The 288358-nt window shown below is 42.1% G+C and overlaps 4 protein-coding genes across 10 annotated transcripts; 3 read left to right on the top strand and 1 right to left on the bottom strand.

The window, feature by feature from the left end:
• Positions 1–22046: 22046 nt before the first annotated feature.
• Positions 22047–58363, top strand: akap1b (A kinase (PRKA) anchor protein 1b). Its single transcript, XM_070970167.1, has 11 exons — positions 22047–22211; positions 36679–38315; positions 41805–41929; positions 44093–44219; positions 44328–44455; positions 45746–45923; positions 46799–46949; positions 49523–49590; positions 53210–53283; positions 53370–53435; positions 54095–58363. The coding sequence occupies exons 2-11, from the start codon at positions 36704–36706 to the stop codon at positions 54155–54157; spliced, it is 2592 nt and encodes an 863-aa protein (XP_070826268.1). The 5' UTR covers positions 22047–22211; positions 36679–36703; the 3' UTR covers positions 54158–58363.
• Positions 58364–78556: 20193 nt separating this feature from the next.
• On the top strand, positions 78557–150455 carry cuedc1b (CUE domain containing 1b). 6 transcript variants are annotated; one of them, XM_070970177.1, is made up of 10 exons: positions 78557–79054; positions 79347–79474; positions 86996–87122; positions 88792–89047; positions 111623–111688; positions 111925–112005; positions 112104–112197; positions 112714–112772; positions 122363–122432; positions 148469–150455. In XM_070970177.1, coding segments are annotated over exons 1-10 (1185 nt in total). In that variant the 5' UTR covers positions 78557–78751; the 3' UTR covers positions 148470–150455. The 6 variants fall into 6 exon arrangements, with proteins under 6 accessions (XP_070826278.1, XP_070826277.1, XP_070826275.1 ...); XM_070970176.1 differs by lacking the exon at positions 148469–150455 and adding an exon at positions 148351–148381; XM_070970174.1 differs by lacking the exons at positions 122363–122432; positions 148469–150455 and adding an exon at positions 117098–117398 and having other exon boundaries at positions 111928–112005.
• Positions 150456–173974: 23519 nt separating this feature from the next.
• wsb1 (WD repeat and SOCS box containing 1) lies at positions 173975–218263 on the top strand. The gene is made up of 9 exons (XM_070970178.1): positions 173975–174401; positions 188378–188546; positions 197234–197502; positions 204280–204411; positions 205011–205111; positions 207423–207595; positions 208520–208633; positions 216466–216573; positions 216869–218263. The coding sequence occupies exons 1-9, from the start codon at positions 174362–174364 to the stop codon at positions 217029–217031; spliced, it is 1269 nt and encodes a 422-aa protein (XP_070826279.1). The 5' UTR covers positions 173975–174361; the 3' UTR covers positions 217032–218263.
• Positions 218264–250730: 32467 nt separating this feature from the next.
• On the bottom strand, positions 250731–286030 carry ngef (neuronal guanine nucleotide exchange factor). 2 transcript variants are annotated; one of them, XM_070970169.1, is made up of 15 exons: positions 285794–286030; positions 282500–282605; positions 274899–275240; positions 274490–274554; positions 272467–272717; positions 268401–268561; positions 268119–268271; positions 264320–264449; positions 264090–264164; positions 263656–263745; positions 255233–255396; positions 254745–254903; positions 252270–252349; positions 252069–252173; positions 250731–251873 (listed from the first exon to the last, which is right to left on the bottom strand). In XM_070970169.1, exons 1-15 carry the CDS (start codon positions 286008–286010, stop codon positions 251653–251655), a joined length of 2319 nt encoding a protein of 772 aa, XP_070826270.1. In that variant the 5' UTR covers positions 286011–286030; the 3' UTR covers positions 250731–251652. The 2 variants fall into 2 exon arrangements, with proteins under 2 accessions (XP_070826270.1, XP_070826271.1); XM_070970170.1 differs by having other exon boundaries at positions 274899–275207.
• Between the last annotated feature and the right edge of the window lie 2328 nt (positions 286031–288358).

The raw sequence follows: 288358 nt of genomic DNA, 5'->3' as shown, positions 1-288358 counted from the left end.
TTAAATCCTCATGAAAAAAAAAAATCTTTGTATTCTGTAGGCACAGAACACACACACACACACACACACACACACACACACACACACACACACACACACACACAAAATCCCAATTTGCATTTGTATAGCTTTGCAGCATTTACATTTGCATTTTAACACCTCATGGTCACAGTGGCTGAGAGAGAACTTCCACGGCAATTTACAGTGACGGAAATTGACGGAAATGTGACTTTTCATCCAGTGATTGGTGTACACTCTCGTGGGCTGGTAACAACTACAGCCGCCATTATCTCCTTAAGATAGGAGCTTGTTGCCAACAGAGTGTTACAGCCGAATTTGTCCGCTCACACAACATTCCAGCGGATCTAGCAAGGAGACCGGGTGCTCCGTGGACTACTCTCCCAGCAAGGAGGTCGCGGCGGCGGCGCAGAGAGAGGAAGCAGAAGCGGGGCTGTAGAGCCGGTGCGCTAGCCAGGCTACGGCGACAGCCACATCGACCACCGCTACCCAGTCTCTTCCTCTCAAATGCCAGAGCACTCGTGAATAAGATGGATGACCTGAGGCTACAGATTGCGACAAACACCTAAGGAATACCAGCATTCTGTCGATCATTGAGACCTGGCTGCATTCATCCATTCCAGACAGCGCCATCGAGCTAGCAGGCTACACCGTACAGCGCCGCGACAGGATGAGGGACTCCGGAAAGACCAGAGGAGGTGGGCTCTGCATGTACATTAATAACAGCTGGTGTACAAATACAGTGATCGTAGACAGCCACTGCTCCCCAGACCTGGAGTATGTGACTGTCAAATGTAGGCCCATCTACCTCCCCAGAGAGTTTACCGTTGTCATGGTAACAGCTGTATATATACCACCCGACGCCAATGCTAAACAGACACTTATATAGCAGTATTAGCAAGCAGCAGAACTTACATCCTGACGCTGTGCACCTCATAGTAGGGGACTTTAACCATGTGGACTTGAAAAAAGTGCTCCCTAAGTTCCACCAACACGTCAAGTGTGCCACTAGAGGAGCCAATACACTGGACAAGGCATACACAAACATCAAGCAGGGCTATAGGGCCACCCCACTTCCACATCTGGGCCAGTCTGACCACATGTCCCTGCTTTTAATTCCTGTGTATGCCCCCCTCAGGAAAACTGCTCCCACCATCACAAAAACTGTTAAAACATGGCCTGATGGTGCAACTCAGCAGCTGCAAGACTGTTTTGACAGGACAAATTGGGACATTTTCAAACATACAGACCTAGAGGTATTCACGGACAGTGTGCTGTGCTACATTAAGAACTGCATGGACACTGTCACAGTGGATAAATCCATCCGGATCTACCCCAACCAAAAGCCCTGGATGACCAAGGAGGTTCAGCAGCTGGTGAGGGAAAGGAGAGCTGCTTTCAGGTCAGGCGACAGGGCTCATTACAGCACAGCCCACGCTAACCTGAGAAGAGGCATCAGGAAGGCCAAGTCGGACTACAGGAGGAGGATAGAGGACCACCTGGACAGTAACAACAGCAGGCAGGTGTGGCAGGGGATTCAGCAACTCACCAACTTCAGAACCAACCTCGGTGCTGCTGAAGGGAACGCCTCACTGGCAGAGGAATTAAACACCTTCTTTGCTCGTTTTGAGGCGGAACCAGCAGAAGCAGCAACAACACATTCCACAGCTCTCAGCAGCCCGAGCCTCATAGTAGAGGAGCATGAGGTGAGGCGCGTGCTAAGGGCTGTCAACCCGAGGAAGGCTCCTGGACCTGACGGTGTCACCGGGCGTGTACTGAAGGACTGTGCAGATCAGCTGGCTGGAATCTTCACCAAGCTCTTCAACCAGTCCTTGTCCCAGTCCGTCGTCCCACTCTGCCTAAAATCCTCCACAATAGTTCCCCTTCCCAAAAAACGCCATATTTCCAGTCTGAATGACTACCAGCCGGTTGCTCTCACCCCAGTGGTGATGAAGTGTTTTGAGAAACTGGTACGAGGCCACATTACATCACTTCTCCCCCAAGGTTTGGACCCTCACCAGTTTGCTTACAGGGCAAACAGATCCACTGATGATGCAGTAGCCACAGCCCTCCATGTTGCACTGTCCCACCTGGAGCAACCGGGGAGCTACGTGCATATGCTCTTTGTGGATTATAGCTCTGCATTTAACACCATCCTTCGCAGCAAACTGGTGCACAAACTGGGGGATCTAGGGCTTCCACATTCCACCTGCACATGGATTAACAGCTTCCTGTCAGCCCGCAGCCAGAGGGTTAAAGTGGGACATCACACATCCACTGCCATCAGCCTCAGCACTGGCTCCCCACAGGGCTGCGTGCTAAGCCCCTCGCTGTACAGCCTCTACACCCATGACTGTACCCCCAAACACCAAAGCAACCACATAATTAAGTTTGCCGATGACACTACAGTCGTGGGGCTCATCTCTGGAGGGGATGAGACCTGCTACAGGGATGAGGTGCTGCGGCTAACAGGGTGGTGCAAAGATAACAACCTGCTCCTCAACATCACAAAGACAAAGGAGGTCATCATAGACTTTCAGAGAAAGAGCACGCACATATTACCACTGACCATCTACGGGGAGGGCGTGGAGAGGGTGGAGGGATTCCGGTTCCTGGGAGTCCACGTTGAGGAGGACCTGACCTGGAGTGTGAACACTTCGGCGCTGCTGAAAAAGGCCCAGCAGAGACTGCATTTTCTGAGGGTGCTCAGAGGAAACAACATCTGCCAGAGACTGCTGGTGTCCTTTTATCGGTGCTCTATTGAGAGCACTTTAACATACTGTATTTGCACATGGTTCAACAGCTGCACAGTGGCCCAGAGGAAAGCACTCCAGGGGGCCATCAAAACTGCAGAAAAGATCATCGGCTGTCCTCTCCTCCCATTGGAAGCACTGTACCGTGCCCACTGCCTCAAAAACAGTTTCTACGGTTTCTGTGTTTGAGGACAAAACAGTACCTGTTGATGGCAGGAGCCGATGAATTCTGTCTCTAATAGTTAGAATTTTATCATTAAAGAAGCTCATGAAGTCATTACTGTTCAGAGCTACTGTAAAGGAATACATGGTTCAACAGAATTATGGCTCTCTGTCAGCCTGGCTACAGTGCTGAAGAGAAACCTGGGATTGTTCTTATTTTCCTCTATTAGTGCAGAGTAATAGGCTGCCCTGGCACTGCGGAGGGCTTTCCTGTATATTTTAAGACTGTCTTGCCAGGCGGACCGAAATTCTTCCAAATTGGTAGAACGCCATTTCCTTTCTATTTTCCGTGAAGTTTGCTTTAATTTGCGGGTTTGAGGAGTATACCATGGACCTAACCTCCTCTGTTTAATTATCTTCTTTATTAGGGGAGCAACAGAGTCAAGTGTCATACGCAACATAGCATTGAACTAAATACTGATGGGATCATATCCTTAAATTTAGCTACAGCACTATAAGACAGGAGTCTGGTATAAGAATTTTTGCCTACTGGCTGGTAGTCTGTTAATATGAATTCAAAAGTTATTAAATGATGGTCCGATAAAAGAGGATTCTGTGAGGAGACTATTAAGTCTTCGATTTCAATGCCATATGTCAGAACAAGGTCGATATACAGTATCCATTTTTTTCCAAGTAAGTGTCAGGTGCATTCATAAAAAGCAAGTCTCCATAATCTAAAAAAGGAATGAAAGTGGTCAGGATCAAGTGTTTTCTAACTTGTAGGGAAAAACAGGACTTGTTTCTAAAGAAAAAGCCCAATTTGATTTTAAGTTTAGACACAAGTTTTTCTATGTGTGATTTAAAAGACAGTTCTCATCAATAACAATTCCCAAGTACTTATATGTCGTGACCATTTCAAGCTCAATCCCATGAGCAGTTGATATTTTTGGAATGTTCATTGGTAGTCGTTTACCATTTGAGAAAAACATTATCTTAGATTTATCTGCATTTAGCACTAGTTTAAACTGAGTCAGCTGGGACTGAACAACATTGAAAGCTGACTGCAAGAGCTCAAGGGTTTGCACTACAGCAGGGGATGAACAATATATGACCACATCATCTGCATAAAAATGGAAGGCAGCATCCAATACCTTATCACAGAGATTGTTTACAGAAATGGAAAACAATGGACCTAATATAGAACTCTGAACCACGCCCTTTAGTACAGGTAGGAAAGACGAGGAGGACCCAGCAAACTGGACACATTGAGTTCTATCAGACAGGTAATTTGAAAACCACTTTACAACATACTGAGATAGGCCAATCCTGTGCAGTCTATCTGCCAAAATGATATGATCGACCGTATCAAATTCTTTTGAAAGGTCAATAAATAGAGCTGCACAATATTTTTTGCAATCCAACGCCTCAATGATGTCATTCACAACTTAATAATAGCAGTGGTTATGGTGCTATGTCGTTTTCTAAAACCTGATTGATGTTGAGAAAGCAGACCATAGGTGTCTAAGAATTCTTTAAGTTGTTCACTGACAAACTTTTCGAGAACTTTAGCTAGGACACATAATTTGGAGATGGGTCTATAGCTATTAACCACTGTGGGATCACCTCCTTTCAACAAAGGTAAAACAAAGGTCGACTTCCATATGTTAGGAATTTCATTACTGGACAAGGAAAGATTAAAAATATGTGTAAGAGGTTCTGCAATAGGCTGCACGGTGGAGCAGCAGGTTGTGTGCGTGCCTCACAGCAAGAAGGTCGCAGGTTCGATTCCCGGGTCGGGCCTTTCTGTGTGAAGTTCTTCCTGTGCATGCGTGGGTTCTCTCCGGGCACTCCGACTTCCTCCCACAGACCAAAAACATGTGTTAGGATCCTGTCTCTCCCTGTGTTTGTGTCTGTCTGTCTACCCCTGGATCGACGGCTGGGCAGCCCCTCACCTGCTGCTAGCTCCTCCTACTGCAACTCACCTGTTGCCACTCTCCCTGATATGGGAGAGTATTTAAGACATGGACTTCCTGCTCCTCGTCGCCGGATTATTCCTCTTCTCCATGTCGAGTTTAATCAGTTGGTTCGTAAGTACAAGTCTTGTTGTTTGTTCCATCTTCAGAGAAAGTTTGTTTTGTAGTCCCTTTTCTCCAGCCATTTATTGTGCTGTGTTTTTCTTTGTTTCAGTGCCTGTCTGCCGCTTCCACGCGTGCCTCGATCCATACCCGCTTCGTCTGTGCTCCCTTAGTTCATCCACTCCGTTTGAGTGCGTCTTTTGTTTGCTTCGTCTCCCACTCCGTTTGAGTGCGCCTTTTGTTTATTTATCATTCCACACAGTGTGTTTTCTGTTCTTCATTTGTTAATAAATTACTCTCTTGTTTTACACAATTCCTGTCTCCTGGTTCTGCATCTCTGGGTCCTAATACTTGGCGGCTGCAAAGCCTTAACAACATGCTCATTAGGTTGATTGGTGACTCTAAATTGCCCCTAGGTGTGAGTGTGAGTGTGAATGGTGTGTGTATGTGCCCTGCGATCGGCTGGCGACCGGTCCAGGGTGTACCCCGCCTCTCGCCCGTTGACAGCCGAGATCCCCCCGCGACCCCGAAAGGGTTAAGTGGCATAGAAAATGGATGGATGGATGGGTTCTGCAATGAAATCAGTGGCTGATCTCAAAAAGAAGGGCTCAAGTTTGTCAGGACCAGGATCCACTTGTTTTAAGGCTCTCTTGACCTCAAAGTAATTGAATGTATAAGCCATGGGAGTATGAAGGGGTGGCAACGTGCAAACCTTCTGGTCATTCGGCTGATTTGGCTGTGGAGATAAGGAGTCAAATAAAGAACCTGAAGAAATAAAATGTTCATTAAAACAATTGAGTATGGCTGATTTATCAGTTAGTAGGGCTGGGCCGATAGAAGATAGCGATATGTCTCGCGATAGACACGTCATCAATATCAATATAAAATGCTTTCGATAAAGCATTCGATAATTGTTTTTTTTCTTCGTCGGAAGAAACCTGAAGTTGCAAAGCGAGGTTGGTTGCATGAACAAAGGCACTCGCTCTCAGGTAACCGAGCACTGTAGGGAGTAATCACTAATCAGTGGGAGTGACACGCTAACACGCCAAGTTCGTTTGCACCATGTCGTTGTCACGTGTTGGTTGCTCCGCGAGGAGTGAGATGAGAAATAGAAAGTGAGCACTGCAGCGAGCGAAGAAATAGTCGATAAAACAGAGAAAGTCAGCTCGCCAGTTTTTTGGATTTTATAAGTCGGACCGTAGTCAGACCAATGTGGTCTGTAACTTATGCAAGACTTTCGTCCCCACCAAGACCGGTAACACCACAAACTTGTTTAACCATCTTAGCCGCGCTCACTCTTTGGAGCGCAGCCGTATTCGCCTACGTCCGCCAACCGCAGCACCACCGCACAAGCAGCTGACCACCAGCAGAGGTATCTGCTTCAGTGCCTGATGACAAATCATCTAAAAGGCACGAAGACGTAACGGAGGCAGCGGCATATCGTGGGTCCTTTTCATTACGTTGAATTGTGCCTCCTCGTCTCCTCTCTCCTTCGTCGACCTGGAAGTCGTTTGCCCTCCGCCATGATGAAGGATCTTCCAATTGCTTAAATGCACCTGAAGGAGACGAGGAGCGAGAAGAGAGGAGGCTTCTGAAGGAGATCAGAGTGAGGATACACCGGTGTAGCCTACACGTCTTTTATTATTTAAGGGGCGTGTCGTATGTGGCACACGTTCGAATCATGGCGGGAGCAGGTCTTCACAAATGTAATCTTGATTCCTGTTTCAACTGTGTCCTTTTAACAATTGTATCTGTCACAAAGAAATTAATGAAAATTAACCGTATATTACGGTTTTTTAAAGCAAGGCTACAAGGCTGTTGGTTTAATTTACCACACACCCGTCCTCTGTTATGTCTCTAATGGCATATAATTGAAACCTCATCAATAGCAATCAGGAGTAGAACAGTCTGACTGCAGATCTGACCATAATATCACGTTTTACAGCTTTTACAGCTGTGCAAACGTCATCAGTAATTGACGTCGCTTCGGACTGACGCTGTGGAGCGAGGATTTTTCATTTCGGAGTTTCGTTTCCTCCGTCCTCACGTCCCTTCCTCGCATCCCTCTTTCATGTCCTCGCTGGGCGGAGCTAAGACGCGAGGAGAGGAAGCGAGTGAAGGAGACGAGAAGACCAATTTATGGAATGAAAAGCACCCCATATAGCTAAAGACATGCTTCACTGAGCACTGTGGAGAAGCCAGGTTATAAACATCTCTTACATGTACTTTTTTTTCTTAAACACACTTGCAATAAAAATGTAATTGAATAGTTCATGTATGTTCAGAGTAAGAAGAGTGATTAAAGTTGTTCAGTGTTACTGTACTGTCTATCATGTTTGTTTGTTTGTTTGTATGTTACAGATGTCAAGTTTCTGCTATGTTTCCAAAACACTGCACATATTTGAAAACATTTTGTTCACCAGAAGTTGAATCAGCTTGTGAACTTTCTGCACTAAACCTGCGGAAAAAAAGTTCTTAGGTTTCTCTCTGTTTACATTTTTACACTTTTTTTTACATTTATTGTTTGAGTGTTATCCATGGTTGTGTTGACATTTCCTTTCCTTTCTGCCTTGATAGCTGAGGGGATTATAATCAGAGGAAGGTTAAATTTAAAATAAAAATGTTTAAATTGAATGTATTTTTCTCCTGATCCTTATTTTAAATAGGTCATAAAAAATATCAATAATTATCGATATCGACCAATATAAAACACTTATATCGCAATAGAGTTTTCAGCCATATCGCCCAGCCCTATCAGTTAGACTACATGAGTCATTCACAATACAAGTCCATCCATCCATTATCTATACCGCCTATCCCTTTCGGGGTTGCGGGGGGCTGGAGCCTATCCCAGCTACAATGGGCGAGAGGCGGGGTACACCCTGAACCGGTCGCCAGCCGATTGCAGGGCCACATGCAATGACAAACAAACATTCACACTCACACTCACACCTACGGACAATTTAGAGTCATCAATCAACCTAATGAGCATGTTTTTGGTCTGCACGCGCACTACCTGCTGCGCCACCGTGCAGCCCACAATACAAGTCGGCAGCTCATTTATGATTTCATTCCCATAAGACGCTTTTATGACTTCCCAAAATTTCTTGGGATCGTTTAAACTACTGGTGGTTTTAGCAAGATAAAACTTTATAAGACTTTGCCTTCTTGACAAGAGAGGTAAAGCGATTTCGGAGCTGCATAAAAACCAGCCAGTCAGCCTGGGATTTGGTATTTCTGGCCTTAGCCCAGGCAGCATCCCTTTTAGTAGAATGGACAACTCTGGAGAAAACCAAGGATTATTTCTACCTTTCACTCTGAATTTACGGAAAGGAGCGTGTTCGTTTATAATGTTGGTAAACGCATCATGAAAATATTTCCAAGCCAGCTCCACATCAGTTATATGAGTGATCCTGGACCAATCAAAGAGCCATAAATCATGATGAAAAGCTTGCTCACAAAAATGTTTAAAATCACGTTTAAAAATGATTTGTGGCCTAACTTTTGGTAGTTTAGCTTGCCTGACAGTGGCAATAACACAGTGATCACTCAAATCATTTGCAAAAATACCAATATCAGAGAATTTATGAGGAGCGTTTATTAAGAACAGATCAAGAAGAGAAGATATCTCCGGGCATTTAAGATTCGGACGGGTTGGGCCGCTAATTAGCTGCGTGAGATTAAAAGAGTCACAGGTTGATTTAAAACCATCAGAGACAGATGACAACCAATCCCAGGCTCAGGCTGGTCCTGGACCAGCCCCTAGTTATGCTGCTATAGGATTAGACTGTTGGGGGACATCCAAAGATACACCGAGCTCCTCCGTCCTTCTGTCCCTCTCCATCCGCACGCTCTCATGTCCTACCACGGCGTCTTACTAACTTAGCTCCTTCCCCGGAGTCTCTGTGCTTTGTCGTCTTGCAGGTTCCCATGGACAGTGGCTGAATCTGGATTGTGGATTTCAGCTGCGTCTCCTGCCTTGGCCCTGCCTGACATCCACTGCAACTGCTACTGCTGTTATTACATCCACTGTCACTGTTACTGTGACTGCATGTCTGTCTCTCTGTCTCTGTCTCTGTCTCTGTCTCTGTCTCTCTCTCTCTGTCTGTCTGTCTGTCTGTCTGTCTGTCTGTCTGTCTGTCTCACTCTCTCTCTCTTGCTCTTCCTCTCTCACCCAACCGGTCGAGGCAGATGGCCGCCCACCCAGAGTCTGGTTCTGCTTGAGGTTTCTGCCTGTTAAAAGGAAGTTTTTCCTCGCCACTGTCGCCAAGTGCTTGCTCATGGGGGAATTGTTGGTTTCTTTGTAGATAAAAGAGCTTGGTCTGTACCAGCTCTATATGGAAAGTGTCCTGAGACAACTTCTGTTGTGATTTGGCGCTATACAAATAAAATTGAATTGAATTGAATTGAATTGAATCCCAATTCAAGTCCCCAATAAGAAGAATCTCAGTGAAATTCAAGGTTGATAATTGATTGTTCAATGACAATAAGGCCTCACTGCTTGCTGAGGGGGGTCTGTAGCAACCTACAATAGTAATAAAATGGTCCTTATGGAGTTCCAATTTAAGGGCAAGGAATTTAAATTGTTTGCTGCGAGATACAGATAATAGAGGAGCAGCATTAAATTTATGTTTTATATATATTGCAATTCCACCACCTTTTCTAAGATGGTCACAATGAAAAACGTTATAGCCCTTGATTGCAATATCTTTATCTGTGATGGATTTCTTAAGCCGGCTGCACGGTGGCGCAGCAGGTAGTGCGCGTGTCTCACAGCACGAAGGTTGCCGGTTCGATCCCCGGGTCAGGCGGGGCCTTTCTGTGTGAAGTTTGCATGTTCTTCCCGTGCATGCGTGGGTTCTCTCCGGGTACTCCGGCTTCCTCCCACAGACCAAAAACATGCTCATTAGGTTAATTGATGACTCTAAATTGTCCGTAGGTGTGAGTGTGAGTGTGAATGGTTGTTTGTCCTTGCATGTGGCCCTGCAATCGGCTGGCGACCGGTGGCCCGGTAAACGGCTGGCGAACCGGCTCAGGGTGTACCCCGCCTCTCGCCCATTGTAGCTGGGATAGGCCCCAGCCCCCCGCAACCCCGAAAGGATAGGCGGTATAGATAATGGATGGATGGATGGATGGATTTCTTAAGCCATGTTTCAGACAAGACAAGAATGTCAGTATCAGTAGATTTAGCCCAGATCTTTACTAGATCCAGTTTGGGAAGTAGACTTCTAACATTTAAGTGAATAATGCCAAGTCCAGACCTGGATTTAAAATCACTAGGGGTACTCAAGCACTTAAGATCTGGACCAGGGCTAGGTTGAACATTACCTGACAGTAAGAGCAAAAGAACAATAAAATATTTCTTTTTCACCAGCATTGATGAAAGTGCTGAATGGACATACCTAACCCATGGTCTACTTACTGGATAAGAACAGAAAGACAACAACCAATCATAATGACTAAAAAGATAAGTAAAATGAGGTACAGTTCGTTCTTCAGTTGGTAAGATCCAATTAGGAGAGTATCTGCGAGAATCAAGTTTATAGTTTGTGCCTTTTTGAGAGACTGAAATATGATGATGCACATTATAGTCTCCATAGCTCTGTAACGGGTGCAGCACAGCTAAAAAGTAAAGCAGGAGAGTTGCTGGAAGAAGCATGCTGATTCCCATGCAGCACAGAGGAGGAATATCCGAGTTTTTATTCGACCCTGAATCAGACAATGACGTTGCGTGACGTCATATGTAAACAGGAATTGAGACCCGGCGAAGCCGCACTGTGAATAAAATACATTACAATCAGGACCCGCCGCGGTCTTAAACAATCGGAAAGCAATTTCCAGCACCAGAATCAGAAGAAAGAACCACTTCCCTTTCTCATGTGAGGATTATGCTCATCAACATCTCTCAGAATGTCAGCATTCCAGGAGGCAAGCAGGCTTCCTGGTCCAGGCAGATGGATTGATGCGGCGGTCCTCCAAAGTCAGTGACGAAGTAAGCCACACGCTCATCCATAGCGTATTAAACGGGATCGTTAAAACTGGAAGTGTGGCATCGGGAGTCATGGCAACTTTAATTACTGCGACTAGCCAGACCCGGCTTGTAGCAATTTCTGAGGCTGTCAATCAAACGGATAAGATGATCAGCAATGTAAGCCGAAGTGCAGGGCGAAGGACTCGCAAAAGTTACCGGCGTTCTTTAGAACAATGGATATTTAACTATGTCACTCAGCTAAAACGCAGTTAGCACCCAATTCACACTAGTCAGTCATACAGACATACAGACAAACAAACACGTAGAGAGACGTGCTACCATCTGCCATCAAAAAAAGGATGTCTTAGAGCAGATGTTGCAGTTGTCTGTCCCAAAAGATGGCAAGTATGTGACCTATCATGATGGGCTGTTCTGTAAAAGCAATATGCTGCTGTCATCAGAGGATTTAAAACTTGCCATTCAACTTTATATTGATGATTTTGAGGTGGCCAATCCACTTGGCACATCAAGAAGGAAACACAAAATGTGTTGTGTTTATTGGACTCTCGCAAACATTCCACACAAACATCGCACAGCTCTGCACACCACACAGCTGGGTTTACTCTGCAATTCATTGACCTGAAGACTTTTGGCTACGAAAAGCTTTTTGAGCCACCTCTGAATGATTTGAGAGTCCTAGAAAGTGATGGCGTCTTTGTGGAGAGTGTCGGTGAAATGTTCACGGGACATTGTTGTGTATTGTGGCAGACAATTTAGTTGCACATGGACTTGCAAGGTTCAAAGAAAACTGGACCATACCCTTGCAGATTCTGTTATGCATCCAAGGATGACATTCAAAGACATGAGGCAACAACATTTGAGTTGAGGACAAAGGAAAGTCATGACCAGTTGTGCACTGACATTGAAAATGGCAATGTTATGGAGGATTATAGTGTAAAGACCACTTGTTGTTTTACACAGCATCTGGAGTACTTTGATACCACAAGTGGATTTCCTCCAGACATCCTCCATGACTTCTTAGAAGGTGTGGTGCCAGAGGAGTTAGCTCTGTGTTTGCAAGAGCTAATAAGAAAAAAGAATTTCTTCATGGATCCGCTATTTTGCAGTTTCCTTTTGAGAACGCTGACAAAGTTGATCGTGCTGAGCCTATTCCCAAAACCTTTTCCACAAGGCAAACCATTGGAGGCGATGGTCACAAAAATTTGACACTGATAAGGCTTCTTCCCACCATCATTGGCACTGTTGTCGCTGCAGAGGACAAAGCTTGGGAGATCTTGATGGATTTGAAAGACTTGGTGGAATTGGTTCTGTCCCCAGTTTTCACAGAGGATGTGATACAGTACTTGTCTATGAAAATTTCTGACTATTGACAGTTATTCCAGGAGGTGTTTCCAAATGTCAAATTGTGCCCAAAACACCATTACATTGAGCACTATCCACAGATTATTTGCTGTTTTGGCCCTCTTGTGCATTTTTGGACCATTAGATTTGAGGGAAAACACAAAGTGTTTAAGAAAATGGTACATGATGCGCAGAACTTCAAAAACGTCCCTAAACACTTGCTTACAAGCATCAGCAACTCATGGCCAATCATCTGTCATTCCCCAATTTCTTCAAACCCTCAGTGGAGATCTTTGCTGTGAAAAATGTGTTTGTAAACAAACTTAGACCAGAAGCCCAGAGTGTTATACATCAGAAAACAAACAGCACCACAGTGTATCACACTTCAAAAATTGCCATAGACAGCATTTACTATGTCAGTGGCATGTTTGTGTGCACTGGAGTGAAAGAGGGGTTACCCCAGTTCAAACGGCTTGTCAATATAATACTTTATTTGACTACCAGAATTACCAGTCCTGGTTCAGAGAACACCTTCGTGCCTATGAGGTGACTGCAGAAGAACCACATGACATGAAAAGGCCATCAGAGCTCCATAATGTTAACCCTCTAACTGCCTGCAAGAAAAGTGGACAACTCCTTATTACCAACAAGCACTTGCTAAATGCAGGTTGCACTTGATGAACATGAAATTACAAAATGTCATTAACAGGGGCGGCGCCAGAGAAATTTGATTGCAGGTGCTATGGGTGTGCTCCAACATTGACTGTGGGTGCTCCTAGAAATACAGTATGTGCACAAGCACACACATAAACAGTAGTAACTACACAATGTTAATATAGTTTTGCAAGTATTCCAGAACTGTATTAATATGCCACTGTCTGACATTCACTTAATTCAAAAGCCAAAGGTTATGCACAGATCGAGAAACAATGGGATTTCAATTACATTATTTTTTTAATTGAAGTGCAATCTCTCGTGTGTCTCCCCTGGTGTCTCCTTCCGGTGTCACACCTAAACAGGTCTGTGTGACACGATTACTATTGACACACTAATGAGGTAACTATCTCAAATCAGAACTGCATGAAAGTGGAAACATCCATATGTACTCATCAGATAATGTTTAAAACCATCGTGCCATGAGAGACAAAAACATCAAAATGCAAACACAATAGATAACATACTTGAAAAGAGCATATCAAAACAGCAACCCATCACCATGGGAAATTAAAAAAACACTTCCTATCTGACATACAGTATCACAGGAGGACTATGCGATGGTTGTTATGGCTGAGGGCAAATGCATCGATGATCTTGTCGATGTTCAGGGCTCACGCTTAATGGCATATTGAATTGAATTGAATTGAATTGAATTGAATTGAATTGAATTGAATTGAATATTGATAGCCAAAAGTCCAAGGTTACTGCTACAAGCATCTCTGCTACTGCTCCTCAGATAGGTTTTCAAACGGCGGACACAGGAGAAAGATCGTTTACAGGAAGAAGATATAATGTCAGGGATATACAGAGGAGTTTGTACAAGTCCATAAACACGTCCTTCTTTAGTGCCATGAGTGTTCAAAGTTCCAAAGTTGTGTTAACAGTGTGTCCCTGTTGTGACTTTCTTTCGAGAAGACGTCGGGCTTGATGCAACTCAGTATCCTTATCCTCAGTGATGTCATAATTCTGTGCCATAGTCAATAAGCACCTCTGATCTAAAAAAGATCTGTGCTTTGGGTTTAGAGCTGAGACCCCTGACAGCACATGATAAAAAAGCACATGAGATAAAATGTCATAAAAATATACTTTGTTTAATGATTTTTTATTGGATTTCATGGGGGTGCTATGGGGGTGCTATGTTACCACTAGGGGGAGCTGAAGCACCGGCAAGCCCCTCCTTGGTGCCGCCTATGGATGGACACACCAGATAATTACTGTTTTTCTGCCAACCCCCCTTAAAAGGCACTTTTAAATGAGGTGAGAGGCACCCAAGTGTCACGTCAGACCATTTGAAACCATTTACATCAGCGTGGTCTGCGTGCTAGACGACCTGCAAGGGTACCTGACCACACCACCAGGCACTGGGCATCATTGTCTTGCATGGGTCAGGGAGCATTTACGCTGGGTGGGGGACTAGTGGGCCTCAGTGCTGTTCTCTGAGGAAAGTTGATTCATGTTGAGCAAAAATGATTGTTGCCAACGATGTTGAAGACATGATGGAGAGCGCTATGCATCAGCAGTTGTTGTTACCAGATGAGCCTTTAGTGGTGGTGGTGTTATAGTGTGGGCAGGTGTGTCTAGTCAAGCCCATACAACCTGAATAACATCTAGTCATTGTGCCCCTGCATGAACAGCACAGGCCTAATTTCATCTTAATGGACGACAATGCTCCAGCTCATCAAGGTCGCATCATTAGGGAATGGCTGCTGGAGACTGGGGTACCTCAAATGGAGTCGCCTGCACTTTCTCCAGACCTGAATCCCATAGAAAACCTATGGGATCAGCTGAGTCGCTGTGTAGAGGCTCGTAACTCTGTACCCCAGAACCTCAATGACCTGAGGGCTGCCTGAAGATCATTTGTTTAAATGATTAGTCTTTTTTGTTTATCGTGAGCCACCGTACCTGTAGATCCATCAGCCAATCACAGTACTTTTTACCGCTGTCTGATGCTGCTAATGCAGATGTTACCATGTTATGTCGGCTCGCTGTCCCCGCTATATTTCATTCTTCAATAAACCAGTGTCTTCATCGAGTAAGTGTGATCCTTGACTCACACACAGAAACAGCCAAGTTTCTACATGGTGTCAGAAGATAGTACAGACTTCTCGCCCTTGAGTATTTTGTTGATATTTTGACACTCACTACTATTTTTCGAGGGCCACATGTTGGAGGGATTTCGCAGACCTGACCCCGTTGTTTTTGATGACAGTGTCGCCAAAAGTTGGTCAAATTTCGAGCGGGAGTATGACATTTTTATCGCTGTGGCACACTTTGACAAGCCTGCAAAGACAAGGGCTTATATTCTCCTCCTCCTCGCAGGACAGGAAGCCATTGAACGGGAATGTTCATTCGTCTATTCAGTTGAATTGCGCGGACCCGGAGAAGACGGAGCAATAATTACCCTGGCTGAGTCCAGGGAAGATCCGGACTGCCTAAAGAGGAAATTCCGTGAAATGTACAATCCTCAACGCAACAAGACGATGGAAAGACACAAGTTTCACTCAAGAAACCAAAAACAAGGTAAGAGCATGGAATCATTCATCAGTGATTTAAGGATCAAAACTAAAACTTGCCACTTTGGAGATTTGACTGACAAATTGATCTGTGTGGCTGATCTCAGGCTCATGTGTGGCATTGTCAGTGACTCTTTAAGAAAGTCTCTATTGAGAGATAGTGAGTTAAAACTTGCCAAAGCCATCTCAACCCGCCGCATTCACGAGATGACAGAGGAAAATAGCAAGACACTAGCCACACAAGCTATCAATGTCAATGCAATAAAGCCATTTGCAAGTAGAAAACAGCAGTCAAGACCCCAAGTAGTCTCTCAGACCATCACAAAGTGCAACAATTGTGGAGGTAGCCACGCAGCTAAACAGGACAAGTGTCCAGCCTTCGGAGAACAGTGCCATAATTGCAAAAAGCTAAACCACTTCAAGAGCTGCTGCAAGTCTAAACCACGCGGCCAAAACTGTGCAAACAGAAAGGTTTTCAGACAGCCTGTGCATGAAGTTGCAGTAGATCAGCCCACGACATGAGTGGATGAGACATTTTATGTCGATGGTGTCAAAGTTGACAGTGATGTTGACTGTGTATCCTCTCAAACTGACGAGAAGGATGAAGAATTCGTCACAATACACATAAACAGCAGGCCCACTGAAATGAAAGTCGACACAGGAGCAAAATGTAATGTGATGTCACAAGAGACTTTCAAATGTGTGGCTACTGGTGAGCAACTTGTGAAGCCAAACACAGCCACAAACCGTGTTGCTTATGGAGGCTCCAAAAATAAAACCACTGGCATAGTTACATTGTCATTCAGTTTAAAGGAGCAACAACACTCACTGCTTTTCTATATAGTACACATAGAAGTGCAGCCGCTGCTTGGATTTCGTGCATGCGTGAACATGGGAATTGTAAAAATGAGTCCATCAACTCATCACAGAGAGCAACACGGACTTCAGCACACAGATTCTCACACATTACAAAGAAATGTTCAGTGCGAGCTTGGAGAACTCCCAGGGACATACTCCATGATGGTTGACCCCAGCATACCTGTGGTGCGGCCACAAGGACGACTTAAAGCTGAACTCGAATGCATGGAAAACATGGGTGTCATAACACCTGTTACCGAGCCTACAGACTGGGTCTCCTCAATGGTAGCAGCACATAAGAAGGACAAGGCAGAAATAAGACTGTGCATCAATCCAAAACACCTCAACACAGCAGTGAAAAGGCCCCACTACCCCATGCACAGTATGAAGGAGGTGGCAGCGCAGATGTCAGGAGCAACAGTATTCTCTGTTCTGGATGCCAAGGACTCTTTCTGGCAGATACGCCTCGACAAGAAATCCTCAAAGTTGACCACATTCAGTACACCATTTGGGCGCTACAGATTTCTGCGGATGCCCTTTTGCATTATCTCTGCAAGTGAGGTGTTTCAGTGCACAATGGAACAGCTATTCGCAGGTTACCCATGCTCAGTCATCGTGGATCACTGCATGAAAAGTAGCATTTCCGTCAATTATCGTCAATGTAAATTGCAGTGGAAGTTCTCTCTTAGCCCCTGTGCCTGTGAGGTGTTAAAATGCAAATGTAAATGCTGCAAGTTATACAAATGCAACTTAGAATTGTGTGTGTGTGTGTGTGTGTGTGTGTGTTCTGTGCCTACAGAATACTGACAGAGATTTTTTTTCATGAGGATTTAAAAGTGTGTTTAAATAATTTTATAGGTTATATACAGGATGAGTATCCTGACTCTCAAAAGCCTTTCATTTTCCACTTAAATCCACTAAATCAAATTGTGAAAATTAAACCATCTACAGTTCTTGGACACGTCACAATTTTTCGCATTTTGCCACCACAACACCAGATGACAAATGGTTGTGTGATTAGCTTGCAAAATTCCAGCAGGGTCAGTCCACTGATGACTAAAGCCAGACTGCTCGTACTCTGGAGGAGCAGCCCCGACTGAACTGCAGTTGTGTAGACAAAGAGATGGGGGCATAAGTTGCAGTAAGTAACGTTAGCATTTAATACTACATTGTGCAGTTTTTAGGCCGCCAAACCTTTATTATTCTTATTGCACTACGTTCTGAACGTTTGGTAACCATTCACGTTACATTTAACATTACAATGTATTTTGTATTTTAAAGGAAAAGGTGCGACGTCTGCACAATAGTGACGGAAACGACAGGCGATATGACCGATATTACCCCTGAGCAGGAAATATTCTGCAGAATGTAAGTAAATGTAAACGTTGCATGACCTGTTTGTACTTTTTGTGTTTTACAGACTGAACTCTTCCCACAATGAAGCGGTGACATCACCCTTGATGGCTGGGAGTCCTTTTATGTAATTTTTTTTTTTTTAACCCCTTTCTGTTGTGTCTTGTTGTTGTTGTTATTGTTGTTGTTGTTTTTACTGAAGCCTGTCTTAATTATTTCAAACGAATATATATTTTCTTCCAGCGGCCTGTAAGACATATTATGAGATGGTGTGGAGGAGCTTCAGGTATGCCCAGTCAGCTCTTTCAGTTCAGGCAGCAGCTGTGAAGATTTCAGCTCGCAGCAGACAGAGAAGGAAGCGGGTAAGAGTAAGGAAACTGCATGGTGCTGGTATGAGCAACATCAAAGAGCATTTGACCGCCTGAAATCATGCCTGTCCAGCGCGCCAGTATTAGCATACTATGACGTCAAGGCCCCAGTCACACTCACCTGTGATGCATCATGCTATGGACCTGGAGCTGCATGCATGCAAAACGGCAGACCAGTGGCATATGCATCTCGAACTCTCACAGACACAGAGACATGATATGCCCAAATCGAAAGAGAAGTACATATATGGAATGCCTACAATTGTGAAAACCGATCACCAACCTCCAGTAACAATGCTAAGGAAGCCCATTCACACTGCCCCTGTCTGGCTTCAGAGAATGTTACTCCGACTGCACTGCTACGACATCAGCTTGGTGTACAAAAAAGGGTAAACACATGTATCTGGCCCCAAACACACAGATCTCCCAGAGTCCTGCTGACAACAATGTTTTTGAAGTCATGTCTGTAAGCTACCCCAGAAAGCAAAAATCCATTGAATCAACATTGAGATATGGTCATGGCTTAAAATTGAATCAACATTGATGTCAGACATTGAAAGTAACATTGAAAGCGCTCGTTATGATCAACATTGAAATAATGTTGAATTTTCAATCAGTCTAAACATTGATTCAATATTTATTCAACTACATCATTTTCAACATTGAAACAATGTAGAATTGTCAATTAATCTGAACATAGAATCAATATTGATTCATTTATAAATGCATTGAAATTACATTGATTCTACATTGCAACAATGTTATTAATTAAAGGAACATTACAGCACTTTTCAGCCTTCATCTGTAGGTTTTAAATATGCTTCATGCAAGGCAAATTGCATGAAGCTGACGTATGGACGTGGTCGACGAGAGAATGAAATGGCGGAAGAAATGTTGTTGTTGGGCGGGCTTGTCGCGCGACGCGATGACGCCGCAAGGGGTTTTTGTACCAGTGTCAAAACTGGAGCGTCTGGCGCGACGCGATTTCATTTGGAGCGCGACTAAATAATTTTCATCGCGTTTGGTGGGAACGTAGCGTTAGCCTGGCAGGGGGCAAGTCAAGCCTGGTGGCCCGCCAGGCTTATAATACACTGGGGGAAACCCTGAACCCTCAGCGTAGCCTCTGCACACGGACACACTAGCGTTAGCTAGCGTTATCTAGAATGCTAGCGCTAGCTAATACTAACGACGCTAATAAGCTACAACCTCACGGTAATAATTCACAAAGTTGACATGCTGGTGAAAATACATTGTGTTCTCATTAGGACTTACCAGTCTGTCTTCTTTTGTCACTCGAAGATAATAAAAGCCGCTAAAAGCTGCCAACCGCTGCCAACTGTTGACTGGTTTGAACTGGTTTGGTCTCAGGAGAGAGCAAGTCTCGTGGGCGGGGGCACAGGTGCACAGCCACAGCATGCCATACATTGAAACCATGTCTATTTAATGTTGACATTTCAACATTGAAAACCCAGCATCTATACAATGCTGATTCAACAACATTTTTTTTCAAATGTTGAAATGGTAGCTCTAATTCAATATTGAATAAACATAGATTTTTCAACTTCAACCAAAAATAACCAATTTCACCAAAATTCAACATTGAATCACTGTATTTTGCTATCTGGGACATCTCCACAGCACGCCTTGAAGAACTCAGAAAACACGCAGCAGAGGATGAGGTGCTTCAAGCCCTCAGTGCAGTCATCCAAAGAGGTTGGCCTACCAAAGAAAGCCAACTCTAACCGGTTGTAAAGCATTTGTTTCCTTATAGAGACGAACTCACAATGGAGGAAGGAATCATCATGAAAGGCCACAAAACGATCATCACTCAGTCTCTACAGAAAGAGTACATAAATATTGTGCACAAAGGTCACCCAGGTGCTGAAGCAACCAAGCGCAGAGCTAGAAGCATCATCTTTTGGCCAAATATGTCAAATGACACCAGCAGCCCTGAATTTCCCCAGTCAAATGGGCTTGCAGAGAGAGCGGTCTGCAGCGCCAAGGAGCTGATGGAGAAATCTCACCGAGATGGGACTGATGTGTTCCTAAATCTTCTGAACCTCAGGAACATCCCCCGGGATCCAACATTAGGCTCCCCCGCTGAATGCCTGATGTCACGTCAGACACGTGCAGCAATCCCGGTGAGCACCAAACTACTGGAACCACCCCTGAAAAACACCCAGCAAATCAATGCCCAGCTCCTAAACAAAAGGCTCACACTAAAGCGACACTATGACAAGTTGAGTCATCCATTACAGCCTTTGACAGAGGGACAAGTAGTCTGCATTCAGACCCCTAAAGGTCACAACCAACTTGGGACCGTGAAGGAGATAAGTGAGGAGCCACGTTCCTATGTCATCCAGACCAACGGGAAGACATACAGGAGAAACCACCGCCACATTCTTCCTGTTGCAGAGCCCCCACCACCACTGCTTCATGCAGAGGACCCAGACTCACAGAACTCTATTCCCCCCACAATGGACTGTTCAACCCCCAGACAAGTGCCACCCACACCACAAACACCAGAACCAAATGCTATGCAACCAAAACGCACATCCCCTCTCCAGCCACTGCCTGCACCACACTTTCCTACTGAGACAGCAACACACAATACATAACACGCTCAGGACGCACTTGTAGACCAAACCCAAAATATATGCAATGAAAAAAAGAAAGAAAGAAAAGGAAAGAGAGAATGGGCTGCATGGTGGTGCAGCAGGTAGTGTGCGTGCCTCACAGCAAGAAGGTCGCAGGTTCAATTCCCGGGTCGAGCCTTTCTGTGTGAAGTTTGCATGTTATTCCCGTGCATGCGTAGGTTCTCTCCGGGCACTCCGGCTTCTTCCCACAGACCAAAAACATGCTCATTAGGTTGATTGGTGACTCTAAATTGCCCCTATAGGTGTGAGTGTGAGTGTGAATGGTTGTGTGTATGTGCCCTGCGATCGGCTGGCGACCGGTCCAGGATGTACCCCGCCTCTCGCCCATCAACAGCCGAGATAGGCCCACCGCGACCCCGAAAGGGATAAGCAGCATAGAAAATGGATGGATGGAAAGAGAGAATTTTTTTCTTTGTCTCCCTGAATCTATTGTTGTTTAAGTAATTAATTACCAGTGTTATGAATATGCCGATATGTTGCAGCAAGTTAAAATCAGCCAATCACAGTACTTTTTACTGCTGTCTGATGCTGCTAATGTGGATGTTACTATGTTACGTCGGCTCGCTGTCCCTGCTATATTTCATTCTTCAATAAACCAGTGTGTTCATCGAGTAAGTGTGATCCTTGACTCACACACAGAAACAGGCAAGTTTCTACACTGCCCTTCAAGAAGAGTGGGATGCCATATCTCAGCAGACAATAAGCTGACTTGTGAACAGCATGAGATGTCGTCAAGCTGTAATTGATGTTTCAATAAATTCACTGAGATGAGGAAATCACCATTGCATGCTTTGACTTAAATGCCCTACTTTCATGATATTTTATCACTATAGTGATAGTGTGTATAAAAAGTAATGATTAAGAAAATAAATCTACAATGGTGATTTCTCAAGGAGCACATTCCCTGTGTGTGCGTGTGTCTGCATGTGTCTGTGTCCGTGTATGTCTCTGTGTGTGCCTGTTAAACCTTGTGGTGCTGCAGCAGCCTTTAAATCTAATGGCATTCAATTTAGAATTTGCCATGTTCAAAGTCATAGAGAAATGTTTTTGAGAGGGCAAACCTAATAGATACAGTATACAGTCGTAACTTTTACGAAAAAATGACAAGGGTGCTTATTCATAGAGTCCAGCCCGTTACATTGCAATCAGATTAACGCAAGAGGGCGCATGTCTGAAATAGGTACCTTAACTGGCATTCTCAATTGCCGCGAGACTACACATATTTCGAACGCCTGAACATCGCGAGATTTGACCAGCTGATTCGTCTGTGTTTTTTTTCAGCCTGGCGCTGGTCGGTGAACACGTGGGGACGAGAGACTGACTTTCCACAGGGACACGGTTGAAAATCTGACACAATAGATAGTATTGCTCTCATCGTGGCGGCACCGAGGACCCCAAAATATTGTAAGTAAACTACAAACTCTGGAGAGGAAAAAGCGCATTTTCCAACTAAAGGGAAAGATCAAGCCGATAGCCATCTACATCATGTTCACACGGGGTGATTTTGGTTCAAAGCACACGCACAATGTGTGTGTGTGTGTGTGTGTGCATGTGTGTGTATGTGTATGTGTGTATACATACGTGGAATTGTATATGTTGCATATATGTATATATCTATCCAGTTTACTGTGTCACTGCCCGAATGCACTAATCCCATGTCATTGAACTAGCCTACTCTTTCTCCAATTTCACAGCCAACACGTACGGCTAGCGTCTTTCCCTGTTCTCTAACTTAGATTGCCCAGATGCCTTCTTTTCTTAGACTTATTAACAACAGGGTCATGTGTCTTGCATAGTAATGTTAACAAATGCTTGTAGGTTGTGAGCAGTAAGAATGCACTTGGCCATCAATTTTCGCTTGGCCGGCTAGCAAGCTAACGTGAAGGTCTGAGGCCCAGGCAGTGGCACTCTTTAGCTTAAAATGTTCGTTAACGCTGCGTCAGTCTGGCATAAGCCCTCATTGGTGCACTGGTTTAGTTTAAAGGTGTACGACGCATTGCCTTTATATTTTGGTCTAATGCAATGGCTAACGTCAGTCGGTAAACTGAAACTTTGAAGTGGCCTTTAACATGAGGCTTAACGTTAGTGATATAACCAACCCACGGTCATGGGCCTTTGGATCAAAAATAATGCAGTACGTGGAATGTACAATTACATGCCTTGCTTTTAAAATGAGTATTTGTTAATAAACGTTTTTAACACTGTTAACCGGTGTGCAAGGCTAGCTTGCTAACTTCATACTTTTTGTTCTGCACTGCGGCCTCCTTACCAGCCATCCTGTACTCCCAGTAGTGTAACGCTACTGGTAGATGACAACCACCTCTGTTAACAGATTTCATTCTCGACAATGTTATGCCAAACTTCATGTATATGTTCTGTCAGTTAATGCTTCCTATCTTATTGGCAAAGCGTCTTGAATTTTATTGCTGGGCAGAAGTTCTTCTGCGGATGTTGAACGTTTTCTGACAAATTTGGCATTCGAACGAGGCACCTAGCGGCACATATTGGCGAAGTTTCAGTTTTTATATCTTGTTCTCATTGCTCATTTGCCACTCGCTAGGTCTTTTCTTTTTTTCATCATTCAAAGATGGGTTTTACTGTGTTAGCAAGAGCACACAATGTTGCAGCATTGATAGTGTGTTGAGATGTGCCACGATAAAGACATACGTGATTACTGGTAGCAGAACGATTTGAATCATATTATCATACTGTTCCCTAACTCACTGAAAGTAAACATTACGGCCAGAATCTTAAGTGCTGTTTTACGTTGTGTTCTTGCTAGCTAACTTGCTAATCTCATTTGTCAGTCAGTGGCCTGTGTTATGGTGAAATGAGTTTACACGATGTCTTTTTTTAATCATTATTGACCGCACAAAGTCATATCGTGGTATTTTATATAATTAGCACGGAGCTAGCTGAAGTGGTCTGGCATTACCCAAGTTGACGTTGTCTCGTGAACAGTAACGTTAGACAAAGTGCAACTTCTCATCGTGTCATGGCTTTGTAAACGAAAATAAATTAAGATTTTAGTTATGCTTTTGTCTGAATTGAAGGTTTAACCTGTTGTTGTAGCTAACTTCAATGGTAGTAAACTTAAAACTCAACAGTAGCAATGAAGCCCCTGTACTTTCCGTCCTGTCTTTTGGCCAGACTGCATGCAAAATGTACTGATGCGTTATCGCCAGAGACAGGCTCCATAAAGTTTTTAGTGAAAGGCTAGGATACTTGTGCTGGAACAATGGCCACTGTACAGTTTAGCTTGCTTGCAATTTCCACGTTGGTATGCTATAAAATGTCACCATGAAAAATCAAGTAACAGCATGTAACATTATTTATAATATATTATAGTGTGATAGGTTTTAATACAAGAGATACAAAGGCTGCTCTGTATCCATTGTGAAAGCTGCTTAGGTTGCTTGTGCTCACCATGTTGTATGGTATGTAAATTATAAATACAGTCTGGCCTCTCTCGTATCTGAATGCCAAGGTTGCAGTCTGAATCTTGACTTTAAGATCAAGAAAACACAAATCTGACTGGTAAGGAGGGCTCTAGATTTGTTTTAACTGCCTCCAACTTCTGCTGTAACCTTGTCCAAGGTGAATGTAGTGTAGGCCACCATTTCATAGACACATGTGTACAGGCTATCTGTAGGCCCCCCTTTCTGTTTTAGTTTAGGTGCCCAAATTGAAAGATTTAAGTTGTTGATTTCATATGAAATTTTATTGCACATGAAATATTACAGGTGACTGCTTTAATTACAGAAGTCATTTTTAACATCACAGAGATAATTTCTAATGGAGTTAGAGGACAGTCACACCCCCAGGTTGAGACCCCATTTATTTGTTGTTGAGCACTGAACTCCAAGATGTTTTTGATTCTTCATGTAATGCACAGAAGTTGAAAAATAAGCCCAGGTGTAGCTACTCTACATTAAAAAAAACAAAAACAGAAGAAAAACAAAAACATAAATCCATTTAAATTGTTAAACTATGTTTGCTTTTGGTGTCATATGTCAAAGAACACTTTATGCAATGCATAGCTTGACTTGAACCAAAAACTTCTCAAGGAGAGACTACTCATCTCTTCTCGTCACTAGATACATTGGAGACAGACAGCAGTTAACAGAAAGGGGAGCTATTACACAGGTGAATATCAGGTGTGTCTTGGTAGATAAATGTTAATGTTACTTATAAAAGCTGAAAAGAGGGTAGTGAGATTGCTGAGCTTGCAAATTTCATCAGGAACCATTAATAATACCACCAAGCACATCATGTTCAGAAAGTAATTTAAAATAACATTTATACAAAGTGCAGCCATTTAGGGCATACTGCCATCAGAAACTGAGTATAATTAGCTGATAATTAGTCTGATCAGCCGCTAGAGACGCGTTATTAGACTGTAAACCATTAATCAAACAAATAACTGTCTGACTTTTTATTTACTGCACCACGTGTAGTTTTAAATCAGGAAATCTGCAACGTTATTTTACGGGGACAATCACCAGTTCAAGACAGCGCATGCTAAACTGGCCGTGAGGTAGAATGGGGAAATTTGGTCACATCCTGGACATCCATGGCACGAGCTGTTTGGCTTTGATATAATCTGTGTCCCCCCAAAATTAACCTACCTATTTTAATTAGTTTCTGCTCTAGGTCTTCTGGTTGGTCTCCAGTCTCGTTAGTCTGGTGTACGAGCATAAACCAGGTTGATTTTTGCAATTAGACTGAGCTGCCATTTGTCATTATGAGATGTTCTGGCAAATTAAAAATGAGCCTACATCAGCAATCTGTGCCAACGGTGTTAAATCCAATTTATCTTGCATTACTAATAAGTAGTTTGACATGATGACCCTCCTCAGGTTGGCAGTGTTGTATACAACATCAAAATATGTTTATAATATCTCATCTCAAAATATGTCTATGTCATATAACATATCTCCGTTACACTACATGCTGGAGAGTTACTTTTTTTTGCCTTGAGGATGATGTTACTATGGTGCTGTTCCCATAAGGGCTCCAGCGCAATCATATCCCTTTCAGAAGCATTATGATCCAGTGTTGAACTGCATTGTATTTTTGGAGCTTTGTAAAATAAATCTATAATTATAAGTCCAACAATGATTGTCAAGTTGTACTAGGCCAAAGTATTTCTATTTATTATTTTGATGTTGAGTAAAAGTTTGAAGAAAAAGTTAGAAGAAAAGTTAAATTGAATTGTTGTGAGAAATAAAAACATGATGTGTTACTCTGGAGCCGCTACACTTATTCATGGGCTCTCCTGATGTTCCACTTGGGAGTGGCTGAGTCATGGTTGAAACCTAGTTGGAAAATTCAGTATTTTGATTCACCAAAACATTTTAGTGTTCACCGAAATACCTTCTTCTTTTGTAAAGTGACAGGAACCAATGTTGTTGGATGATGTTACATCATTGGTTGTGTGTGCCAACCACACTAGCAGTCAAGTTTGTATTTAAGAGACTTAGGCATAACATACATTGAGTGACAGAAAACAACGTAATCTGGAACATGTGTGCATGTGTTTTAAGGACAAGGGTGGATTGTACCAACAGAAACATAGCTGTGGGGTTAGGGGTTAGGTTGTCAGTGTCTCCTGTTGTGGCAAACATCTATAAGGAAGAAGTGGAGAGAATAGTGTTGGACACCTAAAAGAGTGATGCCCCAAACAGCTGTTACAGGTATGTGGATGACACCTTGGATGAGAGTCAGGAGCCAGCAAATAGGCTTTTTTATGGATCACATTAACTCAGTTCATAAGCGAGAAGATGAATGGGAACAAAGTACCATTTTTAGATTGTGCTGTAATGGTAGGGTAAGAGGGAAACACTCAAGTGGAGGTATACTGGAAGCACATCTGTTCTGACCAGTCTCAATTTTGACTCCCATAATCCACTGGAGCAGCAAGAACATAATCACATTAAACAAGTATGAAAACATTGTGGTTATCCAGAGTGGGCATTTATCAAAACACAAAATGATATCTTGACAAATGAGTAAAAGAGGGTCACCAAAGAAATCAAGTTGTCATGCCATTTGCAGCTGGAGCTTTCTAAAAGTTCTAAAGGATTTACTCAAAGGACATCCCGGTGTTTCTAAACCTGTGAACACAGTAAGACAGCAGTTGATCCATCCAAAGGACTGGATTCCCAAACATCTCAAGAGTAATGCTGTGTGTGCAGTCAAGTGCAGTGAGGACTATAAGGACAAATTGTATAGGGGAACTTGCAGTCACTTAGTAGACATTGTGTGTATTTCCTGTCATTTTACAACTGAGGATGGTGTTTGGACATAAATAATAAACTTCTAACTGCTGTAGTACTGCACATGCAAACCAATAATTTCCCACTGCTGCACTATTGCTGCTAGACCTTTTGACTAACCACTATTGATTAAAAATTCGTCTACGGAATTATACGAGCGTCGTTTTTTCGTTTTTTATTTCTTAGACAGCAGATCAGTTTGAAATATTGCAGGGAGTCATGGAACAAGTATGAGCAGCAACAGTGAGCTGTTACTGTAGATAAAGATAACAAGCTGCAAACTTCCTTCTCAGTAAAATAAACTCTTTTCAGTTTCATTGTGCCCTGCTTTTTGCAGACTTTTGTCATGTGCAGCATTATGGTTGCTCACAGAATGATCGAAAAAGGGTTATTATTTTGTGACCTCTGTATTAATACGACAGTAGTTTGTTTTACTGTGCTCACAACTATGCGACTTGTGTTAAACTGCATTTGCTGTTACCACCACGAACTACAAGTGTCTTCAAATCAACCAGGACTGAAATCTTTGACATTGCCACTGTACAAAAAGCAAAGTTTTAAGCCTTCTTTTAAATGTAGAGACACCGTCTCCCTCCCGGACAAAGACTGGAAGATGGTTCCACAGGAGAGGAGCTTGATAGCTAAATGCTCTGGCTCCTGTTCTGCTTTTGGAGACTTTAGGAACCATAAGTAAACCTGCATTCTGGGAATGCAGTGTTGTAGTGGGGTAATAAGGTACTATGAGCTCTTTAAGATAAGATGGTGCCTGACCATTTATGGCTTTGTAAGTTAGGAGGAGGATTTTTTAAAATCTATTCTAAACTTTTACAGGGAGCCAGTGCAGAGTGGCTAATATTGGAGAAATATGATCTCTCTTCCTCCTTTTAGTCAGAACACGTGCTGCAGTGTTCTGAAGCAACTGGAGGATATTCAGCAATGAATTTGGGCAGCCTGACCTGCATCATTTTTAAACAGGATGTGCCTGATTTTTGCAATGTTATGTAGGTGAAAAAAGGCAGTCCTTGAAATTTGTTTTACATGGGAGTGAAAGGACATGTCCTGATCAAAGATAACTCCCAGATTCTTTACAGTGGTGCTGGAAGCCAGCGCAATGCCACCCATAACTGCTATGTCATCAGAAAGTAGGTTCCTGAGGTGTTCAGGGCCTAGTAATATAACTTCAGTTTTGTCTGAGCTTAGCAGCAGAAAATTGCAGGTCATCCAGGTCTTTATGTCCTGAAGACACGCTTTATTAGACTTAATTTATTTAGAAAATTTATTGAGTGCTTCCTGATAATGTTGTAAAGGAAGCATATATAAGGTGAATAGAATTGGTCCAAGCACAGAACCCTGCGGAACTCTTTAATTATTTAAACCAGCTTAGTGCAGTTCCCTTAACGCCAATGAAGTGTTCCAGTCTCTGGAAGAGGATACCATGGTCAGTGATGTCAGATCTAATAAGACAACTACAGAGACAAGTCCTTTATCTGATGCAATTAGAAGGTCATTTGTAACTTTAACCAGTGCTGTCTCTGTGCAATGATGCACTCTAAATCCTGACTGGAAATCCTCAAATAAACTACTGTTGTGTAGAAAATCACACAGCTGATTAGCAACTGCTTTCCCGAGAATTTTTAAGAGAAAGGGAAGGTTGGATATTCATCTATAGTTGGCTAAAACCCCTGGATCAAGAATAGCCTTTTTAAGTAGAGGTTTTATTACAGCTACTTTAAAGGACTGTGGTACGCAGCGTGTTGATAAAGACAGATTGATTGTGTTTAAGGAAGAGTAAATTAAAGGTAAAACTTCTTTAAGCAGCTTAGTTGGGATGGGGTCTAGAATACAGGTTGATGATTTTGATGACGGCATTATTGAAATTAATTGGTGAAGGTCGACAGGTGAAAAACAGTCTAAAACTGTGACTGAGGACAAAACAGTACCTGTTGATGGCAGGAGATGGATTCTGTCTCTAATAATAAGAATTTTATCATTAAAGAAGCTCATGAAGTCATTACTGTTCAGAGCTAAAGGAATATGTGGTTCAACAGAATTATGGCTCTCTGTCAGATAGATAGATAGATAGATAGATAGATAGATAGATAGATAGATAGATAGATAGATAGATAGATAGATAGATACTTTATTCATCCCCAAGGGAAATTTCCAAGTTCCAGCATATTCCACAATTTTTAAATAAAAGACATGCAATAAATAATCTAAAAGCACAGCAAGCAAAGAATTAAAAGTAAAAAAATGTCCACATGTCCAGTGCAAACAGAATGCAAGTTTAAATGTCAAGTGTTTAAATGAGATGTCCAGAGTTAAAATGTCAAAATGCAAGTTAATAGGAGGTGTGTCGGGTGGGGAGAGTGGAGAGAACCTGTTAGAAACATGAAGTGGTTGGTTGTGACTCATGAGTTTCAGCTCAGGACTATGCTTCCTTCCAACAGTCACCCAGCCTTCCCAGCTGCTTGGGAGCTGTTGAGGGACAGCTAGCTGGAGCTGCAGTCCGCACCGGCTACAGGGGCCTGGCTAACTACAACTGATGGTTTGGTTTCCATGGTGCGGAGCTGTGCTTCCAATTCACTAAGCCTCGCCTCCACCAAGTAAACTACATCTACCAGGCAGAGGAGTCGCTATCTCCGTTCCTCTTTACCCTGTACACTGCTCACTTTGCCTACAAGTCTGCATCTTGTCACATTCAGAAATATTATGGTGATACAGCAGTTGTGGCATGTGAGAAAGGGGAGGATGAAGGGCAATACAGGGCAAAGGGCAAAAGGGCAAAACACTGATCACTGCATTCACTGACTGGAGTAAGAGGAATGGTTTAATTTTGATTACATCAAAGACCAAGGAGATGATTTGTGGACTTTGGCAGGAAGAAACTCCCCCATCTGCCTGTCACACTTGAGGTTGTTCAGTCCTATAGATATCTAGGAGTGTACCTTGACAGCAAACTGGACTGGTCCGTACACTTGAGTGCGCTGTACAAAAAAGGACAGAACAGACTTTTCTTTCTCAGGAAACTAAAGTCCTTTGATGTATGTAATGAAATGCTGCACATTTTTTACCAGTCTGTGGTTGCTAGTGTTCTCCTCTGTGGTGCTGTCTGTTGGGGGTGCAGTATGACTGTTTGAGACAGTTACAGGCTGGATAAGCTGATCAGTAGGTGAACCTCTATGGGGGTGGGAGGGTGGAATCAGTGGGGTCCATGGTGGAAAGGAGTATGGTGCACACCATCCTCAACAACAAAAGTCATCCCCTTCATGGGACTCTGGAAACTCAGAGTAGCACCCGCAGTAGCAGGCTCCTCCTTGCGCTGTCGAACATGTGAGGTTCAGGAGCTCATTCATTCCTGCTGACTGTATAACAGCTCTTGTTAAACTGTGAAACCGTGCATATCATTAATTCATTAATTTATCACCTTATTTACTACACTTATTGGTAATGTGTGTTTTTAATCTGTTTTTATCTGTTCATATGTGCTACTGGACACCCGAATTTCCCCTCATGGGGATGAATAAAGTATTTATCTATCGATCTATCTATGTAAACATCTGACACACCAAGCAGGAGAGAGCTGGAGAGGGACAGAGAGAAGCCATCACTAGCTGCTAGGCTAAACTGATGTAGCTACCAGAGCAGACAAGCATGTAGACGAGTGAAATTAGCGGTCGCTAAATAGACAGACTTATGGGTGCTTGGGCAGAACTAATGTTACTTTAAATGGTGGGGAATAAGCTGCTGTAACAAAAGACAGAGCAAATTATACTCAGACGAGCAAGAGCAACAGACGTACGCTACTACCAATGCAGCACCTGGAAACAGGAAGTGAGATGATACGCTTACCTCATTTCTTTGTGCTTCTTTAAAAGAGCTTGAACTACACATCTGGAAACCCCAGTCTGCTTTGGGATCTTTGTCTGGATGAGACCTTGCTGATGCAGTAGAACTGCCTTGTGTCTTGTGCTCAGTCTTGCCACGGTATATGACCTGTGACATCAAACTGTCCTCCACAACATCACCTTGGTAGCAGAGTTTGGCTGTTCCCAGTTCTAAGCATCCTCGTTAATGACTGTGTTTCAACCTACATGTGAAATTGATGAACATTAGTACCTGATTGGTATAATTGGTTGATCATGCACCAGACTATAGTCCTACAAAATCTCTAACTTTGTGCAAATGTACCTATAAGAATTGATGCTGATTTAAAGGCAACGGGTGGTAACACCAAATATTGATTTGATTTAGATTTTTCTTCTGTTTGCTCACTTTGTGTATGTGTGTGTTTGTATGTATATATGTATACATACGTATGTAAAGTAAAACATCAAAATTACTGCATTGATTTTAGTCGATAGTTGAACCACAGATTCAGCAGGAACAATGTGGATTTTGTCCTGGCTGTGGAACACTGGACCAGCTCTATACCCTCCACGAGGTGCTTAAGGGTTCATGGGAGTTTGCCCAACCAGTCCACATGTGTTTTGTGGACTTTGAGAAGGCATTCAACCTTGTTTGTCGCGTCATTCTGTGGTAGGTGCTCTGGGAGTATGGGGTAGGAGGCCCTCTGCTGAGGGCTGTGCAGTCCCTGTGCAACCGGAGCAGGAGCTTGGTCCACATTGCTGGCAGTAAGTTGGACCTGTTCCCGGTGCATGTTGGACTCTGGCAGGGCTGCCCTTTGTCACCGGTTCTGTTCATTATTTTTACGGACAGAATTTCTAAGCGCAGCCAGGGGCTAGAGGGGGTTTGGTTCGGGAGCTGGCAGATTTTGTCTCTGTTTTTTGCGGATGATGTTGTCTTGTTGGCTCCCTTGAGCCAGGTGATGGTAGAAGAGCTAGAGGAAGTGTCCGGGGAGAGGGAAGTTTGGGCATCCCTGCTCAGACTGCTGCCCCTGCGACCTGGCCCGGATGAAGCAGGAGAAGATGGATGGATGGATGGATGGATGGATGGATGGATGGATGGATTTTAGTGTGTGTAAGGCTGGGCCTATAGAACGATAGCGATATGTCTCACGATAGACATGTCATCAATATCAATATAAAATGCGTTCGATAAAGCATTCGATAATTTTTTTTTCTTTGTCGGAAGAAACCTGAAGTTGCGAAGCAAGGTTGGTTGCATGAACAAAGGCACTCGCTCTCAGGTAACTGAGCAACGTAGGGAGTAATCGCTAATCAGTGAGAGAGACACGCTAACACGTCAATCATGTAACATTATCAAGTTCGGTTGCGCCGTGTCGTTGTCACGTGTTTGCTGCTCCGCGAGGAGTGAGATGAGAAATAGAAAGTGAGCGCTGCAGTGAGCGAAGAAATCGTTGATAGAACAGGGAAAGTCAGCTCGCCAGTATTTTGGATTTTATAAGTCGGACCATAGTCAGACCAATGTGGTCTGTAACTTATGCAAGACTTTCGTCCCCACCAAGACCAGTAATACCACAAACTTGTTTAACCACCTTAGCCGCGCTCACTCTTTGGAGTGCAGCCGTATTCGCCAACGTCCGCCAACCGCAGCACCACCGCACAAGCAGCTGACCACCATGCGGAGGTATCTGCTTCAGTGCCTGATGACAAATCATCTAAAAGGCACGAAGACGTAACGGAGGCAGCGGCATATCATATAGCTAAAGACATGCTTCACTGAGTACTGAGAAGCCAGGTTATAAACATCTCTCACACATGCTTTTTTTTTCCTTAAACACACTTGCAATAAAAATATAATTGAATAGTTCATGTATGTTTAGAGTAAGAAGAGTGATTAAAGTTGTTCATATGTCTAGGCTGGTTTTATAGTTCAGTCATTGTTACTGTACTGTCTATCATGTTTGTTTTTTTTGTATGTTACAGATGTCAAGTCTACCTCAGTTTCTGCTATGTTTCTAAAACACTGCACATATTTGAAAACATTTTATTCACCAGAGGGTGAATCAGCTTGTGAACTTCCTGCACTAAACCTGCAGAAAAAAAGTTCTCAGGTTTCTGTCTGTTTACATTTTTACACTTTTTTTACATTTATTATTTGAGTGTTTTCCATGGTTGTGTTGACATTTCCTTTCCTTTCTGCCTTGATAGCGGAGGGGATTATAATCAGAGGAAGGTTCAATTTAAAATAAAAATGTTTAAATTGAATGTATTTTTCTCCTGATCCTTATTTTAAATAGGTCATAAAAAATATCAATAATTATCGATATCGACCAATATAAAACACTTATATCGCAATAGAGTTTTCAGCCATATCACCCAGCCCTGTGTGTCCACTGTAGGCAAATTGTATACTCTGTAGCTGTGTTATGTAGAGAACAAATCTGAAGGTTGCAGCTTGGACATGGTGTAGGCAAATCAGAATCAGATCAGATATCTGAATCAGATATATATTATTGATCCCGGGGGAAATTGTTTTTGTTACAGTGCTCCTTAAATGAATAGAAGAGATGAAGAAGAGATATAGAAGAGAAAGAAGAGAGAAACATGTAAGAAGAGATTTGTAAAAATGTTTTTGCAATTAAAGAGAAAAAAAAAAGTGTGTGTATGTATGTATATATATATATATATATATATATATATATATATATATATATATATATATACATACATACACACACACACACACACACACAAAATATACAGATAACTAAACAAATACTGAGACAAGGGCCAGTCAGAGGGAGTGGCCACAGGCAGGAAATATTTCCTGTGGCGTTCAGTTGTGCATTCTGGTGGGATGAGTCTCTCACTGAAAGCACTCTTGTGCCTGACCAGCACATCATGAATTAGTCCATAGTTTAGTCAGCATCCTCCTCTCTGACACCACCGTCAGAGAGTCGCACTCCATATCCACAACGTCACTGGCCTTGCGGATCAGTTTGTTGAGTCTTATGGTGTCCGCCATCCTCAGCCTGCTGCCCCAGTACGCGGCAGCATAGAGAAGAGCACTAGCCACCACAGACTCAGAAAATCCTGAGCATAGTCCAGCAGATGTTGAAGGACCTCAGTCGCCTCAGAAAATAGAGACAACTCTGGCCCTTCCTGTAGAGAGCATCAGTGTTCTTTGCCCAGTCCAGTTTATTGTCAATATGTACCCCCAGGTACTTGTAATCCTCCACAATGTCCACACTGACTCTGTCTGACACACAGTGTTGCAGGTGCACGTACTGCATCCACCTGCATCACTGTCAGCTTGTCACCCAGTAGAGCTGGATGAATGATGTTAAATGCACAGGAGAAGTCAAAAAACTTACCCCCTACAGTGGTCACTGGCTTGTCTAGGTGGGCGTAGACACAGGTGAGCAGGTAGATTATGGCGTCCTCAACTCCAAGTCGGGGCTGATAGGCGAACTGGAGGGGGTCCAAGAGTGGCTTGACCATGGGCCAGAGCTGCTCCAGGACAAGTCTCTCCAGGGTCTTCATGATGTGGGAGGTCAGTGCCACAGGTCTGTAGTCTATGGAGGCCCTGGGCCGTGGCGTTTTTGGCACGAAAATGAGGCAGGATGTCTTCCACAGCATGGGGACCCTCTGGAGACTTAGGCTCATGTTGGAGACATGGTGAAGAACTCCACACAACTGGGGGGCACAGGCTTCGAGTCACCCTGCAGCTGACACCATCAGGACCTGGAGGATGGGGGGGTGGTGTAAGAAGTAGAGGAGGGGGGGCAGTGTGGAGTGGTTTGTAGTGGTCGTTCAGGACAGGCAGCAGAGGAGTTGGAGGGGGGATGAGCCAGGCCTGAAGTGTCAAATCTATTAAAAAACAGATTCAGTTCATTGGCCCTGTCAACGGTGCCTTCAACTCCTCTGTTTTTGGTCGTTCTGAAGCCAGTGATGGTCCTCCTTCCACTCCAGACCTCTCTCAAGTTGTTCTGCTGGAGTTTCCACTCCAGCTTCCTCCTGTATTTCTCCTTAGCCTCCTTGATTTTCACTTTCAGTTCCCTCTGTATTGTTCTCACCTCCTCCCTGTTACCAGCTCTGAAAGCCCTCTTCTTCTCATTGAGGATGACTTTGATGTCCTTTGTCACCCACAGCTTGCTATTTGGATAACAATGGATAGTCCTGGCAGGGATAGTGGAGTCCATGCAGAAAGTGATATAGTAGATGATACACTCTGTGAGCCCATCAGCGTCCTCCCCATGCGTCTCACAGAGTGCCCCCTGTCTGTCACCTCACAACAGCCCTGCATTGTCTCATATGTCTCCTGACCATCTCCTCACTGTCCTTGTGGTCGTAGGCTGACTCTTCACCAGGGGCACATACCAGGGATTGTGGGGCACAAGGTTGTGGTCTGACCTGCCCAGAGGGGAGAGGGGGGAGCAGCTGTATGCATCCTTAGTGGTAGCATACAGCAAGTCCAGGGTTCTCTTCTCTGTTGTAGGGCAGCTCACATGCAGTGTTGTTGCCATGGTGATGTGGTTGAAGTCACCCGAGATAGCGATGAATGCACTCCGGTGTTGAGTTTGCAGACAGGCTATGGCGGAGTGAATGACGTCACATGCCGATGTCGGATAGAGGGGGGGATGTAAACAGCTACAATAATGGCATGTGAAAACTCCCTGGGCAAATAATATGGCCTGAGCCCAACAGCCAACAGTTCAAATTCTGGGCAACAGATACGTTCCTTGATGGTAATATGACCAGGATTACACCATTGGTTGTTGACTAGAACGGCGAGCCCCCCTCCTTTATGCTTACCACTCTCAGTGCAATCCCGGTCCGCCCAAACAGATGGAGACGTTGTCGTCAGGTATGTCCTGGTGCAACCATGTCTCCGAAAAACACATCAGACTGCACTCCCGGTACTCCCTCTGACTCCTGGCGAGTGCTGCTAACTCATCCGCCTTATTTGCCAGCGACCTCACGTTGCCCATGATGAGAGGGGGAGACACGGCTTATATCTCCTCTTTTCCATAAACCTCTGTTGTCTCAACCCAGCTCTTTTCCTCTGCTGTTTCTGTCCTCCCCTGCATCCTCTGTGTGTTTTCCTCCTGATTTTAGCAGGGATCTCTGATGTTCTGGCTGACAAGCTGGCTGACCAGCCTCAGCGCCATCAGCTGATCTCTGGAGTCAACAATGCGGCCATGAAGTCGCTGCGCATTGGTGCTGTGTCCCAGTGAGAGTAGCAATTCCAAAGCGAGAAAACAGACCAGAACTCTCTCGGTCAACATGTTTGGAGAGGGCACAGCTTCAAGATGGCGGTCATAAAAATACAAGGAGTAATAATAATGAATAGAGCAAAAAAAAAATTGTACTAAGAAAACAAACAGGAGCGACTGCAACAGGCTGCATGCACAGTCATACTCGATATGAAAGATTTTGAATTGGGAATGAGACAAAAAACCTGATCAGGGCATCCTTGATGTAAAGTGTACTATGTTTTTGAAGCCCATCAAAGACTTACCCCATTTTCTCACTATCCCACTTCTGGGTTCTAAAAAGTTCATCACCTCAGCAATTAGTTGGCCAGTTACCATGTGATCCTTAAATCAACCTGCAATCAACAGGCAGATCCTGACTTGTTTTTCCAGATTTGCAACAAAATTACATTCAGTATAGGGTGTCTTTCAACTAATACAAATCTGTGTGTGTGTCTTATGTAACTTTCAGGTGTAGCTGTTAGCGTCCTGAAGAAATGCCACTGAGGTTTCGTTCCGTTGTGCCCTACACGCTGCCTGGAGTCCTGGCACTTATCAGTTGGTGGTGGTATATCTCACGGAAGAAAGAGCGACTCATCATCCATGACAGCCCAGAGGGGGCACCAACTGCTATGGGCCTTAGGTCATCTCTAGCAGAGGGTAGCAACGGTTTGGTTGAGAAAGGCACAAAAGCCACAAATGACACAGAAAGCCCCACCCACATACCTCCAAAGGTCAGTAACCAGACAACAGAATGTGAAAATATTTCCCACGTCCATGTCCAGGACACTGAAGCAGAATTACTGTGTTCCAGTGAAGGTGTGAAGGTGCCTTCACTTGAACAAAGTTCTAATGAAGTTGCCCGTCACCTTGGCAGAATAAGACAAGAGGAAGTCCCTAAACCCTCTGTCTTGCCTCTACCATCACCTGGCAAAGAATACAGCCTACAAGTGTCAGTAAAAGACCATAAAGACCCAGAGAAAAGCTCATCACCTGCCTTGGTAAATGAGCCAGAGAAACACGCAGGGAAAGATCCAGCTACAGTAGAAAAGATTGTCTTGCCCCACCATTCTACCAAAGTTATGAGCTCCTCCCCCACAACAGCAGACCTGTCTGATGCAGAGAGGCCTGAGCCAGAGGGGGAAGTTGCTAGGCAGCATAGCACTGTTAATATACAAGATGAGATGGTTGTTTGTGTGGTCACCCCAGCCAAAGTGCAGAGAGCGATCCCATCAGAGACCATCTCTCTAGAGACACCCCCTTCAGTACAAGATTTCTGCCAACACATTCTAACCAGCACACCCACCTTCCCTGCCCTGTCCCCGGCCTCCACAGCCCTGACCACCATCCAAGACTCCGCCACCACATCGCTGTCCCCAGAGGACATGAAGTTACGTAGTTGTCGTGGAGAGGACCAGGATCTGGAGCTTCTGGCATCTGGACTCATAACTGAGGTCATCTCAGCAGCCACCAAGGAGATCCTTGGTGTCGCCAGCTGCCAGGTCACAGACAACAGCCAGCCCTGCTGTAGTAGCAGCACAACACTGGGTAGTGGAAGACTATGCTCCCCACAGGAGCCAAGCACAGCAACACAGCAGTGCCACAATCTACTGACAAGCCCCTCTCAGATAGGCTTTGAGTCTAGAGAGGCAGCAAACATAGAAGAGCAAGTGATGCCCAATGGATGCTCCCTGCTAAGTCACAGGGTTCATCAGACAAATAGTGCACAGAGAGGCCATTGGCCAACATCATCGCACCAAGCAGCACAAAGTGCCCGTTTGCTAAATGTGAAACTGAAAGGTGACGAACCAGCCGTGGTTACTGAAGACTCAGCCTGCAGCACATGCCACTCTGAGGATGGCATCACCAGTGAGGACCTCCAGAACAGCATGTTTGACAACCAAATGGATGTGATTCAGGTTACAGACTTGTCAGCAAGAGAAGCCACACAGCCTCAGTCATTGGTTCAGACTGTCACAGAGGTGATGGTTTTGAGTGAAACTGAAGAAAACTCAGTGGATGCTGTGTGTGAGATAAAGAGGGTCAATGGAATGGGAATGAGGAATGGAGCTCATGGGATATGTGAGATGGAAACAGACCAGTCTGGAGGTGAGACATCAATCTGTTCAATCTGGTTATTAGTAGCAGGATTTTCCCTGGATATTTTTTGAGACAAAGGTGACAAAGGCTGGAGAACATGCATGGCATGTGCAGCATACACAGTTTGTGCTCCACCTTTACAGTGTTCTGCACTTAAGTGAAAAACAAATCACGATTGACAGACTTAAGTGTCATAACGATTTGAATTTTACACCAAGATGGAACAAAATACGATTTGTGATTAATTTATTTAGGAAGCAGCATAAAAAAACACAGTTGTGTAGTAACTTGCACAAATTATCCTGCCTCTATTTTTTGATAAAATAAAAGGTCACTGTCGGATGGAAAAAGTGAAGACAAGAATGATCTAACAAGCTTTCCAATATCACCAGTCAACAGATGTTTCACATAACATGAAAACTATAGGAAAAAAAATGCTGAATTTTGATAAAAAAATATTAATACAGAATAGAAGCACTAAAATCCAATTAAAGACTTGTGTCCTAGTTGTTAAGTATAGTAATTGCTTTGGTGTCACTGGGTCACATGACATGGAAGCTATTGAAAAAAAGCTTATTTATGTAATTATGTAAAATAAATATATCTTAGCCATCAAAGATGTGTGCAACATGAGTCAGCACAAAAGCATTGGAAATAATGCTTTTGTGTCATTCAAATGGGAAATTATTGATGAAACAACAGGGGTTTCACTTAGGGACAATCAGTGAGGGCTTGGAGGTGAGCAAACTGTAAACTGGGTAAGAAAGGAAATTGCTGCTGGATCTGCATCGAGTGTTTGTCAAAACACCAAACAGTGCAACTTATTTCTTTCAGCTGCTCGATGCAATGTCATCTTATCCTCCTGTTTTACTTTTTCCATTTCACAGTGTCTTAATATTCTTTAGTCGGTGTTACTTTGTCTTGTTTTGTGAGCACTTTGTGAGGTTCTGTAATATCAATAAAGTTACTGCCTCTATTGCTGGACATTACAAATGAGTTCAGCCAGTCACCAACCTGGCACATGGCTTTATGTAGTAAGCAAAAAAGTGTAATCGAAGCAAAATTTTTAATATTTTGGATTCTTCAAAGTACCCACTGTTTGCCTTGATGACAGCTTTACACATTGCTGGCTTTACCTTAACCAGCTTCATGCAAGTTGATTAGTTAGTGTTGGTATACAGCAAATAGCTCTATTCAACTGCTATCATAATCCATATTATAGCAAGAACCACAGCTAAGTAAAGAGAAATGAGAGTCCATCATAACTTTGAAACATTCAAGCTGTAAAATTTCACGAACATTGTATATTCAAGTCCCGTCCCAAAAATCATCAAATGCTGATGAAATTTGCTCTCATGACAACTCAAGAAAGAAAAACCAAGACGTATCTCTACTGTAGTGGGTAAATTCATTACAGTTACCAGTCTCAGAAATCGCCAATGAACGGCACCTCAGATTAGATCCAACATAAATGCTTCAGAGTTCAAGAAGCAGACATATCTCAATATCAGCGGAGGAGAATCAGGCCTACACGGTCAAGTTGCTGCATGGCTACCACAGCACCTATCCCATCTGCTTTGTGTGACATGGAACCGTCATTTGTTTTAACAGGACAATGACAAAAAACACCTCCAAGCCTGTGTAACCACTATTTGAACAAGGAGAGTGATGGAGTGCTGCACGAGATGATGTTGTCTCTACAATCACGAAACCTAAACCCAATCGAGGGAGTTCTGATAAGTTGGACCACAGTGAAGGAAAACAAGACAAATACTCAGCATATTTGGGAATTGCTTCAAGATTGTTGGAAAAGTTTGGTAGTACACATAGCTGTCATCAAAGCAAAAGGTGGCTACTTTGAAGAATCTAAAATATAAAACATATTTTGCGTAGTTTACACATTTTATGCTTACCAGATAATCCCATGTGTTATTTCTAGTGCTGTCAAAAATATTGCGTTGACGCATTAACGCAAATCAATTTTAACAGCGTCATTTTTTTTATCGCGAGATTAACGTTCTTTGTGACCTAGTGCATTTGCTGTGGCCACCATAGACATATGTATTTTTTTTAGACATAAATGTCTCTTTATATGTCTATGGTGGCCACTGCTAGTAACATAAAAACTAAAGGATCCGGTTGTAAACCGGAAACAAAACAATGGGCATGCCCCATGCATGTGTTTGGTCTTGCCTGCTTGCTAGCTGTGAAAGAGTAGGCTACAGGTTTGTGTGGATGTCAAGTGTGAAACGCCAAAATTGATGTAAACAAGCTTCTGAATGGAAAGTTTAGTTTCAAAAAGTTGCCCAATGGGTCAACTGACAAGATCAAAGTTATCTGTTTGTATTGTCGGTGTGAACTGAATTATATACCACTTGATGGCCAAACACACGGCTGCGAATTCTCTACCTCGTCCTTGTCAAAACCAGGCGACAATGGATGGTTTTCGACAGAGACATATGGATGCTATTATGTTCAAAGGAAACTTAAGAAAGGAAAGTTTAAGCCATGGTAAATTCAAGGGACATTTAGAATAGATAAAAATGTGTGATTAATTTGCGATTAATAGCGAGTTAACTATGACATTCATGAGATTAATTGTGATTAAATATTTTAATCAATTGACAGCACTAGTTATTTCATAGTTTTGATATCTTCAGTATTGTACAATTCAGAAAATGCTAAAAATGAAACATTGAGTGTTGAGTTTGCATTAACAAGTTAAAGCAGTTGGGCAGATCAGAAAACATAAGGCCTCTTAACAGAATATGAGAAAATAATTGAAACTTCAGTCCTGACTGTAGGAACAGCAGTGTAACGACCACTTGCTGAGTTTTTCTGGAACTGACAATTTGCATCTTGTGGTTTTCATCAGAAATTGCTCAGTTACTCGGTTCTGTTATCATATGATCCAGGGATGAAAGTATTTTCACAAGAAAACGTGATCCTCTGTGGGTTAAGATTAGTTCTTAGTTTATAGTTTTAAACTCAGTGAAGAGCTGCAGGAAGCTAAAGGAGGACATTTATATTGAAGGCCAGAGACCATCTTTGCACAGAGCAGTTGGGTTACAAATTATTCAAACTTAGTAGTTTCAAATATTGAATGTCCATGTGACTATTGTTAAACAATGGCTAATGGTTGGAAAGTTTTGAGTTGTGAAGCAATAACAAGAATTGTAACATTTACAATTGAAAGTAACTGCAAGTAGAGAGTATATGAAAATGCAATTTGCTATCCATAATGTTAAATACTTGTCGAAGGACATGATTTGATACTGAAGATTATAGTGGGCAAAAAGTGATTTCCTGCCAAATGTGACTAAGTGGCATGTGACATAATATACAGTGTATGTACATGTTTTTTTTCATTTCCCAAACAAATTTCTCTGGATGAGCACTGGATCTGGAAACATCTGTATTGTTGTAAATATTACTGGTGAAGGTAATGAAGATTTTATCTATGTATGTATGCATATCCGTCCCTGTCCGTCCACCCAGGCTCTGATGTCAATAGTATGGACTCAGTGGACAGTGGCTGCACTATGGGTGCTGGGGAAAGCCAGAGCAACCACACTGCCTCCTCGAGCTCTGAACTCGTCATCTGGGAAATTGAGGTGCCAAAGGTGAGTCAGAACAACTGACACGAGAAGTAAAAATGTTCATCATTTCAGTGGGAAATGGAACCAGGCAGCTTCCTCTTTAGCAGTCTCAGTTGAGTATTTTAATGTCCTCTGTTCAAAAATAATATGAAAGGCTTTTACACCCTTACAAAATGTCAATGTTTTATATAACCAAGGTCATATTTGATATGAACTGGTATTGATCACATTCACTGAAATAGTATACAAGCGCAAAATTGTTGCTACTTGCAGGTTAAATAAAAATTGGCTATTGGTATCAGTCTTCGATTTCAGGGTATGATTGCATTGGAAGGGTGAGAAACTTTCTGACTTTGGCGACTCCTAATGGTAGTATTAGAAGAGACACTGGCAGACAGCAGTGCATACTGCTTAAGGCACTCCAGTTAAGTCAACAAATGTTTTTTCTCCCTTCAGCTTGTTGATAGTTTACAGTATAGGGTGGCTAGCAGGTCAGAGGATTGAGGACAAAGATCATTCTTTGACTTTGTCCTTGTGTTCTTTGTTGTTATTAATATCATGATCATTGTCCAAGGTGTCCTACTTTCAATTCTTAATCAAAAATTTATCAAAATGAATGTTCAATTTTGAAAAGCAAAAGCAGGATTGAAGATTCTTCCAGAAGGGGACCAAAAAATGCTTCAAAGACTACATGGTGTACCTTACTGGTAGCCTGCAGTTGCACTTTTCACTCCCAGAGCAGAAGATCTATCCATTTCTTATATTGACCCTTGCTGCCCATTGTCACTACTGTTATCTAATATTGAAATGTAATTGAATTTTAAATAAATTATAAAATTTGACAGTGTGGTATATGCCCCCCAAAAATACAGATAAATATATTTTGCTTAATTTATGAATTTTTGATATACCGCCACACCGGTGTATGTGATTACACAACGTCCGGAACGCTGTGTTGCGCAATAATTTTAGACAGGGCTGTTATCAATGTTGTGCTTCTAAGCAAGCATGGTGAGGGTAAACTGTAGTGCTCTGGTGTTTTGTTACGGTGAAGATGGATGGGACAGACATTGAAAGTTCTGAAATCGAAGCTGCAGAACTAGTAGAACATGATGACACAGAAGAACTTGTTCCAAAAAGGGGAGCCGTGTCTGTTGTTTTTTGTCGGGCTGTAGTCGTCGGCGGATCTGCAACACGAGCAATTTGTTCCAGTTCAGTTCATGTCAGATTGACAGGGGGAATCTCAGTTAAAAGCCTTTACCAAGCATAGGCACCCAAACAAAACATAATTCATACAGAAATAAATTACATGTGCATGTAACAAAAAGACAAAAATAGTGTATGTCCACTCTAGAGCGTTTGCTGATTTCACCACTTCATGCAAACCACACAAGCCTGGTATCATATGAAAGCAGAGAGTCTGCTGATCACAAAGATGTGTGCGCCATAAACTCGGCGAGCTAGCAGCCAAAAAGTAGCAGGAAAAAAAACCTTTGCTAAATCATAAAGTATGTCTTATCTTTGCTGTTTTGGGGTCAAAAGTTATATTCCAGCTCGAAAAAATGCTGCTAATGTCTCCTCCTATGACTCTGTGTTAGTTTGAGATCAATTATGAAGGTCCTGGTTGTTTACATAAAGAGGAGGGGGTTTCTAGAGTGGAGGGAGCGCTCTTCATGTGATGACCTATCTCTGGGCTTACTTCCTTCTGGATCGTCATAGAAGTGTCGATCATCGTTTCACCGCTCCGTCTCATTTACACATAAATAAGCAGAGCGCTAACAGAGGACACTGCTGACCAGCCCAACGTGTTATTTTACTGTTTTACTCACATTTCGTCCTTTTATGAGAGATAAGAACAATAGCAAGCAGAAAAAAGGATGAAATTGTGTTTTCAACAGAGGAGTTTCTCTGTATGCTTGGACGAGATAACGGTACTCTGCCCAAATCAGCGCCTGGATATATCTGTGTTAAAACATCTATCTTCCAGATGAAAGAAAAAAAGATACCGTCATATACCTTGAAACAGTTATATTTCTGAAAAATACCATGACATGCATTTTTGGTCATACCACCCAGCACTAAACCATGTGTTGTAAAATAGCAAATAGATGAACCTTATTACCATGTGTCTTGCATTAAATTGGCTGTTGAATATTGAATGTTGTTCTGTGTGTCTTACTTAACCAGCATCTTGTAGGGCGGTTAATAGGGAAACAAGGGAGATATGTGAGTTTCCTGAAGCAGAACTCTGGCGCGAAGATCTACATCTCCACCCTGCCTTATACACAGGAGTTTCAGATCTGTCACATAGAGGGTGAGTCAATATAACCAGGACCCTACATTTCCTAATGTCTTTTGAAGGGGGTTGGGCACAAAAAGAAACAAAACTATTGAACTTGACTTGTGGCTGATCTCTCTCCAGGTACGCAGCAGCAGGTTGACAAAGCCCTGTCTTTGATAGGGAAGAAGTTTAAAGACCTGGACTTGACCAACCTGTATGCACCTCCAGCACCCCCGCTCACATTGCCATCACTTCCCATGACCTCCTGGGTAAGGATGGGCTGTCTGGCTGCTTCGTGCCACTGTTTATGACTTGATTGACTTGAGACTTATACTACTGGCTACAATATGTTGCCAGACTGGCATGAGAGGCAAGCTTTGCCATTTTTGCATTATGTTTTTTTCAGTGCTGGTTGGAGTTTATTTATTGCATAATTGTGGCTATAGTGTCTGACAGTTGAGAATTCTCAGCCAGGAGGAAGTTTCAGTAGTTTGTTTTTTGCATCATTTGATTGGTCTTCTATAGAGTGAAATGGTTAACCCCTCAAGTGCGATGAAAACCTATATATGGTGAACAACAAGCTTGTTTCAATATTTATCTACCATCCTTTGTACCATCTACCATCCACCCATATTTGTCTACCTTCATGTTAAAGTAAGGTATTTTTGATAAGTTGAGACAGACAAGTATTGCGTATTGCATATTCTGTGACCCATCAGGTTGTGTGATCTTTAGCAGTGCAGTGATGAGAAGCACAATGGAGGATGTGTTACACACCTCTGAGCACAAGATGGCAGTGAACGACACTGAGACGCAACACTTAATTGTAGAAGGAATAATCAAATGCCATTTTTGGCCAGTTTTGACAGCCCTATAGAGCAGTGACAAAATCTGTGGTGAAAACCCTTACCCATAAGAACAGTAGAATCTATGTGCTTTAGGTATGATACTGAGTGAAATAAAGAGTATATATTTTTCCTCATTATTTGTCTTCATTCCCCACCCAACAAACAACAAAAAGGATTTGATAGAGGGTTATTTGAATGAAATGGATTCAGAGCTGTGTTCATATTCTATAAAATTATATCAAACTATAGAAATAGGGCAAAAAACAAGTATGTTCTGCAGCTTATTGGTGAGTAGAGGAAATATAAGCCACAATCAGATCATCCAGTTAGAAGGCTCATCAGCCAGAAACACATGCACAGTTTTATTCTTATTTTATATAGGACTGTACAACCCTGGAAAGTGAATACAACAGTAGTCATTTTCTTCTACGTCTCTCTGCTTTCAAGTTTAACAGTAAAATTGCCATATTACAAGCTACAACCTCTACAAGGTGTTCTGCCTTGTATGTTTATTGGTCAGTGCATTACATTGCATGACAGTGTTGCATTTAAATGTGACATTTTTTTACTGGTTTTCTGCGCTGTTATCATTAAAATAATTGATGTTGCTTTTGTACGAAGTGTGGTTTCAGGTTTGGGGTAGGAAGACTGGATCACGAAAGCCATTTACCAGAAGATTAAGAGTCACTTTTGTTTCATTTTTCCTCCCAGCTTCTTCTCCCTAGTGGAGTGACAGTTGAAGTGATAGTGGTGAACATTGTGTCAGCCGGTCACGTCTTCGTCCAGCAGCACACCCATCCTACCTACCATGCTCTAAGAAGCCTCGACCAGCAGATGTTCCTCTGTTATTCCCAGCCGGGCACCCCTGCTCTCCCCTCACCAGCTGAAGGTGGGTTAAAGTCAATGCACACTGATAAGTATTTCTACTCTTTAAGCCATTTTTGCCTTGTAAATAACGGACTTCTCCCCGTTTGTTGCCTTTTGCAATCAAAAACTCAGACCAACACCATAGTTTACCAAAAAGTCAAGTAATTCTTATCCACACTATAATAAATAGCAGTATTGTTAACTTTGAGCCAGGGCATGTAAAGTGTTATTTAAATTATTCATACATTTGTGTTGTTCACAAATAACAATCCTTACTTTAAACCAACTCAGTTTTTTTTTTTTTCACTTTGATGTAGACTTCAGCCTACTTTTTTCAGTGGAAGACACCAACAACTTGTCTGATGTTAAAGGGCTTCCCTTTTCCATATGAGACAGGCCTCATTGACACTCTCATCATACCTGGGAAAGAAATCCTGTGCAGTGCTTCAAAGGAACAATGAAAAAAAATATGACACTCTTCTAGGCCTGGAAGGCATCTAACAATTTTTGATACCAGAAGCTGGTGGCTGATGTGGAAAATTAGAGAAAGTAACACATCCCAGAAAATTCTAAAATATCAATAATTATTGATATTGACCAATATAAAACACTTATATCGTGATACAGTTTTCAGCCATATCGCCCAGCCCTAGTTTGAATGCAGGAGGGTTAAAGTATTGGTATTTTTGTCTTTTCTTGTCTTACAACCAACAAGGCATTTTAGCTGTGCAGTAACTTTATTAGAAGAAGCCAGAAAATGCTTTGTGCCTTTCAGAATTTTGAAAATGTACACTTGTATTAAATTTAGCACCATTTTTCCTTGCCGTGACTAAAGGGTAACAATGTTTTACTGCTAGTTGCAGTGTTGATGGTCTTTCTGTCCCTGTCTGTCTCCAGTTGGTGTGATCTGTGCAGCTCCAGCAGTGGAAGGAGCCTGGTGGCGAGCTCAGGTCATCACCTTCTATAAAGAAACAAATGAAGTGGAGATTAGATACGTTGATTATGGAGGCTATGACAGAGTTAAGACTGACTTACTACGGCAAATAAGGTGAGTGTCAGATCACGCCGCAGGGCTGGGCAATAAAACATTCAAACATTCACAGTCATAATGACATTTACGTTGATAAGAATGATTACCTTCTATGGATGGGTCTAATAGCCTATTGCAGAGCAGACATACGTGACAACAGTCTGCAGGTTTTGAATTGCTTGTAAAAGTAAACCCCACTTCCTACTGCACAGCATTGTTTGAGCTACCGTTGAAGCTCAAACAATCATTTTCATCCTGGAAAAGAGGAAAAATAACAAGTGTAACTGAGGGCCACAAAAGCCTACAACAACCAGGCTTTTGCCTCTCTGCCTCTGCACTCTTTCTCACTCCTGTTCACACAAGGGCAGGTCAACAGTGAAACTTCAGAGCAGAGCCACAGCAGAGGGATTGAAACAGGCTTCAGGATATACTTTACTGGAGTCAAAGACAACACTCATCCATAAAAGAGAGACAGAATGGTCAATTTATCAAACACCTATTGAACAAGCAGAACACAAAATTGCAGAGATTGTAAATCTTTGGCAGCTCTTCCTGCAGTAACTTTCTCCCCCATCTTTAATCCACACCCAGTCTGTTTTACACAACCATACTTTGTCAAAGTGCTGAAAGTGAACTTGACTTATCCAAAGCGGCGGACATTTGTTGACAGAAAAGGGCAACGTGACATCAGTCATGTTGAAGTGGTTTGGATATTTCAAAAGTGACAAAGCACAGATGAAGACACTCTGCAGTATGTGCCACTGGTCTGTGCTATCTAAGACAAGGAAACAGCAAATCTTTATCATCACTTGAAAATGTACTGTCCCAGTGACCAGATAATTTTAATTTGTCACAAGGAAAGCTAGCCTGTATTGTTTTGTTAAGACAGATAAAGAATGTTTGCAAAGGGAAATCTTTGCATTTAGATTTTTTTCCAGTATATTCTTTTATCAACAAATACGTTCTAAACAAAGCCACGTTTACACAGTTAAGTTATGCTATTCAATTATTTATGTTAATAAACTGCATTCTGAAGTTTAACTGCTCAACCCTCTGGCTTCTTCAGCCATTATCAGAATACTCCTTAAACTGGCAACATTACCAAGTCATATATCGTGGTAATTATTGATATTGATCAAAATGAAAAAAATATTGTGATATTTTTTATCCATATCGCTGCACTGTATGTCACTGTAGGAAAACAATGTAATCCAAAAGTACAAAACAATTTGGAGTACATCAAGTGAAGTGCTTTTCTGAATATAGTTTCCTTCCAATGCTGGTCAACACCAGCTTTGCAACACTTGCTGTGGAAAAGGTATGCCAAACTCTGCCATCTGGGGCAATTTTTTTTAAGTAGAATTAAGATTAGTCCGAGACTGAAGATTTTTTAAAATGTGTATGTGTATTGAATTTTGTTTCAGTGCAATCCCTATCCAGGTAACCAGTTATACTGTTTGTATATAATCACAAAAATGCTTTCTTAATTTTTATTTCCCATGTTTTTTTTCCTCATGTAAAAAGAATCCCTTTATCACAAATATTGTAATATTACTCACGTAAAACATTAAAGATTTAAGACACATTTCTCAACAAATGTAACAAAATACAATAATTGTAAAGAGATGAGATTACATCCCTGGGGTTGTTGCTTTCTACTAAATTTCTCCTCATGGTTTCCTCCTGAATTTTAGATTAGATTAAACTTTGTCATCGTCAGTGCAACACAGAGACAACGAAATGCAGTTCAGCATCTAACAAGAAGTCAAAATAGTCATAATATCCAACAATATAAATACATACAAGTCGTGCAAGTGGCATGAGGTGTAACCCATTATTGTTTTGACAGTCTTCTAGAAACGGAGAGCTGGACCCATTAAAAACTGAAGAGCATCACCTGATTTCTGGCTATGTGTTGCTCATTGGTCTCCATCCTCTCACAATATAGCTCCACTATGTCCCCATTCTGCATTGTCTTCCTTTTCCCTCTGGCAGCTGGCTGTGGAGCTCTTGTTGACCCTCTCGCCCCTCTCTGTCCTGCCTCAAGTTCCTGCTCCTCTGTACAATCTATACTATATGATCAGTCCAAGAAGCAGTGAAGGAGAAGGCGAGCAATATGGCACTTTTTCAGACTTGGTATATTGAAGTTTATTTCCACAAAATGAATAAAGATAATTGACATACTGACAGTTTACTGACGTACTTTAACACTAAAATATAGCATGTATTATGTGAAATGTAACTCATTTTAGAGTTAAAGCAAATTTCTGTACATCTCACATTTACAAAAATTCATTCTCCTCAGAGGTTGAATCAGCTTTTTTTTAGTGACACTCTGACTTTTCCTCTACTACCACCATCAGATTAAAAATTTCAGTTCTAATTCTAAGTCCTACCATCGTCCCATCAGACTGGCTTAAAAACAAAAGCTCCATACATTTCATAGCAGTAATTACTGCTATTTGGCGGTTCAACCAAAGGAAAAACAAACAAATACAATTGTATAGCTACAGTGTGTATATAAGTGTATACTGAATAAGGTAATATTTCTGTTAATTTTCTGTAACGTGTTGCTCCTTCTTATTTTCCAGGTCTGATTTTGTAACACTACCGTTTCAAGGTGCGGAGGTATTGCTTGATAACATCGCCCCACTTCCAGGTACAACATTGTGTTAAAACATCATTTTAAAACCTACAGCTAAGCATTCGATACAACTTTGACAGTGGCAGTGCTAGTTGGTCGTCTATTAACCACTTTCAGTATGTAAACAACAGTATATAGAATAGAGTATAATAGAATAGATCTTTATTGTCCACCGGGGGTGGAAATTTGTCTTCAGCTCACCAAACACAGTAATAATAATAATAATAATAATAATAATAATAATAATAGTAATAATGATAATAATAATAATAATAAAATGAAGAAGAAGAAGAATAAAGAAAATACAATGAAATAAAATGTACTGATACTTTATAAACATTAACTATTAAGTATTGAGAGCAGTTCATGTCATGGCTGTGGCCCACATCCCATCAGTCACTTTGCAGATTTAAGAATACTAATAGCACCAGGGACAAAAGATTTCATTTTTAGTTGCCAGAGGGATTCTGGCTCAAACTTCCTGGAGAGAGGATGAGAGTGATTTGACAGGATGCTCCTCGCCTTCGTCCTTGTCCACCCTCTAAAAAGTTGAATCAAAAGCTTCTGGGGTTTGCCAGTTATCTTTCTTGCCATTGACACAATCCTAGAAAGTTTATTCTTAAGTCTGCAATTTAGGTGACCGTACTGAGCAGAAAGATCAAAGGTTAAAGCACTTTCCACCATAGTTTTATAAACAAGCTCCATAATCTGCTGACTGACTTCAAAGCCACAAAGTTTTCTGAGAAGATAAAGTTGATGTGAGCATCTCTTAGAGATAAACTCTGTTTTCAGAGAAGCTCAGCTGGGAGTCTAAAAATGTGCCAAGGTATTTAAAGTTATCCACAGTTTCATCATGTTGACCATCAAGTTAAACTGGTTCTCTCTTCAGATCTTGTTTTGTACAAATAACTAGTCCTTTTGCTTTGGCCACGTTAATTTCTAGACAACTAATATGACACCACATCTTAAATTTCTGAGTATAAGCCATTTGGCTGCTTCACCTAAAACAGGCATGTCAAACCTATTCCACAAAGGGCCGTGTGACTGCAGGTTTTTCCTCCAACCAATCAAGAGCACACAGTCTGACCAGTCAGTTGTCTGAAGACTGAGATCAGCTGATGAAATGAGTCAAGTCTGGTGTGCTACTGCTTGGAAATAAAACCTTCAGTCTCTCAGCCCTTTTTTTGAATTGATTTTTGAAGAAGGCCAACTAAGAGCTAACCAAGAAGGCCATGTCATCCGCATACTTGATCAATTTAGAATGTGTGTCATTGACCATAAATTCATTTGTAAAAAGTCAGAATAGCACCGGGGAAAGAACACATCCTTGTGGGCAGCCAGTGCTCCCCGGAAGACAAACCCTCTGTGGGCGGCAAGAGAGAAAATTGCTGATCCACAGCACACAGCGTTAATATTAAGATCAGTGAGCCTTTTCAGAAGGATATGTGTCTTCATTGAATTAAAAGATAAAATCGACAAATAAAATCCTGGCATATCCTTTGGGGTGCATAAGGTGTTTTGTCACTGTATTAAGCAGTCAGCACAGCATCATCTGTGCCTCTGTCCCTCTTATATGCAAACTGTAGTCTAACATAAAGTCTAACATAGCAGCCAAAGTAGGTCAAATGACTGGCTAAAACCTACTCCATAGTTTTACACAGTATGAAGGTTAATGCAAAAGGACAAAAATCATTTGGTGTGTTTGCACCTGGCTTTTTAGGAATGGTCCTGATTACTGAGAATTTCCACAATTTTTGTAGCCTTGTGAGAACTCCTGTTAGTTGAGGAGCACAGTCTTTGAGAAGGCGGGTTTCAAGACCATCTGGGCCAGTGGTTTTATTGGGCTTCAGCTTAAAAAGGTTTGAGACATCATCCTCACTGATAACTATAGACCTCTCATCACATTCAGTTATGTCATCCACAGTATCAAATCTACAGTAAAATTTAAGTTCATAAAATTTGACTGTTACATACAGGAGAATCACCCTTTTTACTTGACCTTCCCATTAATGTATTTAGTCCATCCCATGCCTGTCTTATATTGCCGTTAAAAATTTTCCCTCTACCTTATTTTTAAAATCAATTTTTGCCTTACAGATTTCTCCCTTTAATTGCCTCCTTTTTTCACACAGAAACTCCATATTACCAGTGTAGAAAGCAATCTTCCTTTCATTATGGCAGCTTTTAGCTGCTTGGAAACCCAGGGTTTATTATTGGGGGAAATTTTCACGATTTTAGTTTAAGACACAACGTCTTCACAGAATTTAATATATGACGTAATAGCATTTGTGAGTTCATCAACATCCTGGCAGGACTGGAAGAAAATGTCCCAAATGGTGTCCTCAAAGCAGTCCCTACGTTGCTCTTTACATCGGTCAGACCACACCTGTATGTGTTTGGTAACAGGTTTCACCATAGCCTTATATTTAGGCAAGAGATGAATTATATTGTGGTCTGATTTCCTGATGGGGGGTCTACATACCACTTTGTAAGCATGAGGAATATTCCCATAGCAACAGTCAAAAGTCCGATTGAGACGAGTGGGGCAATCCACATATTGCTAAAGAGTGGGCAAGTGTTCAGATAAGTTACAGGAATTAAAATCCCCAAGAATCTAGATGGGTTGATCTGCAGAGCGAGTGAGTACATCATAACTCTCCGCTGTTCTCACACCTGCAACATCATCATCATCCAGCCCAGGCACACAAGTGAGTATGACAGTAATCTGGCTGAATTCTTCTGGAAGATCAAAAGGTCTAAAGGATACGATCAATATCTCATAGTCCGGTGTGTACACTTGCTCCCGTCTACAGTACTGTGTGGCCCATCTGTGATCAACAAACATACACAGGCCACCTCCGATGGATTTACATGAGCTGTGCTCATCTCTGTCTGCTCTTATTGTAGAGAACCCCATTAAGGTAGGAGTTGAGTGATGATCTTTAAGCCAGGTTTCCGTGAGGCAAACCAGGTTGCTCTGTCTGAATTCACAATCATGTTCAGCTCTAAGCATAAGTTCATCCAGTTTGTTGCTTACTGAACGTATGTTAGACAGGGTAATCACAGGCAGAGGAAATCTACTTCTGCGTTTCCAAAGTCGATGTCTCACTCCTCCACTTGAGCCCCACTTTTTCCTCTCTTTCCTTCGTTTCTTTCAGTCCGCTGGATTTCAGAACAGTCCTCGGGTAAGTTAAGAGATGAGGAGCCCACGGTTGAGTGTAATGACAGCAGGTGCTCTCGCGTGTAGGTCAGGGCGTCTTGTCGGCCCATCCAGCTATTCCCCGGCAGAAATGTCATGAGGCAAAAAAGTATCCATAATAGTACAAAATTCATAGTGGTAGAAAAGTGCAAAGTGCAGAAGCGTTTCCAGTGGATGTGGTCCTCATCAGACAAAAGAACTGCTCAAAATAGAATATAAAACAGATTTAAAATCTAGCAAAACCAAACATTGGTGAGCATAGTTTCAGTTCTTTCAATGGTAGCTTAATTTTAAATGATCTAATTGTATTTGTTTTTCTTTCAAAACTGATTGTGCAAACCAAGTCCAAATTTTGCTGTCTGAAAGTTGCAGATATTGTGTGGAACAGATGTTCATACTTTGTTGTTCTAACACGTGTAAAATGGCCTTCATCAGGAGAGGATCGTTTTTCAGCAGAGGCTACATCAGCATTGGAGGAGATGACCAGAGGAGTAGCATTGCTTGCACAGGTAGGTTCACTTTCTTCAGGAAACCACTCCACAGTGTCAGTGTCAGCTATAACTAACTGATTATATGTCTTTTTCTCTCTGCACAGGTCTCAAACTACGATAACAACACAGGCCTCCCACTCATTCACTTGTGGAACATGGTCGGAGATGAGGTACATTTCCTAGAAGTTACACTTGGTTTGCAAATTACCTTCAAAATACACTATTCAAAACTGTATGTGATGTATTTTTTTTTTTAGGATTCCAGCATTTTATTGGATACCTGTGCTGGTAGTTTCAAGGTTGAGGGTGTACCCATGTGGAATACTAATAAATGACTACTTTCATGCACAATTCTAGTTTCTTCCAATTAGTACAGACATGTTGATACTACCGCTTTGCCTTAAAAGCAGTAGTGTCAGTATATGGAAATCAGTATATACATTAAGGTGGAAATAAATGGATTTGACCATGTTACAGTCCCATTAAAGTTGCATACTACAAATTTCTCTGCTTTTATTTACATCAGCTGCACCTTTTTTAAACATGATTACAGTGAACGCAGTCCGTATTTGTAAAAATTTGTTAGTCACATCTGTATTGCTATCTAGCTCTGCTTTAATTTACTGTTTATGCTGTTCGCTGTGAATATAAACATCACTTCTTCCCTGTTTACTCTTTTTCTTCATATAGTACATTAATACAATGCATTAACATTTTGACAGCCCATTTCCATAATTTCTTTAGTACAACAACAGAGTAATGTAGAACAGAGCAGAACAGTCATCTAGCCACCATGTGAATCATCTGAATGTCTCTCTTTTTCTTCCAGATAATATCAGTGAACCGTACACTGGCAGAAAGGGGCCTGGGTGTCTGGGTAGATGGATTTTGAACTCCATGGCCTGACCACCTTCCCCCTACTCTCTTGTGATCAATCCCAGGACCCAGGTCCTCCTGGGGTCCTAGCTCCACCGCACACACCACTGGATCTAAGAAGATTGTTTTTTCCCCTCCGATTCTTTTCAAAATAAATAAAAAATTATTTGCAGGCATAATCAACGAGAACACAGCACTGCTTCAGAATAAAACACCATCTCCCTTTGTTCTTGTACACAAAATGAAATTCAAAGGAAAGGAAGAGCTACAAATTAAAAAAAGAGAGAAAAATTAATATCTATATTGTAACTAAATAAAGGTTTAGTATTTTTTTCCTCCATCCCACCATAATTTTTGCTCTGGGCCTTTGCTCACTGACTATGGATCATCATGCTGTGTGGAAGAACACACTTCTATCAGTCTGTGTAGACACTGGTTTTGAGTTTCATTGACACTGAGGCTTTACTCATCTGTACGTCTATACATTTCAAGTTGATTTTGCTGATTTGTGGGATTCTTGTGTGTATAGTACGTGGGTGGGGTGCTGGCACAACAAAGAGCAGAGGAGGTCAGAGGGTGGTCCGTGGAAGAGCAAAGAGCACCCAGTTGGTTTGCCCTAGCCGTGTGACCTCAAGAGACAAGAACTTATCTGGGGTCTCTCTCCAGAGCTGCTGCTGCACTTCTAAATAGAACAGAGGAGCATGGTGGTTGCCTTTGCTCTACTTTTTTCCACCAACCTACTAGGCAAAATGCAGTTGAGCAGTTTTTCCAAATTGAAAGTCAAAGGACTGACATGACTCCAAAGGTTTTGTTATTGCACCTCCAGATCCCCAAATTTAGTGTCCTCAAAGATTAATTAAAAAGATTAAGACAAAAAACATTGCACATAATATTATGATCTCGAGAAAAACAAATTCTGTTGTATTTGTCATTTTAACAACACTATAACCACCGGAGTTTATTTTGAGTCTGTCAAAACTCTTGTACAAAAACAAATGGTTAAACATCTAAATCTGAAGGGAAACAAAACTGCTAGAGGCCTGTGTTGACTAATCTTCACTTATGTACCATTAGCAATATTTCATGTTAGTCAAATAATTCTGTGTCATGGTTGTCCTGTGGGTTAATAAGAACTAGGATTTTTGTTTTGAGCTGGGATGCAACATGCGTATACTGTTAACCTGGAGCAGAGTGGCAGCTGTTGTTATCCTGAAACTGAACTCTACAAGCACTTTATGCAATGAGGGAACCACTCAAAACTGACAGGGCAAAGAAACATCACACATGACTTACTTTGCTGTGCTGCTCTTTTGCGTTGGCTTGATATTAACTGCAAATCTAAAACCAATTTGTGTCATCAGTATGCATGATAAACCAGCCCAGGAGCACCTCTGCCCTATACTCTTCACTGTGTAGACATCTGTGGTAAACTGAGAGTTGAAAGTGTCTGTGGTCTATTGGCCTGTGGTAAGTGCATTGTGATGCATTACAGAGCACGGCCTTGTTATTCACATTTTGATGACCGAGTTAACTTTGTTGGCAATTTGATGCAAGCATCGATTTTTCATCTTCTTTGAAAGTGGCTTTAAGTTAATTTGGATCTGAAGTGATAGTTCTAAGGCCTCAACCTCAAACCTGATTTCTGATAGAAAAAAAAAAAGTATTCAGCAAGGGGAAGTGTACACTACTTGAACAAAATACAAAAGAGAAAATATTACAGTTAACTCTAAGGGTAAAAATACATGTAGGAATTATTTTATGTGTTTTCAGTTATGTTTGGCATTTAATGTAGTATACAGTCAGCACTTTCTCCCAAGATTTACAAAAATCCTAAATTTGTCATATACATGCAAAGTTTGGATCATTATAATGTCCTGCTGCCAAAGCAGGGAGAAGACATGATAATGTCTACCTGACCAAAATGGTACATTTCTAATTTAATGGGAGCAAGTTAACGGAGGGTGGATTTCTTTATCTAAGAAAAGACGATCTATCGTCATTTTCATCCCAAAGTCACTTCATGTTATCCTGACCTGCAGAGATGGAATAAGTGTATAACAGTATCAACAAATTCAGGAATGAAAGAATCTGCAATCAAATTTTTTTTGCTATTTAGTGTGATAAACAATCCTCTTGTAATTTACCTTAGTTTAAACTGAACCAACAACATAATACAGGAAACCTGAGTCAAGCCAGCTAACCCACTAATCTTTGATTTGGTCGAGGCAGATGGCCGCCCACCCAGAGTCTGGTTCTGCTCGAGGTTTCTGCCTGTTAAAAGGAAGTTTTTCCTCGCCACTGTCGCCAAGTGCTTGCTCATGGGGGAATTGTTGGTTTCTTTGTAGATAAAAGAGCTTGGTCTGTACCAGCTCTATATGGAAAGTGTCCTGAGACAACTTCTGTTGTGATTTGGCGCTATACAAATAAAATTGAATTGAATTGAATTGAATTGAATTGAATTGAATTGAATTGAATTGATATAGCCCCCAGATGAGAATATTTTTATTAGAGTCATCAAGATGCTATGGTTTATTAGCAATAGAGTTCTTAGAAAAATCTGTCACCTTAATTTGAAAATAAGAACAATAATGTCACTCAAGATCTCAATCCAAGACTGGCAACTTAAACTGGCTTTGATGAACCAAGCCTGCTGGATGAAAGTTAACAAGATCATGTTAGCTGGCTAACATCAGGTTATCCTGCAGAGAGTTTCATAATGAAGGATTAGATGAGCATGGTTTTTTGCTTATCTTGAGAGAGCCTAACAAACCAGGATTACATTTTTACTAACCCAGCCCAAAGCTAAACTAAAACAGTTTAAGAACATAGACATAAAGCACGGCTCATATCAACTCAGTGAAGAAAACACATGGAAAGAGAATTTCATTATGAACTTGAGAAACAGCTCAGTCTGAAAATGAACCTACCAAGGATGAAGTACTAAGTTTTCATGATAAGTGAAAATAAATTTGATTTACCTGGTAATCTGTACTAATGAAACTCTCCTCTGGGTTAGTAAAACCACTTGAACAGGATGGAACAGAGCTGAGTAGAGAACCACAGTCCTACAACATACTACAACTGCATCTTCACCTTTGCTTTTAAGTTAATTCTGCGTCAAAATGTCTTGTTACTGTTGTGTAGTTTTATTTTTTTCAGACACTAAATAGTAATGTGTTGTGTCATGAAGTCTGAAGAGACTAAATGAATTGTGTAAGGGATTAATTTTCACAATAACTTGAAATAGCAGCTCCATGTATTTCGGATTTTTTATTGAGTCTTTTTTTCAATGGGAATGAAATCACTTTTTCTCTAGCAATAAGGCAGCTTTATTTTGACAAATTGAAGGACAAAAGGAAAAGGGTGGGCTTTAAGTGTTACATTTGACAACAAAGAACTAGGAATAACATGTAAATAAATGTTCCTCAATAATACTTAAATTCAAAAATATATCTCAGGAATGGTTAATTTGGTTGATTTGTGGATCAACATGCTCTGCGGTAGCTGATATAGGAAGGGGCCATGATTTTGCTTGAAAAGATAAAATTCAGATATTTAGGAAATTAGGCATTTTGACAATGAATCACATACAGGACATGTATGAGTTGTTAAAGAAGGTGTCCATATGTTGGTGCTGGAATTGGAGCAGTAGCCATATTGTCTGTTGTTGGCTTGTGTACATCTTACCAGTTTTACATGAACTGTCTGTCCCTTTTTCTTTCTTTCTTTCTTTCTTTCTTTCTTTCTTTCTTTCTTTCTTTCTTTCTTTCTTTCTTTCTTTCTTTCTTTCTTTCTTTAAAATCCAGATTAAATATGACATTCATATATTTCTGCCTTCTTTAAAACAACAACCCAGAAACCCTCACCACACCTTAAAAAAACTGATCAATCCAGAGTTTTGTTAATTTCTTTGTAAATAAGATGTTTAACTGTACTTTTCTATAACACTGGAGTGAAAGTTATTAAGGGAACTATTTTTTTGTTTCGGTTTAATTTGTCCTGCATTATCCTGCCTCCCCTCTTTCGGAGTCATTCAGTGTTCTCAAGCTGTGACTGATTTTTAAGTGTTTTAAGTCATTTGGTTATTTAAATGGGTGTGAAGCTCTTGCACCTGAAAGCATTTAACACGTTCAGATCAGTTTTTGCTGAGCTCATCTTAGGTTTGTTTTGGTGATTGTACAGATCTATTAGCGGGAAAAATAAAAGTTATTGAAAGTGTTTATATACTTCATTTTTCTACGACTACATCAGAGAACATCAACAATTTTGTATACTACATGGCAGATAAGTGGTCTTACATTCAACATTATTATTTTTTCCCATGCTCTATTGCCAAGTTACTTGAGTTTACAGAAATTGCTAGATTTCAGAATTTTAAGAAAAATAATATCTACAAAGAATCTACATGAGAATTAGACAAACTAAATATTAACACAAGAAAAAATAGCTGAAAAGACAATTCAATAAGGACCTTTATTTAACCCCCAACAAGTCCAACTTCAACCAGCCTTGCTTCAAAATAAGTGTCAATGGATGTCAAGACATCAAAAAAGACCTTCCTTGGGACATGTTAAAAAAAAAAAAAAATAGCCCTTACACCCTCTAACACACTTTTGCTTGCTTACACTTAGAAAGAAAGAAAGAAAGAAAGAAAGAAAGAAAGAAAGAAAGAAAGAAAGAAAGAACGCATATACAACCATTATCAGCACAAAACACACTAAGTTCAGTTTCCTTATTGTTTGTGTATTTTGAGATGTGCAAAATACTGTGCATCACCACAAGTCTCTGAAAAATTGCACAGTTCACAATTTAAAGCTTCCAGATTTTAATGCATCCTAACATGATATAAACACGACTTTATTATAAAATGGACACACTTGGCCATGTCACTCATTTGAATGGTAAGTGATTAGCACTGACAAGACAGCGAGAAAAGAGAGCTTCTCATGAGTGATGTGTGTACCATTACATTTTGTACCCATGGCAACGCGCACCGGTGGCAACCACAGACATAATATACGTAGACGCCTCATTACGTGCTAGAGCGTAATCCAGCATCGCCGCCATATTGTGTGGGTCTCCGCTAACACCAGAGCCAACCGAAGTCAACGTAAAGAGAGTAACTATGCCCCTATTTTATTTATTTATTTTATTTTATTTAGCTTCCCAGCCCCAGTTGCAAGCTTAACAGGGTAGTGTAAGATGCTGGAATGACCTGGAATTTTAAAGCTTACTTTTCCAGGACTTAAAAAAAAGAAAGAAGGAAAAAAAATGTACTGACCAGGTATATGGGAGCTATGTATGTATGTTAAAATCACAAAAATCAGCAGTTTCAGCCCAGGCTATTGTGGAATCTTTGTCATCCTAAAAAGCTGTGAACAGTTGTTTAAATTTACACGTCAGGCCAGAATGTGTGTGTGTTTGAAAGCAGCAGACACACATGATGAGTTGGCCAAAAAGAAAAAAACCTTCCTTGTTTCCACAGTTGTTTTGGTGAAGTTTTATTCCAACACAAGTGAGTAAAAAAAAACTTACTCAAAGTTTAATACGCATGTCAACAGGTTATGTGAGATGTCTGGTTTATGTGTGTGTGTGTGTGTGTGTGTGTGTGTGTGTGAGAGTGAGTGAGTGAGTGAGTGAGTGAGAGAGAGAGAGAAAGAGAAATAAATTCAAATGATCAAACTGTTTCTTTATTAAAATATAAAATTAATTAATTTATACATTTATTAATATGCCACACCATATGTCTGTATTGTGCTCTTTAACAAAGTATTTCAGCATGAAAGCACGTGTTTTTAATGTGTGACAGCGTCCTGTGTCATAACTACATATCTGCCATTTGTAACAAACCAACCCGTGTGAAAATCGGGTAAAAAGTTATGATTATTATTGTTGGACATACACCTTCCTCCGTAGAAATAAATGCACTGGGGGCGCATGGGAGACCCATCCAAGATGGCGGCCGCGCTGAACGTCAGTTCCAATAGGAAGCGTCAGTCAGTTGCTGTGGCTGTGGCTGTGTCCCAATTCAGGGGCTGCATCCTTCGGAGGACGCATTTGAAGGCCGATTATGTCATAGCGCTACGCGAAGCCTGTCCCAATTCGTCCAAATTCGAAGGATCCTCCAAATGCAGCCGACAAATGCGTCCTTTTTTTCCCCCGTTTTCGGAGGATGCATCGCTACTATCCTTCGCGGCCTGCCATATCCCAAGATGCGGTACGCACCGATTGTTTTTTTTTTTTTTTTTTTTTTTTAACTATGGCTGTGTCCCAATTCAGGGGCTGCATTCTCCGGAGGACCCTTCCTACCCGGCCCACGGAGGACGCGGAGGCTCCTCCTCCAACAGCAGCAGCAGCAGCAGCAGCAGCAGCAGCAGCACCATTATTATTGTTATTGTCGTTATTGACGCAGCTGCAATCCACAATCTAGATTCAGCCACTGTCCATGGGAACCTGCGAGACGACAAAGCACAGAGACTCCAGGGAAGGAGCTAAGTTAGTAACACGTTATGGTAGTTCATGAAAGCGTGCAGATGGAGAGGGAGAGAAAGGCAGAGGAGCCCAGTGTATCCTTGGAGGTCCCCCGACAGTCTAATCCTATAGCAGCATAACTAGGGGCTGGTCCAGGACAAGCCTGAGCCAGCCCTAACTATAAGCTTTATCAAAAAGGAAAGTTTTAAGCCTACTCTTAAATGTAGAGACAGTTTCTGCCTCCCGGACAAAGACTGGAAGATGGTTCCACAGGAGAGGAGCTTGACAGCTAAATGCTCTGACTCCTGTTTTGCTTTATGAGACTTTAAGAACCATAAGTAGAGGTCAAATTATCCATTTGATCTGGTGCAATTTCTAAGTTGTTGCATATTTCTCTCAACAACAGTGCAATAACACTAATTATTATCTGTATTGGCAACAGTTTTTTTTTCCTTTAAATAAACTGTATATTGTATTTCTCAAGTGCAATAGTATTTTTCAAGTGCAGTAAAACATATGACATTAGTACTTTTTTTTCTCATAAGAATATTGGCAATAGAACTTTCTGTGGCAGTATGATTTTTATGGCATTTAGTATTTTTATAATCATGTACATCAGGGATGGGCAACTTTAATGACAGAGAGGGCCACATTTTTTCCCCCAACACTACCAGGGGCCACACTATAACTGTGAATTTTTTAATCATACTCTGCTTCATATAAACATATTTTTAAATTTATGAAAAAACAAAGTAACATATATATATATATTGTGGCGATGAACAATGTTTTTTGTACTACTTGTACTTTTACATTTTTTAACATTCAAATGCACTCTTGTAATGCTTCTGTAAAAAACATGTATTTTTACTCTATGAAAAAAGTACAATTAAGTGTAAAGTGCAGAACTCCAACACAAAGTACAACTACCAACATTTATGTTTGTAATGGCTTAATTTTAACTATTCTACACAACCCTCCTATTCCACGTGATGTTTCAAGTAAGGTCCTGAAAACACCCTGCCTCACCTAAACCTGGCTCAGCAACATTTGTCCTAATGAGATACCTGTGGCCTCCCCTGCTGCTGGACAATATTCTGAATGTCAATGTGCATTTTTGTGCTTCCAATTTGCATGAGCTGGAATAGAGTTTCATCTGTCAGCCTGTTTCTCTCTTTTGATTTAATGTGCTTCATAGTTGAAAAGCTGCTGTCACAGATGTAAGTGCTCCCAAACAGGCTGGCCATGGAGAGTGAAAAATCCCTAAGCAACGGGAAACGGGAAACGGGACTCGGGTAGCAGTCTCCAGAATGAAATCCCCTTCTCATTTCTCTGTGACTGACAGAAGGGGTCCGACTGTAGTTCACACAGTTCCAGCTGCAACGCCGCGGGTTGCTCACTGACATCGACAGAGAGGGGGGCCGTGAAAAGCGCAACTCGTGGCTGCATGGCGCGGAAGTCTTGGAAGCGCTCGTTGAACTGCTGCAGCAGAGTTTCTATGTCGGCTCTGTACTTTGGGAATATTTTCTCCCATTCAGGGACATCTCCGCGCATCTCTTCACAGGAGGGAAAGTGTGCCAATTTTGGAGGCGTGGATGAGAAACCGTCTCGGAACAGTGCAAGTTTGCGCCGAAAGGCGCTCATGTGTGCGTACAGGTCTGACACAGTTTGGCATCTCCCCTGCAGCTGTTTGTTAAGATTATTTAAATGTGAAGTGATGTCGGAAAGAAAGGCCATGTCGCACAGAAAATCTGTATCCCGGAGTTGGCGGCAATACGCACTCGTATCAGAGCGAAGACAGTCCTCCAAAAACACAGGAATTCATTACGTAGCGCAAAAAACCTCTCCAAACACTTTCAATTCAATTCAATTCAATTCAATTCAATTCAATTCAATTCAATTCAATTCAATTTTATTTGTATAGCGCCAAATCACAACAGAAGTTGTCTCAGGACACTTTCCATATAGAGCTGGTACAGACCAAGCTCTTTTATCTACAAAGAAACCAACAATTCCCCCATGAGCAAGCTTATCCATCTGATGTCAGTGTGCATCTGTAAATCCCCATCCCAAATCAATAGTTACCCACCTGATGTATGATGCAGTGCAGTACGGGTCAGTCAACTCCGTTCTGGTGGATGAGCCGTGCGAATCCAGTGCATCTTCTCTGCATGGACGGCGCGCCGTCGGTCACAACGGCTGAAAGTTTGCTTAAGCCCCCATGCTCATTTACTATAGTTGTTACTGCGTTTAATATATCTGTTTATATTATAGAATAGTGTATAGTATTATGCAAAGACACCAGTTTCAGTAATTCTTCATACACTTCAAATGAACTGTTAATGGTTCTTGTGAAAATGAGGAGCTGGCTCACATCTGTACTGTCTAAATAAAAGGTTGATGATCTCATCCAGCGCCAGGGAGAAATATTTGCAGTCATTCATTCCGTCTTTTAGCTTTTCCTCAACACGATTTTGACAGACATACTGTTTCAAAGTTTTTAGCCATGTTGTCATCTCTGAAAGATTTAGCCATATCTATTGCACCCCGCTTCACCATCTCGCCGTCAGACAGGGGTTTCTTTGCGTTAGCGAGCTCAAGGGTAACCACATAAGACGCCTTGAGAGCTGGCTCCTATACAGTGGTGGTTTTGGTGAAAAGGCTCTGCTGTCGGTGAATCTTTCCTTTGAGGTCAGCGATGATAGAGGTTCCTGTGTATTTTTCATATTTGTCTTTGTGTGATTAGACACACTAAACACATTGGTTTGCCTTTGAACTCTGTGAAGAGGTAATCTGTTTCCCATCTTGCCTAAACGACGCGGTTTTCCTGGTCCAGTTTCTGTTTTGGCATGGACATATCTGTTGCTCAAATGAATAGATTAGCTACCTTCTGTGTTCAATGAAAAAGAGAGCTGCTACTTGCTTAGCTAAAGGCCTCTTGCGCCTCTAGCGGTTGGAGACAAATTACATCTGTGGTCGAGACTGCTGCTTCAAAAGCAGTGAAGCCAACGATTAAAAATTAAACATTAATTAGAAATTAATTCGCGGGCCGCACCAAGTGATGCCGCCAGTTGCCCATCCCTGATGTACATAATCGGCTTGCGACCGGTTCAGGGTGTACCCCGCCTCTGGGATAGGATCCAGCGTCCCCCCGGAACCCCGAAAGTAATAGTCGTTATAGAAAATGGATGGATAGATGGATGGATATAGACAATGGACGGATGGATAATCATGTACATAACTGTTTTTCTATTCTGTATCCTGTCCAGTTTAAAAAACAAAACAAAACAAAACAAAACAAAACAAAACAAAACAATTAAACAATTGTTCCTCTGCTTTTCCTTTTGGTAATACTTGCTGACTGTAACGACTTAATTTCCCTGGTGTGAGATCAATAAAGTCTTATCTTGACAGACAAGAAATGATGAACAGTTACGGGAAATTAGGCGAGTGGAGGATTGCGTTAAAAGTATATTAGACTGTGGGTACAATGAGCAAGGGAGTAAATGAATATTTCATTTTCTAAGGACGACTGGATTGGAGAGACGGCTCAAGGGGGACGCTATTATCGCCTCTTAAAATCGCTAAAGAACCTGAAGGTGGCAGTAATGTGACATCATCGATGCCAGCTGTCGCAAAAGAAGAAGAAGAAGAAGAAGAAGAAGAAGAAGAAGAAGAAGAAGAAGATAAAAGAAGAAGAAGAAGAAGAAGAAGAAGAAGAAGAAGAAGAAGAAAGAAAGAAAGAAAGAAAGAAAGAAAGAAAGAAAGAAAGAAAGAAAGAAAGAAAGAAAGAAAGAAAGAAAGAAAGAAAATTCTGTATGCTATTGCAATGGTTGAACTCCACTAGCTGTATTTTTTCTCGACACTTACGTACGCTGTTGATCTTCTGTGTTCGACTGTATCCTCTGCGCCTCTCTCAGTAAGTAAGTTAAAGCTAGCGTTACTCCGTTGTTTTTCCAGCCCGAAGGACTTGTTTTAAAACACACTGTTAAAACTAACGTAAGTAGATTGGGTGTAAATATTAAGCTCAGTTTACCACTCCTATTTGTAAACACCATCATGGCGATGGAAAAAAATGTTCTTGTCTTCAGTAGTATGCATTTCTAACACTGTATATGAGGAGAATTCTAAACATTAAATTCGATGACATAGTTAGACAGAAGTAATTTAGGTTGGATCCTGTGACTGAGAGTCTCAGACCGAGGCCTAGTAGAGACAATTCCCTTCCTGGAAGACCTTACCTATATGTCCTGATATGATTAGTTGTAACAGCTAATATGTCCGCGATAAAGCTTGTTTAAATAAAGGTCGCAGGTAACATTACCTATTGTGACATAAGGTCAGTGATACAATATTATTTTAGGATTTGTTCGGGCGACTAATGACGACATTTAGATCAACGTTTGACAGTTCTGAGTTGACTATAGCAAAGACTAACGTCAATGACCTATTCCATATCCGCTGCCTGGTAAGAGCACATGCGTAGAGGAACGCCATGTAGTGTACTGTAACTTCATGGTACATCTATAAAATGTCTGTGTAAACCGTCCGTATTGACAAATACATGTAGATGATGAAACGTTAGTTTCTAAAATTTGTGTTATTTGCACAAACAAACATGGCAAGTGATGTAACTAGAAAAAAAAGATTTTTGTCCTTTAACATAATACCACAGATTCCAGACATTTGCCACAGCTAGGGTCTGTGAGCAAACATTGTTAAATAAAAGGACTCAATAAATAAGGTTTCTCTCCTTAAATCTATCCGGGAGCCTCCCAGCAACAAAGCAAGAACTGCTATTCCTCATGAAATGGTAGCCAAGGAAATCCTTTTTTCACTCAATAATTTTTGCTTCTTGTTTCACTGTTATTTTCATTTGGCAGTGTTTCATTTGTTTCTTATCAAAACAAGTTATGCTTATTGCAGGATATCACAAAGCCAAGTTGCTTGACTAATTGATGTCAGATAAAGAAAAACACAAGGTGAATTTTTGTCAAAGCTATATATCAGGTAGATGATTAAAATGATATCTGTCAATCATCATTGATTGTTTTGTACATTTATTTGAGATTAGAGATGAATTGGAATTTGTCATTTTGCATGAACACTCTGCTAAAAGTAATTTATTTTCAGTTTGACAAAACTCTTAAAATTAATTTATTAGAATGTGTAACTATTACACTGCAAGTCTGCACAACCCAGCTGATACATTGGAGATTTTTTTGCTCATAACGTGTGATTTAGTTTAGAGAAACACCATCTACATGGAGATGATGCGGCTTGAACACAGCGCCAGTGATGAGCCTGGCGTCCTCGGGTGTTTCGGGTCTTTGATCATCAGACACCCTCACCTGGGCGACCCAACCAGGGATGAAATGTAAATGCACAAAATCTAAACATTTCACTATAAATATGATTAAAAACACAATTGTGAAGCCTGCCAAAAATTTACTTAAGCTTTTAACTTTAGTGTTTGTTGTAATCATGTCTGTTTTATTTAACTAAGTCTTCATTTGTTTCCAAGATGGTGAACAAAATTGTATCATGGTAGCCAGTTTACATGAGTAAGAAAAAAAAAAATACATAGAAACAAATTACATAGGATAAATTTATCCTAAATATTATATTTCAAAACGATGACAATATGTATAAGATAATACATTTTAGTGTGAAAGCCCACATTTTTAATTTAACCAAATATCTTGTATCATCATAAATATATGTCTGGGATTTTGTAACAAACCAATCCCCCTGAAAATCGGTAGAAGGCTTTCGGCTCTGGCAACGGACAATGTGGCTCCTTGTCTGTGAAGGGGCAACCTACCCAAACCCAATTCTACTCTCCTCCTTAAAATTATTGATTTTAAAGTTGTGTGAGATTGACTTTTAATGGCGAGACGAGTCACCACAGTAGGCACTCAAAAGGAAAAAATTAAGCCTCAGTGATGCTAATACTAATGCTAACCCCAAGCCCAAATTGTCAAGGAGGACAGTGTAACAACGCTGTCCAAATTCAAAACACTCAGCTGGAACAACAAGAAGTTGATGGTTATTAGATTGGCTATGACCTCCTTGGAAATGGAACAGTCCGTTGAAAAAATAGGGGAACGTGCCATATGGATAGCTGGATTAACGAGGTGGAGGAGGGATCTATGCGCTCTACTCACCTGTTCCCTGCTGTGACGTGAGAGGCAACTTGAAAAAAGATTTCGAAAGTTATAGAATAAATGAAAATGATGTGTATGCAGAGCTTCTAATTGATTCCAGTGTCCACATGCCTCATGACTTCAATGTCCTGAACAAATGTAAGGACTCTATTTTCCCATGTTTTTTGTGTCCTAGAGAGTAATGGAGACAACAAGTTTTTCAGTATTGAACGAGAGCACTGCAGCCAGCAGCCACGAAATGTGCTGCTGTTTAGTCCCAAAAGTGTTTGTTTTTGCTGGTGACAGGCTCAGATAGTTGTGTCTAATGACATTATGGAAAGGGTTCGTGCAAAGATATTCTCTTGTTAAAGAGTAAGAATTGTTTTGTTTAACCAGAAACAGCTGTTATATCACTCTAGCCAAAGCCACCTGACTCCATTCACAGAAACAGTGATTTTACTACTGTAAAAGACACTTCTTTCAAACACGACTAAAACAAAATAAAACTCACGAAAACCTTGTTGGTTCTTGTTTTCACAGTTCCAACAACAATCACTAATTCTGGATTTGTTGGAAAAAAAACCCTCTTAATTCACTAACTCCGGAGAGGACTGAGAGATAAGGATGCACCGATAGGGATATCAGCATCGGGTATTGGTACGATACTGAGAACGTGTACTCCTACTTGTACTCATAAAAGTGCTCCGATACAACCATGCCGATACCACTTTACGGCAGTGTGACGTTCACCTCATAGTACAGCAGGTGTGCGGCGGAGGAGGAGAAATGTCAGTAGTGTGGACATTTTTCAAGTTAAACGACGGTGACAAAAGTAAAGCTGACTGCAAATTATGCTCAGCCAAATTGTCTGGAGGAGGAGCGAAAACTGGTGCCTTCAACACTAGTGATCTCATAAAACACCTGAAGAACCAACACAACGCCGAGTTCAAGGAGTTTGTTAACGCTAGCAGCGGGAAACAGACACAAACAACTTAGCAGCAAACGCTGGAAAAGAGAGAGAAGATTCAGATTCCTTGATTGATCTCCGAGGGGAAATTGTTTTTGTCGCAGGTGCTCCATACAAGAATGAAATTAGAAAGGAAAGAAAAGAGAAAGAAAATGTAAAAATGAAGTATAAAAACAAAATATTAATACTGAGAATATATATATATATATATATATATATATACAACAAAATATAAAACAAAATATATGTACTGAAAAAATACTGCAGGATGTGCAAAGGATGCGCAAAACTGAATTTGGAAATATGTTCAATTTTATTTGTATAGCGCCAAATCACAACAGAAGTTGTCTCAGGACATGTATCCGTATAATATCAGGCAGTGAAAAGTGCAAAGTCAGTGAAAGTCCAAGGGCCATTCAGAGGGAGGAGTTGTACAGGTTGATGGCCACAGGCAGGAATGATTTCCTATAGCATTCAGTCTTGACTCTTGGTGGGATGAGTCTCTCACTGAACATACTTCTGTGACTGGCCAGCACATCACGAAGTGTGTGTGAGACGTTGTCCAAGATAGTCTGTGGCTTAGTCAGCATCCTCCTCTCTGACACCACCGTCAGAGAATCACACGCCATCCCCACAACGTCACTGGCCTTGTGGATCAGTTTGTTGAGTCCGTTGGCGTCCGCCATTCTCAGCCTGCTGCCCCAGCATGGAATGGCGTAGAGAATAGCACTTGCCACCACAGACTCATAGAAAATCCTGAGCATAGTCCGGCAGATGTCGAAGGACCTCAGTCGCCTCAGAAAATAGAGACGACTCTGGTCCTTCCTGTAGAGAGCATCAGTGTTCTTTGCCCAGTCCAGTTTATTGTCAATATGTACCCCCAGGTACTTGTAATCCTCCACAATGTCCACACCGACCCCCTTGATGGAAACAGGGGTCACCGGTGCCTTGGTTCTCCTCAGGTCCACTACCAGTTCCTTAGTCTTTGCCACATTTAGTTGCAGATGGTTCTGCTCACACCATGTGACAAAGATGTCCACAGCAGCCCTGTACTCATCGTCATCGCCCTTGCTTATATATCCAACTATCGCAGAGTCATCAGAAAACTTCTGAAGGTGGTAGGTCTCTGTGCAATAGTTGAAATCTAATTTAATTTCAAAAAGTTATTGCTCATCCAATTATTTATTGTCAATAGGTAATGGATAATGGAGTTTGTAGCTGGTGTATCATTTGTTTCTGTGGAGTTGTGTGTCATCTGCAAAGCTGTGGAAGCCTACCTTATGTGACCAGCTGCGAGAAAACCAGCAACAAGTCTCCCAGGGGGCATTTTGTGTTATTCACAGATTCTGAAAGTGTAGTTTCTAAGCTTTCCAGTGATGTCTAACACATGGAAATCTGAAAATATTTGAGGAAGATGTGCCCATTTGAATGTAGGCACTTCCCAAACTAGATTTTTTGAGAAATCCAGCCTGACAGATTCTCACCTACCAGGGGAGCCAGGTAACAGTGCTGCTCCAACCCCCTAACCATTGTTCAAACTATTGTAGTAGTTTGAACAATAATGGTAATATACTTAAGAGGTAGAAGGAGCAAATGTAGATACTTATTTCTAATATTAAATAAAATAAAATAAATTCTGTCACTCTGTGGTGCAGTGGGATGGATCAGTCTGCTGCTGAATGAGCTCCTGTGGCTGATCAGTACATTGATATCTTTCACTCCAGCTCCTCCGCTGTGAGGCCAAGGGATTCTCAAGTCAAGTCAATTTCATTGTCAATGCTGCTATACGTACAGGACATTAACAGAGGCCGGCACTTGATGATCATAAACACCATGAAGGGTGAACAGTGTCTACAAATCACCACAGTGCTGCGGGTCTTACCTCCCTCAATGAAGGCTCTGTCTGCTCCGTAGCATGTTAGCCGGTCCAGCTGGATGGCGGAGTCCGTTATGCTGTTACTGAGCCATGTTTCCATAACAAAAACACAGCACTCTCTCACAGTCTGCTGGGTCGATCTCAGAAGGTGTATATAGTCCAGTTTGTTGTCCAGGGAGCGTACATTAGCGAGTACGATAGATGGTATAGCCGGCTTGTGTGGATTCGCCACTAGCCTAGCCCAAATACCCTCGTGCTTTCCCAGCTTCCGCCTCCTCTTGCACCGCCTGCGGCGCTTTCTTCTGCGGGTATGCTGCAGTAGTGGGGGTCGGTGTCGAAACGGGCCACCGGCGTGTGCCGGGTTTAATTTGCAGATTGCTGTGTTGCTGATGTCAAAAAGAGTCCCACGGCTGTATGTGTGCACTGGGACAGACGAGCGTGATGAAAACATAAAATCACTCAAACACACAGACGAAGACAAACATGTAGACACCAGCATAACCAGACACTGCATAAGTAGCCATGTGGTTCCCTTTTAACGTGCAGCTGATTGGCCGAAAAAAGAACAGAAGCGCGTGAATAGCCAAAGAAAGCCAGTATGCTAATTTTCTGTTGAATCACCACACCCTCAACTAGGACCGTGAATTTCCGCTAAAACAACCCAAATTCAAATACAAAGTTTACAGTTTTAAGGCCCCCAATACTGTTATTTGAAACATGGAATGGCCTCTTCATGATTTCAACTTACATATTCTGAAAAAAACAAAACAAAACAAAAAACGATTTTTCGTTGTTTACTCAACTTGCGCCGGGCCGACTTGTTGCTGGTTTTCTCATGGCGGGTCACTTATGTTCTCTGATGATATCGCCCAGTGGTAACATGTAGAGGGAAAAAAATAATGGACCTGCCTCCCCTGTGCAACTCCAAAGTAGTTGACATATGATCTCCTAGTTTAACATAAAATTTCCTCCCTCTGATGTAAGTTTTGAACCAGTTTAACACACAGCCAGAGAAACCAATGAGCTTTTCAAGACGATTGATTAGGATGTCATGATCATTTGTACATATGGATGTACAACTCGTGAGAGGGATTATTTTCTACTTTGTGGATTACTCTCCTCAACTCCAGGAGATCCACTGAACTTTGGGTCCATTATTTACACACGGGAACACCTGATTGTGCCGAGCAACACAAGTGTACTCCAGAGGGGAACCCTCTGGGCCTTCAAGGTATTCAGTGAAGGCCTAATAAAAAATATTGGAAGATTTTTTGTACTCCTAAATAATTATTTTATTTTATTTTATTTTGTTTTTATTTATTTTACTCACTGAAATCATAGCAATGCGTTCTATATTATTTTTATAAACTTGTCCTGGCAAACAGTGGGTTAATATAACAAAATGGAAAATGGATCACAATTTTCCTTTCAATGGTATTTGGGTAAATCAGTGACACCTTCTGGCAGGCAGGGCCTTCAGTAACTGCAACGAATGCCTGTGTAACTCAAGCGAATGTGGACACAATTTGACAATGACAGCTGTCTTAGCCAATCATATTTTGTTAAGTTGTGGGCGGGATAATTTCCTATCATCTTCCGGGGATTCGCAAATACTTAATGGATAAGCGCCTAGTTGTAGTTGAGAGTGAGTGAGGAGAAAAGAGAAGATCGAGTTGGTAGAACGTGAAGAGAAATGGCGGAAATTAATGGAGAAGACTGTGTGGTTGCTGGATTAATTGAAACTCCGTTTTCAAGGCTGTCTTTTCAAGAAAAACTTGAAATTATCCAAAAAGGTCGACCATCACCCAGTTTGCCAGATTAGTGCAAGCTAGCAAGAGTGCAGAGGCTGAGAGAGAGGGGGAGAGCGCAGCGGTCTGCCGGCGCACCAAGCATCAGTTTGTGAGATGAAAGCAGTTATTATTGCACGTTAATATGTATAATAGCAAACATGCAAACACATTTATCGAGCTCAAAATAAATTTATGTTCGCTAAAATTAATTTATTTTTGGCATGAGTTTAATTTCTTTTCAAAATATCATTTATGTGCTTGCAAAATATATTTTTCTGTGCTCAAAATCTTACGTTACTCCCTCAGAATAAAGACACAAATATTTATTTTTTGTTTGTAGGCTTGGTTGAACTGAGAGTTTGTGTTCATGAGACAGTACACACAATGTTCACTGTTTAAAATGAATGGCCTGTGTACTGTAGGAGTCAAGTCAGTTTTTGTCATTATCATGTTGATTTGTGACATTTACAGTATCTGGCTGAGTAGAGGTCTGTGTGTGTGTGTGTGTGTGTGTGTGTGTGTGTGTGTGTGTGTGTGTGTGTGTGTGTGTGTGAGAGTGTGTGTGTGTGAGAGTGTGAGAGTGTGAGAGTGTGAGAGTGAGAGAGAGAGAGAGAGAGAGAGAGAGAGAGAGAGAGAGAGAGAGAGAGAGAGAGAGAGAGATGGGCCAGTTCATGTGTGCCTATGTGTATGATGTGGCTCTTTGCAGTAACACAGTAAAAACTGTGGCTCTTTGTCTCTGACTGGTTGGCCACTCCTGCTCTACATCTTTGCTTCACCTGCCATGATGAGGAAACAGAATTGTCTTTAACTGCTTCATGGGCAAGTTGCTGGTGTTGACTTTGTTGGTCTCATTGTGAGCATAGTGATTGATTTTAAGTTGATTTTTTTTTCAGTTTTATATCTTAATTTTTTAAAATTGTTTGAAGTTATGTTAGGTATTGCAGTATTCAGGCACATGATAAATTTGTAATCCTGCAAAACTATCAATATACTGAACTTCCATGTCACATGATTTTGGCTATTGTTTTTATTTCTTTGTTTGATTGTTTATTGCCACATGTGGTCCCATGGTCCTACTGAAGGTCCAGTGGCTGGGGCCACGATTCACCACTGATGTACTCCCAGTGGAAAGACCAGAGATCCCCAAGGAAATAAGGAGAAGGAGAAGGGGATACAGAGCTTGGGTGAAATGTCCTGACAAGAAAAGATGGCACAAACCATCCATACCCTCTGTTATTATGGGAAACGTGAGATCTCTCCTAAATAACATGGAAGAGCTCAAGGCACTAACCAGACTGCAGTGGGAGTGCCAAGAGTGTAGCCTCCGTTTGACTGAAAATTGGTGCACGGACATCACTCTGGACTCACACATTATGCTGGAGAATTTTCAACTGCAGAAAGCAAAGGAGAGCAGCAAGAGGAAAGGTGGGGGCATAGTGATGTTTGTAAACAACAAGTGGTGTTACCCAGGGCACATCAGGGTAAAAAAGCAGCGTTGCAACAGAGACATTGAGCTGTTAGCTGTTCGCATTCGGCCATATTACCTCCCGAGGGAGTTCTCACGTGTTATTGTGATAACTGTGTACATCCCCCCATTGGTCGATGCCACAACAGCATGCAAGCTCACAGCTCCAGACATTGCACCCCCAGGCCCTCCTTCTCATCTCTACAGACTTCAGTCACGCTTCCCGGTCCACTATTCTCCCCACTTTCACACAGAATGCAAAGTGCCCCACCAGAGACAATAGAACACTGGCCTTACTGTATGCAAACAGTAAGGATGGTTACAGCTCATCACCTCTCCCTCTGCTGGGCCATTCCGATCACAATCTGGTTTATCTGCTCCCTGCATATGTGCCTCTGGCATGTGAGAAGAAGGTCAGAGGAGTCCAGCATGGTACTGAGGGACTGTTTTGACACCACTGACTGGGATGTGTTATGCAGTCCACACAGGGAGGACATTGATAGTTTAACAACGACATCCCTTATTTGTCACCCCACACAGTACATGCAACACATATACCATGCTTGGTGAAATTCTGCGCTGCTTGTGACCCATCAGTCTTTTCTCCGTGGCAGACCAGGAGCGGATGGCTGCTAGCCAACCAGTGCCCAAGGACCCAGTGTCTTTATCATCACCATTGGTCAGGTGGTGATCTTCATGCATGTCTTTAGGGGGGGGGGGGTTCATTTTATGGAGGATCCCTCAGGTGAGCATGGGGAGAACATGGAAACTCCACACAGAAAGGCCCCTTTCCTTGAGATAAGGGCAGCAGCCACCGAAGGCATGGTGGAGGACATGCCCTCAACACCCACAGGTGCCCAGGTGGGAATAGAACCCGGGACCTTCTGGCTGTGAGGTGACAGTGCTGCCACTGTTTCACCATGACCGTACTGCATAACTTGTGTGTGGAAAGCACTGTGCCTACAAATAAAGTGGGGTGTTTCCCAAACAACAAACAAAGACAAAGATGAGCTGAGGAGGGTGCAGAGGGAGTTGAAAAGGAAAGGCAAGGCCAGCTACAGGAGGAAGGGGCCTGAATCTGGAGACCAGGAATGGACAAATGGACTGAACCTGTTTTTCAGCAGATTTGGTCCTAAACTGTTCAGTGTCTCTGGCATTCTCCTCGTTAGGAATCCAGACACCTTCAGCACATCTCCACTGTTCCATATCACCCTCAGGATCCTCCACAACCATCACAGAAGACTGGGTTATCTTTTCTTTTTGAAGTGGCTGTGGCTTACAGCAAATCTAACTTTCACATTTTAAATTAAAAAAAAAAAAACTAAATCCTAAAGATCCTACAGAGCTGATTTTTTTTTTCAGCACATCTACTGAATTGTGCCAAAGGTTTGTCTGTCACTTTTCAAAATATGCAAAGTCAGTAAGCAAGTATATGGCCACATGTCTTCATTCAAGTGCACATGAGAATCGACACTCGATAGTAGAGATGAGCGTTGTGAATGCTACACTTAATGGTAGTTGACAACGGGATCCATGGATAAGTTTTAACACACAGGTGTGAAAACGTGAAGGATCCTGAGAAACTGAGCTCAGTGGCTCTCTTGTCACACACAAAAGAGCCACCATTTTGAGTGGGCTGGGGGCCTTCATTAGCATGAGATTAGAATTACACTTCAGAATCAGAATAAGAAAAGCTTTATTGCCAAGTACGATTTTACACATACGAGGAATTTGCTTTGGTGAGGTTGGTGCATGACACATCTATTAAAAAGAAGCTATTAAAAAAGTAAAAATATAACAGTAAGTAAAAAAAAAATCTAACAATCAGTAAAAAATATAACCGCAGTAGAAAATATAACAGTAAGTAAAAAATAGAACAATATAAATATTTATACGTCTTTTTTTCTTTTTTTTCTTTTTTACAGAAGCACAGTCTGTTTTTTCAGCCTCCTGCCAGAGGGGAGTGTTTCAAAGAGTTTATGTCCGGGGTGGGAGGAATCAGCCACAATCTTTCCTCCATGCCTCAGGGTCCTGGAGGTGTACAGGTCCTGGAGAGACGGGAGATTGCAGCCAATCACCTTCTCTGCAGACCGAATGACATGCTGCAGTCTGCCCTTGTCCTTGGCGGTGGCAGCAGCGTACCAGATGGTGATGGAGGAGCTGAGGATGGACTCAATGAGGGCTGTGTAGAAGTGCACCATCACGGTCTTTGGCAGATTGAATTTCTTCAGCTGCTGTAGGAAGTACATTCTCTGCTGTGCTTTCTTGATGAGGGAGCTGATGTTCCTACTTGGACCTGAAGTCCACAACCATCTCCAATGTCTTTAGAGCGTTGAGCTCTAGGTTGTTCTGGTTGCACCAGGTCACCAGATGGTCAACCTCCCACCTGTAGGCGGACTCGTTGCCATCAGAGATAAGTCCGATGAGGGTGGTGTCGTCCGCAAACTTCAGGAGCTTGACAGACTGGTGACTGGAGGTCCACCTGTTCGTGTACAGGGAGAAGAGCAGAGGAGAAAGAACGCAGCCCTGAGGGGATCCGGTGCTGATGGTCTTTGCATCGGAGATGTGTTTCCCCAGCTTCACGCACTGTTTCCTGTCAGACAGGAAGTCTGTAATCCACCTGCAGGTGGAGTCAGGCACGCTCAGCTGGGAGAGCTTCTCCTGAAGCAGGGTTGGGATGATGGTGTTAAAGGCAGAGCTGAAATCCACAAACAGGATCCTGGCATAGGTTCCTTCAGAGTCCAGGTGCTGGAGGATGAAGTGGAGGACCAAGTTGACTGCATCGTCTACAGACCTGTTGGCTCTGTAGGCAAACTGCAGGGGGTCCAGGAAAGGGTTGATGATGTCTTTGAGGTGTGAGAGCACAAGGCGCTCAAAGGACTTCATGACCACAGAGGTCAGGGCGACGGGTCTGAAGTCATTTAGTCCTGTGGTCCTTGGCTTCTTGGGAATGGTTGAAGACTTGAAGCAGGCTGGCACATGACATGTCTCCAGTGAGGTGTTAAAAATGTCTGTGAACACTGGAGACAGCTGATCAGCGCAGTGCTTCAAGGTGGATGGGGAGACAGAATCTGGTCCAGCTGCTTTCCGGGGGTTCTGTCTCCGGAAGAGTTTGTTGACGTCCCTCTCATGATTAGAAAGAGTCGTCACTGAGGTGGGTGGGGAGAGGGGGGTCCTATAAGAGGGAAACTGGTGGAGGTGACTGGAGCTGGAGCTGTTGGGAGGTGTCGTGGGGGATGGTTGCTGGACTAGTCCGCGCTGGTGGAGACGCATGAGCGCACCGGCCCGTTTTTCTCTCCTCCGGCGTTTCACTGTGTGAGCAAAGGTGAGCACACCTTTGACCAGATGTCCAAAATTTCCACTGTTGGGAGCAGAAAATTAGATGGCTGAGCACCGGGTGCCGTCACAAAAAACAGGTTTAACACACAAAACAAAACAATGCGCACCAACACATTGAGGCAGCCATCTGCGGCGCCATCTTGAGCATACACCAGGCAACAGGAGAGGCCAGGTTAAACATCTGAATCTGACTTCTGACGTCAGGCATGTTAATAAGTCATCACCACATAAACATGAATTTCATCTTTTCATTTATGCAGCTCAAGGACAGCATTGAAATAATGGAAAATGCTTATGAAAATCAATAGAAACGTTTAAATTTGATCTACATGGAAAATGACATCTGAGACTGAGTAGATCAGTGAATCAGATTTGATGTGTGACACTATACCATCATCTTCTCACTAGTCCAGAGAAGTACAGTCCAGGGCTGACATGACTGCATGTGTACACTGGTCATGTACCAGTGTAGCTTTTTTTTCACTTTTTTTTGCTTCAGCTGGTAAGCAACTGGCTCCCGTACAGTCATACAAACACACATACATTGTCTGCTATTGAGGCAGTATATATGACCAACTACCTTGGTCATCCAGACATTGGTCTACTCTAGAAAACAAATGAAAGCATACAAAAGTATGGAGGCATACTACTTTCTTGTTAGTGGTTGGGTCCACGACCTTGGTACCAGCAGAGTTTTTTTCAACTACAATTCCATCTTTTTGTGTCACCATCGATATTGCATCTTCATCTGAATATTGCCTGTGCCTGTACCTGGATTCTGATAAAGTTTCAGATTCAGTGAAACAGAACGGATACAGAACTTCTGGTCTTGTAGTCCTCATTCCTCAAAGTCAAGATGGATTGCTGACCACAGCCAAAATTTATTTAAAACCGTGTTACCATCGGTTATTAGAGATGCGCATGTTAACCAACAGGCGACCTCTACTTAATGAGATACTGAAAGATAGTTTAAAGATAGTTTAATTTGTTATATTTGATTGAGATGTGGCAGCAACCAAATGACATTTCACACCTTATTTATCTGCTCTTTCTAGTGAAACTGATTACCTCTTGTAACTCTTGTAGTAACCCTTGTCTCTCAAAGCAGTTGCAATAATGCCAGTACTGAAGAACCTGGCGCAGAGTCTAACAATTTCAGTAATTTTAGCAATTTTTCCAAATTTACCAATTGTCTCTAATATACTTCATAGAACAGTTGCTGCTTAGGTACAGTACATGCTGAGTCAACTGACAACAGTTTGTTTGTTTTCTCCCATAGTGAAGTTCTGCAATGAGTTGTTGATGGCATCTGACTCTGGGCCTTTAACCATACTTGTCCTTCTTGATTTGATTCTCGATTGAGTGCCACCTTCAATGCCATCTCAAAACATCTTTCTATTCCATTTCACATTACACAGATGACACCCAGCTCGTTCTGTCCATCAAGTTTACTTCCACTCTTTGGCCCTCTTCCCTTTCTGCTTACTGGAAATTAAATCGTTCTGAGGTTCTAATCGTTGGCACTTAATTGTCTTTGGCTAAATCTGATCTAAACAGCTTTTCTCTGACTATAGACAATTCCTTAGTGTCTCCCTCTTCTTAGGTTAAGAGTCTAGGTGTCATGCTGGATAGCACATTGTCTTTTGAACCACATATCAACAATCTTTCTCAGTCTGCATACTTTCATCTACGTATTATTAATTGTCTTCACCCATTGCTTTTCACCCCTTGCATTCTCACTGTATCTCCTAGACCAGGTCATTTGAGCTATATGGCATAAAAAAGACAACAGTTAATGTTAAATTTGTTAATGTGTTTGGTAGACAATTGAGATATAGAATGGAATGATGATAATGGAAGAAGTGGGGCCAATATTGGTTTACTTTCATGTCATTTTTAATCCAGGGCACTGCTGAGACCAGTGTTGTATTGAAGTCTGCTTCTGATACTGCATCCTAAGTCCCTCCAGATTGATGGTTGAATGAAATTCAGCATGGTTTTGGTTCCCAATTGAAAAGAAAACTATGTAATTAAATTGTAGAACTATGTAATGTTTGTGTTGCTAGCTCTGACTAACACACTGCCTATCTTCTTCTCTCTGTAGGTGCTGATGACTGTGATGTAGTTATGTGTGTTCCCTGGCAGATTTTGACTTCAGTCTTTGGTGAAAGGACTTTGGGCATATAAATTCCATCACCACCTGACTATTCCTTTGCCTGCACACCATATAGTACAGTCAGCTATGGTGGATGCAGCTGAATAACAATTATTATTGCTGTAATATTTATTTATATTCATTTTTTAGGGTTTTTTGGGGGGGGGGGTGTTATGGTGGGGGGGGGGGGGGGGGGGGGCGGGCTGCTGCACATTTTCTGAACTTCCCTCAATAGACTGCTATGTATGTTAGAATAAATACCTGAGCCAGAGGTATAAGTGAAGAGCAAGTGAGACTGAAGGGGCCAAAGTGCTTGAGTTGACAGTGACAGTTGAGGTGACAAATAAGAAGAGCCATCCTATTAGTTGGTTGGCAGCACCTGAGGTGGCCAGGCCCTCAGGATGACTAGTCTGTTCAGGCGCAGCAGCAGCAATGGAAGCTCCAGAGGCAGTAGAAGTGGTGGTGGCAGCAGTGGACAGCTCAACAACAGCAAGCCAAACCGCCAGGTCAGACGCCTGGAGTTCAACCAGGCCATGGAGGACTTCAAGACTATGTTCCCTTCTATGGACTATGAGGTGATTGAGTGTGTGCTTCGCTCCAACAATGGAGCTGTGGATGCCACCATCGACCAGCTGCTCCAGATGAGCATTGATGGACAGGGCTCAGATGACAGCTCAGACTCAGATGACAGTATCCCACCAGAGGTCAGTGGAAAAGGTCCATGCGCATCACTGGGAAATCGAATGTATTGTCAGTACTGACAGTATAAACCAAATGGAGATTACCAGTAGAATTAATGACAGATGAATATTTCAAGATGATGGGAAAAGATATAAAATGTGACTGTTTTGGTGATATTTCTTGAGTGTTTTAGTAAGTAGTCACAGAACTTTAAAACCTGATACATCTAGTGGAATCACTGCAAATTTCAAGTGCATGAGGGTAAGACAGGTTTAAAACATTTAATGAAGCAAAGCTTATAATTATTCTTTCTAGATTCTGGAGCGGACGCTGGAACCTGACAGTTCAGATGAGGAACCGCCTCCAGTCTACTCTCCACCAGCATATGATGTGCACATTTATGACAGGAAATACCCAGAAGCCCTATCAAAACCCCCACCAAGGTAAGGCAGAGAGACGAGCTGAGGCTGGGATTCTGTAATTATCAGATAAAGAGCAACTTTGAAAATGTTTCATTACTTTGTATGTGTGTTTGTTTGAGTTTTATCGAACAAACTCTGTGTGCCTGTGATTTTATTAAATGGATGGAGGATTTGTATATGTATAAAAATTTCTCCACTATGGGGCTAATAAAGGTATATCTTATCTTAAAAAGTAATCTGGCCCTTCTACTGGTGCTGCAAGGTGCAATATTTGGCAGAATTGCTTCTGGTTTAGGCCACTAACATTAGTCCTGACTATCAGTTTTGACACTTAAGACACTAAACTATTGCTTTATTCATCACTAGAATAACTGATAGATCAATTAAAAATATGAATTTTTAGTTGCACCTCTGAAGTGGTCAGGACTGAGAGTGGGAAAACCTCTGTTCATTGTTCATTGTTCAAATGTAGGTAAAATGTTTGCGAAGGTGTTAATCATCACATCACAAATGCAAAGCATAGCGTTTTTTTGAGCTGCAGTGAATTAACCAATTAAAATATTAAGTTGCTGATATTTCCCAGGTACAGTATTTGCCATGTTGATGATTGTAGTTTAGCATGTTAGCACGGTATTTTGCTAATTAGCACCAAACACAAAGTACAGAATCAGAATCAGAATCAGCATCAGAAAAGCTTTATTGCCAAGTACGATTTTACACATACGAGGAATTTGCTTTGGTGAGGTTGGTGCATGACACATCTATTAAAAAGAAGCTATTAAAAAAGTAAAAATATAACCGTAAGTAAAAAATCTAAAAATAAGTAAACAATATAAAAACATATACACAAGTCGTTTTTTTTTTTGTTTGGTTGTTTTTTTTTTTCCCCCCAGAAGCACAGTCTGTTTTTTCAAAAGGGAGTCCAGGCAGAGCGTTAATGTAATGCATAGGTTTATAACAATGTCAATGTGACAAGTAGAGGCAGGGGTGGAGTGTAAAGAGTGTCGGTGGGGTTCTGGGCCTTGTTGATAAGGCTGATGGGGAAAAAAACTGTTCCTGTGGCGTGAGGTATTGGTCCTAAAGGACCGCAGCCTCCTGTCAGAGGGGAGTGTCTCAAAAAGTTTGTGTCCGGGGTGGGAGGGATCAGCCACAATCTTTCCTGCACGCCTCAGGGTCCTGGAGGCGTACAGGTCCTGGAGAGACGGGAGATTGCAGCCGATCACCTTCTCTGCAGACCGAATGACACGCTGCAGTCTGCCCTTGTCCTTGGCAGTGGCAGCAGCGTACCAGATGGTGATTGCAGTAAAAAAAAACGTAAGCCACTAGGAGGCTGCTACCGGGAACTTGTAGTTGACGCGTCGTCGGTGGCATTTCCAAAGAATCCAATATCCATTCGTGTTCAAGACGTATTTATTTTACGGTCACCAATTCCATTGACAATACACTTGATTAATCTACACACACTTCTCTTTTATAACTTGTATGCAAAATAAACACAAAGGGCTCAAAGTTAGGCCACTAACGGCGATCGAAAAACTGTGTGCCTCTCCCAGTCAGCAGCATGTTCAGCTCCCACTTGAGGTCCTGTGAGATGATAGTTCCCAGGAAGCGGAAAGACTCCACAGTGTCAATGGTGGAGTCACAGAGGGTGATGGGGGCAGGTGAAGCTGAGTTTTTCCTGAAGTCCACAACCATCTCCACTGTCTTTAGAGTGTTGAGCTCTAGGTTGTTCTGGTTGCACCAGGTCACCAGATGGTCAACCTCCCACCTGTAGGTGGACTCGTCGCCATCAGAGATGAGTCTGATGAGAGTGTCGTCTGCAAACTTCAGGAGCTTGACAGACTGGTGACTGGAGGTCCACCTGTTCGTGTACAGGGAGAAGAGCAGAGAAGGGGATCCGGTGCTGATGGTCTTTGCATCGGAGATGTGTTTCCCCAGCTCCACGCACTGTTTCCTGTCAGACAGGAAGTCTGTAATCCACCTGCAGGTGGAGTCAGGCACGCTCAGCTGGGAGAGCTTCTCCTGAAGCAGGGTTGGGATGATGGTGTTAAAGGCAGAGCTGAAATCCACAAACAGGAACCTGGTATAGGTTCCAGGCCAGGTGCTGGAGGATGAAGTGGAGGGCCAGGTTGACTGCATCGCCTACAGACCTGTTGGCTCTGTAGGCAAACTGCAGGGGTCCAGGAGAGGGTCGGTGATGTCTCTGAGGTGTGAGAGCACAAGGCGCTCAAAGGACTTCATGACCAATGCAACTGGTCTGAAGTCATTAAGTCCTGTGGTCCTTGGCTTCTTGGGAACTGGGATGATGGTTGAAGACTTGAAGCAGGCTGGCACATGACATGTCTCCAGTGAGGTGTTAAAAATGTCTGTGAACCCTGGAGACAGCTGATCAGCGCAGAGCTTCAAGGCGGATGGGGAGACAGAATCTGGTCCAGCTGCTTTCCGGGGGTTCTGTCTCCTGAAGAGTTTGTTGACGTCCCTCTCATTAATGGAAAGAGTCGTCACTGAGGTGGGTGGGGAGAGGGGGGTCCTATAAGAGGGAAACTGGTGGAGGTGACTGGAGCTGGAGCTGTTGGGAGGTGTCGTGGGGGATGGTTGCTGGACTAGTCCGCGCTGGTGGAGACGCATGAGCGCACCAGCCCGTTTTTCTCTCCTCCGGCGTTTCACTGCGTGAGCAAAGGTGAGCACACCTTTGACCAGATGTCCAAAATTTCCACTGTTGGGAGCAGAAAATTAGATGGCTGAGCACCGGGTGCCGTCACAAAAAACAGGTTTAACACACAAAACAAAACAATGCGCACCAACACATTGAGGCAGCCGTCTGCGTCACTGAGGTGGGTGGGTCCTTTAAGGTGGGAATTGGTGGAGGTGACTGGAGCTGGAGCTATTGGGAGGTGTCGTGGGGGATGGTTGCTGGACTGTCCCTTTGTGTTTCAAAGCAGCAGCAGGTCGTTGGCTAGGCGTCGATCGTAGATGGATTGGGGGGCTTTAGGCTTGTAGTTAGTGATCTGCCTGAGCCTTTCCCAGACAGACACAGAGTCGTTAACTGAGAAGTGGTGTTGGAGCTTCTCAGAGTGCAGTCGTTTAGCCTCTTTCACTGCCTTGCTAAACTTGTACTTCGACTCTTTGAATCTGTCTTTGTCCCCACGCCTGAAGGTCTCTTCCTTTGCCAACCCTAGCTGTCTGAGTTTGGCTGTGAACCAGGGTTTGTCATTGTTGTAACTCACCCTGGTGCGTGATGGAACACAGCAGTCCTCACAGAAGCTGATGTAGGACGTCACAGCCTCCGTGTACTCATCCAGACTGTTGGTAGCAGTCCTGAACACATCCCAGTCAGTAGAGTTGAAACACGCCTGGAGATCCTCCACAGGCGTGGTCCACTCACTGGTCCACCTCCTTGATGTCCTCATTACGGGTTTGCAGAGCTTTAGTTTCTGCCTGTACGTAGGAATCAGGTGGACCATGATGTGGTCAGAGTGGCCGAGTGCAGCCCGGGGGACTGCATGATAAGCATCCCTGACAGTGGTGTAACAGTGATCCAGAATATTCTGCTCTCCGGTCAGCCATTTAATAAACTGTATTTGGGGAGTTCGTGAGTGAGGTTACCTTTGTTAAAGTCGCCAAGGACAATAGCTAAACAGTCCGGGTTGGTCTGCTCCACATGCAGTATCTGGTCGGCAAGCGCGTGTTCATCCTGCTCGTTGGCATGCGGCGGGATGTAAATGCCGAGCAGAATGAATGAAGCGAACTCACGGAGTGATTAAAAAGGCTTAAAATTAATGATGAAAGATTCCAGGTCAGGAGAACAGTCCTGCTGGATCACTGTCAATTCGTTGCACCAACCACTGTTAATGTAGAAACAGATTCCTCCACCTTTAGTTTTGCCAGAAAGTTCCGTGTCTCTGTCCGTGCGGAAGAGTTGGAAGCCAGCCAGCTGCAGGGCAGAGTCCAGTATTAATCCACAGAACCACGTTTCAATGAAGCACAAAACCGCAGATGAGGAAAAGTCCTTGTTTTTACCCGACAGCAGTTGCAATTCCTCCAATTTATCGGGCAGCGAATGCACGTTAGAGAGAAATATTCCCAGTAACGCTGTGCGTAGTCTGCGCTGGCCGAGGCGCACAAGCGCACCGGCCCGTTTTCCTCTCCTCCGGCGTTTCACTGCGTGAGCAAAGGTGAGCGCACCTTTGACCAGAATGTCCAAAATTTCCACTGTTGGGAACAGAAAATTAGGAAATAGATAAAATTAGGAAATAAATCCACTGGTGTTGTAACCCATCTCTGGTGAAAGAGCTCCGGGTACTGTCACAAAAACAGATTTAACACACAAAACAACGCGCACCAACACACCGAGGCAGCCGTCCGCAGCGCCATCTTATTTGTGGAGCTTTGTGGATCAGCTGAGGCTGATGGCAGTGCCATCAGTTTTGCAGACATTTGGTCATAAATCAAAGTATTGGACCAAGTTACCTTTTGACCTGATGGTGATATGAGATGAAAACTTAGGGGATCTATTCATTTATTGCAGCAAATAGGAGCCATGAGTGTCTGTGTCAAGTTCTGCTCCAGTTGCCTTAAGCAAATATTGTGATTTATGCTGTAGGGACCTTGGATATTTGTGCCAAATGTCATGGCACTGCATCTAATAGTTATTCATAAATACTATACACTCAAATATCAGCTGATCACCAAAGTAATTTAGATTCATCCTCTGGAGACCATACATATCTGATTAAATTTCAGGGCAATCCATCCAATAGCTGCTGAGATTTTGAAGTTTAAATTGAAATGGCTTGAATGCCATCCATAGAGCCGCTTGTGTGACTTAAAGTGGGTAGACAATACAGGGCAGTGCCATTTTATATATATATATATATATATATATATATACACACACTGACATTGATAATACCAAAACAGAAACAAAATAAACTAAGAGTCAGATTATCCTTAAAAGATAATCAGTCATCTTGTTTTATTTGTACGTCAGTGTTACCAATATTGTTCACGCCTAATTTATACGATCAGTTCTTTCTGTTAAGGAAATATGGGAAACAAATACAGCGACATGCAAACGTTTGTGCACCCAAGGTCAAATTTTCTGTTTCTGTTAATAGCTAAGTGATTAAAAGATGACCTGAGTTACAAACACCACAAACTGAAAGATCACACATTTCTTTAACGTTTTAAACAACATAACATTTTTATTTTCATCCTTTACAGTTCTTAAAATTCTTCCCATTCTTCCTGCCAAAGGTTCTCGTTCTGTGAGATTTAAATGATGTTAGGTAATGGCTCAGTGAAGACCATGGCAAAACTTTCAGCTTGTGCCTCTTGAGGTAGTCCATTGTGGATTTTGAGACATGTTTAGGATCATTAACCTGTTGTAGAAGCCATTCTCTTTTCATCTCCAGCTTTTTTATGGACTGTGTGATGTTTCGTTCCAGAATTTGCTGGTATTTGCAGTACAAACCCAAAATATGGCCATTCTTGGTTGATTGTGCATACATATGAATGTACAACTGGTGAGACAAGTGATTTGCTTTTTACTACTTTGTGGACTACTTATATCAACTTCAGGAGAGCCACTGAACTTTGAGTCCATTGTTTATACACAGGAACAGCTGATAGTGCTGAGCAACATGAGCGTACTCCCAGTGGAAAGATCAGAGATCCCCAAGGACTTAAGGAAGTGTAGTCTCATGTTTGACCAAAAGTGACTAACCTCACCAACAGACCACAGTATGTGAGGCTTCGCGACTGTGTGTCTGAGTTTTCTAGTTTGCAGCATGGAGACTCTGCAGGAGACAGTGCTCTTCCCTTTCCTCTTCACCCTCTACAGACTTAAGACACAACACAGACAGCTGTCACTTCTAGAAGTTCTCTGATGATACAGCCATGGGCGTGTATCACAGAGGAACAAACTGGAATATAGGGAAGTCATAACCAACTTTGTTGGTCCACACCAGTCTACAATTTCCACTACATCATCTGCACATAAACGCCAGCAAGATGATGGAGATGGTGATTGATTTCCGAAGGAAGGTACCACAGACTACACCGGTGAACATGGTGGGCTTGGACATTGAGATTGTGGGGGATTAGAAATACTTGTGTGTTCCCCTCCACAACAAACTGGACTGGACAAACAACACATGCCCTGTACCGGAGGGGTCAAAGTCATCTGCACCTGCTAAGAAGACTGAGGTCCATTGCAGTATATCGGTCACTGTTATGACTCTGTGGAGGCATCTGCAGTTTCTATGCAGTGGTTTGCTGGGGTTGTCGAAGCTCAGAGAGGGATGGGAAAAGACTAAACAAACTGGTCAGGAGAGCTGGCTCTGTCCTGGACTGTCCTTTGGAAACAATCAAGGAGGTGGGTGAAAGGAGGATGTTAGTCAGGCTGACATTGATCACGGACAACCCATCCCACTCCCTGCATGAGACAGTCGGGGGCTTAAAGAGCTTCATTAGTAGCAGACTGCTGCATCAGTCTGTAAGAAAGAATGCTACTGCATGTCCTTTATCGCAACAGCTGTCAGACTGTTGGGATGAAGCCAGTGTCATGTAATGTAGCACTGTGTTGATGCTGTCTTTCCCCAAATCTACACCATAAACTCACTTTGTTTTGCAATACTGTAATCAAAGTTAATATATGCTCACATTATCAATTTCATCTGGTGCAATTTCAGAGTTGTATATTTCTTTCAACTCTGCAATAACGCAATTTATTTTCCATATTGGCAGCAGTATTTTTATAAATTGTATGTTCATATACATAGACTTAGTATTTCTCAAGTGCAATAGTATTTCTCAAGTGCAATACAACATGAAAGACTGAATAGAATATTGGCATTGGTACATATACATAGTTGTTTTTCTATTCTGTATCCTGTACACTTTCGTTTATCTTAACCACTTTGTGCCACTGTTTTTGCTTTTTCTAACACTTGCTGGCTCTAACAACTTAATTTCCCCAGTGTGGTATCAATAAACTTCTCCTTATCTCCTTATCTTATCATTGCCAGAAAGTTCTGTTTTAACTTCAGTATACAGGACTTGTTTTGAAAATGCACCAGGCTTGTTTAAATGATCCTTTGCAAATTTCTGATGCTGACTTTTGTGGTGAGAACACAGGAAAGCTCTTCCTCTGACTCTTCCATGAAAGTCATATTTGTTCCAGTGTTGCTGCACAGTTGAACAGTGCACTCCAGAGACTGCTAAATCTTCATGTAGCAAGAGCAGTTCTCTAATAAAGTTGTTTTGGCCTTCCAAAAGTCATCTGGACCAATATATTAACTATATTATGGAAATGGCTACCTTTTTTAGCCTTGTCCTCCTGTGGACAAAAGTTACTTTCATTTTCAGAATGCTAGGCAGCTGTTTAGAGGACCAGGTATGTCCAAACGTTTTCATGTCATTGAAGATGTTTCCTTCCTTTGGCCATATAGTAGTTTGAGATAACTTGCAGTAAGTTGATAATGTACCATATCTGTTTGGTAGAATTACTAATGTGTTGTGTTACTCCATGGGCTCTCAAAGATGTGAAACTGGGCCACATCTAGGACACCAGCAGGCCAGAAGCTACCGGAACTGGAACCCCCCTTTGCTTGGAAATCTCCCACAGGATTTTCTGCGGATCCTGCCGCAACAGTTAGACAGTATAAAGGTAAGAAATGTCAGAATATGTATGTCAAATTGGTCCACTTGTTTTTTCTAGTTTTACTTTGCTTATTCTATTTGAAACCTTGATACCTGAACAAGTTGTTGGGTGTTGATAGAAGTGTTAAGCTGTTTTCACATATGAACTACAGACAGTGTCTGGGAATCGGGTCTGGACATTGTACTTTCACACAGGAGATTGTTGTTTCAGATGCATCGTGACCTACTGGAAATACTCTGTTTGGTTAAGGTGAAGGGTGGTGCCTGGGAGAGCATATAAGAGGATGACGTTGACATTCACTGTTTTTAACATAGATATAAATACGACATGTATTTCGACTTATCCGTAATATCAACGAAACAGTGGAAAACTATATACAGGCAAGCAGAAAAGAGTGCAAAGCAGCTGCGATGTCTTTTAGTGATCAGTGGCTTTATTTTCACTCTTTATCCACACTCCCGTTTGCTCCTCTCCTGATATTTTCACATCTGTTTGCATCTTGATTAATTGGTTTATTTCAACCAAACCAGATGGTGGTGGTTGTTGGAACAATGGAAAGACAAGTTTTATTTTATTTCTGTTGAGCTTGAATGAAGTTTTTTTTGGATGATAAAATTACTGTTTCTGTAAATGGCACCAGTTTTTAACAGTAACTCCTGTACGGAATCCTCAGCTTAATAGAATGATTTTGAAAATGCCAAATGACTTGTGACAGATCACAAGCAATGACCTTGGCATTTAATATTCCTCTGACCCATACCAAAGTTCAAGCTGCATGTGAAGTTTATATTAAGTTTTTTTCTAATGTTGATTAATATAAATGGCATTCTTTTGCCTTAATAACTTCAAATACCGCCAACTAATACACTAAAGCAGTCAGGTTGCACACCCATAGGTTAATGTACATTTCTCATTGTTGCGTTATGGGTTGCTTGAAATATGACCAATGCATTTTGACCTTAAAACCAAGGGCAGGATAGTGGGATGGTATGCTTCAGTTCCCTTGATATTTTCAAGGAAAATAGTCGCACCTACCTAATGAAATGGTGGTTTTTAGGACGTAAAAGGTGGTCTCCCTCTCTCTATCTCTCTCTACTTCTATATCTATATGTATCTATATATATGTATATATTAATGTGTTCTAATTTGTTTTTGTTGACCATGTTTAAGTTAATATGACACAGACTCATTTTGTTTTGTTCAACCATTCCAGTCAGCCACTGGTTTTCCATTAATTTCCCTATTATGGAAATCCCTAGTATGCTAATGTAGGTGATGGTAGGTATAGTTTATTAACTTTGGACAAAGCCTACCTGCTTCCAACTGCCTTCAATTAGAATGCTAATCTAGGCTACCAACATCCTGACTTCAGTCCTGTATGTAACACATTAGATTGATAGTCTTCTTAATTAACTCACAGAAAGAAAGAGAATATCCCTATTTTCCAAAGTGTTAAACTGTCTCTGTAAAGCATGCCAGAGATGGTCCTGTTGCTAGCAGTAGCAGTTGGAGGTACTGTAAAATAGAGTGACTGAAGGTAATAGTTTTAAGATGAGTAGTAGTCATAGCAGTACAAGCAGCTGTCAGTATGGCTGCAAGAGGTTATATTGAAGGACAATAATTAAACCATATGAATTGACACTATAACCAATAACCTCTTCTGTCTTTACCTCAGCAGAGCTCTCAAAGTAGTCTGTCATCGCCATCTTCATCCTCGGTTTCTTCACTAAGGCAATGGACATCACTCTCTGTTCCCCGATCTGGTGCTACAGGGACCACTGGAGGTCCAGCTGTAACGACAGGAGGTACAGAGCAAGACAAGAAAGTGAAGCAGTACCTGGAAGATGAGCGCATTGCCCTGTTTCTGCAGAATGAGGAATTTATGAGAGAGCTGCAGCGCAACCACGAGTTCCTCATTGCCTTAGAGAGAGGTATGACTGTGGATATTCAAATACACAGAGAAATTGCTCATATTGTCAGCATGAGATCAGTGTTAGTAGCTATACTGTTTTTGGTGGTTCAGTATTGTATGCAGGGTAGGAGTCACTAAGGATGTAACAATATATTGAATCCCGCTATATCATGATAGAAATATGGCTCGAGGCTGTCGTCTGACTGTTATGCTACCCAGTGTTGGGAAAGTTCACTTTCTACATGAACTAGTTCAAAGTTCAGTTCACAAATTTTAAAATGAACTAGTTCAGTTCATATTTCAAAATTTTGAACTAAGTTCACCATTCCAAAAATTAACTAGTTCATAATTCTTTTTTTCCATATGTTGCTGTGAGCTATTATTTTTCAAAATTATTGCCACAGCCCATATAAAACCACAGACAGCAATTATTTTATCAGTTTTAACACTGTAACTATGCATCAGATTTTGTCTTCATATCCAATTTTGAATCCTTATCCAAACAGGGTTTACATTAACATTGAGGGGACAGCATTTCCCCATTTTTGCTCTAGCGCTTTGTTGCTGTCTATTCAGTCCACACGAGTAGCAGCTGCAGCTTACACCCTATGTGACTGAAGTGCGGATTTTCCTTTTAAAAGCCAGTGGGCAAAGTTTGCACAGAAATGTAAGATCACACGATGCCTCCTTCCTGCTTTGTTGCCCACATGCTGCTTTTTGTTTTAATGACGCATGTGGCGGTGCGATAGTGGTGGCTGGTGTTGCCAGATTGGGTGTTTTTTCCCCTACATATTAAGGCCTGTTTACGGTGTGTTTTAGCCGGGTTTTCGCCTGGAAGGCTCTATAGAAATCTGGCACCCTATTGAACAAAGTTAAACTGAGAGAGCGTGCCATTCACAAACACCAGAATGAACGAGTTCACAGTAACGTTCATCAGGCAGTAATATCGTATGTTCAGTTCACGTTCGCCCAAAATATGAACGAGTTCATGAACTATCGTTCAATGAAGGCGTTCAGGCACGACACTGGCACTACCTACTGTGAGGTTGCATGGTTATTTACAACCTCTCCTTGTCTGAACATAGGAGGGCGCAACCATAGTAGTCAAGAAAACAGACTCCTATCATCCTTTACGTGCAAGACAAGGGCTGCTAAAAATAATTCCAACAAGAAAATTACCGATGAACCTGCTGATAACAAAGAGATTGAAGATGCTCCATTGACATTTAGAGCTGATAGGTGACAACATTTTGGTTGTCCAGTTTCAAGAGCTGACACTGGTGAAACACATATAATTTTTATATGTTTGACGACTCTTGTGGTTTTATGCAACGCATATAAGCCAGTGTCTTCGGGCCATTGTTATGCCAATTGTCACCTTTTGGGTGCACTCTGTTGTCTAGACAGGTGCCCTCTTTGTGGTCATGTGATATAAGCTGTCTCATTCATTTTTTTCAATGCCTGATGAAGATCCCATGGGATTGAAATGTTGCCTCTTTTAGTAAATAAATATCCTTGGACCATATACAGTGTGCAGACCACTTCTTCTGTAAACCATCCATCCATCCACACTCACACTCACACTCACACCTACGGACAATTTAGGGTCATCAATTAACCTAATGAGCATGTTTTTTGTCTTTTTATGGTCCAAGAGGCTTTTTTTTTGTAGAGCACATTGAGCTGGACTTCTTTCTTCAATTTCAAGTTAATCAGACTTACTTTGTTAGGGGCATGGTCTTTCCAAATTTGAAGTTTAGATTCTTAATTACAGTGTCACCATCTGGAAGATTTGGCTCATGTTTCTTTGGAAGTGCTTGAACATCATTTCCAATTATGGAGCAGAGTTTCCTGTTTCTGGATCATTCCGGCTCATGGTTCCAGCCAAAGCTTTCTTTTAAAAATATTTAGCTGCTTTCCCTGATATCTATAGGTCGCGTGTTCCAGAGCTTCTGGGTGTAATTGACAAAGACTGCATCCCCGATTTTCTTTTTGCTGTTGCTGGATACCTCCAGTTGACCAGGAGATGAACGCAGTGTTCTTGAAGGCAAATAATAAACAAAGGATTTAGCAGTCTAGCTTGGTCCTAGCCCATGAAGGGCTTTGTACAGATGGAGGAGGACCTTAAAATCAATTCTGAATGTAACAGGAAGCCAGTACAGAGCAGCTAAAACTAATGTGTTCTCTCCACTTGGTTCTAGTTAATAGCTAAGTCTGTCAGTGGCTTTTTTTGAGAGTGCATTGTAGTGATCAAGATGTAACAGCATGTAAGAATGTAACAGGAAGGCAGTACAGAAAAGCTAAACCTGGACTAATGTGTTCTTTCCACTTGGTTCTGGTTAATAGCCAAGTCTGTCAGTGGCTTTTTTGAGAGTGCATTGCAGTAATCAACATGCCTTGAAATAAATGCATCAATGAGTTTTTCAGGAATTTTTGATAATTGGTCATAATTTAGTTATGGTTCTAAGGTGGAATATGTTTTTTCCTCACATTGTTGATGTGGGGACTTGAATCTAGGATAACACCAAAAGGGAGGGAGTTAATTTCCCCAGATTTGCCAAAAGACAGTTAGTAATGGAATATCTAGCTGCAGCATGGATGGAATCTTTAGCTGCAGCATCATTTAGTTTGGAAGAGATGTACAGTTGTGTGTCATCTGCATAACTATGGCACTGTCTACAATTATAATTAGAGTCATTTGGCAGATGCTTTTATCCAAAGTGACGTACATATGAATTCAAACACCAATGGCACAGCATTGGGGGCAGTTTTGGGGTTCAGTATCTTTCCCAAGGATACTTCAACATGTGGACTGCTTGTGGACAGGGATCGACGGCCGCTCTACCCCCTGAGCTACAGCTGCCCTTACTGTCTAATGATGTCAAGTGCAGCATGTCTAGTTAGAATAGTAATGGGCCAAGGGAGCTCCTTTGTGTAACCCCCATTGGGATGTCATGTTTCTCAGACACGTGATCTTGAAGACTGATGTAAAACTTTCTTCCTTTTCATGTATGTTTTAATGCAGTTTAACACACAGTCCGAGAGCCCAACCAACTGTTCAAGCAATTGATGAAGATATCATGGTCAGCTGTGTCAAACGCTGCACTTCAGTCTAAGAGGACAAAAATTATGACCCTGTGTTTATCTGAATTTCTTCTGAGATCACTGATTATTTTTCTTTAGGAAAGGAATTCATTTTCACTGAAGCTATTTTTTCCAGTATCTTAATGATGAATGGAAGGTGGGATATCAGCCTATAGTTGTTGAGTGTAGTACTATCTAGGTTGGGTTTCTTTTCTTCTTTTTTTTTGGACTAACAATATTGGTTACATCATTACATCTATTTGACAGGGTTTGTTGAAGTCATCTGTGTTTGCATCAGCAGCAGTGCTGGCTCTAATTGAGGCTACTTTGTTACTGAAGAATGATGCAAGGTCTTCATAATATGATTTACAGAACTGTGGACAGATGGGGGCAGTGTTGAGCAGCTAGCCAATGGTGGAGGATAATATTCTCGAGTTTCCACTATTCTCTGTAATAATCTTAAAACTAGAGAACTAGAAAACTAATCCTTTCTTGCTGTAGGGGAACTAACTTAATTTGATGTTGCATTTGTTGATAAAATGACGGGGCACCACCTTTCTCAGCTAAGAAGGACTGCAGAAATTAACTGCTATAATGCTGATAAAATACTAACGAAAGAACTAATGGTAAACCAGTCTGATAATCTGAAGTGTAAACTCTGGATCCAGGGATCGTATATATTCAGCTCAAAAGGACACCGTCTAACCAGGACTTAAATCAGAATCTCATTTATTAAACACTATTATGGGTAATGAGTAATGTATCATGAATGGTACGACAGAAGATAGTGATATGACATAACACAAAAGAAACTTATGGCAACGCAATGGTAAAACAAGTTTGGCGATAGTGAGAAGTAGTTGTAAGGGGATAATAGGGACACGAACGTAAAGGGATTAAACGAGTAGTTGAGAGAATTTGGATAAATTAGCAGTATCTTAAGAAAGACTTCCGGCGCCGTACGAGCGGCAGCCTTTCACAGCAGCTCGCTAGACTCTTAGGAGTTTTTCTTATCTTTCTGTTTTTCTTGTGTGTCTTTTTTATTCTTTTAGTTCAATGTGTTTGTAAATATCTGGCGCATCAGAGACGGTAAATACGGCAACTCTGGCACTACTTTGAGACCACTTTTACAACCCGTGCAACTTTCGCTGCGTCTGTGGGTCCGTGAGAGACAATGGCTCCCATTGTTTACAGTAGGGATCAGCTGCTGGCCCTGCGTAACACAGCTGTGCAGCCAGAGGAGCGACCTGATGTCCCCCGTGAGATAAGGAGGAGGATGCGGGGGTGCCGCGCAGGGATTAAACATCGCGACAGGAGGAGAGCTTACAGACCGACTCTCCCGTCCATCATCATGGGGAACGTAAGATCTCTCCCCAACAAGATGGATGAGCTGGCAGCGCTGACCTGACATGAACAGGATTACCGACGGTGCAGTTTGCTACTGTTCACCTGTTCACAGAGACTTGGCTGGGAACACAGCACACAGACACGACTGTAGCGCTGGATGGTTTTTCACTCATACGGGCGGACCGGACAGAGAAGAGCGGTAGGAGGAAAGGAGGAGGGCTGGCAGTGTTTGTGAACGATAGATGGTGTAACTCCAGGCACATCACTATCAAAGAGCAGCACTGCTGCCCGGACACTGAGGCCATATTATCTGCCACGGGAGTTCTCGCACGCCATAGTGGTGGCTGTGTATATTCCTCCCTCTGCTAACATCGAAGCAGCCTGTGACGTCATGAACTCCGTGATCAGCAGGCTGCAGACTCAGAAACCACAGGCCCTCTTACTGATCTCTGGGGATTTTAATCATGCCTCTCTGTCCTCCACTCTGCCAAAATTCATCCAGTATGTCACGTGCCACCAGAGACAATAAAACACTGGACTTATTCTATGCCAAGACCAAGGAGGCACACGAATCATCACCCCTCCCTCCTCTGGGAAGAGCTGATCACAACCTGGTTCATCTCGTGCCCGTCTACAAGCCCCTTGTTAACAGGCAACCAGCTGTGTCCTGCAGAGTGAAGAGGTGGTCTGAGGAGGCTGAAGAGGCTCTGAAGGACTGCTTCGAGACAACCGTGTGGGATATATTCAACGACTCTCATGAGGAGGACATCGACAGTTTGACAGACAGCATCATGGACTACATTAACTTTTGTGTGGAGACCACTGTACCCACCAGAACTGTACGGTGTCACTCCAACAACAAACCCTGGATTAATCCTGACATTAAGGCTCTTTTAAAGGAGATATAAGCCTTATAATGAAGGCAACACTTGCTGTAAGTGTCCATATTAGCTATATTAGCCTACTATCAAAATGACTAAGTAGGCTACATAATGAGCATTTATGATTAAATGTTTATTTTCCCTGCAGCGCATCCCGGAGAGAATGATGCACCACGTGACTACTCTGCTGTACGATGGTGCTTTAAGTTTAACTTCCATTACAATATTAATGTATTATGTTTTGTTGCATTGATGAAATTATAGAAATACAATAAAGAAATCAGATTTTTTATTTCATTTTTATTTTGAGAATTCAAATGGAAATAAAATGCAGTCTTCTTCAATCCTCAATAATACAATAGAATTCTCTTCTCTTTTCCCCCTTATCTGGGCAACAGACAGAGTGCAGTAAAACACAGCAGGCAATTAAAATGCAGCCTGCTTAAAAAATAAAACAGCAGCCTTTTGAAAAGGTAAATAAAATTAAAATAATACAGTTTAAGTTCAATTTCTGTGCATTATCCTCTTCTCTTTAGTTTTCAGCAAATGCCAAGTAAGTCAGTGCAAGGGTAAAATGCAGCAGCATCCTCTTCTTTTTTGATACGCACAATACAACGCCGCCATCCTCGGACCTGAGCAACAAAACACAATAATATCCCTATGCGTCATTCCAAATATATATTGACAAAAATCAGAAATCACTTTATAAAAACAGCCACTTTGTTACTAAATATGTGCCTATGTCAGGATTGTGTTCTTACTCATTTAATGTGACTTCTGTTTTCGGACATCACTGGACAGATTCTCAACATCGGCATGTAAGATGTAACTTTAATCTTCACGCAGAACTGCAAGCTCTCATCTGTGAGGCATGTGCGGTATTTGGATTTGATGTAGTTCATGTTTGAGAATATCTGCTCGCACAGGTATGTTGATCCAAAGATGGATAATACTCCAAATGCATATTTCTTCATATTCCTGTAACTATCAGGAAGAGCATTCCATGTTTCAAACACAAGTTTCTCGGGTGTTGGGAGGCTTTCAGTTTCGCTCTATTTGTGACTTTGGGCAAGCTGGGCTTTCTGGCGAGTGACGTCTTCAAGCTCGGCTGTCAGACTTTTGAACTTGGACATCCATAAATCTTTGTCAGCTATGTCGGCCATTTCCATTTCAAGGTCAGCTTGAGCTTGATTTACTCCTGGGAATGTGTTCAACAAGGATGGGTCAATCTCCAGGGGTGTGACAGAGAAAGATAGTGTCATTTTTTCCTTTCGGAACTCGCTAAATCTGCTCCCAAATGCAGTTTTCATATCAACGATCGCACCTTGTAAATAATCACCATTGAGTGTTTGATCGTGATGGGCTTCTTTGAACTCTCTCAGGGAGGGGAAGTGAAAGAGCGTGCCTCGCTGTACCTCTCTGGCGAATACAGTCAGCTTGCGCTCAAATGACAAAACAGCTTCCAGCATTTGCAGTGCAGTGTTTCCCCTCCCCTGGAGACTTTTATTCAGCTTGTTTAGGTGACTTGTCATATCCACCATAAAGTGTAGTTTTTCCAGCCACTCTGTATCTTCCAGTTGCGGGTAGTTCAGGTCTTTGCTTTTCAGGAATGTTTTCACGTGTTCTAAACAAGCAACAAAGCGATGCAAAAACTCACCCCTGGACAGCCATCAGACTTTGTTGTGTAGCAGGAGATCAGAATATTTGCTGTCAACTTCATTTAGCAATGCACGGAACTGACGGTGGTTTAATGCTTTTGCAATTATCTTGTTCACCATCTCGATGACACGATTCATCACCTCCATACACTCTGGTGGGAATGTTTGTGCACACAGTGCTTCTTGGTGCAAGATACAGTGAAATGCAAGCAGATTTCGATCCAACGCTTTCTGTAGTAAAGTCACAAACCCCTTTTGAGATCCTCTCATACTGAGTGCCCCATCTGTAGCCACTGAAATCAGGAGGTTGGTGTATATTCCATTGTCATTTAAACACTTCAGCACAGCCTCACATATGTCCTCCCCCCGTATTTGGCCTTTCAGTGGTATTAATTCGATCATTTCTTCTTGCGGCCCATCAAAGTTCACATACCTGCATAACAGCACTGTCTGTTCAGTATTGATCACATCACAGGACTCATCACAGGCAATTGAGTATGCTGGAGCTGAATTAATGTCCTTGATTTGCTGATTGGTGATGTTGCCTGCCATTTTATTGGCCCTTTCCTTCACTGTCTTTGCGGAGAGAGGCATGTCTTTAATTTTCTGTATTATCTCGCTTTTGTTTTTGAAGTCTGAAAATAGGTGCTCTGATATTTTAATGAATGAATCCTTCATGTAGTCACCATCTGTGAACGGTTTTCCACGCTTTATTATCTCCCGGGTTGCAACAAAACTAGCAGCAGTAGTGGAGTTTGGAGATGCAATCCACTTCTTTAATCAAATTTTGTGCTCCTCAAATTTCTCCAGAAGTAATGCAATCGCACTTTTTCTCTCGCTCCCAACTGGGTACTCAGCTGCAAATGTAGCATGCCTTCCCTGGAAATGGAAATACTCTTTTTGTTATTTGACAACTTCTCATTACAAAGCAAACATGCAGGCAATCCCTCGCATTGGCAATGAAAGCAAATGATTTGGTCCAAGAACTGTTAAATCCTCTGTTCCCCTTAGCTATCTTTCTCTTTTTCCTTTTGGGATCCATGGCCCATCACACACACACCGGTTTGTATGCAACAGCCACCTGCCTGGCACCATGCCGAGCTGAAAGAAACATGTGTCGCAGGCTATGACGCAAATCTTCGTTGATAGAAATGTTGAAATTTAATATTTATTCTACACATTTTTACAGCATTGGAAAACGTTAAGAATGTTTGTTTCATGTTTGTCCTCCTACAGAAACCATATTAAAACAAAAAATATATTTTTTCCCCCCATCTTTTTCCATTTTCATACATTTTTGAAAAAGCTCCAGGGAGCCACTAGGGTGACACTAAAGAGTCGCATGTGGCTCTAGAGCTGCGGGTTGCCAACCCCCAGTTTAACCAATTGGTGTCACACCAATTAAATGGTGTCAAGCTTCTGAGGTGTGGGTTGATCAGTATTATTTCTAGCACTTGGCTTATCAGATGGGAATTTAGCAATATTTCTCCTGGCCCTGAGCCTCGCAGTGGTCTTGGGGCTATTTCTTTGGTTTCAGCCAGCCTTAATGATCGTGGTGTGATCAGTTTCCCTGGCCTCAACATAGTTTTCCCACACATTTTGTCATCCAGTATTAGTGGGTCATACATGTTTTGTAGTGAGTGTTCAAGAGGTGGGGAGAGCATTCGAGCCCTCTTAATAAATGGATGCTCTCAGTCTCGCACCAGTGCTGTGCCAGTAAGATACATCGTTAGAGAATCCTAGTTTGGGAACCTTGTGCCCTAATGCCACAGCTGATCCAGTGGCATTAGGACACATCCAGAGCAGTGTGTCAGCCAAATCTGTGACAGGATGCTCCAGAACTGAAGTAATCCCACATATAGAAAATCTACCCATTTTCAGCAAGATATATAGAGGCTGCTACAGAGTCATTGGATCGCTCTTTCTCATGTATTTGATGCAGTGTTTCAGTCCACTTTTCAATTCTTTCAATCACTCAGTCTATGTAGCCCACAGACTTTGCCATGTTCTCTCTCTGTCCTGATCCCAGGTTTCCACTCACAGACATGGCAAAAAGGCTTGTCCTGTTTGGAGGTCATTCTTGCATGGTAGAGAAATAATGAAAGTGAAAAAAACAGGATGGTAGCCTTCTATATCTTTCATTAATTTAAGCCCCTGTCATGTATAAGTACCCAGGATCCAGTTTCCAAAACTTGCAGGGGGGCAGAGTTCAGCAGGGTCAGCAGCTCTGGGGAAGAAACTGTTCCTGTGCCTGCTGGTGTGGGATCGGAGGCTCCTGAACCTCCTACTAGATGGGAAGAGGGCAAACAGTCCATGGTTGGGGTGGGAGCTGTCACTTCTGATACTGCATGCCCTTCTTTGACATCGCTTGCGCTGGAGGTCCTTGATGGCAGTTAGATGAGCACCAGTGACCTATTGGGCGTTTTTCACCACCTGTTGCAGGACCTTCTGCTCGGAGGCTGTGCAGCTGCCGTACCATAGTGAGATGCAGTTGGCCAGGATGCTCTCGATAGTTCAGCAGTAGAAGTTAACTAGGATTTGACGAGCCAGGTTAACTTTCTTCAGTCTCCTCAGACAGTAGAGGCACTCTTGAGCCTTCTTTATCCAGGTGGGGGAGTTGAGGGTCCAGGAGAGGTCCTTGGAGATGTGGATACCCAGGAACTTGGAGCTGGAGACACGTTAAACCTCAGCCCCGTCGATGTGAATGGGGGTGTGACTGCAGCCTTTAGTTTTCCTGTAGTCCATCATGAGCTCCATGGTCTTCTTGGTGTTGAGGGTCAGGTTGTTGTCAGCACACCACCTCGCCAGCTGCTGAACCTCATCCCTGTAGGTAGGCTGACTTGTCATTGTTGTTAATCAGGCCTATCACTGTGGTGTCATCTGGGAACTTCAGAATCAGAAATCCTTTATTTATCCCTGAGGGGAAATTGTCTTTGTTGCAGTGCTCCTTACAAGGATAGAATTAGAATAAAATTACAAAAAAGAAAGAAAAGAGAAAGAACCATATATATAAAAAGCAACTATAAAAAACAAAATATTTATATTGAGAATATATATATAAAACAAAATATGCCACAAAATATAGAACAGAATATAAAACAATATATACTGAGGAAAAAATAAACAGTATATACAAAAGGATGTGCAAGTTGAATTTGGAAAACAACAGTATATACAACAGGATGTGCAAAGTTCAACTGGTCAAATATCTAACAGCATAAGTGAAAAGTCCAAGGGCCATTCAGAGGGAGGAGTTGTATAGGTTGATGGCCACAGGCAGGAATGATTTCCTGTAGCGTTCAGTCCTGAGTTTTGGTGGGATGAGTCTCTCACTGAACGTACTCCTGTGACTGGCCAGTACATCATGATGTGGGTGTGAGACGTTGTCCAAGATAGTCCGTAGCTTAGTCAGCACTCTTCTCTCTGACACCGTCAGAGAGTCACATTCCATCCCCACAACGTCACTGGTCTTGCGGATCAGTTTGTTGAGTCTGTTGGCGTCTGCCATCCTCAGCCTGCTACCCCAGCACGCAACAGCATAGAGAATAGCACTTGCCACCACAGACTCATAGAAAATCCTGAGCATAGTCCGGCAGATGTTGAAGGACCTCAGTCGCCTCAGAAAATAGAGACAACTCTGGTCCTTCCTTTAGAGAGCATCAGTGTTCTTTGCCCAGTCCAGTTTATTGTCAATATATACCCCCAGGTATTTGTAATCCTCCACAATGTCCACACTGACCCCCTGGATGGAAACAGGAGTCACCGGTGCCTTGGTTCTCCTCAGGTCCACTACCATTTCCTTAGTCTTTGCCACATTTAGTTGCAGATGGTTCTGCTCACACCATGTGACAAAGTTGTCCACAGCAGCCCTGTACTCATTCTCATAGCCCTTGCTGATCCATCCAAGTATTGCAGAATCATCAGAAAACTTCTGAAGGTGGCAGATCTCTGTGCAATAGTTGAAATCCGTGGTGTATAGGGTGAAGAGGAAGGGAGAGGGAACAGTCCCCTGTGGAGCCCCAGTTTGAGGTGGTGTGAAGAGGGCTCACAAAGGAGGATGGGGGGGGTGTGAGAAGGAGGAGGAGGACGAGGAGGACGAGAAGGACATGAAGGGGGGGAGTGGGGAGTGGTTAATGATGGTCGTCCAGGACAGACAGCGGAGGAGTCAGAGGGGGCCAGGCCTGAAGTGTCAGATCTATTAAAAAAACAGATTCAGTTCATTGGCCCTGTCAACGCTGCCTTCAACTCCTCCGCTGTTCACCCTGAGGCCAGTGATGGTCCTCATACCACTCCAGACCTCTATCAAGTTGTTCTGCTGGAGTTTCCACTCCAGCTTCCTCCTGTATTTCTCCTTAGCCTCCTTGATTTTCACCTTCAGTTCCCTTCCCTGTCTTTGATGTCCTTTGTCATCCATGGCTTGTTATTTCAAGTCAAGTCACGATTTATTTATAAAGCACATTTAAAAAATGACCTCAGTCGACCAAAGTGCTGTACAGTAAAAGAATCACAATACATCATAAACACTATAATAAGTAAAACAATACAAGGTATAATAAGAAGTCAATCTAAAACAAATTTAGAATAGAAGAAAGTAAAAAAGAGAGTAAAACGAGAGAGATAGAGATGGCCAAGATTGCTCGCCTAGCTGGGAGTGAACGCCAAGGAGAAAAGATATGTTTTTAGGAGTGTTTTAAAGTGCTCAATGGACTGTGCAGCTCTAACATGGAGAGGTAGGCTATTCCTCAGCTTAGGGGCTGCCACTGAGAAGGCTCTGCCTCCATGAGTGGAGAGCCTGGACCTAGGTACTGCCAGGAGCAGCTGGTTTGACGAGCTAAGCACCCTAGCAGTGGTGTGCAGCTGTACAAGCTCTGATAAATAAGGTGGTGCCAAAACATTTACACATTTAAAAACAATTGGTAAAACTTTAAGTGGCTGGGGGGAAGTGGCTGAAGAATACTGGCCCAGCTGGACAGAAAAGCTCCTGTCTGAGAGGTAGGACTGAAACCACTTCAAAACAGTGCCCCTAATGCCCACACAGGTATTTAAACGTGACAGAAGAATATTATGATTCACTGTGTCAAAGGCAGCCGACAGATCTAAAAGGACCAGAACAGCAGAGTTACCAGAGTCAACTGTCAAAAGAAGGTCATTTAAAATTCTTAAAAGTGCAGTTTCTGTACTATGGCGTGCCTTGAACCCAGACTGGAACTTCTCTGAGATGCCATTAGGGTCAATAAAAGACTGCAGTTGTTCGTATACCACCTTCTCCAAGACCTTAGAAAGAAAAGGAAGCTTGGAGATGGGCCCAAAGTTTGATAAAACTGTTTGGTCCAGGTTAGGTTTTTTTGATGAGGAGCTGGATCACAGCATGTTTTAAGGCAGCTGGAACACAGCCAGTCATCAAAGATGAATTTATCAGGTCCAAAACACAGGGGCCAATGGCAAATAATATGGCCTGAGCCCAACCTGCGTCCACCCTCCACCCTGCGTCAGGGTGGAGATGGGATCCTCCGTAGACCGAAGACAACATTTGAGGTGGGCCAAGACCAGCATCTCGGAGCACTTGGTGATGATTGGGGTCAGTGCGACAGGGCGGATGTCATTAAGGCCGACTGTAGCAGACTGCTTTGGTTCTGATCACTTTCTGCCTCGGCCTGTCGATCTGTGTGTCTAACAGGGATGAACGCTCTGAAGACGGAGCTGCAGTTCTCTGACATGTACTGCCTCATGGCGGCTCACGTGTACGTCGACTTGTGGACGGAGACAGGTGAGTTTTTCTGTCTTATTCCGGGTGCGTCTGCGCTTCAGCGGTGCCGTCTCTAAACGTGTCTCTGTGTCCTGCAGGCGATGAGAACATGGTGTGGCAGGGTTTGGGCGTCCTGCAGGAGGGTCTGTCTCACAGTCCCTCCAACGCCCAGTTCAAGCTGCTGCTGCTGCTCCTCTTCTGTCACCTGGGAGCATTCGAGCCTGTAGTGGACCTTTACTCCAGCCTGGACGCCAAGCACGTGCAGTGTCACCTTTAGTCGGAGGCGCACCTTACTGTTCATCCAAGGCTTCTGGTTGTTGAAAGTTCTTATCTGTTTGTGGGTGGTGACGTTGTCAACATGTGTTGATGTAATCCAGAACGGAGGAGCCATATGAGTCCATGTCTATGGATCCTGAGAACATACTCTAGTCTGTGTGTTGGAACTGGTGTTGGATGTGGTACCCACTTCTTCTGGTCATACTTTAGCAGTCCTCACTGACGGCTTCACACGTCTGATGAGTGGTGTGTGCTTGGGGAGCAGGAACAGTGAGAGGTGATCAGACTGTCCCAGGTGCTGGTGGGCTCGAGAATGTTTGTATAAACGTAGTCAAGGGTTTTGTGTCCTCTGGTGGGGCAGAAGACATTCTTGTTAAATTTGGGGAGAGCAGTCCTCAGGTTAGAGTGGTTGAAGTCCCCAGCCACAATAAAGGCTCCATCAGGGTGTGTAGTTTGTTGTTTGTGGATAGCAGCATGCAGTTCTTTCATTGCTAGTTTAGCATTAGCATCTGAGGGGATATAAGATCCACTTATCACAGCGGATGTAAACTCCTTAGGCAGATAGAAAGGCCTGCACTTTATCGTCAGATATTCCAGATTAGGAGAGCAGTGGCTTCCGGTGATGACGGAGTCTGTACACCAATTTTTGTTCACGTAAATACGCATTCCTCTGCCCCTGGTCTTACCGGAGTGCTGTGCTGTTCTGTCCACTCGTGGCGTCCCGGCAGCTCTTTCACATTGTCTGGGATGCTGTTGTTAAGCCACATTTCAGAGAAAATCATGACGTTGCAGTCCATAAACATTCTCTCTGAAGTGCTCCAAAGTTGCAGCGCGTCCATTTTGTTCGCCAAGGACTGAACATTGGCAAGGAAGATACCGGGTAGCGATAGCCAGTTAGTCCATAGACCTCTGTGCTTTCCCTCTCCTTTGTTTACAATCTCTTTTTTTTTTGTTAACAATTTTTTTATTCCTTTTCCATATTCACATATTTAACACAAATAAAGACCATTTTATACATAAAACAAAACAAAACAAAAAAAAAAACGAGAAAAAAAAGAAGAAAAAAACAACCAGCAAAAGAAAAGCAGGCAGATAATTACAGCATAATCGTATATGACAAAGACTGTAGCCTGTATTCAAGAAAAACATGGAAAAGTAAATAAACAAACAAACAAAAAACACAAAGCACTAAAAATATCAACAGCAAACACAAGTACGCAAGTACCAGTTGATAAACAGCCAGACAAAAATGGAAAAAAAAAACAAAACACATTCCTCCCTGATGAGTGATCTGCAACCCCTCCCCTTAACTCAGCCTTTTATTTATTTTTTTTTTTTTAACAAATTTTATTGATTTTCAACATATGCATATGACATAAAATACAATCTGCCATCATCTGAGGTACAGAAAGTGATCAAAGACAGACAGAAATAAACATGATAAAACAGGATACTGCCATCCATTTGACCCTAAAAGGTGAGTCTTCAAGCCATCAGTCCCACATACATCCCCCACATCGTACACAGGGCCCCCACCGTATACACCGCTCCACGTACAGTATGCACATAACACTCATCAGTTCAATCACAGTTACATCAGCTTCCCACACAGTGGGCAATAATACTTCAGGCAAACAAAACAAAACAAAATAAACAAACAGACAAAACAACAACAACAAGGTTTTGCAGTGTGCAAGTTTCAAATTGAAGGCACTTGTGCATTTGTCTCAGGTGAATTTGACCACTGTAATGAGAACTGACCCCTCATCACTAACTGAGTCAAAGCATCAGGTAGGTAGTTAAGCAGAGGAGCCCACATCTCATCAAAGGACCTTTCATTACCCCTCATGACTGCACTGAGTCATGGCAATGCAAATTGATCAAAATCTTCTGATCAATTTGCATTGCCAGAAATAATGATAATACGTTCCAGACTCCCTGAGACACTTAATACATATAGGAGAAATCTGACGGTCCATCTTATTTAATCTGTATGGAGTTAGGTGTAGACGGTGTAGTATCTTGTACTGTGTTTCTCAATCTCTTGCATGTAAAGGTGGATTTAAAAACTTTAACGGCCTCCTGCCAGTCATCCTCAATATATTCTGTGTCAAAATCTCTTTCCCACTTCCGTGCAACGCTTGTGATATTGCCTGTATTAAGAGAGTACAGTAGTGCATAGAAGCAAGAAATAAAACCGGTGACACCTTTTCGTGAAATAAGGAACCTCTCAACCTCATTGTACATGACCAGACCAGGAGGGGATAGCCAAAGTGATGTTCTTTAGGGATGCTGAATTTGAACTGCAGTTGTTGGAAAGTCATTAACATCAAATTGTCATATAAGTCTCCAATCACATGTGCCCCATTATCGTGCCACCTGTCAAAAATACTAATATGGAGACCCGGGGGGAAAATCCTGATTTCTTGTAAGAGGGGTCAGAAACAAGGCATAACCCCCTCTGCCTAGGTGTTTACAGATCTTCTCCCACACTCTAATTGTGTTGTATACAATTGGATTACTCTTGATGTCCCGGTGCAGCTTTTTCTTATCACCCATGACCAAGCTCCATAGCGAGGAGGACAGAGAGGACCATGAGTCTAGACAGGGCTTGGAGTCCAGATGAGCATGCAGCCACTCCCACAAGAAGCGAGCGTGGCATGCCCAGTTATAATTTGGTAGGCCAAGGCCACCTTCATCTGAGGGTAACTGTAATATTTTAATTTTCTGTCTGGGTCTTTTGCCATGCCATATGAATTTAGAGAATGCCCTCTCTATATCAAAAGCAACCTTTTTGGAGATCCATAAGGGTAACATTTGTAGGGGATATAATAACCTAGGCAATATATTCATTTTAATTAAACTAATGCGCCCCATAGAGGATAACGGGAGGTCATGCCATCTGTCTAAGTCCCTCTTTATTTTAGCTACTATAGGAGAGAAATTAAGCTTCCACAGCTCAATCAGATCTGGTGAGACTTTTATCCCAAGGTAGGTGAAGCCTGTAGGGGACAATTTAAAGGGGGAGTTAGTGAATGAAGCCAGATCAGTAGAGCCTAATGGCATAGCCTCAGATTTTCCATAGTTAATCTTGTAACCTGAGAATGAGCTTAAGTCCTGAATAATAGAGAGAATAGCTGGTATAGATAGCTCTTTTAAAGATATGTCGTCTCCTGTCATCTGCTTCTAAAGTAGACAATCTTTCCAAATTGAGGTGACTAAAGAATTTACTGCACTCCTCTGTGCTGCATGAGCTTTCAGTGGTATAAAGTTTTTTATAGAAGTCCAAGAAAACTGTATGAATTTCCTGTGGAGTAGAGCATATCTTGCCTTCTGCAGCTTGTATTGCTGAAATGCATTCCCGTCGCTCATTAGTGCGGAGACGCATCGCTAACTCGTGACGGCCTGCAACCACTGAAATAGTGATGTTCTCTGGACTTTTGGATGAGAAACTCTGCATCTGTTCTGAGGAGTGCATTGAGTTCATTTTTTACCTGTGCAAGCTGATTTATCCGGATAGCACAGAATGACTTTTGTTGCTCTTGTTCCAGTGTTAACAGATGCATCTCTAACTCAGCAGTTTTTAATCGGCGGGCACGATTTAATGCTGAAGCAAATGATGTGACATTATCTTTTATAAAACCTTTAATAGCTTCCCAAACATATCTAAAATCTTCCACTGAATCCAAATTATGTGCAATAAATTCCTGTAACTTTGATTTAAATTGGGTACAAAAATCATTATTTAAGAGTAGAGTAGTATTGAATCTCCAGCGGGGCGCTTTTTTCTTATTGGTTGGAAATGAAAGTTTAACATTAACTGCATGATGATCTTATAGCAAAGCCACAATGATGTCAGCTTGTTGTAATACAGGGATTAATGTGTTAGATACAAAAATGGAATCTATTCTGGAGTATGATTTATGTCTGTGGGAGAAAAAGGTGTATTTTTTAGATCCTGGATTATAGAATCGCCATACATCCACCAAATTAAGGTCTGACATGCACTGCTGTAGTGCCTTTGAGCAGGATAGCTGGGCACTGCCCACTGAATAATTAGATTTGTCAAACTTAGAGTCTATAATAGTATTCATATCTGCACCCAGTACTAAGTAGTAATCAGGTATATTTGTTAGTAGGTTGGACAGCTCTAAGTAGAATTTTTTTTATCATAATTGGCTGGGGCATAGGCACTAACAAAAACAATTTTCATATTTGAGATTATTGCTTTTACGAAGAGGCTAGAACTTCATAGTTGGAGTTGCTAAAACTCTTTACTGACTTATTGGTAAGGTGCGACTCTTGAATAAGTGCCACATCCGCAGAATTCTTATAAATGAAATTTAAACAAGCTGCTCTTTTGGTCCCCCCATTTTAATCCTTGCACATTCCAAGAAAAAATAGATAAACTAGTCATGACTGTCGCAGATGAAGGAAAGATATCCGGCTACTGAAGTCTTACCCCCCGCCCCCTCCCTATGCAGATCACTCACCCCCCAACCCATTCCCTTCAATAAATTCACAATGGAACTCAGACTTGTAGTTCCTTCAGGCTCAGGCTTATAATTTTTAGATTCATTTATTTTACCATATGTCAAATTAACCGTGGTTTACTGGCAACACATATACGTCTTCCTTGTGACCCATTCACCCTCATGAGTATCCTTGTACTTGTACCCCCATCACCCTCCTTCCCACAACCCACATACACATAAGCCAAACCGGAAAAAAAAAAAAAAGAGAGTGGAGGATGGGCAAGTTAACTAGACAGCCCACTTCTTCTTCATCCTAAGCTAAATAGACCTATCATTACTCAGACATTATTTTCGATATACCAACAAAAAACTACAAAAAAAAAGAAAAACAAAAAAAAAGGGAGATTTAACCCAAACAGAACCCATTCTCTTCAGTCCTTATTTTCATTATTACTATACACATTAATGAAAGGTTCAAATAAATAAATAAAAGAAAGAAGAAAATGGAGAAGAAAATGAGGACTGAAGAAAATGAAAAAAGAAAAAAATATATATAAGGAAGGGAGGAAAGACAAGTAAAACAGTGTAGGGGGATAAAAAGAAAAAAGAACGAAAAAGAGAGAGAAGGAAAAGATGGGGAAGGAGTAAGTAACTTCTAAGTAACTAGACTAAATAGATAGGCTAAAATAACTTAAATAAGCATCAACATAAACTCCAAGCCCTCACTTCATCCCACCCCACCCCTCCTTTCCTCATCTTTCTGGTGTCATGTAATTCTGGAAGTCTGTGTGTGCGTTAGTCCATGTAACCCCATTAGATTCCTCTGTGTCCCCTGATCTGTCATTCACACCGTCATGTCATGTTGCTATTGTGGATGTTGAATTTAACAATATATTTGATTCCGGGTTAAATGCTGCTACTCAAAGTCTCAGTTCTATTCAGAGCATCTGAAACTGAAAGTAAGTTTTAAGCCCCAGCTCATGCAGTTGTTTTCTCAGCGGCCAGAACCCGGATCGCCTCGTCTGGAGTTGTACCGATAGATCAGGAACCACCCTGAGGTCACAGTCTTCTGGGCTCGTCCGACAGGCGTTGAGAATTTGCTGTTTCTTCTGGAAATGGTGCAGCTTGAAGATGATTGCCCGTGGATGTTTCTGATTATCTCTAACTGGCCCCATGCAGTGCACCCTTTCCAGGTCAATAGCAGAGAGTGGGAGTTTCCATTTCTCCATAAAGATTTTGACCAAAAAATTGTTTACAATCTTGATGTCGCAGACAGTCACTTCCGTCGGTCTGTCTCACTGTCCTGGCCATCTCTTGGGGTAGTTGAAGTTTGTTGAATACACTGTGCATCAGAATCTTCAGTCCAAAAGTTGTTGGCTGCTGCAGGAAGTGTTTGCAAATCTAATAATAGTAATAAGTGGACAGGCTCAAAATCAGTAACATATCAGTATCAGTATCACAAATTCTGGTGAGATGCTGAGCCTCTTATTGTGCATGTGCCGCCATCTTGATTCAGCAAAACACTCTAAGCAAAGCAGGGAGCAAGCAGAAGATGCATCTGCTCTGTTGGAGAGCAAGAAGTAGACGTATTCCCAATCATGGTGTGAAGATATGTACCCAGATTTATGATGATCAGGCAGTTCATGAACAGGTTATGGCCATTTTCCTGCTAAGCCCTAAGTTTTTTGGTGGCTATTTTTTTCAGCCATTCTTGCTCTTTTATAATCAAAATGTGTATCTCAGTCCCACAATGCTGTATACCCATTTTGGAACTAATACACTCAAAATCCCTTTTATCTACATTACTCTGGACACTTCTGGACCAAGAGGCTTTTTTGTAGAGCACATTGAAACCAGCACAACACATTAGGGTTCGGGCCCTCTGGGCTTGAACTGTAAAAATAAACAGCATGGGCTCTATTTTCGATTCAACCACCGGCGCGGCGCAAAGTCAGGTCCGCTTCGCCAATGGGGCGTGGCGGTGCAGACTTTGGTATTTTCGTGAACTGGAACTCTTTTACAAAACTCTTTTGCACAGCATCGACAGAACCATTCATCTCGGCTATAAGTCTCTCCACGTTGTGGAGTTTTGCCCCAAAGCCATCGAGAGTACTTATCTTGGTGTTAATGGTGGTGATAGTTGTATGGAGTGACTGTAGCCCCCTTAGCACCGCAGCAAAGTCAGTCCGTGGGCTAGCTTCATCGTTAGCATCATCGGCTACCGCAGTATTTGTAGTTTTAGGTTTCTGAGAACCATGGGATCTGGAGCTGCTCTGACAGTCTTTAAGTGTTGTTTGTTTAGACATCTTTTAGAACTAGTTAGAAGTGTTAATGATTAGGACTTTGTAAACTTTTAGCAGAGTTGCGAGGAGCACACACTCTAAGCTGCCATCTTGGTTTGTGGCTCCACAGCGGCCCCAGCACTTCAACTCATATTAATGCAGTTTTTTTTTTTTTTTTTGAATGAATGAATGAAGTCTTTTATTTCGAGCATGGTCATGGATATGAAGCATGAGACAACAATGAATAAAGTAACAATAATAATAATGAATAAGGCAATAGATAAAGAAATAAAGAAAACAAAACAAAAAAAATAAAAACAAAAAGAACAAACGTCCAGCATGCTCGAAAAGGAGTAGGAAGAAGTAAAAAACTTATTTAATCCTACCCCATCCCTATTTTGTTATTATTATAATTTTTATCATAGTGAATTCGTTCTATACATTCATACATGCATATTTAAATATATAAATAGTTAGATATGTCGGTATCTACATATTATGATTTATTAAACCAAGTTTTATATAGATATCAATATAGTAACATAGTAATAGTGGATAGTAAATAGTAATAAAATAGTAATGGTGTAGCTATAATAGTAATAGTAATTTCATTCATTTATAGTTTTTTGTGCCTAGACGTAGCCAAGAATGCAAGGACAGGCAAAAGGTATACATATATATATCTCCATATCCACATAGACATATACGTAAAAAACCCCCCATAAATATCCATATATATACATAGTCAGATATATAGATATCTATATATAATTTCTTACACAAAGTTTTATATAAGTATCAAAATAGTGATATAGCAACAGGGCAAAAAAAAGGTATACATATACATTTCTCTATATACATATATATAAAACAAGTAAATATAGAAATAGTTAGATATATAGATATTTACATATAATTTCTTAAATAAAGTTTTATATAGATATCACAACAGCAGTATAGCAATATACAGTACAATAAATACACACACACACACACACACACACACACACACACACATATGTATATATATATATATATATATATATATAATTATTATTTCCCCTCTTTCCTATATTTTGTAAAGACCATTTGCTTATATTTGTTTTTAAACTGTTTGATGCCTGGACATTGCTTTAAATCCTCACTAAGTCTGTTCCATAGTCGTACTCCGTTGTTTGTTATGCAAAATCTTTTCATTGTAGTTCGACATCTCTGTTATTGGTATTAACAACTACTCTTAATAGCTGCTAGTGCCCTGTGTCTATTGGGGTAATAAGACTGTCAGTGAGGGTCCCAGGCCTTACTGATGAGACCTGCTGCAGATAGGAAGATGATGTTCTTGTGGCAATGAGGCTTTGCTCCTAATGGTGTTTCCCCAGATTTGCGGGCGACCTCCTCTCAGGCAAGAATTGATCCACCTGCAGGTGGAGTCAGGCACATTTATCTGGGAGAGCTTGTCTTGCAGCATAGGCAGCATGATGGTGTTCGAAGAGGAGCTAAAGTCTACAAACAGGATCCTGGCATTGGTTCCCATGGGACCCAGGAGTTGGAGGAAGAAGTGGAGGGCTATGTTGGCTGTATCATGTATAGACCTGTTGGCTCTGTATTTGCACTAAGGGGAGACGAGGAGTGGGTCTGATGGTTTTGAGGTGCGACAGTACAAAATGCTCAAATGACTTCATTACCACAGAGGTCAGGGCAATGGGTCTGTAGTCATTAAGTCCTGTGGTCCTTGGTTTTTTTGGAGATGGGGATGGTGGTGGAGGCCTTGAAGTAGCATGGTTGCAGCAGATCAGTATCTTCAACAGTCTATTGTCCATTTTGACAGTAGGCAAAGGCCCAGGCCCCCGGGAGAGGTGGACCTGAATGGAGTCACTGGGAGTGGTGTTAGAACTGTCCTATAATAATAATAATAATAATAATAATAATAATAATAATAATACATTGTTCTTACTGAGGGTGCTCAAAAATGCTTCACAGAAATAAATAACAATACTAATTATAATATTGTCTTCAAAACGACATAAGAACCCCCTTGGGTTGTTGGTCAAGTCATTAGTGGATTGGAGGGCTTTAGGTACAGTCCAGCCAGCCTGTCCACTTTCCAGTCTACATACAAGATATTGACATTGATTTTCTAATTTAAATACATTTCCAAATATGGTCTTGCATTAGTTTAAAATGTGATTTAGGATAAAGATTCAACTTTTCTCTTTTTATATTTAAGCTCTTTTTACGTTTAGCTGGGTTAATAGTTATGGGTTGCTGTTGTTTTGTTATTGTACATTTCTTTACTTTTCTTTACTTGGAGAAAAAATAATTACATGTCTCCATTTGTTACATCCCTCAGCTTATGATCAAGACACTCACTTGCATTGTTTTACTAGGCTTTTCAGGCATTTCATAATGGATGGACTTCTTCGAGTACTAAATTCTTTAATCACATTATTCATTTACTCTCAGAAATATGAATATAATTAGTGTGAAAACATGAATTTCTTGCATTAAAAACTCAATTCTGAGACAAAAGTAAAACTGACTCAAACAATTCAGATTTTTTTTTCTTTTGCACTTAACCTGTACCTGTGTCAGCAATGGAAATAATACCTTTTCAGCCTTCTGAAATTTAGGCTTTGCTGAGACAAGCTAGAAATGATGAGGCTGGTGATAAGCATTCCCTTGGCTGTTCTGGTGCACCAATGGAAAGCCTAAAATGGTTTCCCCCTCTCATCAGACACCAGCCAAGATGAATTGATGTGGGTTTTGAAATTTGGGCATTATACCATAGTTCATCACATTTTGGTTTCTCTCGCTAATAGTCAAAACATCTGCTCTCTGTTTTTAGATCGGTTGAAGTATGAATCAAAGAAATCAAAGTCCAGTCATCCATCTGGCATGGAGAATACAGCAGGTAGATATCACTCATCAAGCTTTCTCTCCTTAGTGTTTTTTGTGTCTTTGCACACTGAATTCTACCTAATACTGGTCTGAATTTGTCTCTGTATTGGCTGTTATTTTTGTTGGCTGTTTCAAGCATTTGTGCTACAGACCTCATACTACAAATACTTGTGATTCTATAGGTTATGTATTTGATGTGTGCAAGTAAATAAGTGTACATTGTGGTAGTGTTGCCGTGTCTGTGTGCAGGAGAACAGTACTCTGCTGCTTCAGTGGAGGCCATCTCAGATGACGCCCTATTCAGAGACAGACTCAAACACATGGGAAAGTGTAAGTGTCCTGATTTACAATACTACTGCTGTGTCACAAATAACTGCATTGTCATTCTGTACTGGAGTTAATGACTTCGAATGTTTTCTCACCTTCAGCAACGAGAAAGAAACTGTTTGAAATTGCCAGAACGTTCTCAGAAACGACGAAGAAGGCAAAGTCAAAAAAGAGGATGCTCCTGAGGCACCATTCGTATCCTTCATTCCTACTTCACCTTTGTCACATTATCTGGCAAATATACCTTTTTTCCCTAAGGTATTAAAATAGCCAAATCTTATTTGCGTATCATGATCTTATGTGATTTAGGAAGTGGATGTGCTTTCATTCAGCAAAAAAAAACAAACATTTTGTTTCATTAACACCAAGTGATTCAGCTGTCACCTTCTTGTCCTCCATGAGTAAAACAACCAGAGACCTAGCATTTGTACTATTCTGTCTTAGTCCTGTTTGTTTCTTTACTGCTGGTGGACCAAGTGAAATCCATATGGAGGAAAACAAAATAATTTCCTCAGTTGATGCATTTACACCCAACATAAAGTTCTTCCATACTACCATCAACATCATTATTGTTGAGGTGCTTCTCAGATCATCAGCCATGTATCAGCATCCATAACTGTGATTTTATTGTCCACTTCCATGACTCAATTAGGACACTGATCAGGCTTGCAAGGCTGGAGTTTTGGTGTTCTTAACTTAACTCCTCTCCAGATTGGGCACAGCCAACTCCAGAGCCAATCTTCTTGATGATATAGATGGAAACCCCTGTGGTAAGAAATACATGTCACCCACATAAAACACATAAAACATTTTGTTTTTTTCATTATGTCACAGAGAAGTAATTTTTAACTGGGCTATCTTCAGGATCCAAAGATTCCATCAGATATCAGGCTCACACATAGTCCAACCTAACACCCCTTCAGTATTTCTCCATTCTGCCTGTCAGTGGATTTAAACTTAGGATCCTCTTATTGTGAGGATGCAGAGCTCACCACTGAGCTATGCTTCAGTTTCAATTCACAAAATGAAAGTTAATACAACTTAAGTGCACCTGCGTATATCTCAATAAAATAAAGAGCTTTGCAGCAAGTTAGATAATACTTGATGAAGCTGGTCCAGAAATGGTCAGTCAGGCTCTAACAAGTTGTTGTTAGGAGTTGTTAGTTAGGAGTTGGCAGTTGATCAGTAAGTGTTTCTGTCATTATTTCTGGCTCACACTAGGAGCTAGGCTGTTAGCAGACTTTGTTGTTATTGTTGTTATCGTTGTCATGGAGCACTTGCTCTCACTCTCTGAATTTCGGTTGTTGGGTCAGCTGACGCGGATCACAGCCTCTATCTGTCGCCAGCTGACGAAATCCTGAAGGGCCGAGTTCAGCCATGGTGACGCGCTGTGAGGGGGCACAGCTGTGGCACTTCCTATATTTAACACACAGGCTGCGCTGATGCGTCAACCCTTTTGTGTGAAGACCCTTTGGGTAAAGACCTGTGAGTCTACTTGCGTGAGTCCACTGAGAAGGGGCACAGGTAACCACCATTACTCTTACACTACTCCCGCTGCCTTTCTGTGCACACACACCATGTGCTACTAATAAATTCCAGGACATGCGAAAAAGCACATTGGCCATAAAAGGTGACACAATCCTGAGAACCATTACCCACTCAGAAAAACCTCAGCTACTCTCTCTGCTTTTTCATTTGCCCTATGGAATTGCCAGTCTGCTGTAACCAAAACCAAATTTATCCAAGCACTTGTAAAGCTACATCAAATTCAGGTCCTAGCCCTTACTGAATCCTGGATCCGTCCAGAGAACGCAGCCACACCAGCTGCGCTTTCAGCTTACTCTACTTTCTCCCACACACGTTATCCTGATGGACGTGCATGTGGCATGGTGCACTCATTTCCTAAAGCTTTGAAATTCACCAAGCTTACTCCTCCAAGCAACAGCTCCTCCTTCAAATATTATGCAATCATTGTTACTACGGCCACTAAGCTGCATATATTGGTTGTATATCGCCCACCTGGGCTACTGGGGAACTTTATAGCTGAACTGGACGTGCTACACTCAGCCATTCCTGAAGATGGCACCCCACTGATTGTCATGGGTGGCATGAATATTCATCTTAACAAACCCCATGCGGTCGACTTCCTTTCGCTGCTGTCCTCATTTGACCTCAATCAGGTAGGATTACAAGTACCTGGGGGTACATATTGACAATAAACTGGATTTGGCAAAGAACACTGATGCTCTCTACAGGAAGGGCCAGAGTTGTCTCTGTTTTCTGAGGTGACTGAGGTCCTTCAACATCTGCTGGACTATGCTCAGGATTTTCTATGAGTCTTTACAGTGTTTCCTCTAGGATTTTTTTCAGCAGCAGGGGCAGGCTCTCCAGGGAGCCGTGGCGGCGTAAACAAATGACACTTTACTGCAGATTTTATTTTTACAACCTATTCATTGAATGGCCAGTTGAAAATTGCTTTTTAAAGGCTGAATGTGTGTGTGTGTGTGTGTGCAAGCGCGTGCCACACATCATGTACTTGACCAATCACATGCGCCTTGAACGAAAAAATAAAAGTCAAGAAAAAAAAATCCCTAAAGCATCTCCGCTCCGATCGTTCACTTCAAAGAGCTGGCTCTAAGATCCGTTTCGTTCGCGACCAACACATCACTTCTGACTACCATCATCTTCATCAGCTGTCTTTCTCTTCTTAGAGAAATATTTGAACAAGCTCATCTGAAAATGCATGGCATGTTGTGCAGATATTAGCTTAATACTATCAATTAGTTTACTCACGTGAGCAACATTGAGTTTTCACCGGGCCCAATTAGCTTAAGCTACCGATATGTTATGTAACGTCAGCTGGCCATCAGTATTTTGCGAACAAAAGCTAATAAATCTACTTTTTCTCCAGTAAGTCGCTGCCCTATTTTCCAAGATGACACTCCTGACTGTCTGACCTGGTGCCTGAGTGCTTGATGTGATGTCACTTTCAAGGCCACGCTCTCGCGAGTAACTAACGTTGGACTCTGCTGTGAAGGTGGAGACAGGTGGCGGGGGTGTATTTGCGACAATAAAAAAAAAGAAAGAAATTTGAAGAAGCGGCGGCTAGGATTTAGGAATGGCAGTGTGCCGCTCCTAAATGAATGTAGAGGAAACACTGCTTTACACTGTTGCATGCTGGGGCAGCAGGCTGAGGATGGTGGATGCCAACAAACTCAACAAACTGATCCGCAGGGCCAGTGACGTGGGGATTGAGTGTGACGGTGGTGTCAGAGAGGAGGATGCTGACTAAGCTATGGACTATCTTAGACAATGTCTCACACCCACTTCATGATGTGATGACCAGGCGCAGGAGTACGTTCAGTGAGAGACTCATCCCACCAAAACTCAAGACTGAACGCCACAGGAAATCATTCCTGCCTGTGGCCCTCAACCTGTACAACTCCTCCCTCTGAATGGCCCTTGGACTTTTCACTGCCTGATACCATATTGATACATATTTCCAAATTTAATTTTGCACATCCTTTGTTCATCCTTCTGTATATATTTTTTTCTCAGTACCATATTTTCCGGACTGTAAGTCGCTCCGGAGTATAAGTCGCATCAGTGAAAAAATGCGTCATGAAGAGGAAAATCCAGTGCTCATGCATTGGGCGTGAGACACACGTATTTCAACCCATTAACATGCTCACATGCCACACCTTGTATTTGTAAATACTAATGATAAAATTAATAAGAAATTATAAATAATAAATTAAATTAATAATAAATTACCGGGATAACAGCCACCAAATTATGCCACTATTTTTTATAACAGTGGAAAAGGTCTCTAGAAAAAAGCCCCCCCCCCAACCCATTTGTTGACTCGATTCTCCAGCTCTGGCCATTGTTCTTTGAGCCCGCAATTAGATTAGCTTTCTTTGTTTTTTCCTTTGCAGTAAGAGAAACCTCTGCTTTTCGCCAGTCCCTCACAAGTTTCTCACTCACTCCAAACTTTCTTTCTGCTGCACGATTACCGTTTTCGGCTGCATAGATATTACCTGTAGTTTGTAACCTGCAGTATAGGATGTTCTTTTTGGGGGCATTTTGTTTGTGTTCAGTCTTCTCAGTTGTCTTTTTTTCCCAGGTAATTTGTGGTGCAGGAGTGGTACAGGTTCACCATATAGTTGTCACAAGCCTAGAGCGCCCTCAAGCAGCTGTAGACGGTAATCCGTAAACTGTGACCTCACCTGACTATAAGTCGCAGGACCAGCCAAACTATGAAAAAAGTGCGACTTATAGTCCGGAAAACACGGTATATATATTTTGTTGTATATTTTGTTAGATATATATATATTCTCAGTATAGTTTTTTATATATATATTTTCTTTCTCTTTTCTTTCCTTTCTAATTTCATTCTTGTATGGAGCACCTGCAACAAAAACAATTTCAATAAAGGAATTCTGATTCAGATTCTGACAAAGTGGGCAAAATTCTCGACTTAATTACGATGTGAAACTGCTGCACGGCTAAGCTAAGTATCACCCCCTTACATGTATCAGACCACTTCTTTATTGAATTTTCTCTGTCCTTACCAGAGCATCCTCAAACTCTGCCGCAAATGGTCTCCTTCAGACGAATCTTTCGGTCCCTCACACTGGCTCAACTCTCTGGTGAGGTCTGGGCAAACATCCCTCCTCACAGTGTCTTCTCCTCACTCCCTGTGAATGAGGCAACAGACACACTGCTCTTCGCTATCCGTCTCTTTAAACAATCTATGCCCACTCTCATCCAAACTTGCTCATAAAACCACCACCAGTCCATGGCTCACTGGTGTCATCAGAGAGCAACAGGTGGTGCTCAGAGCAGCCGAGAGAATGGAGAATGGAGACCAGAGATCCCTCTGACCTGAGAGGCTATCAGACTATTTTCTGCTTTTAACTCACTACTCATCCCTCCACGGCCTCCACCCCCAATTTGCTCACAGGTGATCACTTCACTTCTTTCTTCACTGATAAGTTTTCGACCATCAGCAACCTGTTCTCTGAGCCTGACCAACTCAGTAGGATAACACCAGCCAATGGAGCCTCACTCTCCACATTTTCCCATGTAACAGAGGAGCAAGTCTCCAACCTTCTGCTCCACTCTCACCCCACTACCTGTGCACTGGACCCTATACCCCCCAACATCCTGCAGGCCATCTTGCCCACACCTATCCCTGCTGTCACCCACATGATCAACTCCTCACTGACAACGGGTAATTCCTTTCTGATAACAACCTGCATGATCCCAGCCAATCCGGTTTCAAATGCAGACACTCTACGGAGGCTGCGCTCTTATCTGTAGTGGAAACACTACGATCAGCTAGGGCTACTGGTCAATCCTCTGTTCTGCTATTGCTTGACCTATAGGCTGCCTTTGACATGGTTAACCACCAAATTCTCCTTTGCAGACACACACTGAGCTCGGCTCCGTTTTCAGTATACACCACTGCACTTGGTGCAGTCATCCGCTCACATAGCTTTTCGTACCATTCATATGCTGACGATACCCAGCTCCTCCTTTCATTCCTGCCAGATGACCTCACTGTCTCGCCATGGATATCGGCATGTCTTGCCCTTATCTTGGTGAAGATGAAGGAGCGACACCTTCAGCTTAACCTGTAAAAAACTGAGCTCCTTGTCATCCCTGCCAGTTCCTCTATACAACAACAGATCAGTATTCAGCTTGACTCAGCTCTGCTCACTCCCACAAAATCTGCCAGAAACTTGGGTGTCATGATTGATGACCAACTAACTTTTAAACATCATGCAACCTCTGTTGCTCGGTCATGTCAATTTGCCCTCTACAACATCAGGAAGATCAGACCCTACCTGTCTGAGCATGCTGGTACTATCACGCCTCAACTATTATGAGTCCTTACTGGCAGGGCTCCCAGCATGCTCGCTTAAACCCTTGCTGATGATACAGAATGCAGCAGCGCGCTTGGTCTTTAACCAGCCCAAATGAGCACGTCACTCTGCTGTTCATACCCCTCCACTGGCTCCAAGTTGCTGGCCGCATCAAGAATAAGTCCTTGATGCTTGCCTACAAAATTGCCACCAAAACTGCTCCGACCTACCTGAACTCCCTCATTCAGGTTTATGCTCCCTTCTACGCTCTGCCCAGGAATGGCACCTGGTGTTGCCAGCTCAAAAAGGCCTTAAGTCTCTAGCTAGACTCTTTCCTTCTGTGTTCCCTGGTGGTGGAACATTACCAAACTCCATTTGTTCTGCAGAGTCTCTTTTGATCTTTAGAAAAAGGCTAAAGACCAATTTAACTAACTGTCCGAGCCTTGTCTGTTCTGGTTTTGTGCTGGCCCAATCACAAGAAGTCACGTTAATTGATTGAGTCAGGAGTATTTTGTCATTGCTTATTGTTCCGGACCTCTGACCTTGAATAAAAATCAGATGCGGGCATTTGAGTGACAAGTTTAAGAACCCCTTCTCCAGGTCATGTCTAAAGATATGTGGTTACCACTGATTTGTTTTACCCGGCAAACTTGACATGTAAACTTTAAGAGCAACATTTGACTGTACCAACGGTTTCAAGCTCACATTTGAAATTCAGTGTTTTCTTGTCCTATCTATAGAGTGTTGGATATAAAAATGAATACACACAGATATTCTGATTCTGTCAATGGTGGTAGCTGCAAGTGTTCTTGAAAACAGTGCAGACACATCTTCAACAAACAGGCTAGATTAGTAGATTAGGATATTTACCTTTTTTAGTCCTACCCAATATGGGAAAGTACAATATATGACTGTCAAGCTATATGTTACATATCTGCATATTTTCATTAGCATGCACAGCCTGCAGTAGTTTCATCAAAGGTTTGTAAGGTTAGTTATATGCAGACACCTGTGTTATTTTCAAATATCCCAGCATACCTTATTACTGTATCACTGCCCAACCCTACTAAAAAGACAAATCAAAACCCCATAAGACTGCAAAAAACCTTGATGAAGATTTAGCAGTCTCTTGGCAACACCTTCACAAATATGACCTTCATGGAAGAGTAATTGAAGAAAACTTTTCCTGCTTCCTCACCACAAAATTCAGCATCAGAAGCTTGCGAAGCGTGACACATTTTGGAAACAAGTCCTGTGGATAGTTGAAGTTAAAATACAACTTTAGTCAACAATGAGCAATGGTATGTTTGGAGAAAAAATGCTACAAAATATCATGAAAAGAATACCTCTCTAACTGTTAAGCATGGCACGATCATGCTTTGGGCTTGTATTGCAGCCAGTGGCATGGACAACATTTCACCAGTAAAGGGAAGGATTGATTCAGTTAAACATCAACAAATTCTGGAAAGAAACATTCACACAGTCTGTAAAAATGCTGAAGATGAAAAGTGGATGGCTTCTACAACAAAATAATGGTCCTAAACACACTTCAAAATCCACAATGGACTACCTCAAGAGGTGCAAGCTTAAGGTCTTGCCATGGTCCTCACAACCCTCAAGATTCAAGATGGCGGCCCCAAGCTGAGAGACTTCTGATTCTGATTTGTTCTGATCCTGGGAGGATACAAAACTTTTTTGTTGTCATTTTTTACTCATTTCTTGCTGCTTTTTTTTTTTTTTTTTTTTTTTACATTCAAAAACTGGAAAACAATGTCAAACATCCTGGAGCATCTGGAAGAATATATTGACAAGTATTTCAACAGAGTCTGTACCAGGACAGCAAAAACGACACGATAGCAGTTAAAGCCAGCTTCACTCCAAACAGCAACACCATCCATGTCCCAAAAACCACCATGCTGCACAGAGGTAACCAACTCATCTTCATTGAAAATAAACTTTATGTACTTGACACCAAAGACGCACTCATCAAAGTACTGCGCAGGTACTGCACAGGAAGTTTTAGGCACTATGCCAAAATTTGGAATTCATTCAGGAGCAAATAAGATAAGATATACCTTTATTAGTCCTACAGTGGAGAAATTTCAGATAGATTCAAGGAGACACTCTCACCAAGGAAAGCAAATCCCTACTTCTGTCAACATGCTCACCACCCAGCTCACCTCAGTTCAGTCGCCTTGTCATAATTGGTGGCAACTTTAACACAGTCTTTGGCCCTTCAGTAGACAAAATTAACATTTCAAATGATTAGCGTATCTGGCCATTCACAGAAACAAAACAGTTCATGAGCAATCTTGGTCTTTGTGACAGTTGGTCGTTGAAGCACCCAGCTGCAAGAAAATATTCATAATTCTCAGTGGCTCACCACTTATATTCATGCCTTGACTTCTTCCTCATTAGCAATTTAATTATATCTAATATTTTAGACTCAAAAATCCATCCAATCATTGTAAGGAAAAAATAAAAAGAATAGCCTCCTTATAGAGTGGATGTAGCATTCTGCTGCTGGGTTGTCAGTGATTGTTGTCAACTTGGCATATATCCTCCTCTCACCCACCTTCTCAATGTTGTCCAGAGGACAGTCCAGGACAGATCCAGCTCCCCTGACCAATTTGGTCAACGCCAGCAGACCACTGCATAAAACATTGCAGATGCCACCACACAATCATAAAATGTTTTTCACAGTATCCTACACACTCCAAAGGACCCCAGTCTTCTTAGCAGGTGGAGACGACTTTGACCCTTCCTGTACAGGACATCGGTGTTGTTAGTCCAGTCCAGTTGTTGTTGAGGTGAACAACAACTGGACCACAATCTCAATGTCCAAACTCTGAATGTTCACTGGTGTAGTCTGTGGTATCTTCCTGCAGAAATCTGTCACCATCTCCTTTGTCTTGCTGGCATTATGTGCAGGTGGTTCAGTGTTGTCCCCTGTGGAGCCCATGTGCTGCAAACCACCACATCAGACACGCAGATGTGAAGCCTCAAATACACATTTCTGTTATTCAGGTAGTTGATGGTCCATGCAGCAAGGTGACAGTCTAATCCAGCTTCTTCCAGCTTTCACATGAACAGTAATGGCTGGATTGTGTTGAAAGCACCGGAGAAATCAAAAAACATGACCCTCGTAGTGCTAGGTAGATGACTGCATCTTCCACACCAATGCCTGGTGGGTACACAAACTGTAGGAGGTAGAATCAAATCTGTTGAAAAACAGGTTCAGTTAATTTGCCCATTCTGGGTCTCCAGATTCAGGGCCCCTCCCTTGTTCACTGCTTTGGCCTTAGATGTTGGTGTTGTTCCCTTGAAGGCGCTCCTCCAGCTGTCGCCTCTCCTAATCTCCTTTCTCAGATTACTCTGCACCCTGCTCAGCTCATTTTTGTCCTCAGATCTAAACTCTCTTCTTCTCATTCAACAGGCTTTTCAGTTCTGGGGACACCCAGGGTTTGTTATTTGGGAAATACCATACCTTCTTTGTAGGCAGTGTTTTCCACACAGAAATTAATGTAGTCTGTAATGCCAGTGACAGTTGTCAAACTCTCAGTGTCCTTCCTGTGTGGACTGCACAGCTACTTCCCAGTCAGTGGTGTCACAGCAGTCCCTCAGTGCCGTGCTGGACTCCTCTGACCATCTTATCACATACCTGACAGTAGGCAGTTGTCTATTCATCAAACAATGCTCACTCTCCCATCCACTCTCAGCAGTTGAAAATTGTCCAGCATAACACGCGAGTCCTGCATGATCTTTGTTAGGCAAGTTTCAGTGAAACACGTGAGGCTACACTCCTTGTACTCCCTCTGTAGTCTGGTTAGCACCGTTAGCTCTTCCATCTTAGGATAACAACTTCAAAACAAAACTCCTGGATGTGGTTTGTTATGCTTTATTATTTGTGTGAACATGCCTGCTGTGTTCTCAATAAAATTAGTAAGGGGGGATGTTTTTTGTTTGTTTGTATAAATTGACTCTTACTGTCCATCTGAATGTATTCCCAGGCTGGATTAATGTGCAGGTTTATAGATTTGGGCTGAATTCTCATGTGAAAAGTTGTGCCTTAGAGCATCTTGAGAGCTAAATGGTTACGGTGCATGCCAGCCTTTGTTGTATGTCATACCTGTCTCTTTATCCCGTTTCGGGTCATCTTCTGTCTCTGCTAAAAGAAGTTGTCCCTAGTGTAGGAAATAGTTCTCATATTGTACATGCTCTTCTATTTTCCAATGTATGTAGATGAAGATGGGCAGTACAACAGCATCAAATGACACTGACCACAAAACGCTGCTGTGTATAAGAAGATAATTCAAACAATAAAATTAAATGATGACAGAAAGTTTTATCCATCTCCCTTGCTCAGTTGTACTGTGGGTAGGAAGCACCGTCTGTCAACCCCTTTCAGGATTTTATTATTTTTTACTTATTACTTTTTTATTGGAGATGCACATATAACCATTTTCATATGTTTTTATGTCTGTGTCCAGAGGAAGATGGTAAGCCTAGAAGAGCAAACCCTCAGGAAGAGACTGAACAACACAATGAGCCAATATCATGGTAAGATACTTCTCAGTCATTCCAAAGTGGGCTTCAAATGAGTCCTGTTACAACAACCATTTTGCATTTGGTGTACATAAATCAGCATGCAACATGATGGCAAAGTCGCCACGCAAACTTAATGGCCAACACAATGCTCACAGGCAAAGAGCACAGGCTACATCCAATTATATTTTAGAAGGGTGTTAAAGAATACAAATTCAATATTCCAACTATAAACTAAAGTAATATTCACCCACCACCCCCCCTCTGTGATGTGCTCCTAATTGACGCAATTTACCACAACATAATACTGCTTCTTGTCGGGGTTGTTACTCCATCAAATCTAAACAAACAGATGACTTTTCTCATTACACCCTCAGATCTTGTCATATTATCATTGTTTTAGACTTTTTCTTCAATGTCCGAGTAAGTGAACAGGAACAGCTAATAGCCAAATTAGCATGCTTCTAGTCACTAGAGCTGTCACTAGAGCTGTCCTATCTAGTCTGGTGCACATGAACTGATGAAGCCTGCTCGGATGAGAGGCGAAACGTCTTCCAAGACAATCTGACAAAGTCCAGTTGTGATCGATTGAATGCCCTGAAGCTTACAATGACCTGGATGAATGAGAATATTCACAGGCAAATTAGCATGACTTTTCATGATGCAGATGTGCAAAATGTAAACAAGAAGGCTATAGACTATATTCAATACTCAGATATTCAGTGACACCCTTAATACCTTGGAGTCAGTTTTCAACAGATTGGTTCTGCGATTTGGAATGAAGCTGACTGATGATCAACTAGTGTTATTTTTACCTCATGATCAGTCCATGATTTGATACCGATTGTCAGTAATCAAGGAGGCCGATAACCGATATTAGGAGCCGATATTCATTTGCAGTAAAAGTGGAAATATTGGTGTCAAAATTTTGAGTAATATGAACTCCAACACTTAACCTCATTTAAATGCCTATAAGAATATGTTTATTAAACAGCTTTTCAGATTTGCAACGTATTAAAGGTTTTTTTTTTTATTATCTTAGACCATAGACATCTTTGTTTCAAAATTTTAACAAAAAGTGCAGGGAGCTCCCAGGCTCAGCAGCATATCTTATGAAATTAAATGAAAAATTAAACAAATACATAGCTCCCAAAAGTTTTCTACAGTAAATAAGGTTTTCCAAAATTTCAATATAACTGAAATGATATTTCACCTTTCACTTGTCCTTGTTTAAAGTTTGAACAAAAGCAAAAAGTGCAGGGAGTTCCCAGGTTCAGCAGCATCTCTTATAAAGTTAATAAATAAATAAATAGTTTCCTGAAGTTTTATTAAGTAAATAACACAAAGTTAAGTAAAATTTGTACAGAAATGTGAGTCAAATCAATTAGTAGTCCCAATTGAGCAGCACCAGATTGTGGTGCTGCTCAGTTGAAACATATATCTGCTCTCTGAACCCACCTCTCACCACTGAAAAACAGGCAGAAACCTCAAGCAAAATAAGGCTCTGGGTGGGCGGCCATTCGAGAGGGACAGACAGAGGGAGAAAGACACAGAGAAGAGAGAGAGAGAGAGAGAGAGAGAGAGAGAGAGAGAGAGAGAGAGAGAGAGAGAGAGAGAGAGAGAGCAAGAGAGGGAGGGGTTGGGATGGACAGAAGCCATACACACATGGCTCAAGGAGCCTCCCAATGACAAGAATGGGACACCAACAAGGCAGACGACTGTCGTTGACACCCAAGGGTTGCACCCTACCCTGCCTCAATGGGGGATCGTTTGCCTCACAATAGGCAGACGACTGTCGTTGACACCCAAGGGTTGCACCCTACCCTCCCCCCTTAATGGGGGATCGTTTGCCTCACAATTGAGTGATACCATCCTTGGTTTTGGGGGTTGGCCTCACTTAGAGGATAAATACTTGAATCTAACACCATTTCATTAGACTAGAGCTGTCCTATCTAGTCTGATGCGCATGAACTGATGAAGCCTGCTTGGATGAGAGGCGACAAACTGACAGAGTCCAGTTGCGAATGATTGAATGCCCTGAAGAATAACAATGACAGCTCTAATAATAGACTTTTAGCTATATATATTGTAACGTCATGAGAGGTCACCAGGGCAGGCTTAGGCTGAGGCAGTGCAATAAACTGCAAAGTGTCAGGTTCAAAACAAGAGGGAGTTTTATTTTCCCCATTGCCCTTTCACCCAAACCTATCCCTCCCTACAGAGTGACCGGTTATTCTAAACTTAACCAGATTATCAAAAAAAAAAAAATAACACTACATGTCCCCTGGTGATGCCACACGTCACTCTCCCCAGGCCTGTTGTCCTCAACAGGGTGAATGAGGACCAGAAGGCATCACAATGGGACAGGGCATCTGCGTTTCCATGGTGCCGTCTGGGCTTATGAATGTCAGAGAAGTTATAAGGCTGGAGGCTTAGGAACTACCTAGTCACCCTGCTATTTGTCTCCTTGTTTATAGCCATCCACTGTAATGGAGTATGATCAGTCACCAGAGTGAACCTCCTTCCAAGCAGATAGTATTTCAGGGTTTCCAGGGCCCATTTTATGGCTAAGCATTCTTTCTCAACTGTGGCGTAGTTCTTCTCCCTTAGCAGCAGTTTTCGACTCAAGTAAAGGACTGGGTGTTCCTCAACTTCATTGACCTGGGACAGCACAGCGCCCAGACCCACCTCAGAGGCGTCCACCTGGACCAAAAATTCCCTATTGAAGTCAGGAGCCCTCTTCAGGTTGCTCAGTGCTTCTTCTGCCGCTGGAGTCCATTTCACCATCTGAGAGAGCTTTTTGGTCGTCAGCTCTGTGAAAGGGGCAGCTATCATAGAAAAACCAGGGATGAACTGTCGGTAATAATTCACAAGGCCCAAAAAGAATCTCACTTGCTTCTTTGTCGACCGTTTTGGCCAGTCCTGGATGGCATAGAGTTTTGCCTCCTGGGGTTTGATGAGACCTCGCCCGATGGTGTACCCCAAGTAGCTTGTTTCAATGAAGACCAGCTTACACTTCTTGGGATTCACTGTCAAGCCTGCTTGTCGGAGGGACTCCAGGACCTTTTGTACTGGAGGCAAGTAGCTTTCCCAGTCTGGGCTCTGAATGCCAACATCATCTAAATAGTCTTTATGAGGTTTAAGCCTCTGGGATCCGATATGGCTTTTGTTTCACAGTTTTTTTCCTGGCTGGGTGCGTATCTCATGTTCCACCAGGTGGGTACAGCCTGGGAGGGATTACAAGACATCCTGGTTGCCATCCACTAGCGCCTTTGCTGCTGCAGTTGATGAGGGGAGACGTATGGGCCAAACTGCACTTTGTCCCGGGTAGGTTCTTCAGGCTCTCTAGGGGGAAGACAACTGAACAAGGCCTCTCGGTCATGCCATTTCTTTAGGAGGTTAACATTGTAAATTTGCTCACCTTTCCTCTTCCCTGGTTGCCATACCTTGTAATTGACTTTCCCCGCCTTTTCCAGTACTTCAGAAGGTCCCTGCCAGGCAGCCAAGAGCTTGCAACACTAGGACTCTGTCATATGGTTGGAACTCTCTGGGTTGTGCTGCTCTGTTATAAGCTACACTCTGATCTAGTTGCGTTTTCTCCATGTGCTCCTTCACGATGGGAACCACAGCAGCCGTCCTGTCTCACATCGCCCCCACAAGTTCAGTCATGGTAGAGTGGGTACAGGGTTGCTCCTCCCAAGTTTCCTTGGCTATGTCCAGAAGACCCCGGGGTTTGTGGGAACACAACAAGTCAAAGTGCTAGAAACCTGTGGATGTCTGAGGAACTTTTCTTACCGCAAACAGGAGGTAGGGGAGAAGCTGGCTCCAATTCCATCCATCTTTGTTGATGGCCTTTCTCAGCATGGCTTTGAGAGTCTTGTTAAATCTCTCCACTAACCCATCCTGATGACTCTGGACGTAACTCCCTGATGACTCTGGACATAAAAGGGGTCCCTTGGTCTGTAAGAATCTCTTTTGGAATCCCTACTCGGCTGCTGAAGAGGAACAGTTCTTCTGCTATTTGGCACTCAGGGCAACTGCCGCAGTAGTTCTCTATTTCCTTGTGAACTCCTGGCCAAAAGAACTGTACTGGTACTGCTCTACTGCTTCTACTAACTCCATGGCTGTCATTAATTTCTGGTGACTGATTATCTTTTTGGCCTTGTAAGGCAGAGCTCTTAGATACTGGTCCATTACCAGGGTTTCTATAATGGCGGCGTGGCTTTTCTTGTCTGGTTCTAGCCGCTTTTTAGTTACTCAAATTAATTTGTGCATTTGGGAACTGGGAGTTAGCCAATTTTGGAAGGTCCAATTATGAAAACGTTGAGCGATGCTAAATTTGATCAGGCCTTGGTGGCTCAGAATCTCTTCTTTTAGCTAATCAAAGTCTTGAGCAATATAGGCCTCTAAATCTTGAAATGCTTTAAGGGCCTCACCCAATAGGAAAGGAGCCAAGAGTCCAACCCACTGTGCCTTCGGCCACCCCTCACGAGCTGCCGTAGCTTCAAAGGCATGAAGGTAAGCTTCCACATCATCTGTCACTCTGCAGCTCCTGTTCCTTTATTTGGTTAACCCTTATTTGCTGCTGTAATAAGGCTGCATTGGATTCTTGCTGCGCCCTCTGGGTCTCCAACAGGACCTGCATTAGTTGCTCCATCCCGGTTTGGTGGTCGTTTGTGTGAAGGCCTGAAAAAAAGTTGAGTCATGTCTTCCATATCTTCACCCCCAGTCATATGCACTTAGGCCCCACTGCCTGCATCCTCCATCATCTGTAATGTCATGAGAGGTCACCAGGGCAGGCTTAGGATGAGGCAGTGCAATAAACTGGAAAATCAGGCGAAGTGTCAGGTTCAAAACAAGAGGGAGTTTTATTTTCCAAGGTGTTGGTATAAAAGGTAACTCAGGTAAGTATTTCAAATCAAAACAATGTCCAAGATCCAACTTAAAGTTTCCCCACGGAGTGACCAGTTATTCTAAACTTAACCGGATTACCAAAAAAAAAAGTCCAACATAAAGTGTCCTTTTCCCTTTGAAGGTGGGTTCTTTCAACTTTCTTTCTCTCGCTCAGGGTTTCCCCACCACTTGGTTGTCCAGCTCCTTCCAGCCCCTTGCTCTCTGTCCTCCTGCTCTCTTTGTTCTGCCTTTGCTCAGGGTTTTTAGTCCTGCTTCAATCAGGTGGCTTAAGCACCTTCACCTGTCGGAGTGGTGAGGCTTCCTGGGAGATATATTGTGTGCCATGGCAGCCATTTTGTGATGTAGCCACTGCATTGTGGGAGATGTAGTGTGTGCCACGGCGGCCATTTTGTGATATGGCAGCTGCTCCTGTATGGGAATATAGTGTCCCTCCACTACATGTCCCCTGGTGATGCCACTGTATGTAGTATATGTGACCAGCCAAGAGAAAACCAGCAATAAGTCTCCCAGGGGGCATTTTGAGTTATTTACAGATTCCGAAAGTGTAGTTTCTAAGCTTACCAACAATGTCTAACACATGGACATCTGAAAATATTGGAAGAAGATGTCGCCGTTTGAATGTAGGCACTCCTCAAACTAGTTTAGTGAGAAATCCAGCCTGAAAGATTCTCACCTGCCAGGGGAACCAGGTAACACAGTGCTGCTCATTGCATCTCATTTGCATAAGTCCATCCCCGACTGGTCTAGCTATCAGTGACATCTGGTATCTGGTTAGTCTGCAGGACAGAAACTATTATAGTAGTTTGAACAATGGTTATCAAATGGAAATGGAAATTCTTTTGTTACAAAAAGCCCCTGAATAAAAATGAAAAACAAGAAAGGCAATATACTTAAGAGTTAGAAGGAGCAAATGTAGATACTTAGTTCTAATATTACATAAAATAAAATAAATTCTGTCACTCTTTGGTGGTGGTGGTGTGATGGATCAGTCTGTTGCTGAATGAGTCAAGTCAAGTAAACTTTATTGTCAATGCTGCTATATGTACAGGACATTAACAGAGACCAGCACTTGATGATTAAAAACTCCACGAGGGATGAACAGTGTCTACAAATCACCACAGCATCTTGACTCCAAGCATCCCTGATATAAACACAGCCCCCGCCGCCTCGGGTTCTACCTCCTTCAATGAGGGCTCTGTCTGCTCAGTAGCATGTTAGGCGGTCCAGCTTGATGGCAGAGTCCAGTATGCTGTTATTGAGCCATGTTTCCATAAAAACGAAAACACGGCACTCTTTCACGGTCTGCTGTTGTCCAAGGAGCGTACATTGGCGAGTAAGATAGATGGTATAGCTGGCTTGTGTGGATTCACCGCTAGCCTAGCCCGGACACCCCTGCGCCTTTCCCGCTTCCGCCTCCTCTTGCACTGCCTACGGCACTCTCTCTGTGAGTGCACTGCAGTAGTGGGGGTCGGTGTCGAAACCGGAGTAGGCCGAACAACTCCTTAGCGTGTGCCGGGTTCAGTGGTGTAGTCTAGTTTTTTGTAGTGAGTATACTGTCTATACTCATACTCACCCGTTCCAGAACAACACGTCAATAACCATCTTGGAGGAACACCTCATAAGCACCATCACGACCTTGTGTCTGATGCTGCTTCCTAACATGTTTATAACATAACCAGTCTTTCAGAATGCTCTCAAGATGTATACTGTAGGCTATGCATTATTATTATCATTGCATAGTGAATGTGATTCAGATTCAGATGTTTTTTTAGTACATGAATAAAACCAGGGATGCCTGCTCTTAAATTTCCTAGCCTGACTTTCACTCCACATGGCCAGCTAGGAACTCTCACCTGTCTCGTTAAGGAGATATGAACAGTATGTTCTATTTATGATTTATGAACCAAGGGACGCTACAACATATTTAAATATACCAACAATCCCCTGCTATGCTAATTTCACTTAGCGGTTGCCGTTGTGTTAGCCTTGGCTCCTTCTCCAGTGTATCTAGAGAAGCTTCAGCTTCATCCTCGTCTGGCTGTTTTGTTTTTTTTCTCCTTTATGCAATACTGCAGAGAATGCACACTAAAGAATTGTGTTGCTGTTGTCGTCACGGGCGACGGAAGTCTTAGGGGTCCAAACGTCATGTAAACACAGACTGGATTTATATAATGAATTAATCAGTGTGTGAAAGTTTTTACAAATTGATGTTGTTACGTATGCTCGTGCATAAAGTGGATATATGGAAAAAATTCTAGGCCTATACCAGCATATCACGCAGACTAAACCACTGGGTATACGCAAATCACTGACCGTTTCCAGTGGGTATATGGCGTATGCCTGCGTGTCACGTAGCTTACACCGCCAGCCGGGTTTAATTTGCAGATTGCTGTGTTGCCAAAATGTCAAAAAGAGTCCCATGGCTGTATGTGCACATTGGGACAAACAGGCGCGACGAAAACATAAAAATCACTCGAACACACGGACGAAGACAAACATGTAGACACCACATTATTGGGACAGAGAGGAGCCGCTGTGTCCCCACACGCTGCCATCACTACTACTACTCTTCGTTGTGAATAGCCAAAGAAAGCCAGTATGCGAATTTACTATTGAATCACCACACCCCCAACTAGGACCGACAATTTCCTCGAAAACAACCCAAATTCAAATACAAAGTTTATGGTTTTAAGGCCCCCAATACTATTATTTGAAACATGGAATGGCTTCTTCATGATTTCAACTTACATATTCTGCAAAAAAACAAAAATCACTCATTTTTAAAGAAAATCGATTTTTCTAGGGTCTATGCTTTGCATGTTTGACACAAGGACATCTGAGTAAAGACTGTAAGAAAAAAGCCACATATGAATACTTCTCAAAGAGACATCCAAGTTATCCAAGATGATGATGCAGTTGAGTACAGTCAAAAAAAACATCACCAAAAGCACTACGACCAGTCAGTCAACGCACATATTAGGTATAACTTTTGGAGCTACCAGGAGAAGGAAAGACGGTTGCGTTGTGTCCATGTGTGTCCAGTTACAGAAAAGAAATATGGTAATACAGACATAAGCATTCATGGACTCTTAAAGCCAAACCACATTCTGCTCTGACATGTTGATGAGACAGCTTGACATAGAAGGCAAGAGAACTCAAATCCTGCTTAACACAATGAGCCAGGAACCGTTATAACTGAGCTACCATCTTTCATGATTAGAGGTGTGGTTTGAGAGAGAGCATTTATATGTATTTATTTATATTTAATAGGATGTGATGTCTGAAAGGCTCTGGAACCATGGTCATCAACAGTTAGGATGACAGTCCAAATGCAGTTCGAACAAATTAGGTTGGGTTATCAATGCTCCTCTTAGGAAGTTTTACAAGCATTGTCACTGAACTACTACAGTTACCTTGCCTGACACCCCTGATATTTAAACAGCTGGCAGCATGATCACAAACATGTCAAACATGCAAGAATCCCACACAACTGCAGCCAAGTCTTTACAGTGGTGCAAGATGTAAGACGAAGCAACTGAGACATGATATTCTGGCTTTTAAGTGAGAATGATGTCGTATAGGAAGCTAAACCATAGATAGAAAGAAAGTCAAATGAATGGATTGAGTGGGCATCAGGAGGATTGATGTCAAAGCTACTGGTACAATTTAAGAACAATATGTCAGTGACAAAGCTTGATAAGATCTGAGCCAGTGAAATTAAAATGTTACAGACAGCAATAATAGCAAAAATAAGAGACGTAGACAAAGAACAAGTTGAATTGCACATGGTAAGATATGGATAATAAAATACAGTTGTAACCCAGGTCCCATGTAGTTGGAAATAAAACTAGAGTGGGCAATACGATGAGACTGGGCCTGGGCTCGTTGTAGGGAAATACAACTTTTTTATGTAACTCTAATAATGTACTTAAATACAATGATGACCACCACAACTGTATTCTAAATGCAAAAATATCCTTTCCCAGGTATTTATTAACAGAAGTTAAATACAATTCAAATAAAATATTTGGACTGAAATAACAAAAAATATAAGTTTTGCAAAATGAGAAATATGAAAAATAAAAAAAAAGGTTTTCAAAATAAATTTCACAGGTTCTTGTTTTTGTTCACCTTGCTTTCAACTAAAAATGACAAGTAAACCCTTTAATTTCTGTTTCACACAAAATTCCTTCTTTCCTTTAAAGAAAAACCCTTAATTTGACACCTTTACACTTATTTCAGTTATACAAAAATACAGTATTTTAATGCACAGTAAACTCAAACTCTGTATTATACCTGTGGGCCCACATACTCATTTGAATTACACCAAAAGTTTAACCCGTTGCAGGCCTGTTGATGACGCTCGGGTGCGGTGAGGCGAGGCCCAAAACAACGATGGCCGTTTCACTCAACTGAGCTTAAAATAAAGGCCTGTGCACTTTGTTTGTTCTGTTAGTACTCACGAATCCATTGGGTAAGGGTAAGAGGGGAATGATGAAACTCTCACAGTGAATGGTAAGGGCAGTGGCAGTGTAAGGGCTGTGGCAATGGCAGTCGCAGTTCAGTCACACACGTGGCGATGGTGCACAGCGGCGAGCAAGGAAGGCAAAACACACACGGCACGGTGCAGCACACACACAGCAGGGGCCATCTGTTGGAAATCCGTTTCGACCTCTCTCCTTCTCCAACGTCTGCTTCCTCTGGCAGGTTACACAGAAGTTTATATCCAGGACCCACAAGTAGTCGACCTCCTCAATAAACTTAATTGCTCCCCACACAACGAGGCTTCTTCTTAGCTCTCTGGTCGATAGCGTCGGTCTCTCTCCTGTCGCATGCTCAGTACACACCACACTAACCTGTGCCACTAGTCCCGCCCCCTTACACAGTAAAAGCACTCTGTTTGGCTTGTGAGCTTGACCTCAACCAAAGGCAAAACATGAAATGATTGACACGACAGGTAACAGGTTAGGTTTTACACATAAACACGGCTTCTTCCTTTCTTTTCCTCTCTGATCTCAGTTATTTTATGAACTTAAATGAACTTAAAGACCTTGATATTTATTTATCTTTTAACGTGTAAATAGTCTATTCTTGTAAGACACACATATGATATTTATATTTTTAAACAGCACATATTTTAACTGTTTTTTTTAATCATTGTGACTGTAGTTATCATTTTTCTACAGAATTTTTCTTCTTAATATCATGAATTTTTAAAACATCATCAACATTATATTTTTTAACTGAATTTTTATGCACTGTACCCTATATGAAGGGCTACACAGTGTTTTCTATTGTGGAATAGTAAATATGTAACAGTAGAGAAAGAATATATAAGCACAGTAAAAAATGTAATATTGCAAAAGATATTTGCATCAATGTGACGTATATTAATAAATGTTAAACATTAACAACACAGTAGTGCCAGAGTAAGTTTGTGATGTTGTGATGTCAAACAACATCAAGACATTGCTATGTCAGATGATGTTGACAGTTAAATGTTAATGTTGGAGTTAAACAATGTGACAGTCACTGGAAAGAAGAGCCTGCAGTAGAAGATGTAGCAGTCTGTTGCTGAAGGAGCTGTTTAAGGCTCCCAGCATCTCATGCAGGAGGTGAAATGAGTTGTCCTTGATTGATGTCAGCTTGGCTTACATCGTCCTCTCATCCACCTCCTCAACTGGGTCCAGAGGTCAGTTCAGGACAGAGCAGACTTTCCAGACCAGTCTGTCTCTGTCCTCTCAGAACTTCCACAGCCCCAGCAAACCACTGTAGAAGATCACAGATGCCACCACAGTGTCATAAAATGTGCCAAATAATTTCCTGCTCACTCCAGAGGACCTCAGTCTTCTCAGCAGATGGAATTGACTTTGGCCCATTTTATACAGGACGTCTGTGTTGTTAGCCAAGTCCAGTTTGTGGTTGAGGTTGAGGCACCATCCTATTAAAGTCTGTCACCATCTCCTTTGTCTTGCTGGCGTTTATGTGCATGTGGTTCAGTTCACACCATTTGACAAAGCTGGTGATGACCTGCCTGTATTCCAGTTTGAATGAAGTCTAAAGTCTGTTGTGTACAGGATGAAGAGGAAGGGAGAGAGCACTGTTCCCTGTGGCGCCCCCATGCTGTGAATTACAACATCAGACACACAGTTGCGAAGCCTCACATACTGTGGTCTGTTGGTGAGATAGTTGGTCCAGGTACCCAGGTGGCGGTCTAGCCAGGAGATTAGGAGAGGTAACAACAGTTACCCGCTCCTTCCAGCATCCCCCTGAGCAGTGATGACTGGATTTTATTGAAAGCACTGTAGAAGTTGAAAAACATGACCCTCACAGTGCTCCCATTGTTCTCCAGACACCAATGCAGTCTGTGATGTGGAGTGTAAGGGGGTTAAGTGGTGTGAGGAGGGTGCTTTTGGTGTCAGGGATGCTCCAGGGGAGAAGGAGAGGGAGAGCGTTTGGAGTAATGCCGTCAGGTGTGGGTGGTGGTTGTGGAGGGAATAGTGGTAGAATCAAATCTATTGAAAAAGATATATATATATATATATATATATACACTACCGCTCAAAAGTTTGGGATCACTTGCAAATCTCTTTGTTTTCCAAAGAAAAACACATTTTCATGCATTTCACAAACATTTTTATCCATTTCACAAACAATTAAAATTAATCAGATGATTTTCAAAGAATGATCTACATTTTTGCATAGAGGCCTACTATCAACAACTGTCAGTCCTCTGCATCAATCTCCTGGTATGGCTGCTAATCCAAGTTAATCATTTTATAAGGCTAATTGATTATTAGAAAACCCTTTTGCAATTGTGTTGCACAGCTGAAAACCGTTGAACTAATAAGGGAGCACAAAAGGGAGCATGGCATTCTTTAGGTTAGTTTATTGTCTGAAGCATCAGCAGTTGTTTGTTTGTTTACAGGGTCGAAATGGCCAGGAAGAAAGAACTTCCTTTAGAGACCCGTCAGTCTATTGTTGTGCTTAGAAAGGAAGGCTATTCAATGCGAGAAATTGCAAAAAAACTTAAAATCTCTTACCATGCTGTTAACTACTCCCTTCAGAGAGCAGCACAAACTGGGTCTAACAAGGACAGAAAAAGGAGTGGGAGGCCCCGATGCACAACTGTGCAAGAAGACAAATATCTGAGAGTGTGTAGTTTAAGACAAAGACGCCTCACAGGTCGTCAACTGGCAGCTGCACTAAATAGTACCTGTCAAACACCAGTGTCAATATCAACAGTGAAGCGGAGACTTCAGGATGCTGTACTTCATAGCAGGATTGCCAAGAAAAAGCCATATCTCAGACTGGCCAATAAAAAGAAAAGACTGAGATGGGCAAAAGAGCACAGGCATTGGACACTGGAAGAGTGGAAGAAGGTGTTGTGGACAGATGAGTCCAAGTTTGTGGTCTTTGGATCAAACAGAAGAACATTTGTGAGACGCAGGACAAATGAAAAGATGCAAGAACAGTGCTTAATACCATCGGTCAAGCATGGTGGAGGCAGTGTGATGGTCTGGGGGTGCTTTGGAGGTGGTAAAATAGGAGATTTGTACAGGGTGGAAGGGACCTTGAGGAAGGAAAGCTATCACAAGATTTTGCAAAGCCATGCCATACCCTGTGGAAAGCACTTGATTGGGGCCAATTTCATCCTACAACAGGATAATGACCCAAAACACACCTCCAAAATGTGTCAGCAATATTTAAAGAATAAGCAGTCAGCCAGAATTCTGACTGTAATGGAGTGGCCAGCACAGTCTCCAGATCTGCACCCTATTGAGCTGTTGTGGGAGCAGCTTGACCGTAAGGTACGGATGAAGACCCCATCAAGCCAATCCATCTTGTGGGAGATGCTCCAGGAAGCATGGGGTGAAATCTCATCAGATTACCTTGAAAAATTGACAGCTAGAATGCCTAAGGTCTGCCAGGCTGTAATTGCTGCAAAGGGTGGTTTTTTTGATGAAAGCAAAGTCTGAAGTACACATTCATCATTTCTATTAAAATCATTATTTCTAACTCTGACAATGTCATCATGTCCTGTTCATTTGTTATATTTCCTATTCAGACTAATCTCATGTATGTTTCCATGGAAAACAAGAAAATTTCCAAGTGATCCCAAACTTTTGAGCGGTAGTGTACACACACACACACACACACACACACACACACACACACACACACACACACACACACACACACACACACACACACACATATATATACACACACACACATACAAATTGAGTTTAGGGTTGATTGATAGGCTTGAATCAAAAAATTGACTGTAATACTACTACCATACTAAATTATTGAACACATATAGCACACTACACTGACTGGAACTGCCACTCTTTGGCAAGATAGATAGAGAGATAAGATAGACTTTATTTACCTCACAATGGGGGAAATTCACGTTACAGTAGCAACAAGACAGAGTACAAGAAGTCAGAGAACAATAAGACAAAAACACACACACACACACACACGCACATATATATACATACATACATACATACACACACACACACACACACACACACATACATATTGCACAAGCGATATATATCCTAAATCAAATCAAATCAAATCAAATCAAACTTTATTTATATAGCACTTTTCATACATATTAAAATGTAACACAAAGTGCTTCACAGGATTTAAAAACAATAGAAATCAAAATAAAGCAACAATAAAAACCCATCCCTCCCACCCTCCGTATGTACAAGCACCCACCCTCAACTACATGCATACACACACGCGCACACATACACACACACACACATATACTCATTCTTACTGCAGACGATGGCAGGGGTAACGAGACATGGCACGGCACTAATGACTGAGGAAAAGGCCACCTTTGGGGTCGTCCACACCGAGAGACATCAGGGACTGTGAGCACAGGGGGCACCCGCACCCGGGCCCACACGCACACACGCGCACATACACACACACACACACACACACATACACACACACACACATATACTCATTCTTACTGCAGACAATGGCAGGGGTAACGAGACATGGCACGGCACTAATGACTGAGGAAAAGGCCACCTTTGGGGTCGTCCACACCGAGAGACATCAGGGACTGTGAGCACAGGGGGCACCCGCACCCGGGCCCACCCGAGCCCGACAGACCGGTGGACCCCACACCAAGGTAGGGAGTCCCCCAACCAGCCGGGCCAAGAGGGCCCGAGGACAGCCCCCCCTGCAACAGATCAGACACATCTCTCAGTGTGGAGGACCCGCCGAGGAAACACTGGAATTAAAAAATAAATAAATAAGTTGAAAAAATAAATAAATAAACATTTAAAAGAAGAAAAGTTCATAAGACAATAAGTAGATAAAATAGAGTAAAATAATACAATATATAAAACATGAACATTGAATGAAATGAGATGAGTAAAGGAATAAAAGGAATAAATAGTAAATAAACTATAAATGAAAGCTATAGATAAACTATAAATAAACTGAGTAAATGAAATAAATAGTAAATAGTCATGTCGTCAAAACATACAACTAAAATATGAGATAAATCAGACATATCAATTAAAAGCCTGATTAAAAAAATGAGTCTTGAGCCTCTTTTTAAAAACATCAACGGTCTCTGCGGCCCTGAGGTTCTCCGGCAGGCTGTTCAATATCGGGGGCCATAATGACTAAAAGCTGCCTCCCCGTGTGTTTTAGTTCTTACTTTTGGTATGGTTAAGAGGCCGGAGCCGGAGGACCTCAGGGTCCGCGAGGGTTGATATGGTAAAAGAAGGTCAGATAAATAAGAAGGCCCGAGACCGTTAAGACATTTGAAAACTAATAAAAGAACCTTAAAATCTATCCTGAAACGCACGGGAAGCCAATGCAGCGATTTTAAAACTGGTGTAATGTGCTCCCGCCCTCTGGTCCTCGTCAGCACGCGAGCGGCTGAGTTCTGTAGTAGTTGAAAATTTGAAGTACTCTTTTTGGGAAGACCAGAGAGCAGGGCATTACAATAATCTAAGCGACAAGAGATAAAAGCATACATCAGCACCTCCGTGCTGGCCTGAGAGAGAAACGGGCGGACTCTGGCTATATTCTTAAGATGGTAAAAACCTATCTTTGTTATGTTTTTGATGTGTGGAATAAAAGTAAGCTCAGAGTCAAAAATCACGCCCAGACTTTTTACAGAATGTGTTGGTTTAAGATCTTTTAGTTTTGGTAAAAGTTTCTCTCTCTGACCTTCAGGACCAATGACTAAGACCTCTGTTTTGTCCTGATTGAGCTGAAGGAAATTTTCTGCCATCCATGACTTGATGTCTAAAATACAGTTAAAAAGGGCATCAATAGGCCCTGTGTCATCAGGAGACACGGCAATGTACAGTTGCGTATCATCAGCATAACTATGGAAGCTGATGCCATGCCTTCTGATGACGTCCCCGAGGGGTAGCATGTACAGATTAAAAAGAGTTGGACCTAAAATTGACCCCCGGGGAACCCCACACTTGATCTCATGGGTACCTGAGGAACATGCATCCCAACTTACAAAGAAGTGTCGGTCAGTGAGGTATGAGACGAACCAGTTAAAAGCAGTACCTGAGAGGCCGACCAGGTGCCTCAATCTGTTTAATAAAATGTGATGGTCGACTGTATCGAAGGCGGCAGTTAGATCCAGTAGTACCAAGACTGCGAGCTTGTGTTTATCTAAATTGCACCTGATATCATTTAAAATCTTTAATAGGGCTGTCTCGGTACTGTGGTTCATCCTAAAACCAGACTGATACCTTTCTAAGATGTTCTTTTTGTTTAAAAAATCATTTACTTGGTTAAAAACCAGTTTTTCTAAAATTTTACTTAAAAAAGGTAAGTTGGATACAGGTCGATAGTTATTAAGAATATTGGGATCTAAATTGCTCTTCTTCAGAAGGAGCTTCACCACCGCCGTTTTAAAGGAGGCGGGGAAGACACCCGTCTGAAGAGAGCAATTCACCATGTATAACAGCTGTTCCTCAAAGAACCCATAGAGCGTTTTAAAAAACGGTGTGGGAATTGGGTCTAAAAGGCAGGTTGTGGGGTTTACCTGGGAGAAAACTCGACCAAGTGTCCTTGCGTCAGCTAGGGCAAAACTCTCCAGTGTTTCCTCAGGTAAAACCTGTGATCCAGACGTATTGGTAGTTAAAACCTGTTGTGATAAAAGACTGGATCTGATGTTATCAATTTTGCGCCTGAAGTGGTCTGCAAAGTCTTCACACAAGGTATTTGTTATTGTCTTATGAGATCTGTTAAAATTACTGTTTATTAAAAGATCAATTGTGGAGAAGAGAAATTTGGGATTATTTTTATGGTCAGAGATTAGTTTTTTGAAGTGAGAAATCCTTGCCTGTTTAATGGTGTTATTGTAAGTTTTGAGGTGATAATGTAAAATTTCATGGTGGACTGTCAGCTTTGATTTTCTCCATTTCCTCTCAGCACTCCTGCAGTTTCTTTTCAGATGCCTAATATCTTCATTTATCCACGGAGGTGTAGGTTTTTTCTTAATTGCTTTTGTTAAGAGCGGAGCCACTGAGTCCAGCGTTGACTTCAGATTACTGTTAAAATTGTCAACGATAAAATCACAGGGTGCTGGTAAAATCTCTGCAGGAGTGCTCTGTAAAATCTGGATAAAATTTGCAGCCACTTCAGGAGTTAGGTAGCGTTTCCTCACTGTTCTCACTGGTGCCTCCCGCTGAATAAAACTGGCGATGTTAAAAAACACATGAGTGATCGGACACAGCCAGATCCACAACAGAGGACACCCCCCCAGACAGGCCATAAGTTATGATCAGGTCCAGGGTGTGCCCCCTGCTGTGGGTCGGCTGTGTGACGTGCTGTTTAAAATCCAGAGGTTTAAAAATTCTCTGGATACTGGGTCCGAGTTGTTGTCAATGTGTAGATTAAAATCACCAGCTATTAAAATCCTGTTGTAGGTGGTATGAATGATTGATAAGAACTCAGAGAATTCACTGATAAAAGAGGATGAATACTGGGGTGGTCTATAGATCGTTATGCAAAGAATAGGAGGACTGCTAAAAACAAAGGCATGGTGCTCAAATGATGTAAAACTGTTAAAAGGAACTGCATTTGCAGACATTGAAGTTCTAGTGATAGATACAGTGCCACCTCCCTTTTTGCCACCCCTAGTAGAGAATAAAAAGTAAAAATTTGGTGGGGAAGCCTCAGTGAGAACAACAGGTGCATCAGTGCCGAGCCTTGTCTCTGTAAGGAGAATACCATCTAGGTTTTTGTCTAAAATTAAGTCATTTATGATAAAAGATTTGTTTAAAAGAGAGTGCACATTCAGCACAGCCAATTTGATAGCTGTGCTGAACGTTCACTCATCATGGTGTTTTAAAGGAATGTTAAAAACAGTGCTGGGTCTAAGCAGTCCTGGGCTTTGAATGTCTGTGTGAAGTTATTGATGTAATAATGTGAATGTCCTGAGGTTTCGGTGGAGAAGACGGGGTTACTGCCGGGAAGGTGTGCATGGTGTGGGTGAAACATGTAGTGGGTGAGGGTGAGTGTGGAGCAGAGTGCTTGTGTGCATGAGTCATACCAGTTAGTCAGGAGGTGGCTGAAGTGCAGGACTGGACAGTGAGGTCAATGTTGACTGATAAAAGCCATGAGCCATCCTGGTTGGGGTATAGGTTGTCCCGTTTAAAAAGGCAAGGTCTGTTTAAAAACGCTATAAAATTGTCCACATACAGGATGTCTCTCGTCAGGCAGTAACCCTTCAGCCACAGGTGCAGCTGGTGAAGCCGGCTGGTGATGACGTCACCATAACGTGGTGGGGGAAGCGGGCCGGAGATAATTAGTCGCTTCCCAGTGTCCAGCAGGCGGTCGATCAGCGACACGAAATCCTTTTTTAGGACCTCCGACTGCTGGTTTCTAAGGTCATTGATGCCTGCTTCCAAGACAAGTGTGGAGGCTGGGCTGTGTTCCGCACACAGTTGGAGAGCGGCAGATGCAACCTCCGTGACGCGGGCTCCAGGGTGGCAGAAGGTCCGGCCGCCGAGCACCGCCACGTGCCTGACCATGGAGGTCCCCACCACCAGCACCGAGGGGAAGGTGCGCTGCCCCACTGGCTCCCTGGGGGTGCGGCGGTGGCGAGGTGGAACCTGCTGGTATCGCGACGCGGGTGCTCCGGGCCGAGCTGGAGGGGAGCGGCCATGTTGGACTGGCGGATCCCGGGTCTTGGGCTGGTGAGAGCCACGGCCAGTTGGGTGGACAGGTCCTGGAGGCGAGCTGGGCCAGGCACCGACGGGAGGGAAATCCTGCAGGTGGAGGAGGAGATGGCCGAGCTCCAGCACCCCGGTGCACCACCGACCAGGGCTCCCTCGGCCTGAGTGGGGTTGAGCTCACTGGGCCCTTCACCCCGTCCTCCCCGGTGAAGCAGTGCGACTCATCAGGGCGAGGGCAAGAAGTGGAAGGTGCCGATGTTTTCGGCTTGGCTCCCTGTCGGTGCCAGCGGGACTCGGCCTGTGCTGGTGCCGGAGCACCGGTGGTGATCGAGCCCTTCCACGGCAGGGTGGTGTTGTTTGTGGCCGCCATGTTCCGGTCGCCAGCGCCGGATCGCCTCAGGTAGGCGATATGTTTCGCCTGCGTCGTGGCAACAGTGGAGAAATCCAGGAGGATTTTATCTTTCTCTCTGACATCGGCCCGCAGACCGGAGATGCTCTCCCTCAGTTTTGAGAGGGTGGGGAGGCAGGACTCGCACACCGCCATCATACCTGAGGCCACTATAGGCTCAGGCAGGTCGAAAAACAGTACCCTATGGTAATTTACCTATATATACAATACATACACACTTGTGTGTATGTACATTGCACATGAAAACAAAGGAAAAATGTGAGATGTGATAAGGTTTTCAGTACAACTTGCATTTGAGTGGATGTTATTGTGCACTGTTATACAGTCTGATGGCTGTGGGAAAGAAAGACCTGGGGTAGCGCTCCTTCCTGAACTGGGGATGTAAAAGTCTTGTGCTTAAGGAGCTGTTCAGAGTCCTCACAGTGTGGTGCAGGGGGTGGGAGGAGTTGTCTATGATGGATGTCAGCTTGGCTAACATCCTTCTGTCTGCCACCTCCTCAATGGAGTCCAGTGGGCAGCCCAGGAGAGAGCTGGCTCCAGTTTGTTCAGTCTCTTCCTCTGTCCGTGCGGCCCCCTCCCCAGAGGCCACCACAGTGTCATAGAAAGTCTGGTGTAGAGCCCTCCACACACCAAAGGACCTCAGTCTCCTCAGCAGGTGTAGGCGTCTCTGGCCCTTCCTCTACAGGGCGTTAGTGTTGTCTCTCCAGTCCAGTTTATTGTTGAGGTGAACACTCAGGTACTTAAATGAGTCCACCATATCAATGACGGAGCCCTGGATGTTCACTGGTGTGTAAGGGTAGGGTTTCCTTCGGAAATCAATAACCATCTCCCTGGTCTTGCTGGTGTTTAGGATCAGGTGGTTCTGCTGACACCAGTCCACGAAGTCTGTGGTGACTCCTGCTCATGCTCCTCTGACACACAGCCAACAATGGCACTGTCATCACAGAATTTCTGCAGATGACAGAGGGTGGAGTTGTACATGAAGTTTAAGGTGTAGAGGGCGAAAAGGAATGGTGCCAGCACCGTTCCTTTGGGGGGCCCTGTGCTGCTGACTACCACATCTGACACACAGCTGTGTAGCCTCATGTACTGTGGTCTGTCAGTGGCTGTGTCCCAATTTAGGGGCTGCATCCTTCGGAGGATGCATTTGAAGGCCGATTACATCATTGTGCTGTGCGAAGGCTGTCCCAATTCGTCCAAATTCAAAGGGTCCTCCAAATGCAGCCAACAAATGCGTCCTCCTTTTCCCTGTTTTCGGAGGATGCATCGCTACTATCCTTCACGGCCTGCCATATCCCAAGATGTGTTGCGCACTGATTGTTTTTTTTAACAATAGCGACCAACAACACCAGCAACACCATTATTATTGTTATTGTCGTTATTATATCGAACAATAATTTTGTCTGTTGACTTAACAGAAAATACGCTTTAAATGTCATTTTGTGAGCAAGGAGCAGACAGAGGAATTAATTAAATTCCGTGGTCAAAACGACCATCTCTTTACAGGGGCCAAAAACATGGCCACACTCGGATGGAGGTAACTGTTGAGGTATAAATGAATAGCCCATTTGTTCTCTTTACAAACTGTATTTGTATGTGAAAGTTACATAAAGGAACCCAAATCCTGTACAAAGACCAAAGTACAAATATAATCTTTGGATCACATCAAATGAATGTTGTTTTTGGGTGGGGGTGGGAATTTTATGTCTGTCCTGATGTCACTTTTTGTGAATCTGTACATATCTGTGATAATGTGATCTTGTGTGTCCTTTTGTCATGCTTCACTCATGTTTAGAACAATCCTGCAAAAAATGGGATTGACAAAAAATGATTGACAGGTGCTGATTTTTTTTTTTAATGTTTTTTTGTTTGATTACATTCTGTGTTGTTAGATTTAAATTGTTAATTAAAAATATTGTGTTCTAAATTAAAATCTTATAACCTTGTTACATTATCTATTCCATTTCTTATTTACAATATAAGTAGACTTTTGAACTACTTTTCAGTGACAACACAATTCGTTTATTTTTTTCTGTGATATTTACAGATATTTACAAAGATACAATATGAATATTTCTATTTACAAGTGGGCATTCTTAAAATGTACAACTATTTACAAAAGCAGAAATTACTATTTACAGAGATTTGCAGATTTACACAGAACATATATACAGTTGAGGCTGAGCAGGAGTCCCTGGTGGTGCTGCAAGATTATTGAAGCAAAAAGCTCTGTCTTGCCAGCCCTGCAAACCCCTGAGTTACTGCCGCCAGGTCTTCTGTGGTCTTGGGGAGGTAGATGACCCTGTGGCAAATGGCCACCACCTCCTCAGTAACTCGATGGACGATGCGGTGAACAGTGGAGCAAGGCATCCCAAACACCCTTGCCACCACTACTGGAGGATGTCCCACTCACCAGCCAGAAGAGACAGACCAAGGTCTCTATTGTGGCACCCCATCCGTGTCGCCTTTCCTGGTGGAGAAGCTCCAACAGGACCGCCAGGGACTCTCTGCTCAGCCTAAAATCTTGTCTGGTGTCATGATCATTGAAAAATAATAGCAGAACAGGAACACTGATGTTTATGCAGCAGTACATCGCCCTTGCCTGGATGGAGAAAGGAGGGTAAGAACAGGAGGATTAAACTAGAGCAACTGAATTTTAGTTGATACGACAACTCTAGTGAATGTTAAAGCTTAGACCAATAATGCTTCATTTCTCCATCTATTACACTTTGGCCTCTCAATATGGTTCTGTTGTTTAATAACACAACATTTTAATAGGCTATTGAATTAAGTCAGGGTTATTTACAGGGTTTGTACACATCTAACTATTCAATTCAAGCACTTTTCAGATCTGGAAAACATAGCATTAAAATTACAGCATACAGAACCTTGTATCAAGACTCATTGTTAAATGACATATATGTCGGTCCATAGTTTATATGGTATGGTAGCTATGTATGAACGTTAATATGGGTTAAAATGGCCGGTTAATGTTACCTCCCCACAGCGCTCTCCCAGCCGGAGATAAACGAGCCGCTGGTGTTGCAACACCTCTGGCTCCATTGTCGTCTGTCGTCTGTCTATTATGTTTCCGTAGTCCGTCGGTTATGTTTCTGTTGTGTCGTCTGTTGAATTTTTGTCTCTGTACATGTGTTATATAAGTTATGACGTCGTGACGCAATCAGGAAATGCACCAAAGGCTAGACCGTCCCATTTACAGATAGTTGATGCGGCCGACGGAGGAGCCTCCGTGGGCCGCGTAGGCTGGGTCTTCCGAAGGATGCAGCCCCTGAATTGGGACACAGCCAGTGAGGTAGTCAATGGTCCACGCAGCCAGTTGTTGGTCCACACCAGCCACCTTCATTTCCCCTGCAGCATTGGCAGCTGGATAGTGTTGAAAGCACAGGAGAAGTCAAAAAACATGACTCTCACAGTGCTCCGGGGGGACTCCAGGTGAGACAGGGCCCAGTGTAGCAGGTAGAGAGGCGGGGAAGGGTGGTGACTGTGGGGGGTGGTGGTTGGGGTCCTTGATGATAACGGGGGTTGGAGCAGAGTGGTATGAAGGGAGCTGAGGTGTTAAGGACTGCAAATGAGGTGAGATGACTGGCCTGGAGAGGTATGAAGAAGTTGGGCCCCAATGAGAGTGGACTGGGGGCAGAGTCAAATCAATTAAAAAACAAGTTTAACTCATTTGCCCAGGCCTGATCTCCAGTGGTGGCTTGTCCATCCCAACTTTTGCCATGGCCCGAGACATGTTTCAGACCTCTCCACACATCTTGGACATTGTTTTTCTCCAGGCGCTGCTCCAGTTTCTCTCTGTAGTTTTTCTTACACCTCCTGATGTTATACTTCTGCTCCCGCTCTACTCTCCACAGCTCCTCCTTGTCCCCTGAGATGAAGGCCCTCTTCTTCTCATTTAGCAGAGCCTTCAGTTCAGGGGTCACCCAGGGCTTATTGTTGGGAAAACACCGTACTCTCTTGGATGGTACGGTGTTTTCCACACAGAAGTTGATATAGTCCGTGATGCAGTGAGTCAGACTGTCAATGTCCTCCCCATGACAGCTGCACAATATGTCCCAGTCGGTGGTGTTAAAGCAGTCCCTCAGTTGCTCACATGCTTCCTCAGTCCAGATCTTCACAGCCTTCCTCTGTGGAATCTTTTCAGTACCGATGTGCATTCTGGCTGCAGATGGACGAGGTTGTGATCAAAGCGACCGAGAGGGGGGTGGAGGTGTATGCGTCCGTGACATTAGCATACAGAAGGTCCAGAGTTTTATTGTCCCTTGTCTGGCAGTTTACATACTGTGTGAAGTTGAGGAGAGTGGCAGAGAGAGAGGTATGGTTGAAGTCACCAAATATGAGGAAGAGGGCCTGTGGGTGTCTTGTCTGCAGTGTAGATGGTAGCGATGATAATGCTACTCACAGCTGGTTTTCCAGGGTTGGGTCAGTCAGTTGAACTGAACCGAGCCTTTGCAACCCACTACTGCTCACAGTAGTGGTTGAAAAGGTTGCAAAGTTTGCTGGCTTGAGGTTGGCTATTCATATACCATGTCATAGAGAGTGGAGGACAAAAAGCAGAAGTAGTTTCAGAAATTCGAAGTGATGCTCCTCTCCTATCCCTGTCAGACTTAGTAGTATGGAAGTCGGTGGAAGTCTATCACCATCTCCTTTGTCTTGCTGGCATTTATGTGCCGGTGTTCAGTTCACACCATATGACAAAGTTGGTGATGGCCTTCCTGTAAAAACTTCTGGATGTGACAGCTGTCAGTGCTGTGTCTGAAGTCCAATGTATACAGTGTGAAGGAAAAAGGAGAGAGCAGTGTACCTTGTGTAGCCCCCGTGCTGTAAACCGCCACATCAGACACACAGTCATAAAGCCTCACATAGTGCAGTCTGTTGGTGAGGTAGATAGTGGTCCACACAGCAAGGTGGCAGTCTACTTCAACCCCTTCCAGCTTCTCCCTGAGCAGTGATGGTTGGATTGTGTTGTAAGCCCTGGAGAAATCAAAAAGTATTACCCTTGCTGTGCTCCCTGTGTTCTCCAGGTGGGAAAGAGATCAGTGGAGCAGGTCGATGACTGTGTCTTCCACACCAATACCTGGTCGATATGCGAACTGTAGGGGGTCCAGCTCAGAACTCACCAGGTGACAGAGATGGTTCAGTATAATTCGGGGGTAGAATCAAATCTGGTGGAAAACCGATTCAGTTCATTTGCTAGTTCCCAGTCTCCACATCCAGATTCAGGGCCCCTCCCGCTGTCACTGCTGTGGCCTTAGATAGTTTTCAGGCCTCTCCAAACCTCTCTGCAGTTGTTCCCCTGAAGGTGCTCCTCCAGCTTTTCCTCTCCTAATCTCCTCTTTCAGCTCCCTCTGCACCCGCTCCACCTCATTTTTGTCCCCAGATCTAAAAACCCTCTTCATTTAGTTACCAGGGTTTGTTGTTTGTTGTTTGTTGTTTGGGAAGCACTGTACCTTCCTGGTAAGCATAGTGTTTTCCACACGGAAGTTGATGTAGTCCATAATGCAGATTGTCAAACTGTCAATGTCCTTCCCGTGTTGACTGCACAACACTTCCCAGTCAGTGGTATCAAAGCAGTCCCTCAGTCCTAAAATGGATTCCTCTGACCATCTTCTTAAATGTCTGATGGTTGGCATTTGTTTATTCATCAAATGGTGAACTAGGTTGTGATCAGAAAGATACAGCAGGGGGAGGGGTGAAGAACTGTAAGCATCCTTTGTGTTTGCATAGAGTAAGCCCAGTGTTCTATTGTCTCTCCCATTCACTATTACTCTCTGAGGGCGGTCAGTTAAAAAAATCCAACCTTTTCATCCAGTGAATGAGTCTGCCATCCACGTTTATCATAAAAGAGTGTCAATTTGCATCATATTAAAAGCAAATCTAAAATCAATAAAAAGAACATGGTTGTTTAGCTGTATGATCCACAAGGGTAACAGTTGTATCCTCTGTGCCACAATGTGGTTTATAGGCAAACTGAAAGGGGTCAAGTTGATCACTGTCAGAGAGCATAACTTGGATGCTGACCACTCTCTCCATACACTTGGCTAAGAGTGGAGTTAGTGCCACCGGCCTAATCTCCAAGAGCCACGGCCTCAGAGATTTTAGGTACAGGTATTATTCTAGATTTTTTCCATAGATTTGGAAAAATGCAACAATTCAGCAGAGTCTGAAACAGCTGAGTGACACCCCCCCTAACTTGTTGAGAGCATGACTTAAGTACCCTTCCTCTGAGGCCGTCAGTCCCAGGTGCTTTGTTGGGTTTGATTTTGGAAAGACACATGGCTATTTCTTCCTCAGAATGCTGGATAGGGTCATAGCTGACTATCTGATCAGCCTGCTTTGCTGCAGCCTACTTTTGGGTCTCCTTAACAAATTTGCCACAGTCTGCCATGTTTACACTTTGCTTTTTCCTTTCCCTGCCCAATATTGCATTCAGTCCCTCCCATGCCTGTTTTGCATTACCTGTACAAAACTATCTTATTTTTAAAATCTATCTTAGCTGTAAAAACTCTTTGCCTGAACTCCTTCTCTTTCTTCTTTACTACATCCACTTCTCACCCCAAAAATGCAGCCTTTTTCTCATTTAAACACATTTTAAGATCCTTTGAGGGCCACGGCTCGTTGTTACTGAACACCTTATCTGCCTTAGTTGAGATAACACTGTCCTCACAGAATCTAATATAGGAACCAATTGTGTCTGTCAGTTCATGTGGATCTGAACATGCGTCAAAAACACATGCCAGTCTGTGGCATCAAAACTATATCTGAGCTCCTCCTCCCTCTCGTCAGACCATTGCTGTACAGTTTTCAGGAGTGGTCTGACTTTCTGTATGTTGGGAGGCGATGGATGACACAATGATCATCATCTTTCCAAGAGGAGGCCAGCTCACTGCTTTGTATGCGGCTGGAATATTCTGAAGCACATACTGCTACAGAGTGGGTAGATGAGGTTTTTATCACTTCAGAAAATCTTACATTTATTGTTTTGATTTTTTTTTTTGTTGTTTATGAGTTATCTATCCCCATTGATTAAAATACTTGAATATGTTATTTGCCTTTTTAGTGATGAGCAAAATTTGGATGTCTGACAGTTGTTTTAAGTAGAGGGTTATTTGGGACCAGTCCGATGTTAATGCATGTTTAATACCATTTCTATAGATCATGTATAAATGGAATTTAATATTAAAGCTCCATTTAGCAATATTTTTTTTATCATCCCTTCATAAATCACACAATATTGACATCACTGCAATATTGTGTCAATATTTAGAATTGAAGAAGCAAATATATTCCCTGTATCTGACTTTGGCTGTCTATATATACTGGCTGTCTTTTTCTACTTCCCTGCTTTCTTCCTTTCAGCAAAGCTAAAAATAAAAGTATCCTTCTTTGCCAGTGTATCACACACTTGATCACTGTGCTCTCTGACAAGTAAGGCACAGACAATAGCTAAATTTGTTGTTTTCTTTTTGGGATCAAAACTTTTCTCATATAGACTTACTTCTGCATTTCAGATCTTCCCACCCATATCAGGGTTACCATGGCGATGACAACATAACCCATGAGTGGTGGCCTTGCTGCTCTTCTCACCTCCTCAACAAATCTTAATCCAAACCAGCCTAAGTAAGGGTCAACAATGAGTTGAGATCCCCCTCCTTCCCAGGGAGAGTAACTGGGCTCTTCCCACCATTGGGCTCACTGTCTGTAAATGTATTCTCTGTATTATAACAATTTGTTGATGTATAATTTTAAGTTTAAAGGAAAATGCATTAGTCGTTACCAGTATATCTTAAAAGCTTCCTTTAAGCTTTCCTTTTCACCGAGAGGAGTGTTAGTGCATTGATGATCTTACTATATGGACCTTTGTTACTTTTCCAGTCCTTTACAGTAGCAGACTGTATGATTCTATTTGGTGTTGCTCAGGCTGTGCCAATAAAGTTTGCATGTGCCCTGTTATATACACTAAATCGTTTAGAGTTTTTTTTTTGGTTTTGTTTTGTTTTTTACCCTGTTTTCTTATGCAGGTTGTAATATTTTGCTGTTTTTAAGTGTCAGGGATTGTGTCATTGAAATTCTCATACATCAGGTTATTGTATTGATGTTGGGGCTGCCCAAATTTCAACACTTCTCCAAGGCCATAATGAGCATGTTTTTAAGCATTTGATTTAAATGCTGCTGCATTTGGAGCAGTTTACTAGTTTTTTTTTTTTTTGGTAAGGTGAAAACAGTGTCATTCAATCTCCACAGTTTCACTGGTAAAAATTCAGATGAGCTATGTTGTCAGAACATGAAATCAGGATGATAAAATTGTGTATCATGCAAAGGACACCATGAACTTGCTTACGAAGTTTCAAAAGGCTAGCAGAATGAGTCTGGATAACTTTAAAGCCAGGGTGCACTTGAAAAAAATGATTGTAGTGTCTACAAATGTTGTCCAACCAAGTCTGAAGGCAAATATGTATATGCCTGTTCTGAATGAACACACTCGAGGGAGGGGGGGGGGCAAGGCTGCTGTCATAGAGAGGGGCATGATTAGATAACTGTTCAAATATGGCATAACTGCACATTTTCATACTGTCTCTCGCAAAAGGATCCACAGTGTTGCACTCACATGAGGGTCTCAGTTTTGTTCCTGTACAAGTGACTCCTGCTGATTGGTTATGGTGCTTGTACCATCATGTGGAGTGAAACTGGGGAATTTTGAACCGCACATGTTACACCCCCATAGTGAAACCTATCACTGGCAGGCTAAAAGAAACAGCTGGAGACACCATGTGTCACAGAGGTAATATGCATGAAGCAAATTATTTTCCACAATAAAAATTTGAAAAAATGTGGTATGCAGGGCAAGCACTTAAACATTAAGGAGATGCTGTTTCAAAATGAAAGTGGAGAATCAAGCTTCAGAATAAATGCTTGCAAACAGCTAGCTGCCAGATGTCAACATCTACCTCCTTCAACTAATAAGCCCTTGTATTGTTAAGGTAATGTCCTGTTGGTTAGGTTTCCGTCTTTAGACATGCATTTTTGGCATTACTACTCTTTGTTTGTTTTTTGGAATGGCATTGTTGTCACCTGGCCTATTAAATCATGCTAGTAGTCTGAATACACTGCTACTGAAATGCTCGGAGTGAGCATGCCCATAGAGCTACATTTACTGCTTCATTCTTGCAGTAAACCTAAAATAGTAATTGCTTTGGAATTAAGAAATATCGCTCAGACAATATTGCCATATCTCAGACTCTCCTTATATTACTATTGACTTTCGGCAAATCCTGTCTTTGTTTATCTCATCTCATCGAGTGAAGGAGAACAAATTTCTAAATACCAGTGTTGATACTGTTGTTCAAACATGTTCAGAAAATTTGTTGTGATTTCCACATGAATGATGGATATGTTTGTTTGGGTGGATAAAGCATCTGAAATGTGATTGGATGATCACCCTGTGAAGACTCGTTCTGATAGGACGCCATTGAAAGTGAAGACTGAAGTTGGATAAAAAGCATTGTATGGTTCGAATCATTTTTAATGCTCTTTTCAATTGTATGTTTAGATGTGTAACTATTATGGAGTAAAGGTGTACAAGTCTGCTGTAGGCTGTGTAAACAAAGTGTTAGAAGACAAACACAAAAAAATGTGTGGTGTGGACATAAGTATTGTTTACAATGCAAAGGTTCCGAGAAAACTGCCTGGTTTTTAGCTCTAGACAAATTATCTTAATTACCAACCTGTGGAATAAACTTTCATTCTTCCTTCGTGAATAAAGTGTTTTTTATCACTTCAGATAGTCTTACATTCATTGTTCTGATTTTGTTGTTGTTGTTGTTGTTGTTGTTGTTGTTTATGAGTTATCTATCCCCATTGATTAAAATACTTGAATATGTTATTTGCTTTTTTAGTGATCAGCAAAATTTGGATGTTTGGCAGTTGTTTTAAGTAGAGGGTTACTTGGGACCGGTCCGATGTGAATGCATGTTTAATAGGCAAGGCAAGGCAAATTTATTTGTATAGCACAATTCATACACCAGGCAATTCAAAGTGCTTTACAGAAGCATAAAATACATTAAAATAATACATTTCAAAGAAAGAGATTAGAGGAGAATAGAAAAATAAAAATAAAATACAATAATAGGAAAATTAAAAACAGAAGCCAGTAAAAGACAATAATTTAGCATTTAGAATGATTAAAATCATTGAGCAAATATATTTAAGTAAAAACTGTAGCAAACCCTGATTTAAATGAGCTGACAGTTGGTGCAGAAGTACAGTGAAGTACAGTGCCAGTAAGTCCCACCCACTTTTCCAGCCTATCAAGAAGTATCAGAAGTATCATGATCAACTGTATCAAAGGCAGCACTGAGATCTAATAATACTAAGACTGAGGTTTTGGAAGCATCATTATTCAGATGTATGTCATTTAAAACTTTGATAAGTACAGTCTCAGTGCTGTGGTGTGGACGAAATCCAGACTGAAATGCATTAAAAAGATTGTTCTGCATCATGAAAGCATGCATTTGTTGAAAAACAACCCTTTCAATAATTTTTCCTAGAAAGGGAAGATTTGATAATGGCCTGTAGTTACTTATTACTGAAGCATCCAGATTAGTCTTTTTTAGGAGAGGTTTTATTACTGCAGTTTTCAAGGCCTGGGGAAACTGACCGGACTGAAGAGAATTATTTATTATCTGCAACACATCTGGAGCTATGCAATTAGAAAGATTTTTTAAAAAGTTTGTTGGCAGAGTATCAAGGCAGCATGTTGTGGATTTTAACTGTGATACAGTTTCTGTCAGCCTTGTCTGATATAGAAGGTTGAAATGTGCTAGATTAATTGGAGAACAAGAAGGCATAGATGAACTTATCATTTTGCCTGAGCTGGAGCTGCACACAGTTTGTCTTATCCTTGAGATTTTATCTGTAAAAAGGCTGCAAAATCATTGCATGACTTGTTGGATAGCAGCTCAGGAGGGACTGATGGTGTGGGGTTTGTCAGTCTATCCACAACAGAAAACAAAGTGCAGGTGTTACAGTTTCTGTTGATAATCTCTGAGAAGAATGCTTATCTTGCCTTCTTTAGTTCCTGGTCATGGGTGTGGAGACTGTATTTGTAAATCCCATAATGAACCTGGAGTTCGGTTTTTCGCCACCTGCGCTCAGCCTGTCTGCAGACTCTTTTCTGGACTTTGACCAGTGTGGTGTTTCTCCAAGGTGCCTTTTCCTTCCTGACAAAACTTTGGTCTTAACTGGGGCAATGGAGTCAATAATAGTCATAACTTTGGAACTGAAACTATTTACAAGGTCATCAGTTGAAGCTGAGGGCAGTGTTGGTAATGGTGTAAAAGACTGAGTGAAGACTGCACAGGTGTTATCATTAATATAACGCTTTCTGATTATCTCTGTTCCACTTTTGTTACGAATAGCAGGTGTGGCCATTTTAAATGATACATAGTAGTAGTAATGATCATAAAGAGCAACATCCGTCACCACAACCTCAGAGATATTAAGCCCTTTGGAAATAACCAAATCTAATATATGCCCTTTGATATGTGTCGAATGTGTTACGTGTTGAGATAGGCCAAAATGATCCAGGATGTTTAAAAGTTCTTTAGCACATCCATTTTTGAGATTATCAACATGAATGTTGAAGTACAAACAACAGACAGTAGATTGGCAGACAGTAGATTGGCAAACTCATCTGAAACTTTGCATTGTATTTTGGGGGCTTGTAGATGGTTATGAAGACTGATCGACAGGGAGACTTTGATTGAATGGCAGGGGCGGCGCCGGAGAAATTTGATTGCAGGTGCTATGGGTGTGCTCCTAGAAATACAGTATGTGCACAAGCACACACATAAACAGTAGTAACTACACAACATTAATATAGTTTTGCAAGTATTCCAGAACTGTATTATTATGCCACTGTCTGACATTCACTTAATTCAAAAGCCAAAGGTTATGCACAGATCGAGAAACAATGGGATTTCAATTATATTATTTTTTTTATTGAAGTGCAATCTCTGGTGTGTCTCCCCCGGTGTCTCCTTCCGGTGTCACACCTAAACAGGTCTGTGTGATACGATTACTATTGACACACTAATGAGGTAACTATCTCAAATCAGAACTGCATGAAAGTGGAAACATCCATATGTACTCATCAAATAATGTTTAAAACCATCATGCCATGAGAGACAAAAACATCAAAATGCAAACACAATAGATAACATACTTGCAAAGAGCATATCAAATCAGCAACCCATCACCATGGGAAATTAAAAAAACACTTCCCATCTGACATACAGTATCACAGGAGGACTATGCGATGGTTGTTATGGCTGAGGGCGAATGCATCAATGATCTTGTCACGTTCATATTGAATTGAATTGAATTGAATATTGATAGCCAAAAGTCCAAGGTTACTGCTAAGAGCATCTCTGCTTCTGCTCCTCAGATAGGTTTTCAAACGGCGGAGACAGGAGAGAGATCGTTCACAGGAAGAAGATGTAATGTCAGGGATATATAGAGGAGTTTGTACAAGTCCAAGCCCTACAAGGGACAGGCAAAAAGATGATCATTTAACACCAGTAGTTACATTGCTGCATCATAGTGTAGTGAGAGCACAAGCGCTGAGGGAGAGGCGACTGTAAACAAACAAAGACACATTAGCGTGCTGTACTGTTCAACTTATAGGCTAGAATAACCTCCGGTGTTGTTTAGTGATAAACCAGGAGTCGCCCCACGGGCTGAGACACGTTAGGAGATTTATTATTCCCACAAAGTAACGGTAACCAAAGGGCCTATATTATTATTGTGCATCTGGCCACAGCTATAAAGCGATTGCAGCAGGTATAACGTAGTGGTGGGTCATCATGAAATACGCCTTGTTGAAGTTGTGAACAGTTTCATCTCCAGCATGTTATCACTGAAATTGATCATAAGGTTGTAGTATTTTTAAAACTTCATCATAGAGGATTTTTATTGCAGCTTCCACTGACTCTGTTCCCTTGCCTCACCAGAGCAGTCGTCTGCTTCTCCTTGTCTGTGGCACTGCATGTAGAGGCTTCAGTGTTGATTGGCTGTCACTGACTCACTTGTGCCATGTAGCCAATCAGTGAGGGCTGTGGGTGGGACATTGTTACACAGCCAAGAGTGGTGACTTCAAGCGGAGAGACGGCTGCATCAGAGCCAAAGGAGCGCGTTTTGAAATACATTAATTAATTTTAGCTATAATCGTTGGAAAAAACGGCCGATGCCGATGATCAAAAAAATGCCGAATATCAGCCAGGCTGATCCCTATTGTGGTGGTCTATTTTGAACAGGCCAACCTGAAGAAATTTTGTTGGGAGTCTACTGCTGCAAGATAGTATACCACAGAACGACTGTGGCTCAGGAGGTAGAGCAGGTGTCTGCCAATCAGGAGGTTGGTGGTTTGATTCCTGCAGTCCACATATTATATATATTGAAGTTTCCTTGAACCCCAAAACTGCCCCAGATCCCGTGCCATCTGTCTGTGAATTCATATGTATGTTACTTTGGATAAAAGCGTCTGCCAAATGACTAATTGTAATTGTAACAAGACATCGATGATCAGTCTGTGTGTGTGGTCAGTAAATAAGGCAGCATTACTGGTCATCAAAACACTTTGCAACTTCAGCACATACATACACTGAATTCTATACTGTGAAGTCGATCAGTAGAGAACAAAGTGAAACAGATCCTATCTAACACTCAACATCATGAATTATAAATTTGAACATAGGCTATGTAAGATAACTAATGTTCGAAAAGATAACAGACGAGATATTTGAAGAAGGATGTTTTTTGTTTTGTTTTGTTTTTTACACTGAATTAGCTTTTTTTTTTTTTGTCTTTTTGCTTGTCAGAAATTGTTTTATTTAAAGCCTTCTCTTAACTTATCTAAGGCCCACATGATAATATCAAATAGTATTACTGATATCAGTTAACATGTCTTATTACTTTCCAATATACTATTCTTCCAGGAGAGTTTGATGAGACCAACTGTGTGTGAGATTCACATGTCATCAGACCATTGAAAAGTACCCAGTGGCAATCCCAGTAATCAGTGGCCAACTGATGACTGCCTTTCCCCAGTGGGAAGAACTGATCAACAGCTGTGTTGGAGTAACAGCACATTTCAACCAACAGTGCCATGTGACACAGATATCTACAACATCTGCAGCATTCTGATGGTGGGCATACAATTGCATCCGGCTGATGCTTATCAAGTGATGGATTTGTACCTACATTTCAGTTCAGTTCGGTTCAGTTTTTTTTATAAAGCGCCAAATCAGAGAAGCTTGGTGTATCATTGGAAGTCCCCCAACAGTTTAATCCTCTAGCACAGTGGTTCCCAACCTTTTTCCCAACCACTAGGTGCTGGGTTCACACCGAGAGCATGCTTCACCTCAGATTCTATTTGCCAAGTAACCCCTCCTAACACACGGTCAAGTTGTAGGATATGTTCAGGTTCCTTGGCCGCAAGCTCAGGGTCATACAGGCGGGACAGTGCATCAGGCTTGGTATTTTGAGATCCTGGTCTATTGGAAAGTATGAAGTTAAACCTATTGAAAAAGAGGGACCTCCTGGCCTGATGAGAGTTCTTTGAGTATTCAAGGTTTTTATCATCCGTCCAGATCAAAAAAGGCTGCTCAGCCCCCTCCAGCCAGTGCCTCCACTCCTCTAATGCAACTTTGATGGCTAAAAGTTCTTTGTTGCCTCGGTCATAATTCTTCTCAGCAGGAGTCAACTTATGTGACAAGAAGGCATACGGGTGGAACTTGTTGTCCTTGGCCGACTTCTGAGCCAGAATGGCTCCAATGCCGTCATTCGAGGCGTCCACCTCCACCACATACTGTCGTTGGGGTTCAGGAACTGTGAGGATGGGAGCTGAGGTGAACCTTGCCTTCAGCTGCCGGAATGCTTGCTCCACCTGAGAATTCCAAACAAACTGAACCTTGGAGGAGGTGAGAGCATGCAAAGGGGAAGCAATGGCACTAAAATTTCTCACAAACCTCCGGTAAAAGTTAGCGAACCCTAAAAACTGTTGCAGCTTTTTGCAGTTGGTCAGAGTGGGCCAATTGACAACAGCACTGACCTTGCGAGGGTCCATCTGGATCTGGTTTGCAGAGATGATGAACCCTAGGAATGAGGTAGTGGTCACATGAAATTCACACTTCTCCGCTTTCACAAACTATTGGTTCTCCAGAAGCTTCTGGAGAACCTGCTGGACATGCTGGACATGAGTCTTTTTATCAGGGGAAAAAAATTAAAATGGCATCCAGATGTACAAACACAAATCTGTTTAAATAATCTCTAAGTACATCATTGACAAGAGCTTGGAACATGGCCGGAGCATTAGTTTAGCCGAAAGGCATCACGAGATACTCGTAATATCCATGAGGTGTGTTGAAACCTGTCTTCCATTCGTCCCCCTCCCTGATTTGGACCAAATGGTAAGCATTGCGAAGATCTATCTTGGTGAATACTTTGGCCTCTTGTAACAGTTCAAAGCAGAAGAGATGAGTGGGAGGGGGTACCTGTTCTTGACAGTGATGTTATTCAAAGGAGCATAATTGATGCAGGGCCTGAGAGAATCGTCCTCCCTACGAAGAAGAATCCGGCTCCAGCCGGTGAGGAGGAAGGCCGAATCAATCCAGCCTTCAACCAGGAGTTGATGTAAGCAGTCATGGCCTCCCGCTCAGGAGAGAGAGAATACAGTCTGTTTTGGGAATAGGAGCCCCATGCAACAAGTCTATGGCACAGTCATAGGGCCTATGTGGGGGTAGTGATGTGGCCTTAGACTTGGTGAGCACGTCTTTGAGATCAAGATAACATGGTGGTACCTTGGTCAAGTCTGGGAAGTCAGGGTCACAAACAAGCTCTATCTGTTCAGTCTTGGTCTGGACATGGTTGATAGTAAGATAGGTGATGGTCTCGTGTTCCTGGTCCACCTTATCAGCACTGGCTCCAAAGCACGACTGGAGGCAGTCCAACCCCCACTCTGTTATCCTGCCAGACCTCCAGTCTATATGGGGATTATGTCTGATCAACCATGGGTAGCCTAAAATAAGTGGGTGCCGTGCTGAGTGGAATACATCAAAACTTATGTTTCCTGGAAAATCAGGGATGGGAAGGACAGATACAGGAGGAGAATGGAGGACCAGCTGCAGGAGAACAACATCAGGGGAGTCTGGAGAGGCCTGAAAACCATTTCAGGCAACCAGAAGCCAAAATCTCAGGCCGCCGGGGTTCAAAGTGGGCAGATGAGCTGAACAGCTACTTCTGCAGGTTTGAGGAAACATCTGCCCCTCCCCCAGCTGTACCAGCACTGCAGCAGCCCTCCTTTGATCTGCCAGCACTCTGCCCAAGTACCCCCCCCCCCCCCCCCACAGTATTCAGCTCACCACCTCCAACGCCACCCCCCACTGTTCCTCCCAGCCCCACATCCACTTCACAAGACACTCAGCCCCCATACTCCAACTTGTCTCTCACACCTCTCCAGGTGAGAAATCAGCTGAGGAGGTTAAAGAACAGGAAGGCTGCAGGACTGGACGGCCTCAGTCCCAGACTCCTCAGATCCTGCTCTGATCAGCTGAGCTGGATCATAGGACATCTGTTCAACCTGAGTCTGAGGCTGGGAAGGGTGCCGCAACTCTGGAAGACGTCCTGCGTGGTACCTGTGCCAAAGACCCCACATCCCAAGGACCCTAGCTGCTACAGGCCGGTGGCACTAACATCGCACCTCATGAAGGCCCTGGAGCAGCTGGTCCTTGCCCACCTACGTCCCCTGGTGAGCTCGTCCATGGACCCGCTGCAGTTTGCGTACCAGCCTGCCATTGGAGTGGACGATGCCCTCATCTTGCTCCTCCATCGAGTCCTGTCTCACCTGGAGTTGCCGGGGAGCTCTGTTCGGGTCCTTTTCCTGGATCTCAGCAGTGCTTTCAACACCAGCACAGGCCAGCCATCCTGAGGAACAAGCTGGAACTTTCAGGAGTAGACCAACACCTCACATGCTGGATAGTGGACTACCTTTCCAACCGCCCACAGTATGTGAGGACTCGGGCCTGTGTGTCAGGGACTGTCCTCTGCAGTGTGGGGCCCCCCCAGGGAACGGTGCTGGCACCGTTCCTCTTCACCCTCTACACAGCTGACTTTTTCCCACCTGTCACCCACCTTCCAACTGCAGAAGTTCTCTGATGACTCTGCCATTGTTGGCCTCATCACAAATAGGGACGATAGGTCATACAGAGGACTCATTCAGGATTTTGTGGACTGGTGTCAGCAGAACCACCTGCTGATTAATGCAGATTAAACCAAAGAGCTGGTTGTGAACTTCCGTCGCCGCTGCCCGCACTCTCCCCCATCACCAGTGAACATCTAGGGAAGGGACATTGAGATGGTCACATCTTATAAGTACCTGGGTGTTCACCTGAACAATAAACTGGACTGGACTCATAACACAACCGCACTTTACAAGAAAGGCCAGAGCAGACTTTATCTGCTCAGGAGGCTGAGGTCATTTGGAGTGCACGGGGCACTCCTGAAGACCTGTTATGACACTGTGGTGGCATCAGCCATCTTCTATGGAGTGGTCTGCTGGGGGAGCAGCATCTCGACAGCTGACAGGAAGAGACTTGACAAACTGATCAAGAAGGCCAGCTCTGTCCTGGGATGCCCCCTCGACTCAGTGAAGGTGGTAGGAGAGAGGAGGATGATGGCTAAGCTGTCATCCATGATTGAGAATGACTCCCACCCTCTGCAGGACACTTTAACAGCACTGGAGAGCTCCTTCAGCGACCAACTGCTTCACCCAAAGTGTGTGAAGGAACGCTATCGCAGGTCCTTCCTTCCTGCTGCAGTCAGACTTTACGAGCAGCAGTGCTCCCAGTAGACCACACATTCAAAAGACTTTCAATATGACTGCACTATAATACACATTAACTGTGTTCATTCATATTGTGAATATATTTGTATCTCAACTTGCAATGCAATATATCAATTCCTATGTGCAATACAGGAAATTATTCACTATCAATACTCCAGTCAGGAGTACTATCATTCAGTGTGAAATGTCAGTACTGATGGTTCATATTCATATCAATGTGCAATATCAGTATTGTTTGCTTATATTTCATTACTCCTTGTTTATATTGTTGGTTGATATTTAATATTTAATGTCCTATTACTGATGCCCTCTATGTTTGTTATCCACTTTTGCTGCTGTAATACCTGAAATTTCCCCACTGTGGGACTAATAAAGGTATATCTTATCTTATCTTCTGTGTGTTTATCGTGGATAGCATGGTGGAGCAGCAGGTAGTGGACGTGCCTTACAACAAGAAAGTTGCCGGTTCGATCCCCAGGTGGGGCCTTTCTGTGCGATGTTTGCATGTTCTTCCCGTGCATGCGTGGGTTCTCTCCAGGTACTCCTGAACACATGCGATCATGACACAAGATGAACTGATACAAGACAAAGGGAGACAAGGACTATTTATACATGAGGGAGGGGAACACAGGTGAGACCAATCAGGGCCAGAGAGACAATCACAGTGGAGGGAAAATCATGCAAAGGGAGGAAGTCAAGTGCCTGAAACAAAAGGGAAAAGATGAGTAGAAAATAAAACAGGAAGTGGATGACAAGACTAGACATGAGTGATTAAACTTGACATTAAAGTGCTCAACAGAATTAATACACTTTACGTGACATGACATAAACGACAAAAATATTGTATGTGCAAGTATTCACACCCTTTGCTGTGACACTCAAAATTGAGCTCCGGTGCATACTGTTTCCACTGATCATCCTTGAGATGAGATGTCCATTTGTAGTAAATTAAATTGATTGGACATGATTTGGAAAGGCACACACCTGTCTATATAAGGTCCCACTGTTGACAGAGCATGTCAGAGCAGAAACCAAGTCATGAAGGAATTGTCTGTAGACCTCCGAGACAGGATTATATGAAAGCATAGTAGTGGGGCGGTTAAGCTCATATATGAAAGGTATTGTGCATTTTATGAATAAAGCATGAAACTTTCTACAGTGTTTCTATATACCATGAACTTTGTTTTCAGACGTGGAAACGCTTCTGAATTGACCTCTGGAACTTGTCAGAGGCTGTACAAATTTCGGTTTGACAAAAACATATATTTTTCCACTTTTTTGCAGGTACAAAGACAGTATATCAAAAATAAGAGTTCTGTGCAGCCTTCGTTGGTGCCATGTTCTCCAGAGCCCTGGATTTCTGAGTGAAGAGCTGTTTTCTAGCTTCATTTACCTCTGTGGTTTCACTTGTCCTGTCATACATCAGTACGACAAATACGTACATATGGACATATGGACACAAAGCCATGGCTGAGCAAGTGAATGTCTTTATTAGAACAAAACTGCCATTTTAACAAACATATATATTATTATAATGGAGAATAATGGGATGAAAAGTGAAAGAATGAAATGCTGAAGTCAATAACCCGTCAAGGTCACCAGAGGTCAAACAGAAAGTGTTTCCACGTCTGAAATCAGACCTTTGGGTATATAAATGATATGCTGAAAGTTTCATGCTTTATTCATAAAATGCACAATTGGTTTGCTTAACCGCCCCACTATAGACCTGAGGAAGGGTACAGAAAAATTTCGGCAGCATTGAAGGTTCCAAAGAGCACAGTGGTCTCCATCATTCATAAATAGAAGAAGTTTGGAACCACCAGGATTCTTCCTAGAGCTGAGCAATCAGGGGAGCAAACTGAGCAATTGGGGGAGATGGGCCTTGGCTGGGAGATGACCAAGAACCCGATGGTCACTCTGACAGAGCTCCAACATTCCTCTGTGGAGATGGGAGAACCTACCAGAAGGACAACCATCTCTGCAGTACTCCACCAATCAAGCCTTTATGGTAGAGTGGCCAGATGGAAGCCTCTGCTCAGTAAAGCACATGACAGCCTGCTTGGAGTTTGCCAAAAGGCACCTAAAGGACTCTCAGAGCATGAGAAACAAGATTATTTGGTCTGATGAAACCAAGATTGAATTCTTTGGCCTGAATGTCAAGTGTCACGTCTGGAGGAAACCAGGCACCTCTCATCACCTGGCTAATACCATCCCTATGGTGAAGCATGGTGGTGGCAGCATCATGCTGTGGGGATGTTTTTCAGTGGCAGGAACTGAGAGACTAGTCAGGATCGAGGGAAAGATGAACGGAGCAAAGTACAGAGAGATCTTTGATGAAAACCTGCTCTAGAGTGCTCAGGACCTCAGACTGGGGTGGAGGTTTACCTTCCAACAGGACAACGGCCCTAAGCACACAGCCAAGACAACGAAGGCTTGAAACTGATTGAACATCTCTGGAAAGACCTCAAAATAGCTGTGCAGCAACGCTCCCCATCTAACCTGACAGAGCTTGAGAAGATCTGTAGAGAATAATAGGAAAAATACCCAAAATACAGGTGTGCCAAGCTTGTAGCATCATACCCAAGAAGATTTGAGGCTGTGATCGCTTCCAAGGGTGCCTCAACAAAGTAAGGGGTGTGAATACTCATGTACATGTGATATTTATTGCATTGTGTGTAGATTGATGAGACAAAAATGGAATTGGTGCAATTAGAAGGCCATTTGTAATTTTAAACAGTGCTGTCTCTGTGCTATGATGCACTCTAATTCTTGACTGGAAATCCTCAAAAAAACTATTGTCATGTATAAAGTCACACAACTGCAAAGCAACTGCTTTCTCAAGAATTTTCTCAAGAGAGAGAGGAGGTTAGATATAGGTCTATAGTTGGCTAAAACCCCTGGATCAAGAGTAGGCTTTTTAAGAAGAGGTTTTACCACAGCTACTTTAAAAGACTGTGGTATGTAGCATGTTGTTAAAGACAGGTTCATCATATCAAATAAAGAAGCCGAAAATAAATAAAGAGCCAATTAAGGGTAAAACTTCTTGAAGCATATTATTTGGGATGGGGTCTAAAATACAGGTTGACAATTTTAATGAAGAAATTATTGAAAATAGTTGGTGGACAGGTCAACAGGAGAAAAACTGTATAACAATATGACAGGTTTAATAACTATTTCTTCTAATTTCATCATTAACAAAGCTCATGTAGTCATTACTACTGAGGGCTAAGGGACTACATGGTTCAGTGGAATTATGACTCTGTCAGCCTGGCTACAGCGATGAAGAGAAACATTTCATTGTTTTCATTTTCCTCTTTAGTGAAAACTATAGGCTGCTCTGGCACAGTGGAGGGCTTCCCTGTATGTTTTAAGACTGTCTTGCCAGGTGAAACAAAATTCTTCAAAATTGTTGTAGTGCTATTTCCTTTCAACTTTTCACAAAGTTTGCTTTAATTTGCGGGTTTGGGGGGTATACCATGGAGTTGACCTCAGATGATCAATTTGGGAGGGACTAAAGTTAGCATAGTCCTCGGTTGTATTGAGACATGGCGTGCTACAGCACTATCAGATAGGGAATCTGGTGTAGGAATTTTTGCCTAATAGCGGCTAGTCTGGTATAGTCTGATATGATGGACCTATTACCAGAATGATGGTCCTATAAAATAAGATTCTGTTTAGAGACTTTTAAGTCCATCCATCCATCCATTGTCTATACCCAACTATCCCTTTTCGGGGTTGCGGGGGGGCTGGAGCCTATCCCAGCTGTCAACGGGCGAGAGGCGGGGTACACCCTGGGTGCTTTTCATTCCATAAATTGGTCTCCTCATCTCCTCCACTCGCTTCCTCTCCTCGCGTTTTAGCTCCGCCCAGCAAGGACATGAAAGAGGGATGCGAGGAAGGGACGTGAGGACGGAGGAAACGAAACTCCGAAATGAAAAATCCTCGCTCCACAGCGTCAGTCCGAAGCGACGTCAATTACTGATGACGTTTGCACAGCTGTAAAAGCTGTAAAACGTGATATTATGGCCAGATCTGCAGTCAGACTGTTCTATTCCTGGTAGATTAAACCAACAGCCTTGTAGCCTTGCTTTAAAAAAACGTAATATACCAAGAATTTTCATTAATTTCTTGGTGACAGATACAATTGTTAAAAGGACACAGTTGAAACAAGGATCAAGATTACATTTGTGAAGACCTGCTCCCGCCATGATTCAAACGTTTGCCACATACGACACGCCCCTTAAATAATAAAAGACTTCTGCGTAGGCTACACCAGTGTATCCTCACTCTGATCTCCTTCAGAAGCCTCCTCTCTCCTCGCTCCTCGTCTCCTTCAGGTGCATTTAAGCAATTGGAAGATCCTTCATCATGGCGGAGGGGAAACGACTTCTGGGTCGCCGAAGGAGAGAGGAGACGAGGAGGCACAATTCAACGTAATGAAAAGCACCCCCTGAGCCAGTCGCAAGCCGATTACAGGGCAACATATACAGACATACAACCATTCACGCTCACACTCACACCTAAGGACAATTTTAGAGTTTGTTTTTGGTCTGTGGGAGGAAGCCAGAGAGAACCCACGTGCATGCACAGGAAGAACATACAAATTTAACACAGAAAGGCCCTGCCCGACCCGGGGATCGATCCGGCAACCTTCTTGCTGTGAGGCATGCACATTACCTGCTGCTCCACCGTGCTGCCCTGAGACTTTTAAGTGTTCAATTTCAATGCCATATGTCAGACAAAGTTCAAGAGTGTGGTTGAAACAATGAGTAAGCCCATGTACACTCGAGTCTAATAATGAGATAAACACCCCAGTGGGCATCTGATGTCAATTCAACATCAATATGACATCAAACACTGATATCAATTTGTCATCATAATTTGGTCAAAAACGTAAATCAACATGACATCAATCCTTTGACATCAATTTGATATATGTCAAAAAATGATTTTATTTATGTTATTTTGACATTACTTCAATATCAAGCTTCTTTGAAATTTCACTCAAATAATGATATTGATGTCATTTTGACATTGTTTCTATGTCAACCCAGTGGGCATCTGATGTCAATTCAACATCAATATGACATCAAACACTCATAATTTGGTCAAAAACGTAAATCAACATGACATCAATCCTTTGACATCAATTTGATATATGTCAAAAAATGATTTTATTTATGTTATTTTGACATTACTTCAATATCAAGCTTCTTTGAAATTTCACTCAAATAATGATATTGATGTCATTTTGACATTGTTTCTATGTCAAACTTTTGCAAAATAAAAAATGCACAGATGGAAAGATCCTGCACCGTCTTGTATTGCAAACAGACTGGCTTCATTTACGTAGATGAACGTTCGGTCTCACGGGATCTTCATCGGGATTAAAAGCTGAGGAAGATTCTGTGAGACAGAAACGACCTAAATAAAGCCAATTCTGTTTGAAATACAAGACAGTGTATGAGATGTTTGCATTTCTGCAGTGTTTCATGCACATGACCTTTAAAATAGCAATTCTATAAAGTGTATTGTCTACAGTACTGTAATTGTAATCTGTTGGGCATCATCTACACTGAGTGGTTGTGTTCTGTAATTGCTATTGGTCCAATAGTTTCCCCCATGGCATTCTCTCTCAATGATCAAACATAGAAGTGTAACAAAACATTTTTATTCTGAAATGAATCATCCCAGGTTGGATTGATCTCAACAGCTATGCAGCTGTGCTAACAGGTAACTGACAGGTGTAAACTACAGGTCTAACACAAACAGCACGAGTGAGCAAAAATGCAATACTTTACAGAACAGATTGCCCATCATAGTTAAACATCACTGTCAGCTGCAGCAGTCTTGCGGCCACCACCACCTTTCCTGTCTGGAGCTGAACGCAAATAGGCCGCCATCCGGGACACAATGGCAGCCTCACTGGCTCCAGGCTGTGACTGCTGAATGGAATCTGAAAAAAGTACAATTTGCAAGTGCTGATTATAAGGTCAATTTTTTCCCAATTCAATTTTTCCTAGGAAAGGACTTGTGAGATCATCTTGTGACTCGCATTTGTGTGTGGGAAGGGGAGAGAGAGGGTGCAGCTAATATATATATATATATATATATATATATACACACAACTAACACACCTGATGTTGTTGTCAATGAAAATCACAGAGAGATGTTCATTCTGGAGGTTGGCTGTACCTTTGATTACAGCCTAGAAGAGGCCTTTGTAACCAAAGTGCTAAAATATCAGTGACTGAAGGAGACCATCTCTCAGCTCAGCTACAAATGCAAACTCCTAGTTTTATACTTGGAAGTCTGGGGCATGTGCACAAGCTGGTGGTGAGGGGCCTTCAGATGGCTGGCCTCTCTAAAGGAAGAGCTAAACAGTTAGCTAGGTACTGCTCAGTATTGGCTGTTATTGAGAGCCGCTCAGTCTGGAGGAGACGATGTTTTTTGTATCTCTGAATGATGTCTGATCTGTTTTGATACAGTGTCCAGCCACCAGGTGCTTTGTAACTGACTGATTCCCTATTGTCAACTGTACTGGCAGTATTCATGTCCTTTGTACAGGAATCCTTGTACTTTTTTTTCATGTGGGCATAAATAAATATTTCGTGAGTGAGTGTGTGTGTGTGTGTGTGTGTGTGTGTGTGTGTGTGTGTGTGTGTGTGTGTGTGTGTGTGTGTGTGTGTGTGTGTGTGTGTGTGCGCGCGCGTGTCTACTGTGTGTGCGTTGCACTGCTTTGAAATCAGTGAACACAGGACCTTCCTCAGCACATCAAAGTTCGAATAAACTAAAAAACTGACAAATGACAAATCATTGATTTGTCATTTGCGCACAGCCTCCACACGAATATGGGGGTTCACCCCGTATTGTTTGATTGAGGATTAAAAATGTATCAAAACTTCTTGCATATTATATAGGCAATAGGCAAGCCAGTCAAAACCTATGTGAGCGTGGACGAGACATCTAGCCTTTGTACATATCTATGGTTCCTGCGGGAACTCTTCCTCTCGGGGTCCGTCGGGCTTAAACGTTAGCTAGTCGGCTAACTGCTAACTATTAGCATCGGTATAACTCCCTCCAAACTGGTGGCTAATTACCGGGCCTTTTCACAGACTTTGAGTCAAGTTAAATACGGATTAATTGCACATTATTTGAAATAGTGGCATTTGCTGCAATTGAGCGCGAATATGCCTTTAGCCATTAGCGTTAGCTACTATTAATTGGCTAACTGCTATTAGCATCGCTTAATGTCAAGTATTTTGAAACATTGATGATACACCCTTTACAATTTAAGGTCAGTGTGCACTAATAATGACACCAATATAACCATAATGTGCGTACTTACCAACAAAAAGCTTTCAGCTATGCTGACCAACACCCTGTGGCTGGTGGAGAAGGTGGAGAAGATACCGCAGACGACCTGACTCCCTGCTGTGCCGGTGCGAATCTGGGCACGCCCCTAAACATCTGTGTGCCTATGAGTGTCTCAAAGCGCACTGTGAGGTGGGACTTTGGTTTATGATGACAACGAGGGGCAAATCGCAAACAACTAGGTTGAAGCAGATTGGCTGATGTTGGTTGATGTATTTTCTGCATGAATATTTAGATTGAGAGTTTAATAGCTTCATGCTAGTTGCCAAGTCTTTTGAGTGTTGTCATCCCAAAAGCAGAACAAAAAAAAATCACACCCACTGCAAAATGCTTGAACTTGAGCAGTTTTATTGGGACATCAATGTGATATCAATTAAATGCCTTGTTTCCTGACATCAAATCAACGTCAATTTGATGTCAAGTTTTGTGCAGCAATGTTGTTTTGATGTCAAATATATTGATTAACAATGTATGATGCAGTAATTGGATGTGAGATTGATCCTTTTGGTTGGCCCTTTTTACAACCATAAGGAGGTCTAAGCTTCTGTACTGTATGCTATTATCATGGTAGTCAAAATTTTGACCAATCTTCAACATCAAATTGATGTCACAGTGCCCGCTGGGACAGTACTAAGACAATTATCAACATTGACATGAACATTAAAACCATGTACAATAATTATTTTATCTGTTTTAAGGACTAAACCTTATAAATGTCAGGCTAGGGCTCAAAGCAGGACTCAGATGCAGAGGCTCGTTCACAAGTTCTGACTTTATTAGAGAAGTCTTGAACAAACCTCTGGGCAAAGTGATAAAACAAGAGGCTATGAAATTATCTGACGCGTGATCTTCCCTAGGGGAAAAAAAAATCACACGGCTGTGAAACATTAACAAAGAAACAAGAAACCAAAACAGACTATGCAAAATTACCAAACAGAAAGCGCTCCAAAAGGGAGGATAATCTAAAGAACTAACATCTACAACAAAGAACAGAAAAACACTCCAAAGGGAGGAATAACTATACAAGCTAATGAAACAGAAAATCACTCCAACGGAGGAATAAACAGGATAAACAAAACAATACAAACTACAACTAAAAATCACTCCAAAACGAGGAAAGACCTATGTCAGGAAATCTACGAAAACTAAAACTGGTCTATTAAATATACAACAAAAAATCACTCTAGATCAGAGGAAGAAAAACAAGGACTTCGATATCAAAACCTGAGGCTGTGGCAAAGAACGCTGGCGTGATCATACAGGGACGAAACACACTGGCACAAGACAAAGGGAAACGCAGACTATTTGAACACATGAGGGCAAGGGAACCAGGTGGAAACAATCAGGTAATCGGGGAGACAATCAGACTGGAGACATGAGGAAGGGCAAGTGACCTGAAACGAGAGGAGAGTTACTTTTCAAAATAAAACAGGAAATGATGAGACAAAAACCCAAGACAAGACAATACCTCAATAAACAGAATACAGATATAAATTCAGAAAAAGGACCTACTAAAAATGATACTGATTACTAATCATAACATTAATATTGCTTGGGCCAGTAGTTTCATTTAGACTAACATACGCTTCATGACACAGCCAGGTTTCAGTCAGACAAAATAAACCCATTTTATGATCTGACTAACTCACTTACAGCTTTAGAGGACAGAAATTTGATGTTAAGGAGTCAACATTTAATTCTTCTATCTTGTTGCTATTGCAGTGGTGGTGTTAATTTCTAAGAATATATTTATTAGGTTTTTATGTATAACTCTTGTTCTGTTTACTTTTGATTTCAGTAGTTTACATTGTAGGGGGGCAGAAACAGTCTCTAGGGAACTTTGGGTGTGTAACTGCTCAAATGGAAGCGCAGAGAAGCATGTAGGACTATATAAGTCTATGTATGAGCTAGATCTTGCATGTGCATGCTTTTGTGTGTCTGTATGTGCTACACTGAATGGCAAACACATACATACAGATTAGCAAGTAAAAACATACTTTTGAGTATGTCATGACAGCATAAAACCAATATACTTTTTATCTGTTTTAGTTTGTTTTAAGTCCAATGGTATGCAATGGTGTTTTAACACTTATTGAATATACACTACACATTTGACGGCAGTTATTTAAGTTCAAGTTTCAAGTTTGCTGTGAAACCTTCCTTCTGATGGCAGAAGGGCTCTTCTGCCCTCCTGCCCTTCTGATGGCAGAACAGCAAACAGGCCATGGGAGGGTTGGGAGGGTTCCTTCACTATTGAAGAGGCATGCACAATGCCTTTGAAAAATGTCCTGGATAGAGGGGAGAGTGACTCCAATGATGTCAGCTGTCCTCACTATGTGCTGCAGGGTCTTGTGTTCCAATGCTCTGCAGGTCCCAAATCACGGTGATGCAGTCGACCAGGATGCTCTCCACAGTGCCTCTATAGAAGAAGGTAAGAATGGGCAGTGGCAATCTGGCTCTCTTAAATCTCTTGACGAGAGACTACTCGCTGATGTGTCATGTACAGTTTCAAACCGTGAATAGAAGTCGTTGAGTGTGTCAGGGAGGTGGTTGTCACACTCAAGGACTACACCACTGTAGTCTTGTAGTTTGCTGGATGACTTGTGTACAGCATATTTTCCCCTGGGTGGCAAAGTTCATGCACCAAACCAAATTTGTGCCAAATTTAAGCCACACTAAGCAAGGGCATTAGTTTATTCCTGGAGAAAAGATAACCATTACATTAAAGTGACATATTTATGTGCAGGAAATAATCAATATCCATGGTTACATACAATACAGTACTGTTTTTTGACATTTGTACTTTTTTTGTTTAGTTCTCCGTGTTGCTTGTTGAGAGTTGCTAATTCTCTGAAGAATTAGAGACTCGGTGTGATGAATCAGATCTCTTTAATACATGCAGCATGGAGGGAAGACTCATGCAGAGTGTTCTCTCCAGATCTCCACAATGTCTTGGCTTTTATACTGTTAGCAGGGAAAGGACAACTGGTTATCACACACACACACCTGGTAATCATAAATCTAAAGAGCAATGACCATTTGGGGGAGTTCACTCATCCTGTTTCTTTAGGGTTTATACTATACCATAAACTCCTCAGGTACAGTGAATTGTACTTTCACCTTCCCCCTCTTTCCAGTGTCCCCCACTGAATGTCCTTTGATCCTCTTTCTCCCCTCAGTGACAAAGGGCCATAAAGAGTTTAACAATTCATAGACTGATTGAATTCATAGACTGATTGAATGGTCAGGACCATGTATCAATTTTGCTAGGAAAGGAAATATGGATTTGGGAGAACTGGGAGGCCTTTAAAGTTCACCCAGACTCCAGTTGGGAGTTCATTACACCCTTTTCGTCTCCACAATGCTTTTTCTACATTATCAGCTCCTGTTTGCCACAAAGAGACATCATTATGAGAAAAGACATCATGTTGGACAGACAAAGGCATTTGCAAAATGGGGAAGACAGGTGAGAGAGCAGCCGCTTTTGCAGCAGTATCTGCGGCTGCGTTACCCTGTGACACAGGGTCAATAGATCTTGTATGAGCTTGACATTTGCATACTGCTACTGAGGCTGGTAGAAGTAATGCAGACAAAAGGTTAATAATGAGACTTCTGTGGGCAATTGGTTTGCCTGTAGAAGTAAAGAAAACACGGTTTTTCCACAAAGCATGGAAGTTGTGACAGACATTAAATGCATATTGAGAATCTGTGTAGACTGTGATGGTATGTCCTTTTTCTAGAATGAAAACACGGGTTAGTGCAAACAATTCGGCTGCCTGAGCAGTGAGCGGAACATGCACAACAAGAGGACACATAGTAACAATGTCAGCTGTGGCCATAACTGCTTCAGTAGCGGCTGCTACAGCACTTAGGCATGCTATTATAGCCCTTTCTGTTGTGGGAAGTCGTTTTGAATAATAACCTATCGGATACTGTCTGTCACCATGGGACTGTGTCAGTACTGCTGACATAAAACCATCACGTTCAGGCACAAAGAGATTGTAAGGAATGGTAGGATTTGGGAGTCCTAAACAAGGTGAGCTAGATAAAGCTTGCTTTAGCTCAGTAAAAGCTGTCTCTGCATCAGAAGTCCAAGTCAAAGAGTCAGTCATAGTCAAATTTCCCCCATGTGTGATGTCATACAGGGGTTGAGATCTCCACAAAATCATGAATCCATGGACGGCAATAGCCTGCTAAACCAAAAAAAAGACATCATCTGCTTCTTTGTTTGTGGTTTTGGAACATCCAAGATGGCCTGGATGCGGTCCGGACCTAATTTGCGACCCTCCGGAGTGATAATATGGCCAAGATAACGCACTGATTGCGCAACAAGCTGCAGCTCGTCTTTTGAAACTTTGTGACCGTTTTCTGCCAGAAAACAAAGCAATGCCACTGTGTCAGCTTGACAATTTGCCCGTGTAGAACACACTAGAAGATCATCAACATACTGAATAAGTGCACTGCCACACACTGGCTGCCAATGCGACAGGTTTTCAGCTACAGCCGCCATAAACAAAGTGGGGCTAGAAGCGAAACCTTGTGGCATCCACGCCCAAGTGTAACGTTTACCATTGAAAATGAAAGCAAACGAGAACTGTAAGTCAAGGTGAACAGGAATGCTGAAATATGCATTTGCTCAATCAATAACTGTAAGTCAGCAGGAGTTTGCCAGAACCTGTGACATTAGTGTTACAAGATTAGGTACAATTGGGGCTGGATGTTGAACAGCTTCATTTACTACCCTGAGGTGTTGGACTGGTCTCCAACCCCCATTTGATTTCTTTACAGGCGACATGGGGGTGTTACATGGTGAATTAGGGCCTTCCACAATGGCACTTTCATTTATGAATGACAGGAGTAATGTTTGTCATTGGTGGTATATGACAACTATTTCATCAATGTTGTCATGAGTGTCGGGGTGTGTGCGATTGTGTGTGTATGCTGCTTAATGCTCTGACCTGCCTCCGCTGTCTCCTATGGCTGTGTTACTGGGAGTCCTGGAGAATGAACATAGTCCTTTAGGTGGTGAATGTGTCCAGGAGCTGGTCTGTTGGAAAGTCTCGGGGGTTGCGTAATTCTGTGAGATGCGTCCGTCGCCTTCACATCTGTAGCATCTCAACTTGCCATCCAGCTGTCTTTGAAATGCTGGCTGTGGGCCCAGTCTTCTTCTCCCTCTGCCTTTCTGGTGAGACCATTTTCTTTGCCCAAGATGTTGTGAGCCCCCCTGTAGTCTTTTGCGGATCAGGTAGCTCCTCAGCAATCTCCTTCAGCTCATCTGGATGCCATTGCCTGTACACAAGCACCTCTGGATCCCAATGTGCATGTGCCTCGTCGCCCGTTGGTCGTGGTTGGGGGTTGGGAAGCATCATCATAGTCATGGGGCATGGGGTATGCTGCTGTAGACAGAGACTTCTTGAGAGAAGCAAGGTTAGTCTGCTGATTTTTTTTTTTTTTTTTTGGAGTCAAAAAGAGAGCAGACAGGTCAGGGTACAATGCTTTTTCTTCCTTCTCCCCTTCAGAGTCTTTCTGGTGGCTTTTAGTTGCAGGGGTGGACCCCTGCTGAGAAGTTGTCCCCTGAGAAGGAAGGACTGCAGGCCTGGAGACAACATATTGAGGCAGAGCCATTTCCCTATTTCTTGCCCTACATTTTTTCCCTCCTTTCTTTCAGAAATATTCTCTTCTTTCATTTCTTGTTTAACATCAATCCCGCTACTGACTTTGCTTCCTTCATTTCTGATAAGCTTGTCAGTTCATCTTTCTCTACCCTACTTTCTTTTCCCTGCATGTTTTCTACTACCAGTACTCTACACCTTCTTAAACAATCAGTACTTAATGTGCCTATCAATGGAAACACCCCCTCAGTGACATGGTGCCGAAGTGGAACATCCTCAACCACATTTCTTCCTCATTTTTCTGCCATTAATTTAGCAGGGCCTGTAAGAGGGTCAGGTAATGGTTTTAATTTCCCCGTTTTGTTCCCCATAACTCTAACTGACTCACTACTGGAACAGGTGTGCTTTAGACTTTCAATGGGCTTATCAGTCACACAAACTTCACAGTCAAACTGATCTTCCCATACAAGTATGATTGGATCTTATCAAACCCACATTACCTTGGAGCAACTCATTCAGCCAGGTGGTTTGTATGACACAGTCCGAGCAACATACCCCTTTAGTATGCATTCATACTAGACACTGAACGAGTCACAACAAAGTTTAATTCCTGCATTGTTTTACAGTTTTTTCCACTAATACACCCATTTTATTATGATGGGGCATTCTATATTATGACATATGATATTAGTACAGTATTATACTATATAGTTTTATTATATTAGCATCAACCGCTTTTATGTCAGTCTCTAATTATATCTAATAGAATTTCGGTATTTCTATAAGGATTATCTCAAACTCCTTGCTATTTCTTAATAACACAGAACATACACATAGACATACACACACATTGTAGGCATATATATACACACATACGCATATAGATGTTTATATAATGAGCTCTTTCACGTGAATCACGATTTTCCACAGCCTCTTGCTGCACCGATATCTCTTTTTTTTTTGCTTTTCTATTTTCTACTCATACAGTTTCAACACCACAAAGGAATTACTTGAAACCGGTTTACACTGCCCCGAGTGTCTTACGTGTAAACTGTCCCAGCACCACACAGGAATTACCTGGGAACTTAAACTCAATACCTTAAAACTTCCAAGACCACACAGGTATGACATGGAAGCTGTCCCAAGACCACACAGGTATTACATGGGAACTGTCCCCAAGACCACGAAGGAATTACATGGGGACTGACGGTTGAGACCACACAGGCATTACACAACTCGTCTAGAGATTGATTCATAACACCACACTCACCTATTAAAATAGATGGAGCATCCACTGTCCGCCACCTGTCCTCCGTTTGTCGGAGCGGAACTTTCCCTGAGTCTTATGAGACTTTTATACTGTTACCAGGAAAAGGACAACTGGTTATCACACACACCTGGTAATCATAAATCTAAAGAGCAATGACCATTTGGGGGAGTTCACTCATCCTGTTTCTTTAGGGTTTATACTATACCATAAACTCCTCGGGTACAGTGAATTGTACCTTCACCTTCCCCCTCTTTCCAGTGTCCCCCATTGAACGTCCTTTGTTCCTCTTTCTCCCCTCAGTGACAAAGGACCATAAAGAGTTTTACAATTCATAGACTGATTCCCAGGATTAGTAAGTCATCTAATTCCTACAAAAGGGTTTCAGCAGTTTTTTTTTTTTTTAAAAAAAGGTACTGAGGTACTTATCAAAATGTTTATGTGAGCATTGTTCAGTTCAGCTGTAATGTAAAGATGCACTGTTAAAACACAATATCACCTGAAATGATAACTGCCACAAGGTTAGTTCTTTTCATTAAGAGGGGTTAAAATGTGTCAGACCTTTATGAAACTGTTTCAGATGATATTGTGCTGGCATGCCTCTTCCTAAAATAATTTATGTTTAATCAGATTACTGTACAGCAATTCTGGGGCCATTAGAGCATATGAGTACCCCTCTGTTAGTTCACTACAGTGAACATACTGAGGGGAACTAAACCCCCCCCAAAAAAATTCTAAATTGTGAGTTGTTTTCGCTCCAAAGAGGCAGCTATCACAAAAAATATAGATAGCAGGGGGAGGGCTTAATGGTATTTAGTTACCACGGTAACTGTGGTGACGTATATGAAAACCCTCCCAAGCTTTTATGGCCAACCCTCTTTCAGTTGAGAAATAGCTTGGTGCCGTACAGCGAGAAGCCATTGAACAAATACGGCCTGGAGAATCAGAAAAACTAAAATTTCGTGTTAAACTGTTATTAATCCGAGACACTGAAACATCGTAAATCTAGATTCAAACAGTAAAAGAAACTACTGCCGAGGACGGAAAGGCAAACAAGACATTTTTTACGGAAGACAAACAACGACTGCATTTTCCACCCGCGACGTTAATCTCGGCGGAGGAATTCAACCGACATTAGTGGACATCAGAAGAGGAAAAGCTGCGTCTCAGTTCCTCGCCAACTGTCTGTTTCCTCTAGATATCTTTGTTTTACAGTCCTTACTTGGTTTTTCTCATCTGTGCCCTTATTTAGATGGCAAGCTTTCCAGATTCTGTAAACGAAAATGATATAGGTAAGTAACTCAGATATGCTAACGTTTGTAATTTCTCTGTGGTCATGTTCTGGGAGCAGCGGGGGAACGTTATTACGACGCTAAATTACATCGCCCTCATACATTTCGAAGTTAATAGCTGTGTAACGGTGCGTCGTAACTTGAAAAATATCACTGAGAGCCAGACAACAAAACTCGAAGCATAACGTACCATTTATCTTAAATCTTTCACGATCTTTCACTACAATACAGCTATTTTAATCAGTTCGAGGGAACCTTCACCGCGCCATTGTTTTTATGTAACAGTCGTGAATTTTCTGCATGTGCTTGCTGCTCAGCGTTATACTGAATCTCCTCATGTAGCACAACAGCAAGCGTCACAGTTTATCGTCGCTCTATTTCATTGTCTGAGGCAGTTTGTCTGTTAAATTGTACACGCACTTTCTGCAAATGCTGGGCAGAGGTTTTAAAATCCTAACTGATTTTGCAAGTGGGTTGCGTCACGCACACAAGGAAACACCTCACAGATGTGTTCTCTAATCTCAAACAAGCACACTCAAAAAGATTGGAAAATAATGGCGCATCACACACTGCATGGGGCTGCACGACATGGTAAAAAAAAAAAATCGTATTGCCATTACTTTATATACTGTGATTGCGACATGATTCATGATGATAATTTTTCACAAAAATTAAGAAAAACAAACAAACAAACAAACAAAAAACGATTAAAATCACAATGATGTGACATTTGTTGGGGTCTGTACCAAACAAACATGTTTCCTTACATCTAGAGAAGAAGATTAGTAGGCCAGGGCATCTCTGTAGCACTAGAGTACTTAATTATAATGCTGTTTGGTTACGTTTAACCTTTATCAAAAAAACTGCAGCTTTAGATTTTGCACTTGGCCATATTTCAATTTCAATGTTATTTCTATTAGATGTTCAGCTCTACATAATACAGGTTATTATTAAGATTATTGTGCCAGAGGGCAATGTAAGCCCTCATGTGATCTCATGAGGAAGCAGATAACAAAATGGAGACAGAGGTAGTCCACAACTTGCTGTGCTAATGTTTTTCAGTCAGAAAAATCAAAAGCAGAAGGCAAAACAAGTCTGGGTTAGAAAATAGTTGGGAAGACACAGTGAACAGGGGTTGTCTCCCAAATATCAAACATATTTGAAATTATTGGGGCACCGTGATGAGTTTGAGCAGTTCGGGATGTTTACGACTGGATCTGTTAACCTCTCAGATTACCAGATAATCTTGCCTGAACATCGGCACTGACGAATGTCCCAGACCAGATTTCTCTTCCAATTGTTGGGAGGGGTGAATTGGTGATGATTTGTCCCAGACTCTTGTGGTCTGAGCCTGGAATTGAGTACATCACTTGGTTTAACAAACCCATAAACTCTAGCCAGTATATAAAAGTATAGTATGGTTAGTCATTGTGTTATCATTTCGCTCTTCATGCTTACGTTAAATTGAAACCACAATGCAGATCCGTCCCTCCCCCACACAATAGCAGTGGGTGATTCATAATGTTGCTTCATGCAACACTAGGTTACATGGGTGCCCATATGCGAAACGTTACCTGGCAATATACCGCACAGGCCTTGAATGTATAGGTTAACCTAAATTACTTGAATGTCATGTAGTGTGTCTGTCATGTAGGTTAGGTACTTGCATTGCATCAAATTCTTTTGTTTTTCAAATACCGGACATTAAAAATTGGTTGAAATGACCTAAATATGAAAATACAAGGTCATCAGTTCGCCATTTGAGCTAATTCTATTTTTCATTATTTTCAGTGTCTGTAACTTTTTTTTCTGTAGCAAAATACTTACCAGGATTCCCATGTGTTCAGGTAAACCTGGAAAACAGTTAACCAAAAAACAAAACAGTTAGTCATTCTCATGTAAGATGACAGAAATAGTGTTGTCCTGGAAAATAATTTAAACATTCTCCTATTTTCCTTTGGCTGACAATGAACTCTTAGGCAATCTATCACAGCTCCTCAAAATGGATAATATTACCCTCTGAAAGGGCCAAGTTATGTTCAGGATCACATTCAAATTGTAGACTAGTTTATGGATGTAGGAGAAATGCTGCAAACACACAGAGCAAATTCTGGCCTTTGGAATAAACTCTCAGTGAGTTTAAATCAACTCAATTTGAGTGTACATGTGAGACCATCAAATTCACTCTAGGACAGAGTTAACGTAACTCCTCTCTAGGAGTTGATCTTTTATCCCTTTTCAGGAGTTAAAACTGAACTCTTGTGGAGTATATCCCATATAGAGTAAAATAGAACTCTCACCTTGAGTTAATTCTAATGTGAACTCTTTTAAGTGTTAAAATTCAACACTTGAAAATATGTTTTATTTAACACTTATGGAGTTAATATTACAAAACACTAAAAAGGTTTTAGGAGAAAATGGCTGCAAAAACACACCATAATGTTTAGTACAAATTTTTATTTCACAAATGTGCATACAGTGTGTTCAACAATCCATGCTGCACACTAGGGATTGACCAATTATCGGCCTGGCCGATAATATCAGCCGATATTCGGCATTTTTTTGATCATCAGCATCGGCCGTTTTTTCCACCGCTAAAATTAATTAATGTATTTTAAACTGCGCTCCTTTGGCTCTGATGCAGCCGTCTCTCCACTTGAAGTCACCACTCTTGGCTGTGTAACAATGTCCCGCCCACAGCCCTCACTGATTGGCTACATGGCACAAGTGAGTCAGTGACAGCCAATCAACACTGTAGCCTCTACATGCAGCGCTACAGACAAGGAGAAGCAGACAACTGCTCCAGTGATCCAGCAGAGGCAAGGCAACAGAGTCAGTTGAAGTTGCAATAAAAACCCTCTATGATGAAGTTTCAAAAATACTACAACCTTATGATCAATTTCAGTGATAACATGCAAGCCCAGAGTTGACATTTCACCAACCTACTCGTCTAATCACATCAGGCATATGAAAAAAAAAAAAAAAAAAAAAGGACGTAAGCAAGTGAACATGACCTGAAGCTCCTTACTTAATAATAAAAAAAAAAAAGATATAACGACATGCTGGTAGGTAGACCATAGCAAGTATAAGGGAGGAAAACCTGCTGAATTCCGCTGTTTGGCTCTGGAGATGAAACTGTTCACAACTTCAGCAAGGCGTATTTCATGATGACCCACCACTACGTTATACCTGCCGCAATTGCTTTATAGCTGTGGCCAGATGCACAATAATAATATAGGCCCTTTGGTTACCGTTACTTTGTGGAAATAATAAATCTCCTAACGTGTCTCAGCCCGTGGGGCGACTCCTGGTTTATCAATAAACAACACCGGAGGTTATTCTAGCCTATAAGTTGAACAGTACAGCACGCTAACGTGTCTTTGTTTGTTTACAGTCGCCTCTCCCTCAGCGCTTGTGCTCTCACTACACTATGATGCAGCAATGTAACTACTGGTGTTAAATGATCATCTTTTTGCCTGTCCCTTGTAGGGCTGGGCGATATGGCTGAAAACTCTATTGCGATATAAGTGTTTTATATTGGTCGATATCGATAATTATTGATATTTTTATGACCTATTTAAAATAAGGATCAGGAGAAAAATACATCAACGTAAATATTTTTATTTTACATTTAACCTTCCTCTGATTATAATCCCCTCAGCTATCAAGGCAGAAAGGAAATGTCAACACAACCATGGAAAACACTCAAATAATAAATGTAAAAAAGTGTAAAAATGTAAACAGAGAGTAACCTGAGAACTTTTTTTTTCTGCAGGTTTAGTGCAGAAAGTTCACAAGCTGATTCACCTTCTGGTGAATAAAATGTTTTCAAATATGTGCAGTGTTTTGAAAACATAGCAGAAACTGAGGTGGACTTGACATCTGTAACATACAAACAAACAAACATGATATACAGTACAGTAACACTGACTGAACTATAAAACCAGCCTAGACGTATGAACAACTTTAGTCACTCTTCTTACTCTAAACATACTTGAACTATTCAATTATAATTTTATTGCAAGTGTGTTTATGAAAGAAAAAAAAAAAGCACATGTAAGAGATGTTTGTAACCTGGCTTCTCCACAGTGCTCAGCGGAAGCATGTCTTTAGCCATATGATATGCTGCTGCCTCTGTTACGTCTTCGTGCCTTTTAGATGATTTGTCATCAGGCACTGAAGCAGATACCTCTGCATGGTGGTCAGCTGCTTGTGCGGTGGTCCTGCGGTTGCAGATGTTGTTGGACGTTGGCGAATACAGCTGCGCTCCAAAGAGTGAGCGCGGCTAAGGTGGTTAAATAAGTTTGTGGTATTACTGGTCTTGGTGGGGACGAAAGTCTTGCATAAGTTACAGACCACATTGGTCTGACTACGGTCCGACTTTTAAAATCCAAAAAACTTCTTACTGGCGAGCTGACTTTCCCTGTTTTATCGACGATTTCTTCGCTCGCTGCAGCGCTCACTTTCTATTTCTCATCTCACTCCTCGCGGAGCATCAAACACGTGACAACGACACGGCGCAACCGAACTTGATAATGTTACATGATTGCCGTGTTAGCGTGTCTCTCTCACTGATAAGCGATTACTCCCTACGTTGCTCAGTTACCTGAGAGCGAGTGCCTTTGTTCATGCAACCAACCTCGCTTCGCAACTTCAGGTTTCTTCCGACGAAGAAAAAAAAATTATTGAATGCTTTATCGAACGCATTTTATATTGATATTGATGATGTGTCTATTGCGAGACATATCACTATCGTTCTATCGGCCCAGCCCTAGTCCCTCGTAAAGTCCAGGGATATGAGTCGGGCAGAGAGCACACGTCGAGGACATTATTCTCAGTGTGTTTTATTTTCAATCAGTAAATTTACCGTCGCGTCTACAACTCAACGTGTGTAATAAAACACTTTTCCAAGCTCGAAGATATGAAAGCTGTGGTGCTGGCATGTCTCCTGCTACTGAATTAGGAGTACTAACTCAGACCCAAATTTCAGAACAGTTCAGTTCAGTTTATTTTGTTGATGTTTCAAAAATTCAGGGAGCTATTTTATCTATTTATTCATTTGAATGAGTTTTAAGAGATGTTGCTGGAAGGCCCCTGCACTTTTTGTTTTAAAAATAATGAAACTTAAAGGCATTTCAATGAAGATTTTGTGTTTGTGTTATTTTACAAAAAGTTATGGTCTTTTTTTCAGTGTACACAAAAGAAACAAACAGTATACTGTATTCATTCTAATCCCAGGTGTGTTACTCTAAATTTTGACATCAAAATTTAAATTTTTGCTGCAAACGAATATCGTTTCGAAATATCGGCTATCGGTTTCACTTGATTATTAATAATCGGTATCGGTATTAGCCCTGAAAAATCCATACTGGTCGATCTCTACTGCACACTTACTGGTGTAACAAGTCAAATTTTGAATAAAGTGCAAACAAGTGTAAACATACATTACAGCATTCACATTGAAAACAGTGCTGCACAGTTCTGTTTGTTTGGCTTTATGGTGCCATGCCATCACTGCATGGTGAAGTGCCAGTTTGGTGACATTAAGTCAGAAAAAGAAATATGGATGCAATTATAATGCAATGCAGTAATGGGGAACGAGAAAACCACACGCAAGGGGAATGACAAAAGAAACACAGAGACTTAAATAGAGGGGAACTAAACAGACACAGGTGGACACAATCACACAGGTGGGAAACCTACAGGAAGTAAATTAAACAAGACACAACGGAACGCCACCAAAATAAAACAGGAACAAGACTACCAAAATAAAACAGGATCCTAACACACATGTTGAGTTAATATGTTGATAGAATAAGAATCGCCGCTAGCTAACGTTAACTGACTAATACACACAGAAGGATAAGTACTGGTATAACGTTAATTTCAATCATATATGTCTAGTGAGATACAAGAAGCCATCGAGTTAAATTCAGCACGGTCGCCAGTTTGGGGCCAGCCTTAACATCAGCAGCTAACTTAGTTCTTCCGAGCATTACGCTGACAGAAGGTCCATCACATCCTAACCAAGTTTGAGAGGTAAAATAGCACTTTTACCTGTCGCTCGACAAAGTCCAAGACTAAACTGGTGAGCGCAGCAACAAAACTGTAGATCACTCAACACCTGAGAAGTGTTGAATCCAGCCCCTCAACACCCAGAGAATGAACACCGAAATGCTACACCAGCAAAGAGTATCCCCAACACAAACTGTAGTTTAACTTAGAAAATAAACTCCAAAAATCTTACTCTCTCGCACTCTTTTTTTGTCTAACCCCAGATTTTTCCACTCCAGAAATTTGCTGTGCAGCCTCAAGTCATGTCACATGGTAGCACATGCAGGCTGCATGACATTCCAACTTATGTGCCTGGAACTTTGAATAATGTCAGTAGCTTTCAAATGTAAATGTTAGTCACTACTGGCTGGTAACAATGGTAGCTTTTATTAGGTTTACATATTAACTTTGCTTTCCTCACTTGTTTTAAATGGTTAAATAATGTAAAAATGCTTAGCATGTTTGCTTAACTTGTTAAAGTTGACATGGTTGCTAGCTTGTTTTGCCTGCAAAGGTTTTAAAGTTATATACATATGAGATTTTAGATCACATTAGATTCAACTTTATTGTCATTGTCAGAGTTCAGCACAGAGACAACGATGCAGTTTAGCATCTAACCAGAAGTGCAAATAGTCATAATATCAAAAATATAAATACATACAAGTAGTTCAATTGGCATGAGGTATAAAACTAAAAAACTCAAGTGTCAGAAAACTCAATCTCAGGTGTTGAGTGATCTACAAAAAACCTTAGTATATATTTATGCTGCTTATTTTTAACTTACTGCATATTCCTGTTGCTTTTTTCAACTGGTTATTCTACTCACTGTTCTATTTCACATGCTGTATATATCACAATACTGTGCTGTTTGTTTTAACATACTTTTGACATAGCTGTACATGTTACTACACACTCACACACAAATGACAATAAAATTTGTCTTAAGTCTAAAAAAGTCTAACGTCTAACTAGGATTTGGGGAGCCAGGTTAACTTCAGTCTCTTCAGAAAGTAGAGGCGCTGTTGAGCCTTCTTTACCAGGGCGGAGAAGTTGAGGGTCCAGGGGCCTCATTTATAAATCTCGCTTACGCACAAAATGGGGCTTGAAAGTTGTGTATGCAACTTCCTACGCAAAGGTTGTGATTTATAAAAATAAAGTTAGCGTGAGAATGTGCACACCGGTACGCCAATTTTGATGCTTGCGTAGGAACATTTTGGAGACGGGGAACTGGCGGTGCAGATGGTGAAGTGGTGAATTGAAGCCAGATTGATCTCATGCATTTAATGTCATCACATATCAGACTTATAGACCCGCGTAATCATAAACACCCAAGTCTGCAGTGTTATAGATGTGTTCCTTTAGTGAGCCGTTAGGCCTACTACCGTATGCACAATGTTCATATATCATACTTCCATCTTCAAATGATACAGAGCGGTGGATGACACTGATGGATTAGTACTAATTGTGACAAGGTGTGTAACAATCATTCAGTTTGCTGAGTAAGCATATAAATAGTGCAGTGACACTCGTGCGTAATGCTGCACAATGGATGCGCTAGCACTGCTGGAAGATCACGCAAATGGTAGGATCAGGATGGAGAGAAGTTTTAGGGACCACAGAGATTTCCTGGCCCATGATGATGACTGGCTAATTAGCTGATTTAGATTCCCTAGAGCGGTGCTCCTGGATCTATGTGCTGAACTTGACCCAGTGTTAGATAGACCCACCCGCCGGAACCGCGCCATCCCGTACCAAGGATCAAGGCTATCTTGGTATCCAGTGGTGTGGGCTTGGGTGCGCCCTTGCCCCCACCAGTAGCAGATGCGCTTCGACGGTGCCATGCCACTTTCTTCTTGGCCTCCACTTTCACATCCGACCACTTCTTTTTAATTTCTGCCACAGAACACTCTGTGGCACTGGAACTATTTACTGCGGTGACGACGTGCTGCCACTCATTTTTTTAATTTTATTCGTGATGCCATTACTGTGACCACCAAACAAAATATCCTTTCTGGCCTCCACTTCACCCACAAGCACCTCGATATCAGTCTGCGTAAAATTTCTTTTTCTTTTCTCTGCCATGATCGAACGTAAAATGCCATTGATCAGCAGGCATATTTATATGCAAAGACATTCATGAGGTACTTTGCATTGACCATTCATGGTAAAATGTGGGTGTGTCGGGGGTGGGATGTGAGGTGAATCCACCTGCGCAATCTTCCAGGTGGAGTGTGATTTATAAAGGGAAGATTGCGTGCAGGTGTGAGTATGCACGGTTTTATAAATCCGAATATTTATTGCCGTACGCCATTCTCAGCTTTTGGGCGTACGCACACTTTAAGTGTGGATTCTACGCAATGTTTTATAAATAAGGCCCCTGGAGAGGTCCCTGGAGATTTGGATGCCCAGGAATAAGAAGCTGGAGACACATTCAACCTCAGCCTTGTCAATGTGTATGGGGCTGTGACTGCAGCTTTTAGTTTTCCTGTTGTCCTGAACCTCATCCCCTCAGGCTGACTCGTTGTTGTTGTTAATCAGGTTTATCACTATGGTGTCGTCTGTGAACTTGATGATGGAGTTAGAGTCATGCACAGGCACGCTGTCATGAGTGAAGAGGGAGTAGAGGAGAGGGCTCAACACACAGCCCTGTGGGACACCGGTGTTCAGGGTCATGGTGGCTGTGGTGTGGTTGTCTAACCTAACAGACTTGGATGTCAGGATGACTGTGTTGAATGCTGAGCTGACGCTGATGAACAGCATTCTCACATAGGTGTTGTTGTTGTTGAAGTGTGTCAGGGTGGAGTGCAGTGCCGTGGAGATGGCATCCTCCGTTGACCTATTTGGTCCATAGGCAAACTGATGGGGGTTCAGTGTGGGGGGCCCATTAAGGCCCACTGCAGGTGAGTGCTTCGGTACTGGCATGATGGTGTTGGTCTTGAGGCACGTGGGCACTGCTGCCTCGGCCAGTAACAGGTTGAAGATGTAAGCGAAGACCCCAGCCAGCTGTTCTGTACAGGCCTTGAGCACATGGCCGGGTATGCCCGTAGCCTTACAGACGTTCACCCGGTGAGTGCAGAACGCACATCATAAGTGGAGAGTGTGATTGGCTGTTCATTTGGGTGGGGAGACGTTTTGATCACTGGTTTGTTGTCCCAGTCGAAATGAGCATAGAAGTGGTTGACCTTATCAAGGAGGGAGCCATTGCTGGTTGGTGTGGCTCTTTTTTTTTTTTTTTTTGAACATTAATATAGCAGCAAGCAACAGTTTGCTATGTAAAGATTTTGTGGAGTAATGGTGTCCTGAGCAGAGTCAAGCCTACCCAATGCACAACATTGTAATTGAAGATGGCAGATTTAATTTCACTTTAAATGGTTTAGCTATGAGGTACTTTGTCTACCATGAAGGGAAGGGAAAATCATACAGCCACTTGCTATCCCTGAGTTCCCCAACACGATTTCCTTTTATCTCTGAATTCTTTGAGACAAACTGACGATTTGGAACATTTTTTTGATGCAGTGCTAGCAGCTCTGCAGCAGTAACAAGGCACTCCATCACAACACATAACATTGCTTCTGTCAGAATATGGTCTTGTGAAAGCTACTTCTGGTCACCCAAATTCCGCTAATGAGTGTCAATTCCATCTAAGTGCATTTGTCTTTGCCTTTTACCATCACTGCGAGCATGTCCACACAAACTAACTTAGGCACGCTAGTCTTGTATTTCCACATCAACTATAACAAAAGAAAATCAGTGTTTCTCCCTTTCTCTTGCAAAGCATGACAGTCAGCATCTACAGTTGCCATGACATTAACGCAACCTCTACATGGGTGTTGAATTCAGGGTGCTCTCAGAAGGATTGTTGCTCTTTTATGTTTAAGGTAGAAAAAGTAATTGCTTTCAAGAAATTTGTTGATTTATGTATTATATATGGATTACTTATGTTACTAAACTACCTCTATACTGTAAAAATAGCTATTCCAACCAACAAAGTAATAGCATTGATACATCCTCTTGCTTGCCTAGTTTACTTACCTTGTCACCTGACATTGTTCATAAAAGGGCAACTCTATTTCACTGCTTATCTTGTGTGTTTACATTGCTTTGCTGAGGGCAAGAAGGGGTTGGGTGGTATCCAGTTTTGGATTTAGTGCACGTAATTTCTTTGTTGTCAATAGGGATGCACCGATCCTCTTTTTTAACCTCCGATACTGATACCGATATCTAAGGTTTAGTAATCAGCTGATGTCGATCCGATACTGATCCAGAAAGACAGTGCTGAATTACATAACAAATGGTATGTCTCATTGTATGAAAAAGGCTGGGATTATTCTGTTGTGCATCAGACTTGACTTAAACATTTCTTTCCTGTTTTTTTTTTAAACAAACAGATATAAATGTACTGAGTTATTTATTTAATAACTGTGCACCAGTACAACAATCTTAAACCAATAGCTTCTCTTGCTTGGTCAAACAACATGGAAAAAATATAACAAGTGCAACTGTTTCAGTCAGTGCAATTAGGAATTTGTGCAACCATCTGTCTCCCACTTGCAACGGCATCACTCACAGCGCTGTGATAGTAGGCCCTCGTTGACAACCAGCTGCACTGTATGTGCAACGCAGCCTAAACTACGCACGCTCATGCTGTCCATTGCCATTCGCATGTTGCTGGCGTTGGCCCTCAGAATCACGTGGACTTTACTCAACGTACGTCAAACGTTTCCTTCAGGGTAGCTGCGATTGCATCGCTGGCGTGTGACCCACGGAAGTTTGTAGCATTGAGCATTGCACTGTGTGGCACGTAACTCTCATCCAGCCAGTGTGCAGTTAAACTTAAAAGTGACATGGGACATCCTCTCCGTGATTTTTGTTGCCTGCACACTATTAGGTTTAAATTTTTCACCTCTCTCCTTCATCTCCTTCAAAGTTAGCTGTGTCATACCGTCTCCTTTTTGTTTATTCAGTTCAGTGAACTCAGCGTGCTCCCTGGCGTGAAATCTCTGTCGGTGCTTGATTAAGTTGGTTGTGTTATAACCTGGCGTTTCACCACCGCCCCTCGGAACAATTACTGCGCAGGTATTGACAGTAGCTGTCGAGTTTGTAGGCTGAGATAGTCTGAAAAAGTTCCAGATAGCTGATCCTTTCGCTCGCTCTGTTTTGAAAACAATGCGGTTTTCAAAACACGTTATGTGCGCTTCAGCACTGCGTGTTGCTTGTGCATGACGCCACTAACAGCGCCTATAGCATAGCGTTAGACTGAATTGATTGGCCCCCATGTATCGGGTCCATTGTCACCGATACCCAATCTAGAATTTTCATCAATATCGGGACCGATACCGATACCAATATACCAATCGGATCGGTGTATCCCTAGTTGTCAAGCGTCCTGAGCTGCGTTTCTTGTCAAAGGTGCTATGCAAATAAAGTCTATTGGAATTATTATTTTCACACAATAACAAAAATGTTTTACATATTACAGTTTCATTCTCTAAGCAACATTCGAAACAGAATAGCTAGAGGTAGCCTAAGGTAAATACAAAATGGTACAAGGACATGGTTCATCTGCTCTGACAGTGTGCTTGTCACACGCAAGTATTTCTGGACCACCCTTGACATCAGTGGCAAGCAGCTGGGGTTTGAATGCTGCCACACTGCAGCAGTTGCATTTTTAAGGGTCCAACTTGTTTGTATCCACCATATGTTTTTTCTAATTTTCCCTTCTGAGGATAGCACATAGACAGTGGTGCTGGACAAAGTACTTATGTACCTGCAATATTTCAGTTTTTTATTTTTAATAAATGAGTAACACCCCCCCCCCCCCCCCCAAAAAAAAAACAAAAAAACAAAAACAAAACTTTTTCACGTTGTCATTATGGGGTATTGTGTCTAGATTGTTGAGACAAAAATGGAATTTAATCCATTTTGGAAAAAGGCTGCAACATAACAAAATGTGGAGAAAATCAAGGGGTGTGAATACTCTCGAATGCACTGTGTATATATACGTGTGTGTGTGTGTGTGTGTATACGTGTATGTGTGTGTATATATAGAAATAAGTTCATATTCATTTTTAAACAACACAATACTAATGTTTTAACTGAAGAAGAGCTCAGAAATCAGTATTTGGTGGAATAACCCTGATTTTCAGTCACAGCTTTCATGCATCTTGGCACGCTCTCCCCCAGTCTTTCATATTGCTGTTGAATGACTTTATGCCACTCCTGGTGCACAAAATTCAAGCAGCTCAGCTATGTTTGATGACTTGTGACGATCCATCTTCCCCTTGATCACATTCCAGAGGTTATTAAAGGGGCTCACGTCTGGAGATAGGGCTGGCCATGACAGGGTCTTCATCTGGTGGTCCTTCATCCACAGCTTGATTGACCTAGCTGTGTAGCATTGTCCTGCTGGGAAAAACAGTCCTCAGAATTGGGGAACATTGTCAGAGCAGAAGGAATGAAGTTTTCTTCTAGGATAACCTTGTACATGGCTTGATTCATCCGTCTTTCGCAAAGACGAATCTTCCCAATTCCAGCCTTGCTGAAGCACCCACATATCATCACGGATACTCCACCAAATTTCACAGTGGGTGCGAGACACCGGCTTGTACGCCTCTCCAGGTCTCTGTCTAACCATTGGATGACAAGGTGTTGGGCAAAGCTGAAAACTGGACTCATCAGAGAAGGTGACCTTAATTCACTCCTCTAAGGTCCAATCCTTATGGTCTTTTGCAAACCTCAGCTTGGCTCTTCTTTGCTTCTCATTGATGAAGGGCTTTTTTCTAGCTTCACACGACTTAAGTCCTACCCCTAGGGGAATGTTTTGAACCGTTCTCGCCATGCACTTCACCCCAGTTGCCGTTTGTCATTCTTTTTTATAGGTCACTTGATGTCATTCTATGGTTGCTGAGTAACATTTGAGTGAGTTGACGGTTATCCCGGTCAGTGGAGAGTCGTTTTTGTCTTCTGGTGGTCTGAAGCTTTGTTATCCCCAATGTCTGCTGCTTGACCTTGTTCTCATGAACTGCCTGAAATTTTAAGGATGGAAGTGACCTGACGCTCACTGTATCCCTCTGCCAGTAAAGTCTGAATGTATCACTCAAAACTTTTCTTTTCAACTCTTTTGGCATGGTCAATAGTTATTTTTTGATTCAAATTACTTTTGAGGTACTCCTAGCACTGTTTTTGCCATTCAGCTGGTCCTATTGCAAGAGAATAGTGATGCCCACAGCAGTGGTTTTTATACTTTTCCTCGTTAAATAAGATTTGGTTCAGGTGATGACCTAATCAGTAACTCATAAAGTAGAATGAGGTGTGCCTGTATTGGAATTCAACAGACACTAGAATGGATTGGTTGTCATACATGTAGAAATGCTGATTTCAGAAAAATTTGCAGTGGTCTCTTACTTTTTCCAGAGCTGTGTATATATGTGTGTGTGTGTGTGTGTGTGTGTGTGTGTGTGTGTGTGTGTGTGTGTGTGTGTGTGAGACTGACCGTCCTTTTCAGATTGACTTGGGGCAAGTGTAGATTAATAAATTAAGAAGTTAAATATGGATCAAGAATGTGGATATATAGAGTATATCCCTCTTAGTTTATTTTGTACACAGTTTCTTGACCAGTCTAATAAATGCTAAAATGCATGTGTGTGTTTCAGTAATTGTTATAATCCATTATATAATGGAGCATCAAACCTGTTTACCTTGTAATGTTCCCCACCCACTGTTTTTGTAGAAATAGTTTGGTTAGCACAGATAGCCAATCAGATGCCTGCATTAGTGACAAGCCCTCCCATGTGTGAGTGAAGAGGTTACTTAGGGATATTTGGAATTCCTGTGGCTAGGCCTGAATAAGCAGAGGGGTTGTAACATGTTAATCAGTGATTCTGTCAGGTGTTGCTGAAGTAACTGTGTTGTTGTTTTTCCAGGTAAGGCTAAGTTCATTGGTGAGCTCCTGGTGCCTGTTGCTCCCTTTGATCAGAAGTCTGGGCGTGAGGCTTGGACAGTAGCCTTTGCACCCAATGGTTCCTACTTTGCTTGGTCGCAGGGGCATCGAATTGTAAAGCTCATTCCCTGGACAAAATGCCTGAAGAACTTGTAAGTATCATTTAAAACTGAAATGAACTACTTATATGTAGGAACCATAATTAATGGAACATTAACATACACGTTCATGATTTTGTTGAATAGTTAAGACTGGTTAAGAATCTGAAATCCTTGTAAACTGACATTATGACTTATGTGGTTATGGCCTTAAAGATTTTGGCATGGGCTGCATGGTGGCGCAGCAGGTAGTGCGCGTGCCTCACAGCAAGAAGGTCGCAGGTTCAATTCCCGTTCGATTTTCTGTGTGAAGTTTGCATGTTCTTCCCGTGCATGCGTATGTTCTCTCCGGGCACTCCGGCTTCCTCCCACAGACCAGAAACATGCTCGTTAGGCTGATTGGTGACTCTAAATTGCCCCTAGGTGTGAGCGTGAGTGTGAATTGTTGTGTGTATGTGCCCTGCGATCGGCTGGCGACCGGTCCAGGGTGTACCCCGCCTCCCGCCCATTGACAGCTGAGATAGGCTCCAGCCCCCCCGCGACCCTGAAAGGGATAAGCGGCATAGAAAATGGATGGATTTTGGCATTTTATTCACCTTACCCATGTCATCCATGTAATATTTAGAAGTCCAAGAACTGCAGTTACTGGAACCTTCTTCGAAATTACATTTTCACAATTATTATTATTATTATTATTATGAGTTCAAACGGGTGGCACGGTGGAGCAGCAGGTAGTGCGCGTGCCTCACAGCAAGAAGGTCGCTGGTTCGATCGCCGGGTCGGGTCTGTGTTAAGTTTGCATGTTCCTCCCGTGCATGCTTGGGTTCTCTCCGGGCACTCCGGCTTCTTCCCACAGACCAAAAACATGTTCATTAGGTTAATTGGTGACTAAGGTGTCCTTCGGTGTGAGTTTGAGCGTGAATGGTTGTATGTCTGTTGCCCCTGCGATCGGCAACCCCGTAAAGGGATAATCTGGTATAGACAATGGATGGATGGATGAGTTCAAACAGCGAAGAACCTTATTGGGTCTCCACATTACTTCTTCCGCTTTACAGTAACAGTTACAGTTCCTATAGATAGATAGATAGATAGATAGATAGATAGATAGATAGATAGATAGATAGATTGGAAATCTCACCCACAACAAACTTAATGTTTTGGTGTAAAACTTGTGAACCTTAAACAGGGTTGTAGGTTGATTGGGAAAATGGAAACATTATATACTCTATAAACATGAACCTATTATGAATTATTAATCCTATCAAGAATGGTAATATTTTAAGCAGGAATACACTCTCAAAACTCACAGTTGAAATGCTTACCAAGTCACCTCCTTCTCCCCTCTCTGCCTGGCCTGGGCTCTGTTGCTCTCTCGATCACCGCCTGCTTCTATCTCTGATGCCTGTACGAACAACCACTATGTAATACACAACCACTGACTTGAGCTGTTAACATGTATTCTAAATTCAAATTTATATTCAAATGTGAGTTGGTGTTGGGGGAGAAGGTACCACAGCGGCAGTTGCATTGATAGTACTGTATAACAGACAGGAGACACCAAGCCAGTTTTTACTGGTTCAGTTTGTCCAGTAATTACTATTTTTTAGTTAGTTATTTTTTATTACCAGGACAATCTGTTTGAAGTCCAACATATTTAAGTCTCTCCTGTCATAATGTCTTGTGAAGATAATGCCTGAGTTAGATGTGAAAGTATTAAATGTTATGGGACCATATGCTGTTTCCCGCACTGCTTCCTTTACATCTACTTGCTCTTGCTCATCTCCAAAATCTGTGAATTATGAATTTATTTCAACCAAACCAGAGTTAATGATGATTTCTGGAACAGTGGAAAGATGAACCAGGAAGGCTTTGGTGAGTTTTATTTTGTTTTAGTCGCATTTGAATGAATTGTGTTTAAAATAACAAAATTAGATAAAATAGATAAAATTGTTTCTGTGAATGGACTCTGGTGGCTTTGGTCAAAGTGATATAACACTTTGTTTTTTGGTGAAACAAAACAGATCTTACTGTTGTCAGCAGACACTTACAGTAACAAAAAATATTGTGAGAAAATGTAGCACTATCGTAGCGGCTGCCATAGGGCCAGGGTGCTGCACTGAATGCACTGTATCACGGACAAGTGTCACACAACCAGAATTTCCATTATCTGGTATTTGCATTTTTTTTGTTACCAGCAAAATCTGTTGAAGTCTGACATACTTAAATCTATCTGGTCATAATGTCCAGTGATATAATTCTTGAGTTAGAAGTGAAAATACTCTTTTTTACTCAGTGAATTAAGAGTTTATTTCGTGAAAGATGAACCAAGAAGCTTTAAGAAAAAAAAATCATCATCATCAGCAGCAGAGGAGTGCCATCTATTCATGTTGGGGTTTGTCATTAAGGGGTGATGGTGAGTCCCGAAGCCAGACCAGTTGAGAACCACTGGTCTAGAGCAGTGATTCTCAACTGGTGGGACCCATTTTCAGTGGGTTGCGGGCCTTTGCTTGGGAAAAAAAAATATTAAGAAATAATTCATGTGCTTTTATTTTGAAGGGGATTTTTTATGAAGCAGAGTGCCATCTTTTTTCCTCAATTTGGGTTGTGGCTTGTCATTAAGTGATGATGGTGGGTCCCAAAGCCATAGCAGTTGAGAACCACTAAGAGAACTAAAATCAGCAGCCACCTCTGTCTGCAGTTAGAAGTAGGTCGGTCATAAGTAACCTTAACAAGTGCTGTCTTGGTAGCGAATGAAGTGCTCTAAAACCAGACTGAAAACCAATAAAAACACTTGTTATTATCAAAAGATATCAATTGGGATAAAATTACTTTCTCCAGAAACTTAGATAAAAAAGACAGTTTGGATTGGGCTGTGTGTCTGTAGTAGTAGATAGTGTCTGTTAAAGATCTGCTAAATAACAGGGCTAACTGAGGGGAATACCTCCGTACAAAAACATTTCAAGCAATCAGTAGCAGGGGCCCGTTGCACAAAACTAGGATAAGGGATTAAGCCGGGATATGTTGGTGATCCTGGCTCATCTGATCCGTGATCCGGTTGCACAAAAGCAGGATAGCGGAAAGTGGGACATGTTATGGGATCAATTACCATGGAGTTTTATTCTGTGGAGCTAGCCTGCTCCAGACCAGGCTAAGTTCCAGGATCTATTTAATCTCATCCCTTATCTCAGTCAGCAGTCATCACAAATGGAAACCAATAGTTATTCCACTGACTAGTACACATTGTTATCACATTCAACTAGATCCATCCATCCATCCATTGTCTTCCGCTTATCCGGGGCCGGGTTGCGGGGGGAGCAGTCTCAGCAGGGACGCCCAGACTTCCCTCTCCCCGGACACTTCCTCCAGCTCTTGCGGGGGGATCCCGAGGCGTTCCCAGGCCAGCCGAGTGACATAGTCACCCCAGCGTGTCCTGGGTCTTCCCCAGGGCCTCCTCCCGGTGGGACATGCCTGGAACACCTCCCTAGGGAGGCGTCCAGGGGGCATCCGATAGAGATGCCCGAGCCACCTCAGCTGACTCCTCTCGATGCGGAGGAGCAGCGACTCTACTCTGAGCTCCTCCCAGGTGACAGAGCTCCTCACCCTATCCCTAAGGGAGCGCCCCGCCACCCTGCGGAGGAAACTCATTTCAGCCGCTTGTATCCGGGACCTCGTTCTTTTGGTCATGACCCAAAGTTCATAACTATAGGTGAGGGTAGGAACATAGATTGACCAGTAAATCGAGAGCTTCGCCTTTCGGCTCAGCTCCTTCTTTACCACGACAGACCGATACAGCGACCGCATTACTGCAGCCGCTGCACCGATCCGCCTGTGAAATCTCACGTTCCATCCTTCCCTCACTCGAGAACAGGATCCCAAGATACTTAAACTCCTCCACTTGAGGCAGGAACTCTCCCCCAACCTGAAGGGAGCAAGCCACCTTTTTCCGGTCGAGAACCATGGCCTCGGACTTGGAGGTGCTGACTCTCATCCCATCTGCTTCACACTCGGCTGCGAACCGCCCCAGCGCATGCTGAAGGTCCTGGCTCGAGGTAGCCAACAAGACAACATCATCCGCGAAAAGCAGAGACGAAATCTGGCGGCCCCCGAACCGAACCCCCTCCGGCCCCTGGCTGCGCCTAGAAATCCTGTCCATAAAAATGATGAACAGAACCGGTGAGCCCTGCCGGAGTCCAACATGCACCGGGAACAGGTCCGACTTACTGCCGGCAATACGGACCAAGCTCCTGCTCCGGTTGTACAGGGACTCTACAGCCCTCAACAGAGGGCCTCCAACCCCATACTCCTGGAGCACCTCACACAGAATGACGCGAGGGACACGGTCGAATGCCTTCTCCAAGTCCACGAAGCACATGTGGACTGGTTGGGCAAACTCCCATGAACCCTTAAGCACCTCATGGAGGGTATAGAGCTTGTCCAGTGTTCCACGGCCAGGACGAAAACCGCATTGTTCCTCTTGAATCCGGGGTTCGACTATCGGCCGGATTCTCCTCTCCAGTACCCTGGAATAGACTTTCCCAGGGAGGCTGAGGAGTGTGATCCCCCGATAGTTGGAACACACCCTCCGGTCCCCCTCTTTAAAAAGAGGGACCACCACCCCAGTCTGCCAGTCCAGAGTAACTGTCCCCGTCTGCCATGCGATGCTGCAGAGGTGTGTCAACCAAGACAGTCCTACAACATCCAGAGACTTGAGGTACTCAGGGCGGATCTCATCCACCCCCGGCGCTTTGCCACCGAGGAGCTTGCGAACTGCCTCAGTGACTTCAGCCCCGGTGATGAATGAATCGACCTCCAAGTCCCCAGTCTCTGCTTCCTCTACGGAAGACATGACAGAGGGATTGAGGAGATCCTCGAAGTATTCCTTCCACCGCCCATAGGCTGAAACAACAGTGAGAGACCTATCCCCGACCCGAAGGCGCAGGGAAGCGACCCTCTCGCTCAGCGGGGAGAACTCCAACACATGGCGGCTGAGCTGGGGGGCTATAAGCAAGCCCACACCAGCTCGCCGCCTCTCACCGCGGGCAACTCCAGAGTAGAAGAGAGTCCAGCCTCTCTCAAGGAGTTGGGCTCCAGAGCCCAGACTGTGCGTGGAGGTGAGCCCGACTATCTCTAGCTGGTACCGCTCAACCTCCCGCACCAGCTCAGGCTCTTTCCCCCACAGTGAGGTGACATTCCATGTCCCCATAGCCAGAGTCGTTGTCCAGGGTTTGGGTCTTCAGGGCCCCCGCCCACGACTGCCACCCATATCACATAGCACCGGCCCCTTCTGATCCTTCCTGCAGGTGGTGGGCCTATGGGAAGGTGGGCCCACGTCGCTCCTTCGGGCTGTGCCCAGCCGGGTCCCGTGGGCAAAGACCCGGCCACCAGGCGCTTATGCTTATGCTTGAACATGGTGTTCGTTATGGACAAACTGTGACTAGCACAGAAATCCAATAACAGAACACCACTCTGGTTCAGATCGGGGAGGCCGTTCCTCCCAATCACACCCCTCCAGTTGTCACTGTCGCTGCCCACGTGAGCATTGAAGTCTCCCAGCAGAACAATGGAGTCCCCGGTTGGAGCACTTTCCAGTACCCCTCCCAGGGACTCCAAGAAGGCCGGGTACTCTACGCTACTGTTCGGCCCGTAGGCCGAAACAATAGTGAGAGACCTAGAGACCTTGAGAGAGAACCTTGAGAGAGAACAGCCTCTCTCAAGGAGTTGGGTTCCAGAGTCGTAGCCAGAGTCGTTGTCCAGGGTTTGGGTCGTCGGGGCCCCCGCCCACGACTGCTACCCATTCCACATAGCACCGGCCCCTTCTGATCCTTCCTGTGGGTGGTGGGCCTACGGGAAGGCGGGCCCACGTCACTCCTTCGGGCTGTGCCCGGCCGGGTCCCGTGGGCAACCAGGCGCTCGCCAGCGAGCCCCAACCCCAGGCCTGGCTCCAGGGTGGGGCCCCGGTGACGCCAATCCGGGCAATGTACGCTTCCTTTGTTTTTTCTCTGTCATAAGGGGCTTTTGAACTGCTCTTAGTCTGACCCGTCACCTAGAACCTGTTTGCCTTGGGAGACCCTACCAGGGGCATTAAGCCCTGGACAACATAGCCTCTAGGATCATCCGGGTGCTCAAACTCCTCCAGCACGATAAGGTGTCGGTTGAAGGAGGAGTGTCGGTTCAAGGAGGAGAATGTTGAAAATATGGTACACCATATTTGGCCTTTACTTGTCCATCCATCCATTTTCTATACCGCCTATCCCTTTCAGGGGTTGCGGGGGGGCTGGAGCCTATCCCAGCTGTCAATAGGCGAGAGGCGGGGTACACCATGGACTGGTCGCCAGTCGATCGCAGGGCAACATACAGAGACAGACAACCATTCACACTCACACTCACACTCACACCTAGGGGCAATTTTAGAGTCACCAGTTAACCTAATGAGCATGTTTTTGGTCTGTGGGAGGAAGCTGGAGTGCCTGGAGAGAACCCACGCATGCACGGGAAGAACATGCAAACTTCACACAGAAAGGCCCCGCCCGGGGATCGAACCGGCAACCTTCTTGCGGCACGCGCACTACCTGCTGCACCACCATGCAGCCGCCCTTACTTGTTCAAAAGACAATTTATCACCCTCAAACAAATACCATGCTCATACCAGCACTGAAATATATTTTTACCAAGTCCTGGGGGAAATGCCTTGTTCTGAATAATGGGGTGAAGGGCTGGTTTGGCACCTTTAATTTGAGTGAGCTTAACAATCCTCCCCCATGTTCTAATTGTGTCATAATGTGGCTGTTTTTGACCTTGATTGGGAGCAAAGACTTCTCATTAACAGTAAGGCTGAGTGGAAATAATAAGAGGCATCAATTTGGGTTTCCTGAGTAGGATCTATAAAATGTTTTAGCCAACCAAACACTATACGCCTATGACATGCCCAATTATAAAGTCTAAAGTTGGGCAATGAGAGACCACCACTCTTCCTAGGTAGCTGAAGTGTTTTCAAACTTAGATGCAGTTTCTTCCTATGCCAGATAAATTTTGAAATAGATTTATCAATATCAGAAAAAAACAGTTGTTTATCTTCAAAGGGAGCATGTGCATTGGGTACAGGATTCTCGGGAGAACATTCTTTTGATTAAACTCACTCTACCCATCCAGGAGAGGGGGGTGGTCAAACCACCTGAGCAAGTCACCCTTAATTAAAGACAGAATGGGAGAAAAATGTAGCTTACACAAGTTATTTTGGTTAGCATGTTGGCATCATCAGATCTGTATACCTAAATACATGAAACCGGAATCAGACCATTTAACGGGAAAGTTAGGCATGCACCTTTATCCCCAAAATCATCTAGCGGCAGTGCTTCAGATTTGTTAAAGTTTATTTTGTAACCTGAGAACTTAACAAATAACTCTGTAGTGGAGATGAGGGCTGGAACAGAAGTTTCAGGCTGAGAATAACAGAATAAGAATAACATCATCTGTGTAGAGTGCTAGTTTATGAACAGTTCCACAGAGATTGGTCTTCCAGTGGTTACTTTAAGCGTAGACAACCAGGTTGACAGGATGTGGCGATGCAAAAATGCAACCCAAGCGTGGCATCTAGCAGGCTTTTGCCAGCAAGTGAGCTCACGGCTCTGTGTGTAGGCAAGAGAGAAGTTCAGCATTGCTCATTGTACAATCCACAATGTAATGGTGCAAAGCTGCTTGGAAAAGTTTTCCTTTCACAGCAACCTGAACTTGTGTCAATTGACATTATGCCACTTGTTGACCTGTTCTATGGAGGAGGGCAGTGAACAGAATTATTTTCAAACATGAATTACCCACAGTTTTAAAGGAATTCTTTTAGGTGTGCATATTTGCATGCCAGATAGGACAATGTGCAAAAGTCTTGAAGCATTAGAAAACCACCTGGAGAATGTTCCTACTATGTGTTTTGCTGTAAAATTTGATTGCCGTGAAGTGTTCTTACATTTGCAGTGTTCAAGGAAAGCTTTCACAGCTGCTTTTGAAAGCAGATAAGACGGTCAAATCTGTTGTTACACTGCATGAAATAGTTGATATATAATTTGTTCACTTGGTGAAGAAGTCATTATAGGTCTATTTATGTAGTGTTGGTGTCACATTCTTAACAGGCTCTTTTTCTGTCCAAAGTGAGACTTTCAGAGCCACACTTAAAAATTTTCTGTAGAGCAAGTGCTTGTTGTTCCCAGACAGCAGGCAGTGGTTGGTTAGCTCTTTTTTTCCTGTAGTGGCAAAATATACCAAACTTTGCAGCTAACTAGTACATGTTTTTTTCGTTTTGGCCTCAACCATGCCAAGCCAAAACATGAATTTCCACTACAGCCTCACAGCAAGTGATAACTGCGCTGTGGTGGTCCTGCTGACCACAGCCAACCTGTGTTATTCTCCTCTCCTTGGCTGTGTCTTCAGCACCTAAACTCATGTGTGTCTATTCTGAAAACTGGAGAGGAAACCTCTCTGAAACCTAGCTGTTTTTAAAAGTCCCTCTGTGTTTCCATGTATATGGAAATACTGAATTTCCATATACATGGTGAGCTGAAAAGGGCTTCAGGCAACAGGCTCTTAGGTGGTTTGTAACCAGCACATCTCCAACACATTATCAAGGTATACAACTTTAGCTTACTGTATGATGTAGTAGAGAAACCCTGTGTCAGTCAGGCTCGATTGCTTGGCAGCGTTGTCTCTTGTTGACCTCCTTTTGTATCTTTCTCCATTCTCTGTTGCTTTAGTTCAATCGCCCATGGTGGAGAGGGCACCAATGCCTCAAACCCCCGGCAGGTAATCTCTGGCCAGGTAATTCCAGCTGCTGGTGAGCCCCGTGAACACACCATTGACTGTGGTGACATTGTTTGGGGCTTAGCGTTTGGCTCCTCAGTGCCAGATAAGCAGAGCCGCTGTGTTAACATCGAGTGGCACCGCTTCAAGTTTGGCCAAGACCAGATGCTACTGGCAACAGGCCTCAACAATGGTCGCATCAAGATCTGGGATGTTTACACTGGTGAGGATGCATTGTCATTAATTAGAAGTAGTTTCTCTCTTCATCTTAATTAAATGGTAATCAGATAAGGTAAGGTAATAATGCAATGCATTTTGAAGTTTAAACTGATGGTATGCTATGAACTAACCATGATATTGAAAGGTTTTGTTGCGACAAAATCAGGCTTTTTGTTGAATTTTGAATGTCATCATTATGGCAACCGTGGGAAAAGAAAAATTCAGTCTATATACACAACTACACTGTGTGCACAATTATTAGACAAGTCAGTATCTTGACCTTATCGTCATTTTCGTGCATATTTTCCACCTCTAAGCTATATAAACTTGAATGCTAGTTTAAGCTTTATCAGGTGATGGGTATTTGTGTAATGAGGGAAGGTGTGGCCTAAAGTTATCAGCACCCTATATCAAAGTGTGCATAATTATTAGACAGCTTCTTTTCCTCAGACAAAATGGTGAAAAAGAGACTTAACAGACTCTGAAAAGTCAAAAATTGTAAAATACCTTTCAGAGGGATGCAGCACTCTTGAAGTAGCTATAGTATTGAGGCGTGATCACCGAACAAGCGCATGTTTTGTTGCAAATAGTCTAAAAGACGCTAATTAACTGCTGAAGACTTGATAATCAAAATCAGAAAAAGCTTTATTGCCAAGTATGATTTTACACATATGAGGAATTTGCTTTGGTGAGGTTGGTGCATGAAACATCTATTAAAAAGAAGCTATTAAAAAAGTAAAAAATATAACAATACGTAAAAAGTATAACAATAAGTGAAAAATATAACAGTAATAGAAAATATAACAATATAAATATATATACACAAGTCTGTTCCCACCCAGAAGCACAGTCTATTTTTTCAAAAGGGACTCCAGGCAGAGTGTTAATGTAACGCATAGGTTTATAGCAATGTCAATGTCAATGTGACAAGTAGAGGCAGAGGTGGAGTGTGAAGAGTGTCGGGGGGTTCCGGGCCTTGTAGATAAGGCTGACTGCAGATGGGAAAAAAACTGTTCTTGTGGCGTGAGGTTTTGGTCCTGATGGATCGCAGCCTCCTGTCAGAGGGGAGTGTCTCAAAGAGTTTATGTCCGGGGTGGGAGGGATCAGCCACAATCTTTCCTGCATGCCTCAAAGGCCTGGAGCTGTACAGGTCCTGAAGAGACAGGAGATTGCCGTCGATCACCTTCTCTGCAGACCTAATGACACGGTGCAGTCTGCCCTTGTCCTTGGCAGTGGCAGCAGCGTACCAGATGGTGATGGAGGAGGTAAGGATGGACTCAATAACGGCTCTGTACAAGTGCACCATCATTGTCTTTGGCAGACTGAGTTTCTTCAGCTGCCGTAGGAAGTACATCCTCTGCTGTGCTTTCTTGATGAGGGAGCTGATGTTCAGCTCCCAGTTGAGGTCCTGGGAGATGATAGTTCCCAGGAAGTGGAAAGAGTCCACAGTAGAGTTGGGCGGTATCCAAATTCTGATATCGTCAAACTTTCCCCACATTTTCCCGGGGTATACGGTATTACTGTGACTAATTAAAAATCACTTTGCAGGCAGCGTGACATGCGCGCAGTTCAGACGGTCAATGCTCACGCTCAAGCACCAATCCTAACTAGTAGCATACCAGACTGATGGGGAGAAACTCAGCTAAAAGCCTCTACCAAGCATTGCCACGCAAACGAAACATAATTCATACCCCACGAAATTATATGCGCATGTAACGAAAACACAAAAATAGCGCACGTCAAAGGTACAGCATCTGCTGATTTCACCACTTCACACAAACCTCAAAAGTCCGGTATCACATGAAAGCAGAGAGTCCGATGATCACGAAGATGTCTGCCTCCTCACTGTGTTACGAAAACTTGGAGAGCTAGCAGCCACAGAGTAGCAGGAAAAAAAAATCATTACATCATAAAGAATGTCTTACCTTTGCTGTTTTGTGGTCAACAGTTATATTCCAGCCTGAAAAAATGCTGCTAATGTCTCCTCCTATGACTCTGTGTTAGTTTCTGATTAATCACAAAGGTCCTGCTTGTTTACATAAAGAGGAGGTGGTTTCTAGAGTGGAGGGAGCGCTCTTCATGCAATAACCTATCTCTGAGGTTACTTCCTTCTGGATCGTCATTGGTGTTGATATGGTGAATTTGGGTGGGTCGCTGAGCTATTGATCAGCTTAACTATGCAGTTAGTTTCACCGCTCCGTCTCATGAATGAGCAGAGCCCTCACAGAGGACTCTGCTAAGCAGCCCAAAGTGTTATTTTACTGTTTTATTTGCATTTCGTCCTAAGAACAATAGCAAGCAGAAAAAAGGCTGAAAAACTGTTTTCAACAGAGGAGTTTCTCTGTATGCTTGGACGATAGCGGTACTCTGCTTAGATGCGCTTAAATGAGCGCCTGGACATACCTGTGTTAAAACATCTGTATGACTGCTCGGGTTCATTCTTAGCATGTACTTTTGCACAGTCACCTTTTCCTTGAGTAAAAATTCAACCAGATACATTGAATGGAGTGGACTTTATTTTTGTTATGATCCCTATAGACCTATATGCGCAGCATTTTTTTTTAATGACGGTAATGAAACTGATACCGTTGCTAGCTTGTAGTTGATGATTTGCCTGACCCCTTTCCAGACAGACGCAGAATCGTTAGCTGAGAACTGGTGTTGGAGAGAGAATTAAGAATTAAACGTGAAGCTACCAGCAACCCATTCATTTCCAGTGCTGCAACCTACCTGGAGTGTCCAGAAGTACAAGTTGTTCGGGGTACAGAGACATGGCCCGGGTCAGAAGGGCTGAAACATGACCACCACTGAACAAGACTCATACAGTGCATTCGGAAAATATGCACACCCCTTCACTTTCCCTACATTTTGTTATGTTACAGCCATTTTCCAAAATGGATTAATTTTTTGCCTTATCAATCTACACACAATTCCCCAAAATGACAAAGTGAAAAAGGTTTATTAAAAGTTGATTAAAAATAAAAAACTAAAATATTGCATGTACATAAGTATTCACACCCTTTACTCAGTACTTTGTTGAGGCACCCTTGGCTGCAATTACAGCCTGAAATCTTCTTGGGTATGACGCTACAAGCTTGGCACGTTTGTATTTGGGGTATTTTTCCCATTCTTCTCTGCATATCCTCTCAAGCTGTGTCAGGTTAGATGGGGAGCATCGCTGCGCAGTTTTAATGGTTTTAATCAAACATCACTCTTCGCTGTTCTTCGCTCCATTCATCTTTCCCTCGATCCTGACTAGTCTCCCAGTTCCTGCCACTGAAAAACATCCCCACAGCATGATGCTGCCACCACCATGCTTCACCGTAGGGATGGTACTAGCTAGGTGATGAGAGGTGCCTGGTTTTCTTCCAGATGTGACGCTTGGCATTCAGGCCAGAGAGTTCAATTTTGGTTTCATCAGACCAGATAATCTTGTTTCTCATGCTCTGAGAGTCCTTTAAGGTGCCTTTTGGCTGTCATTACGTCTGGCCACTCTACCATAAAAGCCTGATTGGTGGAGTGCTGCAGTGATGGCTGTCCTTCTGGTAGGTTCTCCCATCTCCACAGAGGAATGCTGGAGCTCTGTCAGAGCGACCGTTGGGTTCTTGTTCACCTTCCTGACCAAGGCCCACCCCAATTGCTCAGTTTGGCCAGACTGCCAGCTCTAGGAAGAGTCCTGGTGGTTCCAAACTTCTTCCGTTTATGAATGATGGAGACCACTGTGCTCTTTGGGACCTTCAATGCTGCCAAAATTTTTTTGTACCCTTCCCCAGACTTCGTGGCTTGGTTTCTGCTCTGACATGCACTGTCAATAATGGGACTTTATATGTGTGTGTGTGTGCCTTTCCAAATCAATTGAATTTACTACAGGTGGACTCCAATCAAGTTGTAAACATCTCAAGGATGATCAGTGGAAACAGAGCTCAATTTTGAGTGTCACAGAAACGGATGTGAATACTTATGTACATGCGATATTTCAGCTTTTTATTTTTAATACATTTGCATAAAATTCTAAAAATAACCTTCTTCACTTTGTCATTATGGGATATTGTGTGTAGATCGATAAGACAATAAACAAATTTAATAAAGGAATTTTGGAAAAAGGCTGTATACATAACAAAATGTGGGGAAAGTGAAGGGATGTGATTACTTTTCAAATGCACTGTAAGTTGAAATGTCTAGACTGGGCCAAGAGATATCTGAAGACATTTATTTATTTATTTATTTATTTATTTATTTATTTATTTATTTATTTATTTATTTGAGTGAGTTTTAAGAAATCTTGCTGGAAGGCCCCTGCACTTTTTGTTTTAAAAATAATTAAACTTAAAGGCATTTCAATGAAGATTTTGTGTTTGTGTTATTTTACAAAAAGTTATGGTCTTTTTTTTCAGTGTACACAAAATGAACAAACAGTATACTGTATTCATTCTAATCTCAGGTGTGTTACTCTAAATTTTGACACAAAAATTTAAATTTTTGCTGCAAACAAATATCGGTTCTAAATATCGGCAATCGGTTTCACTTGATTATTAATAATCAGTATCGGTATCGGCCCTGAAAAATCCATATCGGTTGATCTCTAGACAGTATAATGACATGGCCCCCTTCCTCACCTTACATAAACCCTGTTGAGAACTTGTAGGCCCTTCTTAAATGTGAGATTTGCAGTGAGGCAAGACAGTACACATCTTTGAACAGCATTTGGGAGGCTGTGGTTGCTGCTGTACGAAAAGTTGATCACCCACAGATCATGAAACGGACTACATGGATGGAAGGCACATAACAGCTATTGAAAAGAAGGGTTGCTATATAGTGTTTATTTGTAAATTTCAAATTTGCTTATTTGTTATTCTTACTCTGATACATGAAAATAAACAAGTGAGATGGGAAATTTTTCATTTCGTGTCATTGTCATTTAGTTGCATTATAGTTCTGCACACAGTTGCCTAATAATTGTCTCTCTCCTGAGAAAGCCAAAACTCACTTTGCCTTTGTTAAACACTCAGGTTTGAGGTTTGTTATTTTGGATTACCTGAGAGCACTGTATTTGTTCAAAAATAAATTTAATCCTCAGGAATACAACTTGCCTGATAATTGTGCACACAGTGTAGGGGTGGGCAATGTGGCCAAAATCTTCTGTCACAGTATATATAATTTAATGTCACAGTAATGGTATATATCACTGTATAGTAATTAGTAGTAATTATGTAAATTCAGTTAAGAAATTGTTTAAAATATCCATACAGTGCCATACTTAAACATACTTATTTTCTTCTTTTATGTGGAACTTTGATACAAACAAAAACAACTGCCTCGCATGAGGCAACACTTGAGTTAAAAACAAAGGACTCCAAACATTAAAACTAACTTACTTTCAAATTGGAAGCTTGATGGCTCCAAATGAGAACAACTGATGCAATCAGTAGAGGTGCTTTATCTGAAACAATTGTCACACTCAGGTCACATGAGAGTATGGTAAGCAGTCCTACTGCCCAAATCTCATCACCTTCCAAGACAGCTGGACTGCAACATTGCGCTGCCCGCCAAATGTATGGCAGACACCAAAAATGTTTTCTCATATAAACTCCAGCTGATTTCTGCAGGATAAGGTCCTAACAGTTTCCCTTTCATACATGTAGAACATATGTCCATATCACTCTCACTTACTGGAAATATGTCATTTCATTTAGGGGAGGGGTGATGCCTGGGTAGAACACGCAGGAGGAGGAGGACGGATCTGTAATGATGATGATAACAATGGAAAGCAATATACAAGCAAGAAGAAAAAAAGGAGTGAAAAAGCTACACTCCCTGATGCTATGAACACACCCACTTGGTTGCTCTGCAGCAGGGTAGCAGTACACACACTGTGAATGACAATGTGTAAACACAACTTAAGGGATAGTTCCTGCTTTGGAAACCGTATTAATAAATTTCTGTCAGTGGACATATTTCTACCATTGCATGGTAACCTAGCCCTAACTCTAACATACTGTTTGAAGTAGTTATCTTTGTGCTGAAGGCACTCTTAAAATGACTGACCTATCAATAAACTAAGATAATAAGGAGGAGGACATTAGTCATCAATGCCACACTGCTCTGGTAATCACAGCACCGGAGCGTCTGAGATGCTTTGGAAGTATTGATTTTCCACTGAAGATGCCAAAATTAGGAACGAAGTTTGCTGACTTTGTAAAACCAGTCTTATTCCACAGGAGCAACACCTGCTAGCATGCTACCAAAGTAAGGCAACAGAGAAAACTGAGGCTGAGTGGAACATGAGCAATGTCAACTATACAGCCACCTCTGACTGCAAATTTTTCACCACATTCATCCACAGAGCACTTGCCAGAAGCTCATAAAATGGGGTCACCAATAAGGGGCTTCGATTTATATGCAACTATATGTGGCCCTTTGACATTCTTTCAGGAGGACAACTGGAGCCATGATATTAAATTTCAAGTGGCACTACAGTGTCAATGCACTTACTGTATATACTGAAGCATAAGACGCCCACACAAAAAGTTTATTTTCAGTGATCAAAAGAGCATTAGTCCTTTTATGCCAGGTTATACTTCTAGTTCTATTTTTGTTTCATTGTTGTGGTTTTTCCTTTGTAGTTCACAGTTAAGCACACAAAGGTGGAGGTTTTTGGAACAGGAACAGAGTTCTTTCTGTGCCTTTAAACATTGTGTCACTCAAATTTTCATCATTGAATAGTACAAGTTCTCAAAATTGTGTTTTTCAGTACTCCTGTTTTACTTGATGGCTGTTTCAGGAAAACTGTTGTTAAATCTGATGGACCATACTGATGTAGTGCGAGACTTGACCTTTGCTCCTGATGGCAGCCTTGTGTTGGTCTCTGCATCCAGAGATAAGACCCTCCGTGTGTGGGACCTCAAAGATGATGGTATGTAGATGAGCTGTCCTTAATATGAATCTTTACTTTAACTCAACTTGCTTCTCTTTGCTTTTCTTTTGTTCTTTCTTTTACTTCGGTTGTAATGAGGTGACAGCAGACCGCTTATTTCTTCAACTGAGAAACAAGAGGTCTGCTGTACTTTACAAATAAATACCAGTCCTCTGAATTGAGAAAAAAAAAAACCAAACAGTTGAATTAGTGAAAAGTAGACTTAGACGTTTATTGATCCCAATTTGGGAAATTATTTTGTTGCAGCAGCAGTTTAAACATATGCATTAACATAAAATATATTTAAAATAAAGAAGAATAAGGATGAGTAATGAAAACTAAGAGAAAAAGATTGTTCTCAAAAAATATAACGAAGCATATAAACATGGAATAACAGCAATTGTTAAAAGTATAGTACAGTGTAACTATTTATTTACTTTATTGATCCCACACTGGGGAAGTTAAGTCGTCACAGCCAGCAAGTATTTCGACAGCCAGCAAGTATTAGTATTATGCATGACACGTGACAGCAGTGGCCTTCGACAGTAAAGAACATGGTGTACTGCTTCATCTTAGATAATGTTGTTTCTGTCTTGTAGGTAATATGATGAAGGTTTTGCGGGGGCATCAGAACTGGGTGTACTGCAGCGCCTTCTCCCCTAACTCCTCCATCCTGTGCTCAGTTGGTGCCAGCAAAGCAGTATGTGTACAAGTTTCTTGTTAGTTTTTTGTTGGGTTTGCTAGCTAATCTGTGTGCAGTTGCTTGTGACCAGTTATGCTCAATCAGCCTACAAATGAAAAAACAACCATATCTGCCCTGCCCTCCCATTTCCACCATAGAACAAACTGTGCTCAGTGTGATAAAAAGTTGAGCTACCTGCATCTAGATTCTGTTTGGGTTTTGTTTGCAGTACAAAAAAGGCTATTGATGTTCTGACGTTTGCATGCAGAGGAGACTGTTTTCACTGTTGTCATAAGGACATTTGTTTCCAGACCACACCTTTAAATCATTACAGCAGGGGAATTTGAAAATAAATTAATGTAACTTCAAAAAAATATTCTTTTGCAGTTTTGAAAGCAATTCTGCCTTCCATGTTGTCAATCAGTTCATAAAAGAAAAATATTACCTTATATTATTACACGTTGAATTGACTTCTGCAGTCCTTGAAGCAGACATGTTTCTGGGTAATGATTCCATAGACTGGCCACCATTAGTCCACCTTAACTACAGTGTTGCAGCCCTGGATCAATCTGAACATGGTGGTAATGGTAGAGATGGTAGTAGCATTGTTAGGCTGTGTGTGTCCCTACAGTGTGTGTCTTGCTCTCCCTGTCACAGGTGGTGGCAGAGCTCAGTGTGTGATTGGTTTTGAACGGAGGGCCGCGCTGACATTTTGAGCAGCCGGTGTAAACTGGGGACGCACAGTGCACAATGCCCAAAGGCCTGGCCAGGGGCAGTCTGGCACCTGACCCGCAAGGTCAATCTGTACGTAGGTGCTGCTCCGTGTCTGTCTACCTCTGCTGTCGCAGTTCCTCTATTTATTTTAATTTCAGTTCAAAACTGTCATTAGACTGATTATGAAGTACTCCATCATCCCCCTCACCTACCACCTCTCTCCCAAAACTGCTTCCACACCTCCCCCCTTATCTTTAAATAGCTTTGTCAACAGAGTGCACATGCTAGCCTCTCTTTTATTGCTAGAATTTTAGAAGCTGCCAGTGCCTTACAAATGTTATACTCATTTCCTTTGTCATTGAATTATTGTGCAGGTTTCAAATTATTATTGATATACAGAAATTAAACATTTTTGTGCTTTTGCAGAGCACTTGTATCCTACAAATATAAGCTGTTGCCTTAAAACTGTTGAACAGTCAACAAATTGTCTGTTTATGTGGTAACTTTTCTGTGTCTTTTTCTGATTTTATAAAGAGCATTTGAGTTTTTCTGCTGTTAGCAGCAACAGTGGAACAGCAGTAACTTGTGCTGTATTTCGTCAGCATTTTTTTCACCAGCGTAGTTGTGATAAAAAACACAGTTGAGAAATCCAATGGAGAAAATTATGCAAATGTTCAAACTTCAATTGGGAAACTAAAAAATAAAGTAGGTACAGAGAGGAAGAAATGTGCTCAGGAAACTGAACCATTAGCTTGCATGTGACTGTTTTATGTCGATCATTAACTGCAGTTGTTCACAAGCAGCATTTGCAGCACTTTTAAGCATTTTCAGTTTAACCAAAGAGTGATATGGTGTAGAAGTTACATAATTGCTTAGTTCTCAGATGATGCATAGATAGATATTTACACTAAAGCTTCAAACAATGTCTGACTTTTAAAAGAAGCAGGCTTCCACAGATAATCACTTTTCAACCAGTGTATGTGTGTGTACAGTATGTATGTGTGTATGTATGCATATGTGTACTTGCCAGAGGTATCAATCCTTTGGCCATAAAATATTCTTTTCTCTTGCAGTATCTGTCTCTCTTCGTAGGCTTCTGCCGGAGGTGCGAGCCTATTGTAAACACAGTGAACTAAAACTCTGAAAGGGGATACCAGTGGAGTAACATTATGTTACCTTAAGTTACTACTTGTTTTATTTTCTCATTTTTTTGTGTAGACTTTTTTTGTTAAAATTATGGAAATATTTATGTAGTGCATTTAATAGTGTATTAAAATATGTATACATTTAAATTACGATGTTATAGTTTAATGCTATTATCTAAAAATGTTGCAATGTTAATGGTAATTGTCATTGTAGGTGAACTGTTGCATTTTGAGCCTTGCTGCTTGTGTAGCATGTGCTGTTTTGTTTGTTCGGTCTGGTTAAAGGTTACAAAGCTTTACAATGATATAACCTGAGCATAACTCTGTTTAATTCTGGTTTAATTTGTTGCTTAATTTAATTTATAAATGCTTGATGTGCATATATTAATGATAAATGTAAAATACCACATCTGTACTATACTGCATCCAATCATTCCATGGGCTATAACAGTCCTCTCCTCACATTGCAGGTGTTCCTATGGAACATGGATAAGTACACATTGATCCGGAAGCTGGAAGGGCACCACAATGATGTGGTGTCTTGTGAGTTTTCGCCAGATGGGGCGTTATTGGCCACTGCTTCATATGACACCCGGGTCATCGTGTGGGATCACCACAAGGCCACTGTCCTGCTGGAACTGGGGTACAAAATGCACACAATAGGATGTCCAGGCATTGGCTGCCCTGGAATGCCTTATTATTCATAACTCAGGATCAAGTATCCTTACTATTTCTATTTGTCATTCATTAAAATACAAGTAGTGTTATTGTATTTCATTATATTAAAAACAAGTATCTTAATGAAAAAATCTTTACCTTTTCTAGAGCTTTCAACCATATCTCAGTTTTCTTCAGGGGATGGAGTGTGTTTCCATCTGCTGAAGAACCTGAGATGTGGTTAAAAGTTGCAGTAAAAGCTAATAAGTGAACCTTCAGTAAACTTTCATGCAAGGATTGTTTATTTTTATAGATATTTTGGCCAAAGATACCCTTTAAAGTGAGCCTATATGTAACTTTTAAATGAGGCTGTAATTGCATAACCCTGGAGCGCAATGTGCACGGTTGGAAATTAACCTTTTTTGTCAGCTGTCACTGTGGTAGGTGGATTCCAAAACCTATGAGCCATTCTATTTAGTTTACCTGCCACTTTCTAGTTTTAACCAGTGCTGTGTAACCGCATATGAAAAATAAGACAACAATGTAGTATTCAAGCAATAGGCTATTTTATTCAAGAAGGTAAATATTTAATACTTTCTTAAGGGAAATGCTAACACCTCACTGACATAAATCACTCAGTTAATGAGAGCGTGCCAACATATCTCTCTCTCTCTCTCTCTCTCTCTCTCTCTCTCTCTTACCGAACATTGGCTAAAAGAACCAACCTTGGTACTGCGTGCGGAAGTGTGTTCTATTGCTTATTAATTTAAATTTTAATTTCAAGAGAATCAATGTGCTGTTTCCTTTGTCGAAGTTATATACATATTACTTTACAATGGTGAAGCTGTTCTGTCTTTTACAAACAGTGAATGTTCATTGTTCTTTGAACCTTTTTTCCCCATCTTTTTAGCCATCTTTTTCCTCCTCCATCACCCATTTTCGCTGGAGGGGCAAATGACCGCTGGGTTCGCTCTCTGAGCTTCTGCCCTGACGGCCGCCACATTGCCAGCATTACTGATGACAGGTAAGACAATGAATGACATCAGAAATAATCCATGATGTAATTTCTGTAATTTCTTAATTTTTAACTCTTTTTTTATTTACATCTCCCTCAATATCCAGTTTTTTGTTTTGTTTTTCAAATTTGGGGGATCTTTCGAAATGAAATGTTAACATGCTGACATTGCAGTATAAGCCCTCAGGAGCAATTCTTTAAAACACTTTTTTTTTTATTATGGGATATTATGTGTCTCATGGGGTTGGCTATATCATCATGAACATGTTTCAACATGGTTTGCATGGTTAGTATTTCAAAATTTTTAAATTCTGAATGTGCAGTAATTTCATGTGAGCCTTGACAAAACTGCAAGTTCAGCTGTGTCCCCCTTGAGTGGATGTGGTTGTTCACCAAAACCATTTATGCACATGGGATTAATTAAACAGCAGTGCAGCAGAAAAGCTTTGCTGTTTGCTTCAGTGTGTTTTTAAAACCTGTCATGAGTCTTAATGGAAGATAGAAGAAGAAGAAGACAACCTTTATTAGTCTCATTAACACACAACATGCAGAGTTAGGGAGGGAAACTGCACACGGCATGCTTCTTGTGAAATTCTTCTCTGCATTTGACCCATCCTTGGTCCGTCCTTCCTCCGCGGCAGACCAGGAGTGGTGGGCTGCCAGCCCTTTTTCCTCGAACAGCAGGCCCCAAAGGCATGGTGGAGGACACGCCCCCAGTGCCCACAGCGGAAATTGAACCGGGACCTTCTAGGTGTGAGGCGACAGTTTCCACCGTGCCACCTACATAGCTTTTGTATGTGACATGATTGGTAGATAGCTGTCAATTACTGTGATTGTTGTCTGGCCAAGCACTAAGTTGTTGCATGTGAAAAATCATAAAACGCACACAACCCACAAGTTATTCCTTGAAGGGTGGGTGTGGCTTAGGAAGTAGAGAGGTCGTCCACCAATCAGAAGGTCAGTGGTTCGATCCCTGGCCTTGGCAGGCCACATGCCAAAGTATCCTTGTGCAAGATACTGTGTCATCGGTGTGTGAATGTACTTCGCTTGGATAAAAGCGTCTGCCACATGACTTTGTAATTGCAGTTGCGGTGGATGTCAGGCAGGGCCATGGCAGGAGACATAGCTCTAATTCACAATGCAGCATTTAGCCACTATTCATGGGAACCTGTGAGACGACAAAGCACAGGGACTCAGAGGAAGAGGCCAAGTTAGTAACACGCCATAGTAGGACATGAAAACGTGCAGATGGAGAGGGAGAGAAGGACAGAGGAGCTCAGTGTATCTTTGGAAGTCCCCGACAGTCTAATGCTATAGTAGCATAACAAGGGGCTGGTCCAGGGCAAGCCTGAGCCAGCCCTAACTATAGGATTTATCAAAAAGGAAAGTTTTAAGCCTACTCTTAAATGCAGAGACAGTGTCTGCCTCTCAGACAAAGACTAGAAGATGGTTCCACAGGAGAGGAGCTTGATATCTAAATGCTCTGGCTCCGGTTCTGCTTTTGGAGACTTTAGGAACCATAAGTAAGCCTGCATAATAAGGTACCATGAGCTCTTTAAGATAAGATGGTGCTGGACCATTTATAGCTTTCTAAGTAAGGAGGAGGATTTTAGATTCTAGACTAAACTTTACAGGGAGCCAGTGCAGAGTGGCTAATATCTGAGAAATATGATCTCTCTTGTTTTCATTATTGAGTCTTGGGGGAACTTCGTGGAGTGCGTTCTAACAGACGCACACTTTGCAATTACAAGCAGACGCCAGTCAGTTCTATAAGAGAGCCTTTATGACAATCTCTTTTCCTTGTTTTTGTAAGAACACGTGCTGCAGCGTTCTGGAGCAACTGGAGAATATTCAGCAACGAAATTGGGCAACCTGATAGTGAGGAATTGCAGTAATCCAACCTTGAAGTTACGAATGCATGGATTAGTTTTTCTGCATCATTTGGAGACAGGATGTGCCTGATTTTTGCAATTTTCATAGGTGAAAAAAGGCAGTCCTTGAATTTGTTTTACATGGGAGTGAAAGGACATGTCCTTTTAGCAGGATTCTTCTTACATTCACAGTGAGCTCTGACAGTGAAGTTGACTTGACAGCTGACTCATGTCAAGGAGATCAGCATAAAATGTGTTAAGCTCATCTGGCAATGTGGCCTCTCTCACTATTGCTTTTGTAGCTTGTGATGTTCTGGATTGCTCGCCACATATCTTTGGTGTGGGTGGTGTTGAGGTCTCTCTCCAATGTCTCTCCTTATCAAATGACAGAAACACAGATCTTTTGGCTCTAGATAGAGTTTTGGATATTTGGGGAATTACTTTATTGCGTCTGATATATTTGGAAGGGTGCCACTGTGCTCTGACTATCTGGTTGGTTATCCTTAATGTCTGTGTACATATATGAAAAAGAGAGGGTCTTACTCAGCAGTGTACCATTTAATACATTTGCTCAGTCATCTGTCTGGCAATACACAAAACTTTCTGGACATCTGGCCTTCATCAATGTGTACACTTGCAGGGATACAATTTCTACTTCAGGGTGCAACGTAAGCTAACAGGTGAATGAAATTGTCAATCACTGTGAATCACAGAGAATGGACTCACATAGAGTTGACAGGTGAGCATGGCCATCAATTACTGTGACTCCACCCAAAATGGATTACAGTTTCATCTGAAGTCTGTCAAGCCAGACTCAGTCAGACATTTAGAATAACAAACATAAAAAAATACACATGTACAAAACAACTATGGATTCAACTCAATTCAATTCAATTTTATTTGTATAGCGCCAAATCACAACAGAAGTTGTCTCAGGACACTTTCCATATAGAGCTGGTACAGACCAAGCTCTTTTATCTACAAAGAAACCAACAATTCCCCCATGAGCAAGCACTTGGCGACAGTGGCGAGGAAAAACTTCCTTTTAACAGGCAGAAACCTCGAGCAGAACCAGACTCTGGGTGGGCGGCCATCTGCCTCGACTGGTTGGGTGAGAGAGGAAGAGCAAGAGAGGGAGAGTGAGACAGACAGACAGACAGACAGACAGACAGACAGACAGACAGACAGACAGACAGACAGACAGACAGACAGACAGAAAAGCAGTCAGAGAGAGAGAGAGAGAGACAGAGACAGAGAGACAGACATGCAGTCACAGTAACAGTGACAGTGGATGTAATAACAGCAGTAGCAGTTGCAGTGGATGTCAGGCAGGGCCAAGGCAGGAGATGCAGCTGAAATCCACAATCCAGATTCAGCCACTGTCCATGGGAACCTGCAAGACGACAAAGCACAGAGACTCCGGGGAAGGAGCTAAGTTAGTAACACGCCGTGGTAGGACATGAGAGCGTGCGGATGGAGAGGGACAGAAGGACGGAGGAGCTCGGTGTATCTTTGGATGTCCCCCGACAGTCTAATCCTATAGCAGCATAACTAGGGGCTGGTCCAGGACAAGCCTGAGCCAGCCCTAACTGTAAGCTTTATCAAAAAGGAAAGTTTTAAGCCTACTCTTAAATGTAGAGACAGTGTCTGCCTCCCGGACAAAGATTGGAAGATGGTTCCACAGGAGAGGAGCTTGATAGCTAAATGCTCTGACTCCTGTTCTGCTTTTTGAGACTTTAGGAACCATAAGTAGACCTGCATTCTGGGAACGCAGTGTTCGAGTAGGGCAATAAGGTACTATGAGCTCTTTAAGATAAGAAGGTGCCTGGCCATTTATGGCTTTGTAAGTAAGGAGGAGAATTTTAAACTCTATTCTAAACTTTACAGGGAGCCAGTGCAAAGTGGCGAGTATTGGAGAAATATGATCTCGCTTCCTGGTTTTTGTCAGAACACGTGCTGCAGCGTTCTGGAGCAACTGGAGAATATTCAGCAACGAATTTGGGCAGCCTGATAGTAAAGAATTGCAATAATCCAACCTGGAAGTTATGAATGCATGGACTAGTTTTTCTGCATCATTTTGAGACAAAATATGCCTGATTTTTGCGATATTACGTAGGTGAAAAAAGGCAGTCCTTGAAATTTGTTTTACATGGGAGTGAAAGGACATGTCTTGGTCAAAGATAACTCCCAGATTCTTTACAGTGGTGCTGGAGGCCAGCGCAATGCCATCCATAACTGCTATGTCATCAGAAAGTGACTTTCTAAAATGTTTAGGGCCTATTACTATAACTTCAGTTTTGTCCGAGTTTAGCATCAGAAAATTGCAGGTCATCCAGGTCTTTATGTCATGAAGACATGCTTGTAGTCTAGTTAACTGACTGGTTTCTTCCGGTTTCATTGATAAATATAGCTGGGTATCATCTGCATAGCAATGAAAATTTATTGAGTGCTTCCTGATAATCTTACCTAAAGGAAGCATATATAAGGTGAATAGAATTGGTCCAAGCACAGAACCCTGCGGAACTCCATAGCTGACTTTAGTGAGCACAGAGGAGTCGTCATTAACGCGTACAAACTGAGAGCGATCTGACAAGTAGGATTTAAACCAGCTTAGCGCAGTTCTCTTAATGCCAATGAAATGTTCCAGTGTCTGCAATAGGATGCCATGGTCAATGGTGTCAAATGCAGCACTAAGATCCAGTAAGACTAGTACAGAGACAAATCCTTTATCAGATGCAATTAGAAGGTCATTTGTAACTTTAACCAGTGCTGTCTCTGTGCTATGATGCACTCTAAATCCTGACTGGAAATCCTCGAATAAACTATTATTGTTTAGAAAGTCGCACAGCTGATTGGCAACTGCTTTCTCAAGAGTTTTTGAGAGAAAGGGAAGGTTGGATATCGGTCTATAGTTGGCTAAAACCCCTGGATCAAGAGTAGGCTTTTTCAGTAGCGGTTTTATCACAGCTACTTTAAAGGACTGTGGTACGTAGCCTGTTGATAAAGAGAGATTGATCATGTCTAAAACTGAAGAGTCAATTAGAGGTAATACTTCTTTAAACAGCTTAGTCGGGATAGGATCTAAAATACAGGTAGATGATTTTGATGATGAAATTATTGAAATTAGTTGGTGAAGGTCAACAGGAGTAAAACAGTCTAAAACTGCGACAGACTGAGTAACAGTTTCTACGATTTCTGCGTTTGAAGACAAAACAGTACCTGTTAACGGCAGGAGTTGATGAATTCTGTCTCTGATAGTTAGAATTTTATCATTAAAGAAGCTCATGAAGTCATTACTGTTCAGAGCTAAAGGAATACATGGTTCAACAGAATTATGGCTCTCTGTCAGCCTGGCTACAGTGCTGAAGAGAAACCTGGGATTGTTCTTATTTTCCTCTATTAGTGCAGAGTAATAGGCTGCCCTGGCACTGCGGAGGGCTTTCCTGTATATTTTAAGACTGTCTTGCCAGGCGGACCGAAATTCTTCCAAATTGGTAGAACACCATTTCCTTTCTATTTTCCGTGAAGTTTGCTTTAATTTGCGGGTTTGAGGAGTATACCATGGAGCTAACCTCCTATGTTTAATTTTCTTCTTTTTTAGGGGAGCAACAGAGTCAAGTGTCATACGCAACAATCCTGTAGCACTATCAACCAGGAAGTCAATCTGGGAGGGACTAACGTTAGCATAAGACTCCTCTGTTGTATTGAGACATGGCATTGAATTAAATACTGATGGGATCATATCCTTAAATTTAGCTACAGCACTATCAGACAGGAGTCTGGTATAAGAATTTTTGCCTACTGGCTGGTAGTCTGGTAATATGAATTTGAAAGTTATTAAATGATTGTCTGATAAAAGAGGATTCTGTGAGGAGACTATTAAGTCTTCGATTTCAATGCCATATGTCAGAACAAGGTCGAGGGTGTGGTTAAAACAGTGAGTCGGTTCATGTACATTCTGGCGGAAGCCAACTGAGTCTAATACTGAGATAAACGCAGTGCTAAGGCTGTCATTATCAACGTCGACATGTACATTAAAGTCACCTACAATAATTACTTTATCTGCTTCAAGAACTAAACTTGATAGAAACTCCGAGAACTCAGCTATAAATTCGGAGTAAGGACCAGGAGAGCGGTATACTACAACAAATAAAAGTGGTTGCACTGTTTTCCATTTCTCATGAGAAAGAGTGAGAACAAGGCTTTCAAATGAGTTATAGTCGAGTTTAGGTTTAGGGTTGATCAAAAGGCTTGAGTCAAAAATGGCTGCAACTCCACCTCCTCTGCCGCTGCCTCGAGGAATGTGAGTATTAATATGGCTCGGAGGAGTAGCTTCATTTAGACTCACATACTCTTCAGGACACAGCCAGGTTTCAGTCAGACAAAATAAATCAGCATTATGGTCTGATATTAACTCATTTACTAGAACAGCTTTAGAGGACAGAGATCTGATGTTAAGGAGTCCACATTTAATTCTCCTATCTTGTTGTACTATTGCAGAGGTTGTTCTAATTTTAATTAGATTCTTATGTATAACTCACTGTGACAGTGGATCACTGTCAACCTCATGGTTCCCACAGTTCATAAAACAGATCAAACCAACTGTTGGTGACAAATATTCTGGAAAGACACATAATTTGTAATCCAAGCCATATAATATCCGACACAAAAAAATCTTCTTTGAACAATGTTTTAATTCCTTGCAGATATCTTTTTGGAGTGACCTACAAATGTATAAAAAGTAGTGCTGTTAAAAATATTGCGTTATTAACGCGTTAACGCAAATCAATTTTAACTGCATCATTTTTTTTATCACAAGATTAACGCTCTTTGTGACCTAGTGAACTTGTAGTTTTTTATAAGCTGTGGCCACTGCTAGTAACATAAGAAAAACTACAGGATCCGATTGTAAACCGGAAACGAAACAATCGGCATGCCCCACGCACTTGTTTGGTCTTGCCTGCTCGCTAGTTGTAAAAGAGTGTGGATGTCAAGGGCGCGGAAGTTTAGTTTCAAAAAGTTGTAGGATGGGTCAACTGAGAAGACCAAAGTGTCGGTGTGAACTGAATTATCACTGTAGCACGTCCAGTCTGAAATACAACTTGATGGCCAAACACGGCGAATGCGAATTCTCCGCCACCCCCTTGTCAAAACCAGGTGACAATGGATGGCTTTCGACAGAGACATATGGACGCTATTATGTTCAAAGGAAACTTGAGAAATGAAAGTTTAAGCCATGGTTTAACTGCACTATAGGCTGAGTCCTAGTTTACAATGATGTGCGCCTTGTAGCTTTATCTTGTATCACCCTGTTTTGATCCCTTAGAAAGGGTTGCTGAAGGGGCTTTTTTGTAACCAAGTATTTATATTTTGTCATCTGTTTATTGACAGTGTTAAACTGTAACAAGTAACTGTAACAAGATTTGATTCATTCAAATGTGAGGGACTGCTCAAAGTGAGAATGTTAGTGTGAAATATAGCACTACATGTTGTTGTTTTCAAAAAAAAAACATTTGCACAAAGCAAGCCTATCCACTTTTCCATGTTGATAACAGTATTAAAATGATAATTCAAGGGACATTTAGAATAGATGAAAATGTGCAATTAATTTGCAATTAATTGCGAGTTAACTATGACATTCATGCGATTAATTGCGATTAAATATTTTAATCGATTGACAGCACTAATAAAAAGGTTATTTTATTTATGTATTTCTTTTGGGGCGGCAAGGACAGGAACCATTCTGGAAGTTACAGTGTCATTATGTGTACAGGAAGAGGATCAGGATTTTAAATATTTTTTTCTTCAAACTTTTTTGGATGGCAATGAAGAATAAATTAACCTGTATGTAAAATCACTTACTACAGTCTGTTTTAACCATAAAAACACAAAGTAAGTTCAGTTTCTTGCATGCAGTTTGATTTCTGACAGCAGTGTCCTTGTGTTGTTGGTTTTTGTGTCTCTGCTCAGGTTGGTTCGTTTCTGGAGCATAGAGGAAAGGGCTCCTCAGGCCATCGCCTCTCTCACTAGTGGCCTCTGCTGTGCCTTCTCTGCTGAAGGAAGTGTCCTTGCTGCGGGGTAAGACATAACACATGTTTACACACAAACTATTCTGAGCACAGTTCACATAACATTACCTCTGTCACATCTTTTTGACTCCTGCTTTAAGATAGAATAGTCAAAGAAACCCGTTATCAATGTTTTTATATGAGCTTGCTGTCTCCATGGGCAGGCTGTATGCATTTAATTTTCTTAAGAGATTTCAGACTGAAGTCATTTGTAATGTGCCACTGCAGCTCAAGAGTTAAACTACCTACTCCTCTCTGATTTGTCATTTTTCTTTTTTTTTGTGGGGTGGGGGGGGGGGTTCAAGCACCCGTGATGGTAGTGTGCACTTCTGGGAGTGTCCTCGTAGCATTGCCAGTCTGCAGCACATGTGCAGGATGGCCCTTCGCCGGGTGATGACCACCCAGCAGGTGGAGGCCCTGGCCATTCCCACGCCGCTTCGTGACTTCCTGACCTACAAAGTCATCTAATTCCCCCCTAATCACCACCTCTGCACCAGCTAATCTGCTGCAGCAACATGCTGGAAACCAATGAATCCCTTATTTTCTGGAAAAAAAAAAAAAAAATTCAGAGAAGAAAAAATTAGAAGAATTAAGTTTTACTGAAAACCCCAGAGCCATGTCCTCCTCTCAAACACCCAGCACGTCCACTATCAGCAGGATATTGTGTTATTTTGTACATATCTAGTTTTGTAAGTGCTTTTGTAAATTAGAGTACAGGGGCCATTGCATCATCTATACCAGGTCAAGTTATTTCTGGGGCCCGCTGGCCCCTCTGTCATATCAATGGTAGTAAGCACCTGTAAGTGTTCCTCTTCAGCTGGGTCCATCTCTTCACCAGGTTCAGTACACACATCTTTTCCTCTGACTTGAATTGGCTGGTGCACTTAATGTGAGTAGCTTTGCAGTGGTGCTAGCCGTGTTTCCACTGCCTGGTACGTCTTGGCTCAGCTTGATTCGACTCACTTTTGGTACCTGGGTTTAATTTTCCACTTCAGATAGTATCCTCTCAACATATTATTAGCTTCTAGGAGTCAAGTTTTGTTTCAGAGAAGGCTGATGGCAGCAAGACAAAAGTCTGCTGGAAAAAAACTGTTGTGTTTGGGTAATGCAGTGACACGACTGTCGAAGGAGGTTATGCTAAAAACATTACCAGATAGTAGCAAAATTTGACAATAGAACTTAAAAAAGAGCAAGTTGATTGAGCCATACCATGCAGTTGAACAATGGCACAAGTGTTCAGTTCCTCCTCCAGCTGGCACCATCTCTCCACCAAATTCAGTAAACCCTTAATCTTATGTTCTGACTTGAAATGGATGTTGCACTTCTTGTGAGAAGCTTTGCAGTGGTATTTGCTCTTAATGTCAGGTTTTCTGTTTGCAAGTGGGTGAGCTAAAGGGAAGAGACACATGGGAGGTTTAAAAGACGCAGGTTTTTGAAGGCAAATACTCAGATCTGTGAACTACTGATACGGTGGAAATATAGTATCTTGACATTTCATCATTGTCATGGCTTAAAACAAAATCAAAATTGAGCAGTTATATTTCTCTGAAACAGTATTTACACCACCATGGCACAGTCACTCACACTCATCTGAAATGGGCAGATTTAGAATTCTTAATGTGTTTCAGTTATAGGCCACACCAGAAGCTAGATGCTTCACTAGCCAGTGAGCTAGCATGTTTATCAGCTCCACAACAAAACAATTGACAGCAATAAATATAAAATTGATGTATAGAAATGGCAAAGATATTTTTGCAAAGTGTCAACATTCTATAGTATGTCCACCAGAAAGTAGTGATATAGATTATTTTCGACTGCCAGCTGTCCTGCCCAATACATTTCTCGTTAGCAAAACCAATTTTAGAGAATTTTATCAAAAGTGTTTGTTATGACTTGTGCAAAGAAAACTAAAATAATCCGGTATTTGATTGTCAGATTTTTTTAAACGGTCAACCTGTGCATCAACATGTGCATCGGCCTGAAATCCTGTAGAGGTCATGTCATATGTTACACTGTCTATTTAGTTAGTTCACCAGAGGTGCAAAGAAGTCTGTCTGTCTGTCTGTCTGTCTGTCTGTCTGTCTGTCTGTGGGAAGTATAAAACCTTGAGACTGGTGTTGATGATTGCACACTATACCATGGCAACTCTGCTGCTTAACTGCTATCTATATTTGAACTTGTACAAAAACCTGTATACAGATTTCCATGTGATATGTATGTATATACAAAATTGTATAATGCCTATAAACATATCAAAGTTTTAAGCCTTTTTTCACTTTATTTTGTTATTAAATTCTTCTGTTGTGTTTTTTGTTCATTTTGTTCTTTAAATGTGAAAATCTCTACAAATAACTACACATCTTACTGCTAAAACCCAGAATCATAGGTGTATTATATTTCTTTACTGGTCACACTTAGCCTGGCAGTGGCAGTGTAATTATGCCCTGTCACATTTTTGCTTTTATGATGAAATTACAATAAGCAATTCCAGCAACCTTGAAAGCAATCCAAAGCAACCAACCTATCACCTGCCAGCCTTGGTTATGTGGTGATAAAGACTCATGCCCACTAAACTATATGCACATGATAATCCAAAATGACTCTTTAAGATGCAGCATTTCAGAAGCTTCTATTTCTTGATCATTATTTTCAGTCGGCAAGAAGAGATATGAAGATGGGAAAGTGAGCTTTTAGTGTTTGTTGCTTGTGTTTCAATAGGAAGGTGGGTGCAGAGCAGCTGTCAGTTATTCTTGGCAGTGTCTGACAGTGACAGTGCCAAAGGTTGTCTTGTTCAGATACTTTACTAAAGTGGTTAGGTTGTTCCAAAATTTTTACTGCTGAGAGGGTGTTTCATAAATGGATGGCAATGTTTTGGTCTATACAGAACCTTAACAGGGGTTTGCTTTATATGATGTGTGTATACCTGTAACTATTGTGATTGGAAAAACACAGTCCTGCCTCAGTGAGATGCAGTATGAAGTGGTAAATATATCAAATATATGAATGTATAAAATTCCTGCAATTTTTTTTGTAATTGTGTGTGTGTGTGTGTGTGTGTGTGTGTGTGTGTGTGTGTGTGTGTGTGTGTGTGTGTGTGTGTGTGTGGGGTTTCAATAAAGGCTTTTCGACAAAGTAATAGTGATTATTAAGCAGTGAGCTTTCAGAGTTTATGTTAAGCTTTTATGACTTCCTGTTCTTCCTTGGGCCACATACATTAAAATGTCTGAATGAAAATGCATGAATATGCAACAAAGTTAAACTTGGACGACAACTACAACATAAAGAGTTTGATCACATTTGCTGGAACTTGAGGGATGAGCAACAGTTTCCAAGAGATATTCCCTCTTTGGGTTTTTGGCGTTAGCCTTAACATGTTGCTCCAAAATCACCCATAGTTGTTCAGTTGGGTTGGGCCAAAGAAGCCTGTGCAGTTTTTTTTTTTTTTTTTTTTTTTACCTTTATTCAAGGCAAATTTATTTGTATAGCACAATTCATACACCAGGCAATTCCGACTAGGAGCAGATGAGTTTACTTGCTGAAGGGAGTATTATTATATTACAGGGATTGTGAGTCTATGCATCTTGTCCAGAATCTATCCAGATAACAGAAGATATTTGTCAAGCCGTCACAGTTGCTACTGATAATTTGATGGTTATAGAATATTCAAAATATAAAATGCCCACTTTTCCTAACTCCTCACTCATGTTGCTTTAATAAGGAAAAAGAATGAACTGTACTGTATGGTATTTCAATTTGCAATTATGATGTTTTTAATGTTTTTACATATAGAAATTAACATTGCTTTGGGAACTGAAATGCCACAAAGATGTATGACTGGTAAGGAAACAGTGCTAGACTAACATTGTAAAGCTCAAGCAGTTACTTTTAAATTTCTGCTTCAATCCTCTTATTGATGCACACATAACTATATTATTATGTGAGTATGTATATATGTATCCTAGCTGTGTGGGACAAGACAACTGACAAATTTTGTCTTTCATTGTACTCACTATCACTAAACTGATAGATGTTATGAATACTCCCCAAAACCAGAGGCTGGCAATGACAAGCATTCCTTAATGTAGGCTGGGCATGGGCACACCAATTTTCCTTGCAGAAGGACAAGTAAATCTAAATCTAATTCAATCTAATCTAATATTGACAGAATCTTTTATCACGGTATATGTAATATCACAATAATAGTATATAATAATAATAATAATAGTATATATCATGAGCAGGGGCGGAGCTTCCGGGGGGGGGGGGGGGGACACGCCCTAGGCCCTATTGTTGTGTCGTTCCCGAATGATTCGTTCAAAAGAACGAATCTTTTAAGTGAACGTACTGAACCGAATCACTTCCTCAGGTGATTCGTTCGTTTCTCAGTTCAGTTGAAATAGCAGCGCCAGGCGGGCAGTCGGCGAGCCGCTGCAGGGAGGGAGGGACCGCGCGCGCCGACTGCGCCGCGTAACCGACGCCTGAATCACTCAGTGAACTACACTCTTCTGAATCATTTTCCTCTGAGGGATACACTTCCATGGCGACCGTTGTTCCCCGTTGTTTTAACAGATTTAGTTTCCAGATCAACAAACGTAAAACGTTAGGCTGGCAGTAATGAGAGGAGAGTGAGACTCAACAGCTGTAGCAGGCACTAGGCAGTGACGGAGGAAGATAGGGGTGTGTTGTGTTCAAGTGTACCTCGGAGAAAACTAACTTTTTTTAAAACTCTGCTAAATTTGCCGCCGCAACAACTCATGTACAGTAGGACACAGCATGTAACAAGTAGTGTATAAAACCCGCAGTTTGAGAAAATGCGTGACTGATCATCTCATTGCGACAATTTGCGAGGGAACGGTGCATATTCAGTGTGAATCCTTCACTGAATGTACTGTGGGGTATACATTCAGTGAACCGATCACTCACTGAGCCCAAATTGCTGAGTAGACCAGTTAAATAGCATATCATAGCACAGGACACTTAAAACATCATGATTTATAAACAAGTTTTATATTTACAAATGTGTTTGTCAAAGCAACACAGTCACAAAACTGTTATCTCCCGGTACTGGAAGCTTTGAACTGAACTGCACTGAAACCTGGACCGTTCAGCCGTATATCAACCCAGGAGTCGCAGGCTCTTCCTGCCAAGCACTGACTGATTCGGTGAACATCTCTTCTGAACGAATAGTTTCATTATACTGATTCTAGTCACTCAGTACATCTAAAAGTACTGGCATGCACACCAGGATTACGTCCGGACATTAAAGGGCAGATATCTATTCTGAGCAAGGAATATCACGTTCTTTCCGTACGATGATTTTTAACATTACATGTGTAGGTTTATATGTTGACCCAGTCAGGATGAGTCATGGTTGGTTAAAACTTTACAAGACTGACTTTAGTGATGTAGTTAGGTGTAAAATATGAATAAAATGACGTGCTGCATGACTGGCTTTATTTTCACTCTCACATTTATCAAATTGATCGCCGATATTGTCTACAAGTGTATTTTGGGTAAAATCGTCATCAACCGTCCATCACGTCATCATCAGTCATTTGTCAACAGAGTGCAAGTTAGGTGGGGCATTTTTACGGACTAAGCTAAACATGAGCGGCGCAGCAACTGCCGGCTCCATCTGTTTACATGGAGTTTGCGTTTGATAATCCATCCATCCATCCATCCATTATCTATACCGCCTATCCCTTTCGGGGTTGCGGGGGGCTGGAGCCTATCCCGGCTACAATGGGCGAGAGGCGGGGTACACCCTGAGCCGGTCGCCAGCCGATTGCAGGGCCACATGTAAGGACAAACAACCATTCACACTCACACCTACGGACAATTTAGAGTCATCAATTAACCTAATGAGCATGTTTTTGGTCTGTGGGAGGAAGCCGGAGTACCCGGAGAGACGTTTGATAATCATCGACAACAAAAATGATGACGTAATTTTACTTTACATGCGCTGGAACAGGGACTGAGTTACAGGAGGAGAGGGTGGGAGAGAGGGAAAGGAGTAGAGATGATGGAGAACTTCTGGCCCTCTCATATTGTGTATTTTCAAGTCATGTGTGTCACATATGCAGATACAGACATTGTAATCGCTGTGAAATACTCACATGATACCGATTTGACTGCGGCGAGCCTTGGAATCTCTAGTTGAGGACTCGCGCGACTCTCACGCTGCTCATGTCGGCAGTGTGGACACTGTGACACCTGTTTGGATGGACGCCGAAGTGAAACCAAGCCGTAACGCCACGCTCACGCTCTGCGCAGGCGTGCTATAAGGCCCCGGCTTTACTGAAGGCTTTCAGCCTTGTTTCAAAAATGTAGTATGTGTGCTTGTAAGCCCCACTGTTGCGGGCATGTGTATGTTGTAAAGCGATGTTATCGTGAGCTTTATTGGGTTTAAAGGGCACGGTCATGTGCCCCGCCCCTGGCCCGGCACTGATTTGTTCCGCTAGTGATCATGAGATAGTAATTATTATATAAATTAGGAAATTAATCATAATAATAAAAATAATAATAATAATAATAATAAAAATGTGGTGGAAATGATCTTATTTCCTGTGATAAACCTTTCTATAAAAGATGAGACGAACTTGTCTTTGTATCATTTAATAATGTATAAAAAGAGTGTTGTATGTTTATGAATTTCTGTTTTTGTTATGGAAGTGTTTGTTTGACAATTTGAGTCAACAGCTTGATTTAAAGAGCAAACAAAGTAGGACTAGAGAAAGAAAGAGTTGTTAACTTTTACTCTAGCTGTGGGTTTGTTATAGATAGACTTAATACATTGAATTGATTTTGTATTTAATCCAAATTTCTTCAAAGTTGAATATAAAAATTCCCATTTGGCTATATCAAATGCTCTTTCTACATCTAAACTAGTCAAAGCTACTGGCATATTATCTTTAAGTATTTTATGTGTAATATGCAACATTCCTCTAATATTTTTTACGTTTGTCTATCTTTAACAAACCCAGTTTGGTCCTCGTCTGTCAAGTCTGGTGCAAATGTTTGAGGTATAGATATCGGCCTATAATTTTGGCAATATTCCTTATCTTTTAGTGGTTTGGGGAGTACTGTAATTACTACTTTCTTCCAGTTATGATCCAATTGAAAGTAGTGTGGAGTAGTGGTGACAGTTCTTTTCCAAACTTCTCCTACCACTGAGATGCAAATCCATCACTACCAAGTGCCTTGTTTGATTTCAGTTGTCCTATCGCTGTCTGAATTTCATCTTTCATCATCTTTGCTGTTATGCTTTTCTTTTTGTATTGTACCTTTCAAGGGTATGTCCAGGGTGTAAAGGAATGAATCACTTTGATTTGAGGCCAGTGACTGAGTGGTGAATTCCTTGTAATAGTCTCTAAAAATATTTTCAATTTCTTTCGGTTCATACTTAAGATGCTTTGTGTTGGGTTCGCGCATTTTATTGACCATAATTTCTGCCTGTTTTCTTCAAATAGATGGCACTATGATCAGACATGTCTGCCACTCTGATTTGACATTTGTGTTTAGTTGAGTAATGGCTTAAATCAAAAAACCTAATTTCCTCCCATGCACTTTTTTTCTTTTTTTCTTTTTTAATGTTATCACTGTTGGGTCAATTACCCCTTTTACAATAATATATCAAGCCTCTTTATCATTTATTTCTTTGATTTGATTGATTTTGATGGGGCTGCACGGTGGCGCAGCAGGTAGTGCGCGTGCCTCACAGCACGAAGGTTGCCGGTTCGATCCCCGGGTCAGGCGGGGCCTTTCTGTGTGAAGTTTGCATGTTCTTCCCGTGCATGCGTGGGTTCTCTCCGGGTACTCCGGCTTCCTCCCACAGACCAAAAACATGCTCATTAGGTTAATTGATGACTCTAAATTGTCCGTAGGTGTGAGTGTGAGTGTGAATGGTTGTTTGTCCTTGCGTGTGGCCCTGCAATCGGCTGGCGACCGGTTCAGGGTGTACCCCGCCTCTCGCCCATTGTAGCTGGGATAGGCTCCAGCCCCCCGCAACCCCGAAAGGGATAGGCGGTATAGATAATGGATGGATGGATGATTTTGATTTGATTTGATAAATTTGATTAAATTTGACATTAGCATTGCTACTCCAACTTTCCAGCTATCAGAATGTGAGCTATACTAAGTGTTTTTAAATCCAATTTTCTTCAATTTCTCATGTTCTGCTTTCAATAAAGGATTTTCTGTGAGAAGTTTATCTGTGTGTTTTCCTTTTTAAGTTTGGTCATAATCTTAACCTTGACAGGACGTCCTAAACCATTAACATATTAGGACAGATATTTAATACCTTCTCAGACCCTCTCAAGCCAACAGTCCAGTTATCTGTAACGCTCTAAGGCAAACTATATTTTCAGTCAAACTTTACTTTCGTCTAGCAAGTTATGTCCTTTTGTTTTCATTTTATCTCGAGGTGAAGTAGTCATACCCCCAGCGCTGAAAATCTTGCCCTACTTGTGCACCTCTGCCAGCCTCCACAGTTTGATTGCTTCCAGTGTGTTTCCATGTTGCATTCAGAGAGAGCCGCGACAGAGCGCAAAACACTGGAAAGGTGAGAAAATGAGTGACTGCAGGACATGCAGTAAAATTTGACATAAAGTAGGTTTTCACCGTCACTCTTCCCTCTGTCTGTCACTGTTTGAACCTTTAGGTGGCACGGTGGTAACACTGTTGCCTCACAGCTAGGTTCGATTCCCGCTGTGGGCACCATACCTTCAGTGCCTGCTCGAGTGCCAGTTTGCATGTTCTCCCCATGTTGATCTGGGGTATCCTCCACAAAAGCTGAAAAGCAATCTTTTACTATTTCTGAGTCACCTGAGTTTTTTTTTTTTTTTTTTGGTCCGCACCAAAATCCATGCTATCTCAAAAGATGCCTCCTGCAGTGGAGGTTGTCCTGTGGATAGGATTTTTTCTCAGTTCAGTTAAACACAGCACAGCTCACTGCTCACAAAGTGGAGCAGTGAGCTGTGCTCTTTTCCTCTGTGGTGTCGCAGATCATCCTTTGTTGTCCATACATTTATTCTGGTTATAGTCAATACTCCCTGCTCTGGTAATTATTAGTCCTTGGATGTTAATAAGTTGAATTGACAGCCATGTACATTATGTTGCAGTCCTAAGAGTCCAGCAGAGGGCGGACTGAGAGTGTTAGAGCTGTGAAGGTCAATACTGTCGTGCACGCTGAAAAAGTGTCTGACGCAACATGTAACGTGCTTAATAATGGTCAGTAAAGACCAGAAACGTAAGTTCAATGTGTGGACATTGGATTCTTATATTGACGATGCAACATCCTCTCTCTTAGTTCACCGCCAGGTGGTTAACTTTCATTGAAATTTGGATGCGCAGCTTTGAAATGGTACTCCATTCGTTTGAAACAGGCGCGGGTTTGTTTGCATATGAAGCACAGAGGATTCATGCCATGAAGAATAAATAAGAAGTCATCTGTCCACGTTTCTTGAAATTTCCTGTGCTCATCTTGTATGCCTTGTACCTTTCGTTTTTTACTGGGTACACCCGATGTTTGCCTGCTTGTCCCCACTCCGGTGTCTTCATGCTGATTTTTGTTTGCTTCCTCAGACTCTTTCTCCTCACTATTTGTTACAAGACTGTATGTCTGTCCATCTGTTGTTGGTTTTTTTGGGGGGGGGGGGGGGGGTTGCCCTTTTTTTTAATTAAAAAACAATCCATTTTGTGCCTGCATCTCTTGCTGGCTAGTGGAGCTAACGTGCACTGCGGGCAAGTGTGACGGTGTTGTAAACAATGCTGCATTGCCAGGTTTGACAGTGCCCCCTTTAAGAAATACCATTAAGCCATAATTAATACTTCTCCCTTCACCTTCATTATTAAGGTGAAGGGAGAAGTATAATGCAGACATTTGCGTTTTTGTAGTGCAGTGTTCACTGTATGTTTATGTAGCCCATTTGAAAAAATGTATTGACTGTGTTACCATATTGTTATAAGCTACTATGCGAGCCACCAATTAAAACTTGACGCATGTGGCTTGCGAGCTGCGCAATGAGTATCTCTGATCTATTGCACCTGATATTCTCTGTACAATGATTTTGGCAAGGATTTTGCTCGGGATAGACAAAAGGGTGATGCCGTGCCAGTTGTTACGGTCACTCAGGGCACCTCTCTTTGGTACCATCACAATGATGCCTTTTGTCCAGTCATCAGGTATCTTCCTCTTCATTCATATGGCTGTGAACAGTGGCTTTAGCACTTTAGCTGCCAGCCCTGTGTCTGCCTTGAACAGCTCAGCCTTTAGGTTGTCTTGTTCAGGTGCTTTCCCATTTTTAGGGATTTGATGGTGGTAATGATTTCTTCTTTCTCTGGCAGTTCTATGTTAATATCAAGGTCAGCCTCGGCTTCTTGTATGTCAGCCTGTACTGTACGTGGCGGTCTATTGAGGGTTTCAGTGAAGTGTTCTGCCCATCAGTTTTCTATTTCTGTTTTGGGTAAAAGAAGTCGTCCCTGTTTATTTGTAACTGGGGCGTCGATGTTTGGAGGATACTTTATACAGTTCTTATTGGTGATACTGTATGCAATCCCTTGCTCCCCTCGCCTGGCTTCATCTTCTGCCTGCTTCACAAGACCTTCCATGTAGTTGTCTGCTCTTACTTTCTTCATTACACTTTGGTCTACTCACCTGTATTCTGACTGGTACTTCTCTTGCATCCTTTCAGACTTTGTTTCAAGAACCTTCTTCTTAAGGTCTCTCCGGTTTTCAATGGATTGCCAGGTGTCAGTTGTTATCCACTTCTTTTTATGTTTTGTTGTTCCCGGACAATCTTTGCTGGTTTCTGTATATGTTTGCTTGACTTGCTCCCACTTGCAAAAGGAAGGTCTTGACTTGAGACAGGGCTGGGTCCTTCTCCGTCCACTGCCTGATCTCGCACACCTTAATAGGTGTGTCTGCTTGCCTTTCTAAGGAAAACACAATCTCTGGAGGCACACATGTAGCATGTGTCGTGTAAATTGCTACAGCCTTTCGGGGGGACAACCCTCTGGATGGGTGGCTGCTAGGTGATAATGGCTATCCACTGAAAAGGTGGTTGATGACGCCATATATCACACCTTCAATAAGACGGCAACGTGGTTTTAACGGTGTTTTCAGCAGTGCTCGGTCAGTCATCGAACACACATTTGGGGTTCTCAAAATGCGTTTTAGATGTCTGGACTGGACAGGTGGTTCATTAACATACAGCCCTCAGAGTGTCGGTGCATTCTTTGTGGCCTCGCGGGCCCAGCTTTGAAATTAAGTGAGTATTTGTGGTTACATCAGTTCAAAAACATCTGACGATCAGTAACTTCCCACATTAAACAGGTAGACAGTACTGAAATAAATTTCGCGAGGCCGTACATACGGCCACTGTGAGCCTGGATCTCCCGGACCAGAACATCATTCTCCTCCTGGGAGAAGTTTGGGCGTCAGACAGTTTCCTGCACAGGCTCAGTCATCCTCGAAACTCGCCATGCACCTCGCCAGCGGCGTTTTTAAAGGTGAGGCGGGGAGCTGGGGCCCGTTCCACAAAACTAGGATAATGGATTATGTTGGTTATCCTGACTCAACTTATCCGTGATCTGGTTGCACAAAAGCAGGATAGTAGAAAGTGGGATATGTTATGGGATAAGTTACCATGGAGATTTATTCTGTGGAGCTAGCCTGCTCCAGACCAGGCTAAGTTCCAGAATCTATTTAATCTCATCCCTTATCTCAGTCAGCAGTCATCACAAACGAAAACCAATAGTTATTCCACTGCCCACTACACATTGTTATCAAATTCAACTAGATCCACTGTCATTATTTAAACATTAACACAAAACATAAGCATCATTAATTTCAATTTTAATTCATTTGAATCATTGTAGATAAATAATGATTTTAGATGATGTTGCAATCATCAGAAAGACAGTTTCCCATAGACTATATATAAAATCCAGGTCCAATATAAATATAAATACACATCAAAGAGTAACATGAAGTTCCTTTATTGAATAAGGATAAATCAAAGAATCACTCCCTTTCAAAACTGAAGTCACACAGCGACTCTACAAGATAGAAAGCACAGAATCAAAGCATATTATACAACACAAGAATAAATACACATTCAAAAGTCTGTATATAATACACCTCACATTTGCGCATAAATGCAGGACAAATCCATACACAACAAATGAACAGACAAATGAATGGATGCAGTAGCCTCCCAGCAAGCTTGTATACACACAGTATACAGCAGAAACATAAGAGGCCAAATCAATCTATAATGAAAAAACAAACAAACAAACAAACAAAAAAACAAAACAAATTCCTCTGCCAGTGCAGACCATATTTAACTGAAATTCACAGCATACGGCATGCATGTTAACAAAAATAAATGAACACATATTGGTCCCTGACCAGCTGACCACTGTCGTCATCAGGGAAGATGGCAGGATTGTCCCAGTCCATGTGTGATGGCACACAATTTCAACTGATTCATAATCGGAGTACAACTACATTTTCGGAGATGTTAATTAACTATTTGGATTGTAATTGTGATGGTTTCAGCTGAGCACTGTGTGCACTACTTGTGCATTCAGGCGGTCTGCAATACTTTGCCACGCTTTCTCTCATTGTTTTATAACTGTGGCGCTGTTGCCTTTCTTTTCAATTTGGTCCTTCACCTCTGCGTAAGCCTCCATGAGGATTTCTGCCTTCGATGGGAAAAGTATGCCGCTCTAGTTGCCATAGTGAATCAATGAATCTGTGATCGATGACGGGGTATACTTGAGGAAGCTGTGTGCACATACTTATCCAGGATAGGTTTCCCCTGGTTTGATGAATCCGTGTCTGCCCATTCTGGCTTGGTCTTTGTGCAACCGATTAAGCCTGGACGCTCATGTTTTGGATTGGTTGAACTCAGCTCAGTCACTTATCCTGGATGTCTTAATCCTACTTTTGTGCAACGGGCCCCTGGTGTGATTGGGGAAGATTGGACTCGGCTGTGTCAAACCCACTCAACGCCTTCTCCAACCCACTCCTGGGAGAAGTTTGGGCGTCAGACAGTTTCCTGCACAGGCTCAGTCATCTTCAAAACTTGCCATGCGCCTCGCCAGCGGCGTTCTTAAAAGTGAGGCGAGGAGCTGCTGTGATTGGTGAAAATTTGACTTGGCTGTGTCAAACCCACTCCCCGCCTTCTCCCCTCCCTCTTTCCGAGTTGCGTCGCTGGGTGGGACTGAGTTGAGAAGGGGGAGGAGATGCGCCGGCGGTGCAGTGCACGAAAATACCAAAGTCTGCTCCGCCACGCCCCATCGGTACAGCGGACCTAACTTTGTGCCATGCCTGCGCCGCGCTGGTGGCGGAGTCGAAAATAGATCCCTATATATCTGGCTTGACACATGCACTCATATATGTGTAGTGTGTACTACCTTAATTTGATGTTGCATTCGTTGATAAAATGTCGGGGCACCACCTTCCTCAGCTAAGAAGGACTGCAGAAATTAACTGCTATAACGCTGATAAAATACTAACGAATGGACTAAAAGTAAACCAGTCTGATAACCTGAAGTGTAAACTCTGGATACAGGGATCGTAGACATTCAGTTCAAAAGGACACCGTCTAACCAGGACTTAAATCAAAATATAATTTATTAAGCAGAATTGTGGATAATGGGTAATGTACCATGAATAATACGACAGAAGATGTGAGGTGATATGACAGAACACACAAGAAACTTATGGCAACACAATGGGAAATAGATTGGTGATAGTGAGAGGTAGTTGAAAGGGAATAATGGGGACGCGAACGTAGAGTTAAGGGAATGAACGATTAATGGAGAGAATTTGGACGAATTGACCTACTCTTAACCTCACGGACCAACTCTTATTCAAACCCGCTTAGCGTGCCTACTTGATTGCTGGTGTCCCGTTGTGCTCTGCACCAAACTGACTCGAAGACGTTCCAGATGTTCGTCCGTGGCTCGATCTGCTTGGTGATCTGGTGGGAGGCCCAGGCACCAAGGTGACGAGCTGATGCTGAACGGGGCGTCTCTGGAACTGGTTCTGCGGTGTCGGTTACAGATGAGGGACTGCTCCGGATGGTTGTTAACCGGACCAAGGATCAACGGCTGGCTGCAGGGTTTGGTTCGGTTGAGTCCGTGACGGATTATTTTAGACTGATAGTACAAATTAAGAGTCTCTTCGATGGCCGGTCGAAGAAGGCTACAAAATTAGTATTACTTGCCTAAATTTACTGATGTTAAAAACAAAACGTTTGGCTAAATAGAAAGTTAACTTTAAAGCTTACGGCAAATTATAAGAATACGTCTTCTGAAAATTAAATCACGCTACTCCGTATGACTTTTGAGTAGCTCGAAGACGGGAAAAACTTAAAGAGCAAAACGACTGTGCAAAACTTAAGACAAAGAGTAAGAAAAAGAACTCAGCTGAGAGTAACTAGACGTAGAAAGAAGAAAACAAAAGAACTACTAGAAACTAACTAACTTACTAACTGAGTAACGCGCACTACATGCAGTTTTTTAAAGGTCGCTTGGGGCGTGTCGAAAGGGCAGGCCATCGAATCACGTGAGACGGTTTGTGACGCGCGATCGCCTCAAGGAGCTGAACTAATCAATGATTCATACGAGGGGCTCATCTGCTTCTCACTATGGTCAATTACATATAATTTCAATGACAAATTTTCAATGACATTTCAACATTGTTCACAGCATGCATTAGACACTTTCTATGGTTGGGTGACAACATTAAATGATAATCATGGTACAGTTTTATCCCAACAGGTATAATGACTCAATGAATAACTAATACAAAAATAAAGATAGGAGTAAAGAGAGGCAGACTATATTTGCCAAAAATGATTATCACGATTACGGTTACTTATCGATAAATGTGCCAAGTCAAGCATATTCAATCTGACGGTTAGGGACCTCTGGATGACAGTATGGTTTTGTAATGACAATTCAGACAAACTTTTATAAAACCGTTAATATCACAACTTGGTCATACTTCAGGTCAGGGATACTGGAAAAACATCAATATTATGCGTACAACGAGTCCTGCAAGTTGAAAACATGAAAAGTTAAGTTTAACATAAAAGTCTGGTTATCCTGGAGTATTGAGAAAAAGCACACAAACATGAGTCACTAGTTGCTTCAATGGATGTCCGGTTTACGACCCATCAGCATTTGCTGATGTTTGTGGATTCCTCTGAGGCCTGCCATTTGTCTCTTCAGGCAGCCTTATTGTATGGAGTCCTTGGGGCTATTGGGGGAGTAATTAGCATAGAGTGGGACATCCTGGTTTAGAGATAGGCGTTGACCTTTTGGCTCTCTTTCTTCAGTGTGTTAGCAAAGTAGTTTACTGAGCCAGACTTCCTGTCTCTCTTCGAAATCAGATTGCATTATAGGTAAACCAGATGGTCTATAATTCAATCGGTTGGCGGGTTTACACCTCCATTTCCCTTGAGTATCACCAGAAAAGGAGGGAAAGGAAGAGGTCATTTGGAGGCCGGTTCTGCTACATATGTGATGTAAATATAATGAAAGACCTAATCACATTGCATTGAGAAGATGTTAAAATTTGTTTTAAGAAATGACACAGAGAAATGGAAAGATCAAAAAGATAATAAAAAAGGTTACAGAATAAAAAATAAAAATCAACTACATATACTGTATGTACATTATATACACGAGTATAAGAATACTGTTGCCATGAAAAAACTGTTGCCATGGTGACATGGTGTCGCCACTGTCAATGCACAGTGTTGCACGGTGTCGCCTTACAGCTAGAAGGTCCCGGTTCGAATCCCGCTGTGGGCGCTGGTGGTGTGTCCTCCACCATGCTTTCAGTGCCTGCTGTTCGAGGAAAGGGCCTTTCTGTGTGGAGTTTGCATGTTCTCCCCATGCTCACCTGGTGTATTCTCCATAAAAATACCCCCACTAAAAACATTCAAGAAGATCACCACCTGACCAATGGTGACAAGAAGGAACTGGTCCCCGGGCACCACTCCTGGTCTGCCGCGGAGAAAGGACAACCAGAATGGGTCAAAAGCGGAGAAAGAATTTCACAAAATGCATGTCCTGTGTGCAGTTTTCCCCCCTAACTCTGCATGTTGTGTATTTAAAAATGTGACTAATAAAGGATTTCTTCTTCTTCTAAAAATACTACTGCCATATTGAATTCCCCATGAGTGCAATACTTATGGATAAAGACTCCTTATTTCCTTCCCCAATCTTTCCATTGGGAGTACGCAACTGTTCAGTAGCAGTAGCATTTGTTCTTACACAGTGGATGCAGCAGTTGCTGAAGGAGCTGCTTAAGGCTCCTACTGTCTCTTGCAGGGGTGAGAGGAGTTGTCCATAATTGATGTTAGCTTGATGTCATCCTCCTCTCACCCACCTCCTTGATGGTGTCCAGTGGGCAGTCCAGGACAGAGCTAGCTCTCCTGACCAGTGTGTTCAGTTTTTTCTGTCCTCTCAGAGCTCCCACAACCCCAGTAGACCACTGCATAGAAAACTGCAGGTGCCGCAACAAAGTTGTAAAAAGAATGTAACAGTGACCTACATACTCCAAAGGACCTCAATCCTCTAAGCAGATGGAGACTTTGGCCCTTCTTGTACAAGACATCTGTGTTGTTTGTCAAGTCCAGCTTGTTGTTGAGGTGAACATCCAGGTATTTGTACTTGCCCACATTTTCAATGTCCAAACCCTGAGTGATCACCGGTGTAATCTGTGGCACCTTCCTGGTGTTACTGGCATCAGGGATAAGGAGGGGTTTTGGAGAAGTTATGCCATCTGGTATGGGCTCTGGTCAGTAGGGGAGGGAACAGGGCTAGAATGAAATGTGTTGATTCAGCTCATCTGCCCATTCCCAGTCTCCAGGTTCCAGGCCCCTCACAGTGTTACTGCAGTGGCCTGAGATGGTTTTCAGGGCCGCCCATTGAAGTTGCTCCTCCAGCTTCCTCCTGTAGCTGTCCCTCCGCGCCCTCGTCAGCTCTTTTTTAGAATACAAGATATAGCCCATTTACCATTACCCAGATCGAAAACCCCTCTTCTTCTCATTCAATACAGCTTTTAGTTCCAGAGACACCCAGGGCTTGTTGTTTGGGAAACACACTTCCTGGTAGGCACAGTGTTGTCCACACAGAAGTTAATGTAGTCCAAAGTAGTCCCTCAGTGCCATATTGGACTCCTCTTGCCATCTCCTCACATACCTTATGGTTGGTAGTTGTTTATTCACCAAAGGTATGTCGTCAGGGAGCAGATTAGCCAGGTTGTGAACAGAGAGGTCAAGTGGGGGGGGGGGGGGGGGGGGGGGGGGTGAAGAACTGTAAGCATCCTTTGTATTAACATACAGTAAGTGCAGTTTCACGTACTGGGTGATGGTTGGGGGAGTGGAAGACTGGGAAGTGTGACTGATCTCTAGAGATGAGAAGGAGGGCCTAGGGGTGCGATGTCTGCAGCTGTGAATCCACAGTGTGTAGGAGATCACAGGCTGCTGCAGCATCGGTCAACAGAGGGATGTACACCGTTATTGTGATGATGATGCAAGAACTCCCATGTCAGAGAGATAATACAGCCAAATGCTAACAGCTAGCAGCTCTGTATCCCTTGCAGTGCAATGCTGTGTTGCTCCTTTACACTGATGTGTCCTGGGTTAGACCATCTGTTGTTCACAAACATCACTATGACCTCACCCTTACTCTTACCGTAGCACATCGTTCTCCTGTCCACTCTCAGAAGTTGAAAACTGTCTAAAGTAATATGCACATCCCGAGTGAGTTCATTCAGCCACGTCTTCATGAAGTACACAATGCTATACTCCCAGTACTCCCTCTGCAGTCTGGTTTGCGCTGTTGGCTCCACCATCTTACTGGGGAGAGCTCACGTTCTCCATAATAAGAGTCAGTATGGATGGTTTATGCTATCTTTTCTTGTCACGGCACTTTGCTCGAACCCGACATCAATAGTCAAACCTTTATGCACCAACAAGTTCATAGGACCTCATGTTAGCATTAGCATATTAGCATTGTGGCTAATGCTAACAGGCCAATATCACTCATTACATGACTAACATTTCAAACTCACCAGTGATAGTAAGATAAGTGGCTCGTTATCAAGCCACTGCACAGCTTGATGACAAGCTGATCATTTCAATCAGCTACATAGCTGCAGCTGAAGCTACATGTGTGTGTGGGAAAGGAGTCCTCAGAAAAGGACTGAGGCCCAGAGGTTGCCACGGCAACTTGAGTTGGTTGCCATTGACGATAGGGGCCCCCCAGGCAGACAGAAACGTGGAGAATAACAGCCATTTTCTGCCTCTGCACCGGTCTCACATTTAGGCTAATACTGAGAGAGCGGTAGCTCCTATCAGAAAAAAAACACAGACCGTCATCGATGTAAGGACTTCCTGAACAGTTCGGTGTGATTTTGGTGTTTCTACAGTTGATATTTCGCAGACACTTGCAAGTTTAAAACAGGTCTGTTCTGCTTCTCTCAGAAAATCTTTGCATTGGAGTCAATTTGGAGCAGAGACAGACAGGGCCGCATTTAGAGTCTGCAAATTCAAATTCTGTAAGTCTCTCTGATTTTTTGAGCACATTATGAGAAACAGAACAAATTTGTCTACAATCTTGGAAAAAGTCATGTGTGTAGAGTGTAAATTGTGGATGGGAGGAGTCTGGAAAGAGAAAAAATCTGGAGTTTTTTCAGCTCTCTCCCACTCTGACCAATGACATCACCCACTCTGAAACGAACATTCCATGCAATACACACCCATTATAATCTCCAGCAGTCGCCGTGGTGACGAGCCCTTTTGGCTCTGTGAGGGTCTGAGAAACGTCTGAATTTGGCCTCTGCGCACCCCTCAAACAAACGCTTCTCACGCAAACACCAAAAATCCTATTGCCAAAATTTCTTCACCATCAAAGCTGCAAGGCTTTGCTCTACATGCTGATCACTTTCTTTTTTTTTGCTGGGGTCAAAAATGTGGATTTTAAGCGAGTAAAAAAAAATGGGTGGCTTCTGTCTCTCCTGTTTTTGATTTGTATTGGACCTTATGGGCCAGGTCAGAGTTACTCTCCTCGCTCAGAGGCTCTGAAGTCAAACATCGTAAGTCCTATTGCTGAGCCAGGCACATCGTGAGAATCAGCACAAGCGGCACTACAACTTTGGAAAACTTCACATGCATAGAGTGAAATTTGTGGTTTGGAGGAACGTGGAAAGAAAAAATTTCAGACACTTTTCAGAACGTCTCTCCACTCTGGCAGTTGGTCTCCTCCACTCTAGCACGAACATTCCGTGCAATGCACACCCATTATAATCTCAAAATTTCTGCCAAAACAGTCATGGTCATTGAAATTGAGCAATTGATAAAAAACTATACAACCTATCAAAACGTGGAATAATGCACCAATACGCAAGACTTGTGTCTACGTTTTATAGTTGGAATGGCGTCTGTAGGTGAATGTATGCCGGAGCAGTAGGCAGTGGAAAAAGTCCAATGATTTTGTTTTTTTTTTTGTTTTTTTTGACCTCCTCCCATTAATTTCTTATGGGAAATTTTCATGCGTTTTTCACGTCTTACGACGTGGTAGGGGCAATAGGCCCCAGGTGATTGCAATAGGCCTCAGGCGATTGTCCCCGTGGCCCTAATAATAAGAAAAAACACGCAGTATAACAAGCCCCGAAGCCCCGAGCCCTATTGCTATTTCATAGCTGTAGGGGCAATTTCATAGCTGTAGGGGCAATAGGCCTCAGTGCGATTGCCCCGTGACCCTAACAATAAAGAAGAAGAAACACGCAGAAGAACAAGAGTGTTAGGTGCTCAGCACTGTATCACTAATAAACACATTTGACACATTCTCCATTAAACACAAATTTGTGTGGTCATTTTCATAGTAAACTTTACATGGTGATGGTTGATGTCACAATAATTAACTTTTTGTAGAATAGTGGTATATTTGTTTCTATTGTTTGGCTTCTGGAATTGGGAGAGGAATGTTTTTTCCTCTACTGTATATATTGTTGTTTTGAACTTTCTTTAACTTTTACCTTAACTTTATGGTTTTCAATTTTCTTGTTCACTGTGCTTAATTCCAAAGTCAGGTTAAAAAGATTCTGATACTGATAACTGATACAACAATGACTAAAATTAAGAACAAGAAGGATCATTCAGTGCAACGGGGAAATAAAATATGTATGATATATAGACCTCTGTACAACCCTCAAGTTGGGATGCTGTGCAAAACATAAATAAAACAGAATGTGAACAATTGCTAATTCTTTTTTGGAATATACTCAATTGAAAATAGTACAGAGACAATATATTTAATGTTTTACCTCATCCGCATGCGCAAGAAGATACCGCCATTTTAGGATCTTGGGGCGCAGGTCAGTTCACTCACTCTGGAGTCTGAACACCTTGCAGGTGCACGTCACTCTCATTACAGGCTGAATTCCAAATTGTTTGGGTAAGTCTTTAATAATCACTGGTATGTCGTAGTTTAACTTTCACCATGGTGTAAGCCCTGTTCACTTTTTTCAAATGTTTTGATATATACTCAAGTAGTTACAGCTATGGGCCTATTTAATTCGGGTGGTTAAGCTAGCCACATGTAGATGTGTTAGCTTGTTAACGCTCCTGATATTAGATTGTCCACGTGGTTAAACACGAATCAACTCGGCTCGGGGCAGGCTATCAGATATGGTGAATTAAGTTTAATTTGACTCAGTTGGACATTGACTTGGTTAAGGGACTTGAGTGGTGTGCAGGGCTCTCAAGTTTTGAACTGAGTTCAGTGTGAGATTTTGGCGGCGGAGGTGAGGCTTTGGGTAGGGACGGGGGTCTGATCTGACAAATGACACATAAATTTGTCCAAATAAAAATATTTATTAAATTCAGCGTTTCTTAGTGCAGGTGTGTGTGTGTATGTGTGTGTGTGTGTGTGTGTGTGTGTGTGTGCAGGCAGAGGTCAACTATTGTCCTTCACACCCCACTGGTGAAACAGATCACAGTCTGGAAAACTTGAGAGTTGAACTTTTGAATGATGTCTGACAAAGAAGACATATTTTACATGTTAACATGTTATGGTAGCAAAACCAGCCCTGTTTCTCTGGTGGGACAGTTAATGTACACCACCTGCACTGAGCAAGATTTTTGACAATGCTTAGCCATGCGCTTTCATTCTATACATCCATACATGTCACATATTGTAACCACAATTATTTTGTAATCAAAGGAGTAAGTTTATTTATAGTATAACTGTGGGTTGAAAAGTTCAAATATTTTTGTAATTACTCCAGTACCTGGAAATGTTTTTAATCAGTGGAATCTCTTCACACAGGCTATAAGTGATGCTTATTCAAAAAGGGCAGCAGTCCTTGGAGCACTTTGCCTCTACCTTGGTGAGGATGATGGACATCTAAACCATGAGTATATGGTAAGTTTAATGTTCTGAATATAACTTGTATTTAAGATTCAAAAGTTGTTTGTCCTATAGTTTTGGCTCCCCACTGGGTCTCTTCGGTGTACAGCAGAGGTGTCTGTTGTGTTTAAAAGAATAATTTGCTGTTACAGTGCACCATTATAGAATATTCAATTCAATTCAATATTCAATTCAATTCAATATTCCTTTATTCGTCCCTCAAGGGGAAATTCCAAATTTCACAGCAGCATCAATAACAGAATAGAATATTAAAAGACAAAGTGCATGCAGTTAACACAAAGTATATACAAAAGGGTGTACCGGGAATAGTATTTACAAACCTAAAATATTGCACAGTTTACAGAGAAATATTGCACAGATTACAGGCTTTTATGTACTGAAATATTGCAGATTATTGCCCAGGTTATTGCACAGATTGTTTTCCAAAAAATTGTTCAGTTCAGTTATTGCACAGAATGTTATGCAGATTATTGTACCGCCTACTTGGAGCAATTTCTATTGTAAAGTCTGATGGCTGCAGGAAGGAAAGACCTGCGATACTGCTCCTTCACACACTTTGTATGTAGCATCCTGTCACTGATGGAGCTCCTCAGTGCAGTGAGTGTGTGTTGGAGGGGGTGGGAGTCATTGTCTGTCATGGAGGACAGCTTGGCTGTCATCCTCCTTTCTCCCACCTCCTCCACCTGTTCCAGAGGGCATCCCAGGACCGAGCTGGCCTTTCTGATGAGTTTGTCCAGCCTCTTCCTGTCAGCAGCTGTGATGCTGCTCCCCCAGCAGACTACACCATAGAACAAGGCAGAGGCCACAACAGAGTCATAGAAGGTCTTCAGGAGTGCCCCCTGCACCCCAAAAGACCTCAGCCTCCTGAGCAGGTAGAGTCTGCTCTGTCCTTTTTTATAAAGTGCAGTGGTGTTATGAGTCCAGTCCAGTTTGTTGTTCAGATGAACACCCAGGTACTTATAAGATGTGACCATCTCAATGTCCCTTCCCTGGATGTTCACTGGTGATGGGGGAGAGTGCGGGCGGCGGCGGCGGAAGTCCACAACCAACTCCTTGGTTTTATCCGCATTGATCAGCAGGTGGTTCTGCTGACACCAGTCCACAAAATCCTGACTAAGTCCTCTGTGTGACCTATCGTCCCCATCTGTGTTGAGGCCGACAATGGCAGAGTCATCAGAGAACTTCTGCAGGTGGCAGGTGGGTGACAGGTGGGAAAAGTCCGCTGTATAAAGGGTGAAGAAGAACGGTGCCAGCACCGTTCCCTGGGGGGGCCCCACACTGCAGAGGACAGTCCCTGACCCACAGTCCTGTGTCCTCACATACTGAGGGCGGTTGGAGAGGTAATCCACTATCCAGCATGTGAGGTGTTGGTCTACTCCTGAAAGCTCCAGCTTGTTCCTCAGGATGGCTGGCCTGATGGTGTTGAAAGCACTGCTGAGGTCCAGGAAAAGGACCCGAACAGAGCTCCCCGGCAGCTCCAGGTGAGACAGGGCTCGATGGAGGAGGAAGATGAGGGCATCGTCCACTCCGATGCCAGGCTGGTACGCGAACTGCGTACGCTCCAAGGCCTTCATGAGGTGTGATGTTAGTGCCACCGGCCTGTAGCAGCTAGGGTCCTTGGGATGTGGGGTCTTTGGCACAGGTACCACGCAGGACGTCTTCCAGAGTTGTGGCACCCTTCCCAGCCTCAGACTCAGGTTGAACAAATGTCCAATGATCCCGCTCAGCTGATCAGAGCAGGATCTGAGGAGTCTGGGACTGAGGCCATCCGGTCCTGCAGCCTTCCTGGTCTTTAACCTCCTCAGCTGATTTCTCACCTGGAGAGGTGTGAGAGACAAGTTGGAGCAGGGGGGCTGAGTGTCTTGTGAAGTGGCTGGGGGGCTGGGAGGAACAGTGGGGGGTGGCGTTGGAGGTGGTGAGCTGAATACTGCGGGGGGGGGGGGGGTTCTTGGGCAGAGTGCTGGCAGAACAAAGGAGGGCTGCTGCAGGGCTGGTACAGCTGGGGGAGGGGCAGATGCTTCCTCAAACCTGCAGAAGTAGCTGTTCAGCTCATCTGCCCACTTTGAATCCCCGGCTGCCTGGGAGTTTGGCTTCTGGTGGCCTGAAATGGTTTTCAGGCCTCTCCAGACTCCTCTGGTGTTGTTCTCCTGCAGCTGTTCCTCCATTCTCCTCCTGTATTTGTCCTTCCCCTCCCTGATTTTCCTTCTGAGCTCCCTCTGAACAGTTTTCAGCTCCTCTTTGCTTCCTGACTTGAAGGCCCTCTTCTTGTCCTTTAGAAGAGCCGTAATGTCAGGATTAATCCAGGGTTTGTTGTTGGAGTGACACCGTACAGTACTGGTGGGTACAGTGTTCTCCACACAAAAGTTTATGTAGTCCGTGATGCTGTCTGTCAAACCGTCGATGTCCTCCTCATGAGAGTCGTTGAATATATCCCACACGGTTGTCTCGAAGCAGTCCTTCAGAGCCTCTTCAGCCTCGTCAGACCACCTCTGCACTGTGCGGGACACAGCTGGTTGCCTGTTGACAAGGGGCTTGTAGACAGGCAGGAGATGAACCAGGTTGTGATCAGCTCTTCCCAGAGGAGGGAGGGGTGATGATTCGTATGCCTCCTTGGTGTTGGCATAGAATAAGTCCAGTGTTTTATTGTCTCTGGTGGCACATGTGACATACTGGATGAATTTGGGCAGAGTGGAGGACAGAGAGGCATTAAAATCCCCAGAGATCAGTAAGAGGGCCTGTGGTTTCTGGGTCTGCAGCCTGCTGATCTGCAGATTTGATATGTAGTGATGTTTCTAGTGCTGCTTTACCTGTCAAAGTCAGTATAGTAAAAGGTTTTGTTCCTGTTGCTTATATGATAGAGCCAGGCATAGAGTCGAAGCACAAAAGCACACCGTGGAACACACAGTGCCCATAAAACACTTGATGCACAAATGTGTGTGTCCTTATTGAAATCTGAAAATATCTGTGGTGCAGATGTACAATGAATGGTAAAAAAATAATGTTTCTTTGCGCCAAAGCATTCTAATGTTTCCCTTTTCTCCTATTTACTTAAAATATGCAGGACATAGAAGGAAATACCATCCTGACAGACATGCAGAAGTCAGCCATGGGCATTTACATCATCGGAAAGGAGAATGGAGATCCTGGACGTTATGATGACATTGGAATTTCTGTTGATGGAGCGATCATCCTAGACAACATTGGATTGGAGGCCAGGCTTGCACAGTGATGCTTGGAGTGATCTACACACTCAACCTGGCCTACCCCAAGGAACTGAGACACTATTACGAATTCATTCAAAAAGTACTCACGGGAATCGATGGGGAAAAGTTTTCCCACAAAGTCCTTGGACTAAAGAACAAAATCAGTGTTGGACTGAAGAAATTCTTCAGCCACAGTTATGTAGTGTATGTGATGCTCTGTTGTTTTTGTGAATTGTGGAATGAATGGTTAATGTGATCTCAAATGCAGCATCACTAAGTGTTCCACACAGATGAGAAATGCTTTTGTACAGGATAGAAGTATTTACGCAGCCAGTGGTGAGGACATTACAACGACCAAACTAACTTACTGGTAATTAAATGTGTTAGGACAGTAATGAAGGATTGCTTCTTGTCTGTTTCAGGCCAACATCCAAGAGAGTGACAGGATATTCATATCAGACTCACAGAAGTATGAACTCACAAAAGCAGACGACAGACTGATACAGTTCAAAAGTTTTAATCCAGGCGAAGGTTGGTACACGGGCAGGCAATCCAATAAGGCAGAAGTATCCAAAACAGCAGGCAGAAGAATGGTCAATGAATAAAGAGAGGGTCGAAACACACACTAGGAATACAGATATAAAGTAATGTAGTGAGGAAATAGGGGGAGGTTCACTCTCTCCCTGTGGGGGAGTGTGGGGAGGGATTCCGACAGACCTGATGAGTGATGACTCTCACCTGTGCTCGATGATTCTCACCTGTGCTTGGACAGGGGGGGAAGGGGCACATTGACTCAGAGGTGGGCAGACTATGGCGGGACGCGAGAAGAAAAGACCCAATCTTTTTGTGGCTGAGGCACCGGGGCGGGAGGGTGCTGTTCTCAACTTTTAGTGTTGCCGGCAGCGAAGACAGCCGGGTAGATAAGCCGTTCCTGCGTTAGGAGGGGAGGCTGGGAGCCTCCTTTAGGTAGCAAGGGACCGGGGGATAGAAGGTGCCTGTGCAGCGTTGGGCGGATGAATAGCTGTCTTGCCTTAACAAGCGTTCCACACCGTTCAGCCGCCGCAAGCCAGTCGACCGTGTCACTGTTTGGCGTCCGGGCTGTGTTGACTGCTTCTTCCCATGGGCACTTCCTGATTCGACGGGAGGACCCATATCTACACCCCACAGGGGGGGTGTCGTCGCCAGGCCGGCGAGATAAATTTGATCTTCAGTTTTTAACTTTGTGTGGTATTGTTTGTTTGTTTGTTGTTGAATATTTTGTTATTACATTAATAATGGATTTTAGAGATGTGACACCCTGCCGGGGCCCCATTTAGAGGTCATATCTGTGACTCAGTTAGCCCTCTGCCTCCCCCTATTGCTTGGAGTGGGTTCGACCTGTTTGTAGTGTGGAGCAGTCCATATTGGTTGCTGTGCATCCTGATATTGTGTCTCAACAGAAGGGTGTAGAGTGCTATTTCGCTGTATTGTGTGCAGTGATCTTTGTAAGGGGCGAGCAAAGTTATCTTAATTCACTTGCAGTGTTGTGTGTTTAAGGGTTGCGGGGGGGCTGCTAAGTTATCTTGTGGGCGACTCTTATGGTGATTCCCGTGTGGGTTTGTCTTGTAGTTTTTATCAATTTGTATTTCTAATAAAGGCTGTTTGTGCACTACATTCTTGTCTTTTGGAGTATATGTTCTCTTGCCTCTGATGCCGGACCAGACCGGGTTCACAAAGGTGGTGGCAGCTTTACGCTATCCTAAATCTCGACGATCAGCAAATACCACACTGGTGGCAGCGGTGGGATTTTTGCAATAAATAAAAATGTCTGAGGCAGAGAACATTCCATTCCAATCAGGGCTACAGGAAATAGGTGCAAGTGAGAATAATCCCTCAGGTAGCATGGCTGCCCCAATAGCACCCCCCCAAATTAGTTCCATTCCTCGTCCAGTGTTCAAAGTTTTTACTGGGGTGGGGCGGGAATGGTCTGACTGGGTAGAACAATTTGAGCTAGCTGCTAATGTAAATTGCTGGGATGATTCTGTCAAATTGAAATTTATGTCCTTGCTGCTTTCTGGCCATGCATGTGAGATGTATAATGGATTTTTTGGTGAAGCCAAAGGCAACTATGCCTTGTTGAAGGTAGCTATGACCAGATGTTTAGAGCCTTGTCATAGCGATGAATGGAGTAAGGTTGCTTTTGCAGAAAGGAGGAGATTGCCTAACGAAACTGCTCAGGAGTTTGGTAATGCCCTGCGTAGGCTAGTGGCTAAGGCCTACCCTTCTGTGGATGATCATACTCCAGATATGTTGGCTAAAGATCAGTTTGTTACTCATTTCGCTGCTGGGGACTTCCGTATTAGTCTTTGCGCTGCAAAATCCAAAACACTGGAATCTGCAATTCATGTAGCCGCAGAAATGGAGCTCCTTAGAAATATGGAGCAAACCCATACTGCCTCCGATGCAAGAGTTAGGGAGGTGATGGAAAGCACTAATAAAACTGAGCAACACTTTGAGGCTTTGCTAGGGGCAGTGGAAGGGCTGCGTCAGGAGGTCAAGGCGATGCAGTCAGTGGTGCAGGTACTGCAGGGGTCCTCTAGGTCAGTAGCTCCTTTTCCTGCTTCCTCTGGTTCTCCTAGGAACCCTGATGTTGACTCTGAGACTGGTCCTGGTGATATCCCTCGGCGTAGAGCTCGTAACCGAGCTGGGGTGTGTTGGGAGTGTGGGTGTGATAGACACCTGCGTCGTGACTGCCCGTATGTGCAGGGAAACTGAAGGGGGCGGGTATAGAGGGCCAACTGCCCGCCCCCTCGCTTGTGTCTCAGACAGTGGCCTCTACTAATAGGAAGGGCAGCCATGTAGCTGCTAAAGTGGGTGGGGTTGACCTCCTTGTGTTAGTGGATAGTGGAGCTGATAGATCTGTGATCCCTAAGAAATTGTGGATGACTATTACAAAGGGGGGGTGTGAGCTAACTCAGTATTTGGGCAATGTATCTGCTGCTAATGGGGGGGTGGGTGGGGGGGGGGTATGTGTATATCAGGGGTGTGGCAGGCAGTTTGTCAGTTTGACTCTCTGGCATTAGTAGCAGAGTTTTTGGTCGCTGACATTCCCTCCAGTGATATTTTGCTGGGCTTTGATTTCTTGTCCAAATACAGGGCAGTGATCGATTATAAAGAGAGAGTCGTTCGGCTGATGGGAAAAACCTTACCCTTGTTGCTTCAAGAAGTTCCTGCGACACCACGTACTTTAGTCATAAAATCTGATACTGCAGTCCCACCCCGAAGCGAGGCTATACTTCCTGGTGTAGTCACAAGCCTACTCCATGGCTGTGTAGAAGGTATGCTGGAGCCCTCAATATCATTGTCTGACCATTGCAATGTTCTGGTGGCCCGAGTAGTTTGTCAGGTAGAACAAGGTGTTGTTCCGGTTCGTGTGATTAATGTTACAGATGAGGAGCTACTGCTAAGGGAAGGCATGAAAGTGGGGACCTTGCACACAGACATTGAGGTGGGAGGGGTCTCAGAGGAGGTTGAAGGAGACATTAGTAGCGTGGGGCCCCAGTCCTCCTGGTCGGTAGATTCCCTCATTAAACAGTTAGGTCTGGATCAGAAAGGGTTGGGGACTTCACAGCAGCAAGCTATTCGTGACCTGTTGTACAAACATTTGCCTGTTTTTAGTACAGGTGATACGGATCTGGGAAGGGTACCTTTTGCAAGGCACAATATTGATACTGGTGATGCCAAACCTGTTAAGTTACATCCGCGTCGTGTTCCCCTCCATTTACAGGAGGAGTGTGCTGAACACATAAAACAGATGCAGGCAAGCGGCATCATTCAGCCTTCATGCAGCCCTTGGGGTGCGCCGGTGGTCCTTGTAAGGAAGCGGGATGGGGGGCTTCGGTTCTGTGTTGACTATCGGAGGCTTAATGATCTTACCAGAAAGGATGCCTATCCCCTTCCTTGGATAGATGACGCGCTGGATAGCTTGCATAAAGCTTGTTGGTTTTCGACCCTCGACCTTGCCAGTGGTTACTGGCAGGTTGAAACTGATCCCAAAGATAGGCATAAGACAGCGTTTGTAACTCGACAGGGGTTATTTGAGTTTAATGTGTTGAGTTTTGGCCTGTGTAATGCACCAAGCACATTTCAAAGACTAATGGATGTGGTCTTGGCCGACCTACAGTGGACCACTTGTTTGGTCTACCTTGATGACATCATTGGGCTCTATTTTCGACTCCGCCGCCAGCACGGCACGGGCTGTGGTATTTTCCAGCGGTGCAGGCAGGCGCATGGCGCATTTGGAATTTTGGTAAACCGAGGCGTACAGGGGTGCGCCAGGATGGGTGTTGCGGCGCAGTAGGGGGGAGGTGTCGGCATAATGAGCTGGCGCATTGGAATTTTCGACCATTTCGGTCTGCGCCGGCGGCGTAAAAGTGCGCTGAAAGCTCACCACCTCAGACCTGGTCAACTCTGTGCGCCGGCGGCGCAAGTGGATTTTCGTAAACCGACGGAGTCGTGCGCTCACGTTACCAACACCTCACAGTCAGGTTTCCACAGTGTTTGGCATTTCACTGTGATCAATTATAATTGCAATTCAATGCAACTATCTGAGTCAGCACATACAGTCAGACCTAAATTTATATATTTTGTTCAGCATCTCATCTGACCACATCGCAAGCGTGTTCGGTACGCGTAATGATCACTCAACCTGACTGAATGTACACAGGTGAAACAGGGATGTCTGGTGATCTGTGACTCAAATTGCCTGGTGACAAACGTGTATGCCACTTTCCCCGGGTCGGCACATGACTCGTTCATCCGGCGAATTCTAGCATCCCTACAGTCTTTCAGGGGGACACCCCTCTGGATGTGTGGCTGCTAGGTAATAAGGGCTATCCTCTGAAAACGTGATGACGCCATATATCACACTGTCAACAAGACGGCAGCGTGGTTTTAACGGTGTTTTCAGCAGTGCTCGGTCAGTCATCGAACGCACACTGCGATCAATAATTAGCAACAGCGACGATTCAATGCAACTGTCTGTCAGCACATACAGTCAGACCTATATTTTGATCAGTATCTCATCTGACTACATTGCAAGCGCGTTCGGCACGCGTAATGGTCACTCACCCTGACCGAATGTACACAGGTGAAAGAGGGATGCGAACTAATCGGTTAACGTCGCTGTGCCAACCAGAAACAGCCGTGGCATCCTACAGAGCATATATACTGCATCTATCTCAGAGCACTCGAGAGACAGAAAGAGACAGAGACATGGAAAAACGTAAGTGATGATCGTTGTCCGCTATTACCCACGTCATTTCATTCCAAATACAAATGTTATCATTGTAATGCTTAACGTTATCTATAAAGATGGAGTACATCATTGCTTTGAGGATGATGATGATGAGGAGGTGGGTTTACCATCTAAGGACCTCAGATTTAGACATCAGAATCAGAATCAGAAATCCTTTATTTATCCCCGAGGGGAAATTGTTTTTGTTGCAGTGCTCCTTTCAATATATATATATATATATATATATATATATATATAATTCAATTCAATTCAATTCAATTCAATTCAATTCAATTTTATTTGTATAGCGCCAAATCACAACAGAAGTTGTCTCAGGACACTTTCCATATAGAGCTGGTACAGACCAAGCTCTTTTATCTACAAAGAAACCAACAATTCAACAATCAACAATTTTTTATAAACAAAATATACCACAAAATATAGAACATCGTATAAAACAATATATATATATACTGAGAAAAAATAAACAGTATATACAAACGGGTGTGCAAAGTAGTACAAACGGATGTCAGGAGACATGAGTGACCTCAGTCTCCTGGAAACTTGCCATGCGCCTGGCGGTGTTCTTAAAGGTGAGGCGAGGAGCTGCTGTGATTGGTGAAGATTTGACTCGGATGTGCCAATCCCACTCCACGCCTTCTCCCCTCCCTCTTTCCGAGTTGCGCCGCTGGGTGGGACTGAAATGAGAAGGAGGTGGAGATGCGCCGGTGGCGCAGCTCACAAAAGTACCAAAGTCTGCGCCGCCACGCCCCATTGGCGCAGCGGACCTGACCTGAATAGAGCCCATTGTGTTTGGCCGCACATTCATGGAGCACTTGTCTCGTTTGGATGAAGTGTTACTTAAGCTGCGTCAGGCCAACCTCAAGGTGAAACCCACCAAGTGTAACCTTGTAAACCCATGCTGCTGCCCAGAGATAGTGTAGTCCCGAATGAGCTGAAGAGACAACGTTGGGACGGCAGAGCCAGAGCTGGAGTTGTGGTTGCATTCAGACGTCCCGGAGCAGAACGTGGAGGTACCCGGCTTCAGCTGTGTGCGGGTGGACAGAGACGTGGCTTGGAGCAGTAAGAAGAAGGAAGGAGGGATAGCGCTGTTTCTAAATGAGAAATGGTGCAATACCGGATCCCTGTAGCCCGGACATTGAGCTGCTAGCTGTGGGGATGCAGCCTTATTATTTGCCTCCAGAGTTCACATCCACCATCGTGATCACTGTTTACATCCCTCTGAAGGCTGACTGGGAAGCAGCGTTTGATGTCATCCACTCCACTGTAGCAGAGCTACAAATGCAGCAACCAAATGCATTCGTAGTCATTACTGGAGACTTTAACCACAATACTTTAGACAAAACTCTGCCAACTTTCAACCAGTTTATCAACTGTCCCACCAGAGACAACGCCACACTAGACTTACTGTACACTAATGCAAAGGATGTATACAGTGCCACTGTCCTTCCTGGTGATCACAGCCTGGTGTTGTTAACACCTCGGTTTGTCCCTCTTGTCCAGAGGCAACCCGTGTCCATGAGAACAGTGAGGAGGTGAACTCAGGAGGCTAATGAGTCACTGTAGGACGACTGCTTTGTGACAACAGACTGGATCACAGAGTACATCAAATTCTGTGAACAGACCATTCTGCCACCCCGGACTGTACGCTGCTTTCCAAACAACAAGCCCTGGATCACCACTGAACTGAAAAGTCTGCTGAATAACAAGAAACAAGCTTTCAGGTCAGGGGACAAAAAAACCCAACAACAACAAAAAAAAAAACAACACAAAAAAAAAAAAACTGAGTGTTCAACACGAGCTGAGGGAGAAGCTGAGGCATAGCAGAGATGCCTACAGGAGGAAGCTGGAGGCCAAACTCCAGCAGAACAGAGTGAAGGATGTCTGGACAGGAATGAAGGAGATCACAGGGCTCAAGGCAAGAGACAGACCAGCAGCTCCAATACTGGCTGCAAATTAGACACTTTTGAGGAGGTGGTAGAGAGGAGGGCACTGGACAAACTGTTATCCATCATGGATACCCTGAAAAACCCCATAGAATGCTCTAGCTCCACTGTCACATGGACCGCTTCAGGAAATCATTACTTCCACAAGCCATCACACTGTACAATAGCAACTTAAACAGTTAATCCATCAACCTTGTTGGTTTCTTTGTAGATAAAAGAGCTTGGTCTGTACCAGCTCTATATGGAAAGTGTCCTGAGACAACTTCTGTTGTGATTTGGCGCTATACAAATAAAATTGAATTGAATTGAATTGAAAATTGAACCTCACAAACCCCAATATTTTACATATTATCTGCACGACTGCAATATTGCACATATGGTCTACTGTTTACATTTATTTATCAAGTTTTTTTTTGCTGTAAATACTCATGCTTACATTATTCTAATATTATATAATATGTGTTATACATTGTAATACATTTTATATAACTATATATTTAGTTATACTTAGTTATATTTTTATTTTTAACAAACTGCTGTTATTCCTGTTTATATTTTTTGTTGCTTTTTGGTTACTTGGTTACTTACTTACTTTGGTTAAAAAAATGTTGTATACATTCTGTTTGTCTGTATGTTTAATTGCTACTGCAGCAAAATGATTTCCCAAATTGGCATAAATAAAGACGCAGTTTAAAGTCTGACGCTCATTTAAAGTTTGCTGCACAACATTTAGACAAGCTGGTCAAATACTGAGAGAATACAGTCTGGTCAGATGAGACCAAAATTGAACTTTTTGGATGTCACAGCACACACCATGTGCGGAGGAGAAATGGCACTGTACATCATTCCAGAAACACCATAGCAACAGTAATGTTTGGAGGTGGGAACATCATGGTGTGGGGTTGTTTTTCAGCACATGGTACTGGCAGACTGCATATAATTGAAGGAAGTATGAATGGAGAAATGTACAGAGACATTCTTGATAATAATCTGCTGCCATTCACCAGGATGCTGAAGCTGAAGCAAGGGTAGGCATTTCCGCAAGACAATTATCCCAAACACAGAGCCAAGGAAACTCTCAATTGGTTTCAGAGAAAGAAAATAAAGCTGCTAGAGTGTCCCAGTCAATCACTTAAATCCAATTGAAAATCTATGAAGATGAGAGGTCATAGAAGAGGCCCTTGGAACCTTCGAGATTTGAAGAGAGTTTGTGTGGAAGAATGGGTCAAAATCACACCCGATTCTGGGATAGAAAATAATTAATAATTAAATCAGCAGGTCAGACACATCTCTGATTAATGTTTTTTATGAACAATAATTTACTTGTTACAAATTGAAATAACAATTATTTAGCCATCTTTACTTTAAACATCAAATGTTTGCATTACTGTACATTATATTTAAAAACACACGCTTATCCATAGTTGTTCAAAGTGTTGATACGTTACAACATACTCCAGCTAATTGACATTAAATTGCTTCCAGGATTTGTGTGTGTGTGTGTGTGTGTGTGTGTGTGTGTGTGTGTGTACTCCTTAAATTGACATGTTTAAAGTGAGTTTTGACTATTAACTACTATAAATACAATGAGTGCATGACAAATGAGAGGTATTTCCAAAACAGAAGAGAATAATCATTAACCACAAAAAATAAGAAATGCTAAACATTTGAAGAAGTTTAAGAATGGACTTTATCTGAAATTTTCTACTGACTAAAAGTGAATGTAGTCTCAGCCCAGTGTCTCTTTATATTTGTGTATTCATTTGTTTGTCTAGTCACATAAGTATTTTAGGATGACTTTATATTTTTCCTTTGGGTGATAATGGAATTTCTATTTTGCTCACTTAAATGAGGCTTTTCTAATATGCAGCATAGGAGCCAGAACTACAAAGGTGAAATGTAGCTTATAAATAGCACAGTTGTGGTCCTGAAACTTTACTTTATAAATAAATAGAAAATAATGATCTTATTTTTTGAGAATTTTCCTGAAAATGTATTTTGAGGTTTTCAGGGTGGTCTAGGTGTTAAGTAAGGGGTCAGGGACCACCTGCATTTGTGCATTTGACCCACAAGTTTCAGATATACTGAGCATGATGATGGACAGCAGAGCAGTGGTGGTGGTGTCAACTGTAATCTCATATATATATATATATATATATATATATATATATGAACAAATTATCCCTGTAAGTTATTCAAATAAATAATTTTTGGGATAATGTTTTTTGATTTACTTTAGGAAAGTATCACTAATGATTATTTAAAAATGTCTATGTATTGCATAGTCTCATAAAATTACAGCCAATATGATTATTTATTCTCGAAATCTTCAATATTTTTATTTTTAATGTAAAGTAAATGCAATATTAGTTACTAACATTTGTTATGCAGTGATTATCCAATGTGCAGTACTCATTTCATCATTTAACAGTTATGTTTCATTGCTTGTATAGTATGTGTATTTTAAAATGTGAAATATGCAATTTTTCATTGTCACTAGGAGGACATCTTAGCTATCTATTTACTGTGTGTATGTGTGTGTGAGTGAGTGTCATAGAAGGTACATTTTGGGTGGATAATCACTTTAACTGACTTCATTATTTGAATATTCATAGACATTTTGAAATAATCAGTATAGTCAGTAGTTTGATGCAATTAGATTTTATGTATTTATGTTATTAGATGCTTGACTGTTTGTGTTGTAGTTGTAGGGTGTAATGCAGCACTGAAAGTACAATGACATGAACACATTAAAAGACATTTAAACTTGCCCATGCAGCTGAGGGATGTTAACAGTACCTTTACAAGAACTTTCAGGGTTCTTGCCATTTCTGTACACAGCTCTTAACCAAACACAGAGTTTTGTTCCATGCATTACACACCACAGTGTGGGCCTACAAAACACACATGTATATTAGACATGCAGAATCACTTGCACAAGGTTATTAACTTGCTTTAATAGTGTGTCTCAGATCACTGAGACCCCACTAGTGATATCTAAAACCACACAAACTGCTAAAATCAAAGTGACAAGATGTCATAATATGTATATACTATTTAAGTCACATGTATCCTGATTATTTCTCTCTTAGTGCATATGGCTCTGAATGATGATATATCACTGTTAATGATTCACTGTTTTACTTCATCACCATTCCCCATTCATCTTCATTCCCCATTTGATCAATCTAAGGATTGGAGAAGTTGGAGGCTTTTGGGGTGCGTCTCCCCACCCTTAAACCGGTCCTGGACCCAGTTTGTGGGCCTCCTCCACTTTCCTGGGCCTGCTGAATCCTGAAAGCCTCTCTCAGGTTCTGAGCTCGGACCTCCTTGCTCTGGATCTCCTCTACTACTCGACTAGGAAACCAGCCCCTTTCACCATCATGGAGCCTTTCACCCATCATCCAGCCTAGAAGACAGAGGACACAGAATGACCGGAAATATGAAGATGGTAAGACAAAATTTCAAAAAACAACAACAACAAAAAAAAAACATCACACAACCAAAATATTTAAACTCTAAAAATGTATTTAAAAATAATAATAATAATAATAATAATAATTTTTCAAAATGGATATAAAAGCAGATTTGCACCTCTACCCACCATCGTCTGTTCTCTCTAGGAGGTTCAAAACATCAGCCATCTCAATAGAAAGTTCGTCTGGCTCCTGAGAGGAGTATGACTGAATACACTGCACCTGTGGAGAGTCTGATATATATATATATATGCAGATAGTTTAAATTCATATCTCCATGTCTGCAGCTTGAGGACTGTACTCAGTGCTGGTGTGATATTCTGTCTCACCAGGTTGGTGGGCACTAGTGGACATAAAGCGCGTGCGTCGGTTAGGAGTGAGAGCACACATCCATCGAAGCTTATCACTCCTGTCCACAAGATGCCATTGATTAGTAACCAGTTAAACTAAACTAACTTATTCTGTTCCACAAAGCTCCATTGTTGTCGAAAAAACTACTAAAGTGAGCCACAACATTGTAGTAAATGACGGTCATTCATTGAACACTCAGTAGTTTTTTTGTTGTGTAGTTAATTTTGATTCAATCCAACATGCTGGATTGAGTAATTAGAGCATTAAGTTTTTTTTTAGCTGTATGAGGTTTTCTGTAATTTCAAATGTGCCGTGCAGAACATCACAATTACCCACATATTGATGTTGAACAATTGCATTTGTAAATCAAGTTTGCTGTACCTTTAAGAACACATCAGTAAGTCGTGTTTAAAGATTTATGTCTTCAGTAGGAACAAAAGAGCTTGGAAGTCAGACAGTATTGAGACTGACTAAAATTGTCAGGCTTGGTATTTTTATGAGGTTTGCTGACAATAACAAAAACAGTGAATGACATCAGCGTTGTCCTTATTCTCCACTAATTTGCAAGTGACTATGAAACTGAACAATCCTGAAATGTACATGTCTTATAAAAACAGTATTAGGGGAGAGGAGGATGACAGCCAAGCTGTCCTCCACGACAGTCAATGACTCCCACCCCCTCCAACACACACTCACTGCACTGAGGAGCTCCATCAGTGACAGGATGCTACATCCAAAGTGTGTGAAGGAGCGGTATCTTAGGTCATTCCTTCCTGCAGCTGTCAGACTATACAACAAAAACTGCTCCAAGTAATCAGTGCAATAATCTGTGCAATAACCTGTGCAATACAATCTGTTACTGTACATAACAGTCTGTAAATAGTATTTACAATTGTTTTAGGACGATGTTTCTTCTCATGTCACTCTTCTGTATATAATTGTTGTTTTTAATCTGCATGCACTTGTTTGACTATTTTACCTGCTCTATTGATGCTGCTGTAAATTGGAATTTCCCCTCGTGGGATTAATAAAGGACTATTGAATGACTTCACATATCTGTGAAGTCATCACTGTATCTGCAAGATCATGTGCAAATTCAGCTCTAATGAACACAAAACCACATCTCTACATCATTTTTTAATTGTTTATCTGCTGTCTTAAATTAATCAGATATTGTATTCATTAATAATAATAATGATCTAAGAATAGGGTTGTGTATGTATCTATTTATATGAGTTTATTGTGGTGTACGTGCAACTCTTAAGATATGTGTTTTGTGCTTCTTGTGTCTGCTGTCATTAGGATTTATCTAAAATAAATTTAAATCGTGTTTCTTTTTGCCACTTTTTACATTTTGATATTTTTACACTTTTCCATGCAAAACTGGTCATTGATTTGCCCGTGTCTGTTCTGCCTGTCACAAAAACCTAAGTACATTGGGCCAAAAGAACAAATAATTGTATTTATATATGATTAAAGGTGGAAACAGCTATGCCTCTTATGCTTATATTTATCTTCTCTGCTGTCACATAAAGATTCTGCAAAAATAACTGATAAGTACTATTTTTATATTTTTAAGTACTATTAGACATAAAAACAGCCCCATGTTAATAATGTAATAATAATAATAATTGTAATAAATCAGTAGACAGGACAAAATGTTCATGGAGTAGAAGTAGTAGTAACTGAAAATAGTGCAGCTTTAACTGCTCTTACTTGGTTAAATAAAGGAAAATTGAAGTAACAATGTGAACCCAGTGGAAATTAGAATTGGAATGTTACACATAGGAGGTCCTACTGGGAGTAGGATGAGACTCAGGCCCAAAGAGTGGGCCTACTGCAATTGATCAACCTCCAGTAAGCACATTCTGGTTCCCTCCTGTTTGGTGATGTTGGTGGTGGCTGACATTAGTTAGCTCCCATGCTTAAAAAAAAAAAAAATAGCTGGGTTATGTCAGCAGCAACATCCATTCACTGCAGGCCTGTCCACGAGACTTCAAACTTGAAATCCACTCATCTGATAAAATATGTTACGATGTTAAAACATGTAAACAAAAACAGTCAAGAATTGGAACCGGATGGAAATGTCACTTTTTGACAGAGCTTCTGACCCACAAACCAAATGTTAACACATCCGCACCACCATACTGTTACTAAATAATTTGCATAAACAAATACATCGCTTGAACAGCTTGCTTATTCTAAAAGTGCTTCCTGAGGTGCTCACAATCAGCAGATTAATTCAATAGTAGTTACTAGTTTGCAGTATGCACATATGTGTAAACACAAAATACTTGTGGATTTATTTGTTTTCACAAATAAACCTATTCAGTGACTGAGGTGGACTGACCATCTTGTCATTCGGCCTCCTCATTTTCTGTCACTTCTTTTACCCACATCTCATTCACAATTGTGCAATGGAATCCTAAACATATTTTAATTGGGATACTCACATACTGGAGGTCTTGAGCATGTAACTAACTGGACGCTCCTCTTGGTTCTCCAGCAATTTCAGATTAAAGACACTGGCCAGCAACTGGCCTTGGTCTTCAAGATCTTCAGTCCTCAACATGGCCCGTGTGCATGAATCAAGAACCTGGAACTTGTCCCCACTGATAACAAGTTGACTGAGTTAATATTGCCCACTTTCAGTGCAGTAATCAACTGATTTATTTTTTAAGGTAAACATACACTCAGTCCACCATTTTTATGTCAGTAAGAGTAGGCTAAATAAGAGAAACACTTCTCTGTATAACACAATACAGTTCAACAGCACCACAAACTGTATCCTCCAAAATGATCATGAAGTTGAATGTTCCAAAAACATAGATTTAGCTTGGTGTACCTAATTAACTGGCACCTGAGTATAAAGAGACTGCCAAAACAAGTCATTTCTTAAAATACAAGAAATTCACAGAGAGAATACATGAAAAAAACTTACCTAGAGCTGCGCTTGGTCACCAGCAGCAGATTGTTAAAAAGGAACAAGTAGACTGGTTGGTAGAGCTTGCGACTCCTCATGGTCCTTGTACTCTTGGGTCCAGCCATTAGTTGTACTTCACCCTTCTTTAGCAACCAGCGTGAGTGGGAAATGATGGGCACAGACTACATGGGTTAACAGAGATCAAAAAGATGGGGGTATAAAGTAAAGATTACTGTCATGTTTTCCAAATAAAACAAACTGTATTTTATAGTTCCTTGGTTGAAGACAGTTGATTTATGCAGTGTGTACTGTTTTTATAATTTCATTATTCAGTAATTCTGTAAATTCTGAAAGTCTTTTAAAACTGAAAAACATTAGCCTCAATTGCATTTTAGCAAAAGTAATCTTCATGATGGCCACAATTAGACAGGTAAGCACTAGTAGCACTCTATTCAGGAAAAATATTAGGTTACTGTACTGTACAGTCTGTTAGGATGTGCCCTTGTGTCTGTCCCTCGTTTTGTTTTTTCTCCTTCTTCTTTGTGTTATTTGTCTGTCTGTCTATTCCCCTGTCTGTCTGAAGCTAGGTGTGGTTTTCTCCACTCCCTGCTCTCACCGGCCTGATCACCTGCACCGCACCTGTTGTGCATCAGACTCATTAGATGAACAGTATTTAGCCTGGATTGCTAGACAATCCTGATCCCTACCATGTGTAATAGCTTTTCTTAGTGTGAGTATTGTTGACAACTTCTTCAGAATTCCTTTTGTGATTCCTAACATAGCTTTTCTTGGATTCGTTTGATTTTTTGGACTTCCACTAAATGTTTTCTCTTTTTTCAGTGCCTTCCAGCCACAACCAGTATCTCGCTCAGCCTCGACTCCTCCAGTAGTGTTCCTTAAGAGTGCACTTTTCAGTTTAAGAATTTTTGTATAAGAAATTTAGCTCCATTCATTCTGCCTACCACATGTGCATTATTTGAGCCCAGAAAACATTCCAAGGTTAAAAACACAGTCAGGACCAGAAGGGATTTGGGATCACAAAGGAAACGCTTGGTGTGTGGCATTCCTCAGCCATTTCCTATTGACATACAACAGCTAGGGGCAGCAAATGCAACTTCTCTCTGGACATGTCAGGAAAAAAACTTCATTTTTTTTGGAAAATAATAAAATAAAAAAGTAATACTGGAAAATATTTAGCTCAGGTGAACTTCAACTTAAGGTGCAATATCAATCTTTCAGTGAGGTGTATTATTACTTCTATGTGCAATGTCAGTACTCCAGTCAGGAGTACTATCAACCATTGTGCAATATCAGTACCTATTGTTCATAGTTTTCAATACTCCTTGTTTATATTGTTTATATTGCTTGTTTGATATTTAATGTCCTTGTTACTGATGCCCTCTATTTTTTGCTATCCACTTTGCTGCTGTAATTCTGGAAATTTCCCCACTGTGGGACTGAATATCTTATCTTAATATCTTATCTTAATAATTAATAATAAATAGAGCTGGTACCGAGCTGACCACTCTGACCGTAATGACAGGGAATTCTAGTGAGAAATGGCTTCTATTAGAAACACAGCAATAACACACTGCTCTTTTGCATACAGCAAATTAATTTCTACTTCTCTTCCTCTGTGACAAACCACTAACTAATTTCGATTTTTTTTTGTAATATCTTTAGATATCATTCAATTTGCAGGAAGACTTTCTTTCCTTATTACTGACAACACAGTTTGCTGACATTACTACATTATAACATGGCCAATATGGCAGGCACCACATCTTCATGTCTGACAGGTGTATACTCTGGGTGCTTTTCATTCCATAAATTGGTCTCCTCGTCTCCTCCACTCGCTTCCTCTCCTCGCGTCTTAGCTCCGCCCAGCGAGGACATGAAAGAGGGATGCGAGGAAGGGACGTGAGGACGGAGGAAACGAAACTCCGAAATGAAAAATCCTCGCTCCACAGCGTCAGTCCGAAGCGATGTCAATTACTGATGACGTTTGCACAGCTGTAAAAGCTGTAAAATGTGATATTATGGTCAGATCTGCAGTCAGACTGTTCTACTCCTGATTGCTATTGATGAGGTTTCAATTATATGCCGTTAGAGGCATAACAGAGGACTTGTGTGTGGTAGATTAAACCAACAGCCTTGTAGCCTTGCTTTAAAAACCCGTAATATACCAAGAATTTTTAATTTCTAATATTAATTTCTTGGTGACAGATACAATTGTTAAAAGGACACAGTTGAAACAAGAATCAAGATTACATTTGTGAAGACCTGCTCCCGCCATGATTCAAACGTGTGCCACATACGACACGCCCCTTAAATAATAAAAGACTTCCGCGTAGGCTACACCGGTGTATCCTCACTCTGATCTCCTTCAGAAGCATCCTCTCTCCTCGCTCCTCGTCTCCTTCAGGTGCATTTAAGCAATTGGAAGATCCTTCATCATGGCGGAGGGGAAACGACTTCCGGGTCGACGAAGGAGAGAGGAGACGAGGAGGCACAATTCAACGTAATGAAAAGCACCCTCTGTGTGGGTCATCATTACCTTTGCCAAACAGCACTGCAGCCATCTATTGGTCACAGCATGCAATAGCTTGTGCAAATCTCATCACATTCCCTTGTCTTAAATCTAAATTACCCTGTATCAGTCTGTGAACAAGTTTTTTTTTCTCTCTCTTTTTTTTAACTCTTCATTTTAGCTGTATTCTTGTTTTTCTGTTCAGCTTTATCTTACTAATGTGCACTCAAAATAATAACACTAAAGGGATTTTGACTTGTGATTTGCATGGGTATGACATGTAGCACTGACTCCTGGCTGGCATTGAAGTGAGTATGTTGTCAATATGTGGCATGTATGTTGTAAATATGTGGCTTAACCATTAGGCTGCCAGGATGCCCCACATAAAAGTTTTTTTTTTCCCTCAAGCACATCAGCACAATTCACATTTCAGTCTCTGGCTTGTTTGTAGTTAAGTAGTTTGGTTACTTCCGGCGCCGTACGAGCGGCAGCCCTTTACAGCAGCTCGCTAGACTTTAAGAGTTTTTTCTTATCTTTTTCTGCTTTCTTGTGCGTCTTCTTTTATTCTTTTTAATCTACGAGTTTGTTAAAATCTGGCGCATCAGAGACATTAAACACGGTGACTCTGGCGCTACTTCGTAATCACTTTTTACAACCCGTACACTTTCTCTGCGTCTGTGGGTCCGTGAGAGACAATGGCTCCCATTGTTTACAGTAGGGATCAGCTGCTGGCCCTGCGTAACACAGCTGTGCGGCCGGAGGAGCGACCTGATGTCCCCCAAGAGTTAAGGAGGAGGATGCGGGGGTGCCGCGCAGGGATTAAACGTCGCGACAGGAGGAGAGCTTACAGACCGACTCTCCCGTCCGTCATCATGGGGAACGTAAGATCTCTCCCCAACAAGATGGACGAGCTGGCAGCGCTGACGCGACATGAGCAGGACTACCGGCGGTGCAGTTTGCTACTTTTCACGGAGACTTGGCTGGGAATGCAGCACACGAACGCGACGGTGGCGCTGGATGAATTTTCACTCGTTTGAGCGGACCAGACAGAGAAGAGCGGTAAGAGGAAAGGAGGAGGGCTGGCAGTGTTTGTGAACGATAGATGGTGTAACTCCAGGCACATCACTATCAAGGAGCAGCACTGCTGCCCGGACATTGAACTGTTGGCTGTTAGTCTGAGGCCATATTATCTGCCACGGGAGTTCTCACACGCCATAGTGGTGGCTGTGTATATTCCCCCCTCTGCTAACGCCGTCGCAGCCTGTGACGTCATCAACACCGTGATCAGCAGGCTGCAGACCCAGAAACCACAGGCCCTCTTACTGATCTCTGGGGATTTTAATCATGCCTCTCTGTCCTCCACTCTGCCCAAATTCATCCAGTATGTCACATGTGCCACCAGAGACAATAAAACACTGGACTTATTCTATGCCAACACCAAGGAGGCATACCAATCATCACCCCTCCCTCCTCTGGGAAGAGCTGATCACAACCTGGTTCATCTCCTGCCTGTCTACAAGCCCCTTGTCAACAGGCAACCAGCTGTGTCCCGCACAGTGAAGAGGTGGTCTGACGAGGCTGAAGAGGCTCTAAAGGACTGCTTCGAGACAACCGTGTGGGATATATTCAACGACTCTCATGAGGAGGACATCGACGGTTTGACAGACAGCATCACGGACTACATAAACTTTTGTGTGGAGAACACTGTACCCACCAGGACTGTACGGTGTCACTCCAACAACAAACCCTGGATTAATCCTGACATTACGGCTCTTCTAAAGGACAAGAAGAGGGCCTTCAAGTCAGGAAGCAAAGAGGAGCTGAAAACTGTTCAGAGGGAGCTCAGAAGGAAAATCAGGGAGGGGAAGGACAAATACAGGAGGAGAATGGAGGAACAGCTGCAGGAGAACAACACCAGAGGAGTCTGGAGAGGCCTGAAAACCATTTCAGGCCACCAGAAGCCAAACTCCCAGGCAGCCGGGGATTCAAAGTGGGCAGATGAGCTGAACAGCTACTTCTGCAGGTTTGAGGAAGCATCTGCCCCTCCCCCAGCTGTACCAGCCCTGCAGCAGCCCTCCTTTGTTCTGCCAGCACTCTGCCCAAGAACCCCCCCCCCCGCAGTATTCAGCTCACCACCTCCAACGCCACCCCCCACTGTTCCTCCCAGCCCCCCAGCCACTTCACAAGACACTCAGCCCCCCTGCTCCAACTTGTCTCTCACACCTCTCCAGGTGAGAAATCAGCTGAGGAGGTTAAAGACCAGGAAGGCTGCAGGACCGGATGGCCTCAGTCCCAGACTCCTCAGATCCTGCTCTGATCAGCTGAGCGGGATCATTGGACATTTGTTCAACCTGAGTCTGAGGCTGGGAAGGGTGCCACAACTCTGGAAGACGTCCTGCGTGGTACCTGTGCCAAAGACCCCACATCCTAAGGACCCTAGCTGCTACAGGCCGGTGGCACTAACATCACACCTCATGAAGGCCTTGGAGCGTACGCAGTTCGCGTACCAGCCTGGCATCGAAGTGGACGATGCCCTCATCTTCCTCCTTCATCGAGCCCTGTCTCACCTGGAGCTGCCGGGGAGCTCTGTTCAGGTCCTTTTCCTGGACCTCAGCAGTGCTTTCAACACCATCAGGCCAGCCATCCTGAGGAACAAGCTGGAGCTTTCAGGAGTAGACCAACACCTCACATGCTGGATAGTGGATTACCTCTCCAACCGCCCTCAGTATGTGAGGACACAGGACTGTGGGTAAGGGACTGTCCTCTGCAGTGTGGGGCCCCCCCAGGGAACGGTGCTGGCACCGTTCTTCTTCACCCTTTATACAGCGGACTTTTCCCACCTGTCACCCACCTGCCAGCTGCAGAAGTTCTCTGATGACTCTGCCATTGTCGGCCTCAACACAGATGGGGACGATAGGTCACACAGAGGACTTAGTCAGGATTTTGTGGACTGGTGTCAGCAGAACCACCTGCTGATCAATGCGGATAAAACCAAGGAGTTGGTTGTGGACTTCCGCCGCCGCCGCCCGCACTCTCCCCCATCACCAGTGAACATCCAGGGAAGGGACATTGAGATGGTCACATCTTATAAGTACCTGGGTGTTCATCTGAACAACAAACTGGACTGGACTCATAACACCACTGCACTTTATAAAAAAGGACAGAGCAGACTCTATCTGCTCAGGAGGCTGAGGTCTTTTGGGGTGCAGGGGGCACTCCTGAAGTCCTTCTATGACTCTGTTGTGGCCTCTGCCTTGTTCTATGGTGTAGTCTGCTGGGGGAGCAGCATCACAGCAGCTGACAGGAAGAGGCTGGACAAACTCATCAGAAAGGCCAGCTCTGTCCTGGGATGCCCTCTGGAACAGGTGGAGGAGGTGGGGGAAAGGAGGATGACAGCCAAGCTGTCCTCCATGACAGACAATGACTCCCACCCCCTCCAACACACACTCACTGCACTGAGGAGTTCCATCAGAGACAGGATGCTACATCCAAAGTGTGTGAAGGAGCAGTATCGCAGGTCTTTCCTTCCTGCAGCCATCAGACTTTACAATAGAAACTGCTCCAAGTAGGCGGTCCAATAATCTGCATAACATTCTGTGCAATAACTGAACTGAACAATTTTTTTGGAAAACAATCTGTGCAATAACCTGGGCAATAACCTGTGCAATATTTCAGTACATAAAAGCCTGTAATCTGTGCAATATTTTTTTTTCTGTAAACTGTGCAATATTTTAGGTTTGTAAATACTATTCCCGGTGCACCCTTTTGTATATACTTTGTATTAACTGCATGCACTTTGTCTTTTAATATTCTATTCTGTTATTGATGCTGGGCTGCACGGTGGCGCAGCAGGTAGTGTGGGTGCCTCACAGCAAGAAGGTTGCCGGTTCGATCCCCGGGTCAGGCGGGGCCTTTCTGTGTGAAGTTTGCATGTTCTTCCCGTGCATGTGTGGGTTCTCTCCGGGTACTCTGGCTTCCTCCCACAGACCAAAAACATGCTCATTAGCTTAATTGATGACTCTAAATTGTCCGTAGGTGAGTGTGAGTGTGAATGTTTGTCTGTCTTTGCATGTCTTTGCAGCCCTGCAATCGGCTGGCGACCGGTTCAGGGTGTACCCCGCCTCTCGCCCATTGTAGCTGGGATAGGCTCCAGCCCCCCGCAACCCCGAAAGGGATAGGCGGTATAGATAATGGATGGATGGATGGTTATTGATGCTGCTGTGAAATTCGGAATTTCTCCTCGAGGGACGAATAAAGGAATATTTAAACTGTGGTAACCACTAATTAAAGAAAGTTAATTTCTGCGTGTCCTTTTACCTTGAAAAATCTTCCATATTGAGTTGTGGTTTCTTCACGCTTGGCACCACTCCTTACTTGGTGAACCACCAGCCATAATATCTCTTAACGCCGAGAAAGCCTTCAAGCCTTCAAGCCTTTTATGGGTCAGATTACACTACACCTCTCCCTGCTCCTCAGTCTGCACAAATAATCAGTGCTCTGCTCCGTTCCCACTTTTCCTGGGGGACTAGGTTTACCTAATCTAATTGGCTACCACTGAGCAGCCAACATGCATAAAATAATACTCTGGTGCACATCCCCTCAAACCAGTTGGTGCCAGAGGGAATTGACCTCTTGCTCCTCGTCACTACTGGCTCTAATATGCAGTACCTTGCATCTCTCCCCGTCAAGTTTTACCTCCAAACCGGTTGTTATTGGAACACTAAAAATTTGGACACAATTAAGACGCCACTTCGTATGGCTCACTCTCCCTCTAGCAACCCCAATTTGCAATAGTCACTTGTTCACTCCAACAAAGATCGACCCACGATTCTCTGCCTTAGAAAAACATGGGACTGCGAAGTCTGGGTGACTTGTATATTAATGATATATTTGCAAGTTTTGACCAATCAATTTCTACCTTAAATCTTCATGAATCTGAGGTTTTTTTTTCGGTATTTCCAGCTGCGACATTTTGCAAAAACACACACAACACAACACAACACAACACAACACAACACAACACAACACAACACAACAAACCAGTAACCACCACCAATTTCTTTGTTTCTGTCTGGACTTGCCAAGATTGCCATCTTTGGCACTGATTCCCTGCACCGTTCTGTTTAACAATTTCTTTCATGCTGTGCAAATCCACTTTGTGTTTACTTGCTTCCTCTATTGCATATGTAAACTTGTGAGTTTTTCCATTTGTTAGTCCATCCTCTGATAGGATGCATCTTTAATTGATCTTATTGATGTGACATATTTACCACTGACTAAAGACGATTTGATTGAAAATACCAGGAAGTATATTATTAAATTGATGAGAAATATGATGCAATTGTGCAATACTTCCTATCCATGGAAATATCCATGGCTGGTAATAGATTGTGGGATACAAATGACTGTACCACCCTGTAAACCCTTTGTCCAAAAAAAGGCACATTTTTGAGCTACATTTTTCAGACCTTTGGAACGGGACAGCCTTCTTTACTTATGACGTATCCAGTCTTGAACCCCAGATATGAAGAAAGTGGTCTCTCAATTGAGAAAGCCATAGTCCGAACAAATCCGCTTCATCCCCTTAATCTCCTGGATTAAGAGGATTTATATATGGCCCATGAGACCGACTGATCTGACCCACAAAACAATTCATGAATACAAAAAAGCAATTTGTTGTTTTAGCAATAGAAAGAAGAAAATAACATTAAATAATAATAACACATTCTTCCGAGTGGTCCCCAAACGCAACAAGCACAGCAGCGAGTAGCGTCATCGTCAAATGGATGAGCAAAACAAAAACATTGGTGCCACATCAAGATAGCATGGGCACAAACCATGCATGTGTCATCATGAAAACAAAACTGTGTGACTTCATTAGAAGAGGAAATGCAAGACAATAAGAATTTACCTTGGATTTAAACTCAAGTGTTTTCTCAATGCTGATGAGCTCCTCAGTGCGACTCATTTTTCGTACCCCCTCATTACACTCTTTCACAATCTGAGGAAGACACAAATATACACCATCAATCCATGACCTTGAAACATCATATAATATTGTTTTTTCTTCTATATATTTATAGAGTTTGATTCTTATTTTTATGGAATGTAAAAAAAATATCATTTCATTAAACACTAAAATTGATTTTAAAAAGAAAATCTACCTGAACTCGTGATGTAGAAAGCAATGTAATATACTAGGAACGTGTAGTGACACATATATCTGATTAGCTAACGCAGTGAGTACATACTGTAAATGTGCCAAGATCATGATATATCATCCTTACAACTGCCTCATTGCCTTTCTGAGCCCAACTTGGGGCCACTCTCTTGACAGATGCGTACCTGCTCCAGTTGCTGATGTGCCTTTATAGCATTTGCTTCCCTCTCTGAGTTTTCTTCTGCTTTTTTCAGGATATTCTGTGTAGAGAAACAAAGTCCAGTAAAAACAACAAAAATCTCTACAAAACACCTATTTATTACTACAACTTTGACACAAAATATATCAAGGTGAGCTTTGCCTGTGCAGTATCTTTTTGGATCTATTTAGTTTTAACTCGTGTTTGCAAACTCACTTGTACTAGCAGCTTGAGCCTAGTGATTCTCTGGAAAGGAAGGATTAGGAATGAGGTGAAGGACAGGCCCCTGACACGTGGATGGTTCTCCAGTACAGCCATGGCCTCTCGAAATGGCTGGTTTCCTTCTCTGCACAGTCATGTTAAGGCAACGCAATGTTTAGTTGATCATATAGCCCCATTACACACACATGCATGCATGCATGTTTGCCCACAAACATACACACAGACACACATTCATTTTTTTCATTTCAATGCAGTGATGAGAGACAGAGAAAGAGAGAGAAAAGGACATTTAGAATAACCTGCAGTACGTCATCCATGGAGAAACATCACACTGGCTGTGTTGAGGATTCAGTGATTTAATTTTATTACTTTAGGAATACTTATTAGCTTAAGTACACTTTAAGTGCTTACTTCCTTTAAGCAATAAGGCTGGTATATAATTTTCTTAGTTGCAGCAAATCCTATGAAAAGACCAAAACAATGCATTAGTCTGTCTCTCAGTACTTTGTTTTCAAGACTAAACTATCTTAGTTTTTAGAAAACATTGGGACAAAATTCTGCAATTATTGGGGACTATTTTCAGCAGTGAACTAATATACATTTTGTGCTCTTATGAGTATTGCCAGCAGCAGGACTGCACATTCACAGAACTCTCTCACTCTCTCACTCTCTCTCACTTGAGAGAGACCTCCCCTCTGGGAATCATACCACTGCTGACTGGTGTGCCCAGCACATATCACTTTTAGTTATGCACTTCACTTTATTTTTTAAATACTTCTATTTATAATGGTATTTTTTGGGGTGCAAATAACTGGTATGGAGGTAAGCGTGTCTTACAAAAATCAGAAATGAGTAACATGCTCGCAATGATGAAAAAGGCCGTCATGTCATTACAGCTCAAAATATGCTAAACTGAATGAGCTGCAAGGTCGAATGCTGACACTAGGCAGCTACTTTGGTGTTTTGCCACCTACTAACATCAAACTGAACCTGAGCAGAGGAAAATACTTTTCTCTGACAATAAGCAAACAATGACTGCAATGTGGTGCAAGATATGTTGCTTCCATTCACATCTAGTAGACAAAACACATGCGTTTTACACAGGCTGAAAGAATTTCAATCATCCATTATGTAATAAACACAAAAAAAGTGAGAAGCGCTAGCACAAGTAGCACAAGTTATTGCTAACAAACAAGCTAGTCAAGCTGAAAAGTCCAGCCACCCACTTGCTAAATGGCCAAACAAGTTGAATGAAGAACAATAGCAAACTCTGTGTCACGTCATTCTGCTAGCATTTCATTCATTTCATTTCAAGGGTAAACACGCATGTCCCATGTCTTCCTATGCTGAGGATTTTGCTTTATTGAAGTGAAAGTCACATATTGGCCTGAAGGGGGAACATGAATGCAGAGTATTGCACAAACTATCAGTGTGGAGTTAAGAGTAAAGTTGCAGTTAGCTGCTCTTTGATGGATCAAGGGACATCACAAAAACCAACTAGCAACTTGACAGAGACTCCCCTGTGAAAAGCAAGCAGGAAAACACTTGCAGTGTTCTCTGTGAATGACTTGGCCCAAATAGTAAATACAAGCAATCAAGATTGTTACTCCAACATCAAGGTGCTTAAATAGCCTCTTACACTGCCTTTGAGGAGTGCAGCATGTGAGAGGGGATTCTCACATCTCAACATAATAAAAACCATAGATCTCATCTGTCATGTGCTTACTAAGACCATGTTATGTATGGGGTCAGGACCAAAGACCATCTCCTGGCTCTTACCTACACACCTGACTGAAAAAGTTAAGTTCACCCCTGGTTGCTTAATCCTGTGTGATTGAGATATGTGTGTTTGTGCATATGTTGTGCTCTGGTGCATATACGGTATTTTTTAGCATATTTTTTTAGGGAAGTTCTTTGAATTGAACTGAACAACTGAAACAAACGTTTGGTTCCAATTCAGAAATCTCAGTCATTGTGGAAATGTCTGAACTTGCATGAGCCTCCTCCGCCATTCCCGCATAAATCAACGTAGATATGCCTTAAATAACTTGTTTGCATGTCTATGCTTATGCCCACTCCACAGAAATTGTGTCAAATTAGAGAGGTTATCCAACAATATCAGAACAACTGTCATCACACATAAACTGCTACATAATGGCTGTGGCTATTTATAGAGCCTGTACTGTTAATTCTTCACAGGAGCCAGTAAACCATCATCGGCAGTGATATTTCCAATATTATTTATCGGAAAGATGATCAATGATTCATTAAGAGTGGCCATATAAATACCAGTTTATGTGTGGGATGCATTGTTTTTTGGCATATGCAAAATTTTTACATCTGGCCCCATGAAGGTATTTCTATGGCTATTTTTACTTTATCATTAACCCTTTTTTAATCGGGTAAGTTCCACTGAGGTCAGAAAATCTCGTTGTCAAGGGAGTACTGGCCAAGATAGCAGCAATGCATTAATATGGCACACAGTCAAGGTAACCTAGGAATCCAGCCTCAAACTGTAAATCTAAGCCTGATGGGCCTCTGACAACCTGAACCAAAAATGCCAAAAATGAAAAATAAAAAATGATGAAGAGGGACACATGCATCTTCACCACATTCAACTCAATCAAGTGAAACGTTTGTGCCGACAGAGTTAAGATTGTTAAAAACCTGAAAAATGACAAAATAGACTTTACTGTGTCTGTACCATACTTTCATCAGAGAGAAAAAGGAGAGGTTGATGCTTATATATCCTGTTCAAAGTTACAGCTGTAACATGCATGTTGGCTTCTCTTAACACAAATTAGACTAATGACTGTCAATCACATATCAAAGGTAATGCCGAGCCTTATTTGAAACATTATTTTCCTATGAGGAAACCCTGCCAATTTGAACCCTGCCATCATCTGAACCAGAAATTAAAGATGATAAAAGTGAACAAACAAAAAACATTTGCACAGCACCAGCAACAAATTCCTGATTTTGAGTTTCCAGTAACCGTAATTGTTAATTAACAACAATGCAGGTCTATAGTGGCGACTGTGGCAATACTTGGATGAATTCAATGTTGGTTTTAGTCTTTTGTTGCAACTTTTTTGACCTAAGAAAAATGTGATAAATCAGCAGCATCCTTATCCTTCAAAAGTACAAACTGTGATCCAACAGCGAAGTCCTTCACCAAATATAAACTGGTATAAACTGGTCACAGGCCTTGTCATTTTCAGAACCCATTTCATATCATTTGGATTAACCAACAGGTCTTAGATGTTTTTCCAGTGGCTGGCCAAGGTCCCATTTATTATATGCAATTGAAGATACCTGCCATCTTAAGCATGTGGGAATGTCACACTGCTATGTGGTTGTTGAAGAGTATGAATTATATTCAAAGTCAACCACACCCAGCACATCACATTTGTCATTATCAAAAAGAAACCTGTTCTCTCGTGAAAAGAGCCAGACTGACAACATTCACAGTCATATGTATGAGGTAGTTTATGTATGAGGGATGAGGCTTATTATTCTTTGTCATTTTAAGGTTGTTTTTATCAAGCAGGCCACAATATTGTTCCAAACAGAGGCCTTGTGTTGTTTACTGCTTTCAAATGACAAAAAATACTGTCCAATCTAAAAAAAAATAAAAAATAAAATCACAATATATTTTGATAAAGTGACACAATTTGCTTCAACAAAAAATGGTGTTTTGACTCACATGCCACCCCACAATTAACTACTAGTGTGGGTTGGCATAAGGCATAATCCACATTTTAACAGATGTATTTAGAAAATAGGGACTCACAAAATGCGTCTGTAGTTCTTCTCCTGGTACACCTGGTTAATGACGTATTTGATGAAGACATTGAAGTGTTCCACAGCGTGGTAGCAAACAATGTCACACACATCAGAAATTACAATAGACTTCTCAATTCGATGCTCAAGATCCATCAGGAACCTGAAAATATTAAGAGACCATTATCCAGGAATGTGAAGCAAAAATGTATTCTCTGTAATTTTGCTGTTGAGATGTCTGATTGGTCTTCCCATTACAACCTGATTTGTGTTAATGAAAACCATGTCCTACCTTTCACTGGCCTTCATGACTTCCTCAATGTTGGAGAACAGAAAATGCATGTCTGATTGGCTGAGAGTGTTGATTAAAACAGGGTTACGTAGGAAGTGAGTCTCTAAAATTTCCAAACTTTTATAGTAGGATGCTTCCGAGGTAACAAGCTCAAACATGGCCTAGAGGAAAAATCAAATAATAAGACCACATGAATATAGACTCTGTACATTGAGTGAGCATATGATATGATGAAATTCTGATGAAATATGATGTCCTGCTGGCATAGTTGTCTAAGGCACATATAGTATAAGGCTCACTGTTTTCATTTCATTGATATTCACTGAAAAACTACCAAATTACCAGATTTAAATGATGGATGTATTCAACAGTGGATGAGGAATGCTAACATGATAGTCCATTTGAGCATGGAAGTTCCCACCTGTGGGAACAGTATGTTTAATAAAATAATCAAATTTCAAAGGTCAATTTACCAATTTAGACATTTAACCACATTTCATGGTTTTCATCTGCTAAGTGGCTCATGTGTCATCAGATGACCTACATGTGTGGAACTTAAGAGGTGGCTATATAAGTTGAAAACTGTCTCTGTTCAAATATGTTTTTTTTTTTTGTTTTTTTTTCTAAGACCCAACACCAGAAATACCAGGATATCAGTTGTCTCTTAAAACCACACTAAACTATTCCCCCGGAATACAGCATGACCACACTATGGTCACATGATGCCAACTGATGTTAATCATAAAGTTGAATCTAACATGTCTCTAAAACAAACTTGCTTGTTTAGACAAGCACAACAACAGGATTGGATCAAGAGTCTGGCTCCAGACAAGATGGCAGACATCAACAATAAAGTGATATATCAACCATATACAGAAAGTTGTGTTGCATCAAGTGGGAAACATTAGTTTGATGTCATTTTTTGCAATGCACAGCTATAAGAAAAATATCCCGGCATCCATAGAAGGAATTGACAAGCATGACAGCACACTATTCAATGATTCAAAAAATTTGGAACCAGTTCTCAACAGTTCCAGCTCTTGATTCACATTCCTAGATGCACATGGAATTTACAGGCGTGATTTATCCTGTTATGTACACCAGTATTTTATTTTTTTTAAAGTGTTACCTAATATTAAGAGAGCTACAACTCAAATGTTGAACCTCTGATGACCCAGGGAGTAAAGAATGCAGGATTTGGTCCTTCTTCAGTGTATATGAACATCTCTGACTCAGTCTTCATCATCTCTCTTTTCTCTCTCAGTAATGATGGGACCTAGTTCGGCGGAGCATCTTCCAGAAGGTGAATGACGAGCTGGAGACAGCCATCACTCTTCCTGACAGTAACAACACTTCCTTGGGCTTGCTGCCAAATACAAGCTGGACAAGATGCCTCTCTGTCTCTAAGTGTTCCAGCTGCTGAACTGTTAAGGCAAATTCACATAAAACTATTCTGCTGTTTTGTTTCATATTTTAGTATTTCCTTGTAGGTCTGATTGGAGTAAGCTGCACCCAGAGTAATCCACCAGATAGGCTCCCATCCCATAACTTTTTTTATTTCATTTTATTGTTTTTTTTTTTTTTTTGCCTTTTGAGTTCAACAGAAGCAAGCAGGTCATTGGGCAAAAACTGAAATTGATTTTGATTAATACTGGCCCCCGGAGCATGTACACCTAAACTGGCGAAATTCTGTCCTCTGGGTTTTGAGGTATAAGTTTGTAAGTTGATATTTATGGCTTCCTCCATAGGTTGGAGTTGGAGTCAAATTGGGCAGTGAGCCTATTCCCAGTCTCAGCCTGAAGATATACCAAGATTTATGATGATTGGCCAAACTATTGACGAGTTATGGCCATTTTCAAGCGAAGCCCCACCCTTTTAGGTTGATGGTGGCTGTGTTTTTTTTTTTTTTTTTAACAATCTTGCTCACTTACAATATATATATATAATACAAATATGTATTGAAGTCCTACAATGCTGTATTCCCGTTTTGATGTCTGTTTCTAGTTTTTTCTTTGTCCCTTTTCCCTAGTATTATTTGTTGTCTGTCTGTTTCCCCTGTCTGTCTAGCTGGGTGTGGCTCTACACGCAGCCAGCCTCGCCTCCTCAGGTGCACACCTGACGCGCATGATCCTGATTGACTTTCTAAACAATAATAGTTTATTTGAATATTTCCAGTCAGGATTTAGAGTACATCATACGAATTCAAGTTTACGGGTACGACTCAAAAAGTGCTGAAATGACGTCACTGAGGTCACAGTCAAGTCGCAGGGGAAAGTAATCGATCGGCGATTCCTCCAACTGCGCATGCGCATGCCCCAGACGCAAACATCCCCGGAGAGACTTCAGATGCAAACTGCGAATTCGTATTCACAGTGAAGACTTCATAGTTGTAGAAAAATGAGTTGTATTCAGAAGACTTTGCACTCACAGCTTTTAGACTCATACTCATATAAAAACACTCGTAACCCGAACCCAATTTTACAGATTCACGTATATGACAGCGTAATTTTGTGTAAAACAACTTTTATGACACACAAATTGTTAACTTTACAAATACGGAACTTAAATTATGGACACGTCTTTTTGACAGCGATCTTACACCATAATTTTGCATGTAATAAGTTAATACTGAACTTTTGTTTAAACCCAAGTACAAGACATATGAGGTGAGGAGACTAGAGTTAGAATAAAGAAGATAATATATTGCAGGGAAAAAGTCAAGAGGGATGGCTGGAAGCGTGGGGACTGGGCTTTTGGCTGATTTTGTTGCGTAGAGGGAAAGCTGGGGCTTAGCAGAGCAGACAGAAAAAGGAAATGAATGACAGAATGGGATGCAGCTGGGTGGCTCCAGCACAACTGTCACTCAGGTACTGTTCACACCTGGCATTAACATGCGTCCTGGGTGATTGTATCACAGGTGGTGGAGTATAAATGACCACCAATACGTATTGTGATCCGATCACTCAAACCACTTGTTGAAGTTGTCTGGGATGCATGTGACCACATATCATTTGCTAAATGCTAATGCGTCCTCGACAAGGATGTAACAGGAACATAAATCATCAACTGAGTATCATGCAGCATATTCAATTGATAATTATAATAAATCTAACAATTTGTATAGCACTCTTCGCACAAGACATGTTGCTCAAAGTGCTTTAAAACAAATCAATCACAAATAGTAAACAAGGAATTTAGCAATGTAGCTTGATCCTAACCCAGCACTTCTCTTTTTGTTTTAGGGGCAAGTAGTAGGCTTTCAGTTTTATTCTCATTTAACTTCAGACATTATTGCTCATTGATGTATTTATTGACAAAAGGCAATAATAGAGTCTATAGCTGCAGTATCATTTGGTTAAGCGCAGATGTATAGTTCTGTGTCATCTGCATAGCTATGGAAACATACATTGTGGTCTGACCAATTGTAACATATTTTTGAGCATTCACTGACTCCTCTCTGATTGTCCACATGGCCACAGTGTCTTTCTCTCAAACACTTAACAGCTCACAAACACACACACATACTGCACACTCCGCACCACTGCACCACTTTGCTATTTTCTGACAATATTTACATTTAGCTTTGTTTTGATCCATATTGTGTGACCAAAGCTTAAGTGTTCCCACATGACCAACATGACATTGCTTTCTGTTTTACTTTCACACTAAAGCCACAGATGAAAGAACAACTCAAAATCATTATGCACGTCGTTATATTGTCACTGTATATAGACGACTGTTGTGGTTGATGCCTGCCAACTTGTCTGCACCCATGTCCTTCTCTGATTTATTGCATGGCTCCTCTATTAGACTAACATAGTTTTAGCTATGTGAATTACTGACAGCTGAGTGTATGTCAATCTTGTGATCCAAAATCACATATCCATATTGCCAGTCCACTCTTACTATCTCTGTTTTTACTCACTGCACTATCCCCCTATCTGATACAACTTACATGATTTCTTTCACAGTAACTGGTGAGACCTTTCTGATAATGCTTACCTCTTCAATATTCTGTAACTGATGTGTGTATCTATTCACATCACACGCTCACAAAACTCCTTACCTCTTGCATTATGACTTCTTTCTGTGGTAACTGGGTGAGCAGGCCACTGGCCTGCACAGCTTCCAGATTCTGCCACAAACTCAGTGAGCGAGCACTGTTCCTCAGTTGTAGCTGTATGACTGGAGGGGACGTGACACTGGATCCTGCCACCACAGTCCCTCCCGTGACTTCATGAGAAAGATTCTCGCGCTGCCGCCGTTGCTCAATCTCCTGCTGCTTTGAGGTATCCCGGTATTCCTGATACAGGAAGGCTGGAGGGTCAAAACAAAATAGGCATTCATGGAGAAATTCCTTTTGTTTTTTGCAAAGGTCTGGATTACCACAATGCCTAAGTGACATTTGTAAGACATAATTAGTTTTAGAGCGGCCCTTTCCATACATCTGGACTAGGTTCTGTTCCCCTAGCCTGTGTAATTGCAATGGCAATACTTTTTTTTTATCTAAAACAGAGAGAAGCCACAGTGGAGACTTATTTGGTTAGCTTTGCTATCACTCAGTTCAATTTTCCTGATAATTCATAATATATATATATATATATATATATATATATATATATATATATATATATATATATATATATATATATATATATATATATATATATATATATATATATATATATATATATATATATATATATATATATATAATGTGTTGTTGTGTTAGACATTGTATTTAAATTCATATATTTACTATTTATGAAATAGTTTGTAGATCCATGCTCTTGCAATTTTTCACTGTAGAAACACCAAGCTAATATAAGCTAATTGAACTAGTTGCAAGTTGAGAAATTTCTAGGTGGCTGTGAATCAATCAGGACAGTGTTTTGTTTTACTCATATTCACTATAGTCAGCAATAGCAACCAGAACCTAAGAAACAAAACTGGAAATGGAACAACCAAGGAGCAAGCTGCATACGGTCAATAACGCTGCCCGCATTGCATTTGAAGTAGCAGAGTAGGTTTTTGACATTAAACATATCTGCAATTTAATATTTCCTTACCATTGTGTGTGGCAACCAGTGATTTGTGACTGGTATGTTTGGTTAAGTTTATCAACTAAAACCAAAGTTTGCTGAGAATAGCAGATGCTCTTTTTAGGGAGCATTTGCTATGTGTGTATTAAGAGGGAAGATGATTTTGAACAACAGGGGCTTGTTGCGTAATCTCCCTCATATACTGCAGATTACTTTGGTGGGCGTAGAACTAGACTGAGAATTACATAAGAGAGTGTGAAACAAGCACACACAGCCAAAGAAATGCACAGAGAGAAAAAGTGCCTGTATATATATCTGACTCATGGGGTCCAATCTAATGTACTAAACCCAACACAGTTTTTTTCCAGAAAAAAGGTATAAATAAGTATATAATATATGTAAAGTCCATCAGTTCCCCACCAGGATAAGAAGCATCTGAAACATTTGATGAAGGGCAGAGATCGTAGCTGACAAATTCCTAGCCATTGCCATTACAGAAGTTGTGGATCAGAGCCATACTATAACATATATGCAAAGGTTAATTATTTAAAGTTGCATTAAAAGTTGGAGCAGGTACATCAGTTTTCTGTTTAGTCTGTTTCACTTCATCATGTAGTCAGACAATGTTGTTGCATTTTTTATATATGTTTCTACTCTTGTTGCTTGAGGAAATTTTGAATAACCCCTGCAAATAACCATTATCCTGTGGACACTCTGGATAAAGTGTACATAGACCACTCACTACAATAAGAACAAATACAGTATCAGCTTAGAGAGACACTAAGCCTTGATGAAAGAGTCAGAGATATGCAGTAATTTACAACTCAGTGGCAGAGCTGAAGCTTCATCAAGCCTATTATTGGGTTAATAAATTGTTACTTGGAAAACTGTATTTGATGCATATGTGAATTTGTTTTTAATGCTCAGTCTTAGTCATACAATATATTCACAAATAGGCGATGATTTTGTAGCAGCAGCAGCTCTGGAGGTGGAAAAAGTGGGTGGAATATATAAGCTACCCTCACCCTGTTACAAGTCTTTCCTCACCAATATCTTTGATGATGCTGAGGCTGTGGTAGATTGTCTGGGAGCTATCTCCATTGCTCAGCAACCTAAAAAGAAAAATAAAATAACAGACCTTTGGGCGGGCAGGCAGATGAATATATTCATTTTATGCTTAATTTTACTATTGAAAACTGATGCAGCAGTGCTGTTTGTGCGTTGAATCACACAGACATACAATGATGAATTCTCTATGCCATCTTCTTCATCAAAACCAACAGAGTGGACCCAAGCAATTGAATTATTCTTTGCATGATTATATGGAAATAAAAAAAATATATCATTTACTACTACTATTTACTGTTGGCCAAAACCGTCAGTTTAAGCCTCATAAAACTACTCATTTTTCATTTTTATCCTTTATACCTCTGTTTCCCATGTAGTTTGGACTGACCTGAGGTTGATGTTTTCCCGGTCTACTCCACCAGAACTCGGCTGTTGTGAGCTTGTGGTTTTCCCTCTGATCTCCTGTACAGTGCAAGCTGCAGCTGTTTGCTCAGACAGCATTTTTATGTCTCTGATATGAATGCTGTGACTCCGGTAAGCGATCATGTCAGCTGTAAAATCTCTATGCTGGCTGCCAGAGGCAGCGGATATGTCCACACACTTCCCTCCTCCCACTCCTCCTCTTGTCCTATCTGCAGCATCCCTGTTGTACAGAGCGTGCCTGCTGCTGGCCTCACCATTGCTTGGCAACACAGATCTGGAATGATGGAGTTGTGGTGAAAGCTGAGGGCTACATTTGACAGAAAAAAGACACTTTAGAATCACATCTACAGTATTTATCTTTACCTAGGATGTGAAATTATTCAAATTGCTGAAAGGCATTTTCTCTCAGGATAATAAGGCCATATGTTTTGTGAGTGTTCCCTGGCCTATGTAGTAATATTCTCTGAACAATCATATGTTTAATAAAGTGGTGAATTGTGCCCCAGTCTTGCTTGTCACCACTTACCAATTAACCTGTTTACCTTTGGAATGTTTTTGACTAAGACTCTTTCTCTTGTTCGCAATGTATAAGAAAATCATCATCACAAAAACTACTTGGGTAGGGTTAGGCACAAAAACAACTTTGGTTTGGGCACAAAAACCACTTGGGTTTAAGAAAAGATTACGGTTTGGTTTAAATAATCCTTAAAGTAATAAACATTGACTACTGGTTCCACACAGGAATCAAACCCTGGTCTCCTGTGTAAAGGTTATGCATGTGGTCCACCACTCTATCCCAAGGTCCACCAATCTAACCTGACCAACATCCTGAGATTGTCTGTTACCTTTTATACTCTTTCATACCCTTCCTTCAGTATCATCATTATTGCCCCCTAATGTACTTTTCACACATAGGTGAGGCAAACCGGTTACATTGACACACTATCTTTTAGTGGATCAGCAGGTCTGTTACACACTCTGGCGTGAGACTGGCCTGGCATACAGTATTATCATGCACTATCACTGTCACTATAAACCATACTGTATGAGCATTCATGCATATGCAGTCAGTATTTATTTATTTATTTGTATTTTTTGTATTGTTTACAGCTTACAGAAACACTTGACTTGAACACAGACCACCTTGAGGTGTCCCACCACCACATACCCTTAATATTTAGAAAAGGGTATACACAGCGAATCCAAGGGTACACACAGTAAATTCTAAAATCACCACTAGGCAATCACATGTTTTAAAATATGAGTGCAACAAGGGGCTGCACGGTGGGGCAGCAGGTAGTGTGCGTGCCTCACAGCAAGAGGATCGCAGGTTCGATTCCCGGGTCGGGCCTTTCTGTGTGAAGTTTGCATGTTCTTCCCGTGCATGCGTAGGTTCTCTCCAGGCACTCCGGCTTCCTCCCACACACCAAAAATATGCTCATTAGGTTGATTGGTGACTCTAAATTGCCCCTAGGTGTGAGTGTGAGTGTGAATGGTTGTGTGTATGTGCCCTACGATCGGCTGGCGACTGGTCCAGGGTGTACCCCGCCTCTCGCCCATTGACAGCCGAGATAGGCTCCGAAAGGGATAAGCGGCATTGAAAATGGATGGATGGAGTGCAACAAGGACAGGGTTAAATAGTTCCTACATTAAGTAATGACTACAGTTAGGTGGCTTTAATTGTACTGGCAAGTGAGACAATGACTGTACAATATTGGCAGAGCATGTTTCTGTACCCCTTAGGCACACATATTTATGGCAGATTTGTTATGCTGGCATTATCAGATGATGTGTATTTGTGTAATTAGAGAGGGTGTGGCCTAAAGTGATCAATACCCTATATCAGGGTCTACATCAACCTCAGACAAAATAGGCCAACAAAGAGATTTAACAGACAGAAATTGTAAAATGCCTTTCAGAGGGATGCAGCACCCTTAAAGTAGCTAAGATATTGAGGCATGATCACCGGACAATCAAACATTTTTTTGCAAATAGTCAACAGGGTCGCAAGAGACTTGAGAAGAATTAAATGTGAAGCTACCAGGAACCCATTAATCTCCAGTGCTGCCATATTCCAGAAATGAAACCTACCTGTAGTATCCAGAAGTAAATGGTAAATGATAAAATGCATTTTTATAGCGCTTTTCTAGTCTGGAGGCCACTCAAGTGGCTTGAGTTGTAACTTGAGTTCAAGTCTGCATTCACCCGTTCATGCACACATTTATATGGCAGTTAAGCCACCTGCTCATTGCCACGTTATCCACCATTAGCTACAGCTGCTCTACAGTACAAGGTGTTTGTTGCTCAGAGACATGGCCCAGGTAAGGAAGGCTGAAACACGACCACCACTGAACAAGACTCATAGGTTGAAACATTAAGGCTGGAGATATCTGAAGGCAGATTTTTCAAAGGTTTTATGGACAGATGAAATGAGAGTGGTTCTTGGTGGAGCAGATGGATGGGCCCATGGCTGGTTGCTAATGGGCACAGAGATCCACTCTGAGTCAGACACCAGCAGGGTGGAGGTGGGGTACTGGTACAGGCTGCTATTATTAAGGATGAGCTAGTTGGACCTTTTCGGGTTGAAGATGGACTCAAAATCAACTCCCAAACATACTGCCAGTTTTTGGAAGATACTTTCTTCAACAAGTGGTACAGGAAAATGTCTACATCATTCAAGAAAGCCATGATTTTTTATGCAGGACAATGCTTCATGACATGCATCCAAGTTCTCCACTGCCTGGCTAACCAGCAAATGCCTTAAAGATGACAGTATAATGACATGGCCCCCTTCCTCACCTGACCCAAACCCTGTTGAGAACTTGTGGGCCCTTCTTAAACGTGAGATTTACAGTGAGGGAAGACAATACACGTCTATGAACGTCATTTGGGAGGCTATGGTTGCTGCTGCATGAAAAGTTGATCATTGACAGATCAAGAAACTAACAGACTCCATGGATGGAAGGCTCATGACAGTTACTGAAAAGAAGGGAAAGTGTTGTTGAAAGTGTTTATTTGTAAATTTCAAGTTTTTTATTTGTTATTCTTACTCTAATAAATGAAAATAAACAAGTGAGATGGGAAAATTTTAGTTTTTCATGTAGTTGCATAACAATTCTGCATGTGAATAGTTGCCTAATAATTGTGCACACATAGATATTCTCCAGAGAAAGCCAAAACTCACTTTTCCTTTGTTAAATACTCAGGTTTGAGGTTTATTAACATTTTGGATTGACTGAGAGCACAGTATTTGCTCAAAAATAAAATGAATTCTCAGGAATACAACTTGCCTAATAATTGTACATGCAGTGTATGTGAAAGTATCCTTGGGCAAGACACTGAATTCCAAATTACTCCATTTGCTTTGTCATCGGTGTGTGACTGTAGTGGCTTACACATAATCTGCAGTGAATGAATGTGGGTAAATGGGTGAATGCTGACTTGTCTTGTAAAAGCACTTTGAGTTGTTGTTAAGTAGACTAGAAGAGCGCTATGCAAATACAGGTTATTTGTCCATTTCTCTTGGAATAGTTTTGTCATCATGCATTGACGTGATATCAGTTCCTACGTCTGTGTTGCAATCAGGGACCACAATTTGCTATCACTAAAAAAAGTAATTGCTTCAAGAGACTGGTCTTGGCCCACCTCAAATGCTGACTTCCTCCCACCCCTATCCATCCCTATCAGTTTGCCTACAGACTAACCAGGTCAATGAAGGATGCCATCTCCATGGCACTGCACTCCACCCTGACGCACTTGGACAACAACAACACTTATGTGAGGATGATGTTCATCGACTTGAGCTCAGCATTCAACACAGTCATCCCCTCCAAGCTGGTAAACAAACTCAGTGACCTCTGCATCAGCACCTCCCTATTTATTTATATTTAGTTTTACTTAGTTACATTTTTATTTTTATTTTTTTTCCTGTTTATATTTTTTGTTACTTTTGTTTCTTTTTAAATAATTGTGCATACATCCTGTGGTTCCTGTATGTTTAATTGCTACTGCAACAAAATAATTTCCCAAATTGGGATCAATAAAGAAACTGTCTAAGTCTAAGTCTAAGTCTTGGTTGATCACACACCTGACTATAATCCTACAAAATCCCTGACTTTGTGCAAGTGGACCTCTAAGTGTATAAGAATTGATGCTGGTTTGAAGGCAAAGGGTAGTAACACCAAATATTGTTTTGATTTAGATTTTTTGCATTTCGTAAATTGATAAAAACAATTATTATTTGTATTCTGAAAGCATTTTTAGTTTACAGCATTTTTTCACACCTGCCTAAAACTTGCACAGTACTGTACATTCAGACTTTCCCTTTCTATTTTCATATTTATATTGTGACAGTACTATTACTAATACTACTGGTCAAGGTCTGATTAGGTTTAGTCACTTGTTCAGGGTTACGCAAAGATCATGTTAAAATAGTTAAAGTAGTTAGCTGCCACAAACCTGGCTGAAAAATGTCCTAACATCTTGTTAAAAATGTCCAATTTAGTCATCACAACCATGCTGGAAAATTTCCAGACACCTTGTTTCAAGCATCCGGTTTAGTCGCCAGAACAACAGATGGAAAATGTTCAAACATCTCATTAAAAATTCCTGGTATACAGCTCGAACAGCTGCCTGCTGTTTGGCAGTTATCTTGCTAGCTGTCACGCCACTACCATCCCCTAATCTGAACTACATCACTTTAGAAATATTGATATGATACGTATGGAACATACAAACGTATGTATTCATGGTTTGCAAAAATGTACAATGCCAACATTTTATTCTACTAACTGGGCTGGAAGTTTGACAAGCATTAGTCATCATTTGAAAAGATCTGCACTTTCCCCATACACATTCCAGCAAAAGGAAATGTTTTTTGAAAAACATACACAGCCAATTTCTGGAGTGGAATAATCTGGAGTTTGACAAAAAAGGTTGTTGAGGGGCTGGATTCAACACTTCTCAGGTGTTGAGTGATCTACAGTTTTGTTGCCGCGCCCACCAGTTTAGTCTTGGACTTTGTTGAGCGACAGGTAAAAGTGCTATTTTACTTCTCAAGCTTTGTTAGGCTGTGATGGACTTTCTGTCAGTGTAATGCTCTGACGAACTAAGTAAGCTGCTGAAGTTAAGGCTGGCCCCAAACTGGCGACCGTGCTGAATTTAACTCAATGGCTTTTTGTATCTCACTAGTTATACTCTCCAGTACTTATCCTTCTGTGTGTATTATAAGTCAGTTAACGTAAGCTAGCAGTGTTTCTTATTCAATCAACATATTAACTTAACATGTGTATTAGGATCCTGTTTTATTTTGGTAGTCTTGTTCCTGTTTTATTTTGGTAGCCTTCCCTTGTGTGTCTTGTTTAATTTACTTCCTGTATGTTTCCCACCTATGTGATTGTGTCTGTTTAGTTCCAACTATGCCAAACCTATGGGCGCGAGTGTAAACATAGGTCGCTCACATGATGGTAAGTATTTTCAGTCGCATGTTGTAACGTTTCAAAACCTAACACGCCGTTTAACCCTGTTTACACGCCAACACATAACTGGCGTTTTCAGAAATTTCCACTTTGGCCACAGTTTTAATTTCAAATATTTTTATTTGGATCTTCCAGACAAGTATGCAAATGGGGAGCACAGAGCAAACAGCAGATCCTTGTTTGACAAAAAAAAGAAAACAAAACAAAGCAAAACAAGACAATAAGTGCAGGGTTTAACACAAACAATGAACAATCCTGCACATAACTTAAGCAGAATAGTGCACCTCGCCAAAAGCAAGGCAAAAGCGACCATGTGTTGCTCAATAGATGTCAAATGTGGGCTACCATCTGCAGAAATGCCAAACAGAGCTACAGTAGGGTTAGGAGCGAAATCCCTGTCCAATATTTTAGATAGAGTGTTGAAAACATTATTCCAAAATATATGTATTTTGGGGCACGACTAATACATATGGAAAAGGGTACTGTCGCCGGTTTTGCATTTATCACAGATCGGGCTTAGATTAGGGTAGAAACTAGACAGCTTAGTTTTAGACATGTGTGCGCGGTGGACAATTTTAAACTGAAGGAGGCCATGTCTTGCACAGAGTGAGGTCCCATGAATTGCTCGTAAAAGAGAGTCCCACTGGTCATCAGACACGGGTCCCAGATCCTGTTCCCAGGCTGATCTAATCCTATCCAGAGATGGGCATGACAGTGTTGATATGTTCTTGTATAATTTAGACATTGCACCTTTAGATAGTGGGTCAAGAGAAAGAAAGGTGTCTGTAGGGTTGTTGTCTGGTTTTAAGGGAAAGCGGGGGTTAGGAGCTTCTTGTGCCTAATAACCTGGCAATAAACTGAGGGTAGTCTGTACTTGACACAAGTGGAGATGTTTATAGAGGGTGTGTTATATTCAATATCTCATTCTCAAGATCATGCTGTTTATGATTGAATCCTATTAATCAACACAGAGCAGACAGGAAGTCAGACAGGAAGGGTTTAGAAAATCTGGTAAATTTTCAAAATAAAAAATCCTGTGGAGACTCCTGATCATACATCAACAATAAAAGCAATTGAAACAGACAAAAAGGAAAACAATTTAACTACAAAATCTATTTATCCATTGTAAAAGCACATATATCAAGGAAAAATGACAAAATCAGCGAAATATGAGCAAGTTAACAAGGGTAGCACGGTGGCACAAGTGGTAACACTGTCGCCTCACAGCTAGAAGGTCCCCGGTTCGAATCCCGCTGTGGGCGCTGGGGGTGTTTCCACCATGTCTTCGAGCCTGCTGCTCGAGGAAAAAGAGGGCCTTTCTGTGTGGAGTTTGCATGTTCTCCCCGTGTTCCTCCTTAATAACCCCCACTAAAAACATGCAAGAAGATCACTGCCTGACCAACAGTGACGAAAAAAGGATGGCCAATGCTGCCATATCATATTTTGCTGATTTTGTCATTTTTCTTGATATATGTGCTTTTACAATGGATAAATAGATTTTGTAGTTAAATTGTTTTCCTTTTTGTCTGTTTCAATTGCTTTTATTGTTGATGTATGATCAGGAGTCTCCACAGGATTTTTTATTTTGAAAATTTACCAGATTTTGATTAATGCGTTATCCATCAAAAATAGACTTGGCATGTATTGACTACAGAGTAGAGTGCAGAGAGATGCTTCTGGGACGCCTATTAAAAGGAGATGGGATGCACCCGGTGGAATTGCATAAATTGTCTTGAATGTCAGCGATCAGCTCCGTCAGGTGTGTCATGAACAGAAAGTGGATGTCTGGGGTTAGCTCGTATAGAAAAACAACAGTCCTATTAGTGCTGGTTCTTGAACCTCTAACACTCTGTGTCTGCAATCACAGTCTTCTGAGCAAAACTGCTGTTTCAATTACAATGAATTGACCTCCACTGACTGGATAGGCTTGTGTGCTTATCACAGACATTACAGATAAGCCAAGTACAAAGTATGAAGTATAAAAGTGGTGTGTGTGCAGTGTTTAAACAAGCACTGTATGTGCTTGGTTATTTTCCGGGTGTGTTTGTGTTCACTGGTAGGGTTGGGCAGTGAAGGCATGCAGACTCACCGTCTAGCCCCAGGCAACAAAGGTGATTTGTGTGGTAAGGGAGCATTACAGGAGGAGACTCCTGCTCTGTTGGATAGACTGTGGTCCAAACCAGGCCTGGCAGAATCTGAAAAGAAAGAGGGGGAAGGGACAATAATCAACTACTACTCACACAGGGAACAATAATCAATGCCCCACTATTTTAGACTCTGGCCCATTAAAGAGAGCTTTACTGACAGTGTCAATCAAAAGCCCTCTATTTTAATATTAAGAAACCGTATGATATAAAAGTGTTTGTAATCCGCACATGAATATATCATATTAATATTTGGCAGGAGATGTTGAAAATGGGCAAAGACTTTGATTTCTCGCCTGTGGCCTACTGATCTTTAAATGCTGTTGTTCTCCTGTCCGCCAGATACCAAATAATTCTAATATAATGCTCATTGAGGGAAAACCCTTGTAAACTATTGTGATCCTTCCAATCAACAACAACAAATCACTCCTTCAAATATAATGATTAAGGTTTGGTTATGTTTAGGCACAAAGACATTCATGGTCAAAGAAAGACCATGGTTTGGCTTAAAATTACTACTTTGTTAAATTTAGGGGACCTTTATTGTCATTAAAATAATAAACATTTGGTTATGATTGGAGAATCTCCGTGGTTATGGTTAAAAGAAACCAATGTTGGCTGCTGGCAAGAAATGGGAATTTAAAAATAATCTCCTGTTATTGCTCGACATGTTCTTGACTTTTTGTAATTCTGCAACGTCACACTACTTTTTCCTTTGTTTCCTGATAGATATGGATCAAATCCTGTAGTATTCTGCCACTACAGGATATGTTTGCATCTCATCTCTAACAAACACATGCACTGAAACTATGCATATAGATGAAAAAGTCGATAAAAATATTTATGTTTGAAATATACAATAGGATATTTTCTATTTCTATTTTCAAATTCAGTGTCAAATATGTGAACCTTTGCTCTCTTTCTGCCCCGAAACACAGCTAGTTGTGCTTACCGAAATGCAGCACCAAGAGGAACCCTTCTAAAAAGTAACAAGAAATGGGACCAGATAGGACCAGAAACTTATTATACAGACTCTACACTTTTAGTATAATTAATTTTGTTTTACAATAGGGCTATCACAAGATTTGTGTGAGATCACCAAACCAAATTTTTACATAGCATAGTCATGCTGAAATCATATGATCATGAATCGTTAAATTGAACTTTAACTTTAACTTTTAATTCTTGCTCACTGTGCTTTTGGATTATTTATTGCATACCTTTCAATCTAAATTTGTGGATATGCTGGAACTTGTGAATTTCCCTTGGGGATGAATAAAGTATCTATCTATCTATCTATCTATCTATCTATCTATCTATCTATCTATCTATCTATCTATCTATCTATCTATCTATCTATCTATCTATCTATCTATCTATCTATCTATCTATCTATCATCTAGCTATCTATCTTAAGATGTCTCACTGTGACAATTGAATATCAGATGATGTGTACCACACTGGGCATCTGGAAAGGCATGTGTACAGTCACAGTTATACATTTGGGCTACATGCAAAGATCCAAACTTAGGTTTGAGGCACCATCACAGATATGGGTAGATGACATGATTTATGTCACATAGACCTTCGCACACAGACAGCTTAATGCTAATAGATAATGCAAGACACCCAAGTAACTGATAAATAACAAAGGAAGTATTTTGAAAAAATTAACACGAATGATTCAGGTTAAAAAAACTAACACAAATGATTCAGGATTTCTTTTCACTAACATTTTGTCTGTGAATGATTACGTTTTACAAAGTGTCCCAACTTCACCAGAAACTTCACAAAAACGTCAAACCAATTATCCACCTCAACCTCTACAACACTCCCCTCACCCTGGCCAAAGCTGTCACAGTTTAAAGAAATATGATATGGACCTGGAAAAAGAAGGTGATCGAAGACTCAGCCACCAAAAAGCACTCAGTGGACACAAACATAGAGCACCATGTGAAATTGTCCTCAAGGTTTACCAGACATAGAGCAGCACTGCCCTGGACTACAACAATTCAAAAGACTACAAATCATCCAAAATAAGGCAATAAAAATGACGTACACTCTACCACAGTACATCAGCACACATTAAATCCACAGTATGTCCAGACTCAAAACCATTCAAGAGAGACACATCACCCTCACAGAAAAATACATGGAGAGTCAAGAGAGCAATGAACAACCCCACAATGATGAAGCTAATCCACGAAACACAATTTGCCATCCCTCTCCGCAATCTTCTAAAACAAACCACTATAACTATCAAAATCAATCAAAAGCCATGAACAGTACCCCCATGATATCATTTAACTTCAGCCTATTTCATTTCATTACATTCCACATACCTTACACATCTAATGCGTCTACTTTACTTTGATTTACACCATATACCAGTCTAATCTTCCAGGTTCAAGTCTCATTCACAAACTTGACAACATCATTATTATTCAGTGGGGTTTATTTTCCATCTTATGTTACCCATTCTCTGCATTCTATTTCCAAACTTTTTTTTTTTAATCTAGTTTTGACTATTATTATCAAGTGGCTTCTATTCTACATCTTATTTTCAGTTATTTATGGCATTCTATTCATGTTTTAACATTCATTCTATGTCTTTTTGGTATATGCCAAAAATGCTTGTATTTGAAAAACACCTATGCTGACTGTCTAGTTATGTATTAATTAATCAGTCTGACCCCTCCCTTTGATGGTGGGTAAAGTCTAAGGTCAAACAGTTAATTTGGTTTCACTCTATGAAGATATTGCATTCCAATTCAACTCCAGTTTTTTATCCTGTGCTAATGTGTGTAAAAACCCAATACATTTGGCTAAACTGATTATCAGTTTTACATACATTTTACTTATACAGGATGTCAAGTGTTTGAAAACATGAGGACAGAGGGTCACCTGTGGAAAGTACAGGTATTACTCAGACTATTGTCCTTTCTAACAGAACTAGTTTCTCAGGTTGTATTCACATAGATTTCTACTGAAGAATAGGGCTACCATACCTTTGTTCTACTTCTAATAACAACTGCATCAACTGTCAATGGGACAACAATATAGAGTTATACAATATACAAAAAACTCAATTTCCAAAGCAGATACCTAACCATGCTGATATTGTTTTATAGCCATCTTAAATGTAAATTGCGAGACATGAACACAGGTTCCCCAAATTTGAGGTACAATAGAAATACAATGTTAAATTGCAAGCAAAGCAGATCCTGATGTTCTCTTACTTTCAGACTGCTCAGATGAGACCAGTCTTTTCTTCCTCATTGACCGGTAAAAGCGTGAGTTCCTGCGGATAGGCTCTCTGCTAAATCCAACTTTGGAGTCATCATCATCATCATCATCATCGTCCTGGCTGGGTTGAACCACGGCTGCTAGATGCTTCTCTGGGGTTTCCTGTGACTTCTGGCCCCACTTGCCTCTGAATAGGGCAGTCACAGACATGATAAATAATTTGCTTCCTTTTTTTTCCTTTGGAGATGAGTTAGTTGTTTGAAATGAAACTGGGAGAAATAAATTTAATTAGCCGGAATCCAGGAGCAAATCCATGCCTAGAAATGAAAAGTTCTGGTAACAAATAAATCCCAAGAGTGAATGCAGGACAAGCAACAACTCAGAGAAGAAAGAAATCGTTTCTGGGGCCACTCTTCCTCCTGTCAGACGGACAGCCGTGTTGTTAGCTACATAGACAGCCTGTGGAACCAGGAAAGTCACTTCACTTATTTCTGCCAGTAATCATTGCATTTATGACTCTCCTTCTCCTGCTCTTTGTCCCTCCTCTGTTTGGCTCCCTCCCTCCCTCTCTTTACACCACCTTGTTATGTGCTGACATTCCTGAACTCAACCCGGCCTTACCAAGCCTCTCTGTCTCTATAAAACTCTCTCTGTTGTGGAACCTGAAAAGCCACCCACTGACATACTATTGTCTGTTCAGTTCTCTCTGCTTTCAGAGTTTCTCAGATCCCTCCACAAAATCTGTCTAGAACATGGTTCTTGCCCTTGGACTTTCTTAGACAGGTAAAGGTTAAATTATTAATGTCAAAGTAGGGAAGAAATTATTGATAGTATGTTATTTTATAGTATATTATTTTGCAATCCAACCTGTACATAAGTCTGTAAATACTACTTAGAATTTCTTAAGACAATGTTTATTTATTTTATTCCACTCTTTTGTATATTACACTACTCTATCTGTTTTATTGGTGCTGCTGTAAACTGGAATTTCCCCTTGCGTAACTAGTAAAGGAATATTGAATTGAATTATTTCCCTGTGTACAGCTGTGTATTAAAGCAATTAGTGTCAAGTTTCTGGCCATGCTTAACCTGGGCCCCATACAGTAGTTTTATCTCTAGTCAGCTGAGAGGAAGAGTGTAAAGTTCACTTTTTTCCATACACCAATAAGCCTGCTTGTGCAACCTTTTCAGCTATGCAGAGCTCTGAATTGATATATATAAATAACAAACAACATAATGTCCGAAGAGAAGATTTCCTGCATTCCTGATTCTGTCCAAGTAGGCTTAGGGTGATACAAACACTGCTATATTTTGTAATAGTTGTGTTGGACTGCCCCTAAATGCATGATTGCCCCTAAAAAGCTGTTAAAAGCTGTTAAAATACACTTTGTGTATGTAATTTGTTTTGGTTATATTAGTGTAAAACCCTTTAACCTACAGTTTCCCCAATTAATTTCCTCTTAAAAGATAAGACTGATTTTATTCCATATTATTTGTGGTGGGCTGCACGGTGGCGCAGCAGGTAGTGCGCGTGCCTCACAGCAAAAAGGTTGCCGGTTCGATCCCCAGGTCAGACGGGGCCTTTCTGTGTGAAGTTTGCATGTTCTTCCCGTGCATGCGTGGGTTCTCTCCGGGTACTCCGGCTTCCTCCCACAGACCAAAAACATGCTCATTAGGTTGATTGATGACTCTAAATTGTCCGTAGATGTGAGTGTGAGTGTGAATGTTTGTTTGTCCTTGTATGTGGCCCTGCAATCGGCTGGCGACCGGCTCAGGGTGTACCCCGCCTCTCGCCCATTGTAGCTGGGATAGGCTCCAGCCCCCCGCAACCCCGAAAGGGATAGGCGGTATAGATAATGGATGGATGGATTATTTGTGGTGCCCTGAACAGTGTTATTGGCAAGGACATTTGCCTTGTTTATTGTGCCACCTTGTGGTGTTCACAAGTATTGTTTCTCTGCACTTACCTGTACTTCTTGGTAAACTGCAAGTTAATAGAGTCAGGGCGTATAGCAGTCTGTAGCCTCATATTTGGACTTAACTCTTTGGATTCCTTCATGCTAAAACAATGTTTTTCCAAAAAAAGAAATCCCTCAGTAAACTTAGTAAAGTCAGTAACTTTGTCATGGAGTTTTTGTGGGAGTGATTAGCTAGTTGGATAGCTAGCATCAGGAGCAAGCAGGGCCTTCATTATCTTCTTCATTCCATCCATCCATCCATCCATCCATCCATCCATCCATCCATCCATCCATCCATCCATCCATCCATCCATCCATCCACCAATTTTCTGCCAGTTATTTGGGGTCTCGTTGTGGTGGCTGGATACTAAGCAAGATAGTCCAGATGTCTCTTTCACCAGTGTATTAATACCCTCAATGTCACATGTTTCTCCCTTCTACTCCTTGAACTATTCCCTATTACGGATATTCTATACCTACCTTCTACATTTGTGGTACTCTATTGGATAGTCAATCTCCTTTCGAGCAGTCCTCCTTGAGTTGGTCCGGTCTATGTCTGTACAGTTTATCTATAAGACCTTGGCTACCTCCATAGTAAGA

The sequence above is a fragment of the Chaetodon trifascialis genome, chromosome 9 (genome assembly GCF_039877785.1).
Source record: "Chaetodon trifascialis isolate fChaTrf1 chromosome 9, fChaTrf1.hap1, whole genome shotgun sequence".
Lineage (NCBI taxonomy): Eukaryota > Metazoa > Chordata > Actinopteri > Chaetodontiformes > Chaetodontidae > Chaetodon > Chaetodon trifascialis.
This window is presented reverse-complemented; position numbering and strand designations above follow the sequence as displayed.

What these genes read in the sequence shown, in the direction of transcription:
- ngef (XM_070970169.1), bottom strand. Translation starts at nt 286,010, where the DNA reads ATGTCTGTGACTGCCCTATTCAGAGGCAAGTGGGGCCAGAAGTCACAG. An exon ending in GTCATGAAGGCCAGTGAAAG is followed by an intron (nt 268,272 to 268,400) that starts GTAGGACATGGT and finishes TAATATTTTCAG; the next exon opens with GTTCCTGATGGATCTTGAGC. An exon ending in CACATCAGCAACTGGAGCAG is followed by an intron (nt 263,746 to 264,089) that starts GTACGCATCTGT and finishes TGTCTTCCTCAG; the next exon opens with ATTGTGAAAGAGTGTAATGA.
- akap1b (XM_070970167.1), top strand. Translation starts at nt 36,704, where the DNA reads ATGCCACTGAGGTTTCGTTCCGTTGTGCCCTACACGCTGCCTGGAGTC. An exon ending in GGGAAATTGAGGTGCCAAAG is followed by an intron (nt 41,930 to 44,092) that starts GTGAGTCAGAAC and finishes TTACTTAACCAG; the next exon opens with CATCTTGTAGGGCGGTTAAT. An exon ending in GGAACATGGTCGGAGATGAG is followed by an intron (nt 53,436 to 54,094) that starts GTACATTTCCTA and finishes TTTTTCTTCCAG; the next exon opens with ATAATATCAGTGAACCGTAC.
- wsb1 (XM_070970178.1), top strand. Translation starts at nt 174,362, where the DNA reads ATGGCAAGCTTTCCAGATTCTGTAAACGAAAATGATATAG. An exon ending in GTGGGACCTCAAAGATGATG is followed by an intron (nt 204,412 to 205,010) that starts GTATGTAGATGA and finishes TCTGTCTTGTAG; the next exon opens with GTAATATGATGAAGGTTTTG. An exon ending in GCCAGCATTACTGATGACAG is followed by an intron (nt 208,634 to 216,465) that starts GTAAGACAATGA and finishes GTCTCTGCTCAG; the next exon opens with GTTGGTTCGTTTCTGGAGCA.
- cuedc1b (XM_070970172.1), top strand. Translation starts at nt 78,752, where the DNA reads ATGACTAGTCTGTTCAGGCGCAGCAGCAGCAATGGAAGCTCCAGAGGC. An exon ending in CCTCATTGCCTTAGAGAGAG is followed by an intron (nt 89,048 to 111,622) that starts GTATGACTGTGG and finishes CTCTGTTTTTAG; the next exon opens with ATCGGTTGAAGTATGAATCA. An exon ending in TATAGATGGAAACCCCTGTG is followed by an intron (nt 112,773 to 117,097) that starts GTAAGAAATACA and finishes CCCATGTAACAG; the next exon opens with AGGAGCAAGTCTCCAACCTT.